Source organism: Lissotriton helveticus, chromosome 11, assembly GCF_964261635.1.
Source record: "Lissotriton helveticus chromosome 11, aLisHel1.1, whole genome shotgun sequence".
NCBI classification, from domain to species: Eukaryota; Metazoa; Chordata; class Amphibia; order Caudata; family Salamandridae; genus Lissotriton; species Lissotriton helveticus.
This window is the reverse complement of record NC_136072.1, coordinates 324,675,912-324,964,269: the sequence shown is the minus strand read 5'-3', so window position 1 is coordinate 324,964,269 and position 288,358 is coordinate 324,675,912. Positions and strand designations below refer to the sequence as shown.

Below are 288,358 nucleotides of genomic sequence, written 5' to 3'. Positions count from 1 at the left end.
GTTTGAACAAATCAAACACTCACCCCCAGTCAACTGATCTGGGTTTAATCCATCACCATTCTTTAGACCACTCAGCCTCCCCATTTCAGACATGGCTATATGCAAATCAGTCTGACCCTGTGCCTCATGGGAACAGTCCAGCCCGAACTGCGAAGCCATGTCTTCCATGGACCGGAAACAAGCATCCTGGGACCGGTTTCGGATTCATAATCCTCATCAGCCAGGCTATCTTGAATCCAGTGGCCAAGTGAGCAAGGGACTCACGTCTGAGCATACCCTGCCCCACTTAGGGCGAACAAAGCGATACAAAAGGGGATGATGGACGGAGCGTTTGAGCAAATCAAACACTCACCCCCAGTCAACTGATCTGGGTTTAATCCATCACCATTCTTTAGCCCACTCAGCCACTCCATTTCAGACATAGCTATATGCAAATCAGTCTGACCCTGTGCCTCATGGGAACAGTCCAGCCCGAACTGCCAAGCCATGTCTTCCATGGACCGTAAACAAGCATCCTGGGACCGGTTTCGGATTCATAATCCTCATCAGCCAGGCTATCTTGAATCCAGTGGCCAAGTGAGCAAGGGACTCACGTCTGAGCATACCCTGCCACACTTAGGGCGAACAAAGCGATACAAAAGGGGATGATGGACGGAGCGTTTGAGCAAATCAAACACTCACCCCCAGTCAACTGATCTGGGTTTAATCCATCACCATTCTTTAGCCCACTCAGCCACCCCATTTCAGACATAGCTATATGCAAATCAGTCTGACCCTGTGCCTCATGGGAACAGTCCAGCCCGAACTGCCAAGCCATGTCTTCCATGGACCGGAAACAAGCATCCTGGGACCGGTTTCGGATTCATAATCCTCATCAGCCAGGCTATCTTGAATCCAGTGGCCAAGTGAGCAAGGGACTCACGTCTGAGCATACCCTGCCACACTTAGGGTGAACAAAGCGATACAAAAGGGGATGATGGACGGAGCGTTTGAGCAAATTAAACACTCACCCCCAGTCAACTGATCTGGGTTTAATCCATCACCATTCTTTAGCCCACTCAGCCACCCCATTTCAGACATGGCTATATGCAAATCAGTCTGACCCTGTGCCTCATGGGAACAGTCTAGCCCGAACTGCCAAGCCATGTCTTCCATGGACCGGAAACAAGCATCCTGGCACCGGTTTTGGATTCATAATCCTCATCAGCCAGGCTATCTTGAATCCAGTGGCCAAGTCAGCAAGGGACTCACGTCTGAGCATACCCTGCCACACTTAGGGCGAACAAAGCGATACAAAAGGGGATGATGGACGGAGCGTTTGAGCAAATCAAACACTCACCCCCAGTCAACTGATCTGGGTTTAATCCATCACCATTCTTTAGCCCACTCAGCTACCCCATTTCAGACATAGCTATATGCAAATCAGTCTGACCCTGTGCCTCATGGGAACAGTCCAGCCCGAACTGCCAAGCCATGTCTTCCATGGACCGGAAACAAGCATCCGGGACCGGTTTCGGATTCATAATCCTTATCAGCCAGGCTATCTTGAATCCAGTGGCCAAGTGAGCAAGGGACTCACGTCTGAGCATACCCTGCCACACTTAGGGCGAACAAAGCGATACAAAAGGGGATGATGGATGGAGCGTTTGAACAAATCAAACACTCACCCCCAGTCAACTGATCTGGGTTTAATCCATCACCATTCTTTAGCCCACTCAGCCACCCCATTTCAAACATGGCTATATGCAAATCAGTCTGACCCTGTGCCTCATGGGAACAGTCCAGCCCGAACTGCCAAGCCATGTCTTCCATGGACCGGAAACAAGCATCCTGGGACCGGTTTCAGATTCATAATCCTCATCAGCCAGGCTATCTTGAATCCAGTGGCCAAGTGAGCAAGGGACTCACGTCTGAGCATACCCTGCCACACTTAGGGCGAACAAAGCGATACAAAAGGGGATGATGGATGGAGCGTTTGAACAAATCAAACACTCACCCCCAGTCAACTGATCTGGGTTTAATCCATCACCATTCTTTAGCCCACTCAGCCACCCCATTTCAGACATGGCTATATGCAAATCAGTCTGACCCTGTGCCTCATGGGAACAGTCCAACCCGAACTGCCAAGCCATGTCTTCCATGGACCGGAAACAAGCATCCTGGGACCGGTTTCGGATTCATAATCCTCATCAGCCAGGCTATCTTGAATCCAGTGGCCAAGTGAGCAAGGGACTCACGTCTGAGCATACCCTGCCACACTTAGGGCGAACAAAGCGATACAAAAGGGGATGATGGATGGAGCGTTTGAACAAATCAAACACTCACCCCCAGTCAACTGATCTGGGTTTAATCCATCACCATTCTTTATCCCACTCAGCCACCCCATTTCAGACATGGCTATATGCAAATCAGTCTGACCCTGTGCCTCATGGGAACAGTCCAGCCCGAACTGCCAAGCCATGTCTTCCATGGACCGGAAACAAGCATCCTGGGACCGGTTTCGGATTCATAATCCTCATCAGCCAGGCTATCTTGAATCCAGTGGCCAAATGAGCAAGGGACTCACGTCTGAGCATACCCTGCCACACTGAGGGCGAACAAAGCGATACAAAAGGGGATGATGGACGGAGCGTTTGAGCAAATTAAACACTCACCCCCAGTCAACTGATCTGGGTTTAATCCATCACCATTCTTTAGCCCACTCAGCCACCCCATTTCAGACATGGCTATATGCAAATCAGTCTGACCCTGTGCCTCATGGGAACAGTCCAGCCCGAACTGCCAAGCCATGTCTTCCATGGACCGGAAACAAGCATCCTGGCACCGGTTTTGGATTCATAATCCTCATCAGCCAGGCTATCTTGAATCCAGTGGCCAAGTCAGCAAGGGACTCACGTCTGAGCATACATTGCCACACTTAGGGCGAACAAAGCGATACAAAAGGGGATGATGGACGGAGCGTTTGAGCAAATCAAACACTCACCCCCAGTCAACTGATCTGGGTTTAATCCATCACCATTCTTTAGCCCACTCAGCTACCCCATTTCAGACATAGCTATATGCAAATCAGTCTGACCCTGTGCCTCATGGGAACAGTCCAGCCCGAACTGCCAAGCCATGTCTTCCATGGACCGGAAACAAGCATCCGGGACCGGTTTCGGATTCATAATCTTCATCAGCCAGGCTATCTTGAATCCAGTGGCCAAGTGAGCAAGGGACTCACGTCTGAGCATACCCTGCCACACTTAGGGCGAACAAAGCGATACAAAAGGGGATGATGGATGGAGCGTTTGAACAAATCAAACACTCACCCCCAGTCAACTGATCTGGGTTTAATCCATCACCATTCTTTAGCCCACTCAGCCACCCCATTTCAGACATGGCTATATGCAAATCAGTCTGACCCTGTGCCTCATGGGAACAGTCCAGCCCGAACTGCCAAGCCATGTCTTCCATGGACCGGAAACAAGCATCCTGGGACCGGTTTCGGATTCATAATCCTCATCAGCCAGGCTATCTTGAATCCAGTGGCCAAGTGAGCAAGGGACTCACGTCTGAGCATACCCTGCCACACTCAGAGCGAACAAAGCGATACAAAAGGGGATGATGGACGGAGCGTTTGAGCAAATCAAACACTCACCCCCAGTCAACTGATCTGGGTTTAATCCATCACCATTCTTTATCCCACTCAGCCACCCCATTTCAGACATGGCTATATGCAAATCAGTCTGACCCTGTGCCTCATGGGAACAGTCCAGCCCGAACTGCCAAGCTATGTCTTCCATGGACCGGAAACAAGCATCCTGGGACCGGTTTCGGATTCATAATCCTCATCAGCCAGGCAATCTTGAATCCAGTGGCCAAGTGAGCAAGGGACTCACGTCTGAGCATACCCTGCCACACTCAGAGCGAACAAAGCGATACAAAAGGGGATGATGGACGGAGCGTTTGAGCAAATCAAACACTCACCCCCAGTCAACTGATCTGGGTTTAATCCATCACCATTCTTTAGCCCACTCAGCCACCCCATTTCAGACATAGCTATATGCAAATCAGTCTGACCCTGTGCCTCATGGGAACAGTCCAGCCCGAACTGCCAAGCCATGTCTTCCATGGACCGGAAACAAGCATCCTGGGACCGGTTTCGGATTCATAATCCTCATCAGCCAGGCTATCTTGAATCCAGTGGCCAAGTGAGCAAGGGACTCACGTCTGAGCATACCCTGCCACACTGAGGGCGAACAAAGCGATACAAAAGGGGATGATGGACGGAGCGTTTGAGCAAATCAAACACTCACCCCCAGTCAACTGATCTGGGTTTAATCCATCACCATTCTTTAGCCCACTCAGCCATCCCATTTCAGACATGGCTATATGCAAATCAGTCTGACCCTGTGCCTCAGGGGAACAGTCCAGCCCGAACTGCCAAGCCATGTCTTCTATGGACCGGAAACAAGCATCCTGGGACCGGTTTCGGATTCATAATCCTCATCAGCCAGGCTATCTTGAATCCAGTGGCCAAGTGAGCAAGGGACTCACGTCTGAGCATACCCTGCCACACTTAGGGCGAACAAAGCGATACAAAAGGGGATGATGGATGGAGCGTTTGAACAAATCAAACACTCACCCCCAGTCAACTGATCTGGGTTTAATCCATCACCATTCTTTAGCCCACTCAGCCACCCCATTTCAGACATGGCTATATGCAAATCAGTCTGACCCTGTGCCTCATGGGAACAGTCCAGCCCGAACTGCCAAGCCATGTCTTCCATGGACCGGAAACAAGCATCCTGGGACCGGTTTCGGATTCATAATCCTCATCAGCCAGGCTATCTTGAATCCAGTGGCCAAGTGAGCAAGGGACTCACGTCTGAGCATACCCTGCCACACTTAGGGTGAACAAAGCGATACAAAAGGGGATGATGGACGGAGCGTTTGAGCAAATTAAACACTCACCCCCAGTCAACTGATCTGGGTTTAATCCATCACCATTCTTTAGCCCATTCAGCCACCCCATTTCAGACATGGCTATATGCAAATCAGTCTGACCCTGTGCCTCATGGGAACAGTCCAGCCCGAACTGCCAAGCCATGTCTTCCATGGACCGGAAACAAGCATCCTGGGACCGGTTTCGGATTCATAATCCTCATCAGCCAGGCTATCTTGAATCCAGTGGCCAAGTGAGCAAGGGACTCACGTCTGAGCATACCCTGCCACACTCAGAGCGAACAAAGCGATACAAAAGGGGATGATGGACGGAGCGTTTGAGCAAATCAAACTCTCACCCCCAGTCAACTGATCTGGGTTTAATCCATCACCATTCTTTATCCCACTCAGCCACCCCATTTCAGACATGGCTATATGCAAATCAGTCTGACCCTGTGCCTCATGGGAACAGTCCAGCCCGAACTGCCAAGCCATGTCTTCCATGGACCGGAAACAAGCATCCTGGGACCGGTTTCGGATTCATAATCCTCATCAGCCAGGCTATCTTGAATCCAGTGGCCAAGTGAGCAAGGGACTCACGTCTGAGCATACCCTGCCACACTCAGAGCGAACAAAGCGATACAAAAGGGGATGATGAACGGAGCGTTTGAGCAAATCAAACACTCACCCCCAGTCAACTGATCTGGGTTTAATCCATCACCATTCTTTAGCCCACTCAGCCACCCCATTTCAGACATAGCTATATGCAAATCAGTCTGACCCTGTGCCTCATGGGAACAGTCCAACCCGAACTGCCAAGCCATGTCTTCCATGGACCGGAAACAAGCATCCTGGGACCGGTTTCGGATTCATAATCCTCATCAGCCAGGCTATCTTGAATCCAGTGGCCAAGTGAGCAAGGGACTCACGTCTGAGCATACCCTGTCACACTTAGGGCGAACAAAGCGATACAAAAGGGGATGATGGATGGAGCGTTTGAACAAATCAAACACTCACCCCCAGTCAACTGATCTGGGTTTAATCCATCACCATTCTTTAGACCACTCAGCCTCCCCATTTCAGACATGGCTATATGCAAATCAGTCTGACCCTGTGCCTCATGGGAACAGTCCAGCCCGAACTGCCAAGCCATGTCTTCCATGGACCGGAAACAAGCATCCTGGGACCGGTTTCGGATTCATAATCCTCATCAGCCAGGCTATCTTGAATCCAGTGGCCAAGTGAGCAAGGGACTCACGTCTGAGCATACCCTGCCCCACTTAGGGCGAACAAAGCGATACATAAGGGGATGATGGACGGAGCGTTTGAGCAAATCAAACACTCACCCCCAGTCAACTGATCTGGGTTTAATCCATCACCATTCTTTAGCCCACTCAGCCACCCCATTTCAGACATGGCTATATGCAAATCAGTCTGACCCTGTGCCTCATGGGAACAGTCCAGCCCGAACTGCCAAGCCATGTCTTCCATGGACCGGAAACAAGCATCCTGGGACCGGTTTCGGATTCATAATCCTCATCAGCCACGATATCTTGAATCCAGTGGCCAAGTGAGCAAGGGACTCACGTCTGAGCATACCCTGCCACACTCAGAGCGAACAAAGCGATACAAAAGGGGATGATGGACGGAGCGTTTGAGCAAATTAAACACTCACCCCCAGTCAACTGATCTGGGTTTAATCCATCACCATTCTTTAGCCCACTCAGCCACCCCATTTCAGACATGGCTATATGCAAATCAGTCTGACCCTGTGCCTCATGGGAACAGTCCAGCCCGAACTGCCAAGCCATGTCTTCCATGGACCGGAAACAAGCATCCTGGGACTGGTTTCGGATTCATAATCCTCATCAGCCAGGCTATCTTGAATCCAGTGGCCAAGTGAGCAAGGGACTCATGTCTGAGCATACCCTGCCCCACTTAGGGCGAACAAAGCGATACAAAAGGGGATGATGGACGGAGCGTTTGAGCAAATCAAACACTCACCCCCAGTCAACTGATCTGGGTTTAATCCATCACCATTCTTTAGCCCACTCAGCCACCCCATTTCAGACATAGCTATATGCAAATCAGTCTGACCCTGTGCCTCATGGGAACAGTCCAACCCAAACTGCCAAGCCATGTCTTCCATGGACCGGAAACAAGCATCCTGGGACCGGTTTCGGATTCATAATCCTCATCAGCCAGGCTATCTTGAATCCAGTGGCCAAGTGAGCAAGGGACTCACGTCTGAGCATACCCTGCCACACTTAGGGCGAACAAAGCGATACAAAAGGGGATGATGGATGGAGCGTTTGAACAAATCAAACACTCACCCCCAGTCAACTGATCTGGGTTTAATCCATCACCATTCTTTATCCCACTCAGCCACCCCATTTCAGACATGGCTATATGCAAATCAGTCTGACCCTGTGCCTCATGGGAACAGTCCAGCCCGAACTGCCAAGCCATGTCTTCCATGGACCGGAAACAAGCATCCTGGGACCGGTTTCGGATTCATAATCCTCATCAGCCAGGCTATCTTGAATCCAGTGGCCAAGTGAGCAAGGGACTCACGTCTGAGCATACCCTGCCACACTGAGGGCGAACAAAGCGATACAAAAGGGGATGATGGACGGAGCGTTTGAGCAAATCAAACACTCACCCCCAGTCAACTGATCTGGGTTTAATCCATGACCATTCTTTAGCCCACTCAGCCATCCCATTTCAGACATGGCTATATGCAAATCAGTCTGACCCTGTGCCTCAGGGGAACAGTCCAGCCCGAACTGCCAAGCCATGTCTTCTATGGACCGGAAACAAGCATCCTGGGACCGGTTTCGGATTCATAATCCTCATCAGCCAGGCTATCTTGAATCCAGTGGCCAAGTGAGCAAGGGACTCACGTCTGAGCATACCCTGCCACACTTAAGGCGAACAAAGCGATACAAAAGGGGATGATGGATGGAGCGTTTGAACAAATCAAACACTCACCCCCAGTCAACTGATCTGGGTTTAATCCATCACCATTCTTTAGCCCACTCAGCCACCCCATTTCAGACATGGCTATATGCAAATCAGTCTGACCCTGTGCCTCATGGGAACAGTCCAGCCCGAACTGCCAAGCCATGTCTTCCATGGACCGGAAACAAGCATCCTGGGACCGGTTTCGGATTCATAATCCTCATCAGCCAGGCTATCTTGAATCCAGTGCCCAAGTGAGCAAGGGACTCACGTCTGAGCATACCCTGCCACACTTAGGGTGAACAAAGCGATACAAAAGGGGATGATGGACGGAGCGTTTGAGCAAAATAAACACTCACCCCCAGTCAACTGATCTGGGTTTAATCCATCACCATTCTTTAGCCCACTCAGCCACCCCATTTCAGATATGGCTATATGCAAATCAGTCTGACCCTGTGCCTCATGGGAACAGTCCAGCCCGAACTGCCAAGCCATGTCTTCCATGGACCGGAAACAAGCATCCTGGGACCGGTTTCGGATTCATAATCCTCATCAGCCAGGCTATCTTGAATCCAGTGGCCAAGTGAGCAAGGGACTCACGTCTGAGCATACCCTGCCACACTCAGAGCGAACAAAGCGATACAAAAGGGGATGATGGACGGAGCGTTTGAGCAAATCAAACTCTCACCCCCAGTCAACTGATCTGGGTTTAATCCATCACCATTCTTTATCCCACTCAGCCACCCCATTTCAGACATGGCTATATGCAAATCAGTCTGACCCTGTGCCTCATGGGAACAGTCCAGCCCGAACTGCCAAGCCATGTCTTCCATGGACCGGAAACAAGCATCCTGGGACCGGTTTCGGATTCATAATTCTCATCAGCCAGGCTATCTTGAATCCAGTGGCCAAGTGAGCAAGGGACTCACGTCTGAGCATACCCTGCCACACTCAGAGCGAACAAAGCGATACAAAAGGGGATGATGGATGGAGCGTTTGAGCAAATCAAACACTCACCCCCAGTCAACTGATCTGGGTTTAATCCATCACCATTCTTTAGCCCACTCAGCCACCCCATTTCAGACATAGCTATATGCAAATCAGTCTGACCCTGTGCCTCATGGGAACAGTCCAACCCGAACTGCCAAGCCATGTCTTCCATGGACCGGAAACAAGCATCCTGGGACCGGTTTCGGATTCATAATCCTCATCAGCCAGGCTATCTTGAATCCAGTGGCCAAGTGAGCAAGGGACTCACGTCTGAGCATACCCTGCCACACTTAGGGCGAATAAAGCGATACAAAAGGGGATGATGGATGGAGCGTTTGAACAAATCAAACACTCACCCCCAGTCAACTGATCTGGGTTTAATCCATCACCATTCTTTAGACCACTCAGCCTCCCCATTTCAGACATGGCTATATGCAAATCAGTCTGACCCTGTGCCTCATGGGAACAGTCCAGCCCGAACTGCCAAGCCATGTCTTCCATGGACCGGAAACAAGCATCCTGGGACCGGTTTCGGATTCATAATCCTCATCAGCCAGGCTATCTTGAATCCAGTGGCCAAGTGAGCAAGGGACTCACGTCTGAGCATACCCTGCCCCACTTAGGGCGAACAAAGCGATACAAAAGGGGATGATGGACGGAGCGTTTGAGCAAATCAAACACTCACCCCCAGTCAACTGATCTGGGTTTAATCCATCACCATTCTTTAGCCCACTCAGCCACTCCATTTCAGACATAGCTATATGCAAATCAGTCTGACCCTGTGCCTCATGGGAACAGTCCAGCCCGAACTGCCAAGCCATGTCTTCCATGGACCGTAAACAAGCATCCTGGGACCGGTTTCGGATTCATAATCCTCATCAGCCAGGCTATCTTGAATCCAGTGGCCAAGTGAGCAAGGGACTCACGTCTGAGCATACCCTGCCACACTTAGGGCGAACAAAGCGATACAAAAGGGGATGATGGACGGAGCGTTTGAGCAAATCAAACACTCACCCCCAGTCAACTGATCTGGGTTTAATCCATCACCATTCTTTAGCCCACTCAGCCACTCCATTTCAGACATAGCTATATGCAAATCAGTCTGACCCTGTGCCTCATGGGAACAGTCCAGCCCGAACTGCCAAGCCATGTCTTCCATGGACCGTAAACAAGCATCCTGGGACCGGTTTCGGATTCATAATCCTCATCAGCCAGGCTATCTTGAATCCAGTGGCCAAGTGAGCAAGGGACTCACGTCTGAGCATACCCTGCCACACTTAGGGCGAACAAAGCGATACAAAAGGGGATGATGGACGGAGCGTTTGAGCAAATCAAACACTCACCCCCAGTCAACTGATCTGGGTTTAATCCATCACCATTCTTTAGCCCACTCAGCCACCCCATTTCAGACATGGCTATATGCAAATCAGTCTGACCCTGTGCCTCATGGGAACAGTCTAGCCCGAACTGCCAAGCCATGTCTTCCATGGACCGGAAACAAGCATCCTGGCACCGGTTTTGGATTCATAATCCTCATCAGCCAGGCTATCTTGAATCCAGTGGCCAAGTCAGCAAGGGACTCACGTCTGAGCATACCCTGCCACACTTAGGGCGAACAAAGCGATACAAAAGGGGATGATGGACGGAGCGTTTGAGCAAATCAAACACTCACCCCCAGTCAACTGATCTGGGTTTAATCCATCACCATTCTTTAGCCCACTCAGCTACCCCATTTCAGACATAGCTATATGCAAATCAGTCTGACCCTGTGCCTCATGGGAACAGTCCAGCCCGAACTGCCAAGCCATGTCTTCCATGGACCGGAAACAAGCATCCGGGACCGGTTTCGGATTCATAATCCTTATCAGCCAGGCTATCTTGAATCCAGTGGCCAAGTGAGCAAGGGACTCACGTCTGAGCATACCCTGCCACACTTAGGGCGAACAAAGCGATACAAAAGGGGATGATGGATGGAGCGTTTGAACAAATCAAACACTCACCCCCAGTCAACTGATCTGGGTTTAATCCATCACCATTCTTTAGCCCACTCAGCCACCCCATTTCAAACATGGCTATATGCAAATCAGTCTGACCCTGTGCCTCATGGGAACAGTCCAGCCCGAACTGCCAAGCCATGTCTTCCATGGACCGGAAACAAGCATCCTGGGACCGGTTTCAGATTCATAATCCTCATCAGCCAGGCTATCTTGAATCCAGTGGCCAAGTGAGCAAGGGACTCACGTCTGAGCATACCCTGCCACACTTAGGGCGAACAAAGCGATACAAAAGGGGATGATGGATGGAGCGTTTGAACAAATCAAACACTCACCCCCAGTCAACTGATCTGGGTTTAATCCATCACCATTCTTTAGCCCACTCAGCCACCCCATTTCAGACATGGCTATATGCAAATCAGTCTGACCCTGTGCCTCATGGGAACAGTCCAACCCGAACTGCCAAGCCATGTCTTCCATGGACCGGAAACAAGCATCCTGGGACCGGTTTCGGATTCATAATCCTCATCAGCCAGGCTATCTTGAATCCAGTGGCCAAGTGAGCAAGGGACTCACGTCTGAGCATACCCTGCCACACTTAGGGCGAACAAAGCGATACAAAAGGGGATGATGGATGGAGCGTTTGAACAAATCAAACACTCACCCCCAGTCAACTGATCTGGGTTTAATCCATCACCATTCTTTATCCCACTCAGCCACCCCATTTCAGACATGGCTATATGCAAATCAGTCTGACCCTGTGCCTCATGGGAACAGTCCAGCCCGAACTGCCAAGCCATGTCTTCCATGGACCGGAAACAAGCATCCTGGGACCGGTTTCGGATTCATAATCCTCATCAGCCAGGCTATCTTGAATCCAGTGGCCAAATGAGCAAGGGACTCACGTCTGAGCATACCCTGCCACACTGAGGGCGAACAAAGCGATACAAAAGGGGATGATGGACGGAGCGTTTGAGCAAATTAAACACTCACCCCCAGTCAACTGATCTGGGTTTAATCCATCACCATTCTTTAGCCCACTCAGCCACCCCATTTCAGACATGGCTATATGCAAATCAGTCTGACCCTGTGCCTCATGGGAACAGTCCAGCCCGAACTGCCAAGCCATGTCTTCCATGGACCGGAAACAAGCATCCTGGCACCGGTTTTGGATTCATAATCCTCATCAGCCAGGCTATCTTGAATCCAGTGGCCAAGTCAGCAAAGGACTCACGTCTGAGCATACATTGCCACACTTAGGGCGAACAAAGCGATACAAAAGGGGATGATGGACGGAGCGTTTGAGCAAATCAAACACTCACCCCCAGTCAACTGATCTGGGTTTAATCCATCACCATTCTTTAGCCCACTCAGCCACTCCATTTCAGACATAGCTATATGCAAATCAGTCTGACCCTGTGCCTCATGGGAACAGTCCAGCCCGAACTGCCAAGCCATGTCTTCCATGGACCGTAAACAAGCATCCTGGGACCGGTTTCGGATTCATAATCCTCATCAGCCAGGCTATCTTGAATCCAGTGGCCAAGTGAGCAAGGGACTCACGTCTGAGCATACCCTGCCCCACTTAGGGCGAACAAAGCGATACAAAAGGGGATGATGGACGGAGCGTTTGAGCAAATCAAACACTCACCCCCAGTCAACTGATCTGGGTTTAATCCATCACCATTCTTTAGCCCACTCAGCCACTCCATTTCAGACATAGCTATATGCAAATCAGTCTGACCCTGTGCCTCATGGGAACAGTCCAGCCCGAACTGCCAAGCCATGTCTTCCATGGACCGTAAACAAGCATCCTGGGACCGGTTTCGGATTCATAATCCTCATCAGCCAGGCTATCTTGAATCCAGTGGCCAAGTGAGCAAGGGACTCACGTCTGAGCATACCCTGCCACACTTAGGGCGAACAAAGCGATACAAAAGGGGATGATGGACGGAGCGTTTGAGCAAATCAAACACTCACCCCCAGTCAACTGATCTGGGTTTAATCCATCACCATTCTTTAGCCCACTCAGCCACTCCATTTCAGACATAGCTATATGCAAATCAGTCTGACCCTGTGCCTCATGGGAACAGTCCAGCCCGAACTGCCAAGCCATGTCTTCCATGGACCGTAAACAAGCATCCTGGGACCGGTTTCGGATTCATAATCCTCATCAGCCAGGCTATCTTGAATCCAGTGGCCAAGTGAGCAAGGGACTCACGTCTGAGCATACCCTGCCACACTTAGGGCGAACAAAGCGATACAAAAGGGGATGATGGACGGAGCGTTTGAGCAAATCAAACACTCACCCCCAGTCAACTGATCTGGGTTTAATCCATCACCATTCTTTAGCCCACTCAGCCACCCCATTTCAGACATGGCTATATGCAAATCAGTCTGACCCTGTGCCTCATGGGAACAGTCTAGCCCGAACTGCCAAGCCATGTCTTCCATGGACCGGAAACAAGCATCCTGGCACCGGTTTTGGATTCATAATCCTCATCAGCCAGGCTATCTTGAATCCAGTGGCCAAGTCAGCAAGGGACTCACGTCTGAGCATACCCTGCCACACTTAGGGCGAACAAAGCGATACAAAAGGGGATGATGGACGGAGCGTTTGAGCAAATCAAACACTCACCCCCAGTCAACTGATCTGGGTTTAATCCATCACCATTCTTTAGCCCACTCAGCTACCCCATTTCAGACATAGCTATATGCAAATCAGTCTGACCCTGTGCCTCATGGGAACAGTCCAGCCCGAACTGCCAAGCCATGTCTTCCATGGACCGGAAACAAGCATCCGGGACCGGTTTCGGATTCATAATCCTTATCAGCCAGGCTATCTTGAATCCAGTGGCCAAGTGAGCAAGGGACTCACGTCTGAGCATACCCTGCCACACTTAGGGCGAACAAAGCGATACAAAAGGGGATGATGGATGGAGCGTTTGAACAAATCAAACACTCACCCCCAGTCAACTGATCTGGGTTTAATCCATCACCATTCTTTAGCCCACTCAGCCACCCCATTTCAAACATGGCTATATGCAAATCAGTCTGACCCTGTGCCTCATGGGAACAGTCCAGCCCGAACTGCCAAGCCATGTCTTCCATGGACCGGAAACAAGCATCCTGGGACCGGTTTCAGATTCATAATCCTCATCAGCCAGGCTATCTTGAATCCAGTGGCCAAGTGAGCAAGGGACTCACGTCTGAGCATACCCTGCCACACTTAGGGCGAACAAAGCGATACAAAAGGGGATGATGGATGGAGCGTTTGAACAAATCAAACACTCACCCCCAGTCAACTGATCTGGGTTTAATCCATCACCATTCTTTAGCCCACTCAGCCACCCCATTTCAGACATGGCTATATGCAAATCAGTCTGACCCTGTGCCTCATGGGAACAGTCCAACCCGAACTGCCAAGCCATGTCTTCCATGGACCGGAAACAAGCATCCTGGGACCGGTTTCGGATTCATAATCCTCATCAGCCAGGCTATCTTGAATCCAGTGGCCAAGTGAGCAAGGGACTCACGTCTGAGCATACCCTGCCACACTTAGGGCGAACAAAGCGATACAAAAGGGGATGATGGATGGAGCGTTTGAACAAATCAAACACTCACCCCCAGTCAACTGATCTGGGTTTAATCCATCACCATTCTTTATCCCACTCAGCCACCCCATTTCAGACATGGCTATATGCAAATCAGTCTGACCCTGTGCCTCATGGGAACAGTCCAGCCCGAACTGCCAAGCCATGTCTTCCATGGACCGGAAACAAGCATCCTGGGACCGGTTTCGGATTCATAATCCTCATCAGCCAGGCTATCTTGAATCCAGTGGCCAAATGAGCAAGGGACTCACGTCTGAGCATACCCTGCCACACTGAGGGCGAACAAAGCGATACAAAAGGGGATGATGGACGGAGCGTTTGAGCAAATTAAACACTCACCCCCAGTCAACTGATCTGGGTTTAATCCATCACCATTCTTTAGCCCACTCAGCCACCCCATTTCAGACATGGCTATATGCAAATCAGTCTGACCCTGTGCCTCATGGGAACAGTCCAGCCCGAACTGCCAAGCCATGTCTTCCATGGACCGGAAACAAGCATCCTGGCACCGGTTTTGGATTCATAATCCTCATCAGCCAGGCTATCTTGAATCCAGTGGCCAAGTCAGCAAAGGACTCACGTCTGAGCATACATTGCCACACTTAGGGCGAACAAAGCGATACAAAAGGGGATGATGGACGGAGCGTTTGAGCAAATCAAACACTCACCCCCAGTCAACTGATCTGGGTTTAATCCATCACCATTCTTTAGCCCACTCAGCTACCCCATTTCAGACATAGCTATATGCAAATCAGTCTGACCCTGTGCCTCATGGGAACAGTCCAGCCCGAACTGCCAAGCCATGTCTTCCATGGACCGGAAACAAGCATCCGGGACCGGTTTCGGATTCATAATCTTCATCAGCCAGGCTATCTTGAATCCAGTGGCCAAGTGAGCAAGGGACTCACGTCTGAGCATACCCTGCCACACTTAGGGCGAACAAAGCGATACAAAAGGGGATGATGGATGGAGCGTTTGAACAAATCAAACACTCACCCCCAGTCAACTGATCTGGGTTTAATCCATCACCATTCTTTAGCCCACTCAGCCACCCCATTTCAGACATGGCTATATGCAAATCAGTCTGACCCTGTGCCTCATGGGAACAGTCCAGCCCGAACTGCCAAGCCATGTCTTCCATGGACCGGAAACAAGCATCCTGGGACCGGTTTCGGATTCATAATCCTCATCAGCCAGGCTATCTTGAATCCAGTGGCCAAGTGAGCAAGGGACTCACGTCTGAGCATACCCTGCCACACTCAGAGCGAACAAAGCGATACAAAAGGGGATGATGGACGGAGCGTTTGAGCAAATCAAACACTCACCCCCAGTCAACTGATCTGGGTTTAATCCATCACCATTCTTTATCCCACTCAGCCACCCCATTTCAGACATGGCTATATGCAAATCAGTCTGACCCTGTGCCTCATGGGAACAGTCCAGCCCGAACTGCCAAGCTATGTCTTCCATGGACCGGAAACAAGCATCCTGGGACCGGTTTCGGATTCATAATCCTCATCAGCCAGGCAATCTTGAATCCAGTGGCCAAGTGAGCAAGGGACTCACGTCTGAGCATACCCTGCCACACTCAGAGCGAACAAAGCGATACAAAAGGGGATGATGGACGGAGCGTTTGAGCAAATCAAACACTCACCCCCAGTCAACTGATCTGGGTTTAATCCATCACCATTCTTTAGCCCACTCAGCCACCCCATTTCAGACATAGCTATATGCAAATCAGTCTGACCCTGTGCCTCATGGGAACAGTCCAACCCGAACTGCCAAGCCATGTCTTCCATGGACCGGAAACAAGCATCCTGGGACTGGTTTCGGATTCATAATCCTCATCAGCCAGGCTATCTTGAATCCAGTGGCCAAGTGAGCAAGGGACTCACGTCTGAGCATACCCTGCCAAACTTAGGGCGAACAAAGCGATACAAAAGGGGATGATGGATGGAGCGTTTGAACAAATCAAACACTCACCCCCAGTCAACTGATCTGGGTTTAATCCATCACCATTCTTTAGCCCACTCAGCCACCCCATTTCAGACATGGCTATATGCAAATCAGTCTGACCCTGTGCCTCATGGGAACAGTCCAGCCCGAACTGCCAAGCCATGTCTTCCATGGACCGGAAACAAGCATCCTGGGACCGGTTTCGGATTCATAATCCTCATCAGCCAGGCTATCTGGAATCCAGTGGCCAAGTGAGCAAGGGACTCACGTCTGAGCATACCCTGCCACACTTAGGGTGAACAAAGCGATACAAAAGGGGATGATGGACGGAGCGTTTGAGCAAATTAAACACTCACCCCCAGTCAACTGATCTGGGTTTAATCCATCACCATTCTTTAGCCCACTCAGCCACCCCATTTCAGACATGGCTATATGCAAATCAGTCTGACCCTGTGCCTCATGGGAACAGTCCAGCCCGAACTGCCAAGCCATGTCTTCCATGGACCGGAAACAAGCATCCTGGGACCGGTTTCGGATTCATAATCCTCATCAGCCAGGCTATCTTGAATCCAGTGGCCAAGTGAGCAAGGGACTCACGTCTGAGCATACCCTGCCCCACTTAGGGCGAACAAAGCGATACAAAAGGGGATGATGGACGGAGCGTTTGAGCAAATCAAACACTCACCCCCAGTCAACTGATCTGGGTTTAATCCATCACCATTCTTTAGCCCACTCAGCCACTCCATTTCAGACATAGCTATATGCAAATCAGTCTGACCCTGTGCCTCATGGGAACAGTCCAGCCCGAACTGCCAAGCCATGTCTTCCATGGACCGGAAACAAGCATCCTGGGACCGGTTTCGGATTCATAATCCTCATCAGCCAGGCTATCTTGAATCCAGTGGCCAAGTGAGCAAGGGACTCACGTCTGAGCATACCCTGCCACACTTAGGGCGAACAAAGCGATACAAATGGGGATGATGGATGGAGCGTTTGAACAAATCAAACACTCACCCCCAGTCAACTGATCTGGGTTTAATCCATCACCATTCTTTATCCCACTCAGCCACCCCATTTCAGACATGGCTATATGCAAATCAGTCTGACCCTGTGCCTCATGGGAACAGTCCAGCCCGAACTGCCAAGCCATGTCTTCCATGGACCGGAAACAAGCATCCTGGGACCGGTTTCGGATTCATAATCCTCATCAGCCAGGCTATCTTGAATCCAGTGGCCAAGTGAGCAAGGGAATCACGTCTGAGCATACCCTGCCACACTCAGAGCGAACAAAGCGATACAAAAGGGGATGATGGACGGAGCGTTTGAGCAAATTAAACACTCACCCCCAGTCAACTGATCTGGGTTTAATCCATCACCATTCTTTAGCCCACTCAGCCACCCCATTTCAGACATGGCTATATGCAAATCAGTCTGACCCTGTGCCTCATGGGAAGAGTCCAGCCCGAACTGCCAAGCCATGTCTTCCATGGACCGGAAACAAGCATCCTGGGACCGGTTTCGGATTCATAATCCTCATCAGCCAGGCTATCTTGAATCCAGTGGCCAAGTGAGCAAGCGACTCACGTCTGAGCATACCCTGCCCCACTTAGGGCGAACAAAGCGATACAAAAGGGGATGATGGACGGAGCGTTTGAGCAAATCAAACACTCACCCCCAGTAAACTGATCTGGGTTTAATCCATCACCATTCTTTAGCCCACTCAGCCACCCCATTTCAGACATAGCTATATGCAAATCAGTCTGACCCTGTGCCTCATGGGAACAGTCCAGCCCGAACTGCCAAGCCATGTCTTCCATGGACCGGAAACAAGCATCCTGGGACCGGTTTCGGATTCATAATCCTCATCAGCCAGGCTATCTTGAATCCAGTGGCCAAGTGAGCAAGGGACTCACGTCTGAGCATACCCTGCCACACTCAGAGCGAACAAAGCGATACAAAAGGGGATTATGGACGGAGCGTTTGAGCAAATCAAACACTCACCCCCAGTCAACTGATCTGGGTTTAATCCATCACCATTCTTTAGCCCACTCAGCCACCCCATTTCAGACATGGCTATATGCAAATCAGTCTGACCCTGTGCCTCATGGGAACAGTCCAGCCCGAACTGCCAAGCCATGTCTTCCATGGACCGGAAACAAGCATCCTGGGACCGGTTTCGGATTCATAATCCTCATCAGCCAGGCTATCTTGAATCCAGTGGCCAAGTGAGCAAGGGACTCACGTCTGAGCATACCCTGCCACACTTAGGGCGAACAAAGCGATACAAAAGGGGATGATGGACGGAGCGTTTGAGCAAATCAAACACTCACCCCCAGTCAACTGATCTGGGTTTAATCCATCACTATTCTTTAGCCCACTCAGCCACCCCATTTCAGACATAGCTATATGCAAATCAGTCTGACCCTGTGCCTCATGGGAACAGTCCAGCCCGAACTGCCAAGCCATGTCTTCCATGGACCGGAAACAAGCATCCTGGGACCGGTTTCGGATTCATAATCCTCATCAGCCAGGCTATCTTGAATCGAGTGGCCAAGTGAGCAAGGGACTCACGTCTGAGCATACCCTGCCACACTTAGGGTGAACAAAGCGATACAAAAGGGGATGATGGACGGAGCGTTTGAGCAAATTAAACACTTACCCCCCAGTCAACTGATCTGGGTTTAATCCATCACCATTCTTTAGCCCACTCAGCCACCCCATTTCAGACATGGCTATATGCAAATCAGTCTGACCCTGTGCCTCATGGGAACAGTCCAGCCCGAACTGCCAAGCCATGTCTTCCATGGACCGGAAACAAGCATCCTGGGACCGGTTTCGGATTCATAATCCTCATCAGCCAGGCTATCTTGAATCCAGTGGCCAAGTGAGCAAGGGACTCACGTCTGAGCATACCCTGCCCCACTTAGGGCGAACAAAGCGATACAAAAGGGGATGATGGACGGAACGTTTGAGCAAATCAAACACTCACCCCCAGTCAACTGATCTGGGTTTAATCCATCACCATTCTTTAGCCCACTCAGCCACCCCATTTCAGACATAGCTATATGCAAATCAGTCTGACCCTGTGCCTCATGGGAACAGTCCAGCCCGAACTGCCAAGCCATGTCTTCCATGGACCGTAAACAAGCATCCTGGGACCGGTTTCGGATTCATAATCCTCATCAGCCAGGCTATCTTGAATCCAGTGGCCAAGTGAGCAAGGGACTCACGTCTGAGCATACCCTGCCACACTTAGGGCGAACAAAGCGATACAAAAGGGGATGATGGACGGAGCGTTTGAGCAAATCAAACACTCACCCCCAGTCAACTGATCTGGGTTTAATCCATCACCATTCTTTAGCCCACTCAGCCACCCCATTTCAGACATAGCTATATGCAAATCAGTCTGACCCTGTGCCTCATGGGAACAGTACAGCCCGAACTGCCAAGCCATGTCTTCCATGGACCGGAAACAAGCATCCTGGGACCGGTTTCGGATTCATAATCCTCATCAGCCAGGCTATCTTGAATCCAGTGGCCAAGTGAGCAAGGGACTCACGTCTGAGCATACCCTGCCACACTTAGGGTGAACAAAGCGATACAAAAGGGGATGATGGACGGAGCGTTTGAGCAAATTAAACACTCACCCCCCAGTCAACTGATCTGGGTTTAATCCATCACCATTCTTTAGCCCACTCAGCCACCCCATTTCAGACATGGCTATATGCAAATCAGTCTGACCCTGTGCCTCATGGGAACAGTCCAGCCCGAACTGCCAAGCCATGTCTTCCATGGACCGGAAACAAGCATCCTGGGACCGGTTTCGGATTCATAATCCTCATCAGCCAGGCTATCTGGAATCCAGTGGCCAAGTGAGCAAGGGACTCACGTCTGAGCATACCCTGCCACACTTAGGGTGAACAAAGCGATACAAAAGGGGATGATGGACGGAGCGTTTGAGCAAATTAAACACTCACCCCCAGTCAACTGATCTGGGTTTAATCCATCACCATTCTTTAGCCCACTCAGCCACCCCATTTCAGACATGGCTATATGCAAATCAGTCTGACCCTGTGCCTCATGGGAACAGTCCAGCCCGAACTGCCAAGCCATGTCTTCCATGGACCGGAAACAAGCATCCTGGGACCGGTTTCGGATTCATAATCCTCATCAGCCAGGCTATCTTGAATCCAGTGGCCAAGTGAGCAAGGGACTCACGTCTGAGCATACCCTGCCCCACTTAGGGCGAACAAAGCGATACAAAAGGGGATGATGGACGGAGCGTTTGAGCAAATCAAACACTCACCCCCAGTCAACTGATCTGGGTTTAATCCATCACCATTCTTTAGCCCACTCAGCCACTCCATTTCAGACATAGCTATATGCAAATCAGTCTGACCCTGTGCCTCATGGGAACAGTCCAGCCCGAACTGCCAAGCCATGTCTTCCATGGACCGGAAACAAGCATCCTGGGACCGGTTTCGGATTCATAATCCTCATCAGCCAGGCTATCTTGAATCCAGTGGCCAAGTGAGCAAGGGACTCACGTCTGAGCATACCCTGCCACACTTAGGGCGAACAAAGCGATACAAATGGGGATGATGGATGGAGCGTTTGAACAAATCAAACACTCACCCCCAGTCAACTGATCTGGGTTTAATCCATCACCATTCTTTATCCCACTCAGCCACCCCATTTCAGACATGGCTATATGCAAATCAGTCTGACCCTGTGCCTCATGGGAACAGTCCAGCCCGAACTGCCAAGCCATGTCTTCCATGGACCGGAAACAAGCATCCTGGGACCGGTTTCGGATTCATAATCCTCATCAGCCAGGCTATCTTGAATCCAGTGGCCAAGTGAGCAAGGGAATCACGTCTGAGCATACCCTGCCACACTCAGAGCGAACAAAGCGATACAAAAGGGGATGATGGGCGGAGCGTTTGAGCAAATTAAACACTCACCCCCAGTCAACTGATCTGGGTTTAATCCATCACCATTCTTTAGCCCACTCAGCCACCCCATTTCAGACATGGCTATATGCAAATCAGTCTGACCCTGTGCCTCATGGGAACAGTCCAGCCCGAACTGCCAAGCCATGTCTTCCATGGACCGGAAACAAGCATCCTGGGACCGGTTTCGGATTCATAATCCTCATCAGCCAGGCTATCTTGAATCCAGTGGCCAAGTGAGCAAGCGACTCACGTCTTAGCATACCCTGCCCCACTTAGGGCGAACAAAGCGATACAAAAGGGGATGATGGACGGAGCGTTTGAGCAAATCAAACACTCACCCCCAGTAAACTGATCTGGGTTTAATCCATCACCATTCTTTAGCCCACTCAGCCACCCCATTTCAGACATAGCTATATGCAAATCAGTCTGACCCTGTGCCTCATGGGAACTGTCCAGCCCGAACTGCCAAGCCATGTCTTCCATGGACCGGAAACAAGCATCCTGGGACCGGTTTCGGATTCATAATCCTCATCAGCCAGGCTATCTTGAATCCAGTGGCCAAGTGAGCAAGGGACTCACGTCTGAGCATACCCTGCCACACTCAGAGCGAACAAAGCGATACAAAAGGGGATTATGGACGGAGCGTTTGAGCAAATCAAACACTCACCCCCAGTCAACTGATCTGGGTTTAATCCATCACCATTCTTTAGCCCACTCAGCCACCCCATTTCAGACATGGCTATATGCAAATCAGTCTGACCCTGTGCCTCATGGGAACAGTCCAGCCCGAACTGCCAAGCCATGTCTTCCATGGACCGGAAACAAGCATCCTGGGACCGGTTTCGGATTCATAATCCTCATCAGCCAGGCTATCTTGAATCCAGTGGCCAAGTGAGCAAGGGACTCACGTCTGAGCATACCCTGCCACACTTAGGGCGAACAAAGCGATACAAAAGGGGATGATGGACGGAGCGTTTGAGCAAATCAAACACTCACCCCCAGTCAACTGATCTGGGTTTAATCCATCACTATTCTTTAGCCCACTCAGCCACCCCATTTCAGACATAGCTATATGCAAATCAGTCTGACCCTGTGCCTCATGGGAACAGTCCAGCCCGAACTGCCAAGCCATGTCTTCCATGGACCGGAAACAAGCATCCTGGGACCGGTTTCGGATTCATAATCCTCATCAGCCAGGCTATCTTGAATCGAGTGGCCAAGTGAGCAAGGGACTCACGTCTGAGCATACCCTGCCACACTTAGGGTGAACAAAGCGATACAAAAGGGGATGATGGACGGAGCGTTTGAGCAAATTAAACACTTACCCCCCAGTCAACTGATCTGGGTTTAATCCATCACCATTCTTTAGCCCACTCAGCCACCCCATTTCAGACATGGCTATATGCAAATCAGTCTGACCCTGTGCCTCATGGGAACAGTCCAGCCCGAACTGCCAAGCCATGTCTTCCATGGACCGGAAACAAGCATCCTGGGACCGGTTTCGGATTCATAATCCTCATCAGCCAGGCTATCTTGAATCCAGTGGCCAAGTGAGCAAGGGACTCACGTCTGAGCATACCCTGCCCCACTTAGGGCGAACAAAGCGATACAAAAGGGGATGATGGACGGAACGTTTGAGCAAATCAAACACTCACCCCCAGTCAACTGATCTGGGTTTAATCCATCACCATTCTTTAGCCCACTCAGCCACCCCATTTCAGACATAGCTATATGCAAATCAGTCTGACCCTGTGCCTCATGGGAACAGTCCAGCCCGAACTGCCAAGCCATGTCTTCCATGGACCGTAAACAAGCATCCTGGGACCGGTTTCGGATTCATAATCCTCATCAGCCAGGCTATCTTGAATCCAGTGGCCAAGTGAGCAAGCGACTCACGTCTTAGCATACCCTGCCCCACTTAGGGCGAACAAAGCGATACAAAAGGGGATGATGGACGGAGCGTTTGAGCAAATCAAACACTCACCCCCAGTAAACTGATCTGGGTTTAATCCATCACCATTCTTTAGCCCACTCAGCCACCCCATTTCAGACATAGCTATATGCAAATCAGTCTGACCCTGTGCCTCATGGGAACAGTCCAGCCCGAACTGCCAAGCCATGTCTTCCATGGACCGGAAACAAGCATCCTGGGACCGGTTTCGGATTCATAATCCTCATCAGCCAGGCTATCTTGAATCCAGTGGCCAAGTGAGCAAGGGACTCACGTCTGAGCATACCCTGCCACACTCAGAGCGAACAAAGCGATACAAAAGGGGATTATGGACGGAGCGTTTGAGCAAATCAAACACTCACCCCCAGTCAACTGATCTGGGTTTAATCCATCACCATTCTTTAGCCCACTCAGCCACCCCATTTCAGACATGGCTATATGCAAATCAGTCTGACCCTGTGCCTCATGGGAACAGTCCAGCCCGAACTGCCAAGCCATGTCTTCCATGGACCGGAAACAAGCATCCTGGGACCGGTTTCGGATTCATAATCCTCATCAGCCAGGCTATCTTGAATCCAGTGGCCAAGTGAGCAAGGGACTCACGTCTGAGCATACCCTGCCACACTTAGGGCGAACAAAGCGATACAAAAGGGGATGATGGACGGAGCGTTTGAGCAAATCAAACACTCACCCCCAGTCAACTGATCTGGGTTTAATCCATCACTATTCTTTAGCCCACTCAGCCACCCCATTTCAGACATAGCTATATGCAAATCAGTCTGACCCTGTGCCTCATGGGAACAGTCCAGCCCGAACTGCCAAGCCATGTCTTCCATGGACCGGAAACAAGCATCCTGGGACCGGTTTCGGATTCATAATCCTCATCAGCCAGGCTATCTTGAATCGAGTGGCCAAGTGAGCAAGGGACTCACGTCTGAGCATACCCTGCCACACTTAGGGTGAACAAAGCGATACAAAAGGGGATGATGGACGGAGCGTTTGAGCAAATTAAACACTTACCCCCCAGTCAACTGATCTGGGTTTAATCCATCACCATTCTTTAGCCCACTCAGCCACCCCATTTCAGACATGGCTATATGCAAATCAGTCTGACCCTGTGCCTCATGGGAACAGTCCAGCCCGAACTGCCAAGCCATGTCTTCCATGGACCGGAAACAAGCATCCTGGGACCGGTTTCGGATTCATAATCCTCATCAGCCAGGCTATCTTGAATCCAGTGGCCAAGTGAGCAAGGGACTCACGTCTGAGCATACCCTGCCCCACTTAGGGCGAACAAAGCGATACAAAAGGGGATGATGGACGGAACGTTTGAGCAAATCAAACACTCACCCCCAGTCAACTGATCTGGGTTTAATCCATCACCATTCTTTAGCCCACTCAGCCACCCCATTTCAGACATAGCTATATGCAAATCAGTCTGACCCTGTGCCTCATGGGAACAGTCCAGCCCGAACTGCCAAGCCATGTCTTCCATGGACCGGAAACAAGCATCCTGGGACCGGTTTCGGATTCATAATCCTCATCAGCCAGGCTATCTTGAATCCAGTGGCCAAGTGAGCAAGGGAATCACGTCTGAGCATACCCTGCCACACTCAGAGCGAACAAAGCGATACAAAAGGGGATGATGGACGGAGCGTTTGAGCAAATTAAACACTCACCCCCAGTCAACTGATCTGGGTTTAATCCATCACCATTCTTTAGCCCACTCAGCCACCCCATTTCAGACATGGCTATATGCAAATCAGTCTGACCCTGTGCCTCATGGGAAGAGTCCAGCCCGAACTGCCAAGCCATGTCTTCCATGGACCGGAAACAAGCATCCTGGGACCGGTTTCGGATTCATAATCCTCATCAGCCAGGCTATCTTGAATCCAGTGGCCAAGTGAGCAAGCGACTCACGTCTGAGCATACCCTGCCCCACTTAGGGCGAACAAAGCGATACAAAAGGGGATGATGGACGGAGCGTTTGAGCAAATCAAACACTCACCCCCAGTAAACTGATCTGGGTTTAATCCATCACCATTCTTTAGCCCACTCAGCCACCCCATTTCAGACATAGCTATATGCAAATCAGTCTGACCCTGTGCCTCATGGGAACAGTCCAGCCCGAACTGCCAAGCCATGTCTTCCATGGACCGGAAACAAGCATCCTGGGACCGGTTTCGGATTCATAATCCTCATCAGCCAGGCTATCTTGAATCCAGTGGCCAAGTGAGCAAGGGACTCACGTCTGAGCATACCCTGCCACACTCAGAGCGAACAAAGCGATACAAAAGGGGATTATGGACGGAGCGTTTGAGCAAATCAAACACTCACCCCCAGTCAACTGATCTGGGTTTAATCCATCACCATTCTTTAGCCCACTCAGCCACCCCATTTCAGACATGGCTATATGCAAATCAGTCTGACCCTGTGCCTCATGGGAACAGTCCAGCCCGAACTGCCAAGCCATGTCTTCCATGGACCGGAAACAAGCATCCTGGGACCGGTTTCGGATTCATAATCCTCATCAGCCAGGCTATCTTGAATCCAGTGGCCAAGTGAGCAAGGGACTCACGTCTGAGCATACCCTGCCACACTTAGGGCGAACAAAGCGATACAAAAGGGGATGATGGACGGAGCGTTTGAGCAAATCAAACACTCACCCCCAGTCAACTGATCTGGGTTTAATCCATCACTATTCTTTAGCCCACTCAGCCACCCCATTTCAGACATAGCTATATGCAAATCAGTCTGACCCTGTGCCTCATGGGAACAGTCCAGCCCGAACTGCCAAGCCATGTCTTCCATGGACCGGAAACAAGCATCCTGGGACCGGTTTCGGATTCATAATCCTCATCAGCCAGGCTATCTTGAATCGAGTGGCCAAGTGAGCAAGGGACTCACGTCTGAGCATACCCTGCCACACTTAGGGTGAACAAAGCGATACAAAAGGGGATGATGGACGGAGCGTTTGAGCAAATTAAACACTTACCCCCCAGTCAACTGATCTGGGTTTAATCCATCACCATTCTTTAGCCCACTCAGCCACCCCATTTCAGACATGGCTATATGCAAATCAGTCTGACCCTGTGCCTCATGGGAACAGTCCAGCCCGAACTGCCAAGCCATGTCTTCCATGGACCGGAAACAAGCATCCTGGGACCGGTTTCGGATTCATAATCCTCATCAGCCAGGCTATCTTGAATCCAGTGGCCAAGTGAGCAAGGGACTCACGTCTGAGCATACCCTGCCCCACTTAGGGCGAACAAAGCGATACAAAAGGGGATGATGGACGGAACGTTTGAGCAAATCAAACACTCACCCCCAGTCAACTGATCTGGGTTTAATCCATCACCATTCTTTAGCCCACTCAGCCACCCCATTTCAGACATAGCTATATGCAAATCAGTCTGACCCTGTGCCTCATGGGAACAGTCCAGCCCGAACTGCCAAGCCATGTCTTCCATGGACCGTAAACAAGCATCCTGGGACCGGTTTCGGATTCATAATCCTCATCAGCCAGGCTATCTTGAATCCAGTGGCCAAGTGAGCAAGGGACTCACGTCTGAGCATACCCTGCCACACTTAGGGCGAACAAAGCGATACAAAAGGGGATGATGGACGGAGCGTTTGAGCAAATCAAACACTCACCCCCAGTCAACTGATCTGGGTTTAATCCATCACCATTCTTTAGCCCACTCAGCCACCCCATTTCAGACATAGCTATATGCAAATCAGTCTGACCCTGTGCCTCATGGGAACAGTACAGCCCGAACTGCCAAGCCATGTCTTCCATGGACCGGAAACAAGCATCCTGGGACCGGTTTCGGATTCATAATCCTCATCAGCCAGGCTATCTTGAATCCAGTGGCCAAGTGAGCAAGGGACTCACGTCTGAGCATACCCTGCCACACTTAGGGTGAACAAAGCGATACAAAAGGGGATGATGGACGGAGCGTTTGAGCAAATTAAACACTCACCCCCCAGTCAACTGATCTGGGTTTAATCCATCACCATTCTTTAGCCCACTCAGCCACCCCATTTCAGACATGGCTATATGCAAATCAGTCTGACCCTGTGCCTCATGGGAACAGTCCAGCCCGAACTGCCAAGCCATGTCTTCCATGGACCGGAAACAAGCATCCTGGGACCGGTTTCGGATTCATAATCCTCATCAGCCAGGCTATCTGGAATCCAGTGGCCAAGTGAGCAAGGGACTCACGTCTGAGCATACCCTGCCACACTTAGGGTGAACAAAGCGATACAAAAGGGGATGATGGACGGAGCGTTTGAGCAAATTAAACACTCACCCCCAGTCAACTGATCTGGGTTTAATCCATCACCATTCTTTAGCCCACTCAGCCACCCCATTTCAGACATGGCTATATGCAAATCAGTCTGACCCTGTGCCTCATGGGAACAGTCCAGCCCGAACTGCCAAGCCATGTCTTCCATGGACCGGAAACAAGCATCCTGGGACCGGTTTCGGATTCATAATCCTCATCAGCCAGGCTATCTTGAATCCAGTGGCCAAGTGAGCAAGGGACTCACGTCTGAGCATACCCTGCCCCACTTAGGGCGAACAAAGCGATACAAAAGGGGATGATGGACGGAGCGTTTGAGCAAATCAAACACTCACCCCCAGTCAACTGATCTGGGTTTAATCCATCACCATTCTTTAGCCCACTCACCCACTCCATTTCAGACATAGCTATATGCAAATCAGTCTGACCCTGTGCCTCATGGGAACAGTCCAGCCCGAACTGCCAAGCCATGTCTTCCATGGACCGGAAACAAGCATCCTGGGACCGGTTTCGGATTCATAATCCTCATCAGCCAGGCTATCTTGAATCCAGTGGCCAAGTGAGCAAGGGGCTCACGTCTGAGCATACCCTGCCACACTTAGGGCGAACAAAGCGATACAAATGGGGATGATGGATGGAGCGTTTGAACAAATCAAACACTCACCCCCAGTCAACTGATCTGGGTTTAATCCATCACCATTCTTTATCCCACTCAGCCACCCCATTTCAGACATGGCTATATGCAAATCAGTCTGACCCTGTGCCTCATGGGAACAGTCCAGCCCGAACTGCCAAGCCATGTCTTCCATGGACCGGAAACAAGCATCCTGGGACCGGTTTCGGATTCATAATCCTCATCAGCCAGGCTATCTTGAATCCAGTGGCCAAGTGAGCAAGGGAATCACGTCTGAGCATACCCTGCCACACTCAGAGCGAACAAAGCGATACAAAAGGGGATGATGGGCGGAGCGTTTGAGCAAATTAAACACTCACCCCCAGTCAACTGATCTGGGTTTAATCCATCACCATTCTTTAGCCCACTCAGCCACCCCATTTCAGACATGGCTATATGCAAATCAGTCTGACCCTGTGCCTCATGGGAACAGTCCAGCCCGAACTGCCAAGCCATGTCTTCCATGGACCGGAAACAAGCATCCTGGGACCGGTTTCGGATTCATAATCCTCATCAGCCAGGCTATCTTGAATCCAGTGGCCAAGTGAGCAAGCGACTCACGTCTTAGCATACCCTGCCCCACTTAGGGCGAACAAAGCGATACAAAAGGGGATGATGGACGGAGCGTTTGAGCAAATCAAACACTCACCCCCAGTAAACTGATCTGGGTTTAATCCATCACCATTCTTTAGCCCACTCAGCCACCCCATTTCAGACATAGCTATATGCAAATCAGTCTGACCCTGTGCCTCATGGGAACAGTCCAGCCCGAACTGCCAAGCCATGTCTTCCATGGACCGGAAACAAGCATCCTGGGACCGGTTTCGGATTCATAATCCTCATCAGCCAGGCTATCTTGAATCCAGTGGCCAAGTGAGCAAGGGACTCACGTCTGAGCATACCCTGCCACACTCAGAGCGAACAAAGCGATACAAAAGGGGATTATGGACGGAGCGTTTGAGCAAATCAAACACTCACCCCCAGTCAACTGATCTGGGTTTAATCCATCACCATTCTTTAGCCCACTCAGCCACCCCATTTCAGACATGGCTATATGCAAATCAGTCTGACCCTGTGCCTCATGGGAACAGTCCAGCCCGAACTGCCAAGCCATGTCTTCCATGGACCGGAAACAAGCATCCTGGGACCGGTTTCGGATTCATAATCCTCATCAGCCAGGCTATCTTGAATCCAGTGGCCAAGTGAGCAAGGGACTCACGTCTGAGCATACCCTGCCACACTTAGGGCGAACAAAGCGATACAAAAGGGGATGATGGACGGAGCGTTTGAGCAAATCAAACACTCACCCCCAGTCAACTGATCTGGGTTTAATCCATCACTATTCTTTAGCCCACTCAGCCACCCCATTTCAGACATAGCTATATGCAAATCAGTCTGACCCTGTGCCTCATGGGAACAGTCCAGCCCGAACTGCCAAGCCATGTCTTCCATGGACCGGAAACAAGCATCCTGGGACCGGTTTCGGATTCATAATCCTCATCAGCCAGGCTATCTTGAATCCAGTGGCCAAGTGAGCAAGCGACTCACGTCTTAGCATACCCTGCCCCACTTAGGGCGAACAAAGCGATACAAAAGGGGATGATGGACGGAGCGTTTGAGCAAATCAAACACTCACCCCCAGTAAACTGATCTGGGTTTAATCCATCACCATTCTTTAGCCCACTCAGCCACCCCATTTCAGACATAGCTATATGCAAATCAGTCTGACCCTGTGCCTCATGGGAACAGTCCAGCCCGAACTGCCAAGCCATGTCTTCCATGGACCGGAAACAAGCATCCTGGGACCGGTTTCGGATTCATAATCCTCATCAGCCAGGCTATCTTGAATCCAGTGGCCAAGTGAGCAAGGGACTCACGTCTGAGCATACCCTGCCACACTCAGAGCGAACAAAGCGATACAAAAGGGGATTATGGACGGAGCGTTTGAGCAAATCAAACACTCACCCCCAGTCAACTGATCTGGGTTTAATCCATCACCATTCTTTAGCCCACTCAGCCACCCCATTTCAGACATGGCTATATGCAAATCAGTCTGACCCTGTGCCTCATGGGAACAGTCCAGCCCGAACTGCCAAGCCATGTCTTCCATGGACCGGAAACAAGCATCCTGGGACCGGTTTCGGATTCATAATCCTCATCAGCCAGGCTATCTTGAATCCAGTGGCCAAGTGAGCAAGGGACTCACGTCTGAGCATACCCTGCCACACTTAGGGCGAACAAAGCGATACAAAAGGGGATGATGGACGGAGCGTTTGAGCAAATCAAACACTCACCCCCAGTCAACTGATCTGGGTTTAATCCATCACTATTCTTTAGCCCACTCAGCCACCCCATTTCAGACATAGCTATATGCAAATCAGTCTGACCCTGTGCCTCATGGGAACAGTCCAGCCCGAACTGCCAAGCCATGTCTTCCATGGACCGGAAACAAGCATCCTGGGACCGGTTTCGGATTCATAATCCTCATCAGCCAGGCTATCTTGAATCGAGTGGCCAAGTGAGCAAGGGACTCACGTCTGAGCATACCCTGCCACACTTAGGGTGAACAAAGCGATACAAAAGGGGATGATGGACGGAGCGTTTGAGCAAATTAAACACTTACCCCCCAGTCAACTGATCTGGGTTTAATCCATCACCATTCTTTAGCCCACTCAGCCACCCCATTTCAGACATGGCTATATGCAAATCAGTCTGACCCTGTGCCTCATGGGAACAGTCCAGCCCGAACTGCCAAGCCATGTCTTCCATGGACCGGAAACAAGCATCCTGGGACCGGTTTCGGATTCATAATCCTCATCAGCCAGGCTATCTTGAATCCAGTGGCCAAGTGAGCAAGGGACTCACGTCTGAGCATACCCTGCCCCACTTAGGGCGAACAAAGCGATACAAAAGGGGATGATGGACGGAACGTTTGAGCAAATCAAACACTCACCCCCAGTCAACTGATCTGGGTTTAATCCATCACCATTCTTTAGCCCACTCAGCCACCCCATTTCAGACATAGCTATATGCAAATCAGTCTGACCCTGTGCCTCATGGGAACAGTCCAGCCCGAACTGCCAAGCCATGTCTTCCATGGACCGTAAACAAGCATCCTGGGACCGGTTTCGGATTCATAATCCTCATCAGCCAGGCTATCTTGAATCCAGTGGCCAAGTGAGCAAGCGACTCACGTCTTAGCATACCCTGCCCCACTTAGGGCGAACAAAGCGATACAAAAGGGGATGATGGACGGAGCGTTTGAGCAAATCAAACACTCACCCCCAGTAAACTGATCTGGGTTTAATCCATCACCATTCTTTAGCCCACTCAGCCACCCCATTTCAGACATAGCTATATGCAAATCAGTCTGACCCTGTGCCTCATGGGAACAGTCCAGCCCGAACTGCCAAGCCATGTCTTCCATGGACCGGAAACAAGCATCCTGGGACCGGTTTCGGATTCATAATCCTCATCAGCCAGGCTATCTTGAATCCAGTGGCCAAGTGAGCAAGGGACTCACGTCTGAGCATACCCTGCCACACTCAGAGCGAACAAAGCGATACAAAAGGGGATTATGGACGGAGCGTTTGAGCAAATCAAACACTCACCCCCAGTCAACTGATCTGGGTTTAATCCATCACCATTCTTTAGCCCACTCAGCCACCCCATTTCAGACATGGCTATATGCAAATCAGTCTGACCCTGTGCCTCATGGGAACAGTCCAGCCCGAACTGCCAAGCCATGTCTTCCATGGACCGGAAACAAGCATCCTGGGACCGGTTTCGGATTCATAATCCTCATCAGCCAGGCTATCTTGAATCCAGTGGCCAAGTGAGCAAGGGACTCACGTCTGAGCATACCCTGCCACACTTAGGGCGAACAAAGCGATACAAAAGGGGATGATGGACGGAGCGTTTGAGCAAATCAAACACTCACCCCCAGTCAACTGATCTGGGTTTAATCCATCACTATTCTTTAGCCCACTCAGCCACCCCATTTCAGACATAGCTATATGCAAATCAGTCTGACCCTGTGCCTCATGGGAACAGTCCAGCCCGAACTGCCAAGCCATGTCTTCCATGGACCGGAAACAAGCATCCTGGGACCGGTTTCGGATTCATAATCCTCATCAGCCAGGCTATCTTGAATCGAGTGGCCAAGTGAGCAAGGGACTCACGTCTGAGCATACCCTGCCACACTTAGGGTGAACAAAGCGATACAAAAGGGGATGATGGACGGAGCGTTTGAGCAAATTAAACACTTACCCCCCAGTCAACTGATCTGGGTTTAATCCATCACCATTCTTTAGCCCACTCAGCCACCCCATTTCAGACATGGCTATATGCAAATCAGTCTGACCCTGTGCCTCATGGGAACAGTCCAGCCCGAACTGCCAAGCCATGTCTTCCATGGACCGGAAACAAGCATCCTGGGACCGGTTTCGGATTCATAATCCTCATCAGCCCGGCTATCTTGAATCCAGTGGCCAAGTGAGCAAGGGACTCACGTCTGAGCATACCCTGCCCCACTTAGGGCGAACAAAGCGATACAAAAGGGGATGATGGACGGAACGTTTGAGCAAATCAAACACTCACCCCCAGTCAACTGATCTGGGTTTAATCCATCACCATTCTTTAGCCCACTCAGCCACCCCATTTCAGACATAGCTATATGCAAATCAGTCTGACCCTGTGCCTCATGGGAACAGTCCAGCCCGAACTGCCAAGCCATGTCTTCCATGGACCGTAAACAAGCATCCTGGGACCGGTTTCGGATTCATAATCCTCATCAGCCAGGCTATCTTGAATCCAGTGGCCAAGTGAGCAAGGGACTCACGTCTGAGCATACCCTGCCACACTTAGGGCGAACAAAGCGATACGAAAGGGGATGATGGACGGAGCGTTTGAGCAAATCAAACACTCACCCCCAGTCAACTGATCTGGGTTTAATCCATCACCATTCTTTAGCCCACTCAGCCACCCCATTTCAGACATAGCTATATGCAAATCAGTCTGACCCTGTGCCTCATGGGAACAGTACAGCCCGAACTGCCAAGCCATGTCTTCCATGGACCGGAAACAAGCATCCTGGGACCGGTTTCGGATTCATAATCCTCATCAGCCAGGCTATCTTGAATCCAGTGGCCAAGTGAGCAAGGGACTCACGTCTGAGCATACCCTGCCACACTTAGGGTGAACAAAGCGATACAAAAGGGGATGATGGACGGAGCGTTTGAGCAAATTAAACACTCACCCCCCAGTCAACTGATCTGGGTTTAATCCATCACCATTCTTTAGCCCACTCAGCCACCCCATTTCAGACATGGCTATATGCAAATCAGTCTGACCCTGTGCCTCATGGGAACAGTCCAGCCCGAACTGCCAAGCCATGTCTTCCATGGACCGGAAACAAGCATCCTGGGACCGGTTTCGGATTCATAATCCTCATCAGCCAGGCTATCTTGAATCCAGTGGCCAAGTGAGCAAGGGACTCACGTCTGAGCATACCCTGCCCCACTTAGGGCGAACAAAGCGATACAAAAGGGGATGATGGACAGAGCGTTTGAGCAAATCAAACACTCACCCCCAGTCAACTGATCTGGGTTTAATCCATCACCATTCTTTAGCCCACTCAGCCACCCCATTTCAGACATAGCTATATGCAAATCAGTCTGACCCTGTGCCTCATGGGAACAGTCCAGCCCAAACTGCCAAGCCATGTCTTCCATGGACCGGAAACAAGCATCCTGGGACCGGTTTCGGATTCATAATCCTCATCAGCCAGGCTATTTTGAATCCAGTGGCCAAGTGAGCAAGGGACTCACGTCTGAGCATACCCTGCCACACTTAGGGCGAACAAAGCGATACAAAAGGGGATGATGGACAGAGCGTTTGAGCAAATCAAACACTCACCCCCAGTCAACTGATCTGGGTTTAATCCATCACCATTCTTTAGCCCACTCAGCCATCCCATTTCAGACATGGCTATATGCAAATCAGTCTGACCCTGTGCCTCAGGGGAACAGTCCAGCCCGAACTGCCAAGCCATGTCTTCTATGGACCGGAAACAAGCATCCTGGGACCGGTTTCGGATTCATAATCCTCATCAGCCAGGCAATCTTGAATCCAGTGGCCAAGTGAGCAAGGGACTCACGTCTGAGCATACCCTGCCACACTTAGGGCGACCAAAGCGATACAAAAGGGGATGATGGACCACTGGAGTCAAGCTATCCAGGCTGATGAGGGCTGATAGCCAGAAACCGGTCCTTGGATGCTTGATTCCGGTCTGGGAAAGACATGGCTTGGTAGTTCGGACTGGACTGTTCCCATGAGGCACAGGGTCAGAGCTGATTTTCATATAGCCAGTGTCTAACCCAGGGTGGTGTGGAGTGCAAATAAACGATGGATTTAGGCCCAGATCCTTGTACTGGGGTGAATGTATGACATTGTTCTACATTCTGTCCATCAACTGTGTTTTTTGCAATCATCATTCCCGGGAACCAGGAAAGATGAGGAGTTAAAGGGACCGCTGCTGTCAAGGTCTATCGGATCCCAAGGCGAATGGAAGAAAAACACAGGAGAGGCATAAAGAGGTAGATGATAATCATTCTCTCCGTTCCATCAGTCGTCAGGGGGTGATCCCTGGCAGTGACCTCATTCACTCTTGGTCGCCAGCTATTGGTTGCCAGACCTCATTAAAGCCTGCTATGAAGTTCGTATGGGATGCTTGTATCTGTTCCATTCCCAGGACATACCACAGTCGATGTAATCACCCTGTGTGTGTCGGCCGCGTCTGTGTCCCCCAGTGCGATAAGATGTTTTGGAGTCCTGCCCCCAGTGCCAGTTCCATCTGTTTCCCCCTCTTCGATCACAAAGGATATGTCAAGGGATTAGGGAGGCCGAACACCACGTTGCTCGGAAATCTGGAGAGTTGCGTATCAAATTGTCTGTCCACATCGTCTAGGACCGCCTCCCAGTAGCCTGACAGGTCCCTACACTCCAAAGTAGATGTATTAGGGTGCCCTCCTCCCAACAACCCGCCAGCAAGTCGGACTGCGGTCTGGATTCCCGTTATTTAAACGGACCGGCGTTAGATACCAGTACGTGGCTATCTTGACCACTGTTTCCCTACTCGCCGTGTTGCGTGCAGTGTGATTAGCCCTATAATATATGTCTTGCCTTTCTTTTGCTGTGAGATCCTCTTCTGGCTCGCCGTAGGGTCCGTGGGAGCCTGCGGACACAGCATACCATATATTTCAGAGATAATTTTCTTGTCCGTAGTCTTTATCATTAGCCACCGCTCATATTTGGTTAGTTTCCTGCTCACTTGTGGTTGCACCTCCGAATGGAGGAGCCAGTGGCGTAGCTGTAAGTAGTGGAACCTCTCCGCTTCGGGAAGGCCATAGTCTAGTCGCAAGTCAGGAAATGGAATAATCTCCTCCCGTTCAAAGAATTGGCACGCCGCCTTGCACTCTTGTCTCTCACCAGCCCCTAAACTCCTTTTCGTCCTACCCCGGTGTAAATTCCTTATTGTCCAGTAGAGGTGTCATTGGGGGAAGAGGAAAGACCTCTTTTCTCCACAACCCCATCCCAAACGTTAAGCAGTGTGTATGTTATGGGGGGTCCCCAAAGACTCTCGGGTCTAACCTTTTTTTCTGGAAGTGGACTTTCCAAAGGGACAGCTTTGCTAGTACTCTGTCTTATAACAGTCACCTCTTTTCCGATTCCGGTCTGCTCCACTCTACGAGATATCAGAGTTGTGCTGCCTTAAAGTATTCCATCATATTCGGGCTCCCAAAGCCCACCTCTTCTGGTTGCAACTAGCCGAGTTTCCTCTGCATTCTGGGACACGCCCCTGCCCAGACAAACTGCTGTATTCCCTGCTGTAATTTATGAAGGGTGCCCTGAGGAGGCCACATTGGAATTGTCTGAAAGAGGTATAGCGCTCTAGGGAGAATGGACATTTTAATGGCTGCTACCCTCGCTAGCAGTGACGAGTGATGGTGTTTCCATTGTTGCAGCTCCTTATGTATCTGCGTGACTAACTTAGAATAATTCAGCTTGACAGTCTGTGAAACGGATGAGGAAAGCTCGATGCTAAGATATGGAATGGAGGCCATGCCCTGTATCCCGCGTAGGAGCCCCCTCCCGATTTAGGCGGTGTTCCGTGTTGATTTAGCCAGAGGATCATTGATTTACCAACATTAACTCGAAACCCGGAAACGCGGCTGAAGGTTTCCAGCTCCTTTAGAAAGGCCGGGATGGACCGTTTGGGTGATTCCAGGGAGGCAATGATATTATCCGCATAGAGGCTGATCGCATGTCTCTCCCCTCCAAAGGGGATGGTGAGGATGTCTGGAATGTCTCTTTTGTTCTGTGCTAATGGTTCTAAGTACAGAGTGAATAAGAGAGGTAAAAGTGGGCACCCCTGCCTAGTCCCCCTTTGGATCTCAAAGGAGTTGGATGACAACCCATTCGATCAGTGTCTTGTTCAGGAAATCCCAGTCCACCCGGTTGAATGCTTTTTCGGCATCCACTGACAGCAGGAGAGCATTCATATTTGTACAGTGGGCCTTGTCAACAAGATGGAAAATGCGTTTAGGGTTGTCGCTGCTCTGTCTACCGTAGATGAAGCCTGACTGGTTTGGTTCAATGATGCCCGGGATAAGTGGACCTAGCCTTGCTGTCAGCACACCGGTGAAGATCTTCAAGTCCACATTGAGGAGCAAAACCGGTCAATCGAACAATCAATCAATCAATTTACTTTATTCGATTTTTTTTAAAATCATAAAAGTACACAGCACTGATACAAAAACACATACATTTAAAAACATATAAGTCATGTCTATAATACCGTAGCTGAATAATAATTTAAAAAGAACAGTACACCTATGTTACAAATTCATAAAAACAGTACCATTATAGTTTATACACTGTATTGAACCGGAACATCTTTTATTCTTAGATCGAACAGCAGCAACCAGAAAGCAGGCAATATTAAAAATATCCCATGGATTACTCAGCATTTGGAGGTAAAGTAGAGCTGGTTTGACTTGTACAAAGCCCTTACCTCTCAATAAAGGAATTATAAACTTCCTCCTAATATCGTTGTAATAATCAAAGAACTTCATGAAATGTAAAGTGTTCTGTACGGAGAAGTTATCACAATGGCAGGGTTCCGCCTCCTCTGGTTTACCCCAGCCATGGAAGTCACCCAACGAAAAGTGAATCAGATTGAAGCGGAACCTAGTCAGGAGCCAATGATGGAAGGGTTTAGTCACCGTTATCAGATAAGGTTCAATTAACAGGGTGGTTTTATTCAAACAATGAGCCCTAGCTGAAGGTTTCGGCAGCTCCTGCTCCAGCGAAACCGGTCTGTAGGAACCGCATTGAGTCTTATCCTTGCCGTGTTTCGGCAGCACCACTATGGAGGCTGCCAGCATGTCCGGAGGTATCGCCCCAGGCCTCATGAAGGAGTTAAAGAGTCGTGTGAGGAGTGGTGCCAAGGTCTGGCAATACGTCTTCAGAACGCAGCCGAGAAGCCGTTGGGTCCCGGGGATTTCAGAAGCTTGAGACGTGAGATCGCCCCTATCATTTCCTCCACCCTTATCGGAGACTCCAGCCACTCTGTACTTCCTGGAACTAATGCCTCTGTGTTTACACTCTCTAGGTAGCTGTCGATTCATGAACTCGGGAGGGGTGTCACGGCAGTAAAGGTCAGCATAAAATGTTTGGAAGGCCTTCACGATCCCCTCATCATTCTCCACCGACTGCCCATCGCTGTTTTAGAGACTGAACCTTTGTGTATTGTGTGCTGGCTCTCAGCATGCTCGCCAACATATGCCCCTTCTTGTCGCCTCGATGTAGTATGAGTGTTTGAGCCCGAGTGCTCCATATTCAGCTCTGTCGAGGTCAAGCCCTGCCAGCTTCGCTCGCGCTGCTTTCAGCTGACGCCAGACTCTGGGCGCCCCCGTTCTACTGTGTACCCTCTCTAATTCAAGAATGTTTGTCATTAGTTGTTCCTGTTTGGCTTTGCGTTCCTAATTTTCGGCCGCTGAAATATCTATCAGTTCCTCTCGTATTACAGCATTCAGGGCCCCCCAGATGGTGGCAAGGGAGGCATCGGGCTGTCGTTTAGTTCTAAGTAATCCGTTATGCGCTTATGTATCTGTTCCCTTACCTTTTCCCTCTAGAGCATATTCTCCCGCAGGCTCCAGCTCCGGGCTCGGCTGCGAGGTTGGGGCACCCCAAAGGTCAGTCACTGTGTCATGGTCGGAAAGGGCCACTGGGGTGATGTTTACATCTTGCACCAGGGCCTTCAGTTCTGTTGTACTCAGCATGTGGTCGAGCCTAGCGTATGTGCTGTGTGCGTGTGAATAGAAAGTGAATTGAGAAGTGTGTGGATGGGCCTCTCACCACTGGTCCACCAACCTGCTAGTTTGTAGCCATTGTTTCACCTCCGCAGACGGTATGTAACGTTTACAACAAAATGTTTACAACGCACTACCATTACAACGCAGGCATTACCACGCATACCATTACAAGCATTGCGCTGGGGGCGCTCTAGGATAGGGAATACGTTTAATTTTCTATCCAACACCTTCCCTAGTGTCCACGGGGACTGGAGTTGGAATAGAAAATTATACTTACCACTATCCAGCACCTCTAAGCGCTATGCGTTGTAATGGTATGCGTGGTAAAAACCGCATTGTAAAGGTATGCGTGGTAAAAGTATGCGTTGTAACGTCATACATCCCCGCAGACATCTCCCCTATTTGGCTGTACCGTTGTCTCTATCTGTCAGATGCTGTGTCCATCACTAAGTGTAGGTCTCCCCCCACAAGCACCCACCTCTCTTGCGCGCTCAAAACCTTGGAGAGGGCTGTCGTCAGGAATTTCTCTTGCCCTGAATTGGGTGCGTCGAGGGAACCCACTACCATTGGCGAGCCCCCTACCCATAACGTGTTTGCCAAGACTCGCCCCCTTAATTTTCACTACCTTTTCACCCACCCGTCCTGTAAAGCGCTTCGCTACTAGAATGGCCACCTCCGCTTTTTTATCTGTTGTGGATGAAAATAATTCCTCCGGTGCCAATCCTTGGGAAGGAAATGGGTCTCCTGTAGGAGAACTGCTGCGAAAAAGAGAGTGGCGCACTCCTTTGGGGTATTTAGGATATTCTCAACGGATGGTAATCCAGTAGGTGGTGCAATAGGGTAAGTCCTCCTGAGTATGAGGCTGATCAAGACGTGGTTGAACTCTCTTGGTGTAAGAGAATGTCCCCCTCTTGCACTCAGTGAGAAAGTTCAATCTTTGACGCCCGGCTTTTGCAAGAATCCACAGATTAATCACTGACACAACTTAACCTCAAGTAAGTATTTACTAACGATGCACTGCTGGTTACGCTCAGCACTGTTTATAACATCTTACGTTTTTGAATTTTCCTTTTTGTTTTCATAGTCCCTACAGACACATACGTTTATCATAGTATCCATCCACTTGCGTCACCACGTTTTCTCTATACGCCTTGTTTTTTCAATTCACCGATCTTTGGATTTAATGCATTAACATTGCAGTACTTCTAATATCGCACAAGCACTCGCCGCTTTTCAAATTTTTCGTTGCGGTCTCTAGTCATAACTTATGTGTACCTTCCATCACGTCCAGCACTATCAGAATTTTAAACGCCAAGAATTCACTGGTTTCCACAGCATGACCTAACAGTTTATACACGCTGACAGGTACCGATCACGCGATCACTTTTTATCATGGATTCTCAAATTCATCAGAGTTTTCCACGCGTTATCACTATGGCAGCTAATCACACGTTTGGTATTTACCATTCGCGACTCAACTTCATTTGTATTATAAATATTCATCGCCAATTTTTGCTGATACCTTGTTTCCTTATTTGCAGTGTATTAGCCCCTGATGAAGGGCTCACTAGCCCGAAATGCACTTTGAATGAATGTTGAATTCCAAGTTGGCTTAAAGATTCTATGGATAATTGTGTCATTGGATAACCTAAGAATTAAGAAAATATACACTACAAACGATGTTGTGAAGCAAATAATTACTCTATTGATCAAAGATTGAACTTTCTCACTGAGTGCAAGAGGGGGACACTCTCTTACACCGAGGGAGTGCAACCACGTCTCCTGTAGGAGACACACATCTGCTCCCAGGTTCTCTAAGTAGGACAGTATGGATTTCCGTTAGTTTGGTCTGTTCAGTCCCTTTACATTAGGGGTGACCAGTTGCAGTGTGGGGTGTGTCATTTGAGGAGAACCCAGGCCAAATGTTGTGTCCGCGGAGGACTCAGCTCCCCGTCTGGTCGTGTCTCGTTCCAGCTCGCTCCTGGCCCTCCCTGTTGCCAGCTCACTCTGCTGCGTCCCTGATTCTAGCACACCAGTTCCCCCCTCCCCAGCCCCAACCCAAATGCCCAGCCTCTCTCCACCCTGTACCCCCGAACCCCTTCTGAAGTACCCTCAACTCCCTCCCTCCTTACCCCCAACTTACAATCCATTAGCCCCCCCCGTATTGTCCAGTGCCCGCATGGCAATATCGCGTGCCCCTGGAAAAGAAAGGTAGTTGGGACATATCGTGGTCAATCAATCCCCATCTCCCTGCTCCCGGCCAGCCCCCCCCCGCACCCTGCACCGCCCTCAGGTTTGCAGCAACTCCCCAGAGATCATGGGCTGTCTTGTGATGCAGTGTCTTTGAGGACTGTCTCTATTGTGGCCTTCCGCTCCGGTGCCCTGCTCATGGAATCTGGCCCTGTGTTTTTCAGTGGCGGGTGCCGACGTCCAATCCTCTGCCAGTGCTCCCTGTCCGGTCGGCGCTCCCGATCGATCCCCCCTCTGGTCTCCGTTGGGTCAGACCTTGGATACTGCAGGCCTCCTGGAGGGATTTCAGCTGGTGGAGCTTTCCTTCCTATTTGAATATCAGGCGAAACGGATGGCCCCAGGAATACGCTATTCCTTTGTCCCTAAGATGCGCGGTCGCTTCCCTAAACTCTTGTCGTTTCTGTAGTGTTATAGCCGCTAAGTCTTGGTAAAGGCTTATGGAGTGACCCAAGTATTTCAGTGGTTGCTTCGACCTAGTCTCCCAGAGAATGCGCTCCTTGAGGGGGAAATCAGGCAGGAAGGCCAGGATGTCTGCCGGGGGCACTGGCGCTTGTCGCCTCACCCCCACCCTGTGTGCCCTGTCAATGCGGATCTCCAAATCCAGAGGGGCTCCCAAAATGTCCCTGAACATCCCCTGCAGGTACAGAACTATGTCCACACCCTCCGCGTCCGATGGGGTCCCCTCACTCCTATGTAGTTCCGCCTGGAGCATTTATCGAGATCTTCCGCATGTGCCTGGAGGTCTATGTGTGGCTCTTTGAGGCGAAGCACCTCTTGTTGGAGTTGCGTTATCTCCTCGTCCCTGGCCTGATCCTGGTCCTCAATGCCACTCACTCCCCCCCCTTGCTCATCCACATCACGCTGAATCTCTCATACTTCTCCTGCCACCTCCTCCTTTAGCGTTTGAAAGTCTTCTCTCAGCGTGTTGAAAAGTGCTTCTAGGAAGGAGCGGGTGATCGGGATCTCTGTGCCCTCCAACCCCGGTTGGGACTGTTTTGGTGAGGAAGACCATACATCTCCCCCCCCCCTCCGGGCGTTGGGGTTTGGAGAGCATGTCTTTCACTGATCTGTCATTCTTCCCCCTCAGTGTGGACATATTGGTGCCGTAGGGTGAAGTCGCAATGTCGGTTGTCCTTCGCCATGCCTCCCTTGTCTCCTATCTATGGCGCCAGTCGCTCTCTCTGGCCGAGTCCCCACGGGATCGAAGCAGCCCACAATGCGGCTCTGCCGACCCCTGCCGGTCCGTTGTGCCAATGACAGCTTCCTGAATGGCCGGTGTCTCCCTGTGCTCCGGATTTAGGATCCCCATGTCCTATGGTTCCGTAGGTTCCCTGCTGGACAGCTTGTGGGGTATGTCCACCCCTGCGGCCCTGCTTATGGCTGCCCCGGAAGAACTGCGCCAGTCGAGGATTGTGGCCGATGTCGCCCCCGAGCTGTCTGTGTCTCTATGGCGTCTCCCTGCTCATGCCCAGTCCTCACGGCCCCTGGGTGCTTGTATCCTTCGCGGCCTCCCACTGGCTTCTGCTTTGCTTCTCTTCACCCTCCCGCTTCACTCCGGCCCTGGACTGCCAGCTGAGCTCCTGCCTGTGAGTCGCCCAGGGCCGCGTATGTCTGTTGTGGTTCCTGCGCTCTTCCTCAGCTCCTGCCGTGGCAGACAGGCCCAGCCACCCTTGCCTCCAAGCCTCTGCGTGGCCAGGCGGGCTGTGTTCTTGTCTCCCTGCAGTCGCTCCGTACCTGCCAGTTGAGGGCACCGCCTGGTCAGAGGTGTGTCTACATCCCCCAGTGAGGGCCCACAGGTCACGCTGGTTCTCCTCCCAGCCCCTCTCACTGTCCAGGGGAGGTGCGAGGCTGTCTCCGCACCACGGCCACCCACCGGTGTTGTCCCGATAGCGGGTTCCACCACTGCCCGCGGCCTCCTCAGTCTACTTCCTCTGCTCTCGAAGGGGCCCCCCGGGGTGGCCCTTGGAGCAGCTCTATTTGCAGTCCCCATTTCGGCGAGCGCCAGTCAAAAGACCTACTCGATGCTCCACTGCACCAGGCCCTGACCCGTCTATCTACACTGCGCTCTCCCTGCCACCGACGCATAGGCCCCCACTCAGTCACGGGGCCTCGGGCTGGCCATGGCCAGATGCGCGTGTTTGCCTTGCCTGGCTGTATGCCCTCTCTGGGCCGTGCATGGCCTTGCGCGCGGCTCGGGCCTGCCCCGTCTCGGCTCCACTTGAGTCTGGTCACTGCGCCCCGCAGTAGGGCCCTCGTCGCTCTGCCAGGCCTCTCCTCTGCTCACCTGCCTGGTGCCGCCGCTCCGTACTTTCTGCCTCTTTACTTGGCATGGAGCTCTCTGTGGGGGCCTCCCCTCTTCAGTGCTGCTCTCGTGTCTCCTGTGTGCACCCCTCCGGTGCCGTCAGCACTCCCCTAGCCCCGCTATTTGGTATTGTTATTGGCTTCCTCTCCGACTTCGGGCTCCGGTCTCAATTTTCTCTCTTCTACGCCTCGGCCTCTCAGGCTGTGTTGTGGCGACAGTCCGCCCTCCAGCCCTATTTCTGCTGCATTAGGTAGCGCTGTCGGTTCGATCTTGCTAATCTAGATTTCTACAAATTTCTTCAGCTTAAAGAAGGGCTTGCCAAAAAGAGTCAATCAGGTACTAATCCTTCTATCACAACCCTCCTGAACCATCAATTAAAGGTAGGGCACCTGGTCTCGTGCATATACAAAATTATCTTGCCGAACCAAAACGAAACTCTATCTCGTAATCAACGGAAATGGGAAGCTGATTCTATCAAGTTAAACATTGCCTTTAATTGGGCCGCCATTAACAAATCCCCTTTTCACCTAAAATGTTGCCTATCCTTTCACAAACTAAATATATGTTAATAAATATCACTTACTGGACTCCCGCAAGACTCTTCAAGGTAGGCCTTACAAAAGACCCCGTCTGCTGGTGCTGCGGCAAGCATGATGGCTCCCTTGCGCACATGCTATTCGAGTGCCCCCTCCTCCAAGACTTTTGGGTTAAAGTGTTTGACTACATTACACATACTCTAAAGATTCTCCCCACTAGAGATTTCTCATACATTATACTGTGCCCTTTGGGTCCCCAACTCAAGGAAGATAATGATCTGTTCCTTCTGGACTTAATGCTTACTCTAGCCTGCAAACTAATCCTAAACAACTGGAAAAACTTCAAGGCGGTCTCTTTTTCTAAATAGCAAGAGTGACTAACTTTTCTTAGAGGAGCTGATAACATTGCTCTCTAAATTTCACCTTGGAGATCTTAAGGTTGCTCAATTTGGAATGTGCTAGACACAAGTGCCTTTATTTATAAACTGCCATGACTTCTCCCACAGGCAAATCCACCTCCCCCCAAATCTCTCCTTACATGCTGTATTTGACTCGCCCATGCAACTTCAACTTCATATACACCAGGCCCTACAGCCATCCACACCACCGTCTTCCCACAATCATGTGAGACAAAATCATTTTATTCACTCCTGTGCATTCAGATATGTCATAGGTGTCAAGGTAAATAACTGCCTGTTTTTAACCTGCCTGTTTCTAACCCTCATGTTCATATACATAGTGTTAACATGTATGTACTGTATTGTAGCAAACACCATACGAAATGTAATGACATGCTAAGCAACCTTGATGGTATTCATTACTACATGCCTATGTATTATCCCTTGTGCAATGTACCGATCAACTCCTATTGTAGACTGTTTACTATATCATTTTATGCACCACCTCCACACCATCCCCTTGGTGTTTCCTAACCTTCCTACTGTATATTTATTTTGTATACCACTGTCTAGCTCTGGTTGCAAAATGTAATAAAATACTTTGAACTCAAAAAGAAATGCTCTGCATGCATGCTAATAGGGCATTAACAGAAGGTATGTAAGAAAAAAGTGGGGCATATGCATCAGTAAATGTTTTTGAGGAGAAAACACATTCTATTGACTCTGAAAATGATGGATTAAATATGTGTGTTTTAAGTATTGATAATTCCCCAGAGGTTTCAGAAATTCTGGGAGGAAATCGTAAGAAACTAAAATATGATATAAGTATAGGAGTTATAATCACCATTACTGCAGGCCACTCTATACTCTAGTAAATGAAAGGACACGGAAGGATCAATTTGTACCTGTTGTGGGGGGTGATCTTGAATCACCTGATATTTCTCCTACAAGCTTCACTGGGGAACCTATTGAACTTCTTGGTTATAGAGTATTATTTTTTGCATTTAAATACAGAAAGGCAGATTGAAAAATATACATAGCTAAAATTGGACCTTTGGTTTTAGGATGGTGGGAACGGGGGGAACTAGGACTCATTCTGAACCCCAACAATCCTGAACCTGTTTTGTTATTAAGGAATAGTTGAGAGAGACAAGGAAATTTTAAAAGATTTTCCTAGTGGGTTTTTTAGGAGACATTGGGCAACTCAAAGGGTTCCAACACAAGATAATTTTGAAAGGCAATGCTGTACCATGTATACATAAAGCCTGTAACATTCCAATGGCCATAAGGGATAAAGTATCCAAAGAGTTAGACAAGTTGCAGGTATAACAGAGGCAACTGAGTCTTCTGATTGGGTTTCTCCGTTGGTGGTCGTTAGACAAGCCAATGGGAAACTTTGGTTAGGTGTAGACTTACGAGAGCTTAACAAAAATATTTTAGTAGACCAGTTTCCTTAACTAAAGATTGCTTAGCTTTTGTCAGTTACCAAGGACTTGAAATTGTTTACTACATTAGATTTGACAGCGGCATATGACCAGGTACCCTTGCACCCTGACTGTTGCAGATCAACAGCTTTTATCACGTTTGGATGTTTTCAGTTTGTAGGGGTCACTTTTGGTCTGGCATCTGCTGCTGCGATGTTCCAGAGATTGATGTTTCAACTTTTTAAGGGAGTCAAACATGTTATATTTTTTTAAGGACGATATTCTGGTGATGGGATAAACAGAGAGGGAACATGATTCCAAACTCAGAAAAGTGATGGGGCTTTTACAAGATCACTATTTGACTGCAGTGTATGCCAAGTGTAAATAAAAAAAATATTGTTACATATCTGGGACAAGAGATTAGTTGGAAGGGAGTAGAACCAAAGGCTATTTTGGTTGATGCAATAATGAATGTCTTGACACTGGTGGGGGCGTGGCTAGCCCACCAACATGGCAGACGTGAGCTTGTAGTGCTCCGGCCGATAGCCCCAGTAATTAGCCCAAATTATCCTCAGATTGTGCCATCCATCACTGCAACTGACGTGAATCGCCAGCCGAAGCAAGCCGGAGCCTGGGGAATCCCTTCTGGGGTGGCCCCTGTGGCTGAGGAAGGAGCGATTTGCGGAAACCTAGCTGTGGCCTGCGGGGGGTGAGTCCATGAGGCGGGAACCCCTGCTAAACGGAGGACGCCCGCGCTGCCGTGCTACCCGCGGAAGATGAGGGGATGCCCGTGAATCGGAATTCACAGCGGGGCCTCTGAGGTGTCCGGCCCTGCTCCCTGGAGCTGATCCGCCAAGAATATGAGCGCGGGGAGCGAGGAACTGCAGGAGGGTTACCCGTCCGACGGAGGCGCGCAGAGACACGTTGAGTGAGCCGCTACCCCTGACAGATGAGAGGCCCGGAGCATTGGCCTGCAGCGAGGTGCGAGGGGCCCCGGAAAGCATGCGGACCCGTCCCGGGCGGATGTGAGGAGCCTAACCTGTGCGAGACAGCGAGAACCGATTGATTGCTTGATTGGGGACACACTGGCTGAGTCCCACATGGTCGGATCAATCCAGAAGGCCGCGTTTCCAGGGCCAAGGGCCACATCAGAGACCCGGAACGTAACATCTGGACAGTGGAGGTGACCAGAGACTTACCTACTGAGGAGTTTGGGCCCTAATAGGCAGTGAAGAGGATCTGGCGATCCCCCACAAGCAGCAACAGGGGGAAGGTGCTTCTCTTCAGGCAAGTGACCCAGACTAACTGTAATCGGCGCCTGGGACCCACAGCCATGTACCACGGCGCTGAGTGTGGCCGGGGACTACTGGGAGACTGAGAGACAGGCCCGCGGGTGCGAATGTGCGCAATACTGGTGAAGACGGGAACTACGGAACACACACGTAGTCCTCGGTATTACGACCGCAGGGGTCTATCGCGACCTAGTACCGCCTGAACGCTTGCCATTCGAACACCACACAGACTCCGCCGGCACTAGAATCGGATCTGCCTAGCCATTCCAGGAGTGAGCTGGGACAGTCTGGCTGAAGGACATTGTTGTCGCCGACGCTCACTGGTCCCCCCTGGCGCAATCAACCAAATTCTGGGTGCATGCTTGCCTTGCCCACCACTGCAACAGAGAGAGTCGAGTGGGAACCTTGCCCTGGGAAGGGCTGGACTGCAGAAGGCTTTGGTGCGAAGAGGAGATCTGGGCTGCTGCTGCCTGGACGTGCAGTTTACATGGCAGCTGGGAAGTGGATGCGGAAGAGACCCTGCCAGCTGTAATTGCGACAAGAGAGCTCTTCAGAACAGACAATCCAAGCATCTGTAACAACTGGTTCCCCACCAAACCCCCAACGCAGGCGTTCTGTTTTATGTGAGTCGCCCCAGGTGTCAACCGTGAATGCCCACAACGCAACAACTCGTGATGGGCCGCATGAGGGCCAAAACACAACAGGAGCCATCGCGTGCCGACGTCCCGGATCCCACACACACGAGGGAGAGGAGCGAAATGGAGACGGTATCTGCAACACTAGCGGCCAAGATGGATTCCATCCTAGCAGCAGTGGAGAAAATAGGGGCCGCACTAGAGCATACTAGGACGTCTCTGGAATCAAGGATAGACAAGGTAACGTCAGACTTCACGCTCCTACACACGGACCACCGTAAGCTGACTGACAAAGTCGCTGCACAGGGTCAGATGCTCCAAGACCTCCAACTGATTACTAACAGTCATGCTGCAGCATTGCAAGACATGATGGAGCAGATTCAAGCCCTGGAGGACAGGGCGGAAGACGCGGAAGGACGCTTGTGCCACAACAATATACGAGTGGTAGGACTGCCACAATACATAGAGAACTGGCTACGAGACATACTCCCAAAGGGAGCGCTGCCGAAGCAATTTGCGGTTGAAAAAGTGCATTGAGTGCCAACCCAGAGGCCCCAACCAGGAGCCAGACCACGGCCATTCCTGTTTAAATTACACAACTACAGGGACAGGGACGCTGTGCTGCGAAAGACCCGGAAACTGGAAGACCTCGAAGTAAGCGGCAGCCGCGTCATGCTTTTCCCCGACTACACGGCACTGGTACTGCACCGCAGAAACCACTATGCATCGGTGAAGCGCCAACTCAGGGAGCTGGAGCTCCCGTACTCCTTGCTGTTCCCTGCTAGACTGAGGGTGGTGGCGTAGGGTAAGACTCACTTCTTTGACACACCTGCGGACACATGGGATTGGGTAGAGAGATCAGGTCTCTGGACAGGTGAGAGACAGCCAGAGCCAGATGACAGCAAAGCCATGGGAAGAAAAACCAGACGTCGACCCCGCCGTAGGGCTACCCGACACGTAACGGCCAGAGCGGTGCCCCCGAGCCCAGAGAAGAAGAGAACGGAACGGTGCAACATCCTAGAAGCGGTCACGACTCTTGGCACACCGAACACTCAAACTTACCCGGAGCCCTCCATGCAGCATACAGTGGTGTCGAGAGGCTCGTCGGCGCCAACGACCAAACTTTCCGAGGACCTATGTATGCCGGTGGTCAGTCAGCAGACTGCAGACGGTATCCTGGAATGAGTGGACTGATAACATGAACATTGAAAAGGACTATGCACGCAAGTACCATACTGTGGGACATGCTGGTTTGTGCATGATGTGGAAGGGAGGGAGGAAGGGCTGATGGGACAGTTTGTGGCACTTACGTACTGTAGCTGGTAACCTTGCTAGCTGACACGTTGGGTGGTAGAGGTCCCTTGGGGCAACGCTTTATGCGGCCCTGAACTTGAGTTGACGACCTTATAATCTGTCAGTCACTAGGCCAGTTGGGGACACATGCAGATATATTCAAGATGTTAGCTTGCATACTGTTAACCGCCACAAGATGCATTCAGTGTTTGAGCAGGTGACACATTTAATTGCCGATGTTTCTCCAACAACCTGCTGTTGGGGGGTGTGTAGGGTGGGCTGGTGTGGTACCTGACGCCGTATACAACCCATGTAAGCACAACTGGGCTTGTGGTCACTTTGCTGCCACTCACCCAAGAGGGCGGATTTGGGCCTATTGGATTAACCAAGGCATACACACCACATTGATGCAATATGAACACCGCTGCCTTTAATGTAGCACACGGGATCTGGGTAGACGCGCTCACGCCCGTCCCATATCAATGAGCCAGCAGCATAATGGTCCTGTGAGATGGCTTCCAGATTCATATAGATGGCACATCGCGCACACTCGAATTGGGGGGCGTCCATAATATAACACCACTAGTACTCGCACCCCAATAGACGACACGTTGGCCTAGTTTACATCACTCATTTGTTATAGGAGGTTTGGACAGACATTGCGCAATGCATGCACCCAGATACTATGTAATAGTTTCTAGCATTCATTGTTGTTGATTTTTATCGCAGCTCGCCGGCACACTCATGCGCGCCCCTGCCTCCCGCGCCCTGTGACGCCCCCGACCCCTGATGTCCCGTCACCTAGTCTCCGCCAGCTATGACGCGAGCTGACATAGTCACATGGAATATAGGTGACATGTACACGCCTGCGCGTCGCTATTCCATTTTTGCATACCTACAGAGGCATTCTGCTGCAATTGCCCTGCTGCAGGAAACACACATGACCCAGAGGGAGTTAGACAGGTTGCGCACGCGCTGGAGGCGGCAAGTATATGGTACGACATATTCAGCACACGGAAGGGGCATATTAATCTGGGTGAGGGAGGGTACCCCTTTCATATGCACGTACACTGTGGTAGACCCCGCAGGCAGATACAACCTAGCAAAAGGAATGCTCAATGGCCAACAGATACATCTAGGGTCCATATATGCCCCAAATATAGACCAGCCCTCGTTTCTGACACAGCTGTCTGCTGCACTGACCCCTTATGTTTGCCTTCCATGGCTGCTGGGAGGTGATTTTAATGCGGTACTAGATATACACAAAGATAGGTCCTTCCCACCCCTCCGGACGACGACAGCTAGATCGAACGTGCGGGCGCTATCGGACTGGTTGACGCAATAGACGTTGCTAGACCTGTGGCGTGCCCTCCATCCCACGGACCGCATCTACTCACATTACTCGGCCGTACATGACCTGCATGTGCGGCTAGACAGAGTGGTGGGTTCCCAATCGCTGATTCTCCTGGTGGAGGCAGCGGAATACTTGGGGCAGACGCATTCCGACCATACCCCTCTGTCGCTCCGATTAATGTGGGAGCCAGGCCGCCCCCCAGTGCCCACCTGGCGTCTCCAGCTAGCCGCGCTGGAAGACCCGGTGTTCCGTTCATCTTTAGAGACAGCGGTTCTGGAGTACTTCGAACTTAACGAGGAGTCGGCAACCTCCAGAATGGTGGAATGGGATGCACACAAAGTCATCGTTAGGGGCCACTGTCTTGGTGCCACATGGAATGTGCGCAAACAGCTATCTTCATCGCTTACCCGCATCGAATCACAGCTCCTACAATATGAGCGGGAGGGGGTGGGCAATTCAGCCGACTGGAGGATCTTAGGACACAGCATGCGGAGCTCATTGAAAAATTGCGGTGTCATAACTACTTCGCTCACACAGCCCGCACCCATGCCAAAGCAGACAGAGCGGGACGCCTGCCGGCCTGGCTCCTGAAGCAAGAAGGCAGACATGCACCAATAGGAGCCATACGCGCCCCAGAGGGACATTTAGTGTACACACAGAAGGAAATACACAAAGTACTGTCAGATCACTACTCTACATTATATCAGTCCATTATACGCTGCTCCAGCCCAGACCTAGAGGGGTTCCTAAAATCTGTTCAACTGCCCATGGCCACAGGAGAGCATCAAGAGGCACTCAATGGCCCCCTCACACTAGAGGAAATAAGCGAAGCAATAGGGTCGTTGGCTTCCGGGAAAATGGCAGGTCCAGATGGCCTGCCTGCTGAATACTACAAGGCCTACCGAGATCCCCTGGCATGCCATTTGCATGCCCTCTACTCCACGGCCGTAGAGGAACATACACTACCCCCGTCAATGCAGGAGGCCTTCCTAGTATGCCTGTTGAAGCCGGGCAGAGACCCTGAAAGCCTGGGATCATATAGACCATCGCACTCCTAAATGTGGATTACAAAATCCTTGCCAAAGTACTGGCAGAGCGATTGGCGCCGGTGGTTCCTGAGCTGGTCCACACCGACCAGAACAGGTTTGTGCCTACGTGAAGCACGTCATTGAATTTACGTAGATTCTTTTGAGTGGCTGCGGACGGGGTGAAGGATTGGCCTAGGGCGGGGTGCCTGGTGCTTGACCTTGAGAAGGTCTTTGATTATCTAGCGGCGGTGCTTCTACGGTATGACTTGGGTTGGGAGTTCCTGGAGATGGTCGACCTACTTTACAAAAACCCTGCAGTTAGAGTGCCGTTGGGCCCATAAATCTCAGACGCCATCCCAGTACGCAGGGGCACGAGACAGGGGTGTCCATTGGCGCCTCTCCTGTTCGAACTGGCGATTGAGCCCTTAGCTGCGGCCATGCGCGCGACATTAGGAGATGGCATACCTCTCGGAGACACAACCCACCTCGTGTCGCTGTATGCGGACGACCTCCTCGTATTTGTGAGAGACATGGGAAATATACTGGCCCAACTGGAGCACACGTTGCGAGACTTCGCTGCTCTTTCGGGCCTCCATGTGAATGCCAACAAGTCCTGTCTCTACCCATTCGGAGGAGACACCCAGGATCCGGGCTACATTTTGGAGGGTTCGAGGGTGCAGTGGAATGCGGACACTTTCCCCTATCTCGGTATACAGATATACCGTCAGCTAGCAGACCTGAGTGACGGTAATCTGGGGAGAACAGTGACTGCCATCAAATCACAAGTGAAATTTTGGAGTACGTTACCACTGACAGTCACAGGCAGGGTGGCATTATCTAAGATGGTGATCCTTCCTGGACTCCTGTACTACTTTGCCAATCTGCTCCTCTACGTCCCAGCGGCCTTCTTTGCCACGCTCACTAAGATGCTCCGAGACTTCATATGGGGCAATGCGCGTCATAGACTAGCGCTAGCAAAGTTATACCTGCCCACTGATCAAGGGGGACTGGCTGCGCCCTGTTTCAACCACTACTACTTAGCTGCACAACTGCAGTGGGTAGCTCGCTGATAAAGGACGTGAAGACACCGCTACCTTGGCCCCCGACTCTCTTGAATATCTCACGAAGCTCTTAAGGCCCCGATGCCTGCACCTCTACTGCTGGCGGTGGCTTATAGGTGCTACCGTCGCTGCCTGTATCTCACCAGGACACTGATCCCGTACGCACCGGCCATACCACTGGTGGGCTCCCCCAATGGGCCTGGGGTACTCACAACCCTAGAGCTGGCGGTTTGGCATGAAGCTGACTTAGTGCCATTGGGGGACCTATATCAGGATGGCAAGCTCATACCATACGAATCCCTGGTTGATGAGATGGAGTTGCCACCAGGGCAATTACTTAAACACTGTTCAATTATTGCAACACTGTCCTCTAAATGGGGTGAACTACAAGAGGAACCCAGCCAGCACCTTACCATCCAGTACTTGCACGTCATGGGACGCGGTAGACACTTGATCCAATGGTTTGCTGCATCCCTTCGTACACACGCAGCGATTACCTTGGACCCACTGCGCTGTAAGTGGGAGGCAGACCTGGATCGGCCGTTGGAGGACAGGGAATGGGAAAGGGTGTTAAAAAGTCCGACGCGAATCCCAAGGAACATGAGATTCCGGCAAATATAGTTATTCATTATCCATAGGGGATACCTCACACCCGAAAAGATCAACAGGTACTTTCACCGCACGGACGTGAGTTGCCCCCGGTGCATGGAGGTAGGGGTTCGAATAATTCACATGCTATGGGTTTGCCACATACTACAAGCCTACTGGCAAGCCGTAGGCGCAGAACTGCACACCTGCACAGGCCGAGACATACTGTAGGAGAGTAGGGTCTGCAATCCTATGATCACCCAGATTTTTGCTTTTTGCTGCACTGGTTTACGACTTTCCCTGGCTGTGGGCCTGCTAATCAGACCCACAGCCTAGCTGTTCTCTCTATCCAAATTGTACCCAGGTACTGAATTGGCACTGGGCCCTCTCCAAGTCCCTGTACCCAGGGCTGAGGTGCACCCAGAAGTCTCCCAGGGGCTGAAGCATGTATTATGCCACCCCTGGATTGACTAACTAAAACTGACACAACTGGCTGCACGACAGCTGGGGCAAGGTGGTGTACTCACCCTTTGCTTTAGATATAGTATACCTATATCTAACCCTAAAAATGGACACACAGATCTCCTATCAGTCACTCCTATAGCAGGCCTTAACCATCCTGAAGGCAGAGTGCTTGGAATCGTGTGAGATGGTGCTCTAGCATGAGCTGAGCCTGTCTGCGGCTTTCGGGATCCATCCCTTAGCCGTTTCCATGATATCGCATACCATATACTCTTAAGTGCATTATAATCCTCGCGGTTATGTGCCAACTCTGGTATCGCTTTATCAAAACATGTCGAGTAAGGTGTCATACGAATTGGAATACTAACCCCTCGCCAATTCTGGCGACGGGGTTAGCATTCCACCCTTCTAGAGGGACACGACATGCCTGTAACCTATAACCCGGTTAAAAGTCAGACAGAGCCTTAGCATCCACAAAATGGATGCTGCCACCGAGACACAAGTCTGCCCTCCTGCTGCTGGGAGTCCTCCCAGAGCAGGAGATAAGGACAAAGGGTTTCCTGCCAGGGGCGGTGCCAGCACCGTCCCAGACAGGGTTTTGTGTATTGTAAGTAGGCAGGGCTTTAGAGGAAGGTGACTGCACGTGGCACCCCGGTGCTCACTGTGCATAGGCTGGCTGGAACCAGTTCCAGGGTCACTCCAGACCCTGTGCTGGGGAAAAGCCCGCCAAGGAAGTGGGTGTAACCACCCCCCTCCTAGTCCCACCCATAGGGCAGGACTTAGTCGCGTGCCAGCCCCTTTTTACAGGATAAAGGTAGGAACTGGCCCCCTTCCAAATCAGATCATCTTTGAATCCTGAAACTACTTTCCACGAAAGGAACTCAAGACTTCTTCCTAAGATTTCTCCCTTGTGACTAAGGAGTAGTCACCCTGCATCCGCAGGCACCATCTAAGGACACTGCGGTCTGCTGCAAGTCTCTCCTCCGGATCAAGACTGCCCAGCTCGACGAGAACCGGCTTCCCTGGCACCTCTGACCTCTACCTGCATCATCAGTCACGCTGAGATTCGTGGGTGTGACGAGACCTCGAGGGACCGGCCATCTTCAAGACTGCACGACTTCTTTTCAGCAAGCCCGCCGAGTAATCTACTGGTGAGTGCTTTGGGGTCCGAGAAGCCCCGACTCTGAGCAGCTCCAGCTCCGAAGTGCAGCCCCCCAGCATCTCCACGATCTGCGTGGGGCCCTTCTGCTTTCCGCTGCTCACCGCGTTGTTTGGCTACTAGCCCGTTGGCTTGTGGCCTTCCTGACGACGCCCGACGACATTTCTGCTGCTGGTCTGGTTGCTCCAGACTGGCCCTTGCTCCCTTCCAGAAGAGGAGCACCCTGGACCCTCCTGGTCCACTCAAGACGCCATTTTGAGTCCACCGCGTGGGCTTGAATTAGCCAAGGCTTGTTGCCCAATCCTGGGTAACTTCGACGCCAACGACTTCATCCTTCGTGGGACAGCTCGCACCTCCATCCTGGTCGCCGACAACGCCTCCTGGTCCGAGAGACTGCAGAGCCCAGCAGTGCCCACTCACCTGACTGCGGTGACTTCGCCCGGTGCCATCCTGGTGCCCACTTAATCACTGGCTAGTGATTCAAGAACTTGGTCCCCTCTGCTTTCAGGTTTTCTTCTTCCTTGATCCAGGCTTGGATCCATCGAACTTTTCTTCACTGGTCGCCTGCCAGCAACTTCTTCCTTCCAGGCTCCTGGTCCGGCAACGAGATTCCCGACGTCTTTTCAGACCTATGCAGCTGCAGCCCCTGGGCTAGGTAACTTCGGCACTTCGGTGTCCCAGCATAGCCTCACTATCCTAGGGTCAGGATCCACTGTTGTTTTCTTCCCACCAGGTCGGGTTCGCCCGTGAACACTAACTTTGCCTTTACTAGCCTCCATAGACTTTGTCCCGCATCCCGCGTGAGAGTGCACACTCTGCACCCGAGTCCCCTAGGTCTCCTAGAAGTAATCTAACGATTCCCTAGTCCAGTCCTAGCGATTCCAAAGCCTATTAGAACTGTTACTTACCTGCTAGTAATTCGCATTCCACTTTTAGTGTATATGGTTTTTCGTGCCCCTCGGGCATTTGTGTAACGTGCTAACTTAAAAGTATTTTCGTAAGAGTTTTGTTGTGTGCCTAGCACCCTGTCCTCATAAAGAGTACAGGGTTGTTGTGATTCTAATAAATACACTGTTTATTTTCATAACACTTGTGTGGTGTCCTTTCACTGGGTGTTCAAGGGGTAATGTGATGGTAAAACAGCTGGCTTAACACGCCCTCTAGAGTCTTAGCCTTAGACTGCTCGTATCCATGCTACTAGGATAGCTGGTCTATAAGGTTGACTTACAACCAATCATCAATAAGGGTTGTTTGGACTGATATATAGTGATCACTAGAATAGTGAACACTGCACATCAGGCCAACTTCTCACACATACCCTTTGAATGATCTGTTTATTTACTGCATCATTTCCACAGGTCTCCCACCATGAAGGTGTCCTCTCTCTTCCTAGACCTAGGTTTGGTGGTGGCCAAGCGACTCAGAAATGGAAGGCGAGGGACCCACCGCATATACGGGCTTGGAGGTACTCACTTTTAGCGTGGGCTAAAGCAGAAGGGATTGCAATTTTGCGCGAGGAAACGTTGGGGCTCCAGAAGACGTCCATACCAGCCAAATGGGAAGAAATACTTCAAGCCCTGATACACGCTGGGAGGGAGGACTCAGAAGGGCAGCAGTGAGGGGAAAGGGACGTGGGGCGGGGGGGGAGGTACAGGGTGCGACACACGCGCCTGAACAATGATGTATGCTGCGGCTGCCAGTTCTGATCTTTTGTTGGTTGTTTTCTTCTGTTTATAACATCTGTTCACTTGCCAACAATTATATGATATGTAAAGACGCTGCACAAGGTGAAACAGGAACCACATCTCCGCATGACGGTTGTTATCCGAGCGAACTATGTATAATCTGCCGAGACTTAATCCACAAACACATTTATGACATCATCATGTGTATTTTTGACGCACGCTGATTAGCAACTGTAAGGTTTACATCATGCAGACGAATGGTTCACTGTATGGTCAACCCGATGTGATACAGATTATCTCTCATATTGCTGTAATCTTAAAAATTAACACCTTGGCTGCTAAGGGGTTTTCCTGCTGTGTGCTACAATCTCAGATTCTCCATTGTTCATGACAAGGTCAACTCGTCATAAGCACAGGGCAGGTAAAACCCATGACGAGTTGACCTTGTCATTAGCATGGAAGTGGTTAAATAAAAACTGATTTTTGTAAAAAAATGAATGTCCTGGCACTGGTTAACAAAGACTAAATAAGAGCTTTTTTGGACATTGGGAATAATATTCCAGGTATGGTATGAATTTTTCAAGTAAGACTTTTCCCATTAGGAATTTGCTTAAAAACGATTTGCGAGTTTAATTGATAAGGTGAATGCCAGAATGGTTTCCAGTTAATCAAAAACAGTTGCAATGCACCCGCATTGCAAGGGTTTGACCCAGAGGTAAACAGTGGGATAACCACTGATGCTAGTTCTAAGGGATTAGGAGCAGTTCTGACGCAACTGGGCGGAACTGGTAAAGAATGTGCCATTACATTTGCTTCACGCTCTAACCCCCACGGAGGAAAAATACTCTGTAATCGAGAAGGAAGCACTAGCGTGTGTGTGTGTGGGGAAAGGATTTTAAGGCATATGTATGGGTCAAAAATAACTCTTCACAGTGATCATAAACCTTTAACCATAGCTTTAACCACTAAAGGTTAAAGCTTTTTCCAGATTGGCTTGCATGTCCATCAAGTTATTGGATTTCAATTACCAGGCAATTTTTTTATCTTATCCTAGAACACAAAACCACTTCCATATATCTGCCCTCTGAAAATGGTGCTGTTGAGCGTTTTAAAAGGGTGTTAAAGAACACCATTAAACTTGCTAAAGGGGTGAATTTGTCACGAATAAAGGAAGTTTGGAGCACGGTTTTAACTTATCGCATTACACCATGTCAATCAACAGGGTTCAGTCCTTTTGAGATAGTGAGGGGACACACACCTATCCTGAAGGCAAATGCAGGTATGATTTCAATGTCAATGATGAGTGAATGGGCACCTTTGGAAGTAAGGAAACATTTGTCAGTTACTCAGAAGAAGAGCAAGAAGTATTATGACAGGAAACACAATTGTAAACAAGCATTTACAATGCAATGGTTTCGCCTTTGGAAAAGTTAGAGCTATTGGCATTTTAAATGACAAAATTTTTATTTATGTGTTGGTTTTGAAAACAGATAAATAAATGGCATTGTCATTTACATTGCCATTTGCTTAATCTCACGCAAATGTGAGACCTATTGTACCCTATGGACGAGCTCAGCAGACAACAATTACTCACGAACAAAAATCATGCAATGAAGACGAGGGAAACTTCAAAATATCAGAAATTACAGCCATTTGAGCAACAAGAAACTCCAAGAAGCTAGTGCTCCCTCCTGTAACCTCATATTAAATGGCAAAATTACAGGAAGCTAAAAATAATGCCACGGACAGCGGGAGGAGGCACGCATAGCTGCCAAGGTTTCAGATTGCCATGTGTGACATTTTCATAATTTCAGCGAATTTATGAGTGACATTTCAGCGACTATGAGTGACACTTTCTCACGAACAAAAATCATGCAATGAAGACGAGGGAAACTTCAAAATATCAGAAATTACAGCCAGCCATTTGAGCAACAAGAAACTCCAAGAAGCTAGTGCTCCCTCCTGTAACCTCATATTAAATGGCAAAATTACAGGAAGCTAAAAATAATGCGCAGCGGATCGCGAGGCGAAACCTAAAAAGCGGAAAGACAGGCAGACACGAATAGAGCCAGAGTGTGACAGGCACACAGGTATATAGCTCGAGATAAGGCAGGAATATAGACAGACATGCAAAGTTAGAAAGATAAGATACGGCTCGAGAGAAGGCAGGAATATAGACAGACACGCAAAGTTGGAAAGATAAGATATGGCTCGAGAGAAGGCAGGAATATAGACAGACATGCAAAGTTAGAAAGATAAGCAAAGAGTTGGAGGGAGGGAAAGGCGGGCAGAGACGGAGCTGGAAAGAGAGACCGATCGGTACAGGAATAGAGGGATTGATGGGCAGAAGGATACACATATCACGTATGTCACGACAGAGAGAGAGAGATTGACTAAGCGAAAAATAGAAAGACATACGGTGAGACACCCATATACAGACCGACACGAGAAAGGCAGATATAAGGAAGGATAGAGAATAGACACGAAGAGAGCTAAGCAGAGGAGAGGTGGAGTATTGGAAGGCTAAAACCCAAGAGATCGTGGTGTGAATCCCAGCTGTCCTACAATGTGTGACCCTAGGCAAATCAAGTTCTCGTCCTGCGCCTCGTTCCTCTTTCTTGTCATCCAATGGGTGTTTTGGAGTGTACGGAGGAAGTCACCTATAGATAGACATACAGCAGAATAGACAGCACAGATAGAGGGAAGTAAAAGTAATTATTTATATTTGTTTGTAAGGCGCTGCGTGACGCGTAAATATTGCTTCATGGTGCCATCCGACAGGATAAAAGTCAAATAAAGAAAGGTGTTCAGGAAGTGGGTGTGACGGGGTAAAGAGAGGGGAGTGGAAAAGACAGACGAAAGATATACAAAAACATGCGTTGGTCTCAGGCAAGGAGGTTTAAGTGGCACGTGGTAGCAGCATGGGGAAGATATAGTATAAAACAAAATAGGAGAGAAAATGGTGGGAAGCAAGTGCTTGTGAAAGGAAGAGAGAAGCAAAAGAGAGGGAGGACTACGGCTGATAGAGATGGAAAGATGGAGAAACAAGAGGGAGTAACAAAGGAGAGAGCATAAAAAAGAGTGAATAAACCACGAAAGAAAAAGTGTAACAACTGAGTATGCAGGATAAGACGTGGGGGCTGAGGGTGGAGGGAATTACAAAAGAGAAACGAACAAAAGAGAAATAATAGGTGAGAAGAGGAGGACGAGAGCTCCAGTGTCGAGGTGTCGAAGGGTGCTGGGTTTCTGCCGAGGATCACACAGGTCGCTTTCTTGTCCTACTAGCTCTATGTCCCACTGCCCTCAGGTGGCAGAGACCACGTGCCTGCTCCCTCTGCTGGCACACTGGGGGGTGGGGGCAGCGTTGGGGGCGCCTGGGCGTCGTCCTCTTCTATGGGCTATGGGTGAGATAATCATGCTTGGTCCTGTTGTAGAGCGTGTTGCTGTGTACACTGTACGAACGTGGATGAGGAAAGGCAGCTGGGCCTAGTGCAGTGGACGGGGCTCTGTGGAGCAGATTGCTTCATGTATCGTGAATGTAGGAGGCTGGGCAGCAGTAGAAGTGCCTGTAAGCAGAGGCACTGCAGCAGTGAAAAGACCTGATGCTCGCAGTGGCAGTAGGGCGGAGCTAGGGCCCAAGCGCTGTGCTCAGACTTGGTGGGCCTTCCTGTAGCTCCACACGGTATTCTTGGGGCAGGTCACGTGGATGGCAGCAGGCACTTGAAAGAGCGCGGGGCCTCTTTATGCCCAACTCCTGAGAGTGGAGCAGGTGGTGCGTGCCCCTCCCCGGGGACACAACAGAAGGCGGCAGCAGGGTGCTTGTCTAGCCCTATACAGCAGTCCCAGGTGCGCTGGCAGCGTTGGGGGCACCTGGGCGTCGTCCTCTTCTATGGGCTATGGGTGAGATAATCATGCTTGGCCCTGTTGTAGAGCGTGTTGCTGTGTACACTGTATGAACGTGGATGAGGAAAGGCAGCTGGGCCTAGTGCAGTGGACGGGGCTCTGTGGAGCAGATTGCTTCATGTATCGTGAATGTAGGAGGCTGGGCAGCAGTAGAAGTGCCTGTAAGCAGAGGCACTGCAGCTGTGAAAATACCTGATGCTCGCAGTGGCAGTAGGGCGGAGCTTGGGCGCAAGCGCTGTGCTCAGACTTGGTGGGCCTTCCTGTAGCTCCACGCGGTATTCTTGGGGCAGGTCACGTGGATGGCAGCAGGCACTTGAAAGAGCGCGGGGCCTCTTTATCGCGCAGCGCGCATACCTTGTATTTGCAGGAGCCTGCCTCAGGACGTATTACGGTGATCGCCGCCCTCGCTCTCGCTGGATGCCGCGCTGCCTGCAGTGAAGTGTGCACGGTGCCTGCGGGGGGCCGTCGTGCGGGACAGCGGGACGGACAGCGGGATACACAAAGACACGGACAGCGGGAGGGGGGACGGACAGCGGGATACAACCATGCGGGACCAGGACGATTTTAGCAATGAGTAAAAACATCCACGTAAAAAATAAAAAAAAAGTACACGTCCACAGCCGCATGACGTAGCGAAAAGCCTAAAAATGGCCGGAACGCCCACGAATCTGCTCGCAGAATGACGAGCAGATCTCTCTTCCAATGGCTAGCCTCCACTTATGGAGCTAGCCAATGGAAAGAGAGGGCGGAACAACAAACACATACTGTACACATAAGATTTCGCCTGCGCAACTTTCGACAGGCGAAACCTAAAAAGTTGTGTTACAGGTAGGAGACTGGGAAAGGGTAAGAAACCGGGTGTGTACAAGAAAGTGGAAGGAAGGTTTTTACAGCCTTTAAAAGTAGAAAAAATATATATTTTGCAATTCTGTTTTGTTGAGTGATGGTAAAGTGTGGAACGTCAGTCACATATCCAAATGTAAAGCAATGAATAGCATGGAAACAGAAGTGCTGGGAGGCACGAGTCCGGAAACTGATATGGACAGTGGATAAAAAACGAAACAATAGGTTGTGGAAACGGATCCTTTCGTTGTCGGAGGGGCGTGTGAATAAATGAAGAGAATGAGATGCAGAGACTTCAAGAAATGGAATCTGGGGAAGAAAATCTACAGAATAACCAATGCCTAAATCAGGTTGTAAAAATGAGACTGAGAAGCAGAATAACAGAACCTAAATAAAATTCTAAGATTATGTTAGTATCATATGATATCTTGTATAACATCGTCTCACCTTATTAATTGCTATAGTATTTAAGAGGTTTTGCTTATACTATAAGACTTGTGATAATAAATTGCACACTTGTTAGGAGGGTAAAGTGTTGTGGTGTAAATTGTCAGCGTGCATTTTTGATCCTATGGTTCTTTGTGGCTTATAGTTTGCTAGGGCATTATGATGTCATATCGAATACTTGCATTAAGGCTGTGAGGAGCTGGAGGTAGGAGCCTGCCATTTTATCTGATTACATCTGGAGTCTCTTTATTTAATAAAGAACGTGTTAATAATTCTTCTACTTGTGAGCAGCATTACTACATGGGGACAGTGGAAACCAAACGAAAGGCTCGTTATGGACTCAAGGTGCTAACCGGCCCTGGCGCTGAGCCAGCCTTCAGGCTCGAGCTGTCAGTGGTTCGCCAACCTCTACTATCTGATCATCCAGCCGCTTGCTTCCTTCTGTTTCCTTTCCCTCGTCTGCCTTTTTTGCGCTCCACGGTACACGCCACAGCCCAAATCTCCAGAACCTTTAATTTTTTTTCGATATTCCTCCTTGGAGAAGCTCCCGTCTACCCCGCTCAGGTGGGCACTGTTTCTCATTTCAGAGGACGCACTATCTTGCAACGCTGATGCTGACTCTGCAAAACAGACGTACAACTAACGATTCCTGTTCAGACCGGAAGTTTGAATATCTGCCCGGGCTTGTTGTGGAATTCGTGGGCGGAAGAGGAGAAAGGGGGCGCGGAGCTAAGCGCGAGGCGGTCTTCTGGGAAAGGAAGAGGCGGGGATTGGAGAGCGCGAGGAGAGGATCCAGCAGGAAGCTGCTGCACAGCTGTCGTTAACCCCGCCTGTAAACCGGACAGCCTCTTGTTGGTATTTGGTCTCATGAGGTTCCCGCCTTTTCGCTGGCACGTAACGCTCCAGTGCTGCATACTCTGGCGGTTTGGGTGGCTTCTGTCCTCTATCGCGGGACAGGGTTGTGTGTTCGTGACCAACGCTGTTACCGCAATTTTGGTGAGTAGGGGGCGGGTCCGTATTGTCTTGACTCAAACTGTGAATTGAGCAGCCAGCCCACTGCAACTGCAGCTTAGGTGCCCCCCAAGAGACTATTCCGCTTCTTTTTACAGGTGGAATAAAGATTTCTCACCTCACCTGCAGTGTGTTGATATCCCCATATCTGGAGGATCTTACAGGTTCATGTGGGAAGCAGGCAAACATCACAAAGACGTTTAGAAGGCTTATTTAGATAAGGAGTTCTGTTCGGTATGGGTGGACATGTCTAAGAAGCGAAAGTTGCATATCTTGGATCTAATGGAAATTCTCATTTTATTCTATTGGGCTCTTAACTACCTTCTGACAGAAGCTTTCTGTGTGCTGTCTATTTCTACAGTGGGAGCGTCGTAGGGTGCCCTGCTGCGGAGTTGTTGGTGAATGATCGTTGTGCCAACATGAGTAGTGGCGAGAATCAAAATTACGACTTCCACGGCAGATGTGATGCCGACCCACTGGGTATCCCATATGTCAGATATTCGTTGCCATTTGGCTTAATGAAAACCCATAATGGGTTGCCCCCCCCCCCCTTTCCCATGCTTCGATGTCAGCTTCTATCAAGTTTTATAGGGCCCTGGTGAAAAACTGCTTGAGGGCGTTATCCTTTATCTCGTCACAAAATGTTTCGAGCATCAATACACTGTTTTGTTGTAAAGCTAATTGATACGGTGTCACTGGTACACTGTTGAGAATACTTACACCTTTACACAGGACTGGCAGTTATTACGGGATTTAGGGGCATACATGTGAAATTAGCTTTATTCTTTCAAAAATTGTTTACGTAAGCCTTAGCCACAATAAAGCTCCAGACCGAGGATCAAGCTGTAGGGGAGGAGAAGATAGAAAATCAGATGTAATTGAACATTCCCCACAGAGAAGTTAACTGCCCACTCAACGTTCCTACGGTCCTACCCATACATCACCCTGCCAAAAAATTACTGTAATGAAGCTATTTAATCCCCAAAGAGTAACCTTTTCAGAGTTTATTTAAGTGCCACTGTCAAGGCCCACAGGTTAGGAGAACACGTCCAGCCATCACCAGATCCAATCGCTTCTCACTGCACATTTCAAATGACAGCAAACACGACATAGCCTCCATTCTAAAAGTGACGTCTAACATGACATAGCCCCCATTCCATTATAACACCCACTATTTTATAATCCATACTACATGCCCCCTTTTTAAAAAATATATCACAAGAAATAACTAAATATTGTTAAGCATAATAAAATCACTGTAAAAAAATGGATGTAATACCATTACAAAATACGAAATAGAAAAAAATAACACAATATTACATACCTTACACAGGCCTCTAAAAAATTCAAAAAAGTTACTAGACCTGCAGGTCTAGTGACTTAAATAAATATATAAAACAAGATATATATATATATACACACGAAGCTAGTAGAGCGAAACGCGTCTGTCTGGGTGAGGGGGGGTTTGCAATAAAGAAATTTTGGAAATCGGAAATCAGCGTGCTGACCATTTTTGCAACTTGATGAAGTTGTTCCGTGCTGATATATATATATACACACAACCTAATTGTAATTCTCTTGACCCCAAAACTGGTTTCAAATGATGTGATTGTGGGAAAATATTTTAATTAATTGAGCTGCCATTGTCATTATCACATATGGGAGCACCTTCAAATGGGAGAGTTCAACATGTCTGCTGTACAAAAACCTCTTTTGTTTGATTTAATAGACTAAACTTTTGCTCCATATATAATGCAAATCTAGCCACATATAGGATACATATGAGTCCTTGACTTGCTTCTTATTTAATTAACAGCATTGTCATCAGGGTGGGGGCAGAAATGTTTCTCAAATCATGTTTAAACCTATCACTTTTAATAAATACATAACTAAAGCTTGAAGTGGTAGCACACTAATTTGCAGGCAGCAGATTTTACATTGAAAAGGCCTCAATTTCCCACTGACGTGGTTTTACTAATAAAACTATAAAGTGTACAATATTTAGAAATGGTTACTTCAAATGTGTGTGATTTGCATATCTCCAAGTAAAGTGTCCCGATTTTCTTTTGCTCCCATTTTTGAAAAAATAAAACATCGATTTGCTCATTACCAAGATACCTTTGGGATAGTTGTTGTTTGACAGATAATGAATTGGTATTTCGTGTGGGTGCCTTTCTGTCAACTGCTGTCCGCGCACACAGTGATGCTCACTGTATAACTGACATTTCTATCTGCGTAGGTTTTATAATATTTTTATGATCATTATGAACTTGTGTGTTTTATGTATTATTGTGTGACTTGATCTTTTATGGATATGTTTTATCCGAATAAAGTAATTGAATTGAAACTTTGTTTGCATCACACTTCTTAATTTTGTAATTCCGGATATATTATGAAATATTTGTAATCTTCAGTGTAATGCTATTTATTTAAATGTTATGTGGTTGGAGAGGAACAGATGACATCTTCAGACAACCCACTTGACAAAAACATCTAATTGTAGTAAGAGAAAGAAAACTACACTCCATTTTCCAAGCAGCAATTAGTAAAAAGACAAACATTTGTCCTCTTTCCTTGAACAAACAGCAAATGTGTCAAGATGAACAAGATTCAATGGCATCTTTATTGCTAATTCACTTTCTGAATGAATAGAACACCTGTTCCTTTCCAGCATAAGTTCATTTGCTGGTGATAAAAATTTGACTCGCAATTGCGAGTGAGCAAGGCCTTCTTACAGGAAAGTGACAAGAAAGATGCTAAAATAATACACCTACGCAAATACAAAGGTAGACAAATATGAACATTCACAATGCCATTCGTAAGGAAAAGAGAATGAAGCAGTACTGTAGTAACAGATGAAAGAAACAAACACTTGAAATAACATCATTCCAAAATAAAATCCTCCAGTTTCTTTGGTAGTCTTACAACCCTTTTATGTGAGGAAGTATTCACAACATCTGAATTAGTTTCATTTCTTGTTTCATCATGTTGTTCTAACACCTCGTCAATTCTCTCATCACTGAACAAGTTGTCACCATCATCCTTCGCTTACTCAAACATTTTTCCTGCTCTTGATAAAGTACCACAACTGACCTCTTGTTCCACCAACCTTTGCAATAAAACAGCAGAACCAGTTACTCTGTCCACCTGAACCAGAAAAGAGAATTTGGATGCTCCTTTACCATGTGAAGGGGGTTTGACAAGTTAGAGGGAAGTTGTATCATGATGCGTACCATAGAGCCAATCCCAAGTTTATTGGAGTTGGTGATTGGGTACAATGCGTACCCAATCACCAGCTCCAATAAACTTGGGACATTTGAACCAGGCAGACTCCGCCAGCAGCATGCCTCTCACTGCTTCTGTGGTGGGACTCAGTCCCATAGCAGCCCTCAGCTTCAGGAGGCGGAGCCAGCCCCCCTCCCCCAACGCTCCACGGCGCTAGGGAGACTCCGGCACCGTAGGACATTGGTGTGTGCGGTCCTGTCTTTGCCCATCCGCGGCTGGCCAAGGCTAGGCTACGTCGCTTTCATTGGCAAAAAAACTCAGGCCACCTAAGATCCAGCTCGGCTGCCCCTGCAGTGGCGGTTGAAGTCTACGGTCAGTGAAGCATTTTTTACGGCTTTTGGTTTTAGTGCTACACATTGCATTTCCCTACATCTTTCCTCCTTACTCCGGTTGTGCTCCTGTTGCACAGTGTAGAGGGGATCCCTTTGGCTGTTTGGTAAAATCAAGCAATCATGGGGAAGCGGGCATGCCACGATCAGGCGTAGGCCCAGCCACTTACCTCGTTTCTGCCTCCTACATCGATTGACAGAATGTTACAGAGGGCAATAGTAGTAGTGGCAACTGAAATTGGACTCACTGAAAGACGGCTAACCTTAACCCCAGATCCCTGTTGCACACCGACCGGTTCAGTTCCCCATCCAGCGGGTGCTGTCTTAGAGCCTAATTAATTTTCGATTCAACAGGAAATATATATCGAGGCTTGAGACACACCTAAAGAGCATCTGCAGAAAGGGGGCGAGTTCACAGGCCCCCTCAAGAGCGACGAATCCAAAAAACGACTCCCCCCCCCCCCCACCCCCACCCCCTGGTAGCACGCCTAGACAAGCCGGTTGAACTTTGTGAATAACGGACTGTAGAGGGGGACTGAGGCTAGTTCTCAAAATGATACCCTAGCTACTAACACTCTTAGTGGTAATTGTGTGAAAATGACAGGCGACTTGCACATTCCAACTTGGCTCAAATGAGCAATAACATTCAAAAGCGTCACCCTATGATCCGTAGGGAATGAGAGTGAACAGCTCTGATAGAGTTTTTTTTCCCATCTAAACCTATCCCCTGCCTCGTCTCCATATGTGTTCGTATTAGCAGGTGTACCCCAGATTAAAATGAGCCAGAGGGAAACCCAGCATGAACTAATGAATAAATGTTTGTTTTGGATGGTCAGACACAGGCAGTTTGCTTACGATAAAGCAGCGGAGATTCTCATGACCTGCAGGTTTAGCTGTGAATTAAATGGATCTAAAGACATGCATTGGGACTGCCTTGTGATCAACTTTAGAAATCCAATGATTGTCCACAGACTCTTGCATACAAACTATTGCAACCAGGACTTGGGCTCAGGGATAAGGCCCCCTCTTGGTTACTTCTATAAATACCCTCAAACAACATCAATTAAGGCATACAATAGCCCAGTGCAGGGCATTCGGAACCAAAACCATCAGCACATTGGAACACACGTACCAGTTACCCAGACCCCTGCTTTTCAATCTACCTCTATCCAACATGTTTGGGGTCCTGGTGGAGGTAGACTGACTAATAGAGCAACATGAGTCTGATAAGGAAAAAAACCTTGAAGGGAGCCCCATGGAGAGGGTAAACCCTTAAACTGAGCTGTGTAACCTAAAGAGTATCCATGGGACGGGGGATGAAAGTACAAAGATGCAACCCGAATCAAACATCAGAGTAAGGGACAAGGGGGGATACAGGGATATATATTGTCGAAAAATCAAATTTTTTATTCCTTTTAACTTCTGGTTTTACTGATCTTAAATCTTGTTTTTCTTATTGGGTTTTATATGAATTTATGCCAGACATCTGTTTTATAGTGTAATTCTGATGTACTGCTGTTTGTATATGCTTTTATGATTGTAAAAAATCGAATAAAGCTTTTTGATGATAATACAGGGATGGGCTAACCGTATCAGTTATGTAACGTTCGCCAACCTGTCTCACCCATCAAAACCCCTAAGAATTTAGCCCTGGGTAACAGCATAGGAATGCATGAAGGCCTAAGTCCTCTAGGTAACCGTTTTCAATCTAGTAGTGAGCAATCGTGGCCAAGGGGGAGAAGCCCAAGTGACCCTCAGAGAGTAACATATTCCCCCAATATCGATATCCTTCCTGTAAATCAAGATAAACATGGAGCACCCACCACGCTGAGGGTACTATACTCCGAAATCCAACAGAAATCACTGCAGGCTTCGTCAGGGCTGTATATCTAAAACAAAGGCATATTCTGTTCAGGAGTATCTCTATAGTTTCTTCTATCCGTCACCTGGGTCAGATAACCCTAGAATGTCACCAAGAGTGTGGTTTGAAACTCCTGAGATCGTGTGTAAGTGCTGATTTTTGTGCTTGGGACCTAATTCAACGGTGATATTATTTGTCCAAATGTGAGTTGGGGACTGTGGGGGGCGGGGGTAGTTTTAGCTATAAAACCCTGACGAAGTCTGCTGTGATTGGAACAGCAATAGAAGAAACATGTGTTGGCAAAGGGGCGTGTCTAATATGATTGGAATGAAAGACCATTGAAACCACGATCTTGCCTTTGGATTTCTCTGTGCTTGGAGACATCGTTACTTGTACATTTTGAGCAGCAGCTTAGATTAGCAAAATAGAGGCTGAATAAACAGTCTCAATTGCACATCCAGGGCGAGCACATAATGTAGTGGACAGAGCCTGCTTTGAATTACTGTCAATCTGTCTGAAGCTCTTCTTACATCACAGGCAACTGCTGCATTCAGGAATTGGTACAAACACTTCACTAAGTGGGTATGCCTGAAAGTTTGGTGCTCCTTGGCAATTTAAATGTTGAAATACTCTCTAGTTGGCAATGTTTCAATTATTTCAATAAGTCATTCAAACACATTGTGAACTTAGTCTGAGCTCACCTGGTCACCCACAGTACCACACACTTCCTGTTTAGGCCAAGGCCATTATGTATTCACATCTGAATTTCTGCTGAACTGTAATAAGGAGGGAAACGGGTTAAGGTCTTTATGCCACATCATAGACTTGACGTAGAAAAAAATTATAGATGGGGTGTTGAATGTTGTTAAATTCTTTCAGCATCTCTTAATACCATAATGTCATGCCGTTTTGTATTTACCCACATTAGCTGGATCCTTGAGATTAATAAAGTGAATGTTGCGCACTTCTTTGTAACAGAAAGTTCCAATAAAGGCTAGAAGGAACCACTAACTGGAAGATTTCAGACTCAACCTAGACCTACAGGTCTTCCGAAAATACTTCAAACAGATTATACTTAGCGGCTGGTATGCCCAAATCCATTCTTTCATCATAGTCCTCATTCTTTCAATCTTCATTTTACTATGTTGCATGTTTTTATCATGGAGCGGGCAGTGGGGCACTTCAAATTTCTTTAACGTAATGATTAAAATAGTACTCCTAGACTGGACTGATTGGCTTACACCACAAACATTTCTTCATAATTGTAGCTGTTGGTAGTTTTGAGGTAAATTCATAACCGACTGGTGCCGTCCTGCACTATGGGGACATATTTAAGATAGGTTTGATGTTGTTTGACTTCATTGGATCAGAAACACTATTACTTGGAAGGTACAAGCAGATGTCACTCTAGCTGGATCATCTTGATATATATTCATCACCATACCAATTTCTGAAAGCAGGATATGCGTTTGTGCAATATAATTCGAACAGTTTGTACTGCATGTTGGGGAATCTCACTCATTAAAGTTTTTTTGTTGTTGCCCCCGCCTTTTTTCCCTCTTGTTTCATTTTGCAGTTGCTGCTACTGTGTCCTGCTTTGAGGCAGGATGCCAAAGCCCAGCCAGCTTCCACTCTCCCTATCGGATTGCCTCTGCCCTATTTGCAGGGAAATCTTGCTTGAGCCCGTCACCTTACCCTGTAGCCACACTCTCTGCACTCCATGCTTTCAGATGACAGTGGAGAAAGCTAGCCTCTCTTGCCCAATGTGCCGTCGCCGGGTCGCCACCTGGGCCCGGCTTCATGCCCGTTCCAAGACTCTAGTGGATCTCGAGCTTTGGGAGAGGATACAGAGAGAGTTCCCAGTTGAATGTCAGCGGCGAGCCAATGGCCAAGACTCCGACCTAGAGGAAAGTGAGTACTAATATTAATAGCATTGGATTAGAAGAAAATCTGCCTTCATTGTTTTGCCTCTAAGTAGGAGTATTTACAGATGTCTGCCTTAAAGCATTCACAATATCTAATGTTATTGCATGCTTGTTTGACTGTGACCGTGTTCTCCTGTCATAAACAACGTCACTTAGACTGACCCAGAGCAAGCCTGATTGCAAACATTGTGACTAACATAGAGCAAGGACACCGAGCCTTTCAGCTGTATGGCTATATGATTATGAGGATTAGTGCCAGGAATCGGTTATCTGTGTGCAGGGCTCTGTATCTTCGGAGTTCAGTGCAGGGGTGGATGGATGGCTTTCTGCTTCAAGGGCTCGTTTGTACTAGAGTTGGCACCTAGTATACAAATGTTGTCATCTTTGATAGTGACTTCATTGATGTTAGTACAGAAACACATACTTCCAAAATCTAGAGCTGGTCTATTTGGAGACTGGCACAGAGAAATAGGGTATTGTCCGTATGGGACTGCCTTATGTGGTGATTGGCGCAGCGACTGAGCCTTCTGGTGGTAGGCCTGGCTTTTATGCAGGGTTGGCACATGGATACACTGCTTTCTGCATCTGAGTGGCTAACTTGTAGAGTTGCTACCGGAATATTGAACCTTCAGTTAAAAAGATTGGCTATCTTAGAGCTTATTGGGGCAGGAATAGATATTGTAGTACCCGTGGTTCTATGGGTAAAAGATTAGTTGCAGATGGATTGGCACAGAATACAGTTGTTTTGCATTTAGTCTTCAATATTTAGGAAACCATTGCCAGCTGCATTAACACTTGATTATTATACCTTACACTGTTGTGAGGAGCACAAAGAGTGCACTGGAGAAGTGAAACACATTTTCCTGTCTTGCTGGAGATGGGCAGGGAATGATGCATGGCAATTTGTAGGGACACAGGACAAGCCTACCAGTTTAAGATTAAGAATGTGACCTTGTATTGATTTACGGCTTGTGTAAAGGGAGTTGGTGGTTTAGGTACAATCCTGCCCCTGGGATCAGTTGGTGCTTGAAGCTTAATTTTTGTTAAAGCCCCAGCAGAAATGGGAAGTATGGAATCCGTATTTTTTGGTATTGCCTGAAATCCGCGCTATTTCATACCTTGTGAATGTTAATATATTCATGAGACTAAAAGCAATAGTGTTTTACAATGTGTTTAATTTTTTTTTTTTTTTCTGCAAGTGAGCAGCGACCCATTCTTATTCCTAGAGGAGGTTTCTCCAGGGTTGGCATAGACATTTTATTTGTGTGTGTGTGAAATCAGCTTCTTTTGACTGTAGACAATCCACTGAATTTTAATGGACATAAACTACTGAACTGTTTCTTCGCCTTTGCAGACGTTTGTCGCAGAGATGGCGGCCCTAGAACTGTTTTGTCTGCTCTCTCCTCTTGTAATTAATATTCTTAAAAGCAGCAAAAACCTGAGTAGACTGTATCAGTTCCTCCACCATATAAACACATGCTTCTTAAAAACTGAGTTTGTAGAGCTCACAGTACATCACTTTTGTTTTAAAGAGAATTGTCTTTTCCCCTACACATAGTGTGCATGTCTTATCCAGCCCCTCTTGTGAGCAAACCTGGGGAGTTGAGGCAAGAGTACGAACAAGAAGTGAGCAAGGTGAGTGTCTGTATTATGTTTTCCATTAGCTTTTAAAAAAGTTTTTTTCACAATCCTGTTAATTTGGCAGTCACTTGCATACTCGCATTGGGCTCCCCAGTATTATGTTTTGTTTGTACACTGTAAAAAGGCTTGGACTACCTTTTGATCCTCCAGTTATTGGAGTCAACTTTCAATTTTGTTTTGCTATTTTTTTAAAAAAAAGTTTGCTTTCTCTGTACACTAATAGAATGCAATAATTACAGAGGCAAAACCTTACAACTATGAGCAATCATAATCTTATAATTAAAATAAAGAGTTGAAATGTACTTAAGTGAAAGTAATTCAGTAATCTATTTCAAAGTAGGGTAATTACAGACCGAAGGAACTAATAACCATTAAGACCGTTTGAAACAAAGTCCAGACTGAAGAGATGCAGCTGTATTAACTTGCATACAGAGAGTGAGTCTCAAAGGCATTTCACATAGAAAAAGCGAATTTCACAGTCAAGGAATGTTAGCGTTAAGTCTGAACAGAATAATATCCATATTCGAACCTGCCCACTATTTTATTACAGAAGGCTGGGTTCTAAAACTGATGGGGGTGCTTTTGGGTTGTAAGAAATGCTTTACTGCCGCTATCATTGCTACTTTGAACTAAACAATCCAGTTTTTATTTGCCATATTAGACATTTTGAATTGTTTTAATACAGCTCTTCTTGAGCATTTAAACACTTTTTTTACCTTTGATTTCCAGTGTTCGAATATTTCGTGAGTCTCTTATCTCCCATTCTGTTTTTGGCTTCTGTCGAAGTCCCATTGGTGTATTTCTTTCCTGAGCCTTTAATAGGGAGAGTCTCTACTTACTAGGTACCATCTAAGGGATTACTAGTGTACTTGTATTCTGTTGCGGTCTAATTTACAACCGTCAACTTGGATAGAAGCATGGGCCTGGCTTGACTGCACGCAGCGGGCCCACTGACGCGGTGATACAGACAAACCTATCTGCGCCGTTTACTTCTGGACTGGGCCAGGAACCCTGCCAGGGTTGTCAGAGAATAATGTTGAACTTCTTGTGATATGCCATCATGTTGCACGCCTCATCTTGACCTAAAAAAGTTCTTCGGTAAGTACTGTTTTCCGAAAACGAATCAAGCCTGTACCACCAACAGGCTAAAAACAAATCTGATAACCACCGCCAGTAAAGCCAATGGTTGCTGCTCCACACAGATTCCAACACTACAATGTGCACTGATAAATGCGCACTCCCAAGTTATGCATTACGATAAAATACATGATTTAGTTGTGAAGCATGGTTTAGACTGCCTATTTATTACTGAAACCAGGCTAAACACTGCCTTAGCTCCTGAGACCTCTTCGGAGTTTCTATTGAGATACTACATAAAGCACATGGACAAAGATCAGAACTGAATATTGTGTGTATCTTTTTTGGGCTGCCTGGAGGTCTTCTCATTCAATATTGCTCCGATTTATAGAGGCTGAATACCTAGCTCTTCATTAAAATATCCCCTGTGCTGCATCCTAATTTTCAGACCCCACAACCCTGTGGTCTCTAGTATTCCCTATTTCTTCGAATCTATGGCCTCCTTCCTTCTAAACATTAACAATCCTGGTGGTGGTTTCAATATTCATATTGATAAATCCTGATCTAGAAGCTCAAGCTTTTAGTAATATCCGGGATGAAATTAAGCTAGACAGCCCCCCTATAGGCCCTACTTGTGTAGCTGGCCACTCGCTCGACTTAATTCTAAATTCAGCCCTTTTTATTTTGTTCACTGACTCCTTTCAGCTACTCTCCACTGACCCATTTCTTTTCACTTTTAATACTCTATTTTTAGACCAAGTTGAGCACGATGTCACTAACGTAAACTATCTGCTAGGCCTTGTCTCCTGAACCCTGAATTGTGGGCGACAACGCTGAATGTCACATGCCTAACTTTTCAGATAAAGACCCCACACTTCAGGTCTAGCAACTTCTGGATATCATTCTTTTTGGATAAGATCAACCCTGATAGACAAACGTAAAAGAAGATCCCTTCCGGCTCCATGTCTTTACAAGGATCTAAAAATGCTGATAAACAAGTGTAGGACACTCAAAGGGAAGTGAAGGAGAAACTATAACTCAGCAGATAAACTTACATATAAAATTGAATTTACCCTTTATTGCAAGCAAGTTAAAAACATTTTTAAAAACAAACTATGCTCAAAATTGTATTCTTGGGTTAAACACACCCTTCCAAGGAGGTACTTCTTCTGTATTAAAAAATATGGCCTATCCCCAGGTTGAGGGCATTACTGTTATGCCTTCTTAAGAACTATGCCTTAAGCTATGTGAAATTTTTTACACAACAATTGCTTACTTGAAAATTATTCATTGGTAACTAGCAGTAATGCTCGATCTCTGTGAAACTCGACCACTGAAGCTATATTATCCACTTTTGTACCAGTCTCCGTACAGCAGGTCTTGGATAATAGGAGTACTATAACCTCTTACTCTTCTCTGTATGTGTGATCTATAAAACAGCTGAAAACAGTTGCAACGTTCCTCTCTCCCTGACTGACCGTTCTTTGCAATTCCTTGTTAACATCTGAAATGTTGCAGAAGACTTGGAACTCTGCCATAATTTCTCCACATGTGAAGTAATCCTCATTTAGACCCTAATGAGTTGTCCAACTATGGACCAATATCGTTATTGTCTTTATCTGCAAATTGCACCTGCAACCCATACAGCTGACCAAGTTCCTGGAAGCACATTACCTTTATCAAACGGCCCAATCTGGCTTCTGTAAAGCCCTCTATCAAGTCAAGAGATACTTTATTTTGGCCGTATAAGGCCATAAAAGCACAGGTAAAACATATAAAAATACAGTACAATCGATACAGCAATTTCAATATAAAAATTGTGTACACGTTAAAAGGTTTGATCGTTAAAAAGATTTAAAAAAGTGTAGTAAATATCCTAAGAAGGCTCAGAGTATCTCAGATATGTAATGCAAGTTGATAAGTTAAAGGGTGGAGTTGAGAAGCAGAGTCCCAGGTCATGATTGTGACATATGGTGGGTAGTTTGGGCTTGCTCTTTCATTAAAACTGCTCGGCGTACATCCCACATTGAAAACCGATAACGGGACACTGCGAAAACAATTGGCATGCTGCTATCATATTTTAGGATCGTATTGGCCTGCGAGCAATGGGAAGTTCCAGGGTTCCTACTTAACTGTCGTAGCCAGCAATGTCTTATTACCTTATATGCTGGGCAAAAAAACAGTACATGTAGGTCTGTCTCCGTACAATTTTTGCAAGTTAGACAATCTTTAGTGGAACTGCCCCCCTCCCCCCAACTTGTGAGTAGGAGCACATAAGGGAAGTGTACCGTGCCTAAACAGCAAATAAAGTTTTTTGGCAAAGGGAAGGTTTTATATCACCTATGCTAGATTCTAAACTATATTACTGTTTGTCTTCAAGTAAGGCTATTGTGAGTGTGCCTGTCCTGGGCCCATCAATAGTAATTAAGATTGTAGTCATTAAAATTCTTAATCAAAGCCTTCCTAGGTGTTAACGGGCATCTATCTTCAGCACTGTCCCACAAATCTCCCATTCCAATGGATGACAAGAAGTTCTTGATGTAAGTGAGCCAAGAAAATTTACTTGCATCATTGAGGTTTGCCACTTCCCACAGTTCCTCTCTATACATAGATAATTCTGGGGTGCTCCATAAACGGCGCCAGTATACCAGAGGTCTGAGGGAAACCTCCAGTGCCATTGGGCTAACTCCAAAATCCATTTGGAGCGGGGTTAGTGGTGTACTTTTTGGAAGTCCCAAAAGTTGTCTGAGAAATTAATTTTCACTCTTAACAAGTTGTTCATGTGACAGATTCCCCCATAGTTCTGCCCCATATAGGGCAGCTCCTCTGGCTTGCGCCTTATATATTTCCAGCACAGTCCCCAGGAACTTATGTACACACTGCCTCTGTTGTTGCTCTAGCCCCCCTGTTGTTTGAGCCAGTTTAAGACCAGCCTTCTTGATTTGAACGCCCCACTCCATTTTCTCATTAAGGGACACTCCCAGATACTCGCATACAGGGACTTTCTTTAGATATTCCCCAGCTAATTGTGGATTGGGTTGTGTTGAACGCCCTGCGTTGAAAACCATGTATCTTGTTTTCTGGGTATTAATTTCCAGACCCTATTCTTGCAAAATAAGTAAAAGATGTCTAAAACCCTTTGGATGCCCATCGGTGACCTCGACAGCAGGAGGGTATCATCTGTGAACATCGGGAGGGGGGAGGAGGGTTGATTGCCCGGTCTATGTCAAAGGCTTAGTTGCACCTCGTTGATTGGCCATGGGGTCAGACTCAGTAAAATTCACAGGGGACACCCTCGGATCAGGCAAAAGCAGGGACTTTGGAACTCCAGACCCTGGAACTCTAGACTCTTGTTCAGCCATACGAGGACTAGTTAATTTGAGTTGTCGCAAGCCTCTTGTAGCGAACTTTCTATCAATTAACTCAACAGTCGGTGTCTTTAGTCAGTCCTTGTCCTCCAAGGAACCTAGGACTGCATAGTAATTATTCACTGGTATATTATATCTGGGTTGATTCCACCCCCCACCTCCGTCCAACCCTTGTAAAGGCTGCATATAGCCAGATGGCTTATAAAAGTACCCCAATGGCAATATATGTATCCCTGTTTGCTCTACAGTCCAGTTTCCCTGCCCTGTCCAATAATGTTTGGACAAGATTAGTTGACCCAAAAGATAGCACCACGCAATCACCCCCTAGGAACTTTTTGGATCTACCTATCCAACCAACCCGTCTAACCATTTTGAATTCTGTAAAAAGTGGGGTGGATAATCCAGACCTCGAACTTAGCAAGGAAAGTGCTTTATTTTTAAGGGATGTCAAATGTTCCCTGGTTCCGTCGGGCAGTATAGGGACATTGGCCAACACAATTGTGTAGGGGGTTGCTTCCGGTGGAAGGTGCTGGATGTTTATATCCGATGGGCCTCTTGCTGACTGTGGTACTTTTGTTGGGCAGTTTTTAATGGGGCTTCCCTTCTACTTTCATGTCCTAGGTCTGCTAGGTGAGGGATCGTTTTGGATATTTATAAAAAATTTTTGAATGGTACTTGGGACCTGTGACTTGTGGTGAATATTGGACATACCTGCCGTGTTCTGGCACATAGACGGCAGATCAAATTGTGCTATTTGAGGAGCTATCGCTAGACCAAGGCCAGAGGTTCCTGATTGTGCAGGCAAAAGCCTGTCGCCCCTATTGATTTGGGTGTTCTTTTTGTTACAATGGCAAGGATTGATCGATTGGGACTGGCTAATCTGAGTAGCTGACTGGCTCGATAGGGGCCGCTGCATCATATGTGCATTACTTGTTATTGATTCAAGTTTATCAATACTAGTTTCTATTCGAACTAATTTTTAGGTCTCGCCTGTCGATGCGCATGCGCATCGAGCAAGCGAGACTATAGGGGCTCATCCACTCTTTATCCAACTTGCAAGGAATCGTGGCGATTCCTTGCAGTGCCCGTGACTTTTAAGCTCAATGCGCATGCGCATTGAGCTTAAAAGCGCGTGCACATGCCCCCAGCCGCCTGCCTTGCCTACTCTCCCGCCCCCTCACTTCTTGATTGCACGGCCGCTAGGCCGTGCCTCCCCTACTCTCCTCCTCCTACTCTGTCTGTTCCCGCACTCCTCCCACACCCCCGCTCCGCCCCCTCCCCTGCCTGCCATGTCGCGTCGCATTTCTCCTCCCCCCTCCCCCCAGCCGCCTGCCTTGCCTACTCTCCCGCTCGCCGTCTGTTCGATAGCCATTGTTTTGTATTTCCTATTTGACATTTTTTTTTCAGCCATGCAAATCGTTAGCATTCCCTTATCTGTTACAAATATAAGTGTTACTGTAATTGAATTTGCTTATGTCACGTCTTATTTCCGTCACGTCCTCGGAAGGCTGAAGATGGGAGGGAGCCAACGTTTTTGGTGTGATTTCTGGTCTCTTCATTTGCAAGGCAGCTCGGCTGGTTTAAGGCCGCCTGCAGAGATCTGTGTGAGGCTTATGGGTCACAGCTTGCATTATTATCAGGGAGACTTTCACCACCATAAGGCTCAAGCTGATGTTGTGAATGCTGTGGGTGAGGCAGCCTGTTAGTAATACGTGCGCACAAGAAGTTTTCAGTGGGCATTTATCAGAAGTTGAAGTGAGCAGGGATTAACAGGATCTGTGTTCCACTGCTTTTGATTTTACTGTCAAATTTTCAGAGTTCTGGTTCTCTCAGTTTTCGAGTTAAAAGCATAAATCTTTTTAACTTACAAAACAGTTCACGTGAACACTAGCACTCGCTTGCCATTTGCTCCCGCCCGCCTCCGAGAGCTTCACTTGAAAGGCATCCAGTCCCCCGCCCCCTGCTTCACACTTTTCACGGCCGCCAGGCCCTGTCTCGCATTTCTCATCCCCGCCCTAATTATCTACCCCTGCTGTTGCTGCCCACGGCCTCCCCACAGCAATGCCAAGAGCTTGTTTTTGCCAGCCGCTTTCCTTTCGGACGATGCTTTTTAGGTCGTCGTTGTCGTCGTTGTTGATTTTTTTTTTACTTGTTGAAAGCGACCCGTTATTCTTTTGGGCAGGTGATTGTTTGCGGGCCACTGGTTGATGTTTCACACTAAGCCGCCTTTGAATGTCACATTATAAATTTCCCATTGCACCTGGAGTGTGCATAGTTCATTCAGTGGGGACCTTTAGTGCAGAGTGCAAGTCGGTAGCATTGGCTACAAAAAATAAAAATGCAAAAGATTTACAACAAAAAACCCATAAACAATTCTAAATGCACTAACTCTAATGCTGCGAGACCTATTGCATTTCCAATGCTTGTTGCAATAGGGGTTCTAATAGAGTTGTGACCAACCCACCAATTTTTGCCCAGCACTGCATGCTTTCAATGCCCTTTATGGAAGTTGGGGAACTTGTAGGGGGCACTTTATTAACAGGACTAGTTGCGGGCGAATGTCCTTCAACCTCCTCTACCATATTTTTACTTTTGCGTCCTCTTTGATGCAGGTTGTGCTGACTTTTTGGGGCCCTGGCCCTTTCTTTTTCTGGATAGGGTTGAGAACTACTCCCCAGATTGGTTTTTCTTTTCTGACCCCTAGTGATTACTTTAGGTTTTACAATTGCGGCCCTTGACTTAGTACTGTTATTTAATTCAGCGGTATAACTAATCGGTGTCCTGGAGAAATACTCTGTTGACAATCTGTGTTATTTGGGGGCTCTAGCAAGTCCAGCTGACCTTGTGGGAGTTTTGGTTCTAAGGACAGTCTTCGCTCTGTTAAAGCAACTTTCATGGCTGAGAGCTGACTCAGTGCGTAACAAAGAAGCATCCTAGGTCCCCACCGCTCCCTGTCCTGTAACTGATATTCTTTTGTTCATTTTGTCGATACACCTGGGGGCAGCAATCTATAGCAGATGCTAAACACCAATTATCAACTGATATTGATAAAACCCCCTAAGTCTGCATACAATGACCCCCCCCCCTTGCAAAGTCAAAAGTCCATATAAATGTAAGGCACAGAATATTAATAAGATGGCCCTGCCCGGCCTCTTGCAGTCTCTGACTGGCACAGACGAGCCTGCCCTTTGCCCGGGCGCGGCCCTTGTGCGTCCTGCTCTGCTGGAGGACTGGCATGGTTTTATGTGCCTCATGGCGCTTGCGGCATCTCTGTCCGGTGCGCATGCCCCAGTGAGTGCCAGGAAGTGTAGACGTGCTACACGCGGCCCCCTCCAAGCAGGAGCCAAATCCTAGTGGCGGTGGCAGGTCAGGCAGCCCAACAACAGTGAGATCCCTCCCTTCAAAGGCACTTCAATTGTTCCCTCCAAAGCCCTCTATCCTAAAACAATACTTGCCAAAGCAACTGATGACATCATGTTCATACTGGATGTTGGCTTAGTGGCAGCCCTTATTTTAGTAGTTCAGCAGTCATCAATACAATCTCCAACTGCGGCTATCCCTAGTTGGCATATCAGGCACAGTCTTTGAATAGTTCGTTTCTTTTCTCAAGATCAGGCTGAGACGGTTGTTATGCCTTAACCCTCTTTAATCTTTACCTGGCCCTCCTGGTCAACCTCATGGACTCCTCTGGTATCACTTTCCAGGAGTATGGTGACGACACACAATAGTTCATCTAGATAGTAACATGGAGGAGACAGTGCTGAGACTCGGACAGTGCCTTAACTGCATGCGCGCTAGCGGGTTTTCCCACTGCGCGCTGCATTTTAAAAAAACCCGCGTTATGTGACAAAGCCAGCTCGTCATGCGCGTAGCGCAGGTAACTCCCATGACGAGCTGGCTTTGTCATGCGCGCTGAAGGGGTTAATGATGTATCCAACTGGATGAGTGTGAACTCCTTGTTTCTCAACAGCAGCAAAACAGAAACCATTGTGTTCGGACTATCAAACAAACAACTGGCGGCTGGACACTCTGGGTACTCTTCCCCAAACACCTCCTCCTCCAAGCCCCCCCCCCCCCCCCCCCCCCCCCTTAGACTAGAAATGTTGTAGTTCTCAATAGGCTTTCCGCATTGGAATAATATATCCTGCAGCTTAGACGTAGGACTTATGTCAACTAGGTCTCTGCCGAATATATTAGACTTAATTGTGAGTGCCAGCTAGCTGAGGTCACTAGAAACTTTCTTGAAAGTACAAGAAGGGATTAGTCTCTGACAACCATATAACATGACAACTTTGTTTCCCTAGAACGAAACGTATCTCTAGAGTCGCGGAAACAATAGACGACTATTTCACTCAGTCAGATGTGCATGCTTCATTTCACCAGAGTTGCTTAGAAATAGAGAGACTGGCGTTTTCAATAAAAGTATTTATTGAACAGTCTTATTTCTTAAGCATAAGAAATGCACAGCTACAATTGAAATGCTGGTTAAGAAGTACAATGCATATAATACGAATAGTATTATAAAATAGTACTGTAAAAGCATGATATGGTTCTAAGCCATAAACAAAAAATGCATAAAATACATACAGTGATTAAATAGTGGCTAAAAGTACTCAACTGGTGCTTCTAAAATACGCCTACCCCGGTGTACCTAGCCTAAGTCTAGTACGAGGGAGGAGTAAGTGTGGTGCAGCTTAAGTCTGCCAAGAATCTGTTACAAGAATTCTCTTGTGGTCTAATCAGCTCTGTACCTTGGTTTCAGAATGATAGAGGTCTTGTATCTCTCTCTCAGGACTCGATCTCCCAGCAACCCGCAAGGGTAGCCTGGAAACACCGGAGCTGGATTTCTCGGCAAGAGAAAAGACAGCGTCTTCTCGGTGCGTCAGTTGGAGGGTCGGCTTCCTTCGGCACTTGCAGCAGCAGGGCGTCGGGCAAGTAGTTAGTCGATCTGCTCCTAAACCACCGTGTGTTTGACTGGGCAAATGTAGGCATATTTATACTTTGAAGGTGCCGAGTTTGAGGTAAGATTGGACATAATATCGTCACTAGTGCCTCAATTCCTTGAAAACTCCAGGAGTTCTTGGATAAATTAGTATTCAAGCAGGTGGAAGTCCCTGACTGCTGAAGGCTGGTTTTTCCAAGAAATCATTGTGGATTCTCTGAGTTTAGTGGAAGTAGCCATGCCGTATTTGGGCTGCGCAGGTTAAGGCTAAATAAGGCAATGATTCCTATGCCTATATAAGGATTGTGAATTATACCTATATATGGGCATGAATCGGGACAATTACATTAGGGTCCTAGATTCCCACATAACAGTAGTCCTCTTTGCTGCTGACCTATCACTATCAATTGCCAAATGTATTTGTTCTGCTTATTTCTGCCTTGTTGAGGACTATCAGAAAAAATTCTCCTTTTTGCCAAGTCTTTCTTGAGGTAAGACTTGATGCAATCGCCCATCCTGGCTAGAATTGATTATTTTAGCTCTTTGCTGGTAGGCTCGCCAAACACCTCAGCCAGAAATGGAAAATACTCCAGAACACAGCAACACACATACTTTTAGGACTGTAGAGATGTTCTGCTACCTCTAATCAGCTCCACAAACATCACTGGTTCTGTGACATACGGTCGTATGAAACCATGGTCATGCCCCTTAAATTTCATCTCTGTATTCGTGGTATCAACCATCTCAGGCCCTAAGGTCGAAACTTTCTTTCCTAATAAAAATGCCAAAGTTCAAAAAGGTTTCAATGGGAGGCCGCTCAACATCTGTGGTAATCACGAAAGCATGGCACTTCTTGCCTCTTGCCTTTCGTGGTTAATCGAGTTTAAAAATATTCAGGAAAATTCTAAAAATCTCCCTATGTACTAACCTTATATGAATACTTCTGTGTTAGCTGTTCTTCTTCTTTTTTTTTCTTTTTTTTTTTTCACCTCATGTTTCTCTCACCCGCTTCCCTCCCCTCCAGGGTATCAAAACCTTCACCTCCCTTTTAGTGGGTGGACACTTCTTTCCAAAGTAGTTGCTGAGCTCTACAAATAGTTTAATCCATTTTATATAATCACATTGTCGTCCTGTCAGAGCACTTAGGTTAACCTAGTCCATTTGACAACATACCATGCCCTAAACCCAACATAAAAATGTGCAACTAAAGTTCATCACATAATATATTAATTGGAGAATAAGGAACAAAAATGGACAAAGTTAATTTCTCATCTGAAGTATAAAATGTCTAGTCTACATATCAAATGGGTCAAAATATTGAAGTATTCCATCAGCAATCAATTTAAGAAGAGCAATACTAAATGAATTCTTAATTTTACAGATTCCTTTAGAAACTTCCTCACCATAAGCCAAACCAAAGGAGTCCAGTATGAGGGATAAAATAAGGCGGACTGGGAGGTTCTAAACTTAGTTTACCTTAAGAATGGGACAAGATACTGTTTAAATTCGTTACCTTAAAACACAATGAGGTTTACAAAGACACATTATCACAATAGAAAGGATTCAACACCGAAGGGCAACTATGCCCATCAGTAACGGATCGAAGAGGAATGTGCTTAAATATAAATTTAGTTAGTAAGGTTCTTTCATAATCGTGTTCAACTGATGATAGATAGGGATCCATATACATTGTGATTTTCAAAAGAAAGTGACACTTCCCTCTCTTTTTAGTCAGTTGGAATTGATCCCTTTTCATGTGTTTCTCCTCATAAGTATAATAGTGAAGGTATTCTGGCTCAATTGTCTAAATCCCAACAGTCTGACAACATTTACCTATTAAAATATAGCGCTGGGTTTCCCTCAAACTGAAAACCACAGTAACAAGCATTTTTCAGTGCAATCTATCTTGCATTTGCTAGAGTTTGAGCTATTGGCATTATAAATGAGACTGCTTTTTTTTATTTATGTGTTTTGAAAATCTGCAAGCAGTGCACAAACACTCACTTTGTACTTATAGTTGTTGCTTACGAGAAGGAAGGCTGACAGTAACTGCGCATCTTTTTCTGCCGGCCTTGCTTCTAGTAAGCAAGGACTGCAAGTACAAAGTTCTTGTTCACGCACCGCTTGCAGGTTTTCAAAATGCATAAATAAAAAGCATTGTCATTTACAATGCCAATAGCTCAAACTCTTGCAAATGCGAGACATATTGCATTGCAAATACTTGTTACTATATTGTCTTTTACAACTAGAACAAATCTTTTGGTATGAAATACTCTGTCTATTGGGTCTTGTCTATGTTATATAAGCCTATTAAAGCCATAAATAATATACACCCACTTTTCACTACATTAAGGCCTCTGCAGTAGCTGCCTCGTGGCTTTCTTACAAGAGGGTGCCAGATCGCATCAATGGCCACAGACACGGCATTGTCCGTAGGTGAAAGGGCGCTCCAAAAATAAAAATCAATTATAAGAATATCAGTAAATATTATTCATGAATATCATTCATTTGTGACTTCGAAAACCCTTGCACTGGCCCTGCGGATATCTATTGCTGAAATCTGACAGAGCATCTAAATGTTATTTAACTGGAAAAAGAAGACGGGTGGTCACACGGCTTGACATGACGTAGATGAACACAAGTCACATTCTAGGAAGCCGTTGACACACTTCATCCCAGACGCGACCTCCTACTATGCAATTACTGACAAGGCAGACAACAGAACTCTTGACTATGAACACCAAACAAACTCAGCAGTCTTAACTTATTCTGTTATTTCGAGCCAGCCTTGTCTCCACCAAGCGCTCCCTCCCCCTACTGGTTATGCAGCAGCCATGTGAAAATAGGCCCAGATGCTGGAACATGATTCTTATTTAAACATGAGCTTAAATTAACACATAAAGGAGGAGGTATTTTCAGACAACATTTTTTTTCTGTAATTATGATAATTACAACGGCCATAATAACTACCTGATTTGCTCCACTGTTTACTCACATGGAAGGTTGAGGGTTTGTGTGGCGATATATTTGAAAGCTGGTCTACTAAGCGATTCCACCTTTGACGTGCTTGTAATGCTCTTCGCTTTTACCAACGCCTAATTAAGTAATCCCTTGTGAGTTTTCAAAATTTCTCAACAGAACACCGACTACCAAAATAAACATGGGAATGAATTCCAAGACAAGGCAGGAATTGTACCATAAGTGTCGACCCTTTGTCACCACTCACACAGAACCACGATCCTTAATGTTTGGGAAGTATTGCATCAGAGTGAAAAGTTCAAAGAAAACAAGCCCCGTGAATGATTTGCAAGGAAGGGGAGAGAGAGCAGGAAAAAGACAATGAAAGCAAAACCAGGTCAGCGCTCGTAAAACTGGAGCTGCTCTGATAAAGTATGTTCAGTTATTAACCCCATCGCCGCTGGCGGGATTCCGCCGCTGTGCTGGGGGGCGCGTACAGTACCCCCATGCTCATGACGAGGTCAGCTCGTCATGAGCCACGGCACTCCGGTGCTCATGACGAGCTGAGCTCGTCATGACCGCGCCTGTTCCAATGGAACGTTCAGCACAGCAAGGGAATCAGCCCAGCGTGCGAGCGTTCCAAGTAACGGGCGCGGTCATGACGAGCTGACCTCGTCATGAGCGCTGAAGAGGTTAAACAAGCGGGGTGAGGGCGCGAGGAAAGTGCATGGAATAAACCAGGCGCACAGCAGATAGGAGAAAATCCTTTCAGAAAATAATGCAACATGCTGTTCATAAAACCTGCAGAGTAACAACACCAGTAAATGGGCGAGTAACTAATGTAGACAAGGCGATACTAAAGAGGGACTACTCAGCCTATTATTGAAGCAAAGCAACTATTTAGAAAGGACACTAACTGGATCCAATTGAAAAGATGGGCGGCGCTTCAAGTCCCTACTTGTATACAGCATGCCTCGCAGAGCAGCGCATGCGCTGCCCAGGCTTGACCTAAAAAGGGCGTTGTTTTTCGTTATAGAAAACACAGAAAGGTCTGCACACTATTAATTTAACTAACCAAACAAGCAGAATAGATTATATTTTGTTAGATGTACAGCTGTGGAAAAATATGATAGATATGGCAATTGTTCAACGAAAGAACAGTGACCTCAATGCCACCGAACTATGGCATTTTATCATCTGAATATGGCCCAATTAGCCCTCTTGTAAGTAGGCATTTAGTTGTATCTAACAATAAACAAGCCATCAAAAGGCCCTCTGTACAAAAATCGAAGCAGATGGAACATCTCTACAGACAAGTGGCAATTGGGATTGCATGCCTAGTGCAAACAATAATCAATCCAGCTTCTGATAAATGTCCTATTTGTAAACCCGAAAAGGGAACCGTGACACATGTACAGGTTGTTTGGAACGCCAATATACTAGCCCCACAGCAAAAGGATTATTGTCATCTGCTGTTGGATTGGAGCATTCCAATGTGAAAAATGCAAACAGCTCTTAGAAAGCTAAGATCGGAATACGAGAAAACAATAGCTTACCCTGGTATTCTGACCAAGCCAACCATCCTAGACATCAATAACATAATAGATTCCCCCCTCACTTTGACCTTCAAGGATGATGGTTATCTGACTGTGTCAACCCCGTTCGTCTCTCTCCCCTCACTGAGTACATAAATATTATGTATTTGTTTACATCTTTATATCTTTATGCATCCTCATGTCCTGCGATGTTATGCAATTTTTCTTTTCCTTTGTGTATGTAAAGCACTCTGATACCTGCGGGCCTAGCTAGCTCTATATAAAACTTTATAAATAAAAATAAATAAAATAAAACAGAGGCTGGCAGAGGAAGCCCTCCGACATTAAAAAAATATATTTTTGGCGTCATGTTGGCTGTTATCCCTTGCATATCCTCAGATACCATACTCAATAAGTGAATAAAGTGGCAGTGCATAAAAGGTGAATGAATAAAGGTGCAAAAGATTTATGACCAAATGTAAAAAACTTGCTATACACACAACAGTTTTTAGTTAATTATTGTATCATATAGTTACTGAATTCCAACCACAACATACATTTTAAAACCTGTTAGTCCATATAGTAAAACATTAGAAGTTGATGTTTCAACCCTAACGGTTAAAATTGACCAGGGTCATCATCCGGATAATTGTCCAGAGATACTTGAAGTGAAAAACAATCCAAAAGAATGCCACCGGGATCCAATATGAACAATTATGGGGGTACAACCTCCAGCACCCAAGGAGAAACAAAACTGGAACAAGGCAAAAAAAAATCCCACTGAAAGGGACGTCCATCTTGTAAGAAACAGAATACCTCACAGGATGTAAATCAACCCCCCCAAAGGGTACCGGGACCTACTATTAATTGTGTAATGCCCAACGGCCATCACATAGGATTTCAGTTATCTGCGGACCAAACATGTCCTCAGCAATTGCGGACCATCTACAGTTCTTGATATTAGGGGTGCATTATAAGCACATAGCGGCAACAGAATTTGTTTTTACTCCTGCGAGAGTTGTGTACACAGCCCTCAAAGCATCAGCTACATGGTAACGATACAAAATAAACTGAAAAGAGGAAGGCACCCAAGACGGGATCTAAAATAACTCTAACACAAGGTTTTCACACACCTGTTTCAATTAGATTATAATAGCTTGATCTATACCCATATCCGCAATAATGGATCTTGTTGCCCTTGACTGACAGTTGAAGGCGAGAGCGTAGGTACATAAATGCAGAGTGAATCAATCCTTCTTAACATTAACATACATAGATACTATTAATACAGATTTAGGTATTGTTCAGCTTTCCCCAAGACTTATCAAAATCCTGTTTGCAAATCTGTAATAATTCTTGTAACCTCTGCCCAGTCTCTGAGTTGATTAAGAATAACCCTACTGAAGATTTTAGTTGCTGACTCAATTATAGAGATTAGCCAAAGATTCTTTGGATCATTTTTGCCATCCTGTTTAAGTATTGGAATCATTATTGGTACATGATGTTTATTGTAATTATTACTATATGGCCTGGTATATGGAAACACAACATAGGGGTGAGTAGGATGCACACCTGTTCTCCAATTTCACAAGTTCTCCAAACTTCTCAATTGCGTGCCGAATGGTGTAGCGGCCAGCCCAATAGCCACTCGAATGTAAATACTCCATATTTTGAGGGCATCATTTTGCCCCCATCCAAACGCACTGCTGAGTGCCATCTTTAGGCAATCATATGTACTTCCAATTTTATCCACGTATTCACTGTTAAACTCCATGTTTTATTCATAACTTAGTTTCTCTCCTTTTTAAACGAATCCACAATCTGAATGTTTTGCTTTTTTTCCAAGTTTCTCATATTAACAATGTGCCCATCCGGACCTCTTCGTGCAAATATGACAGATGCAAAGTTCATCTCAAGCAGTGTTTATTTGATAAAATCCCTATGCATTTCGGGCTTTAGAAGCGCCCTTCGTCAGGGGTCACTACAAACCACAATAAAAACAATTACCCATTAATCATTCGAAAGTCAGCACTTGTAATTTCTGTAATATCGCAACATACTCAATTTAAATTAAACACAGTATCAAATACTTCTTTATATAGAGAAATACATTGTAAACTAGCAGTCATGGTTTGTTCATTATGAACTCTTCTTCTAATGCGCCAACTAACCTACTACCAAATATCCCACCTCACTGCTTAACAACCTCCCTTCTTCTATAACCAACACATAATCCCCAACATAACTGTATACGCGTTCAACATCCTCCCTCCCCCCCTCTCACCGCTCTTTCTGTACTTTGAGTCACTTTCCTGTTTATACAAACTTTTACCGAAAAAATTCACATTACAATGTTTTCAACCTTATTTCCTTATCCTTCGATATAATCAATCCACTGGGACTCTGCTACATTTTAGGCTTTTACTCGTACCTGCCATGAGACTTTCCATCCTCCTCAGCGTTCCAAACACGTGGTATATGGAAAGACATTTTCTGTACTGTTACTTAATACCACAGATGACAAAGGCCCCTAAAACGCCACATTATGCTTAAAAAGGCCCGTCGTGATGCAATCTGAGCCAGTAACCTTATTATTTGGAATTGAAACAATTGCCTTACCTACTACTTCAATGATAAAAACAGTACATTAGATTGAGGGGGATATATCTGATGCTTGACCTGCATAGATGATGATGTAGGCAACTCCAAAAAAATGGCCACTCAAGTGACTGCCTGTATATTTGTATATACACCCTAATGTGTTGGAGACCTTAGGGCAAGTTATTAACATTTTTCGAAAGAGTCGGAGTATCTGTCCAACTAGAACCTTCTAATAATTTGTCCCTCATTTCAGTTTGTTATTCCCTTTTCGTGTTAATAAGGCACCATTTATAACATTTCCTCATACTGCATATTACTGCTGGTAGTCCTTAGGAGCATTTCCAGTCGCCTTTTTAAAAAAACATTATTATCAATCTAAAGGTTTTACAAATTAAGATTTTGCTTATCTGTTGTTGTAATACTTTATTCGATACATTTTTTTAACATAAAAGTAGATACAATTTCATCATAAAAGAATAAAATTCATATTAATCATATCATAATACAGAGACAAAAAAAACTTATTACAATGCAAAGTTAATATATAGTTAAAAGGCTGGAGGGCATAAAGTGCAGTGGCATTCATTTCTTGATCAGCCAAATTAATTAGTCTTAGTTTCCTACCCCATTCTCAATTGCATAAGCTTTGAGCGTATCTGTCAGGCTTTTCCCAGATACTTTGCAACTCCGCAAACGACTATCATGGATGTTGTGTCCGTTGTCAGAATGCGAAGGGCCATTGTGTAGTGCCTCACTCCCATTTCCCTACATACTGGTTTTAACCATCTTTTCCTACCCCCCTATAGGCACTACAGGCAAACAGGAAGTGTGCTAAGGATTCGGTGGGGTTTGCACATCCCGGGCAGGTAGCATGGTGGGACAAGGAGGGTTTCCAGCGCTTGGTAAATTCATGCAAAGGAAGTGTCCCATACCTCCATTTTAAGAAGAGTTCTATCTCTGGGTATTTTAATAAAATCTAAGAAGGGTTCCAGCTTCCTCACCGGTTTGTGCTCTAAAAACTGATCAGTTAAAACACCGCACCTAGTATCTTTTAGTTCCTTAGCCTGCACCCATTCCCAGTAAATTTTCTTAACCGTTTCTTTTGGTGGGGGGGGGGGGGGGAGGGAGAGACTGGGGAGACTGGGATAGCCACGCTTCACTCAACCCCAGATTATTGACCAACTGTCTCAATTTGTTCAGCCATACGATCTTCTTTGAGCTGTTCAGAGTGATAAGTTCGTCAAAAACTGCTGTGTAGTTTGCCAACTCCGGTGTCCTTCGCAGGCGCACCCAATATAATAACGGACGAAGGCAAACTATGTCTTTGATTGATCGTCATCCCATGTCATGAAGAAGTGGTTTTAAAGGGGTAGAGAGCGGGAGACCAACTAGATCTCTAAGAAACTTATTCTCAGCGTTGACTAGCTCTGCAGTATGGTCAAAACCCCATAATTCTGATCCATAAACTGCAGCGGCTAATGCCTTCCCATCATAAACGGCTAGAGCAGGGGCGATGGGTCTACTAAAAGAGGCTCGATGGTCTCTTGAGATGGCTCCCGACACTCTTTTAAGATGTAAAAGCATTTTGGCCACAGGGTGTCCCATTTCATTCTATTATTGACCCTTATTCCCAGGTAGTCAAAGGCATCTACCATCTCTAGCATTGAACCATTGAGGGCAACATTGATCTTCCTAGATTTTTTGATCTGGGACAATACCATCCGCTTTGTTTTAGTGGTATTGATGATTGTTAGACCTGTTGGCCATGGGGATAGGTGTTCTTTTTCCCCTCATGGTTTTTCCCCTCAGGTCCAGAGGCCTGTTCTGTCAGGAAACTGCAGTAATTCACAAAATGGTGGGCCTTAACTGTTTTCAACTGCCACATCCTAGACTGCCCCATAGGATAACCTTAGGCCTTCCAGAATGTTCTGGACCCTACTAGACCCTGGGTGGATTGCCTATAAAAGGACAGGGGTCAGGAAGCCATTTTGTGTTGACCAGAGAGTGGAGGAGTGAGGCAGTGGTGAGAGGAGGAGGACGCACTGGGAGCAGTTAGTTTGTCCTTGTGACAGACAGCCCCTACAGGGAGACGTTCCCCCTTCAACCCCTGACCAATCCCTCCCAACCGCCTTCTTCTACTGCCAAGATCGATCTATCTGCGGTGGAAGCCCCCCCCCCCCTTCTAATCCCTGGCCTTATTGATCCCTGTCGGGACGCTCCTGCTGTGAGACTTCACCCTATTCCCCCATTGGCGGAGCTTTGCCTACCAGCGTTGTAGAGGAAGTGAATCCAGGCCGGGTGCGGTATTTCCCTGCAGCTGTGAGGGGGAGGAGAGTGTCTGCCAAGCCTTCGGGGCCTGGGGAAGTGAGCGTTCCGCACTATCAGCGCCTTCTGTGGAGCCAGGTGAGAGGAGAGACTGTGGGCAAAGGAGCGGTGACAGGCGGCGCCAGGCGGGAACACTAGTCCCTCGCGCCCGCGCTGCCCCGCTCCGTGGCTGAGAAGGCAGAGCCGGTGACGCGAGGCCTGCGGGAGGCGGGGCCGTGAGAGGAGGTGTCTCAGAGGCGAGTCGCCTCAGTGTACAAGCGGCCTGAAACGTGTGTTAGAAGCGTCAGGGAGACGGGCAAGCCCCTGTATAGCGTCTCAACAGGAAGCGGAGCGTCTGGGAAACGCGCAGGCTCCTGTGTAGCGTCTCAGCAGGAAACGGAGCGCTGCTCTTCTGCCCTCGTTCTTTGACGCTAAGGGAGCCCTCGCCTAGCGCTGTGACGAGGTAGCGTGGCTGCACTGAGGGGACCGGGAGGGAAAGCAAGCCGCCCTCCAGGAGCTCCTCATTCGAACCTTTGTTCCTCTCCTCCCCCCAGCAGTACTGTTCAGTGAGGAAAGGAGATTACCAACGAAGTAAGGAGAGCGGGGGTGTGGGAAAACAAAGAGCAGGGAGCCTCTTTTGCCAACAGAGAGTGCTGGAGACAGTAGGGGATTTCCCAAACCTTCGCAATTGTCATTAGGGATTACAGGCAGACCGGAATCTAAAGAGCCTGATAAAGAGGTATCAGAGGAGTGATTCTAGCCATCCTACTGGGTGTCATCTGGGGTTGATTGCCTGGAAGAAACCTATCTGACCTCGCCAGACTGTCCCTAGAATAACTGTGATTATTGATCTTCCCCACTTAAGCCAATGGATTTATGACTGTAACCTCTTTTACCATAAAGTGTGTGAGACAGGGGGTTATATGTGGAGGAAGTTATAGGGGATTTCTTCAGTGATCAATTGACCTGCTTCTCCCCTTTATTTGAATTGTAATGTTATGAAATTGTAGCACATAGAAGGTCTATTGTGACTCCTCCTGAAATTGAAAATGTACTGAAGTGAACTGTGATGCTAGTAATGTATTAAATTGGTAATCTGGAAAGTAATAACATTTATTCTCAAAATAGGCTGTAAAATACTAAACTGCATTTTTGAACCAGAGAACAGAATATATATTATTTTTATAAAGCAGTACTTATTTTCCTATACTTTGGTGTAGTGTTGTTTTTGAGTGCTATTGCGTGGATTTACTATTGGGTAGTTTGCAACCTTTGCACTGTGCCTCTAGAATTGCATGCCTTACCCCTAGGCCAGGCTACCCTAGGTGACCTGACATCCCAGTTTCCAACATTTGGTGCCTAGCGGTGGGATTCTGACTTGGTTGCAGCTACTCATTAGTAATTCAACGCAATACACTGACCTACACCAGGAGTTTTCTCCTTGCGGCCCTCCTAATTTGACTTTTGTTTTTTCTAAATTTATTTCTGGTGGTGGGTGGAGGTTAACCTCAGGTCACTTCTTGGTTTTCTCCTGTGTGTGGATTTTATTCCATAGTGAAAGATGGAATTGAATTTTAAAGAGCTAGAAGCCAATACTGTGGCCCAACTCAGAGAATGGTGTCAGCAACAAGGGGTATTCTTTAACAAAGGTGCCAAGAAAGGCGAGTTGCTGACAAGCATAAGGGCATGGGTGGAAGCTCATTTAAGGGAGGAACCAGAAACTGAAGAGAGTGACGGGGACACTGTCCTTGAGACTGCAATGTTGAACCAACCTGGGAGGGGGAATCTGCTGACAGGTCCCAGGACACCTTCGAGGGCGAGCAGCAGCGTCTCAGACCGGGGTTTAACTGACGCCGCGCTAGAAGATAGGAGGGAGGAGAGGAGAATGAAGTTGGAATTAGCTAGGATGGAGATGGAAAGGGAGGAAAGGAGGTTAGCCCATGAGCGAACCATCAAAGAGATGGACCTACAAGCCTTAATACAAAGGCCTCCCAATCCAGATAATGGTGGCAGCGAAAATAAAGTGAACACCAGGGAACCCAGACCCTATTTACCCAAAGATATCATCGCTAGTTACACCCCAGGCGATGACATTGCCAAATGGCTGGCCGCCTACGAAGTTTCTTTAAGGGCTCACGGGATCTTAGAAATTCTCTGGGGAGGTGGGCTGTATAAATACATGCCACCTGCTGGCAGAGACACCTTGTTGGCTCTGGAGCAGGATGAGCAAACCCACTACCCTACAATGAAGGTGGCACTGGTGAAGAAGTTTGGACTTACCCCAGAGAGATACAGACAGAAATTCAGGGGAAGTCACAAACTGAGTACCCAGAATTGGGTAGACTTTTTAGACTACGCCAAGAAAGCTTTGGAGGGTTGGGTCAAGGGCAGCGAGGTGAAAGATTATGAGGGGCTGTACAATCTATTTTTGAAAGAACACCTCCTCGAGAAATGTTTTCCCGAGTTGCGCCAACACCTGGTGGACAGCAAGCTGACCGATCCCCGGAAGCTTGCAGAGGAGGCGGACACTTGGGCAAGTACCCGGGTGTCCTCAAAGGGGACTGGAGGGGATTCTCAAAAAGCCGGACAGGGCGCCCCCCAGAAGAAGGAGGGCGGAGATAAAAAGGAGTTCTCCAAAGGTCCCCAAAATAATTTCCACGGTAAGGGAGCAGGTTTCACCCCTAGGGCAAACCCGCCCAGAAACCCTAATCCTGGCCAAAGCCAGCAGCCAAGGGTTCTCCACTGTTTTGAATGTGGTGGTGTTGGACATTATAAGGGAGATGTCAGATGCCCAAAGAGACCACCCCCTCCCACCGGAGGAAAGTCACCGGGAGTAGCTAGTGTAGCGCTCGGGGAGGAGTTGCCCTTAGATAAGGGGGGTGAGTGGGCGGGTGTCACCTTAGTGTCCCTGGGAGAGCGGGAGATGGTTCCAAAGATCCAGGTCCCCCCAAATACTACAAAGTATGGGCAATGGGTTACCATCAATGGCCAAAGAGGGGAGGCTCTGAGAGATACAGGAGCCAGTATGACTATGGTGAGAAGTCAACTGGTGTCTCCAGAGCAGGTTGTTCCTAATGTACTCCACCCCGCCGCGATGGCTGACAGCAGAATGGGCCACTATCCAGTGGCTGAGGTTCCCTTTGAGTGGGAGGGGGTTGCAGGTTCACTTCGAGTTGCCGTAAGCCCTGCCGTGCCAGTTGATTGTCTGTTGGGGAATGACATGGAGCACAACACTTGGAGAGAGGTGGAATACCGGACGCATTCTGCGATGCTGGGTACACCTGACTGGGCCTGTGTAAGCACACGGTCTGCGACTGCCCGGAGAGGGAGTTCGCCTGGGTTGGAGCCTGGAACAATGGCCCAACCCGCTGCTAAAAAGGGACAGACCCGGAGACAGGGAGAGCCTGCTCCGGCTTCCACATCCCCTGAGACAGATCGGCCACCTGCGGTGGTGGACCAGGAGTCCGTGGGGGGGGGGGGGAAGTAGACTCTCTGGAGGATTTACCCATCCCTGCCGAGTGGCATGTGGAGGGAGGTCCTACCAGAGAGGAATCTGTAAGGGGCAGAGGGAGTGCCCCACCCTTGAGGGACTGAGGCAACAGGCTGAAGCCCAAGCAGCAGGTGATGTTACGGGACACTACCATCTTTACTGGGAGGATGGACTCCTCTACAGTGAACCCAAGGTACCCTTACCTGGCTCATCAAGGGCCTTGGTGGTCCCGCAGCAATACCGAGCCTTTCTGCTGGAATTGGCTCATGCAATACCACTGGCAGGACACTTAGGCCAGGACAAGACCTTTGCACGGCTTGTCCTCCACTTTTACTGGCCTCAGATGAAAGTGGCGTCCAACACATACTGTCGGACATGTGTATCCTGCCAGGCCAGTGGGAAAACAGGGGTGAAGCTAAAGGCTCCCCTGGAACCACTTCCAGTCGTTAGCACCCCCTTTGAAAGGGTGGGCATCGACATTGTAGGGCCATTGGATCCACCAACAACAGCTGGTCACAGGTTTATCCTGGTTCTGGTGGATCATGCCACACGGTACCCAGAGGCCAGCCCTCTGAGGACTGTTACTGCACCTGTGGTGGCTAGGGCCCTGATGGGAATCTTTACCCGTGTAGGATTCCCCAAGGAGGTTGTGTCCGACAGGGGGACCAACTTCCTGTCAGCCTACATGCGGACAATGTGGAAGGAGTGTGGAGTGACCTACCGGTTCACCACTCCTTATCACCCCCAGTCAAATGGACTGGTTGAGAGGTTTAATAAGACCCTGAAGGGCATGATAAGAAGTCTGCCGGAGAGCTTACGGAGGAAGTGGGACGTCCTCCTGCCTTGCTTGCTGTTCTCTTACAGAGAGGTGCCGCAGAAGGGAGTGGGCTTCAGCCCTTTTGAATTGTTGTATGGGCACCCTGTGCGTGGGCCTCTCAGCCTGGTGAAGGATGGATGGGAGAAGTCTCCCAGAAAACCTCCCCAGGATGTGGTGAGCTACATGCTAGCCTTCAGAAGCCAGATGGCCAAGTTGTGGAAGCAGGCTTCTGACAACTTGGAGGCCAGTCAGGCAGTAATGAAGGAATGGTACGACCAAAATGCTCACCCGGTGGAGTTGGAGCCTGGCCAGAAAGTATGGGTGATGGAACCTGGAGAGCTAAGTGCCCTTCAAGATCGTTGGACAGGCCCATTTGAGGTGTTGGAGAAGAAGGGTAAGGCCACTTACTTGGTGGATCTTAAGACCCCGCGACAGCCCCTACGGGTGCTGCATGCCAATCGCCTCAAACCCCACCATGAGAGGCCAGAGGTCATCCTGATGTTGGTGACTGATGGTGCTGAGGAAGCAGAAAGCGAGCCTCTCCCAGATCTCTTTTCATGCCAAGAGAAGGATGGGTCGGTGGAGGGAGTGATTCTCTCCCCATCCCTAACTCCCTGAGCAACGAGAGGATTGCCGCCAGGTATTGGAGCAGTACTCTTCGCTGTTCTGTAGTAGGGGATCTCTGTGTATAGTCATAATCTAGTGAATAGTCCCGCCCATGTGCGTGGACCCCGGCAATCAAAAATAATCTCTTAAGTTGTCAAAAAATTGCAGAACTGCAAAGACACTTAAGAGAAAATTTTAAGACAAATAATGCAGCCTATATCCACAGGCTACACTGTCCAGTACTTCAACTAGAAATTCCACCAAAAATCCACAAACAGCAAAGCCTGTCCAGATTTCCCTTGCTTTTACTGCAAAAACCCCTCAGAAATGATAGAGAGGAAGGCCTGGACAGACAAGCCCCATAGGCTGCCATTATGTGGCTTAAACAGGATACTGTGCCTTTAAGGAAACCTTCTAGAACCTTCTCCCAGTATCCCAGAATGCATAGCAGGTCCCACTGACTTCAGTTCTTTTTTCCGGCTCCTGCTTACAGGACCCTGGCATTGAGCTCTCCCTTGTTTCAAGGGTTTATTGCATGTTTTGGCACTTTTTGTATTCTAAAAGTGTTGCAGTTTACTCTCTTGGTTTTCTCTTCTCTTCTGTGTGCTGCTTCAGGTGTTTTAGGGCTCTAAAATGCCTGGACTCTTTGTGAAGTGTCCAGCATGTGAGAGGAAGAAGGCCAGAGGTGATCCACATGATGTCTGCATCGTCTGCCTCCCTGAAGATCATGTCCCTGAGGAGTGTGTCATCTGCCAGCAGTTTACAACTCGCACTCTGAAGGAAAGGGCGAAGATCAGGCTGTCTGGCCTTGAGGAGAGGCGCCTGCAGGCTGCAGGTGGGTCTGGGCAGTCAGGGAAGGTTCCCTCTGCCTCTGCTGAGGCCTCTGGGGGGCTCCCCAGAGGCAGGAAGCCCAGCAAGCGATCCCGGTCTCCGTCGACGTCGATAGCGTCGACAACGTCGAGAGGGATGACGGCGGTGTGCTCCCCTTCTCCCCGGGGCTCCGGGTCGAGACATCGGGACGACTCGACGTCGAAGCCACCGCGGACGAAGCCGCCGTCGACGTAGTCTTCGTCGTCGACGTCGAGGGCTTCGCGCCGACGTCATGGACGGAGCAGGCATCGGCGCTCGCTGTCGAGGCGACACTGCCGGTCGACGTCGAGGGGATCCTCGACGTCGAGAGCATCCAGACGACGGCGGCGACACTCATCGTCGAGGAAGGGCCGTTCGACGTCGCGGAGGCGTGCGACGTCGCGGAGGAAGAGGTCGACGTCGAGGGGTCGGCGTTCGACGTCGAGGGATCGGCGTTCGACGCCGAGGAAGAAGAGGTCGACGTCGCGGAGGCGGCGTTCGACGCCGGAGTCAAGGAAACGTCATTCGACGCCGGAAAAGCGACGCTCGACGTCGAGCAGGCGGAGGTCGACGTCTGGGAGTCGGTCAGGATCTCCGAAGCGTCGCAAGAGGGATTCTAGTCCCAGGAGTCACACGGCTTCCAGTGGGGGACGCAAGAGGAAGCGGTCTCCGGCTGAAGGGGCGGGCTCTCAGCCCTCTTCGCCTAAGGGATCACAGGGCACGGTGTACTCTGCGGTGTACACTCCTTCTCGGCCTCGGTCGACGCATACACCTGTTCCTAAGGCGGTCACTCCTCCTCCTCTGCCTCAAGAGGATCCTCCGACACTGCCTCCACTTCCAGCGGACGACCCGCCGCCACCGGTCCCTCCGCGTGGGCCGACACCGCAGCCGGAAGTTCCTCCGCCGAGGTCCACTTCGCTGCTGTTTTTGCCTGTGCCTCCTAAGGGGACCCCTAAACCTGCACCCAAGGAGGCTCCGAGGAAGACTCCACCACGGAAACCGGTGGGGAGGCCAAGGACTGGCAGGTCTCGCTCTCGCTCTCGCTCTGGGAGGCGGGACAGGTCGCGACACAGATCGTCCACGCGGTCGAGACGCCGCCATAGGAGGCCCGAGTCTCGCTCCCGCACGGGATCCTCTGGCTCCAGGGAGCGTTCTCCTACCCTGTCGGGATCACCGGATACGAGGGTGTCCCCAATTGATGACCTGGTGGCGTTCCAGGATGTCCTCTTGAGGGGCGCTGCGAAGCTGGGCATACCCCTGACAGTGCCCACGCCGAAGACGTCCGTGATCTTTGAGACGTTGCACCAAAAACACTCGTCTCGCCCTCTCCTTCCTCTGGTACCGGGCCTGGAGGAACCAGCTATGGACCTTTTCCTCACCCCAGCGGTGACAAAGGCGGCGCCATCTAGGTTGCTGAGGAAGTACCGGGCCCCGGATTCGGATCCGGCTTTTCTGAGAGCGGAACCCCCTCCGGACTCCGTCATTGTGACGGCGGCACGCAAACATGCCTCCGCTCCGTCATCCACGGTCCCCCCGGATAAGGACTCCAGGTGGATGGATTCGGCAGGGAGAAAGGTCTGTGGAACAGCCGCCACCTCCATGAAGGCTGCGAGTGCCACGGCGCTGTTGGGTCGGTACGCCCGCGCCCTCTGGGACTCCCTTGAGCGTTTTGCGGAGCACTTGCCTCGTGAACAGCGTGAGGATTTTCAGGAAGTGCTGAGTGAAGGGATGCTGGTGGCCAACCAGATCATCAGTGCGGCAGCGGACTCTTCCCTGTTGGCTGCTCATGGGTTTTGCCATGGGGTCAACCAGAGGCGTCACGCCTGGCTCCGTCTTACGTCCCTGAAACCGGACGCGCAGCAGAGGGTGGCCAACCTGCCGTTCTCCGGCAAGTCTCTTTTTGGGCAGCATGCGGACGACGGGATGGCCCGCATGAAAGCGGAGGCCGAGACGCTCACGGCGGTGGGCCTCGAGAAGCCTAAGGAGACGAAGAAGCCGTACCGCCCTTTCCAACGGCGGTCCGGTGGACAGGGCAGTGGACGTGGCCAGGCTTCGGGACATTCGCAACAGCAGTTCCGTAAGCCGTTCCAGAAGCGCCAGAGAGCAGGGGAGGCCAGCAGTCGGCTCCGGCGCCCAAGGGCCAGGCTGGGTCTAGGCCCTAGGAACTTACTTCCCCCGGATCCGTTACCCACTCCGGTAGGGGGAAGCATCCAATTTTTTCCGGCAGAGTGGAGAAAAATTACTCAGGACAAGTGGGTGCTGAATATTGTTTGCAATGGATACAGTCTTCGGTTCACCAGCCCGCCTCCATCGATTCCTCCGGTCAGCTCGCGGTTTCAGCTGCTAGAGCTCCAGGTGGAGGCCGATACCCTGTTAAGGAAAAGGGCGATAGAAGACGTGCCTCTGTCCCAGAGAGGAAGAGGCCTGTACTCCCGGTTCTTCCTGGTTCGCAAGAAGGACAAGAACGAGTTCAGGCCCATTCTGGACTTGCGACAGGCAAACAAGTGGATTCGCAGGGAAAAGTTTCGCATGCTGTCGTTGCATCAGATTTATCCTCAGTTGCAACAGGGGGACTGGCTCTGTGCCATAGACCTACAGGATGCATACTTCCATGTGCCCATTGCACGCAAACACAGGAAGTTCCTGCGGTTCCAAGTCGGCACCAATCACTATCAATACACAGTACTCCCATTCGGACTGAAGTCTGCGCCGAGAACGTTCTCGAAGTGCATGGCGGTGGTGGCAGCGCACCTGCGGAAGAACAAGGTGTTTGTCTACCCGTACCTGGACGATTGGTTGATCAAGGCATCCTCCTTCTCGGAAGCGCGAGCACACTTCCAGAAGACGTGCGTTCTTTTGGACAAGCTGGGGTTGCACATCAACATGGCCAAGTCGGTCCCGACTCCGGTCCAATGCATACAGTACTTGGGAGCCTCCATCGATACGCTGTCAGCAAGCGTGTCTCCTTCGGAAGAGCGACGGTTATCTCTCCTTCGGAAGGCTCAGGCTCTTATGTCGACTCCATCTACAACAGTGAGGACGGTGTCTTCTCTACTGGGTTCGATGGCCTCTTGTATCTTCCTGACGCCGCACGCACGACTGCACATGAGACCGCTGCAGGAGTGCTTGGAGGACCAGTGGGATCAGAGGAAAGGATCCTGGGACGACAGGATACGACTGTCTCTGCATGCTCTTCAGTCTCTGAAGTGGTGGTGTTCGGCGGAGAATCTCCTCAGAGGGGTTCCTTTTCACAAGGACATTCCCACGCAGACTGTCGTGACGGATGCTTCTCTCCTGGGATGGGGAGCGCACTCCGGGACTCTGCAGATTCAGGGAACGTGGTCTCCGGTGGAGGCCACTTATCACATCAACTTCCTGGAACTCAGAGCTGTTCACTTGGCACTGAAGGCCTTTCTTCCGTCCTTCCAGACCAGCTCCCTGCTTGTGCAAACGGACAACACTACCACGATGTACTACCTCAACAAGCAGGGGGGCTCGAGATCTCGCACTCTGTCACAGGAGGCGCAGGCGATCTGGCACTGGCTCCTGGCCAGAGGACTGACGATAACGGCTACCCATCTGCCAGGTGTGCAGAATGTTCAGGCGGACGAACTCAGCAGACTCATTCAGGAAAACCACGAATGGGTCATAAACGACAAAGTACTGGGAGAAGTCTTCGCAAGGTGGGGAACTCCAGACGTAGATCTGTTCGCCACCGCCGAAAACAGCAAATGCCGAGACTTCGCCTCCAGGTACTACCAGCCGGGGTCGCTGGGGAATGCGCTATGGATCAGCTGGTCGAACAGCTTTCTGTACGCTTTTCCACCCATTCCCCTGATTCCGGCGGTACTCATCAAGCTGGCCCGGTCCAGGGCTCGGATGATTCTCATTGCCCCGGAGTGGCCCAGGCAGTGGTGGTTCACGGACCTGCTTCACCGTTCTCTCCTTCCTCACATTCGGTTGCCGTGCAGGCCGGACCTTCTCACGAAGTTCGGGGGGCGGATGTTACACCCAAGCCTCTCGTCTTTGAGTTTGGCGGCATGGCTCCTGAGATAGTGCAGTATGGACATCTGAATCTGCCCGAAGATTGCATGGACATACTGAAGGAGTCTAAGAGACCTTCCACTAGGACTTCATATGCTTACAAGTGGAAGAGGTTTTGTATCTGGTGTCAGTCTAGGAACCATGACCCTACAACCTGCAAGGAAGATGTCATCCTTCCTTACCTTTTACATTTGGCGCAGTCTGGCCTTAATGTTCGTTCCATTAGGGTTCATCTTGCTGCATTGACTGCCTACAGGAAATGCCCTTCACAGACTTCTTTTTTCCAGATCCCTGTGATCAAAGACTTTCTGGAAGGATTGAAGAAGGTGTTCCCTCCTGTCAGGCTTCCCTCGCCTTCATGGGAATTGAATGTGGTGCTGTCCAGATTGATGAAGGAGCCTTTTGAACCCATTCACAAGGCTTCGTTGCAGCACCTGTCCTGGAAGGCGGCGTTCCTCATGGCCATTACATCGGCCCGCAGGGTGAGTGAAATTCAGGCGTTGTGTTGTACTGAACCTTATACTGTGTTTCATGCTGCTAAGGTTGTGATGCGTACTCACCCTAAATTTCTTCCCAAGGTTATTTCTGATTTTCATGTCAACCAGACCATAACTTTACCTACGTTTTTTCAGAATCCTTCCTCTCCGGCGGAACGATCTTTGCATTCCCTGGATGTTAGGAGGGTGTTGAAATTTTATCTGGATAAGACCAAAGATATTCGTAGGTCAGACCAATTGTTTGTCAATTATGGATCAGTCAGGACGGGTCTTGCTACCTCTAAGCAGTCCATTTCTAGGTGGATTGTGTCCTGCATTCAATTGTGTTACCAAAAAGCTAATAAGACCTTAGGAGGTAAGCCTAAGGCTCATTCCACCAGGGGCAAAGCTGCCACGACAGCCTTGCTCCGTAATGTGCCGATTGCAGAAATCTGCAAGGCCGCCACTTGGAAGTCGGTTCATACCTTTGCTAAGCATTACTGCCTGGACTCTGATGCCAGGGCAGACGCTCAGGTTGGGCAGGCTTCGCTGCGGAATTTGTTCGCACAGTAGTGGCGTTATGTTCTTTCTCCACCGCCGCTTTGGTGTGGGGATGGGCTTGCCATTCTATTCACTAGATTATGACTATACACAGAGATCCCCTACTACAGAAGGAGTAGTTTCTGTTCTGTAACTCCAGTTCTGTAGTAGGGGTATCTCTGTTATAGTCATAAGCGCCCGCCCTCCTCCCCGGTGGAGAATTGTTCATGTAAGTAATGCTACAGGTCTGGCGTTTTTTACGCCTTCAAAAAGAACTGAAGTCAGTGGGACCTGCTATGCATTCTGGGATACTGGGAGAAGGTTCTAGAAGGTTTCCTTAAAGGCACAGTATCCTGTTTAAGCCACATAATGGCAGCCTATGGGGCTTGTCTGTCCAGGCCTTCCTCTCTATCATTTCTGAGGGGTTTTTGCAGTAAAAGCAAGGGAAATCTGGACAGGCTTTGCTGTTTGTGGATTTTTGGTGGAATTTCTAGTTGAAGTACTGGACAGTGTAGCCTGTGGATATAGGCTGCATTATTTGTCTTTAAATTTTCTCTTAAGTGTCTTTGCAGTTCTGCAATTTTTTGACAACTTAAGAGATTATTTTTGATTGCCGGGGTCCACGCACATGGGCGGGACTATTCACTAGATTATGACTATAACAGAGATACCCCTACTACAGAACTGGAGTTACAGAACAGAAACTACTCCTTCTCCCTTGTCCCGGGAAGAACCCACCTGTGTACCCATGATGTGGACACAGGAGACAGCCCCCCAGTGAAGTCCAAGACCTACAGGCTGTCGGACAAGGTGAAGGCTAGCATCCATGGCGAGGTTGCCAAGATGCTGGAGCTAGGAGTGATAGAACCTTCCAACAGCCCTTGGTCCAGTCCGGTGGTGCTAGTGCCAAAAGCCGCCCCACCGGGCACCACACCAGAACTGAGGTTCTGTGTGGATTACCGAGGACTGAACTCAGTTACAAAGACTGATGCTCATCCAATCCCTAGGGCGGATGAGTTAATTGACCGGCTAGGAGCTGCCCAATACCGAAGTACCTTTGACCTCACTTCAGGGTACTGGCAGATCTCTTTGACAGATGGAGCAAAGGAAAGGTCAGCCTTCTCCACGCCTGAGGGACACTTCCAGTTCTGTGTAATGCCCTTTGGGCTCAAGAACGCCCCTGCCACATTTCAGCGGCTGGTGAACCAGGTCCTCTCTGGAATGGAGAGTTTCTCTGCTGCCTACCTGGATGACATTGCTGTCTTCAGTAGCAGTTGGGAGGACCATTTGCACCATTTGCAAGCAGTTCTCCAGGCCCTCAAAAAGGCTGGATTGACAATCAAGGCCAGCAAATGCCAGATTGGGCAGGGGTCGGTTGTGTACCTTGGACACTTGGTGGGTAGGGGGTCAGTGCAGCCCCTGCAGGCAAAGATTGAGGCAATCCTGGCCTGGGAACCCCCCAAGACACAGACTGAGGTCCGAGCTTTCCTGGGCCTCACAGGTTACTACCGTCGCTTTGTGAAGGGGTATGGCACTATTGTAGCGCCCCTCACAGAGCTCACCTCAAAGAAACAACCTCGACGGGTAGTTTGGACGAGGGCTTGTCAGCAAGCCTTCGAAAAGTTGAAGCAGGCCATGTGTGTAGCACCGGTCCTGAAGGCTCCCGATTTCTCCAAGGAGTTCATTGTCCAAACAGATGCATCCGAACATGGCATTGGGGCAGTGTTATCGCAACTAAATGAAGAGGGCCTGGATCAGCCTGTAGTCTTCTTATCCAGGAGACTGCTTCCCCGGGAACAGAAGTGGAGTGCAATTGAGAGGGAAGCTTTTGCGGTGGTGTGGGCTCTGAAGAAGCTGCGGCCATACCTCTTTGGCTCGCACTTCCTAGTTCAGACTGACCACCGACCCCTTCGTTGGCTGATGCAAATGAAGGGGGAAAATCCCAAGCTGTTGAGGTGGTCCATCTCCCTACAGGGAATGGACTTCCGGGTGGAACATCGGCCTGGAGTGGACCACGCCAATGCAGACGGTCTCTCCAGGTATTTCCGCCTTAGTGATGAGGACTCCCAAGGGGTTGGGTAGTTCTCCCCACTTTCAGCTGGGGGGACGCGTGTTAGACCTGTCTGGATTTTTTGCGTAGTCCCTCCCAATTATTATTTATTTTGTCCCCTTTTTGCCCCTCATACCCTTAATAATTTTTGTGTCTACTACTTTTTATAGGTGTTGGCCATGGGGATAGGTGTTCTTTTTCCCCTCATGGTTTTTCCCCTCAGGTCCAGAGGCCTGTTCTGTCAGGAAACTGCAGTAATTCACAAAATGGTGGGCCTTAACTGTTTTCAACTGCCACATCCTAGACTGCCCCATAGGATAACCTTAGGCCTTCCAGAACGTTCTGGACCCTACTAGACCCTGGGTGGATTGCCTATAAAAGGACAGGGGTCAGGAAGCCATTTTGTGTTGACCAGAGAGTGGAGGAGTGAGGCAGTGGTGAGAGGAGGAGGACGCACTGGGAGCAGTTAGTTTGTCCTTGTGACAGACAGCCACTACAGGGAGACGTTCCCCCTTCAACCCCTGACCAATCCCTCCCAACCGCCTTCTTCTACTGCCAAGATCGATCTATCTGCGGTGGAAGCCCCCCCCCCCCCCCCCCCCCCCCCTTCTAATCCCTGGCCTTATTGATCCCTGGCCTTATTGATCCCTGTCGGGACGCTCCTGCTGTGAGACTTCACCCTATTCCCCCATTGGCGGAGCTTTGCCTACCAGCGTTGTAGAGGAAGTGAATCCAGGCCGGGTGCGGTATTTCCCTGCAGCTGTGAGGGGGAGGCGAGTGTCTGCCAAGCCTTCGGGGCCTGGGGAAGTGAGCGTTCCGCACTATCAGCGCCTTCTGTGGAGCCAGGTGAGAGGAGAGACTGTGGGCAAAGGAGCGGTGACAGGCGGCGCCAGGCGGGAACACTAGTCCCTCGCGCCCGCGCTGCCCCGCTCCGTGGCTGAGAAGGCAGAGCCGGTGACGCGAGGCCTGCGGGAGGCGGGGCCGTGAGAAGAGGTGTCTCAGAGGTGAGTCGCCTCAGTATACAAGCGGCCTGAAACGTGTGTTAGAAGCGTCAGGGAGACGCGCAAGCCCCTGTATAGCGTCTCAACAGGAAGTGGAGCGTCAGGGAAACGCGCAGGCTCCTGTGTAGCGTCTCGGCAGGAAACGGAGCGCTGCTCTTCTGCCCTCGTTCTTTGACGCTAAGGGAGCCCTCGCCTAGCGCTGTGACGAGGTAGCGTGGCTGCACTGAGGGGACCGGCAGGGAAAGCAAGCCGCCCTCCAGGAGCTCCTCATTCGAACCTTTTGTTCCTCTCCTCCCCCCAGCAGTACTGTTCAGTGAGGAAAGGAGATTACCAACGAAGTAAGGAGAGCGGGGGTGTGGGAAAACAAAGAGCAGGGAGCCTCTTTTGCCAACAGAGAGTCCTGGAGACAGTAGGGGATTTCCCAAACCTTCGCAATTGTCATTAGGGATTACAGGCAGACAGGAATCTAAAGAGCCTGATAAAGAGGTATCAGAGGAGTGATTCTAGCCATCCTACTGGGTGTCATCTGGGGTTGATTGCCTGGAAGAAACCTATCTGACCTCGCCAGACTGTCCCTAGAATAACTGTGATTATTGATCTTCCCCACTTAAGCCAATGGATTTATGACTGTAACCTCTTTTACCATAAAGTGTGTGAGACAGGGGGTTATATGTGGAGGAAGTTATAGGGGATTTCTTCAGTGATCAATTGACCTGCTTCTCCCCTTTATTTGAATTGTAATGTTATGAAATTGTAGCACATAAAAGGTCTATTGTGACTCCTCCTGAAATTGAAAATGTACTGAAGTGAACTGTGATGCTAGTAATGTATTAATTTGGTAATCTGGAAAGTAATAACATTTATTCTCAAAATAAGCTGTAAAATACTAAACTGCATTTTTGAACCAGAGAACAGAATATATATTATTTTTATAAAGCAGTACTTATTTTCCTATACTTTGGTGTAGTGTTGTTTTTGAGTGCTATTGCGTGGATTTACTATTGGGTAGTTTGCAACCTTTGCACTGTGCCTCTAGAATTGCATGCCTTACCCCTAGGCCAGGCTACCCTAGGTGACCTGACATCCCAGGTTCCAACAATGATTAAGCCAATTTCTTCACAAAACAGGCTAAACCGGTCTAGGAGTTTCTGGAGACCAGAGGGAGTTTTAGACAACAGGAGGGTATCGTCCGCGAAGAGGAGGGTCGGTATCTTTTCGCCCGCCAGGGCAGGGGCATCGGCTGGGTCCTCTCTCAAATGGTCTGCCACCCCATTTACAAAGACAGAGAACAAAGTCGGGCCATCACACAGCCCTGATGGACCCCCTATTCACTGGTATCCTCTTAGTCAGTTGGCCCTCACTCCCCCATCTAATTCTTGCATAGGTGCCTTCATGTAATCTTTTTATCAGCTCGAGGAGGTATCATGGGAAACCCATGTCCTGTAGCACCTGCCAAAGTTTGGCTCGGGGCACAAGGTTGAAGGCGGTTTTCAAATCTATGAAGGCTAGATATAAGGAGCCTTTCCCGATGGACTCAGTTTTCCAGTATGTTGCTTATTATTACAAAGAGCAGCGAGTGCAATCGGTCATCTGGTCACTAGTTTTTAAAAACAGACTTCCCCTTATTTCTAATGGTGTCCTGGAGAGATTAATGTTTATTTCCAAATGGCAAAATACTCAAACATGTAGTCCAAAACATCTGCTTGCTCATTTGTAAGCATCGACTAACAATCTGTTATATATGGTTGTTCTGTATATTATTTGTTAGTTCTGAGAGGTTACACATGCAACAGGAAAGTTAAGCTAAATTTGATGTGCAGCCCTACTCTCTTCAGCCTCCTGCTGTACTTTCAGTGGTGCAATGCACTGACCCGTGAACTACAGTGCCTCCCGAGTTAGGCTTTCCCTGTCTGCTTCTTGCTTTGTTTCAGAATCGGAAAGACGACAAACGAGCTGTTTTCTGCTGTCTTTCCAATTGTGCATGCCAGTGGCAAACATTATTCGTGAAGGACCATATTGCATGATGTATTTGGCGTATTTCTTACTTTTAAAATATTCGGAGCAAAAGGACTTGGAATATTTATTTTGAGGTGTTGAATGCTTTTAGACATGAACATAATCTAACTTTTATTTTCATTTTGGAAGATGTTTTAAGTTGATGTAGGTGGTCCTGTCGTGTGCTGCTTCGTGGAAGGGGAATGTGTCAAAAGATTAAATTGTTTGCTTTTATAAGGTTTTTCTCATCTCTTCTATCGAGACCTTGAGGGTTCCTTTTTTTTGGTCTTTTAGGTTGAAGCAGAACGGCGAGCCCGTGAAGAAGAGGAAATCAAGGCAAGTGAGGCACTGATTCAGAGGCTTTTAGCAGAGGAAGAGGCAGAAACAGTCCTGATGGAATTAAGGAGACGAGAGCAAGAGGAGCAGTTGAGGCGTGATGAACAGTTAGCTCAAATGCTCAGTGGTGATCTGGTGAGTCTGGGACTGATCTCTGTGTACATACAGAAAAAGAATTGTGAGAGCCTGGCCTGCCAGTCATTACATCCTCTAAGCTTATGAAAATATGCTAGCCAAACTCAGACTTGGTGATCAGGAAAGTGATCCAAAGAAAGAGACCACCTGCTTTTGTTATGCTGAAGGGATTCTGAAGACTTCCCCTCCTATTTTTTTAAAACTATGTTGATGAAGGTTACTGCCTTTGAAACTGCCTTGGAAAAGACTTCTAATTATGCTGTTTGTACATGAACACACACTCTCCACCCACTCCCTCCTCAAGTTTTCAGCATGCAATGTATATTGGGCGCAAAATGAGATACAGAAACATGACTTTTTTTACCATGGTTTACTGCATCTTCGTAGGAACCCGACTTCCCTTTGTTATAGTTATGCCTGCCTCTTTCTAAACTACATTGAACTGTATGTGTTGAAAAAAAAATTGGAACATTCTTAAAAACAAAACGTCCCTATCAGAATGGTCATCTTGTATTAATTTCCTGCATCTATTGACCGCTATAAAATACCCTCTGCTCTTAGCGCAGGGACTTTGGAGCACTTTAATATCTTAGAGACTTCTTCCTACTGATGATTCCCCTGCCAGTGTATTTGAAGTTAATAAAAAATGATTGTAGTTGTGCCATTTTCATTTTTTTTGTATCGTAAATCAGTTTTGCACTTTCTTTTCAAAGCATTTGAATGTATCACTGAGTCTAGGTGTCTTAGTGCAGTTTCAAGAGCATGTTTAAAAGTTGAATGGAAAATATTTTCCAAACCTTCCTGCCCAACTACCCTCCTGCTACTTCAGTGTTGTAGATGGACAGTTGTCTATCTGATGGCTTTGTATGCAGAAGTAGCTGCCTACTTCTAACTGTTTTTTTTCCTTTCTTTTTTAATTTTAAAATGATCTTTTATTAACTTGACTACAAAGGTTTTTACAAGATTCAGTTGAATACCTATACCAGTGACAACCAACAATAAGCATGTGTTTCAACTCGGAAATCAAGAAACGATTACTTAATTAAATTGAATTTAAATTTAATTAAAAACTCAGTGCCTTGAGACCCTAACAAGTGAGTAGTCACACTTTACAAGAACCCTGATTGATTGAATTTATCCTATGAACTTGTGGGGTATACAAAGTGTGTCCTCATTGTGAACATTGAACTGCTCTCCATTCTCAAGGTATCATGTAAAGCAGTGGCAGAGTACTGTGTTTTGTGAGTCAGTAGTGTGACTAAACCTTCTTTATTTCTGGTAGAGGCAACCCTACTATCTCTTCTCATGAAAAAATCTGCTGTTATGGGGAGTCCAGAACCTTGTGCTAACATCTTGTGTGCTTGTATGTGCAGTGAGTATGTCCCATATATGTGTTAGTAGTACGTTATATTATGCAAGTCTGAGTACGGGGACCAATGAGATCCATTTTAGATGCCCCTAGTTTACCCATTGCACAAGATGGAGGATGGGGACTGCTTCACCAGACAGTTGAAGTATATTGTTTGTATTCATGTGGCTGGAGGGTAGAGACCCAGAACCTTAAGTGATGGAGGATGGAGACCCGGGTATATTGAGAGAGTTAATGGGGGCTTAATTAGCAAGGGGCTGCTCATTATTTCCTCACGTGCACTGCCATTTGGTAAATGGTATGGTTGATGGGAGGATTTGCAGATTCTGATGGTCAAGTTAAGAAATTTTTTTAGGCACGGTCTGCCCTTTTGTTTGTCGCGGATTGTTGCTTCAGGAAGGCTGGTGGCACCCAGGTACCAAGACCTCACTCTTCGTTGTGCACCTGATTTGGATACTTCTGTAGGATTGGAGCTAGCCCCATGGCTACCTCCTGTTAGTCATCGCTTTTCACAAAAACTGTCTGGGGATCACTGAAAAATTCATGTGAAAGAGACCAGCCAAGCCGGTTCTGAAGCTTTAGACAGTGGAACCGCATGCACTGTCTAGAAAATATGTATAGAAGTAGGAAGAAACTACCGGTCTTGGTTCAAGTGCAAAGTTCTTCTTGAGCAAGAAAGTGGGTACTTCACAGAGTACTTGAGCTGCTGTGCAACCAGGGCTGATGTCTGTCTTCCATCCAGTCTCCAAGAGGTGAGGACATTATACCTAGTTGGTACTCTGCTTGAGGAGCTGACGTTCTGCCTGAGGTGCTTAGCCACTTGTCTGCATGCTGAGCAAGGGAAGAAGTGTGCCTGGCCCAGCAAGAAGAGAGACCCTCCAGGAAGAGAAGACCAGCATGTCCTGGCAAGAGCACCCACAGAAAGCAGTCTGTTATAAAGAGTGAATCCAGGAGCGAACAGCCCTGTGAAGGGGTTTCTTTGAGTTGCTCTGTGTGGTTTTTCTGTGAGACACACTAACTTTACTACATAGCAAGTACCACTGTAATGTTGGTAGTGTACTGAGAGCTCGAAAGACTGGTGCTACAGCTTCTGACATGGCAGAGAACCAGGTCTGACAAAGCAGGAAGCCCTAATTGGACCAGAGGCTGCAACTACAGAAAGTTCTCCACCACAAATGGTTATGCCAGGATCTAAAACCCTACCTTTACCCAGTAGAAAAATCTGCTGCTGATGTTGCAGCTTTATGCACAGAAATACATCACTGATGTCATCCCATGAACACTGTCCTAAGGTGAAGTTGCCTTCGCTGCAGACCCCCACCCTCTGTCGCCACCACCCCATCCCCCATTGATGGAGTATAGCACATCACAATGCGATGCATTACATCGCATGCTTTTGCAACGCAGTTGTTACAACGACCGCGTTGTTAGTACGTGATGCATTTACATTGCAAGTCATTACGACTTGCATTAAGGGGTGGGCTGGATTTAGGATTAGTATAATTTACTATTCCTACTCCAGTTTGCGTAACAGTAGGAAAGGTGTTGGAATTATTTCCAATACCTCAGCGCCCCTACAGCAAGTCGTTGTAATGACTTGCAATGTAAATGCATTGTGTACTAACAACGTGGTCGTTGAAACAACCGTGTTGTAATAGTACTGCGATGTAATAACAGCGTTGTAAATGCTTGTTTCCCCGAATGATCAGGTAAATGGGAACTTAGCTTCCACCTGGGACAGGAGATCAATGCACGCAAATACGTCTGCTGCACACACTTAAGACGTTTGCCAAAGGATAAAAGACATTGAACTTAGTTACATTTGACTTTTGAGAGAATTTGAGTCTTACGTTATAGAATATTTACTAAGCTCATGTACATGCTGAGGGCACTAGTGAGAGAAAAACAACAAAAACGAGGAATCGAGATTTAAAAAACTACATTTTTATTTTCATTCTGAAACCGGAAAGGTGAGTGATAGAATGCAGTTCAAGAGGCAATAAATTCCATTGATGGGCTTCTGAGATAGCTCCGCCACCAGTCCACACCTTCCTAATATGAGGCACCCTTAATAGATTAGTATTCTCTGAGCAGAGAGTCTGCGGGGATGGTACCAATGAAAACACACACTTGGGGAAATGAAGGGTGAATCAAAACTGACATTTTCATATAATACACATTAATGTAAACTAGATCAGTTGATGAATAAAAAGCCAGGGAACCTTGGCCAGAATTAAACTAGCTGATGCAAACTGAGGGCTTCCACCACCACCCCAGCTGCCTCATTTGTGGACAGGCTGTATTCTGCTGAGTTGTTGTTTGGTTACCTAACCATATAACTAGTTCTAGTAATCTGGTCAAGACCCAATAAGAGCGAAAATCTCACTTCGAGTGTCTAGTGAGAATAGAGGCAGAACAGGCTTATGTCTCCTTAAGGTCATGAGGCAGGCTGAAACAGCAGAGATTTTAGGATTTAACTTAAGTTCATCAAAGTTCACCTCCAGATTTTTTACACTTGACCTAGGGTAGGACATTCACTAAGATTTTCAGGCAATGAGACCGCCTGCCAAGAAGAGATTGTTTGCTACTATGAGAACTTCAGTCTTGTCCAAGTTAATCTTAAGCCTATTGCTGATCATCAATCTTCTGATGTTGTTTATACACTCTGGTGAAGCGGAAAGGGAATGATCTACCTTAAACCGGAAAGATCAACTGGTTATCGGTTTAGAAATCTAACAAGCATCCTAATCTTCTAGCAATAGGTTTCAAATGACTACTTTAAATGTTTAAAACAAACTGAGATAATATTGAGTTTTCAGGTACTCCAGTGTGTTCGGCAGGCGGCCTGGTAATCAAATCCCAAGTGAGACTATCTGGGTTCTTTCGATGAGTAAAAATTCTAGCCACTCAATCACCACTGTCTCAGTAACGCACTCAGCCAGGCGGATAATGAGAAGTTTGTGGTCAACTGTTTCTAAGGCTTCTGACACACTGAGCATAATTAACTCCCTTGTGATATTCCCTGCAGCATCTCTTCGGAGGTCGTTCTGTACTCCAAGCAGGGCCGATGATTCTGTGCTACGGGACGATCTAAAACCAATCTGAGTAGATAGAACTCCATATGTCACCTTTTCTATGATCTTAGCTATTTCTGGCAACAGAAAAAGACTGTAACTGAAAGGGTCTTCGTAGTTTAACCCCAGCTTTTTTTTCAAGAGGCTTTACCATCCTGATTTTAAGTGCCTCAAGAGCAATTCCAGTGTTCCAAGTGGATTGAATTATCTGAGAAATAGAAAGGGTTAAGGTGGATAAATTAAGATGAATCATTTTATGGGGGGGAAGGGGGTATCCAGACAGGTGAGCCAGATTTGCACGATTTAATCACAGAAACTAGCTCGGCCAAGGTGGACTTTCAAACTCATTTGGCCAACATTGAGCCCTTGTATTGCTTAATTCATTAACCTAATAGGTGCTGAGGAAGCTTCTGCCTTGATCCTGCGACACACATATAATCTTTTGGCTCTGCAAAATTAATTCCAGCTTGGAACTTCAGAAGCTTCTGTTAAAAATAAATACATAACAGCAGAATTCCTGTAATAAAACCGTTTCACCACCAGGAGCAAATTACCTGCAGTTCCAGAGGACCTTCTCTAGATGTATGGTCATGGTAATATATTGAACTCCCTTTCTTTATGGCTGCTTTCTATACGTGCAGCATTTGCATGTGAACAGCCTAAGTGGTGGATCAAGTTAGACGTTTGGTGGTATGTGGGTCTTTGGGTGTGTCTAAGTGTGTATTAAAATTTCCCAAAATAATGACCATCGACTGAGCCAAGGAGAATTCATTACAAATATCCACAAATTCCTAGAAGAAATCTTTGGGAGGGGAAGTAGGTTGGCCAACCAACATTATGTGAATCGGGGATGAGGGGGGGTGCATAATGCTAGAAGCAAGGTGTTATATAGTGCCTTTGAGGAGAACATTTTACCATTGGACTTTAGCAGAAAGTGCATAATATGACATTCAAAGGAACATTTCAGAGAAGGCAAGGATGTCTAAATTAAAACTATGCATGTTTGACCCAGGAAGGGTGATTATGTAGCCCGCCTTCAGGTGCCTTACTGCCACAGAACTAACAGAAAATTTGGTTCATGGCTTGGAGATCTGATCACAAGCAATATCACACTGCCTAGGAAGTGATAAAAGATAATCCTCAGTAGATTTATTTAGCTTTTGCCTTCTAATTGCTGATGCCTACTGCTGCTTGTCGTCACCGGCATATTGGCCTGTCCCTGGCCCTTGCTGGACACAGACCTACCCGCCTTTGGCATGACCACTTCATGGACATGCTAATGCCCTGCTATTATTGGAAACTATACACATGGGACTAGCCAACTAGAGCGCTACCCGCTACTGAAGATGGTTGCCTAAACTAGCCAACCAGGAACTGGGACCAATCTGGTGGGATGTGCGCAGGGTGCACCAGTGAGCGAAGCCTCTTAAGACTCAGTTCCCAGTATAGCTAGTGAGGCAATAGCTGTTGAGGCAATGGTCGCAAACTCCGCAAGAAAAGGGCAAGCTAGATTAAAAAAAAAAGTCTTCTGTAAAATTAGTCTCTTAATACAATTCTTTAAAGTACAGCCATACAGAGTAAAATGGTATCAGTCAAACAGTGCCAAATCACTAAAAGATACATATCAGTTTTCTTAGACTTCTTAGACTTCCTGGATGCACTAATGTTCTTCTCTTATAGGAAACTATCGCAGTCTGCACCTGAATGATTCCTAAACCCTAGTGTATTGGATACTGTAGGCGTAGAATCCGGACCCTAGCACGGAGAGAGAGAGAGGACATGGCATGTAGGGTGTTGTAGCATCTTACTATTAAACACAACTTGGATTACCACCCTGTATTATATTCCGAGTGAATTGTGTAGTATTGAGTTCTGCTGTGAGATTAAAAGTACTGTCTGTTTATATAAACGGTAAGTACTGGGCTGCATATTGATAGTTTGATTGGCTGTTGTTGTCTGAACTTTTGTCACCCACTCTGAATCCCTGGAAAGTCTTTGCTTGCCCTCGCTACAGTTCAGTGCAAAAAAGTTGTAGTTGGACCAGTTTACAGAGCTGTATGAAGATAGGTTGCCAGGACATAAGTTGCAAAGGACCTCAACAATCACGGTTGGACCCATTAGCCCTTGTCTAACCTGTGGGCATTCCCCTATCTCCTGTTGTGGCGCTACTTGGCAAACTCTTATGAAGGACTTGCATGCTCACCTGAGGAGCGGAGATATTTGGGTGATGATTTTGATGTGTCTGACTCAATCTCGATCCTAGTCTAACACTTATTAGACCTCTTGACCACACACACATCCTGTGGGTGCCTCACACTTGATGGCAGATGAGCTATCCATTGTTGCCTGAGGAGGCAGTGACTGCAACACCAAGTAAGACTCTTTACTCAAGTGCAAATATCCCAGTCTATGCATCAAGATCTGCACTGCTGGATAGATTTCTATAGCCATTTGAGGGGTTGCATATTCGGCATGCCGCATGTTCTCTAAACACACCGCCAGTATACAGCTAACAGGGACACTAATGCCTCCTTGTTGGGTTTGGGAGCTTATCTGGGTGACATGATGGCACGTGGCCTTTGGTCTAGGACGGAGCAGCATCAGCACATAAATGTTCTTAAACTGCAGGTATCTGTCTTCAGCCCCTTCTGTCTCAGGTAACCACTTGCAATTTCTGACAAAGAACATCGCTATTGTACAATATATCAACACAATGGACGGTGTAGTGTCATAGACCCTTTGTTGGGAAGTGAAGTATTTCACCCGTGGAAGTTATCACAGCAACTCAAATCTTCCCTCTAGGGGCTCGCCTAGCATGCTCATTCAACATAATGGTGAACATTCTCAGTCTGATATCTGAAGAACCTTGATCAGAAGCTACCTCGAGTGACCACACACCAGATAAGGAAATGTCGTTGGGATTGTCATTCACTTCCCACTTAATGTTTCCCTGGAAAATACCTTAAGGTTCAGTTGATCGTGGAGCCCACTGCAAGCTTTTCTGCCAATCTCATGTCTACGAAAAGTCCTGCGGAAGGTGGGAGGGAAAAGCACAGCTGGTTCTGATGGCCCCAGCCCGGGCAAGGAAGATTGGTATGGCACTCTGAATTTGTCTGCTTCTCGACAGGGCGGACCTGCCCTTGAAGCAGGATGGTTGGATCATCCTCGCCTATTAGCAAATGATGCTGCTGCACATATGGAGATTAAGCTGTGCTTTTGATTTCTTGATGCGGTCCCAGACATAATCTTGGATGCTAATAAATTTATGTAAACAGCCGCTGAACTGAGTTTGTTCAGTGGTGCGAGTTAGAAGGAATCAACCAGTTGAATCTCGCCTTACAAGCATATTGCAAATTTTGTTGTCCTTCACTCAGTAGAGCCTAGTGGTGGCTACACTATAGGCTTTCAGGTGGCCATGTCTGCTTTCGTTGTCAGCCTGATCATCCTTCCATTGTTAGATTGCTAATAGGGGTGCATTTTCTGAAAGGTATGCTTTTAGCATATGATCGTTTTACTTGTTCCTTGTCACTCGGTGGGATTTAAAGTTTGTTTTGGCTTTCTTGAGTGCATGGAATACACACAAGGAGGGCTAGGAGGAGATTTAAGGACCTGTATGGGCAACCTCCCCACTCGTAATAACCATCACAAAAGATTCCACGGGCCCAGGGTAAAGGTCTGAGGCGCAAGTGGGTTTTGTCAACTATGTGGTGGAGGGGAATCCCTTCTTTAGGACAGTTTCCCTCACACACCATGCTTCATCATAGGGGTGCCTCCTCGCATAAAGAACATAGTCTAGACGCGGTCTACAACCCCCTCGCTGTGTGGGAGGAGCACAGGGATGTTTTATGTTGGAAAGGAGGGTTCATCTAAAACCCTATGTGAAGTGCAGTGCTAAAGTGAAAGTGGTTAAAAGCGGCTACAAGGTTAGCAATATGTCAAGCTTTATTCAGCTACCTTGTGACTGGATTAAAAAACGACCGTTAATAAGGCAGCCACCGTCATTGGAGACAACCGCATTAGTGTATGATCAACATGTTTCGGCCTTTGGACCGGTCAAAGTATTGTGGCCTTCATCAGGATCGACATAAAGCTACTGCAACAAGTGAAATACATGCACCTATATAAAGGTGTGTGAAATAACAACGGTGTATTATCCTGTACCAGTGATCCTGTAGTCAAGTAGGTTCACTGATGACACCTACAAAGGATAAAAAGTTTGCCGCATCTGTCCTGGCCTATTAGCCAAAGGTACATACGCCGATCCAACTGATTAACTTGAGTCTGGAGTCCAAGGTCATATGTCCTTGCGACAAGGCAAACACCTTGGACTCCAGGCTCACGTTGAGCGGTCGATCCTGATGAAGGCCACAATACTTATAGTCCAAGTCAAAATAACCTTTATTCGGATATTACATTATCCATAAAGTGTGCACGTAATTACATACATGGTCAAATGCAAGGATCGCCATTAAAACGGCAACAATATATACATAGGGCATATATTTAACAACATATGTTAAACACGTATTTTCAAATGAACATAAAACGTACATCCTAATTATTAAACAATCTAAGTAAAAGGCGCAATGTGATAGTACCCAGGGATCAGAAGGTTAATTATTAACTATATCTCCATATTTACTACAGTACTGACATATAAAGGATAATTCACATATTTACAAATAGCAGCATACATTTTAAAGTGCCGATGTGCAAAAGTGCAGAATTCCACAATACTTAGACCGTTCCAAAGGCCGAAACATGTTGGTCATACACTAATGCAGTTGTCTCCAATGACGGCGGCTGCCCTATTAGCTATCTGTTTTTAAGCCTGTCACAAGGTAGCTGAATAAAGCTTGCCATATAGCTAACCTTGTAGCCAGTTTTAACCACTTTCACTTTAGCACTGCACTTCACTCTGATCACACCACGTTCTCAAAGGGTTTTAGATTAACCCTCCTTTCCAACATAAAACATCCCTGTTCTCCTCCCTTGCAGCGAGGGTGTTGTATCCTGTGCCTAGACGAGGTTCTTTATGCGAGGAGGCACCCCTATGATGAAGCATGACCCCTCTAGTGTGTGAGGGGAACCGTCCTTTAAAAGGGTTACCCCTCTAGCACATGGTTGACCAAACCCACTTGCGCCTCAGACCTTTACCCTGGACCCGTAGGTTCTTTTGTGAAGCGTTCTTGATTGCATCTCTGGTCCATCTGATACATGGTTGCCTGCTTCGACTGTCTACACAGAACTTAAAGCCCTTTTTGTTCATCGACTCTTGATTTTTCTGCCCAGGTAAGTTAGTCCTTCACATCTGCATCCTTCTTACCAAAAGTCGTGCCTGCATTTCATTTGGGCCAACCTATTACCCTGCCATCTTTTATCCCTCCACCATAGTAACCTTTGTATTGACTTGACTGCAGTCAGGCGGTGCCGAGCTATTTGGGCCACACGCAACAGCTCTTTGTGGGCTTCATTGCAGATAAAAAGAGCAGGGTTGTGAATAAATGTATCATTCCACGTAAGGTCACCCTTTGTATTGGGATTTGCTGTGCCATGGTAAAAAAATCCTCCATAGGGCATTCATGGTCACTTCATCAGGGACGTGTCTTCTTCCACACCTCTTTCTAGATTTGTCTTGTTTGCTGACAACTGACCGATAGCTATGTGGTTGTCATTGTAAACGCTTTCAAAACACTATTGGCATATGTCACATGCATGGATCCTGTGACTGGTACTGCGCCAGAGGTATGTTGCATGTTTCACTTCGTTAGCTGGCAAGTCCCAATCCTGTCTTCAAGGGAAGTTCTGCTTAGAGACTCGTTATTAAAGTGAGCAATCTACAGGAAGATTTATCCGTCTGAAGAAAATTTACCTTCCATACCAATATGTTCGTAGAATGTCTTGTAAGTACACATGCTCTGTATACTCCTGCCATCCACTGTAGGCCTCTGATGTTAGCAAATGTTTTTTTTTTCTTTTTTCTTTTATCATAAAAGTCTTGAGTCACAAGATGCACTATGACTCCTCCGTTAGTGGGCAATGCGCATTGGCACCGACTCCATGTTAGATTATTTTTTCCCTCCATCGGTTTTTGACTTATACTGCTGGAGTTCTGAATTTTGACATGGTCTCCATGCTTCCTCTCGGCCCAGAAAGTGTAATCCAATTCCGATCCTCAGGAAAAGCATTTGTTGACATTCCGGTCTGCGACAATCTCCGGAGACTGACTTAATATCGACTCTTCAGGCTGCTCATTCCTTGTTTTCTGGTGATTTTCTCTGCAAGAATGTAGCCATGAAACGAATGCCACACCCATGCTTTCCCCAGGAACAGAGCAAATATCTGTGGTCCGATCACCCCAAAATGTGTAACCTCTCTCCTGACCACGACAGAGGTCAGGCCTGTCTACTCTTCAGTTTGAAGAAGACCCTTTGGTATCGACGAGAGAGAAGATTGGTCCATTGAAGATGCAGCTGCAGGTCTCCAACCTCACCCGCCGACTTCTTCGGAGAAGAACACCTTCTGAAGAAATATAGAGTGTATTATTCCCAAGAACTTATTTTTATGAAAAAATAAAATTTTAAATCAATGCCATTATCTTTGTAATTGAAAACGCAATATGGATTTTCATCAGAAGTTTTTTTTATTGATCATTCATTATTTAACTCTGTTGACATCCCTAATAGGCTCTGGTATGCCTATCAGTGTCTTTTAAACAATATGAGGTATGTTTATTTATTACAGTTTTTCTAGTAATTAATTAAAGAAAAAGGAGCTACTTTTTTCTGCAGTGAATGATCCCAAGGAAAGTTGAGCAGTTGATTTATGGGCCTATCTCCCAAGAATAGTAGAAACATTGTTGTGAACAGATAAAGCAGGTCTCCGTTATTGTGTACTACATTGACAGTACCAAGCACTTTAGCAAAACTGACTGGTTGTTCTTAGCCTTTGCTAAACCCACACAAGGGCCAGCCCATCTCTAAAACAGGCATTGCCAGGTGAAAAGTCAGGTGTATCTAAACTTGTCATTTGAAAGCTAAAATGTACCCTGTTACCCGGTGGGTGCAATCTACACAATAAAAGGCAGCAACCATGGCTTTTCTGGGCAATATTTCATTAGCTGACATATGCAAAGCAGCTACTTGATCCATCCCATATACCTTCACTAAACATTGTTTGGATATCTTAGTTGCACAACGGGCACTGGTTTGCCAACTGGTCCTCAGGACACTATTTCAGACATCTGCATTGTCTACGCTCTAGCCACCGTTTGTAGAGTGCTACTACATTACATTTCATGCAGAACATGTGTATGTACATCCAGACATGCAAAAAATGGAAAATATTACACTGTAAGCTTCTGTTCATAGCATGGATTGTATATTCACATGCGCCCACCCTCCACCCCAGAGTCATGTGGCTGTGATCACAGATGTTTCTCTTTACTAAATAACTTCCTTTACACGTGCACATGTCCACTATACTTTCTTAACTCACCAATCCATCCTACGCTTAACCACTGTATGAAAAACAATCTAACATGGCGTTGGTGCCCTTGCACATTTCCTACTAAGGGTGGAGTTAGGTCGCCTTGTGACATGAAAGACTCTTTGGAGACAAACTTGCAATTATCCGGGCCCAACACTAGATGGCAGCAGTATGCAAAGCATGTGAATCGACAGCACTACACGCTACGAATAGATGCTTACAGGTTATATAACTATTTTCTTCTGGTAGATACTTAATCTTCCCTTATATTCCCCAACACTCTACCTCCTTACCAATGAGCTAGTGGCATGGATATTAAGATCCCAAGATTGTAGACATGCCTTATGGTGTATTTGTTGCTGTCAGTTCTCCTCTGCGTGCTACTATTTGGCAAGAGATCAATATCAACTGACACTAATCTGCCTGTTGGTGCTTAAAATCCCCGGTCATGTCACGTCTGGAAACAGTTGCAGCTGGAGCAGTATTGGGCCTCTTGGCTTTGCTTGAGAATCATTGCTGAGGAAAGGTTTTCTGGATGAGTGTGAAGCATGGAAGGAGTATTCATAAGATGGGAAATCTGCGAGAATATTATGCTTAAGTCCGAAACCTAGTTACCGAAGGCAAAGTCACGTTCTTTTGTTAATTGCATTTGGTGCCCTTAGGCTGAGAAGAGTTAACCCTAAATGGACCCATAACAGCTTCCCCTGAGAAAATCTGAGACGGTGGCACCAGATATATCTTGAACCTCCTTTCCGACCATTGGCAGTTTCCTTTTTCTCGAAGTACTAAGTGCTTGAATACTTGTGTGGTGAATCCTTTATTTATTAAACTGAGTTGAGGCCATGGCCCTTTATAGCCATAATTTGAATTGAAAAATTGAAAATATTAAAAATGGATTGAGTCCATAACTGGTTTTACAATACAGCCGTAGCAGAACAATGTTACAAGATCTAACTTGGCACTTCTGAAAATAAGACCACTGTGTACTGAATGTAATTTTGGTTGAGAGTGTTAATCCCTCTACTTATTGTTTTCCTTCTTTGTAGGCTTCCAGTGGAGAGTCCAGCTGCAGGTCTCCTGAAAGGGGCACACCTGTCCCCAGTCCTGCCAGAGTTGCATCATCCAAGTCCTGCAGGGAAACAAAAAAACAAAGCAAGCATACTGGAGATATACAAAGGTGAGGAGTTTACCAAGTCCTATAATGAGAAATTCATCTGCCTCTGAGGAAACTGCTGTTCACCGATGTGCTCCTTGTGATCTTTCTCTCTTTAGGAAACCTTTAAACGAATAAAAAAGAAAGATAAGCCTCTGGTTCCAAAATGTACATGTGAATTGTCTGTTACTTTTGCACCACATCTGAGGAAAGTGTGTGCTTATTTCTTGTTAATAACTTTTTAGCTTTAATTGAAAAATGCTTTTGAAATTGTAGATCAGGCTTGTTTGGGGGGATAAGAGAGCATATTTGCTTACCATTCGGTTGGTTACAATTGGAGGCTGAGCGGCTGTACGAAGCCATCCTGAAACCATCCAATCACCTCACGGACCCCCTTCCTGCTGCAGCAGTAAAAGACTTTACCCCCTTTCTTATCCCTCTCTGGACTAAAATTATCAACAGCTCTCTCCAACAAGGAAGCATACCTGACTCCCTAAAAGTTGGTCAGGTCACACCCCTCCTAAAGAAACCTACAGCCGACCCCTCTGATCTCAACAATTACCGTCCCATTACCAATATTCCCACTCTCGCCAAACTGCTGGAAAAATGCGCACAACTACAGTTGTCTAAACACATTGAACAATTTGATCTCCTCAACCCGCACCAGTCAGGCTTCCGAGCAGGGCACAGTACAGAAACGGCTATGACTCACATAATTGACGACGCACTTCAAATGCTAGACCAAAACGACACCTGCCTCCTCATCCTTCTTGATCTCTCCTCAGCATTTGATACCGTTAAACATGAGAATCTACTTGAGCTCCTAAACACAAGAATGGGCTTATCTGGAACTGTTCTCAAGTGGTTTACCTCCTTTCTTCACAACAGGTCGCAGAAATTCAAGAGCAACAACCTGATGTCTTCGCCAATACCCGTAACGCTAGGTGTCCCCCAAGGATCCTCCCTATCCCCAACTCTGTTCAACCTAGTCATGGAACCGCTCACCACCTTGCTACAAGCATCCAATGTACACTTTCACATGTACGCAGATGATACCCAACTTTATCTCAAATTACAGTCCCCCAAGGACATCTTGCTCCTGAACTCAACGATCAGATGCACCCAATCCTGGCTGGCAGATAATCATCTCAAACTCAATGCCCTGAAAACAGAGTTCCTTCTGATCTCACCTCCAGCGAAGGTCTCCACCACTCAAATTTGGCTTAAAGACCTAACCGCACTCAATGTCCAACCCACCATCGTGGACTCAGCAAAATCCCTAGGCATAACACTCGACACCAATTTGAACATGCAGCAACATATCAGCAAGGCAACAAAGGGAGCAAACTTCCAGATCAGCACTCTGAGGAAACTTAAACCCTACCTCCCAGCCAAAGACTTCCAAACGGCAGTACAAGCACTAGTCCTCCCTCGAATTGAATACGGCAGCATCGCCCTCTGTGGACTCCCCCTAACTACAACCGCACCCCTAAGAGCTTCTCTAAATGCTGCAGCGAGACTCATCACTGGGTCAAAAAAACACTCCCATATTACCCCTGACTTGAAATCCCTGAACTGGCTGCCATTTGAAGCCAGAATACATCTGAAAATCGCCTGCATGACACACAAGGCGGTACATCTAAACTCACCCGGATACCTCGCTCAGAAACTGACTATCTCTGGAGGAGCTAGAAACACCAGAGGCACAAACAATCTTCTGTTGAAACCTCGAAGATTCCGGAAGGAAAAAACATATAAGCGCTCCTTCTCGGGAATGGCGCCTAGGATCTGGAACTCTCTCCCGCCCGAAACCAGGCTTATCTCCTCCACCACACTCTTTAAAAATGAAGTAAAAGCTATCCTCATGGCTAAATACACCTGAACTATTATCCTGACCACGGTTAGGACTCTGCACCGATCTATACTACATGTTTGACCCTTTTGATTATTTGTATGAACTGTCTTATTACTCACATGTTTGGCTTTGTAGCCACCTATTTGTACCATTTTGTACTCATGTCATGTTGGGCTTAGTTGCCACCTATTTGTATTAATTGACCTATTGATTTATCTGTTAACCATGCTCCCCCATGTACTCCTCTTTGTAAAGCGCTCTGATATCTGCAAGGATCTTGTCCGCGCTATATAAAACTTTCAAAATAAAAATAAATAAATAAATACGACACGGCCCACCTAACCGTCTCATGTGCTCAGTCTATTCCTCCTTCCTTACATTCTGTCTGATTATAGAGCAAGGAGTTATTATTGTCTAAATGCCTGGCCTCTTCCACCTAGTTTTTAGGTCTCGTGACCTACAATGCGCTTAAGCGCATTGAGGGATCGAGAATTCAAGTGCTCGAAATCCTCGTCAAACCAAGGGCTTCTTGCACTGCGGTTTTCTTAGAGTTCACGTGAATCACGTGAGCAAACAAGCATACACATTCACGGCCAGCCCAGCACATCAAAGGGCTTACCTGGCGTGCGCAGTGTGCTGGCCTCCCTTCTCCTCCCCCCTAATTGCTTTTTTTTTCGCGGGCGCCAGGCCGTGAACTACTTCAAAGGGTTCGGCTTCTCCGCCCCCCTGGTGCTTCTGGCTTTTCTTCTCGCTCGCTAATCACCACCCCCTCACTTTCCATATGGTCGCTCGATGCCTCTGCTCCTTTCATGCCTCAGACTTGTCTTTTTAAACTGCGCAACCGGTTTGTTGAAACTTTAGTGAGACCTTTCATTACCCGAACTAACCTGGATTTTCACAAACAGAATTAAAAGCATCCGGAAGGCATACACATTACCAGGTGAGTCCACATCATTAGAGACACCATGTTCTGATAAAAAGTTTGTTTTTATTAACAGTGCATACTGGTAGTGGAGGTTACGTGCACCTCAACTGGACTAATTTGATTGACGTTTCAGATCACAACTGTGTTGTAAAAGGAAAAGTGGGTTGCAGGGAGTGCTCTGGTAATCCCACATAATTCATGCTTACAGAACTTGGCACTCGTGAGATTTTCAGGCCATATTACTCAAAACTCCTTATTTGAACCCTTTACGAATAATGAAAATTATAGTTCTTTTGTACCTGGTGACTTTCACTTTTGCAACCAAACCGAACGGCAGAATTCATATTGATTGGCAGCCGTGAACCTGCACAACTCACAGCATGCACGATTAATGTGGTAAAGTAATAATTGTGAAAAACAAAGCACACGGGATTCTGGACACAGCTCGTGTGACAAGGCTCCGACCTCGAGCACCAGCAGAGTTAGGAATATTAAATGATCACCCGCCAGCGGCCTCACTGCTCACCTCTCACTGCTCACCTCTCACTGCTCACCTCTCACTGCTCACCTCTCACTGCTCACTTCACTGCTCACGTGCAACACTGCTCACCTCACTGCTCACGTGCAACACCTCTCACTGCTCCCCTCACTGCTCACCTCTCACTGCTCACCTCTCACTGCTCACTGCTCACCTCACTGCTCACGTGCAACACCTCACTGCTCACGTGCAACACCTCTCACTGCTCACCTCACTGCTCTCGTGCAACACCTCTCACTGCTCACCTCACTGCTCACGTGCAACACCTCTCACTGCTCACGTGTGACACCTCACGTAACACCGCTCACATGTAACACCGCTCACATGTAACACCGCTCACATGTAACACCGCTCACGTGTAACACCGCTCACGTGTAACACTGCTCTCGTGCAACACTTCACACTGCTCTCGTGCAACACCTCACACTGCTCTCGTGCAACACCTCACACTGCTCTCGTGCAACACCTCACACTGCTCTCGTGCAACACCTCACACTGCTCTCGTGCAACACCTCACACTGCTCTCGTGCAACACCTCACACTGCTCACGTACAACACCTCACACTGCTCACGTGCAACACCTCACACTGCTCACGTGCAACACCTCACACTGCTCACGTGCAACACCTCCCACTGCTCACGTGCAACACCTCCCACTGCTCACGTGCAACACCTCCCACTGCTCACGTGCAACACCTCCCACTGCTCTCGTGCAACACCTCCCACTGCTCTCGTGCAACACCTCACACTGCTCACGTGCAACACCTCACACTGCTCACGTGCAACACCCATAATCACCCTTTTCAAACTCACTCACACTCTCTCTCGTTACACAAATGTCACAAAAGACGTTAATATTTCACTTCTGTTCTTTTATTTTCCTCACAATAAAATACACTGAACATAATCTTCACAAAAGGTATTTACAACAGTTTAAGCTATTGCCATTATAAATTACAATAGGTATTTACAACCGTTTAAGCTATTGCCATTATAAATTACAATAACTTTTATTTAAGTATTAATTATTTAAAAACCATTGTTATTTGTAATATCAATACTTATAAGTCACGTAAATACAAAACATTTGCATTAGAAATACTATGAGTCACGTTTGCAAAAGTTAAAAGTATTGGCATTGTAAATAACAAAACAATTAATTTCGCGATTTTCAAAACCAACACATAAATATAAAATGTGTCATTTACAAAACAAATAGCTCCAACTTTCCTACTGCAAGACCTATTGGCAACGCCAGTGCTTGTTTAATCTTGTGTTCAGTTACTAGTGTTCAGTATTTTCAGTCCCTGTTGTGTGCGGGGTTGCTGGCATGTCAGTGAACTCCTGAAGATCGTTAACCTCTTGCAGACTTTGGAAACATTGTTTTAAGATTTGGTTCCTTTGTTCTAGCAATTCCACCGAAAGAATGACTTGAGATGGAAGACTTTTACGAGGCACTTTCATCCCCTCGCATAGTCTGAGTGGCCTTGTATTGGGGATCTGACCGAGACAAACATGTGACTGAGTGCCTGCCAGGGAAATCTTGGGGTATCAAACTGGGCTGTGCTTCAGGTTCACATGTGGCCTTACACTGTGGCCCTATTCAAGATGCCTTCATGCCGTACACCAGGTTTATGCTTGGAGAGGCCTAGCAGCCTTTCCATGGTTTTGTACCGATATGTTTAGCCCTTGCACCATTTGTTTTCTTCCTATCTTTACCAGCCTTTGTCTCTTGAACCCAAGTGCCAGGGCCCAAAGGTTTTCCCAGAAGCCCAAGGACTGTTATTTGTCAGCCTGCCAAAAAAGTAGGCTGCATAGTCTAAGCTCTACCTCGTGACTCTTTGATCTACCAGCAGACGCTCCCTTATCCATTATCTCACTCTTGCAGGTTCCTGCTTTTTCTGTCACCCTTTTTCTGTCTTTCTTTTCCTTCTTCCTCCCTTGTGTGTGTTTCATTCTCTTGCTCTGTCAGTCTTACTAGGAGAAATAAGTACCAGTCCCCACAAATGAGCCCCTCTGGGCCCCACCTGCAACTACTGGCTCAATTTAAGCACTAGTTCCAAGCTGATCCTTGGTATTTGCATTGAGGTACCACCTGAGTTGTTCTTGCATCCTACAGTAGACCCACTCCTTAATAGCGAGAACTATCAATTTAGTGTCTACAGGACTTACCACTCGATCTCTGTGCCCTGGTTTGTTGTCTCCGAAATTGCATTCACGATTGAACTGGTGCAGAAAGAATGAGAAAATTGCGAGGAATTGTTTAAGCAAGGAGGTAAAGAGATTCTGAAAACCTTTTGGCTTTTAACGGTGCATACTAGAAAAGTTATGTTGCTTTATTACTTATCAAATGAGCAGTAGAAATGAGGGACAGGGAAATGGGTTAGATCTTCCATTGATCAAGATCTCTGAGCGGAGAGGTATAGAAGAGGCTATGGGGTGCACAGATGTGTAGCTGGACATTACTGGGATTGATGGAAGACTGATACTTTAGAAATGCATTGAGAACAATATTATAATGAGCAATAAGAATACTGTTCAGGTTTGTGAAAAAATAGACATGGGGCACCAGAGCAAAGCATGGGTTCTGACTGGTAAATTGCTGTGGTCCAGACCTCAGCATATTGTCGAAGCTCAGGCCTTCAGGTGTATGCACATGCGGTTGACTATCAGGAAACTTGAATAGTCCCTGGCAAATAGTCCTGAAACTTGGAAATCTGCCGACAGGGGCAGTGGAAAAAAATGGAGCAGTATGAAGAGTGCAAAAACAACAATTGATGGACGGAATGTTGCACAATGGCAAAACATTCACCCCCAGTCACATATCTGGGTTTAATCCATCGTTATTTTGCTCACCACACCACCCCAGTTCAGACATGACCATATGCAAATCAGTCTTGACCGTGTGCCTCATGGGAACAGTCCAGCCCGAACTGCCAAGCCATGTCTTCCCTGGATGCTCTCCACACCACTGGAGTCAAGCTATCCTGGCTGATGACGGCTGATAGCCAGAAACCGGTCCCAGGATGCTTGATTCCGATCCAGGGAAGACATGGCTTGGCAGTTCGGGCTGGACTGTTCCCATGAGGCACACGGTCAAGACTGATTTGCATATGGCCATGTCTGAACTGGGGTGGTGTGGAGTGCAAAAAAACGATGGATTTAGGCCCAGATCTCTGTACTGGGGTGAATGTATGACATTGTTCTGCATTCTGTCCATCAACTGTTGTTTTTGCAGTATGAAGAGTAGCAGATATATGATGCAACCGGAGTATCTTTCCACCCTTCCTAATTTTGTATTCCCTATGACCTGCTTCCCATACCTTAAAATTATAGAAAGCCGCCTTACTGACTAATATCTTTGTGCCTTATCTTTTTATTTCGCTTAAATTCATCTTGTTTTTTTTGCTTTTCTCTGCTTTTCATAGCCCACATTTTACCAATACAGCTACTGCGTTATACCCCACTTTCAGTTTTAAACTGAATCTGGTGACTGCCAAGAATACAGGAAGGCTATATGCAGTTCCGGGGTAAAAGGTGCTGTATTTTTCTGGAGGCAACATATCTCCCTACTCTAGGTTTTCTTCCGCTTGTTTTAGCTGCTCACCTGCCTACTTTCCCAACACCAGGATCTACATTACTTGCCTAAATGCAATACTCCCAAGACCTCTTGTATTGGTTAGCATCCACTGTCACTGACCTAGGTGTGGCTCCCTACCTATCCGATCTCTTCGGAAGGAGAAGAGTTGTTCAATCCCAATACCCAAAAGTAGAATGGAACATTGTTGCCACCCATTAAGTTTCTCAGAGGAGGGCATGGACAAATGTAGCACAGGTAGCTATTAGCTGGACCAGACACCCCTAATAGATGAAATTAGATATCAGTTTGACACACTGGGCAGGCAGTGGGCCCCTGCAAGTTGCTGGTAGTAATGATAGGCCAATAATTATTAGTGTCTGCTGAACATCCTTTACCCTTGGGGATACTTCTGAGTGGCGAATAGGAATATGATTGGCTGTTAACTGTTTCATTTTGACATCTATCCCAGAAGCCTTTCTGCTTTCCTAAACCCTACAGACATTGTGGAGTCATTTTGCGTCCTTCAGTATGCCAGTCTTGTTCCTCCTCTGTCTCCTACCCAACTTCCTTATAAGACAAAATGTTAAATGCTCTTGATGCTGCAACTCGTCAGAGTAATCCTAAAGTGGTGTTGACTTCTAGGCAATTCTAGTTTCTGCCTACGCCATCCGTTACCAATACCCCCGCTTGATAGCACAGGTTAGTCTTTAAATCCCAATAAAACTATTTAAGATTCACACTAGATGATAGAAGATCTGTGAATGTTTAACAGTTGACAAGCAAAAAACATTGTTACAGGTAAGTAACCTTTTAGCAGAGTAGGTCTCTTCTAGGTTGTAGTGTTAATTAGCTGGGCTGTCTGTAGTTGGGATGGAAATAGGAAACATGTGACAGATGTATTCGAAGTATTAGTTTGAGCATGACATTATCATTGACTTTCAGAAAACGACTTATTTTTAGGTGGTTTCCATGCTGTGTTAAAGATCAACTGCTGTTACTTAATTAACATGTTTCCCTAATTGTGAAGCCTTAATTTCTGCAGATTCCTGTCACCGGTTCATAATGGCAGCTCTTCATCATTTCTTTCATCTGAGGTTCAAAATGAAAGCACAAAGCAAGAATCTGTGGTAATGTATAGATCTTTAAATTCTATGACGTTTCAAATGAGCCAGTTTAAATGGCAGTCCACATCGATGCCAATAAATAGTCTTCTGATCACTTTTACCAAAACATAAAAGTAATTTCTGTAGCATCTTGTCTAGGTAAACATCTAACCAATTTTTGAATGGGCCATAGGTAGTGCTAGACTGCTTGGAAAGGCTTTGCCTCAAAAGAAAGACTGTGGTTAACAATCTTTTTGATAATTTAATAAATTAGTATGATTTTCCTACCTTGCATGTCTATTAAAATAAATACAAATTAAATAGGTTTCTATAAGTGGGCACACGCCATGTAATAAGTCAAATGAGACATAGCCAGCAAAACACAAAAGTCAGGAAAAGCCCTTTGAGGCGTGGGGAAAGCACAACTTTGCGCACTAATGTGGTTCAAAGTGTGGGTGCTTCGCTTCAAAGCGCTTCTTACCAACTTTCACTAAAATATTCATGTTAGAGCAAGGAATTCTCTGTGTATGTTGCCCCCATCCTCTTCTGGTTCTTACCGTTTGTGGGACAGCCAAACACTTTCAAATATGAGGTGGCTGGTGTGTCCCACTAGCTAAGACATTAAGTAGTTCATCCAGGATGGATAATTGGCCACCATGATTCAGGTTGACATGGTGATCAATACATACAATAAAATGTAACGTAATGTTTACAACCTGAGGCAACAATTTTGGTCATTTCTCCAGCACTGGATCTTTCATAGACATGGAAGTTCTGATCTCTCTAGTCTGAGTACACATTAGCCCATATTTCTACTGTGTCAGGTGTGAGGCAGTTTGAGAAGAGCTGTGCTTTAACCTCTGTCTAACCTTATATTGGATTGGCCATGACCTCTACTTCATTTTCCTTAGACCGCCTTCCCTTCAGCGTTTAAAAAAATTGTTTTTAATGAATTGATGATGTTTTATCCACATTACTGGCCCACAGGGACTTCTACCTGCGACCAACTTACACTATGGTTGATAGTGAGAAAAGCTGTCTCTTCAAACCCTATTCAAAGTGTGGGCAAGAGAAGATCTACACTGGTTGTGTGCATGATCACTGTATTTAATATCTTTATGCTAATTATGTTCTAATCCTACGGCTGGCGAAGGTGGGATTGGTTTAAATCCTTCTCCAGTAGGAAATCTGGACAGCACACACTGTGTCAGTGCTAAGATAGGGCAAACATTATCTATTGATTAGCCATTGAAGTTCTATTCCTCCATTTATGCTGAAGTCATAGACGCGGACCCTTTTCAAGTCTATTGAGCTTTATTACAGAGAGTAGTCCATATATGATGGACTACAAATGTATTACAAGATTTTACTTCATGAGGGCAGATTGACCCTGACCCTGGCTCAACTAAACAGTTTTTAGTCCTTCACATCTTGGAACAACATTTGCCCATTTCTTAGTCTGATGCCAAAGTAATACTCTGCTCCATGAGAATGGAAGACTAAAGTCTCTGGTTTGCTCTGCGGCCCAGCCTGTAACTTTCACTTTACCCTGCTTAATCCATACATTCTGCACAGGTAGGGTAAACAAAGACTGAACATTGACACTCGACATGTAGAGCGCAGGTGCTCTGTATCAACTTACTAGTCTAATGTACATAATAATTTATTAGTGTGTTCTCAGAAAATGCATTTACACTGTATTCTGCTTTTATTTATACATGTGCGTATGTGTATATATATATATATATATATATATGTGTGCGTGTGTGTGTGTGTGTGTGTGTGTATGTATATATATATATATATATATATATATATATATATATATATATATACACACACCACACCTCCTCCCTCCCACCCTCAAGACCTTACACGTCAGCCAAGTGAAGAGACCGCACAGTATTTTATTTAATGAGTAAAATAAACTGGACTCGTTTCGGCTTCGCGCCTTTTTCCAACTGATAACAGAGACGGAGGCACCGCCATACTTTTACGTAATAGTAGGGAGTACTTCTGGGGTAAAATTCACAATCAACATAGAAGATGGACTAGCAATACAATCTATGGTGGCCATCTTTGAATGGTGTGATATCAACAGTATCTCGCCCTAGATGGGCATTTAAAATATAGTTAAATTGCATTTATAAACCAAATGAATCATTCAATGGTTCATGCCAAAACTCATCCATCATTGAGAAAATAAGTGACCACCTCACTCGATCATTAACAAGAGATAAATCTGTCTCTTCACAACTTGATTAAATTATTGACCACCCATTCATAAATCAAAACCAAAATGGACAAATTCATTTTATCAATCAAGGTGTGTGTGTGTGTGTGTGTGTATATGTATATATATATATATATATGTGTGTGTGTGTGTGTGTGTGTGTGTGTGTGTAATGTTCTCTTCTCTTTCTCCTGGAAACCCGAGGGAGGTGGCGCGCGAGCCGGCGGAGTTAGCAGCACATGTAAAGCGTTAAAGTTAAAAATGCTGTACGCTCTGTGACACCAATGTTCAAAGGAAAAAAGGGTAATTTATTTCCTCATAAATCATGAGGAAATAATTCATCCTTTTTTCCTTTGAACATTGGTGTCCGTGAGAGCGCGCTGCATTTTGAACTTTCATAACATATATATATATATATATATATATATATATATATATATATATATATATATATATATTAAAGTCCACAAAGCACCCACGTGCAGCACGCACTCCAGCCAGCTCTTTCCAGGTAAGGGAGGGAAGCGGGTACAACCAGCGTCAGCAGAGCCTGACGCGTTTCGGGCATCCGCCCTTCATCTGAGGCTTCTCTGCTCTGAACAAACTGCCAACACCAGGATTGCAGAAAGTAGTCCCTTTATTTATTGCAACATCCATCGCAAGGTATTCTGGGATCTGCAGTCCTGCCAAATAACACCCAAGTGGGCTGCAGGCAGTTATTATCAGAAAATGTCACAATTCACGGGTGTCCCGTAAATATCCTTCCCCGTTCAAATCTTGAGCCTAGCTGCTCTACTCCGCCGATAAAAGTACCAGCAGAAGAGACGCTTCATATGCGGTGGTGCGAGCCCCGGCCGGGTCGGCCGTCCAATATTAAAGTCCACAAAGCACCCACGTGCAGCACGCACTCCAGCCAGCTCTTTCCAGGTAAGGGAGGGAAGCGGGTACAACCAGCGTCAGCAGAGCCTGACGCGTTTCGGGCATCCGCCCTTCATCTGAGGCTTCTCTGCTCTGAACAAACTGCCAACACCAGGATTGCAGAAAGTAGTCCCTTTATTTATTGCAACATCCATCGCAAGGTATTCTGGGATCTGCAGTCCTGCCAAATAACACCCAAGTGGGCTGCAGCCAGTTATTATCAGAAAATGTCACAATTCACGGGTGTCCCGTAAATATCCTTCCCCGTTCAAATCTTGAGCCTAGCTGCTCTACTCCGCCGATAAAAGTACCAGCAGAAGAGACGCTTCATATGCGGTGGTGCGAGCCCCGGCCGGGTCGGCCGTCCAATATTAAAGTCCACAAAGCACCCACGTGCAGCACGCACTCCAGCCAGCTCTTTCCAGGTAAGGGAGGGAAGCGGGTACAACCAGCGTCAGCAGAGCCTGACGCGTTTCGGGCATCCGCCCTTCATCTGAGGCTTCTCTGCTCTGAACAAACTGCCAACACCAGGATTGCAGAAAGTAGTCCCTTTATTTATTGCAACATCCATCGCAAGGTATTCTGGGATCTGCAGTCCTGCCAAATAACACCCAAGTGGGCTGCAGGCAGTTATTATCAGAAAATGTCACAATTCACGGGTGTCCCGTAAATATCCTTCCCCGTTCAAATCTTGAGCCTAGCTGCTCTACTCCGCCGATAAAAGTACCAGCAGAAGAGACGCTTCATATGCGGTGGTGCGAGCCCCGGCCGGGTCGGCCGTCCAATATTAAAGTCCACAAAGCACCCACGTGCAGCACGCACTCCAGCCAGCTCTTTCCAGGTAAGGGAGGGAAGCGGGTACAACCAGCGTCAGCAGAGCCTGACGCGTTTCGGGCATCCGCCCTTCATCTGAGGCTTCTCTGCTCTGAACAAACTGCCAACACCAGGATTGCAGAAAGTAGTCCCTTTATTTATTGCAACATCCATCGCAAGGTATTCTGGGATCTGCAGTCCTGCCAAATAACACCCAAGTGGGCTGCAGGCAGTTATTATCAGAAAATGTCACAATTCATGGGTGTCCCGTAAATATCCTTCCCCGTTCAAATCTTGAGCCTAGCTGCTCTACTCCGCCGATAAAAGTACCAGCAGAAGAGACGCTTCATATGCGGTGGTGCGAGCCCCGGCCGGGTCGGCCGTCCAATATTAAAGTCCACAAAGCACCCACGTGCAGCACGCACTCCAGCCAGCTCTTTCCAGGTAAGGGAGGGAAGCGGGTACAACCAGCGTCAGCAGAGCCTGACGCGTTTCGGGCATCCGCCCTTCATCTGAGGCTTCTCTGCTCTGAACAAACTGCCAACACCAGGATTGCAGAAAGTAGTCCCTTTATTTATTGCAACATCCATCGCAAGGTATTCTGGGATCTGCAGTCCTGCCAAATAACACCCAAGTGGGCTGCAGGCAGTTATTATCAGAAAATGTCACAATTCACGGGTGTCCCGTAAATATCCTTCCCCGTTCAAATCTTGAGCCTAGCTGCTCTACTCTGCAGATCCCAGAATACCTTGCGATGGATGTTGCAATAAATAAAGGGACTACTTTCTGCAATCCTGGTGTTGGCAGTTTGTTCAGAGCAGAGAAGCCTCAGATGAAGGGCGGATGCCCGAAACGCGTCAGGCTCTGCTGACGCTGGTTGTACCCGCTTCCCTCCCTTACCTGGAAAGAGCTGGCTGGAGTGCGTGCTGCACGTGGGTGCTTTGTGGACTTTAATATTGGACGGCCGACCCGGCCGGGGCTCGCACCACCGCATATGAAGCGTCTCTTCTGCTGGTACTTTTATCGGCGGAGTAGAGCAGCTAGGCTCAAGATTTGAACGGGGAAGGATATTTACGGGACACCCGTGAATTGTGACATTTTCTGATAATAACTGCCTGCAGCCCACTTGGGTGTTATTTGGCAGGACTGCAGATCCCAGAATACCTTGCGATGGATGTTGCAATAAATAAAGGGACTACTTTCTGCAATCCTGGTGTTGGCAGTTTGTTCAGAGCAGAGAAGCCTCAGATGAAGGGCGGATGCCCGAAACGCGTCAGGCTCTGCTGACGCTGGTTGTACCCGCTTCCCTCCCTTACCTGGAAAGAGCTGGCTGGAGTGCGTGCTGCACGTGGGTGCTTTGTGGACTTTAATATATATATATATATATAACACCTACTGGCGGTAGCCAGTAGGTATATATAGTTAGGATTTTTTCTCTATGGGATTTCTGAAAATTCTATGTCTAATAACTTTGGCGTTTGTGGACGGAATTGGCTGAAATTTTCAGGAAAATGGCACATTTTGTTTCTGAGCAGCCCCTGAAAATTTGGGGGGGTTTCGTTAAGGGGGGGCCGAGAAAAAAGGGGGGTCCCAAAAAGTGTTTTTAACATTGAGTTTTCCATAGGGCGGTTGGCCTCACTTTTAGCTCGAACGGCTGAATGGATTTCCACAAAACTTGGCAAAATTGTAGGGACTGGTAGCCCGATGTGCCTTTGCTATGTCTCAAGATATATGCTCCAGTGGTTTTTACGAAAATTAACTTTGAAAAATATATATTGGGCTACATTGGGCTATATATATGTTGGAGCCCAATGTAGCCCAATGTAGCCCAAAGATGGCCACCAGAGACAAAAGAGCCCAAATGTAGCCCAAATATCAGCCAGATGTAGCCCAACTATAGCCCAGTGACAGAATGTCCCAGAGTGTTCTAAAGAACAACTAGAGCGCTAACAGTCTTACTTATGACAAAAGTATGGCACACCTGAAGTCATCTTGATTGGAATAAAGTGTTAACACTTAAAACATTTAATTTGCAAAGGAACAAAATGAGGGGGTTCATTTTGCCATAGAAATGTTATATATATATATATATATATATATATATATATATATTACCTACTGGCGGTCGCCAGTAGGTATATATAGTTAGGATTTTTTTGAATAGGGATTTCTGAAAATTCTATGTTGAATAACTTTGGCGTTGATGGATGGAATTGGCTGAAATTTTCAGGAAAATGGCACATTTTGTTTCTGAGCGTCCCCTGAAAGTTTGGGGGGGTTTCGTCAAGCGGGGGCCGAGAAAAAAGGGGGGTCCCTAAACGTGTTTTTAACATTGAGTTTTCCATAGGGCAGTTGGACTCACTTTTAGCTCGAACGGCTGAATGGATTTCTATGAAACTTGGCAAAATTGTAGAGACTGTTTGCCCGATGTGCCTTTGCTAGGTCTCAAGATATGTGCTCCAGTGGATTTTGAGAAATTAACGTTCAAAAAAATATATATATCTGTGACAGCGTCCCGGTTAGCGCCCCGGTTCGCGTACAAGACGCGTAACGGAACTTCGCGAGGAGAAGCGGATTGGCTCTCCGGTGACTCTCAACATTCTAAACAGTCCGTAGCGGCCACCATCTTGTCTCTCGGTAGGATCGAGAGACAATAGGTGGAAATAAACGAAGGGGGAAATGAATGAAAGGGGCAAGGTAGACCCCTCCTGACCCCCTAGGATTGATGTGGGGGCTATTAAAGGGCCCCGCGGGGCAAAAGAATAAAATACATTTTTTTTCCATTTTTCGCGGTGGAAGCGCTACCCGGTACGCGAACAGGTTAGCTCACCGGTAGCGTAACGGGAGTCCGCCATCTTGTGTTTCGGACGAATTTAGTCACAAGATGGAGGATAAACAATGTTGGGAATGAGTATAAGGGGGCACGGGAGACATATCCTGACCCCCTAGGTTTTCTGAGGGTGGCTGAGGAGGCCCATATATGTAAAAAAAAAAACCACCTTTTTTTTTCAAATTTTCGCACGGTTAGCGCCCGGACCGCGCACCGGGTAGGGTTCCGGAAAGCGTAACAAGGGGAAAACCAAGGGAAATAGTAAAATAATATTTTAGAGTGCTTTGAGGTAGGGTAGCTCTGAATAGAGCTGTTGTGTTGTGTGGGTGATGTAAGTACTAACATGTAGGTACCAATGAAGAGTCTAAAATTCAATGTACACCGTCTCCTCTGTAGATATTTTGTATGTTCTAATATGGGTTATTTAAATGTAAATGTGTGGAAAAGCACTTCATGCTTTAAAGCAATTGTATTTTTGAACTGATTGTTCTTTCCTCTTAGTCCTCCTCTTGGTTTTTTTTCCCCACACTCTTCTTCAGCATGATAGTTGATAAATTTGTTCCCTCAAAAAATTTATATACATAAAAAAATTAAATTAAATAGATATAAAATATATTTTTCCTTTAAAAGAAGAATACATTTTACAGCTTTTGATATTTGCTATTAAAAAACCATTGAAATTCACGGAAAAAAACATAGGTTATAGACCATATATAGTTAGGAATTAGCATTTACAAAACCTTGAAAATTCACTGAAAAAACCATAGGTTATAGACCATATATAGTTAGGAATTAGCATTTACAAAACCTTATTTTACTCGCACAAAACCATTGAAATTCGCATATATAGTTAGTTGCACTAACTTTATATCGCGCACCCGCAATCCACTGCTGATCATGTCACATATTACATCATTCATGACATGGTCAGTGACATCACTGATGACATCACTGATGACATCTCAAATGACATCACTGATGACATCACTGATGACAACATCCAGTGACTGTATGTTTCTGTAAAGTTAAAATATGTCTTACATATTGAAGAATGAGTGGATGTATAAGTGTCTGGATGAAGGATTTAGTAGGTGCATGACTGACTGTATGAGTGAGTGATTAAATGTGTCTCACTGAGTGCATGGGTTAGTGACTAAACTGTTTTAATTTGTGCATCATTATGTCTGTTGTTCTGTAAACTGCTGCATGTGTTGATCAGTAGCTATATGAGTAACTATATGGGTTATTGATTGGTTGCCCAAGTATTTGTATGGGAGACTGAGTGTGTGTGTGGGTGGCTGGGAGGTGTATGACTCTGTGCATAGATGTGTGAGCAGTTGATTCACTAGATGTATGGGTTCAAAAGTGCATGTGGAAACATCTGTATGGGCGGTTGACTGTGTGCATGAGTGTATTGGTGAGTGAATGGATATCTCAGTGCTACATGTCAAAGTAAGTACATATGTAAAACACAGTACATGTGAGAGTTGACATATATAAATAACTGTGCATAAGAGCCAGTGAATGTGTGAGTGGCTGTATGGATCATTGTGAACTTGTATCAGGGATTGTATAAGAGAGTAAATATGTGTTAGTATATGTTTGAATAAGTAAGGTGTGTATAACTGTATAGTTGAGGAAATGGAGGTGTGATTGATTCTTTGCATGACTGACTAGGTGTGTGAGTAACTCCATGGATGAGTGACAGTCTGTGAGTGTCTGTTTACACTGAGTGTATCTAAGGTTATATTAGAGTCTGAAGAGGTTCATCGTATTATCACATGAATGATGTCATCAGTGATGTGATCAGTAATGTCAAATGAGATGTCATCAGTGATGTCACCAGTGATGTCATTTGCGATGTCATCAGTGATGTCATTTGAGATGTCATCAGTGATGTCATCAGTGATGTCATTTGAGATGTCATCAGTGATGTCATCAGTGATGTCACTGACCATGTCATGAATGATGTAATATGTGACATGATCAGCAGTGGATTGCGGGTGCGCGATATATAGTTAGTGCAACTAACTATATATGCGAATTTCAATGGTTTTGTGTGAGTAAAATAAGGTTTTGTAAATGCTAATTCCTAACTATATATGGTCTATAACCTATGGTTTTTTCAGTGAATATATATATACTAAAGTTACAGGGAGGTTCTAGTTAGGTTCAGATTCTGCACACACAACCATAGAAGTCGAGCATTTATAGTTATACTTATCTCAAGAAGCTTTATCTCATGCCCTAAGGTTGCACCCGCCATGCAGTTTTCTCATCAATAATTTTATTGCAAGTGTTGCTGTGATCTTATCAATGCTGTCATAGGAGATGTCATGACTGATGTAATATGCATTTCAACCCCAGTAAACTCCATCCCCTGCGGCCTGGCCAATTGGTAAAGGAGGGGAGGGGCCCCCGCTGCCCCCCTCCGCCGGCTGATTTCGGCACTGGGGCCCAGCCAATGAAGGGTGGATGCCATGGTGCCCACCCAGGGCACCCACCATGTGCTCGTTGAGTCCGCAGGGAAGCCGGCATTGCTCCAACCTGTATGAAGCAGCCAAAAATGCTGCTGCCTGTGGACAGGGGCTACATTCAGATCCATTTCATTGCCCGCATCACTGTGGGCAGAAAAACGTATCTGAAATCCGCTCCCAGCAGGCAGGAGAATTTTTCATACTCCCACCTACTGGGCGAGTGTGAGAAAGTGCCATCTTTCTTGCATTGGTATGCCCCTACTATTTTCTGACTGCTGATGTGCTTGACTGAGTGTGCCCTGGGCTCCTGCCAACCAGGTACCCAGGGCCTGTGTTCCTTCCCTAAAACTGTGTTGAAACTGAAACTGAAACCCAATTGGCATCTCTGACCATCTGTCAACCCCTAGTAAATTGTACCCAGGGCTTGGTGACCAGAGGAGACCCCTAAGGGCTGCAGCACTTATTGTGCCACCCTTAGGGGCCCTGTACCCAGGCACCGCCTTGGCACGCTGAGTGCCATATACAGAACTAAACAAAGTCGACCTGGCACACATCCCTGTGTGCCATGCCCACAAACTCACTGCCCCGGCATACATCAGTCTCCCCTCTAGCTGGGTGCCCTATGCCAGTGGTGAGGGCACAGGTGCATGAGCCCTGTGCCCCTACAGTACCCAGGGCCAATCCTGGGCACTGTAAGTGCAGTGATGCCATTAAGAGTATATGGTGCTGGGAGGTCGACATTACGAACTCCACAGCACCATAATGGCTACACTGAAGACTGACCAGTTTGGTAACTTCTCAGCACATTAAATCCACACTGATGCCAGTGTGGGGTCTAATGAGAAATGCACCACATAGGGCATCTTTAGAGATGCCCCCTGAACCCTAACCACAATCCACGTCTGGGCTGAGTGGCTGCAGAGGCTGCCACACAGCAGACATGTTGCTGGACTCCTGGGCCTGCAACAATGCACATCATGGGCGAGGTGCTAGGTCTCCTCCCCCAGGATGGGCAGGGGGAAGCTTCAAAGGCATGCCGCCTCTGTGAGCTTCGCCAGACCATTTGCTGTACCCAGCAACTGGCCCCCACCGGTCCTGACCCCACTCTGGCGGGAAGACTGGCGGGAAAAACTACATCAGGAAAGGGGTGTGCCAGCCTGTGCCAACCCCACCCCTCAGGTGGGGAAGACTAGGTGAAGCATGACCCTGGGCTCCGGCCATCTTGAAGATGGGGAGCCCTGCCCAATCACAGCTAGGCTCCTGCCCCCCTCCCAAGGAGAGGAGCAGGCTAGGGGGTGTACCCACCCCAGGACAGGGACCTATTGGTCTCTGCCCTTGCCCTACCTGTAACGCCCCTAAATTCAGTATTTAGGGGCTCCCTGAACCTTCCTTCCTTAGATCCTGATAAGAAAAGAAGAAAGTTCAAGAAGAAGACCCGCCGTGCAGCTGCTAACAGGACGACAACAACTGACTTGGCCCCAGCCCTACCGGCCTGTAGATCCTGGAACCTGCTCCTGCCTAATCCCGGCGACTTCCGCGGACAGCAACCTTGGGACACCCAGAGGACCTGCCTTGACCCTTTTAAAGACTGGGACACCCATCAGCAGAGGCTCTGCTGCAACAACACCCCTGGTGCCAGCCCGGAAGCTCCGGACCAGCCCACTCTGCACCCGCCGAGCCCGGCCGGTACGCGAGTGATCCAAGACCACGAGGACGTCCCCCGGTGACTGGGACCCGAAGTCCAGTGCCCAAAGACCCTCCTCGACGACGTCTGCAGCCTCAGGACAAAGGACCCCTCCGACTACGACCAGCAGGGGGTAAGATTTCCCGACCTCAAAAGACACCCCTGCAACTGGCGCCCCCTGTGCCCAACTCCTCGGTTCCTACCTAAACTCAAAGATCCCAACTTACTCCTCGAAGTGTTGGTCGCTCCAGAAGATCCTCCGTCCCCGAGCCTGCAGCCTTTGTTCCCTTTTCAAGTTCCTCATTGAATAACATTGAGCACCCGTCGGCTCAAAAGCACCCTACACCCAGCCATCCGAGTGTCCCTGGCAGTGTATCCTGTACCCCAACCTACTTCCCCCTTTGCCCTGAGCAAGTGACCAGGAGCCCAGCTCACACAGCCACGTGGCCTGCTAGCCAGCCGCCACCAACCGGAGGCCCCCTGCCCCCCATTGGATAACATTGGGCCTAGCTACCTCTGCACCCGGCCGCCCCTGCGCCGCTGAGGGTGAACCTACTGTACCTACCTGACCCTGGGGGACCCCTGAGTCTATGCCCAGAACCCTAACTTCACCAGTTGAGTACTCCCCTGGAAACCGGTAACTCACTTACCTGCCATTGGATAACATTGACTGGCTTGACTCGAAAAATCTTTTAAGTGTGGAGTTTTGGAAACTATTCATATAAAATCAACCGAATTCCGAAGCACTCACCTATGATCAGGAGAGAAGCCAGTACTGTACCTTCTAGCCCAGTACTGAACCGTAAAAGTAATCCTTACCGGGTTTACTAGTAACCTGTATTTTCTCCATAGCAATCTATTGTCTGCTTTTCTATGAAATTTCTTGTGTCTACTTTTGAGAACTCAAAATATTCTTTAAAAATCATACGAAATACTGAAACGTAATTACTTACCTGTTTTAGGTTGAGGCCCCAGTGCTGGACCTAGGAGCCCAGTACTGGATTACAAAAGTAACGAGATCGTACTTTACCTGCAACCTGAATTTCCTCCCATAGGATAACATTGCCAGATTTCTGTTGAAAAGTTTCAAAGTGTGAACTTTTAAAATAGCTTTATATTCCTGAAAAATCACTGCAATAACTAAAACGTTTTTACTAAACTGTTTTCAGCTTAGACCCCAGGACTGAATCTAGGATTCTGTCCTGGAACTACTAAAGTAATCTACAAAGTAATCTGCTGTGTTTTTATATGGGAAAACCCATTGAGCTCAATGCTAAATTGTGTTTAGAATTGTATTGCCTACTGCAACCCCTATACCTATTGTGTTTACAAAGTTTAATGCCTTTCTGCAAAGTATTCATCTGAGATAACTCATATTGAGAAAAGTATATTTTGATACCTGTTGGTTCTAAAAATAAAACAACTATATCTTTTGATATAAAAACAATTGGCCTGGAGTTCAGTTCTTGAGTGTGTGAAACCTTTTTGCTGACTGTGTACAACAAATGCTTTACACTGTCCTCTGGTACTGCCTTACTGGTCGACCAAGCTACCACTTTAGAAAGTAAGGTCACACCTGGCTTTAACCTCTGTTATACCTCTGGGGATGGTGGACTATATACACACTGTACCTTACCTTGGTCCTGTATATATAGAGTCACTTTCTCACAGCAAGGACTTTGTATTTGCTCTTGCTTGGCGGCAGCTTTGAAATTGCTCTCCAAGCAAGAGAATACACAGGTTTCCCCGCCCTTGGCAGTGCGGGCAGGGGAACCACTATATCTGGGTGTGGGCACCTTTGGACATAGGAGCCGGCACTGGGAGATGGGGGTACCCAGGATCATTAATGGTTTCAGGAAGAGGCTGCGCACACCCACCCCTTTCAAATGTTGTCTGTGCCCTGGGGGATGTGGCCGAAATCGTCCCTGGGAGCATAGCTGTGCAACCTCCCTCCCTCTCCTCCCCATTAGAAACACAGCCAGGCCCCAGGGGATGGGGTCCCAGGGGCCAAAATTGGCCCAGGAGGGGTCCGCATGCCCGCTCACATTTACCCTTAAGGCCGGGGTCGAAAGCAACTAGAGGATGGGTGTCTGGCATCCTCCCTTTCTCCAAATCAATGTATTCCCCACACTCCAGGGGGGCAGAAAAGAGTGTTATTTTTATTATTAATTTTGCTGAGAACTTTGTGAGTTCATAAGACGTGCATTGTGGGGGGTGTAAGTTATAGTTAGCTCAGGTAACTATTACTACCGAATTTCACTGGTTTTGTGCAGGTGAAATCTGAGCCTAACTATAACGTCCCTGTAACCTTTGGGTTTTATAAGTGATTTGCTATGTTTCTTTTTACTAGTAGTCCCTTTTGCAGAGTGATGGAGAAATGGGGCGGGCCTCCGACCAGCTCTCAGGAATTCTGCTGTGTGTGACTTACTGGAGGTAACATGAGGGCTTCTTTGCCCCCACAAACTCTCAGCATCAAAGAGGACTTCATCCCCCAACCAGTAGTACACCAAGAAGTACATATGTGGAGTGGTGGAGAAAGGGAGCAGGGCCTCCAACCAGCTCTCAGCAATTGCTCTGTGTGACTTACTGGAGGTAACAGGAGGGCTTGTTGGCCCCCAAGAACACTGCGCATCCAAGGGGAGTTCATCATCCAACCAGTAGTTCCCAGAAGGCCTTGTAAAGGGTGGTTTTAGAAAGGGTTTAAGGCCTCCGACGTATCCGCAGTCCCGCTGTGGGGGCCTTAGTTATCACAATAGTAGTGGTTCTTGCCCCAAACGACCATCCGCAGCCTAAGGGAGTTCATCCCCCAACTGGTAGTACCTCAGGAGGCCCCTGTGCAGAGTGGTTTAGAAAGGGGGTGGGCCTCCGAGGTCTCACCAATTCTCAGCAAGATAATTTCTGGCCTTTATTCTGCTTCTTTCTACTAGGTTCTGACCTTTTTCTTTTGCTGCTCGTTTCTGTCCTTCATTTTCCTTCTTTCTGCTTGTTTTTGAGCTTTATTTTTCCTCTTCCTGCTCGTTGCTGGCTTCTATTCTGCCTTTCTGCTAGAATAGTACAGATCAGTTACTGGACATCACAGCCAGTCACTCCTAATTGTACTTAAGTACACCCATCACAAAAGTAATCTATGATGTCCTGCGCGCTCATAACTATTAGTTATTCTGTGGAAACTTCTTTTCGTTTTCCTAAAAAAGTTATTCTTTAAATGCACAATTGATGGACGGAAAGACACAATTGATGGACGAAATGCAGAACAAATAAAAACTTTCCCCCCCAGTCAATAGATCTGGGATAAATCCATCATTCTTTTGCTCACCATGCTTCCCCAGTTTAGACCTGGCCATATGCAAATCAGTCTTGACCCTATTCCCCCTTACAGCCCAGCCCTACCTGCCTCAGCCAGGTCCTCCCTGGACCGTAAACAAGAATCCTAGGACCGATGTTGGGGTTCCACCCCTCATCAGCCAGGATAGCTTGAATCCAGTGGCACAGTGAGCTCGTGACCCACGTCTGGGCATACCCTGCTCCCTTGGGGCGAGGAAGCAAAAGACACAATTGTGTGTCTTTTGTTATCCTTGCTAGGCCGCAAAATAATGAACATGGATACTTTTCGCCTGTTTAAATGTACATGAAGTACTCTAAACCTCATCCTTACTAGAACTTTGGTTCCAAAAATATGGGGTAAGAATTTGGGAATCCGGGGGGGCGTGGCTAGCCAGGCAGCGAGATGGCCGCTCTGTGAGCGAGCTCCGCCGGCTGAGACATTAATCCTGAATTAATACTGCCGACGGACTGACTTTGGACCTTAAAAAACGCGACGTTGTGGTGCACTGACACTGCAAAGCCTGGTGTGTGCTTTTATACGGCTGAACTCGCCGCTGTGGAGCCTCGCCGCGAGATAAGAGACCAGCCGAGGCTGATCGGGACGTGTGGCCGGGAGCGGAGCTGCATGACTTGGCGTCCTGTCCTAAGCCGCGGGGGGGGGGGGGATTGCAGGCCGCCCGTGACTGAGACACGGGCGAACGGCGCCAACCACGGGATCTGGGAGTGCCGTGGTTGAGGGTCTGAGCGGATCGCTGCGACGTGCAACTATTCTGACACGGAGAATTCTTCTGGCGCCGCGGCGGTCCCAAGGTGAGGGGCTGCGCCGAGAATGCCATCACCGGCCGCCGGAGTATGAATGCGGCGGGGCCGCTGAGCTCAGATGGACTTAGCGTTGGTGAGCACGATGTGGTTACTTTTGTGGCCCTAGCCCCCACCGCTTTCTGGCAAAACTGAGCACACTACGTACTCTGATAAATTAAATTAAACGTCGACTTGGGGCCATTTTGCTTGCTGACAGACAGACGGGATGTTGCCTGATGAAAGGAGAGCTGTTTGATGTGGATAAGCAGGTCAAAAGCAGTGTTATTGCGACGTAGAGATCGGCCTGAGGTCTTGGCGCGAATTCAGTCTATGCTGCAGAGAGGCGCCATTTTGTGCAGCAAGACGCGTGAGAGGCCAGCTACACTGTACGAGGCGGATCCATTGGGTGGGAATCTGCCTTAGAGTTAACTGAGCAGCTACTGGGGCTGACGCTGCTCCGAGCCCAACCTATCCGTAACGGGCTACACAATACGGATCTTCATCTCGTCTCAGTTTGGTTTTCATGTGTGCAGTGCGACTGGCTGAAGGTGGAGGCCTGGCAATACACTTGCTTGGTGTCTGAGTGGATGTTCTAGGTCATACTGGAAGAGCTTGGTGGCGGACCTCGCGCTGTGCCAGTCTGGGTGCCCATTGCCCTTGGTGCCTCCCTACCTCCTACGTGAACTGCGGCTGTTGCGCTGTGTGGAGCCTGCCTGCTATATCCTTGCCTAACCGAGCCAACACATCTGTGCGGTCATGGGTAAGGTGGAGGCTCGCCAGCCCAAAATAACCTTTGACAACAGACGTGGGGCGAAGCAGCCTAGTACTGAGCGCGAAAGTCTGGGTGCGGCGGGGGCATGCCAGCGGATGAAAGTACAAGCGGAGACCTCCGATCACTGATGCTGGAAATGAGATCTAGCCTGCAAAGCATAGACGCTAAACTAGACACCCTTACGACGCAGCTGGATCAGGTAAAATCTCATGTTTCCACTCATGAAACTCGGCTGGACTGCCTAGAAAACTGGCATACGGAACAAAATGAATTCCAACAGGAAACCAAAGCCCAAACCTCGAACATGGGTAAGCTGTTAGCTGTAATACAAGCAAAGAGTGATAAACTGGAGGCGAGGTCTCGGAGGAGCAACGTCCGTATCACGGGCATTCTGGAGACGACGGCCATTTCCAAGATGGAGGTATATGTAGCTGATCTCATGCACGAGCTGTTTGACCCTCACCTCTCCCCTGTATTTGTGGTGGAAAGAGCTCACAGGGCGCTGGGCCAGAAGCCGCCGGTGGATGGTACACCTAGGCCAATACTGACCAAACTGGTGAACTATCAAGACAGAGATGTGATACTAAGGTTGGCACGTGAACGAGGGAAAATAACACATAAAGGTAACCACATTTCATTTTATCCTGACTTTACACCTACAGTGCAGGCCGCAAGGCGCGAATTCTTACCAGCAAAGCAACTATTAATGGATGCAGAAGTTCCCTATTCGCTGCTCTACCCAGCTAAACTTAAAGTATCACAGGATGGCACGTCGCACTTCTTTACCGATGCTAAATCGGCACTTAAATTTGCCAAACATATTTGTGGATCAAAGTCCAGGAAATCTAATGCAGAGCGGAACGGTGCAGTAGACTGTCTTAGTGATAATGATTGATACGCCTCCCGTGTCCCCGGCGGACGCCTACGTCCTTTATCTCTCATACTTTGGGAGGTCACGAGCTGTTCTTCATGCTTTGAGGTTCCTGAGCATTCAACTGTATTGACTGGCTTAGCTAGCACCTGAACTTTTTCCTTTGCCATGTGTGCTACACGTTTGTATTCATAATACCTCGCCATACTATGTTACTCACAGGTTGAATTGTAGACTGTTCCATTATAATTTCTCCTGACTCGCTAGCAATGTGTTTGGTGTGTGACCCATTATGTTATCGCAAAATAGTACAGTGTACGACCGTAGGATAAGTTTTGAAACTAGACATGCACTGTTCGGGATGCTATTGAATTGACTGTTATAGGTACATGTCGCTGCCATGAAATCTAATGTAGAACGGCACAGAACTGCAGAATGTCTTAGTGATAGGGATGGATATGCTTTATCGGTTCCTTACAGAAGCCCATGTCCTTATTCCTTCATACTTTAGGAGGTCGCGAACCGCTCCTCCTGAGATGAGGTTCCTAAACACTACACTGTATTGACTTGCTTAGCTAGCACCGAAAACTCCATCCTTAGCCCTGTATGCTACACACGACGCCGTCTCCGAGGCTTAAACACAGTAGATGGGCACATGTTCATGCTTAGATATACTCGAACTCAGCCCGCGGGGTAACAATTCTCTTACGTAAAGGGCTGGACTGGAGGGAACACGGGATGACCTTAGATCCTGAGGGACGTTATGTTATATTGCATGGTGCACTGGGAGGTAACCAAGTGGTTCTAGCAGCAATATATGGTCCAAACGTAGACTCCCCACTATTCTTTCAAGAGGTGTGGGCGCAGATTGCATCTACTAACTGTGACACAATCATCTGGGGCGGGGATTTCAATGCTGTTTTGAATGAAAATCTAGACAGAAGGGGTACAGCTAAGACACTGCAGCCGCATACTCGTGAGACCCTACATGATTTAATGAGGGAGAGCGCCCTGATCGATATTTGGCGTGTCCGACACCCTGACCTACTGGAGGGAACGTGCATATCAAGTACTCATGCTACCTGGTCCAGATTGGACTTCTGGCTTGTCTCCTCCAACATTGCTACATGGACGTCGGAGGTAAGACACTTGGCCCGCTCCTTGTCTGACCATGCTCCGAATCTACTCGTCTCTATCTCCGACTCGCCCGCCCGGGCATTCAGTTGGAGACTTCCGACACATGCTCTACTCAATGAAGTTTTTAAGGAGGAGATTCGCACTGATATCACTGAGTACTTTGAAACAAATGCTGGGTCGTTGTCTACTGAGGCAACCCTGTGGGACGCCTTCAAGGTGGTTATCCGGGGCAAGTGCATAGCGAGACAGGCTGGAGTCTTGAAGGCGATTAGAGACACCTTGACACGCGTTGAAAGTCAGATTAAGGAACTGGAAGGTCCGTTTTGTGCTGACCGCAGCCCCCAACTTGCAGCACAATTAAAAGACATGGAATATTCAGAGGATGCTCAGCGTGAGGTAAAATTCTTGAGGAAATATGCTGAAGCTAGGTCTACGGAGAAGGGGATAGGCCGGGGAAGAATCTAGCGAATATGATTAGAAGGGCTACATCGACACCTTTTATACACATGATCAAAAAACCAAATGGGAACGTAGTGATAGGCCAGACTGAGGTCCTCAATGAATTTAAAGAGTTCTATGCTAAGCTATACACAACCAAACAGGTAGGCAGCCCTGAAGGTCTGCAGGCCTTCCTGGATTCACTCGCTTTGGTATAGTTCAATGATGCACACCGTAAATATATGGCTCTCTCGGTCTCAGTGAATGACATCAAACAGGTCATTAAGAGCCTCCCGCTGAATAAGGTGCCGGGCCCTGACGGCCTTACCACTGCCTTTTACAAGGCCTAAGCCGAAGAACTTGCACCGAGACTATACGAAGTATATGGTGAGGCACTAGAAGCTGGGGTGCTCCCAGACTCAATGAGAGAAGCCCTAGTGATAACTTTATTGAAACCTGACAAGGATGAGACAGAAATAGACTCATACCGTCCCTTGTCTCTTATTAATGTGGAAGTGAAAATCTATGCGAAACTAGTGGCAAATAGATTGCAGCCCTTGCTTCCCATGCTGGCCTTACCAGACCAGTCGGGATTTATACCTGGTCGAAGTACATCCCATAATCTTAGAACAATATTTGCAGTCCTACACTATCTTCACCCTAGTGTGAAAGCCGCCGCCATTTTTCTGGATGCTACTAAAGCCTTCGATACCCTTGAATGGCCGTATCTATTCCAAGTCCTTACAAGAATGGGCTTCAGTCACATGTTTATTAACCAGATAAAACTTCTCTATACTGCCCCAAAAGCCAGAGTACGGATAAATGGCATGATATCAGAATCCTTCTCCATCACCCGTGGCACTAGACAGGGGTGCCCGCTCTCGCCTCTGCTATTTGCCATTGCCATGGAACCGCTGGCTGCCAGGATCCGCCAACATCACAACGCCAGGGGTATTGGGTTCAGCACTCGTAGCTTGCTAATCTCATTATATGCTGATGACTTCACCTTATATATCTCAAACCCATCTGAAAACTTGGATCCACTACTCCGGGAATTTATTAAATTTAAAGGACTCTCGGGTGTGTCCATTAACTGGGCAAAATCTGTCATTTTCCCATTGACTGACAACACCCCAAAAGTGATGTCGGAATTTCCACTGCGCTGGGCACCTGAGGAGGTGAAATACTTGGGCGTATGGATATGCAGAAACTTGCAGGATATCTGGAGCATGAATTTTGGGAGGGCTGTGAACTGGCTTGAAGGTAAAGTGGAGATATGGTCTAGATTGCCCCGATCTGTGGCAGGGCGGGTGGTGCTGTCCAAAATGGTGGTGCTTCCAAAGTTTCTATATCTTTTTGTAAACATACCAATCCCCTTGACGCAGCTATTTTTTAAGGCTCTTCGAACCCAATTGCTGACTTTGGTTTGGGCGGGAGGTCAAGCCAGGGTGTCATGGGCGCTTTTGACATTACCACTGAGACAGGGTGGTTTGGGCGCCCCGGATATGCAGCTGTATGCGCTCTGTGCCCAGGCCCAGTTTTTGCATTTTTGGGTGCACTGTACGCCATATCAACCGGATGTGGCCGTGGAAATAGATTCTGTAGCTCCTACTGCACTAGATGTAGCCCTTTATAAGAAAGCAGCACGCCCCAGATCGGATGTAGACCCTGCGGATATGCTAAGGTGGACTTGGAGGGCGCTACAACAGAGAGCCCAACTCCCACTGTTATATGCCCCTGCAGTTCCCTTGAGAGGTAACCCGATGCTGGCTTGTTTGGAGGAAGGTGGGGGTTTGTTGGAACTGGATGAAGTTCAATTACGAACGTTTGCAGATTTGTACCCGGATGGGAGGTTTCGCCCCCCCCACCGGTGGAGACTACAGACAGAGTGTTATCCTTTAGAGAGAAGTTTGAATACCACAAACTGAAGCAGACCTGCACTACACTGTCCACCAACTTCCCCGAAGCTCCCCCGACATTCCATGCATTGCAGGACATATTGGCTAGGGCCTCGCCACGTAAACTAATTACAAGATTATACACAACCATGCAGGATCAGGCCCCTATTGTAAAACCTAAATCACTCCAGTTGTGGAATGAAGATTTATACCCTCAGCTGTCAGAAAAACACTGGGAATTCTGTTGTAGACAATTACTCGAGCTCTCACCTAATTACAAGTTAAGACTAGTACATTTAAAATTTTTGCATAGATACTATAGAACACCAACTAATCTTCATCGCATGAACCTTCGAGATGACGCTACATGCTGAAGGTGCGGGTATGAACCTGCTAGTTTTATACACATGGCGTGGAACTGCCCCCAGTTGCAGAGTTTCTGGCGCGTGATTTTTTTGAAGCCATAAATCAGATGCTGGACAGAATCGATGACCCCACCCCACACAGAGGTCTGTTAGGCCTTGTATGTGATACTGTACTCTCTCTGAGGAAGCTACATGTGCTCCTGCTGCTGTATGCTAAACAACAGATTGCTTTATGCTGGGGGCGGAAAGCGGCTCCGAGATTCCAGCCGTGGCTAAAGGACGGGGCTTATGGTCAAACACAGCTGGCCACGTTCTGGGAACTGATGCCAGCTGCCTCAAGACCCAGAGACATTTGGGAGCCGTTTCTATCTTGGGCACGAATGAGGGTGGACCCCCTCGACACAGGTGACTCTTCGGTGATATGTGAATGATGCCTGTATGGTTTTCTTCCTACTGTAAAATCAGTGTGCTAACAATCCTCCAAGACACATCACAATGGTTGTAATATGCTGCTTCAAATATTTTTAGCATCTGCCCGGTTTATTGTGATGTGTATCATACCATGCCCAACTGTGAATGACCTGAACTGCAGTTGCACTTCTTTTTCCTCTTCTTTTTCATTGTATTATATTAACATGTCGGATATGCATGTGGTATTGACCGGTCCTTGTTCTTTGTTTGTACGGATGTTTTGTTCCGCTATTGACTTGTACAACGTGAGAATATATATAGCTGATATATGTTTGTATTGACTGAAAATCTCAATAAAGACAATTTAGTGTAGTAACACGAGTTAACCAACTCTCCTAGATGGAAAATGATGGTGTTAGTAGTTTATGTTTTCATATAAATTGATAGTTGACCCAGCTTTAAAGTTGGTGATACAGTTTTCAGGTCTCGGCCTGCGTAGGCTGCGCTTGCGCAGTTTCATTGGCGAGATTTTATGTTTTCCAGAGTGGGGCATAAACCCTCCCCTCTTCTCCATTGGCTGACTTCCTAAACGGATGCCAGCCATTGGAGAAGAGGGGCGTCTTTCCACTTAAGCCCTGTCTTTTTCAGATTGAGAGGTGTGTTTTTTAGGTTCTTTCTCTCCTCTTCCCATTGGCTGGAATTTTACATTCCAGCCAATGGGAAGAGGAGAGAAAGAAAAACACGCACCCCAGTCGGAAAATAACGGTGCTGTTCTCCGAGGCATTTCTGCTTGACCTCGGAGAAACATGATGGTGGGAGACGACAGCAGCGTAACATGTACGGCCCAAGAGAGGCTGTCATTGCCCGATACGTGGCTAACTAACCGCAGTACCAATAACCGAACCAGACTCGCTCAAAACTGAACCGTACCCGCTAATTAAAGGAGGACGGCTCGGACTAAACCACTGTAGGACTCCACAGTCCACAAGCACGTCGGAATGGTCTGTGGCGTGCTCTGAATGGTTAAGCATTGGGGAGAATGCACGGGCGGTCCGTATAAGTGGCGGACAAGTGGTTTCCCTAGTATCTGCTTTCATGCTTCATCCGGAGATTGAATGCGATAGTTTTTGCCTCAGCAGGTAAGAGTGGGTGTAATACAGCTGGGGAGAGTTTTCAGTTGATAAATCCGACCGTGGTTCAGAGCTTGTCCGAGCTCAACTTTAGTGTGCAAAATGTATTTAGTTTGTCACTGCAGTGGGCCTGTTTCCTTTTTATTTTTTGGTTATTTTTAAAAAATTGAGGCAAGAAAAAAAAACGAGCCCAAGCCGGCACCCGCGCCTGATGGTGGGCGGGGCCGGCCGAGACTAAAGAGGAGCCTCGCGGGCTCCATTTTCGCTTCCCCTGGGCGGGAGGAAGCAGTGCAGTTTGGCCAATGTACCCTCGTCCTACACCTTATTGGCTAATAACACTGGCCGGAGGAGAGCTGCTTCAATTTAAACACGGGGCTCCCATGGTGAAGGGAGAGCCCCGCATTTGTCCTGCTGCCTCTTGAGTCTGCCAGAGTAACCGGCAGCCCACCAGAGAAGACAGGAAGGCGGGGCTGACAAAGGCACACTGCTGGTGCCCTCCCCCTGCCACAATGCCGTGACCCCGAGGAGCCCTGGTGAAGGGGAGCTTCCCTCAGCATTACGGGGGCCAGGAGCGCCCCCAAAGCAGAGCGGAGGAGAGGGAGTTGGTGCGTCGAAGGCCCGGGTGAGTGGGGTTAAGAGGGAGCCTGCATTTAGTGTGCGAGCCTGTGGGGCCTGCCCGCACATGTTTGGTGCCCGCTTCGGGGCACATCGTCGGTGCTCGCAGCTGCCCCGCTTGTCATAGGGCAGCTTCTCTATGGCATCTGTCTTCCGGCAGCCCCCCTCCGCCTGTCTCTTCCATCTCCGGAACGCCTCTCCCCCCCCCCTCCAATGAACCCCAGCCTAGGGGGATTCATTGCTCTTCACTCACCCCCTCCCTCCCAAATCACCCTCCTCGTTAGAGTAGGACTATAGGTCAGCTCACTGTTACACTGCAAGTAATAACGCATCACTTCCTTGTGAGTGTTTTGAGTTGAGGAGGGGCGTGGTAGTTCAAGGCATAGTTGGTGTAGTTAGTTTTAAATCTCACCAGTCAATTGTTTTACTGATGTGCAGATTACTTCTGTTACTACATTTTCAGGGTCCAAACTCTGGGGCATTTATTGCTTTCTTCCGCATGTGGGTTTAGAGTGGCTGCCTCTCTGCCCTTGTGTGCCTCTCAACTTGCCCGCCCTTTCCTTCCTTGTTATTTTTCTGTCATCTGCCCTACGCCTCAGTATTGATATGTTTAGTAAAGCATGCTAACGCCAATGGCATCTTAGCGCTGATGTGACAAGCAGACTAAATGATCTTTGCTGACGAGCATTAGATCGCGATATTAAGGATCAGAAAACAGCCAGGTTTTAAGACCTTTTTTGAAGGTCAAAAACTTAAATTGGCTTTTCAGATGTTCTGGTAGGTTATTCCAGAGATAGGCTGTGGTGTGAATGAAGCTTCTACCCTCCCAGTTGGATCTCCTGATTCTCTGGGGACTGATTGTTCTAGAAGTGTCCGATCTTAATGATCTACTGGGTTTATACCATGTAAGATTCTTGCTTCGATAATCAGGGGCATCTCCATAGAGGGCCGTATGGGTGAGACAGAGGGACTTAAATCTAATTATCTTCTTTACCGGAATCCAGTCAAGTTCTCATAGCGTTCCAGACACTGACTGGAACTTAGTAATTTTCTTCAGCAGTCGTGCTTGAGCGTTCTAGAGACATTGCAGTTTTTGCAAGGACCGCTGATGGATAGCAACATATAGTGTGTTGCAATAGTCCAGTCTAGATAACACAAGTGCCGTTACAACTTAATTTTTTAGTTTAAAAGGTATATATCGAAAGATCTTCCTAATCTTTCGCTACCGGATGAAACATGAAGAGGTAAGTTTATGTTCGAGGCATATGAGTTGCAGATTCTACACTTTGCATTAGATCGCCACCTGGTGTTGGACTCGGATGATTGCATGTTGTTGTCGTCTTGGAAGAAGTCTTTGTAGTCACGAGATAGGTGACCCTCCCTTGGACGATAGTGCGCATGGGCATCGGCTCCATCCTTACATCGGTTTTTTTCCGCCACTGGGTTCGGATGCAACTTTTCCGCTCCGGTTCGAAAATCTACTTTTCAAAGACTTCGAAGCGCAAAATGTTCTAAAACAAACTTTAACATCAAAATACATAGACTCGACCTCATCAGTTCGATTCCGGTCGTCGACGTGGGCCGTTGGGCCTACCCACATGGTGAGGCCTACCTACAACTCCTAGAAAGGACACCATTCAAAAAATGCCCCGTGTGTGGAGCAAAATTTCCACACAGCGACCATCACGAGGTGCGTAACTTGTGTATCACCTGAACACGAGTCGAGCTGCACAGCTTGTGCGTCCTTTCGATTCGAGATCGGAGGGCCTGTCGACGCGACATGCAGAGATCAGCTCCGGAACTGGTGGATATCTTCAAAGAAGGTCCATGGGTCCCCGAGGAAGATTCCGATGATCTCCAAATCGTATCTGGGGCAGACGACTTGATGACTCCATACCATCACGCGTGAGTACGGCTGCCCGTACCACAGCCCCAACCCCTAAACCAAAGGCTAAGGTCAAAACTCCGCCTTCGGGGCCCAGTCAAGACCGAAACATTGCTTCGAAAGCCCAGCGAGCCCGGCTCCGAAGAAACTATATATTTTTTTTAAATCTTTTTATTGAAGGAAACAGCTCCTTAACATTGCACATCAGTCAGCAGCAGAAATTAATTGGCCAGCATTGACACAATCAACCACGGTCATATTAAGAAAATCAATCCTACCCGCCACAGCCATCCCTCCCACCCAGCATCGTCCCAACCCCAGAACAGTCCAAATCCGATCCCCCAATACATACATGTAAGGATAGAACACCCCGAGGCCAATCCCCCCACTCCCTATTCAGAACGGAAGCTCTCTTTTGAAATGCAATTACGACCCAGGGGAGCTAGCCCAGGAGGGGCACCCCAGCCCCCATTGTTGTTGGTACATGCCTAACGGTAAGAGGCTACACCCTGTGCCCTTCTCATATTGGTTCCGCATTCGACTGCGAATCCAGCCACTCCCCTCTATAACTCCTCCAGGCCTCCCATATCTTCTCCCATTTCTTAGGACAACCTCTACTTTTGTAAATCACCTTCTCTGCTCGCTGCCACCAATCCAGGTCTCGCTCCCACTCCTCCACCGTTGGCAACAGATCACTGCCCCACAACCTTGCAATGTTCCTTTTAGCTATCATACTCGCCAGGGCCAGCCAGATCTTGTCCCCCTTCGGCCAGGTGATGTCACTAGTAACTCCCAACACATGCCATCTGGCCTCCAGCGGGACGTCTGCTCCCACCACCTCCGACATGATGCCTGTCAAACTGGACCAATAAGCCCTGATCTTCGGACTGTCCCACAAAATATGGAAAAAGGTCCCTTCCTCCCCGCACCCCCGTATGCAGAAGCGGGAGTCTACATAACCCATTCGGTACTGTGTTGTTCGTGGGGTGTATGATCTGTGCAGGATGCGAAGCTGGACCAGCCGGAACCTAGCGCGTATCACCACCTCCGGGGGCACTACAGGGCCTCCCCCCAGTCATCATCCTCCAACAACCCTATATCTGTGTCCCACTTTTCCCATAGGGGCCCCAGCATGTCCGGGATGTTATTAATGAGTTTTTTTTATATGTCCGCGAGATCGCTTTGTCATGGGGTCCAATAGTAATCTATCCTCAAGCGGCGTGTATTCAGGTAGCTTCTCCCCCGCCAGGTGTCTATGCAGAGCAAACTTAAGCTGGTGGTAGTGGAGGAATTCTCCGCTATCTATCTGATATTCTGCCTGCAAATCTGTAAATTTCACCATCTCTCCCCGTTTCCAAATGTCCCCCAGCACCTCGATACCTATTAGGCTCCATCTGCGCAGATCCTGCAATTTCGCCACTGCTGGCAGACCGAAGAAAATATTAAAGCCTTCCGGTAGCTCCATACCGAGCAAACCGCAGGTGCCGATACTACCAGCTCCCTCAGCACCTACACCAAAAAGTCCCGGTTCCGAAAAACACTCAGAAACCGTCAACTCCTAAAGACAAGGCCGCACTGAAACCAATGAAGTCTGCTTCCACCCCAAAATCTTCGGTGCCTAAACCTACAAAGCCTGTTTCCGGGGGCGTGGCCAAGATTGCGACCTAGACGGCAGCAGAATCCACAGGCTCCCTGTGCCAAATCCCCCCGAGGCCTAACAATAGCTTCATTCCCCCTCCTGGTTATCTATACGGGCAACGGGAGTGCTGGTGACTCACTGACGTCTGCTGAGAGATTGCTGCGCTCGGGGCACTCGCGGATCAAGGCTGCCTCATGGGGGGTGACTAGGGCAGCGGCCAGGGGCTGTTGAGCCCCGGACTCACGGACGCGCCGGCGGCTATGTTAGGGGACAGTGGACCCTTCAGCTTCCAGTGCCTCGTCCCTCCCGGGGCCTACCTACGGCTTCGTGCCCCTCCCGGGAGACGGTAAGGTAAGTGGGAGTGCCTGTGCCTCACCGAGACCACGGTGAGGGAAGCTCCGGGAGCAAATGCGCGAGCCCCCTGCAGTTCGCCCTGTTATGGCGCCCTATTGACGCGACCCACGTCGGAGGCTGGCCGCTTGAGCTTGGACGTCTGCCGGGGATCGGGGGCCTGCGGACACACCGGAGACGCTGCTGGCCTTGCTGGCCGAATTGGTGGGGAAGACTTTGCCTGGAATGCGGCGGTGTGGTTGCTGAGGATTGCGTGCGGCGACCCAGGGCTGCTGCGTGTGGAGTCGGTCCAGAGGCGTGTAATTCGAGCCCGGGGATGCGGGCCTAGCGGCAACAGGTACAGCAAGTGGCCGGGTGGCTGGTCCGGCGCCCCCCCTGCCCGGGTCCACTACTACTGCTGACGGATTGCAACGCTTGGCCTCAAGAGGTGAGATCGGGGCGGTGACTGAGAGCGATTGAGCCCCACCCGCACAGTAGCGCCTGTGGTGCCATTTGGGGTGAGCTGGTGGTTTGTGGGGGAGTGGCAGCGTCCTCCCACACGAGCACGGCTAGCGGGGGCCCCGAACACCTGTGGGGGTGAGCGGCAGGAGGCGCACCAGGCCCCCCCAGGGAGATGTGGGGGAGACGAGGGAGAGCAGAGACAGCACCGGGCTTTGAAGCTGGGAGCAATCCGCGTTGTGGCCTGTGCATTCAGAGGAGCGGCAGGTGATTTATTGGGCTCTGGGCCTGGGGGGTTTGTTGGACTGTGGAGTGCGAGCCTGAGCACCCGTGGCTGTTCCAGTGCAGGGTCAGCGGTGGTGTTGCGTAAAACACTTCCAGAGGGCTGGGACATTATTTCGGGATAGCCTGGGGGACCCCAGAGAGTTAGCGGGCAGGGGTCCAGACAGTGACTTCATCCGCAGAGGAGGCCTACTCGCCTTAACAAGGGAATTGGAACGGACCGCCCGCAGAGGAGGCGGCAGAGCAGAGTGCCGCGTGTGGCCCCCACGGGACAGCACAGGGGCAAGGCCCGCCCCGAGGTTCGACGGAGCAAAGTCAGACGGTGAAGCCTGGCTGGAGCGAGAAAGAAGGGGGGAGCGCACACTCACCGAAATGCTGGGAAAAGGTCAGCCCAAGGGGACCTCTTCCCCGACGGTGACACAGCCGCATGATGTATCCGGGGACGGCGTGGTGCCGATCACAAAATCTTTTCTGGAGACTTTGTTCAACTCCCTGCGGGAAGATTTTCTGACACTAAAACAAGAGCTAGCCGGGGATGTGCGGGAGCTGTGTCGCGATGTCGACGGCCTGGGGGAGAGAGGGGGAGGCGGACCAAACGAGGTCTGAAAAAGTGGAACAGCTTCAACAAGAGATCATCAAACTGAGGGATCAGCAAGTCGACTTACAAGCCCATGCAGAGGATCTAGAAAACAGATCCCGACTAAATAACATTCGGGTCCGCAACTTACCACTCCAGGAACAAGGGACGGACATAACCGGCTACTTACAGGGCTTATTCCGGGACATTATTGGAGAAAAGGCTGACTTCGACATCAGGATCGACGGAGCACACAGGGTGGGCCTGGCACGTAGGGAGCCGGCGCCTCCCCCAGATATCCTAGCCTTTCCCCCAGATTTCCCATTAAAAGAGCGGATCCTGTGGGAGGTGCGGCAGAAACAGCCCATCCAATACCTGGGAAAGCCAGTGGCTTTATTTCAGGACTTATCAGCTATCACCCGTCAGAAACGAAAGGCATTTAAAGTGGCTACGGACTTCCTGCACGGCAAAGGGGGTCCCCTATTCCTGGGGGCACCCCTTTCGACTCCTCTTCAAATGGAACGGCACCCATCAGCAGCTGCGTTCACTCCAGGACACCTGCGCCCTGCTGGGAATTGCACAGACGGAGGGGCCCCCCTCACCGGAGCCGTCCCAACACCTCGCCCGAGGGGGCTGGCAGCAGATTCGACGCAGGCGTTCTCCAAACAAAGGCTTGAAGCTCATCTCACACACTATTGCTCAGTAGAGGGCCCTTGCTATCCAAGAAGTTGCCAAAGACACATCTCTGCCGGAGAAAGAAGATTGAGAACGGGAGGGTTCTTTCAAATTAATGCGTAGCTGGTTCCGGGGCAGGCGGGCGGGGGACCGTAGAGGTCGCCAGAATTTCCCGTTCCACTAATAAACTTCACCGTGGGCCTGTGGCACGGACAACCAGGCCTGGGACGATGATCAACGGTTTGTGTGTTGGGGGTTTTCAGTTGGGGTTAGGGAGGGGGGGCGATCGGGATTGGGGTGGGGGGGGAGATTGGGTTACGGATGGGTGGAACCGGTGTGCCAATTTTGGGTTAGATGTGTATTAGGACTTGTATGCGCCAAGGAGCTTACATACCACAGATCTGAACCCGCGCCACTTATATTTTTCCCTTGACACTGAGACTCTGCAAGACCGCATCATTTCCAAGTCCTTTCCTATGATCCAAGTCTTAACTCTTAATGTGAAGGGGTTAAACAACCCCTTCAAGAGACATGCGATTCTGAGCTACCTAGAGAATTCAGGGGCCTTTATCTGTTTATTGCGGGAGACACATTTATCACCTAAGGACCGGCATAGAATGTGGTCCAGAGCCTTTCCTCACCAATTCTATTCCTCTACTTCGGATAAAAAGGGGGTTGGGGGGGGGGGGGGGGTGGCCATACTTCTTGCAAGACACTTTCGAGGCAGGGTTGGGGATAAGGTAGCGGAGACGAAAGGAAGATTTCTGGCGCACAGGTTTTGGGTTGGTGACACCTCCTTAGTCATAGGTTCTATATATGCCCCTAATTCTGGCCAAGAGCCATTTCTTACCGATTCACTCTCAGATGTCCTCCGTCACCAGGACAGATGGATCTTAATGTGGGGGGAGGGGGGAGATCTTAACATAGTTATGGATCCGGAGAAGGACAGGTCAGGTCATAGGCACAGAGCCACAGGGTCGATTTCTAAGGTAGGGGCAGCATGGCTCCGAGAAAGAGGACTGGTAGATATCTGAAGGGAAGCGCACCCCCATAGCATGCAATACTCCTTTTTTTTTCCCCATGTCCACCACACCTATGCTCGCCTTGATCACTTTATAGGGTCTTCCGAACTTAAAGCCCTGGTCCATTCGGTTGAAATTACCCCGGCGGCATTGTCCGATCATGAAGCAGTACAGCTGATTCTCTTCCAGGGGATCCTCATCAATAGTCATAAGCATTAGAATATTCCCGCCCATGCGCGGGACCCCGGAAACAATATATTATATGTGCCCCACATATATATATATATATATATATATATATATATATATATATATATATATATATATATATATATATAAGCAATTGCAGCCAAATAAAACAACAGCTGTAATATGCTGTGAAGAATTTCCACCATACAGTGTATTTTGCATTAGAAACATGAGAAACAACACCAATGCTTGTTTAGAAACTGTTTTAATGCTTAAAAAACAGTAGAAATTCTCATAACACACTGTAAACATATACAGCTCCCAGGCTGCATTGCAAATCCCCAGTCTAAAAAGACTGAAAAGCTAACCTGTAGCTGAATGCACTAAAACTGACGCTGTGCCTTTAAGGCACCTCTGCCCCTAGCTTCCCATCATGCCTCAGGGGTTACAGTTAGGTCAGTTGTTCTTTCCGGCTCCTTCAGGAAGGACCCTGGATACTCAGCTCCACATTTTTCTGCCTTTTTCAGTCAGAAAATCTTCAAAAGAACAATTTTTTGATTTACTTTGACTTTTCACATCAGAGTCAAGTAAATAACTGCTTAGCAGTCAATTTTTTGTGAGGTTTTCCTGTCAGGATGCCCTCATTATTTGATGATTGCCCTTCTTGTGGCCACAAGAAGGCAAAAACGGACTCTCATGAGGTCTGTATTTTATGCTTGCCAGAGGATCATGATCCTAAAGACTGTTCCCATTGTAAAAATCTGTCTGACAGAACTCTTAAAGACAGAGAGAGGAACAGGCTCTATGGTCTGGCCCAGAGATCCATGAGAGGAAGATCTACAGAGAGGAAGAGTTCAAAGAGACCCAGAACTCCCTCCAAAGGCAAGTCAGAGCGTCCATCAACCTCAGCACCGGGCTCGGCGCTGAAAAAACGACATCTGATGGACAGTTCGAGAGAAAAAGCTCCGTCGAGATCGGCGTCGATGAGGAAATCGGCGTCGAAAAGAAGTTTGCCGACGTCGAAGAAAGCTCCGCCGTCGTCAACTAGGCGACGATCGGCGTCGAGAGAAGCCACGAGATCGCCGTCGACGAGAAGATCGACGTCAAGACATAAGTCAACTCCGCCGCCGTCAACCAGGCGACGGTCGGCGTCGAGAGACAGATCACACTCGCCGTCGTCTCGACGTCGACAGGCTTCGAAGAGTGCGACACCTCCGCCGACGTCTCCACGGAGGCGCTCGGCGTCGAGGAGCAAGAGCCCCCTCGGATGAGCGTCGTCGAGGAAGGGATCATCGAAGGCACGTCGGCGCTCGACGACGAGGATGTCCGATCCTCCGCCGTCGCCACATGCCAGGTCGACATCAAGGGCATCGTCGACGACAGGACATTGTCGATTGCCATCTCCGTCGCCGACAGACCAACGTCGGTCGACGTCGAGAGCTCCGTCGACGGCAGGGCAACGCCGTTCGACGTCGAGACCTTCGTCGACGGCAGGGCAACGCCGTTCGACGTCGAGACCTTCGTCGGCGGCAGGGTAACGCCGTTCGACGTCGAGGGAGAAGACTCCGCCGTCGGCTCATCATCGCCGATCGACGTCGAGGGACCACAGGTCAACGTCGAAGCATTCAACGCCGAAGGTTATCACTCCGTCGACGCCGCAGAGGCGTTCGACGTCGAGGGAAAGGCTTTTGAGACGTCCTCCAACACCGGTGAGACGGAGATCTCCTTCGGTGCCTTCGACAGTCCTAGTGACACAATCTGCTTCGCTCCATTCCTCCTCAAGTGCCTCGGGTTCAACGGGGTCATCTTCTAGGAGTAGGAGTCCGGTACAAAAGAGTCCCCAGCGGGGGTACACTTCACATATAAGACTCTCGCCAAGATGGTATGCTCCTTTGAGTAATTGGAAGGATTCTAAGGCACCAGAGAGACTTCAAAGGTACTTGAGTCCAGTCCACAGGTCCCCTCTTCAGCAAGCAGAAGAGGCAGATGGACAGAGTCCTGCCATTCACCGATCACGCTCACGAGAGAGAGGAGCGGACAGGTCGCATGACCCTAGGGTCTCCCGATCGCCAAGGAGGGAGCAACCCAAATCTCGAACACCGAGAAAGGAGGTACGGACTGAGAGATCGAGATCTCCAGTACATCAGAGGGTATCACGTTCTCCTCGAAGGGAGGAACGACCTAGGAGATCACCGGTGAGGAAGGAGCATTTTCACCACAGGAGAAGAACTCCATCATCCTCCTCTCCATCTTCACCTAGATCTTCTAAAGGGGATTACTCTCCAACGCTGGCAGACAGCCCTCGCTCAAGAGCTTCCCCTCTTGACGACGTCAACACGTATCTGGACGTCTTACAAAGGGGTGCTCACAAGCTGAATATAGAGATGACCACTCCAGAGGTGTCCACTACTGTGATTTTTGAGACCCTTCATCACAAATCATATACACGGCCGTTGCTCCCATTAGTTCCAGGAATAATGGACCCAATCAAAGAGGTTTTCCTCACGCCAGCAACGATCAGGGCAGTACCGGCACGTATCCAGAAAAAATATAGGCCGGCCGACTCAGATCCTATCTTTGTTAAAGGTGAGCCTGCGGCGGACTCAGTTATTGTAGCCTCAGCTAAGAAGAATCACACAGTCGCTCCTTCTTCGTCAGTTCCTCCTGACAAAGACAGCAAGACGCAAGATTCTTGGGGACGCAAGGTATGCAGCACAGCAGCTTCATCCCTGAAAGTCTCTAGTGCATCAGCCCTTCTGGGAAGGTACGATAGAGCCCTATGGGACTCCATGGAGCGATTCAAAGGGAAATTGCCCAAGGAGGACCAGAAGGACTTTGAGGAGACAGTGACGGAGGGCTGTTTGGTGGCAAACCAAATGATTAGTTCATCGGCAGATAACGCCCTTCTAGCTGGACATAACTACTCACATGGGATATGTGCGAGGAGATCCTCTTGGCTGCGTTTAACTGGGCTCAAACCAGATGCCCAGCAGCGCATCCTCAATCTACCTTTTTCCGGATCTTCACTCTTCGGGGAGCATGCCGATCAGGAAATGGCCCGTATGAAGACTGAGTTAGACACAGTAAAGGCAGTAGGTCTGGAAAAACAGAAAGCTCCGTTCAAACGACGCTTCAAGACCAACAAGAACCGGGGAGGCCAACAGAGGGTTCAAACCCCTCAATGGTCTCAAAACAAGCCACAAGGAAAGCCACAATACAGAGGAGGAAGGTCGAGCAGAGGCAGAGGCGGACATCATCAGTCCTCTACCACACCTAGAGGAGGCAAGGCCTGAGCAGTGGCTTCCTCTGACACCGTTACTCACTCTAGTGGGAGGAAGTGCTGCACAACATCTGGCAGAGTGGGTCAGCATCACGAAAGATCAGTGGGTGCTGAATATACTGCGCAATGGATATGCGCTACGTTTCAGGAAGAAACCACAACCGGCTCCTCCAAAAAAGTCTCGCTCGTACCAACTAGAGCTCCTCAAAAGGGAAGTGAGCGTCCTCTTAAAGAAAAACGCAATCGAAGAGGTACCCCTATCCCAAAGGGGGAAAGGAGTGTACTCAAGATATTTCCTTGTCCCCAAAAAAGACCAAGAAGGCAAATTCAGACCGATTTTGGATCTTCGACTCCTCAACAAAGTGGTGGTCAAAGAGAAGTTTCGCATGTTGGCACTCCACCAAATATGTCCTCATCTACAAATCGGAGATTGGATGTGTTCGGTGGATTTACAAGACGCGTACTTCCACATTCCTATTACACCAGGTCATCGAAAGTACTTGAGGTTCCTGGTAGGGTCCAAGCATTACCAGTTCAAAGTGCTTCCTTTCGGACTCAAATCCGCACCAAGGGTCTTCACCAAGTGCATGGCAGTGGTAGCGGCGTGTCTACACAAAAAAGGTCTCTTTGTGTACCCATATCTAGACGACTGGCTCCTGAAGAGTCCGTCGCCTCGTCAAGCCACCAAAGACTGTCACCTGTGTCTCCAACAGCTACACAGGCTCGGCCTCCATGTGAACTCAGAAAAATCGATCCTGCAGCCCGCGCAAACTATCCACTATCTGGGAGCAGTTCTAGACACAAAGTTAGGAAGAGCGTTTCCTTCGCAAGAGAGACTATCTTCCATGGGACAAAAATGCAAAAAGTTACTTCAGGTTCCTCGTCCAAAGGTGCGAGACGTAGCGTCTCTATTGGGCTCCATGGCGTCCTGCATCTTCCTAATACCGAACGCCAGGTTGAGGATGCGGCCTCTACAAGAGTCTGTGGAGGATCAGTGGGACCAAGCGACTGGAGATTGGGAGGATCGAATCATCCTGTCTCAAGCAGCACTGACCTCAATACAGTGGTGGACTCGCCCTCGGAATGTCCTGCAGGGAGTCCCTTTTCAGCAACCTCTTCCATCGCTGTCTGTGGTAACGGACGCATCTCTAGAAGGCTGGGGTGCTCACATGGGTCATCTTCAGATTCAGGGTCGCTGGTCGACCAACCTTCAGACATACCACATCAACATGCTGGAGCTTCGAGCAGTTCATCTGGCGCTCAAAGCGTTCTTTCCAGCAATAACAACGGACAAAGTCCTGGTTCAGACGGACAACACTACAACTATGTTCTATCTGAACAAGCAGGGAGGAACTCGATCTCGCCCTCTGTCTCTGGAGGCCCAGACAATCTGGCACTGGCTTCTGCCTCGGGGACTGTCTGTGGTGGCAGTGCACCTTCCAGGCGAGCTAAACACAAAAGCAGACGCTCTCAGCAGGCACTTCGAAGATCAGCCAGACTGGGTGCTAAACGACGAAGTGGTCGAAGAACTCTTCCGTTGCTGGGGTCGTCCAGACATAGACTTATTTGCGGACGACGAAAACGCCAAATGCCACGCCTTCGCGTCCAGGTTCCACCGGCCAGGGACGCAAGGGAACGCTCTCCTGCTGGAGTGGACAGGAATGTTCGCTTATGCTTTTCCCCCTCTGGCACTGATTCCGAAGGTGGTGGCCAAGCTCATCAGATCGAGCATGGACATGATCCTAATTGCTCCGGATTGGCCGCGACAATGGTGGTATCCAGATCTGTTACATCTGTCGCTGTGTCCACACAGACGTCTGCCGTGCAGGCCAGACCTGCTGAGCAAGATGGACGGGAGGATCCTGCATCCCAACCTCCCGTCGCTGAACCGGACTGCATGGCTCCTGAGGTCTTGCAATATGGACACTTAAATCTGCCTCCGGAATGTATGAATATTTTAAGAGAGGCAAAGAGACCATCCACAAGGACGTCTTATGCGTTCAAGTGGAAAAGATTTTTCATTTGGTGTAAGGACCATGGCTTTGATCCCACCAAAGGGCAAGAAGAGGTAGTCCTGCCATACCTCCTATACTTAGCGACATCAGGGTTGAAATACGCTTCTATTAGGGTTCATTTATCCGCCATAGTAGCGTACAGAAAATCACCTACACAAACGTCGTTTTTTCAGGTCCCGGTGGTGAAGGATTTCCTTCAGGGATTAAAGAAGGTCTATCCCCCTGTGAGAAATCCTTCTCCTCCCTGGGAGTTGAACCTGGTTCTCTCCAGACTGATGTCTACACCGTTTGAGCCTATACACAAGGCCTCCTTGCAGCATCTCACTTGGAAGGCGGCCTTCTTGGTGGCAATAACCTCTGCGCGCAGGGTTAGCGAGATACAAGCACTCTGCACCAAGGAACCTTACACTGTGTTTCACCACAACAGAGTGGTAATGAGGGCTCACCCATCTTTCCTTCCAAAGGTGGTATCGGATTTTCATATAAATCAAACGATTACCCTTCCTTCGTTCTTTCCTAACCCATCGACCCCAGCTGAGAGGTCGTTGCACTCGTTAGATCTTAAACGGGTGCTAAAGTTTTACCTAGAAAGAACAAAGGACACCAGAAAGACAGACCAACTCTTTGTCAATTATGGTGCAATGAGGACCGGGTTTGCAGCAGCCAAAAGATCCATCTCCAGATGGATTGTCTCTTGTATCAAACTAGCATACCAGCTGGCTGGCAAACCTTTGTTGCAATCACCCAAAGCTCATTCCACTAGAGGGAAAGCAGCCACAATAGCTTTTTTGCATGACATTCCTATGTCAGAAATATGCAAGGCTGCGACATGGAAATCAGTCCATACCTTTACAAGGCATTATTGCCTAGAGTCTGATTCCAGAGCGGATTCTCAAGTAGGGCAAGCCTCCTTGAGAAACCTTTTTGGGTAGAATAAGGCCTATTCTTGGGCCTACGGATATGAACGTTATCTGTTGATTCCTTTGCCCGCAGGGATGAGGTGAGGCTCGCTACTCTATTCTAATGCTTATGACTATTGATGAGGATCCCCTGGAAGAGAAGGATTAGTTACTTACCTGTAATCCTAGTTCTCTTCCAGGGGTATCCTCATCAAAGTCATAAGCAACCCTCCCGCCTCCCCGGGCAAAGGACTTTGTTTATTACATAGGAGATGTTTTTTAACCTGTTATTACCATGGTTTGGTTTTCAGTCTCCGAAAAGAACAACTGACCTAACTGTAACCCCTGAGGCATGATGGGAAGCTAGGGGCAGAGGTGCCTTAAAGGCACAGCGTCAGTTTTAGTGCATTCAGCTACAGGTTAGCTTTTCAGTCTTTTTAGACTGGGGATTTGCAATGCAGCCTGGGAGCTGTATATGTTTACAGTGTGTTATGAGAATTTCTACTGTTTTTTAAGCATTAAAACAGTTTCTAAACAAGCATTGGTGTTGTTTCTCATGTTTCTAATGCAAAATACACTGTATGGTGGAAATTCTTCACAGCATATTACAGCTCTGTTGTTTTATTTGGCTGCAATTGCTTATTTTTATATATATATATATATATATATATATATATATATATATATATATATATATATGTGGGGCACATATAATATATTGTTTCCGGGGTCCCGCGCATGGGCGGGAATATTCTAATGCTTATGACTTTGATGAGGATACCCCTGGAAGAGAACTAGGATTACAGGTAAGTAACTAATCCTTCTCGACCTGCGCCCATAGGCAAGCAGAGAGGGAAATGGCGCCTGCGGGAATCTGTTGCAGCGACCGGACACCTGCCGGCAAGTGCAAAAGTGCCTGACGAACTACTTGGCATACAATGACACCGCTGAAACTCCACTGACCGCCCTCTGGGGCGCTCTCAAAGCCGTAGTGAGGGGGGGAGCTTATCGCGATCTCCGCAGCTGACAACCGCGCACGTAGGGAGAAGAGAGAGGAGTTGGCAGCCAAGGTGCTGGAACTCGAGCGGGTGCACAGCCGGAACGGGGCCCCACGCATGTGGCGGCAACTCAAAGCAGCCAGAGTACAATTGGCCAGTTTGCACCTTGATAGAGCTGAATATGCCGCTCTTCGGCTCAAGCACTCCTATTATGTAGGGGGCGACAGGACAGAGAAGCTTCTTGCGAGCAAACTCCGGGCGCGCACTGAACGCTCCAGAACTGCGGCTGTCCATACCTCAAACTGGGACCGAGTCGAAAGTGACGAGCAGATTGCTGAGGCCTTCCGTACGTTCTATGCCTCCTTATATAGCAGTTACCCCACTATTGATGGCGCGTGTGAGGAATACCTTAGTCTTGCTGCGACTACAGCTCTTAAAGTTTCTGGGGCGGCAGTTCTCGACGCTCCCATTAGAGTGGAGGCGGTGATTGGCGCGATATCTCCCCTTAAACCGTTGAAATAATCAGGCCCAGACGGTTTGTCCACTGGCTTCCATAAAACCTTCTGCCAATCCTTAGCGCCTGTCTTGACGTGCTTGTTCAACTCCGTTAAGAGCTCAGGAATGATCGCGGCAGAGATGCTGGAGGCAGATGTCGTTCTTCCCAAACCGGGGAAGGATCCCACCCAATGTGCGGCATATCGGCCGATCTCCCTCCTTAATCTCGATTTGAAGTTATTCACAAGTGTCCTAGCAGCCCGGTTGGGCCCGCGCCTCCCCGGCATAATTGAACCGGACCAATCGGGCTTCATCCCCAATAGACAAAGCAGTGATGATACCAAGAGGATCATGCATTTAATAGACAAAGCCCATTACATGGATCTTGATGCCCTGTTGCTCTCGGTAGATGCTGAGAAAGCATTTGACCGGGTGGACTGGGGTTTCTTAGATAGGACACTAGCACATTTCGGGATAGGAAGTCGCTTCCGGGCCTGGGTGGCGAGTTGTTATGACAAACCTAAGGCAACGATACGGGTCAACGGGATCTGCTCAAAACCCTTTGACATTCGGAGGGGCACAAGGCAGGTGTCCTCTATCCCCCCTGCTCTTTGCGTTATACTTCGAGCCCCTAGCACAGCGGATCTGGGACAACCCCCAAATATCCGGTATCCCCTTCGGGGGGAACAGCACACAGTCAGTCTATACCCGGATGACATTTTGGCGACTCTTGCCGCACCCCGATGCTCCGTTCCAGCTTTTCTGGGGGAGCTTGAGGAGTTTGGTATGGCATCAGGCTTTAAGGTCAATGTGGGGAAATCTATGCTCTTGCCCCTGGGCCTTCATGTGGATGCCCCGGTAGATGCTTTCAAGGAGCTAGGGGGATTGGGAACCCATAGTGAAATCCCATACCTGGGGATCATGCTAACACCGTCTACCGGCGCAACCCTCACCCGCAACTATACCACTCTTACCTCACAAGTGACTAACGCCCTACGCCGCTGGAAGACCCATTCCCGGTCGCTGCTGGGTTGGGTAGCGGCGGTAAAAATGTCTATCCTCCCTAAAATATTATGTTTTCCAGACAATACCGGTTACACCCCCCCTGCACTACATCCGCACGTTACAGTCCAAGATACAGCACTTCATCTGGGCCGGGAAGCGGCCGCGGCTTCGTCGCGATTTGGCCTCTCGTCCTCCTGCTGAGGGCGGCTTATGAATTCCTAATCTTATAAACTACTACAAGGCGGCCCAACTTCGCTACTTCGTGGAATGGAGCAGACCAGAATCCAAAAAGAGGTGGCTCTTTCAGGATAGGGCCATGGACCGCCTTTCCTTGTGGAAGGTACCTTTCCTGAAACTGGCCGATCGCCCCTCGTATTTGCGTAGTTCTCCCATTAATCGTTCAGTTATGAGGGTATGGGATTCGGTTGCTGTGCAAAGGAACCTTACCTCCTTCCCCTCTCCTCTTACTCCCCTTTTTGATAACCCTGAATTATCCTCAGGCAGGCATGCGCGGTCATTCCCTCAGTGGCACATATCGGCTTTCCGCTCCGCGGGCCACCTGTTTGATCTCCAGGGCTTCATCCCTTACGCTGAGCTGTCTGACTGGTATGATATCTAAGACCCCAAACGGTTTCAATACTTTCAGCTCCATCACTGGTTGCTCCAATCAGACGTGCGCCCATTGGTTAGCCGTAAGCTTACGGCCTACGAGAAATGGCTCCTCTCCAAACACTCAGATCGTAAAATGATCTCTAAATTGTACCCCATGCTACACTCTCCCGCATCACAAGATAGGTCAGCGCAGATGGGAAGCAGAGCTAGGTCGGAGCCTTTCGTTGAAGGAATGGCAGCAGATCTACTATAGGTCTCACCACAAAGCTCGGAATGTAGGGAGCAAGGAAGTGACGGTCAAAGTCGTCATGTGGCATCTAACACCGGCTTGTCTGCATAAAATTAACCCTGACCGTAGCTCTGAATGTTGGAGAGGCTGTGGGGAAACGGGCACCCTGACACACATAATTTGGGAGTGTAGGGAGGTGCACGGTTTTTGGGAGGGAGTTCTGAAGGATGTGGACACTTACTTCAAAACGGAGGTCCCCCGCTTTCCCGCCTATACCCTCTTGGGTCTGCCCAACGCACTCACCTTTCCGCTCAAGTCAACACGTGGGAAGCAGATGGGGATAGCCCTGGGCGCAGCTGTACACCATATCTTATCCCTCTGGGGCACTAGAACCCGGCACTCACACACTGGGTGGCTGCACAAGTTGTGGTACATCATTGGCATGGAGCGTATGCAAGCTAATCTCACGAACTTGACAGCATCCTGCCACACGATATGGCAACCGAACCTTTCAGTGCTAGCGCAAGAATTCAATGAAGTGGCCTGCCCCAAATACCTGCGGTTGCTCAGGCTCACAGATGTTCCGACTCCTGCTATAGGTCCCAAAAGGCGTAATCCATGGTTCCAACATGGCGCACGGCACACTGGTTCCGGGGTGGAAGGGGGGGGAAGTTGGGCTAGGGGGGGGTTGTGGACAGGTGCGCTTCACGGAGAGTGACGCATATTGATGTCTATCGCATCATCGATACTCCAGGCCCTCGGGCAGACATTACACCCCTATCCTGGGGTTTGCTAGCTGGGACGCCAGATGAGCATGCCGAGTTTAGAAGCTTCTGTTCATGATTGCACAGGCTGTGTTCTATTTGGGTCATTGGGTATCTTTCCTTGATGCAATGTACGTCTGCTCAAAATCAATAAAATAAAGTTATTTTTAAAAAAAAGCCTGTTACCGAGGCGTACAGGCCCTCAAACCAGGCCTCTACTCCGAAAACAATACCTTCTGTGCCGAAAACTACGCCAAAGGACTATACAACATCTCCTAAGGCTAAGGACAAGCAAAAACCAGGCCCAGAGCCGAAACAATTGGCGCCAAAAGCAATTTCTCAAGAAGAGCTTTTTACACCTGATCCTTTGCAAAGAAGAATCTACATAGATCCAGAAACACATAGAAAGAGGAAGATACATACAGCACCTTCAACTTCAGTGCCTGTCAAGAAGAAGGATTCTGTCACATCACCTATGGGCCCCTTTTTCTCCTGTACTTCCTCTTTCACCTGCTATTCCTTTTAACATCTCACCTCAAATTTCACCTGCTCATTCACCTCAAAATTCTCAATCTTCACCTCCACAAACACCTCCTCAGAATGAAGATGAGTATAACATAGGGGATGGAGACCCAGATGAGCCCTTTCCATACTCTACTGATATACCAGACTGGGAATATCCAAACCCACAAGATGTACCAGATATTACTGACCCACATACTTATCCATCCAAACTATCTCCTCCTGAAGATAATATTGGGTTTGGATCTCTTCTTAATAGGGCTGCCATCTATCATAATGTAACAATGCACTCCGGTGAGGCAGAAGAAGATTTTTTGTTAGACACTTTTGAGCACTCACAAAAATCTGTTCAAATATTACCCATGATTAAAGGGGTCATTAAGCATGCCCCAGAAGTGTTTAAAGATCCTGTAGGAGCTAGGATCATAAACCCAAGAATAGAAAAAAAAAGTACAGGTCTGCTCCTGGGGATCCTGCTTACACTAAAGGTCAGCTACCCTTAGATTCCCTGGTCATGTCAAACGCTAGAAAAAGAGAAAATTCACAGACATCAGGCGAGGCACCACCTCCTGATAAGGAATCAAAAATAATAGATGCTTCAGGCAAAAGGATAGCTGCACAAGCTAGCAATACATGGCGTATAGCTAACACACAAGCCCTGCCCGCAAGATACGACAAGGCTCATTATGACCAGTTAGAAACCCTTTTACAACATCTACCTGACCAATATAAGACCCAGGCAAATGACCTTATACAAGAGGGTAAGTGTAGTAAGGTGAATGTTCCTCTCCTTCTCAGTTCTCTTTCTTCCCCTTGCTGTTCAGCCTGAGTATGTGTGGAATGTTGTATATGTCATGGAATGTTGAATGGGTGAAGTGAATCCGTTGGTTTCTGCAGCCTGAGCAGTTAGGAGGCTGCTCCTGGTGGGGCGTACTTAGATACTTACAGGCCTACTCACCATCCTGGCTACATCATCATACTTCTGTAACTTGTACTTCAATAAAACTTCTTGGAACTACAATTTGGCTTCCTGTGAACTTCTACATTACAACAGTAAGCTTATTTCAAATGCCTCGATCTAGTGCGCTCTTGATGTAGCATACACTGCATCTAGAGCAATAAACACTAGCGTCCTCCTTAGAAGACATGCGTGGCCACGCATTTCAGGGTTTAAGCAAGAGGTGCAAAAAAAACATTTTAAATCAACCAACAATTGTTTGGTCCAGAGGTAGACGTAGCACTTGAAAAAATGAAAAAAGGCACTGATACTACAAAATCTATGAGAGCTTTGCAGTCCACTCTACCAAGAGGCTCCTTTCGTCGCTCCTTTTATAGAGGAGGCTCCAAACAAACTGGAGCAGAGAATTCAACTTCCTTTAAAAAGAATACGCAAACATCCTCCAATAGAGGATATTTTAGAGGAGGTTACAGAGGGAATAACAGTAAAGGAAGAGGTCGAGGTAATAACAATCGATCCTCTTCCACCACTAAGCAGTGACTTCCTTCAGCCCCCCCAACAGCATGCCACTCCTGTAAGGGGGAGAGATTAACACAGTTCCTACCTGTCTGGAATTCCATCACAACAGACAAGTGGGTAAGACAAATTATCCAGTATGGTTACTGCCTAGAGCTAACAGCTACCCCTCCACATATAGCACCCAGACAGCGTCCAATGTCCACAGAACATCTAACGCTGCTCCAACAAGAAGTTCTCTCATTGCTGCTAAAAGAAGCAATAGAGCTAGTTTCGTTAAAACATCAAGGAACAGGGGTTTACTCACTCTATTTCCTAATACCCAAAAAGGATGGAACAGTAAGAATAATTCTAGACCTAAGGCCTCTCAATCTGTATATACAATCAGATCATTTTCACATGATCACTTTACAACAAGTGCTCCCATTGTTGCAACAAGGCGATTTCCTAACCACACTAGACCTCAAGGACACCTACTTCCACATTCCCATACATCCTTCTTCCAGGAAGTATCTCAGATTTGTACTACAAGGACAACACTCTCAGTTCAAAGTCCTTCCATTCGGGGTCACAACTGCACCACAAGTGTTTACAAAGTGCCTCGCCGTAGTAGCAGCACATCTCAGAAGACAACATATCCACGTCTTCCCTTAGTTAGACAATTGGCTCATAAAAGCCGTCATTCAATCATGTGTCCAACACACATTTCAAACCATACAAACACTGCACAACTTAGGGTTTACAATCAATTACGCCAAGTCACATTTCTAGCCCTCTCATGTACACCACAATCTAGGAGCTACCATAAACACCAATACAGCTCTAGCTTATCCCCAGTCCAGCCAGGATACAGAGCATTCAAGCCTTAGTTACAAGGTTTCAAAACCAACACTCTCTTCCAGCCAGAGTGTTCATGCAACTAATAGGCATTTATATTGTACAATTTGCAAGACTGCAAATGTGCCCATTGCCGGAATGTCTAGCACATCAGTGGAATCAGGCACAGGGACAACTAACAGACCTGGTGTTGGTGGACAGCCGCACACATCGCTCTCTGCAGTGGTGGAACACCAAAAACTTGTCCTAAGGGTGGCCGTTCCTAGAGCCAGTTCCACAGATAGTACTGACAACAGACGCATCCCTGATAGGATGGGGAGCACATCTGCTCCACCACACAACTCGGGGAAGATGGGCCTCTCAACAAAAGGTGCTTCACATCAATCGCTTAGAGTTGCTAGCAATTTTCCTAGCACTGAAGTCCTTCCAAATACACATACAGAACAAAGCGGTCTTAATCCGGACGGACAACATGACAGCCAGGTACTACATACAAAAACAAGGAGGCACACATTCCCTGCAGCTGTCCCACCTCGCAAAAAAATTTGGGAGATGGGCCATTCCACAAAAGATATATCTGCTTGCAGAACACCTTCCAGGAGTTCACAATCAGATAGCCGATCTGTTAAGTCGACAGACACAACAGATTCACAAATGGGAACTACATCTGCAAGTTCTTCAACCATTCTTTCACAAGTTTGGTCATCCAGACATAGACCTGTTTGCCACACATGAAAATGCAAAATGCCCAACCTTCGCTGCCAGGTTTCCACACCCGTTTTCCAAAGTCAATGCGATATGGATGAACTGGTCAGGCAGATTTGCGTACGCTTTTCCGCCAATCCCACTAATACCATTAGTGGTATGCAAGCTTAGACAACAGTCTCTCAAACTGATCCTGGTAACTCCCACATGGGCACGCCAAACGTGGTTCACCACACTGCTAGAACTTTCTAGTTCCGCACCAAAAATTGTCTCTGACACATCCATGCTAACGCAGAACCATGGAGACATCAGGCATCCAGATCCAAGTCAACTGAATCTAGCGATCTGGCTCCTGAAGTCTTAGAGTTTGGTTACCTTAACCTGCCACCAGACTGTGTGAATATCATTAAAGAAGCCAGAAGACCTTCTACTAGGGCTTGCTATGCTGCGAAATGGAAAAGATTTGCCATTTACTGCACTAATAATCAAATTGATCCTTTGGATGCTTCCATCCAAAATATTATGTTACCTTCTCCATTTACAGAGATGTAATCTAGCATACTCTTCTATACGCTTACATCTTGCAGCCATTGCGGCATTTCTACAAAACGGACATGTGTCGTTTAGAGTACCAGCAATAAAAGCTTTTACGGAAGGACTAAAAAGAATTATTCCTCCTAGGTTACCACCCTCTCCAGTATGGAACCTAAACATTGTTCTTACTAGGCTCATGGGACCACCTTTTGAACCTTTAAACAAATGTGAACTGCAATTTCTCACATGGAAAACAGCTTTCCGCATTGCTATTACCTCTCTTAGAAGAGTTAGTGAGATTCAAGCTTTCACTATACAAGAACCATTCGTACAATTACACTGTAACAAAGTGGTTCTAAGGACTAATCCTAAATTCCTTCCTAAAGTAATTACTCCTTTTCATCTAAACCAATCTGGAGAGTTACCAGTGTTTTTTCAAAACCCAGACTCTGTATTCGAGAGAGCTCTACACACACTAGATGTTAAAAGAGCTCTTCTCTATTACATTGATAGAACAAAATCCTTTCGCAAAACAAAGCAACTATTTGTAGCTTTGTCTCCACCACATAAAGGCAACCCCATTTCTAAATCAGGCATTGCAAGGTGGATTGTTAAATGTATACAAATATTCTATCACAACGCAAAACGCACATTAACAGTTCCTCTTAGAGCGCACTCCACACGCAAACTAGAAGCCTCCATGGCTTTCTTAGGGAACATTCCCCTAGAAGACATCTGCAAGGCAGCAACATCGTCTACAACACTCACCTTCACTAAACACTATTTTGTTGATGTGCAAGCCAAGCAACATGCTGCAGTAGGCCAAGCTGCCCTCAAAACTCTCTTTAAAACTACTGCAACAGATGCAGGTGACCACCGCTAGGGGAGATACTCCTGCACAATCAATGCAAAGTGTAGAATCTGCAGCTCATATTGCCTCGAACGGAAAATGCTACTTACAAGTATGCATCTATTTTTGGCATGTAGAGCTGCAGATTTCTACATGCCCTCCCGCCTCCCCGGGACCTGTATCTGTTCCAGTTTATCTTAATTAGATATACATGCATGGACATCCTTTCTTTCTACTAACGCCATCATTTCCCATCATGGCGAAAAACAATTAAGGATGGAGTCCATGCGCCCTATTGTCCAAGGGAGGAATCCCCTATCTCGTGACTACAAAGACTTCTTCCATGACGTCAACAACATGCAATCATCCGATCCCAACACCAGGTGGCGATCTAAGGCAAAGTGTAGAAATCTGTAGCTCTACATGCCAAGAACAGATGCATACTGGTAAGTAGCATTTTCCTTGTGCTTTAAGACCGGTTGAAATGAGAAATTATTCCCAAATTGTGTACTGTTGGCACTGGTGTGGGGGGAGGGCCTAAGGTTTGAGGCCACCAAAAATAGTCCCATGATGGCACATTCTTCCCAATGAGTAGAACGTTAGTTTTTGCTCAATTCAGCATGAGACTTACTCGTCCATTGGACTATATTGCTCATGCAGTTGTTAATGTGAAGTGCAGTCTCTTCAGCATTGTTCGAAATTGATACAGTCAGATGTGTATCAACTGCATATGCTACAGGAGTGAAGCCAAAACATTGAATCTGCTTCGTCAAGGGGGCCACATGGATATTAGACTACGTAGGGCTCAATGACGAGCGCCCTGCGGAACCCTGCAAGGTAAAGTGAAATGCTTGGAGACAAAGTAGTCCAGTGTCACCGAGTGTTCTCTCTGGGAGAGGAAGGAGCAGAGCTGTTTCAAAGCTAAACCTCCAATACTAATCTCCACAGTTGTGCAATCAAAATCTTGTGATTCACTGTGTCGAAAGCTGCCGACCAGGCCAACCAAATCATGGCAGCCTTTCCCCCACTATCCAAAATGTTTTTCACTTGATCTGCCGCCAACATCAAGGCGGACTCTGTGCAGTTCAAAGCTTCATTCTCCTCCACAAATTTGAACAGTGACGATCATGTGTTTTTCTAGAACCTTAGCTGATCAAGGCAGTCGGGGGATGGGACGGAAATTCTTTACCTCTATAGGATCAAGTGTTGTTTTTTAGCAACTAAAGTATGGACGCTTTTTTGCATTCTAGCCAAAAGTCTCTAGATTCCAAAATGGAAATTTAATAACTGAGTGAGATGTCAGATTGTACCAACAATCTCGTGTGTTATTTTAGGGGGGGTGGGGGCATGGGTATAACCTATTTTGAACTATGTCTTACACCTAATGTAGACCGCACATCTGCAGTCTGGACAGAAGTTATTTATTTATTTATTTATTTTTTTCGATTTCCCCCCCCCCCCCCCCCCCCCACATTTTTCTGTTACAACCATAGCATTTTTGAAAGTTACAAAGAGTTTTCACCCATGTGCAGATTTGCTTTTTAGAAGGTTATACATATACAGAAAATAAAAGAACAATAAATAAACTGCATCATGTATTACATGCTTGTCGCCTGTGCAAATTTCACAAATAACACAAGATGATCAAGGAAACATATTTTTTAACTCTTTCCACTCTTCCATTGATCAATGGGAAACCATATCCTACCCCCCAAGGCTCTTGCCTTTTTGCCTTTCCTATCGTATATAGCCCTCTCTAAATTATAAGTAGAGAGTAACCTTGCCATCCAGATCTGAAACGACGGAGCTGACTTCTCTTTCCAAGCTTTAGCAACAATTATCCTAAATACTGCTGTCACGATAAATAGGAATTCTGGATATATGATATTTTCTCCGATACTTATACCCAACATTATCAGTTCATCAGTAAGTTTGGATTTAATTCCCAATGACTTTTCCAAAAACTCCTCTATTGCCAGTTTTAAGGTGTATAATTGCGGGCATTGTGCAAACGTGTGTGATGTTGGCACCTGTTGCATTGCAACGCGGACATGTTATTCCAGTGGTTCCCCCCCATTGGGCAATTCTAGCAGGTGTGTGATATAGTGAATAAATTGTTTTATAATGTTGAGTTTGTAATGTAGCTGAGCATAAAATGGAGCGGCCAAGGTCTAATGAGGTTTGCAGATCTTCCGGGCGGGCTCTCACTTGTTCGCCCCATTTGTTATTATATCTCTCTCTGTCGTCTGTTTTAAGGACCTGCAATTCAGCGTACAGCTGCCTAATTGAACACATTAAGCTGCTTCCCAAAAAGTCCATTATCCTACAACTTGTCATCCCTCTTGTACCCCCTAGTTTTTTGTGAAAGAAGCTCCGCACTTGTAAATATTTAAAAAAGCTGTTCCCTGCTATTTTATATTTATACTGTATATCTTGGAACATTAGAAACCCTCCTCCTATGTCCATTAAGTCTCCCAGTTTCTTAATCCCTTTTTCATTCCACTCTTTCATGACTGTATCCCTGAAGATTTCTAATGGGAGATCCTTATTCAAGTATAGCCTCAGATATCTGTTATATCTCCCAAGCCCCAATTTTTTCTTTACTGCTCTCCAAACTTTGTAGATTGCGCTCAGGGTCTTGAATCTTGTGTGTTTGAAGTAGGCATAGTCTATAGTTGTTACTAAGGCATTCTCTGCCGCCTTTCCCAAGAGTGCTTCATAAACATTACCTGAATATGCTCTCTCATCCTGTTGTACACTTCCACCTAGTAAACCTTTGGAATATTGGAGTGCTGACGCCCAGTAGTAAAATTTAAAATCGGGTGCACCCCAGCCTCCCCTCTGTCGTGGTAGTGTCAAAAAGCGGTATGCCCTACGTGTCTTTCCCTGTGCCCAAATTAATTTATTTATTGTTGATTCTATTCTGTTGAACCAAATCGCTTCAAAATATAGTGGAATTGCTCTAAACAAATATAAAAATTTAGGAAAGGTAACCATTTTGATATAATTAATTCGGCCCATGAGAGTCAAGTGTAGGTTATTAACCCTCTCCATGTTACTTTTAACCTTTCCAAGCAGGGGTTCCATATTTATCTCCACTAATTTCTCTAACTCTGCAGTCACCCTAACCCCCAAATACCTTGCCTCCGGAGTTACTCTTGTGTCTGTAAATGCAGTGTATCTGTTCTGCACCACTTGTGTCTTTCCCCTATTTATTAGGTACCCGGATACCTTGCCAAACTTCTTCGCCTCCTGTTCTATTTCTTCCAATGATTCCTCTGGTGTTGGTGTTATGACAGCCACGTCATCTGCATATGCGAATAATTTGTATTCTTTCTCATGCAGTGTAACTGGAGTGATCCCCATATTTTGCGTAAGTCTTCTTAAAAAGGGGTCCAAGTATATCGCAAACAGTAGGGGTGAGGCTGGGCATCCCTGCCTAGTCCCCCGTCTAATCTGTACCGTATTGGAATAGGATCTATTAATACGTATCCGAGCACTAGGATGTTTGTAAAGTGCCTGGATTGCTGTTATGTATCCTCTGCCTATACCAGCCCACTCCAAAGCCTTCCATAGGTATGCCCAGGAGACCCTGTCAAAAGCTTTCTCGGCATCCAGAAATATAGCCGCAACAGGGTCTCCTGAGGCCTCTGCAGCGTCTAAGATAGTGATTAGCTGCCTAGTGTGTTGGGTAGTTCCTTTCCCAGGTATGAAGCCATGTTGTGTAGGAGAAACCACTCTTTCTATTACCTTGCTCAACCTATTAGCCAGAGCTTTGGAAAATATTTTTGCGTCAGCGTTCAGCAGTGTTATCGGCCTATAGGAGCCTGGTTCGGTAGGGGGCTTGTCTTTCTTCAGGATCACTATTATGTCCGCGCCCGCCCATGACTGAGGGACTATTCTGCCCCCCTGTGCCAAGCAACAGATTGCCCAAATATCCTTAGCTACCACATCCCAGAATGTTTTATAGAATTCTACAGGAATTTGATCTTGAACGGTTGCTTTCCCGGATGGTAAACTGAATATCGCCTCTTTTATCTCCTGGACTGTTAATTGTGCATCTAGCTTGTCCCTTTCTTCAATACTCAACCCCTCCTGTGGACCTTGCCTAAGATATTCCCAGCTTTCTGCCTCTATGTTGTCATTAGTAGTGTCTTGCTCATATAACACCTCATAAAACCTTCTGAATACCTCCTGAATCTCCCCCCCTTTATTGACAATTGCCCCTGTAGAATCCTTAATTTCTTTTATCTCCCCTGCTGCTAACGTTTGCCTAGTTCTGACTGCGAGCAAGTGGCCGACCCTCTCATTGAATTCGTAACATTTCTCTTTTTTTGCTAAGTAGTTCCTTGCTGTTTTCTGTGCCAGGGAAGCCCCCGTTTCTGCCCTCTGCACTTCCATGGCCACCAAGATATGATCAATGGGATCTTTCCTGCCTATTGCTTCCACTAACGTTCTTTCCAAACCCATCAGAGTTCTGATCTCCTCTTCCACCTTATCTTTTTCCTGCTTGCGTCTTAGCAGAGTATAGCTTAGTGTCTCTCCCCTCACCCCTGCTTTAAAGCTGTCCCACACCATGTCTGCTGAAGCTGAGTATCTATTCATGTCCCAAAATTGCGTTATCCATTCTTGCATTCTAATAATATATTCCTCCTCCTTCAACAACCCTCTCTCAAACGTCCATGTTGAATTTATCCTTTCTGTTTTTTGGAGCACTGCTAAGCTTAGGACCAGCGGATTGTGGTCTGACATTATTCTGGGGAGACGTTCTATCTTAGCTCTGTCAACAAGTGAACTAGAAATAAAAAAATAATCCAGCCTGGCTATTGTTTGATGAGGAGCTGAATAAAAAGTACTACCTGTACCTAAAGGATTGAGTTCCGCCCAAGCGTCCACCAATGCGTTATGGTAAGCCAGATTTTGTACAGCTTTGAGCACCTTCTTTTTCCTCCCTTGATATCTGCCCCCCTTCGCGTTTATTAGGCCGTTCAAGCCATTAATGTTAAAATCCCCGCAGCAGATCACAGGCTCTGGCCACACTGCTAATTCGTTGTCAATAAATTCGAATAGTTCAGGCTCGTCCTCATTTGACCCATACAGAGAGGCCAGTGTACATCTTCCTGCGGCGGTCTCTATATCTAACAATAACCATCTCCCATCATGATCTCCCTTTTCCTTTATGATTTTTGCGATGCCTTTTCTAGCCAAAACTGCCACTCCCTTGTTTCTCCCATCTTGTCCCGTATAAGCCAGAACCTCAAATCCCATTTGATCCAAAATAAATTTGTCCTTAACTGCCACATGTGTTTCCTGTAAACATATTATATCAATTCTCCAATATCGCAGCAATGCAGAAAGTTTCTGTCTTTTCTCCTTATTATTTAGACCACAGACATTGATCGTCATTATCCTAAATGCCATATGTTAAATTTTGCTTTTACCAACACCTCTACAGCTAGCTTAATTTTAACACAACAATTTCTTTCTATTTCCTTATAGACTTTACAAATCTGCACCGTGTTATACCACCAACCTTCACCAGTGTCTTCCTCCCTACCCCTACCCCCCCCCCTTAACCCCCCTCCACCCCGACTGCTGCCCCACCCCCCTTGTGACAGACAAATAGGTCACTCCTGACCTATGCGTGTCCACTGAGCGATGTAGCGTCGCGCCCCCTCTCCTCCCCTCTTACCTAATGCTGTTCTTAGCTGTCAGGCTTATAGATTTACCCAGCACTTATACATCCATTATATGTGTTTTATGTGCCTATTACCCCCCTTTTTTTCCTGTCTATTTCCTTCTGGCTCCCCCTTGCTCTTTTAGCTCTGCCAAGAATTCCCCTGCTTTTATCTCCGAAAAAAACATTCTTGTGCGGCCTCCAGAGATAACCTTTAACTTTGCTGGGAACATTAGATAGGCCTCCGCCCCTTGCGTCTGAAATGCGGTAATCAATTGCCTGAGCCGCCAACGCCTCTCCACTGTTATATGGCAGAAGTCAGGTCTAGCAAAAAATGTTATTCCTTCGACCGTTTTTTTGGAGTCAGGCCTGGCTTTTTCCATTAGTTCTTGCCTTGCCAGGAAGTTACCAAAAAATACTAGCATGGCCCTTGGGAGAGCCCCTGAGCCCTCTTTATGATTTTTTCTTGCAAAAATCGGGAATCTATGGGCTCTCTGCACTTCTTGTTCCCAATTCCATGGCACCTCCGGAAAGGCCCCCTTTAGTAACTTAATGACAAAGCCTCTAGGGTCTTGCCCCTCCATCCCTTCCTCTATTCCAAGGAGTCTGGCATTGTTGCGCCCCTGGCGGTTCTCCAAATCCTCCACCTTCCACTGTAAGTCCTCCACCATTTTAGTCTGTTCCTCTCTGGATGACTGCCAGTCAGTTACCTCATCCTCCAATCTTCCAGTCCTTTCTTCGACTCCTATAACCCTCTCCTCCACTTCCTCAAATTTTTTATTTATTTTCCTGATTGACGCTTGAATTTTTTTAGTATCATGCCTGGCCCTCCGACTTTCCGCCCTAGCCTCCATTTGCATCTGCTTTAATATGGTGAACATTATGTCCAATTTCCCGCCATCATTTTGAATTTCATGTTCATCCTCCTTATAGGTATTGGAGGTAGCGGAATAATCCCATACAAGCTTCCTATGAGTGCCTTTATGTGAGCTCAGGGGGGAGCCTATCCTTCTGGATGCCATTTTGCGCCTTTTTTGCGTGTCTCTCCCCCTGGAGCTATCACTTTCCCCAGAGCTCGAGCATGAACCTGCAGAGTCCCTCTCTTCTTCACTGCTTGCCAGCGTTGATTCAGATTCCTCAGGGACTGAGAAGAACGCTGTGTCCTCTCCCAGCACAGCCTTATCTTTCTTTTGGGCTTGAGCCTGCTCCTCTCGTATTTCTGCCTCCACTTCTATGAGGGCCTCAAGCATTTGCCCTGTGTTCGTCATCCCTGCCCCTCCATCAGCCTCTCTCACCTCCTTTAGCGCGTCCCGGTCATCCTGCTTCTCCTGCGCCGGGTTGTGCACAACGCTGTCTGCCTGAGCCGCTGCAGGACATTCCGCGTGAAGCTTGAGCTCTGTAATTGCTGGTTGCCTGGCAACGCCACCGCTTGCGTCCTCGAGGACGCTTAGACCAACTCCGGCAGGCGGCGTGAATGCTGTGCTTAGCGAGGTTGCCATAGCAGCTCCTGACACCTCTGTGATAGCCTTGGCGCTGAAGACCTCTGACACTGACGGCTGCCGATACACGGTATCGTTTTTCTTCTTTTCCACTGTATCCCGCGTCGCCGGACAGAAGTTATTTTGTATAGTTTCAACAAACAGTTTTTCAAAAGGGACAGACTTGCAATCTGGTACAGTAAGGTGCACACATCGATCTGCTTTTAATATATGTTCTGCTTGAATGGGAACAATTAAAACATTTATGATTTCTTGTATAGTTTATTCTAAAGAATTCATCATTTGGAGCTACCTCACTTTCTAGCATGTTAGAGATTCCTGAGCATCCTGTCGCAAATTGAAAGATCGGTATGAAAAACCAGTATAGTGATCAACAGTGTCGTGTTCATCAGTAGTTGAACAACATGCAAAGCTCGGCACAAATCTTTGTTCTTGTTTTGTTTAATGTTTTCTACTATTGGAGGTAAGTGGAATACAACATTAACCACTACATTACAGAAACCGGAAATACCTAAATCGTTTAAAAGTGTAGACCCGGACCACATCCTAAATTTGATCACTTAATCTTTTTGAAAACTGGTTGGGTGCTTTACTTATTTTTTGAACTTTTCCATGATCTAAAACGTAAGCAGTTTTACGCTTCTAATAACTTGCATGTTTTTCAACAATGGGATATAGACCCAATGAGAAGCATACAGCTCTCTCAAACGATTGCATTCTTTTATGCATGATGTGCCAGCATTCAGTTTGCTGTCATCAAACATAAGAAGATACAGTGCTGATAATGACCCAACCAGTGATAAATCAACACAAGATATTCCGTCTTTAAAAACTCTTTGACTTCTGTTTATTATAGCTGTATCCAAACTTAATCCTTGTGAATGGTGACAGCAAACGCCAAACTCAGAGGGAACTGTTGTTTTAGCACATATAGGTCTTTTACCAACAGAACCAATTTGTTTGCCCTCTTCAGTTTGGTCACATTTTATCAAAATCTTCTTGTACTCTGCTCTTTTTGGATATGTGATGAAATCTATCACACTTCCCTTTGCTCCATTGACTAAACTCTCTTCAACATATAGATTTAATCTCAAAATAATTATACAGTTTTTACAGAGCTTTCAAGTCTTTTCTAAATTAGCAGTATATAAACTGGTTTCTCCAGGGATTCCAGTTTCTTTTCCACTGTTTTACATAGCGGCTAGTTTATGTCATTATTTACTAAGATCTCTTGTTTTTCCAAATGAAGCATTTCTGAGACACGCAGCCTGCAAAGGCAGTGTGTGGGTGTCCGGGTACAGGACCTCTAAGGGTGGCACAATAAATGCTGCAGCTCTTAGAGGCCTTCTCTGGTCACAGTGCCCTGGGTACCTGTAGTACCATTTACCAGGGGCTGACCTGTGGCCGGAGATGCCAATTGGATTTACGCTTCGATGCAGTTTTAGGGACAGAACATAGGCCCTGGGTACCTGTTTAGCAGGAGCCCAGGGCACACTCAGTCAAAGCACATCAGCAATTTAGCAAAACGTGTGGCCAACCATGCAGGAAAAACTGCACTTTCTCAGTGTTTCAAAGCATAACAAGGTTTGATACACTGAGCATAGTCTGGAATGCAAGTCCTGATGAAATTTCAGAAACCCAGCAGAGACTGCAAGGGGTAGATGGAGGTGGCAACTAAGCACACTTTTGCCAAACATTGGGTGCTAAATCTCTGCCTTCATTTGTCAATTCATAACCAAGAAAATGAACATCCAGAAACGCAATATGCGACTTCGCAAAATTGAATTTGTAGCCCAGAGCAGTGAAACTCATGATTTTACGGTCCACTCACGTGAGATGGGGATTTAATTCATCATCTGTTGTGTGTATATGTCATTGACCTAGGAGAAAGCATCAGTATCCATTTCATTCAATAGGGTAACAATACGTGCTGCAAAAACCCCATTGCTGGTATTATATCCCATGGGAGTCTTGCGTATCTCCTCTGGGACCCGAGGGTGCTGGATCGGGACAAGGACCGGCTCTCAGGAGCCAAGTTATGACTAAAAAAGCCAGTTAAAATATCCAATGTAGTTTTTAAACTTCTTATGCACAATATTATTGATCAATGCTGTACTATGCACTCTCGTAGGTCAAAAGTACGGGAATGACTATTCAAATGTCTAATCAAAACTATGCAATCCGAACCATCCGGTTTCAAAATCTGAAAGAGAGGATAATTCATCGCAGAGACACGGGTTTCAATTACACCCTGATATTCTAATTGTTAGAATCTCTTTAACTGACGCCTTAACGTCCTGTTTAATTGGATATTGAGGCTGTGGTTGAGGAGTGGATATTGAGGCTGTGGTTGAGGAGTGGAACATATCGGAACAACATGTAAAGGAGGATCCTTATCTATCCCAACCAGACTGGTTGCGGTATAAGACGGGGGCAATGGCAAGAGCCCACTCAGAAGCATAAGCCTGCTTAGTCTCATCGGGTACGTATTGTGAAAAGGAAGAGAAGATCACATCCTCTCCTTGAGGATAAGCAAGAACAAATGGGGGAGGCCAATTGACCTCCGCCAGAAAAATTGTCATAAGACGACGTCAAGTTGTCCTAAACAAAATAGCATTTATGAGATGCTTAATGTCCCCTTCAATCTGAATGTCTATATGATAAAGTCTATCAGTGGGAGCTACGCGGGTGTAAGCGGGTTCTACAGTTACAAAGGTGTCCATTGCTTTCGCCTCCAGAAACTGGTGGAGTGTCTGGCACACTATAGTAACTTCTGCCGCGCTGTGGAGGAGAGTCACCGCCTTACTCCTGTCCAGAAGGAAGGTTATCACCGTTTAGGGCATATTTTACTGTTAAAGCAGCCACTTTCTTCTTCTGGAAGAGGCTCTGTATGGAGGTGGTTCCTCTCTTGACCTTCACATCAAAAGAGCGACGCGGTTCCCTCTTGGGTTGCATGGACTTGCCTTGTCTGCGATCTTGCTGTCTCCTCGGTCGTACTGTTGCTCAGATTATTCCTGAAAGGAACGAGGATCAGGAACCTGAAACCTCTCAGGAGTTTTAATTTTAGAGCGATCACTTAAATCATATCCATGTTCAGAAGCGTCCAATGGTGGTGTCCCACCATGAGACCTAGGCTTCTCTTGCTGCTTATTTTTGTCCCATGTCTTTAGAAAAGACAGGATGACCCTCTTTTTCAGGAGGGGGTTTACCTTGAGAACTGAGTAGAGGGTCAAACCCTCAAGTTATTGCGAACTAAAATGTATAAAAAAATAGGCATTCCCGGTCTGTCAGCCACCGCTGAAAGGCGTTACGGAACCATCAAGGACGCTGTTTCACCTTTTATATTAGAAAGAATCATTTCAGAGACCACGGTAAAAATACCGATCAACTTCATCCCCTAATCCAGGGCAGGACCTGCCCCATGTTCATTCAGTACTTGTGTGAGATAGCTCGGAAGAACGCTCATCGAGGGGGTGCCATAACAGAGTGTATACCCTTAGGCAAACACCATCCCCCAGGTGTTGCAGTTGGCAAAAGTAGGTATTAGATCACAAGGCAAGCAGATAGTACGGATCACGTATTTTTCCACACAAAGCGCAAGAGGGAAAATTGCACCAGGTAGATCTATTTTCGGAGCAATCCAATATGGAAAATCCTCCCGATTTTGAGGACGCTTGCCCATCATTGAATTAATAATAGTGGGGCTAACAACAAGACCCACACCGTGCACAGCCTACACAGGAGGCACAGCCGCCAGAAAAGTACAGGCAACAAAGGGATCAGGCGTCTATAAAGGAGAACAACCTGAGCATACAACAAACATCCGCCAATTACTTGTTGAGATAATTAGGATACAGAGTAAACTCGGCCAGAACAGGCCATGTGACCCTATTAATACTTAAGGAGCCCATACAAACAGTTGTAATAGGATGGGGTAAAGCACCATTAAAGCAAATCTGGTGCTCCCTGACCATAAGAGGAACTTCAACAACCGCATAATGGCGATAAGGCGCCAGCACTGCAGCAGCAGTATAGGCATGAAAAGAATTATCATTCACATCCACCGCGGGAAACGTGACTCAGAAGTAAAAACTTTGAAATGGTACGCAGGATCCGTTTCGCCAAAAAAACAACCGGAGACCCCGCATTGGGGACTCCATGCTGCAACAAATGTTGAATAACCACTGTGCGGCAATGAGCTGGAATCTCAAATGGTTGAGCCATGAAGCTGAGGAAAGGGATTCAGGCAGTAGCCCAGAAATGGGTCAAAAACCTTTCAAAATTCACGCTTGAAAAACCTACAGCGATAGGTGATCCCTACCAACTGAGGAGGCAAAGCCCTTCCACCATGAACATCTCCTGGAAAACAGTGCGAGGGTATTGTGGACCAGCACAAGCATTACTCAGGGGTCCCGTGAATAAGTACCAGACCAAACGTTGGTGGCGCCGTGTTAAAGGGATTCTGCGGAGTCCCAGAACTATGCTTGGGATCATGGAACCTTAGTAGGCAGGGACCGAGTCATCCTACCACCGGAGTACCCATGAGCCTGGGACTGACTAACTATAGTGTCTCACTTGCCCTCCTACTCGTTCACAGAAGAACAAGACACCCCAAAACATAACACGAGGAAAGTTATTATTATTTTTTTTTTTTTTACAGTTTTATATAGCGCGAACTTGACCCGAATCGGGTATTGGAGAGCTTTAAATAGCACCAGTTGCATTAAAGGAGGACACATTCCTTTTTTTCTTTTTTTTAGACACAGGGAGGTTAAGTGAATTGTCCAGGATCACAGGATGTTCAGAGTCATTGCCGAGACTCGAACCCAGTTCCCCAGATTCAAGGTCGACCCCCCTAGCCGTTAGGCCAACTCCTCTCACCACTTTAACTATTGTGCTCTAGTATGCAGTATACGTGCCACAATGAGTAAGAAAATGCCTAACGCAAATGCAGTCAGCATAGTAAGTAGTCCATGAATCATGCAAAGGTGCTGTCATTATATAGGACAGGGTAGCCTACCTCCCTCCCCTCCTTCAGAAGCAAAATGATTATCAGAAGATCTCTGGGTGATAGCAGCAGACCCCAACCTTAGCATACACAGATTAAGTCTACATCTCAGGTGCTGTCACGGCCTCTTCCCTGGAAAGATTCCTCTCCAAGTGTGCGTGCCTGTTTACCTATCTTTGCGTACCTATATGACAAAAATACATGTTCCCAAACAATAGCTGCATCTGCCTGTTTTGTCTATGTGCTAGGGCGTGACCTAAATATAATAACAAGGGGCATTGTTTGACCATGTCTGTGGTGTCTAGACTAAATCCTAGGGAAGAACAGAACGCAAGAAACAGCAGGTTCTGTATGAAAGTACAGTGTGACACAAAGCAAAATGTTTGTATAGAAACATGCGCAAAGCAGAGAACAGTCTGCAACGTGCTCCTACAAACATAGGGAAAACGACAATGGGCCTGCACAGGACATACGACAGGATGTGTGAAGGGCAAATGCGGTGTTGCATCTGGTTCTCCCATCGATCGTCAACCTTTGGGCGGTCTGGGTTAGTGTGAGAGTCTATTTGGAAGTCCTGTAATATAGTGTCCCAGTTTGCTGCAATAGGGAGCTTGCGGGAGTCCCATGGTCTCCTTCCTGTGCAATGTGCTGCTCTCTGCCTGGGCGCAAACCAAGAGCGACCCCCCCCCCCCCCCCCCCCCCCCCGGATATCAAAGGAGGCTGCTTTGGAGACCTCCAATGCCTGCTAGTAAGCTTTTGGCTGCCAGTACCCTGAAATCTAGAAAGTGAGATGTGACTGACCTTTACTTATGCAGAGTAGGCCCAGGATACCTACCTCCTACGTGTATAAGATCATGCGTCCCGTACATGTGGATAGTTTTGTTGTGACATACTGCCAACATGGTGTGAGATTTGGGCAATCCCATAGCATGTGAAGGTCAGCATCCAGAAGGTGACATCTGGAGCAGCAGGCGTCTGCACGATTAACGTATTTATTTATCTCGGCTGATGATAGGTAGGCCCCCTGAGTTGTATAGTATGGGCTAAGGCAGAAACTGGCGTTCCTAGGGATATGAACTGGGCCTTCCAATATGGCGGCCCATTCTCTGTCCATGCATGGGCGATTTTAGTCTGTGTCCCAGTGCTGTCTCAGGGAAGTGAGGGGGGGGTGCTGTGTGGTGGTGCAGCAAGTCTACAAACTATTTTGTGAGATGCCTCCCCATCCCCAGTGCCTGCCGGTATTGTATAGTTAAATGTGTCTAATGTTCTCGCAACATATCCGCCCCATTTAGCCCCCATCGCTATGATCAACGAGATGTGGAGAAGATGCAGCTATCAATCATCCTAGCGATCCCCACCTCGGCCAGGCAAATCGATTGTCTGGCCCTGCTAGAGAGGTCGATCAGCCCACAAGAGAAGCTGCCCAACAGGCTTGACCTTCTGACCTGGAATGAATCGCAGATCAGTCACCCAGATCCCAAGCAACTCAATCTGGTACCTGAGGTCTTCAAATTTGAACACCTCGGTCACCCCCAAGAATGGATGGACATTCCGTGGGAGCCCTGTAGACCTACACACAGGCATGCTACTCAGCCAAGTGTAAAGGATGTGTCCGCTACTGCTTGCTAAGGAACTAGATCCTCTAAAGCCTGCAGTCCAGGATATTGTTGTCTAACTGATCCACCTCAAGTCAGTCCTGACCTACACTTCAATACAGAGTTAATTAGCATCTATTGCTGCATGCTTGCAAAACCAGGAACATTCCTCTCTCTTCCACATACCTGTAATCAAGGCAGTTATGGAAGGCCTCGAGTGTTTCCTCCCAGGATTCCACCAGCATCAGTGTGGTCTGTAATATCGTAGTTGCTAAACTAATGGGCCCTCGTTTGAGGCCTTCTATACTTGCCGGCCTCAGTACCTCTCCTGGAAGGTAGCCTTCCTTGTTGTGATCACTTCTTTATGCCGCATTAGTGAGCTGCAAGCCCTTGCACTGCAAGAAGCCTTCATACAAGTTCTTAAATGCAGCATAGTGCTTAGGACAAACCCAAAGTTCCGTTCTTATATGCTTTCCCCTTTGCATCGCAACCAGACAATACAGCTTCCAGCCTTCTTTCTCCAACCAGACTCAGTAGTAGTGCTTCATACCTTCGATGTAATGTACGCTCTCATTTCCTACGTATACAGAACCAAACCCTTTAGCAAGGCTGTTTCGTCCTGAAAATTTCCCTGGAGAAATCACTCCACAGAGTAATAAACAATTCATTTATTTTCTGGCGTGGCCACATTACGCGTTTCGCCAGGCTCCCTAGCCTTTTTCAAACTGGCTCAAACAACTTTACGGCTAAACATTGTGAGAAGTTGGCCTGGTATATGATGTCCACTATTCTAGTGGGCACCTTGCACTAGTCCAAACGACCCTTATTGATGGTAGGTTGTAAAGTCAACCTTATAGAAAGCTGTTCTCGTGGTAGTTGTGGAGAGCAGCCTTCATAGAGGTGAGTTAAGCAAGTTGTTTTACCAGTTGTAATCTCTTGAATGATCAAATGAAAGCACATCACACTAGGTATACATCAAATATATATGTATTTATTCTAAACACAACCCCTCTGGACTCTTTATGAGGTCCGAGGTAAAAGTACAATACAAGGAACTTAATTAGCATGCTATAAGTTGCACAGTATACGTTATACCCTAGGGGCCTCACAAACCATGTACTAAAATAGTGGTATACGAACCACGTGAGGTTTAAAAAGCAGGCCTACGGCCTGTAGAACCGCTGGGGCAACCAGTGCCCACCCAAGGTAGGGACGCAGGATACACACGGGGGACGCGTGCAGTGTCAAAGTCAAAGGTAGCTTTATTCGATTTTACAGTAAAATCATAAAAGCACATAAAAATGAATACATCCAATAAAAGACTTGCATTAAACGTTTAAAAGAGTATATACAGATAAACATAATTCATACTGGGATTCCTCTTAGAAGCAAATTTTAAGAAAACATGATTTCAACACACCATGTTCCCAAAGGACACTGCAGTGAAGTAAAACACAGGGTCATTAACTTTCATGTAGGGTTGCAATTAAACCATGGTGGATCTACATCTAATCGCAAATTTCAGATACCTAGATACAGCAATAATAGTCATTTCATCAGGCAAAGTGAGTAATTTAAAAAGTGCTGGTCTACATTGTCTCAAGTTCCAGAGCTTAAGAAGAGGTAATAAATATCTCTTCCGCCCCCACTCATAGAATCTACAGAACAAAACACAATGTATGGTAGATTGGGTGGAGGAATCATCACACGGACAGTTGGTTAATTGTGACGACCAATCGTTTGGTTTAGGAAAAGTTAACAGCCTGAAAAAGCTTCCAGTTCTCAGGCGAGCTAAAAGCATTCTGCTATAGCTTGTCTGGTCAGGTGATCGATAAAGCTGCAGGCCGGAGCTCTGCAGCAAAGATTGGTGATAAATAACAGAAGCCTTTTTCCCCTCTAAACACCAGCGTCGATCTTCCAGAAAGGCAAGGCAAGGCAAGATTCCTTTAATGCTTTTCTGGAAATTAGAGACAATGATGAGGGTGAGTTATAAAATTCAGGGCGCCCTATATTTTTGAAAAATTCCTGAACATAGGAGAGCCACTGAATCTGTTTAGACCCCTCAAGTTTAATACAGTCCGAAATAATCGCCATGTTAAAAGCAGTTTCTGTAGAGTTCCAAATCTTGTCCCAAAGCAACACAGGGCTAATTTTAATTAGATCTGAGATATAGGGCAAAGCAAGTTCTTTATGACAGCCATAAGTGGAGGTGGACCGGGGAACAGCAAGCAGATAACACAGGAAACCATTTTCCTTTGTTTGGATTTCATGGCAATCTGCGACCCCCCCATATCCCAGCTCCATACACAGCCGTAGATACACATTTAGCCCTGTATATATCAAGCAGAATGCGTACTGGCGAACTGTTTCAAAACACCAATTGCCCGTGAAAAAGCTAAATTCCTGGTCATAATAGCTGATTTCCAGGTACCCCTTTTGTTAAAAACAATCCCTAAATATGAAAAGGTGTTAGTTAAGCCTATCTTTGACTTTTCTAAGTGCGTGTTACAAGAAATGTTTACTTTAGTCGAGGAGCACATGGTAAAGGTCTTCCCTATGTTAATCTTAAGGCCCCTATCTCCCATGTATGCCGAGAAGCGAGTTAAAGCCTTCTGAGGACCTATTTGGGTTCTAACCATAATGACCGCATCATCGGCATACAGTAAAATAGGCACACGTTCTCTATCAATTTGGGGGTAATCCACCTCCAATTTTAATAAATGGTCTGCCACCCCATTGATGTACAAGTTGAAGAGAAATGGAGCCAGGATGCATCCCTGGCGAACGCCTTTCCCGATTGGGAATTTGGACGTGCATTCACCTGGGAATTTGGACGTGCATTCACCTGTTTTCCCATAGCGGACTTTGGCCCCTGCTCCTCTATATAACTCTTTAAGAAAGTTAAGAATGTTAAAATCGATGCCAAGATCTGCTAAGGTAACCCACATAACATCATGGTTCAGGCAGTCAAAGGCCGAGCTAAGATCTACAAAAGTCGTGAATAGGTTTCCCTTCTTTGCTGTCGTATATTTACCTATTAACAATGCCAAATTTAGGCCTTGTTCGACAGTACCAAGACCTGGCCTAAAACCATACTGGAATTTGGAAAAGACTGCTTCCTCCTCAGCCCATGTCTGCAAACGATTTAGGAGGATTCTACCTGCCACCTTCATCAACAAGTCGAGGAGGGAGATCGGCCTATAGCATTTAGGGTCATTTTGATCCCCCTTTTTAAATATTGGCACTACAATAGCTTCCTGCCATGTATTTTTGTAAAAACCTTGATGTTACAGCTATTTAGCACGTTGGTCAGCAGCGGTGCCCACAGGGTGACGTTATCCTTGTAGATATCAATTGGAATACCGTCTGGTCCCGGGGCTTTGCTATTGGTGCTATCTGCTAATGCTGATTCCACCTCTGCTAGAGAGAAGACTACGTTGAGGGGAAATAGGTCTAATACATCAGGTTCTATGGTTCTCGTCTGTCCCAAGCCTGAGCTCATTAATCCGGGGCGAGTATCTTGATTATGTAACTCGGTAAAATGTTTAACCCAGACATTCTCCTCTATAGCGATCTCTACCTGGTCAGAATTCCGTTCCACAAAAAATGGGGCGTTGACTGCATTCCAAAATGCAGTATTATCTTTTAGAGCACTCGCCTTAATTAAGGCTTCCCATGCTGCCTGCTTCAAGTCCTTCCTCCGTTTTTGTAAGGCAACCTTATAGGATGCCCTGGCTGCTCTAATATCAAGCTCATTTCTAGGTACCTTTTTTATTTAAGGTTTGGATCAGATAGGAATGTGCTTTTGTTTACTCATGGTTAAACCAGCTTCAGCTCTACTCTGCCCCCCTTTTCGTGATGAACCAGTCAATTTACTACTAATGTGAGCAGAGATCTTTTGAAAAGCTGCAATGACCTTAGTGGGGTTGGGATTGTCCTCTAGGCCAGTCATAAAATCTTCTATCTGGTCCTCTACTAAATTCTTTAAAAAATTGATCGGATTTACCTTGTTCCATTTGATTACATAACCGTTGGTTCTAGCCAAGGAAATCCCATGTGAATATATATTTTCAGCAACATTAGGAGCTTTCCTGCCACACCGCCCTATTTCAAAGATAGAGCTAATTGGGTAGTAGTCACTGAGCGCAATGTGCTCTGTATTAAATGAGGACACTACGATGGTAACTTGTAGAGACCAGTGTGTAATCAATAATAGACCGGGACCCCCGCCCGACAAAGGTGGGTTGGAAATCAATCTGTGGATTGCATAATTTGTTTGCAAAACCTAAGTCCCACTCGTATAATAAATGGGATCACTGACATTATATCGACCACAAAAATATCGAGATACATTAATATCGAGGATAAAACATTGAGGGACAAATTATCGACTGCCTATCTTCAAACAGGTAAGTACTAAAATATCGACTCTAAAATATCGAGTTACAAAAATATAGACTGTCAAAATATCGGTTTTTTTAAATGTCTTTAAATTAACTTAAAACTAATATAATAAATATATTTAATATAAACTTAGTTAAAATTATTAAATAAATGTAATAATAATAAATAAATATTGTAAATAAAAAAATATATAACATAAATAATACATATACATATATATATATATATACATATATATATATATATATATATATATATATATATATATATATATATATATATATATAAACATATTATTAAATAAACATCTATAATATTTTTACCGTAGCATAGCAAAATGGTTAAAATTTATTGTAACAACTCTAGTGAGTTCAACAGTAGCAAAAGCGTTGGATAGCGTAGGGGTTAAAATTACTATTCCCACTCCAGTGGGTGCAACAGTAGGGAAAAGCGCTGGATAGCGTAGGGGTTAAAATTACTATTCCCACTCCAGTGGGTGCAACAGTAGGGAAAGCGCTGGATAGCGTAGGGGTTAAAATTACTATTCCCACTCCAGTGGGTGCAACAGTAGGGAAAGTGTTGGATAGCGTAGGGGTTAAAATTACTATTTCCACTCCAGTGGGTGCAACAGTAGGGAAAGCGCTGGATAGCGTAGGGGTTAAAATTACTATTCCCACTCCAGTGGGTTCAACAGTAGGGAAAGCGCTGGATAGCGTAGGGGTAAAGATTACTATTCCCACTCCAGTGGGTGCAACAGTAGGGAAAGCGCTGGATAGCGTAGGGGTTAAAATTACTATCCCCACTCCAGTGAGTGCAACAGTAGGGAAAGCGCTGGATAGCGTAGGGGTTAAATTTACTATTCCCACTCCAGTGGGTGCAACAGTAGGGAAAGCGCTGGATAGCGTAGGGATTAAATTTACTATTCCCACTCCAGTGGGTGCAACAGTAGGGAAAGCGCTGGATAGCGTAGGGGTAAAGATTACTATTCCCACTCCAGTGGGTGCAACAGTAGGGAAAACGATGGATAGCATAGGGGTAAAAATTACTATTCCCACTCCAGTGAGTGCAACAGTAGCAAAAGTAAAAAATTCATAAATAAATATAATTAATAGAAATATTATTACCAATTAAATTTAATTTCCAATACCTATTACTTTTATTTACCAATTAAATTGTATTTAATGGACAATTATTAATTAATTAACAATTGTAATTAACATAATTAATTATTATTAAATTACTTCCCACCCTATCCCCCTATAAACTCACAACCCACTACAGAAAATAATTTACTAAATAGTAATTATTTATCAATTAAATATTTATAATTAAAATTACCAATTATATTTTATTTAATTACCAATTAATAATTAATTAGCAATTTTAATTAATTAACATAATTAATTATATTTAAATTACTTCCCACCCTATTCCCCTATAAACCCACAACCCGCTACAAAAATAATTTAGTAGAAAATGATTTATCAATTCAATTATAATTAATTACCAATTAAATTTTTATTATTTACCAATTAATAATTGATTACCAATTATAATTATTTTACTTAATTATATTTAAATGACTTCCCACCCTATTCCCCTATAAACCCACAACCCGCTACAGAAAATATTTTACAAAAATGTAATTATTGATCAATTAATCAATTATTATTAATTACCAATTATATTTTAATTAACAATTAATAATTAATTAACAATTATATTACAGATTTAATAATTATAATTAAATTACTTCCCACCCTATTCCCCTATAAACCCACAACCCGCTACAGATTTATATTACACAATTATTACAAATTATTAAAAACTTACATTATTTTCGATATTTTTGTTGTCTATATTCTATCTAGTCGATATTATGTCTAGTCTATATTTTTGATTCGATATTTTGGCTATTAATATCTATAGTACTCGATATTTTTGTAGTCTATATTTTGTCTGGTCGATATTTTGTCTAGTCTATATTTTTACCTCGATATTATGTCCAGTCGATATTTTTGCATCGATATTATGTCTGTTTACTAATAAATGATTGAATAAGTTCCCAAGCACAGAGTGCTCGAAGTGTGTACAGGGATCACCCTTAAGATTCACCATACCACATGTCTCCGTATCACTATGTGAGCATAAGTGGCAATTGAAATCCCCCGTCACTATGATGTAACGTTCATTCTGTTCAGATCCCAGTCCCCTACGTATGGCATCATTTAATTCATCTAAGGCCCTATGTTGGTCGGCCTTTGGGATGTTGTTGTACAAATTAATCAAGATAATAGGGTGGTTTTCACCCGGCCTTAGGGAGAGGACCTGATAATAATGAGACCCCCACCGTAATTAAACAATTGGGAGTTAGATTCATTTTGTTAGATATAAAGGTACATAACCCCCCAGAACATCTCCCTCTATTATTGGGTTGTGCTGCTAAAAAGTGTGTGCGGTAGCCCACTAGATGTATCTCAACCTTCTCCCAGCATTCCTGGAGGCAGATTACGTCAAACTTGTCTACAAGTTCCAGGAATGTTGGGTCCTTTATTTTATTTGAAAGACCTGCTACATTCCATGATAGTAGGTCCATCCTAACCCTTTGGGGATGTCGTGGTGTCCCTGCGTCTTGTGTGATAGGGATTGGGATTCGGCCTGGGCTGGATGTGTGGACCACTCTAATAATCATCATCCCCCACATTCTTAACAGGTAACTTACTTCGAGTTGGGCTACTTATTTTAGCCGTCTCGGTAAAGATGTTCACTAGAGTGCCTGACCTAAACTTCTCATTTACTGTGGGGCATGAAAAGGTGGAGGTTACTGCTAAATCCGTATCCTTACCCTCAGGGACCGGGGCCAGTCAGTCTACCATCTCAGGACAGCCAAATCTATTGGCAGTCTGAATACCTCTCCAAGTGTCTCTAAAGGGTGAACCTCTATTAAAATTAAAATTGCCGCCCCAATCCCCCCAATCACCCCCCCCCCCCCCGTCTCGTCTACCTACTCTTCGCCAGTTTCCCTCATAAGCATCATGATCAAAGCCAGGACGCCAACTAGGGGGGTAGAAGAAAGAGAGGCATTTGGTGTCAATACCTTCAGTTCCGCCTTGTAGGTTCCATGAGCAAATATGATCAACCGTATATGGGTCCTCAAAATTTACCACAATGCATTCACCCAGGGTTGTTTTCCTTTCCTTCCCTATCCAATGTACCCTGCGCACCATTAAGATCTTGCTTGAGTGATTTGGCAGGAGTGGTCTATTACTGTTTAACCAATGTTGGACCTTGTTTTTCAACGACCAGTTCGCTTCCTCCTGTGGTCAACCAACTCTGGGACCCCTGTCATAACCACCACATAGGGGGCTGACTCGGGCGGTAAATTCACAATGGGTTTGCCGTCATCTCCTCCCCTGTTCTGTTCTCTAGTAGGAGGTGCAGACAGGGCCCCGTTTGGTCTTCCTTCCTGACTGGGATGTATACTAGGATTTTTGGTATTAACTCCCTTGTTACTCTCTGTAACTACAGGGGTCTTCGGTTTTGCAGGCACCGCTGGGGTAGGTATAATTTTTAAAGGGGGCCCCACAGGTTTATTATTTTGTGGTTTAGTTGATTGGTTAAGTTTTTTGGCCCCTCTTTTAGATGCCACTTTAGTTGGTGCGTTTTTCGTGAGAGCACAAAAGTCGGCTAACTGTTTCTCTATGTAGGACAATCTAACCTCTAGAGGGGAAAGATGAAGTTTAAATAGCTCACCCATTTTAGTTAGAAGTAACCCCTCGACTTCGTCGGTGTCAGAATCGCCAACAAGGATGGCAGAAGCCTCAACGCTTATTGAACTGACATCCCCGTTTGTCGAATCTAGTTCTAGTTGGCCATGGCCCAGTAATGCTGGTTGGTCAGATTCCTCTCTATAATTGTCGGATACTTCATGTGTTACCCAGGCTTTTTTTGTGTTCTTCTTTTTGTCCTTTTTTTTTTCTTTGGTATGGCACCCTCCCTCCTTCCCCTGGACTGCCCAGTGACGTTGTCACCTATCGATAAATTCAAAGTTAGTTCCGGGGTTTTTTCCAAAGCAAGGCTTAGCTGAGAATCCGTTAGAAGCTGGGATACTGATAAATCTACCTCTTTTGGGACACTATGAACTTCAGCATGGGCGTGTACAAGGCCTCTGTCCCTAGCCTTATCAGGGGTTCTAGCAGCTGAGATGAGACCCAGGGACTATCTTTTTGCCAAGGCAAGATCTTGGGAAACTCTGCGTTCAATCAGAGTAATCCCTTGATCAATGAACGAATTTGCCCTAATAATGAAGCTATGTATTGGGCCTGTTAGCTTGTCCCCCCGCCCCCCTCCGCTGCCGTTATGCTCCGCGAGCCTCGAATAGTCATGATATAAGCTGGGCCCGGGGCGTAAGCACAGAGACACGTCTAGTATACAAGTAAATAGATGAAATAAACAATTTCTATAAAATAACAAAATAAACTTACAAATCAGACAAGCTCAGGGTTTAGAGGGAGGGCCCAGTCCGGTCTCGCTCAGTCAGGAACGGGCACAAATGGGCCCGCCCTTGGCCCGGGCTTCGCCCGGGCGCGTCCCGCGGGCCGGAACTGGGGGTTGGCCTATATAGTAAGAGTGAGCACACCCCTTCCGCAAACAACACAGGTAATCAATGTCCAACCCAGATTTTAAAGTGCAGGGTGGAGGCGGGAAGAGGACCAGCTGTGGCAGATCAAGCCGCACTGCACGTTGGGCCTCACAGTCCCGCTGTGAGCCTCTGTGTAGGTATTCCACTGCAAAGTTAATTCCTGGTCCGGTGAACAGATGGGGGCAGTGCTCCCTCGGTAAAACACAGCACGAGCGGCTCTCGCGAAGCGGGGGCCGCGAGGAGTAAAGTCACAGGTTCAGAGAAGATGCCCAGGAAAGACAAAGTCCACGGGTCTTCAGCAACACGCCCCTTCCGCAAACAACACGCGTGCAGTGTCTAAACACAGCCGCGAATCACCATTGACTTTATATGGAGAACGAACAAGTTGCAATTTTAAAGACTTAGGGCGCCTACAGGTGAACTGCGATGGAACCCTTTTAGACTAGGACACTTCGAGAGTCCAGACCCATGGGAGCGCCGGAGTACTCGTGTTACCTCAACCAGGGAAGCAGGGTGCATAGGTGTCTTTTGGTGTCGGGTTTGTCGTCTATTCCAGTGGAGAGCTGCGAAGAAATGCTGCAGGGGACCAGAGGAAAAGTGTCCGGGTGGATCGGAGATGTGAAGAATCCGAAAGCAGAGAGGACCGAGTCTGGGTCTCTAGCCAGTGACCAGGATGGTGGTAAGAAGATGCCAGCCGATAGTGGGTGCTTTAAGGTGAAATAGGTGAAGCTTGACCCTTCAGCCACGAAGACCAGGAGGCGTCGAGGACGACCAGGAGCTGGATTCGAGTTGTCCCACGAAGGATGTTGAGTGCTGCAGCGTCGGAATCTGGATTGGACCCAATAAGCTTTGGCAACAGCAACCCACGCAAGATGACAAGATTGGCTTTGGTTCAGACCAGCAATGTCTGAGGGACTCCTCCTTTGGAGGGGAGTCAGAGCACGTCTGGAGCAACCAGAAAAGCTCAAAGAACAAAGGATTGGCCTTCGTGGGGGCTCACAAGCCAACAGACTAGGAACCGCGAAGGAGCCTCGAGTGGAAATGCACAAAGCGGGCCCAGGGAACACTCGTGGAGTGTAGGCCTCTAAGCTTCGGTGCAAAAGGTGCTCGGGGCAGGGGCTTCAAATACCCCAATGCACAACTTCGGGATACCTTGGGAAGCAGTTGCAGTTGCAAAATGCAGGATGTCCGGGAGTTCCGGTCCCGCATCTCTCGTGTCCGCTACAGGTCTCAGCTTGGCTGGGAGCCCGGCTCAGCGTCAGATGTCTGGAAGTCCGTGTCCTGTGTCGCAGAGTCTACGGGATCCTGCGGGAGCCTCGACAATGCAGACCAGCAAAGATGCATTTGTTGCCTGTTTGAACAGGGTGGTCACTCCTTGACCACAAGGGAGATTTCCTCCGTCTTCCAGTCGATATGGAATGTCGAAGGTCCAAGATATATGTTGCAGAGTTTTGTCCAGGGTAATCTGGGGCAGAGTGCCCCAGTAACCGGTTTGAACTGGGAAATGCATGTAGCACCTTGTGTGCCCCAGGCAGTGTCTGAAAAGCATTCACTGAATGCAACCCACCCTGCCCCAATACACTAAAGCCTGTTTGGGGAGGTGCTAGCACCTCCCTAGACAGGAAACCTATTGTCCAGGCCTCCCCTGCTGGAGTTTCGTCCAGCAGCAGGAGGGCAGACTTGTGTCTGTGGCAGCAGCATCCATTTTGTGATGCTGGGGCTCTTGTTTAACTTTATCCGGGTATACCAGTGTGTACATTTCTCTACCCTCTAGAAGAATGGAATGCTACCCCCGCCGCCAGAACTGGGGGGGGGGGGTAGTATTCCTAAGTGTTTGAAACCAAACACGACATGTTTTGATAAAGCCAAACCAAAGTTAGCATTAACTGCGAGGATTATAATGCACTTAAGACTATATGGTATGGCTATATCATAGCAACAATCGCATATCATTTAATTCTGGTCTGTCTCCCTGAGCACAGATAATACTGTAGCTCCAGCTCTTAGTTCATACACATGACAATGGAGTTCCGTTCATGGTTTATAACGATTCCATTTATTATTCCAATTATCTGTTGTTTAAAATGTTATATTCACATTTTTTAGTCACATCAATAATGCTTTTCCTTATTAATGTTGTAACAACGATACACATCTCTTCTTCCCTTTATCCCGATGCATTTCGTCGCTCTGCGCCTTTATCAAGGGAATGATCTGTGAAAAAAGTAATCCCACATTATATTCATTGCATTATACGGCGTACTAATGCCACCAAACAGAATAAACTATATTCCTGGTTCAATAATCTTAATTCAATATCATTTCCAGCTCATTTACATGCTACACCTATAACCGTCTTTTTAAACCTGAATATATAAAACCTTACATGCGTGGGTGCTGTCTTTATACGTAGTTGTAATTACGGGCTCTCGCGCTGGTTATGGATCTATTACACTCTTAACATGCTACGTTCATCTTTTTAAAGCGCTCACGACCAACTCGTTAACGACTAGTGTGCTTGCCCATTCTACCTTGGTTTCGCTTTCCCTCTAGTGAGATTACTCACTAAAACTGGGTTTTGGCCACTGACTGTTTGATATAACGTGATCGGCTTACCGTGTCGGCGTTCAGAGACCGTTACGCTGTCGCATCGCTGTGGTGCATGCTGGGAACTTGAATGGTGCGTCGCGTTACGTGCCTTAAAGCGTGTGTTTAAATGTTAAGCAAGCGTGCAAAGTTTAAAGGGACAGTGCCTGATCTCTTGGGGATGGCTATAGGCTGTAGGTTCTCTAATCCAATCTACGCCTCGTCGCTAAATACATATACAGATAGTTTAAGTGTTATTAACAACTAGATTGTCACAGTTCAATAAATGATTCATAAATAACAACCAAATTCGATTTTTTCATTGAAACCCTTCGGTTTCATCGTTTGCAGGAAAAATATCCAGTGATTTTCTCGTTTGAGTAAAGTTTTTCTGTTGTCTCTTCCTGGTTGTTTTTCAACTTGTTCTAAGATACACGCTTTTAATTCGTCCACTTGGTGATGCGCTTCAATAAAGTGTGTAGCTATAGTTGACTTCATCATTTTAGTGCGTATATTACTCTTATGTTCGTTAAGCCTGACTTTGAATTTCCTCTCAGTTTGCCCCACATAGTGTTTACCACATGGGCAGCTCAAAAGGTACACGATATTGGTTGAATCACAGGTTCCATTGACTCTTAATTTGATTGTTTTTCCGCTCTCTGGATGTTGGATATTGTCTCCTCTCAAAATGTTCGTGCAGTTATGGCAGTTCAAGCACGGCATCACTTTCTTGTCGTTGGGTTTTAATAATTGCCCAATGTTCTGAGACCTCATATAAGCGAATAATGGTTCTTTTGAAAATATCCCTTTGAAGTCCGGTTCTGTGGTCAATAGAGGCCAATGCTTCTTTATGATCCTTTTGAAGTGGTAGCTCATGGTTGAAAACTTACTCACACAGGTGATTCTCTGCTCATCGAGTTTGTGTCGCGGTGCAAACAATTCTTCTCTGGATTTTTGTGAAATTCTCTGTTGGGCTTGCTGCAATACGCTATCCGGGTATCCCCTGTGCTTAAACCTCTCTATCATAGTGTTGAATTGAATCTCCATTTGTTTTGGTTCCGAGACGACTCTCTTAACCCTCATCAGTTGCGAATACGTCAGATGTTTATAAGGGATGGAGGATGGAAGCTGTCATATTTAAGAGTGTTATTTCTGTCTGTGTCTTTTCTGTATAGGTTGGTTTGAAAGCCCTTGTTCGTTATCCTCACTTCCACGTCCAAGAAATGTATTACATCTTTACTCGTTTCCCACGTGAATTGGATCCTTTCGTCTATTGTGTTTAACTCTTCAATCTGGGTAATCAATATATCATGTGGACCTTCCCATGCTATGAAGATGTCATCAATGAACCGTGCAAATAGACGCGTATGGCTATATCATAGAACAGCTATAATGAGATGGTTCCGAAAGCTGCAGAGGGCTCAGCTCATGCTAGGGCACCCTCACACAAAACCAAGCCCTCTGCCTTCAGGATTGTCAAGGCCTGCCATAGGAGTGACTTGTAGGTTAATATGTGTCTATGTAAAGGTAGATATAGGTATACTATATCTAAGTAAGGGGGGCTTACACCACCTTACCCAGGCTGTATGTGCAGACCTGTGGTGCCATCTTGGAAGGCTGTCCAGGGGTGGCATAATACATGCTTCAGCCCCTGGTAGGCCTCTGGGGTACCTATACCCTGGATACCTAAGGTACCAAATACAGGGACTCACAAGGGTGACTCAGTAACCAATCTGGTATGTGCCTAAAGTACATGGAATCAATCTGATAGAGAAAGCAGATAGTCTGGGGCCCTGAATAGCAGGATCCCAGGCCTAATAAGTGGAAAACCAGCAAAACACCAGGCAAAACGTGGGGGTAACCATATAGTCAGATTTCACCTTCCTACAAACATTAGTACAGGCAACTTGCTGATGTCACTACATAGAAAAGCTACTACCATGAGGACGCTGTATACTTATCATTTTTGAGTCAAGGAAAATGTGCAAAAAGGCTGGGAAAATGTGCAAAGAGGCAATGTAAGATAGATACATTGGATACATTAATAAAGAGACTATTATAGATATACAAAAATATATAAATATAGAGGTAAAATAGAATTTACTGCAGAAGTCTATAATAGCAAAGGTAATCAATATTTACCCTGAATTGTTAATTTATCTCCGCAATCTATTGTAAGCAAGTATTTGTTAATGCATAAATTACCTAGTTTCTACAAATTCTATTCACATAGCAATGTCTCTTTCTCTCCTTGCTCTGCCCAATGCCTAAAATTAATTCCTTCGCTATTAGGGGGTATTTAAAAAAAAAAAATGTTTCTTATAAATAAAAAAATACAGTACAAAAAGACTTTTGGAATTATGTACAAGTGGGCTAATTCATCAAATAATTTGTACATGCCATGATCCTCCTCCCCAGTTCTAAAACCGCTTCTAACACCTCTCAGGACAAATATAGTTATAAAGTCAACCGCTATACCATTCTACCTTCTAGTTTCTAAAAACACTGTTGCCTCTTAGTGAATAGTAAATAATATATGGATTTTTCTTGACCACGAGAACAGAGGGAGGAGTGAACTTACACAATGTACATAAAGTTCTTCTTCAGTGTTTAAACCTACCGGCATTTTACTGTCTAGGTTCAAGATACATCTAGATTCTAGTCTTATCAATTCTTACTTTCTGTTCCCACCTTTAGGTTTATGGGGCACTGAATCAATGACAGAATGTTAGTTTAGACACATCTCCCTCATGAAACTCCTTGAAGTGGTGGGCCACTTTGTAGCTTTGGTCATTCATTTTGATGACCCTGATGTGTTGTAGAATTCTCAAATGCACTTTCAAAATAGTACTTCCCATACACATTTTTGGTTAAGTGCACTGAAGAACATAAACTACAATTACTCTTGCAATGCAGGGCTGTTCTAATCTGATAACTCTTGTTAGACAATGGGGATGTTACTTCTTTTGTATTGACAACAAATGTGCAAGCCTTACACCTGAGACAGTGCTTACACTCTGAACTACCTCTTAACCAAGAATCTGTGGTCTGTATTTCAGGACTTTTTGCACACCAATTATGGTCTCCTAGACTTGGCTCATCTGAAGGTCAATAGTGGTCTGCCAGATATTAAATTGCCTATTAAGGGATCACTTCTAACGAGGTGCCAGTGAGCAGAAAGTATTTTTCGTATACTAAGATGTTCCTTACAATAACCTTTGATCATTCTCAACTCATTTAGCTCTTTCTTCAAATTTTCTGTTTTCTTTGACATGGTACCTCTCTGAAGGAGGATTTCTTTACGATCTTTGCGATGAACTTTGCTAATGGCACCATCCGAAGTCTTCCTGTTGTACCCACAAGTTAAACCTTTTGCCCTCAGATCTGTTATTTATCTAGTACCCCCTTATCACTACAATTCCGCACCATTCTAAGATTCTTCATCTGTTATAATAAATGTAAGACACATTCGGGTGGAAACTGGGCATGCAGCAAAGAATTACCCGCTGTGGGTTTCCTATAGGTTTGTGTTTGGACCTTGCCATCACCAACGTAAACTGTCAAATCTAAAAAGTGTAACTCACTTTTGCTCATGGTGGTAGTAAAGAATAAATTACGGTAAGATCATTGTCATTGCGGCTCTCTGTGAACTTTCTTGCTGAATCCTCAGTCCCTTTCCATATAACAAAGATCATTAATGAAAAGGCTCCAAAGGACCATGTTTTCTGACCATTCTACTGCATACTTGTTTCTGAGCACCTACTCCTCCCACCAGCCCATAAGCAAATTCGCATAACTGGATGCAAAGCAGGTGCCCATCGCAGTGCCTCTCATCTGCCTGTAAATCAACCTGTCAACAAGAAAAGTTGTTATACAGACACTACCAAGTCGTTGACAAGATCAGTTTTGTGTGTTGTAAAAGTATTTCATTGCCCTCAACCAATCACTATGAGCATGCTCGTGTGGAGCGATATTACATCTATTGTGATAAGGGTTTATGAGTCCTCCCAATTGATGTCATAAATCCTTTTCAGGAAGTCCCCAGTATCCCGAATATATGATGACTAATTTTGGGAATATTCTTGAAGAAAGAAATAGATAAACTTGGATGTGTTCTCAAACAAACTTCCAGTGGCCGATACTATTGGCCTTCCTGGTGGATTAACAATGTCCTTGTGGATTTTTGGTATGAGGCAAGGACCGGTGTTATTGCATGTTCCTCCTTGAGGAATGAATATTCTTCTTTGGAGATCAAACTAAATCTCTTCATTTGGCCAAATCCAAACTATATTTGTTTTGACTTCTTCCATCTCAAGTTTGGAGGACAAACAATAGCAATCACTATCATTTAGTTGTCTCAGAGCCTCAGTTTTATACATGTGTAATGGCCATATATATAACATTCTGCATGCACACGTTTACTTTAACTTGCTAAGCAAAATGTACTAAGAAGGTGGGGTCACCTTTGAGAGGAAAAAAAGTGTTGACGCTAAAGGGAAAAAAAGTGGGTTTACTGTGTATATTAAATTTCATTTACCAAATTATGCATATACATGTTTACTTAAAAGCAGATTAAATTATAACTAGATTTGTATACATATAAAATACACAAAACATTATAAATTTGCCTCCAAAGTTGTTGTAAAGGTACTCTCCTGCTGCAATGTACTAACCTACAGTTGTTGGAAATGAAGTTGCTTTTTTCCTTGTCGCCTGCTCTGTATAGAGTCTCAATTATATTTGTTTTGCCAGATTTCTCAACCATTTTGCTGTACACAATATCAAGGAGGACTTCTCTAAATCTGCTGCTGGATATCCATATGTCCTTTTCACATAGATATTTTAAAATTAGCCTAAGTTAGTTGAGATGTGCTAACTTAAGCATCCTTTGAAATCATGGTGTGGTGAACTCGGAGATGGCACTTGTATGATGAGGTAAGAATAAATAGAACAGACGCCAAATTCAATGTACATCTTCTGATGTGCAAACAGTGGTGACTGTATACCTCCCTGAGAGCAGTCGAACATCCAGGCATTTTTCGTATACTTTGGGTAATTCTGCTGAAGTGTGACTTAAATGGTTGGCTTCAGTGAAGAGACTACTTGGATGCAAATCTCAGATTTCAGCACAGATGTTCAGAATTTTTTCTATGCTGTCTATGGTTTTGCTCTTAAGCATCTGGGTAAATCCATTAGAAAGCTATGCCCATTTGCTTCGGACTAAAGGCACTTATGGAAACTCAATTAAGGGATTGAAGTCTCACCCGATCAGTTAATAAATGACTTCTTGTTTCTCTCTTCTGGTAGAATGATTTAAGCAGTGACAGGGTACCTCCTTGAGTTTATTTTAATGCTGAATAAAGGCACAATTCATACAGTCATCCAACAATTACTGATGTTCAGGGACCTCATTAACTCTACTAGTTCTTCCATGCACGAGGGTACAATTATTTTCTAGCCATGGGGGTGGATTAGGTTGATGTGTTGATGAAAGAGGGACTGCAACTGTACAGGTTTAGCTGGTCCGACTGATTATTTTAATTCTGTCTATTTCAATTTCAAAAAAAGCTTTATTCGAATTGTTTATACAAATTCATAAAAGCGTACAGGTTCCATCACATTTAAGAAACAGTAAAAATCAGTATAAATTCAGATCATTTTACATACACAGTTAAAAGAGGGTAAGATAAAACTGTTATAAAAATTCTTTAAAAGGAAAATTTGGAACTATTAAACATTTAGTGTTTGCAAATAATTCATCAAGGTTCAATTTGGATTGATTTCCTGTAACTCACAATTGCTCTCAAGAAAGAGGAAACAGTAAAAATGGTGCAATCATCATCTAGCATTCTTAATTTGTCATATGCCCCTCTACATGACCTTAGACCCCAGGCAACAAGGAGAGGTTTCAGCAGTTTCCTCCTTGGAAGGGTATAAAAAGAGCAAAAAAGAATGCAATGTATATTTGATTGTATGGACACATTGTCGCAGGGGCAAGTTATTTTTTCCCCTTGACCAGTCATTGCACTGTGGTATAGTTACAATTCTAAAAAACTTTTCCAGACGAAAATAGGTCAAAAGCATGCGGTGATATAACGGCTGCTCAATCACAAGGTAGAACTGGATACCCACGTGTGTTGTTATTGAATCGTGATCCGCAACAGTTTTCTTGTGCCTTTCTTCCTGCCATCTTTTAATTTCAAAATATTCTCGGAGGGACTTTTTTAGGGCAGACCTTGAGATGGAGTCCATGCTATCTGGCTTAGAGAAAAATTCTGGGTATCCAATTTCATGCAACAGGTTTTTAACATAAGAAAACCATTTAATATTGGGGCCTCCGTCACATGCCAAACAGTCTTCTATTATCTCTCTGTTGAGGGACGTGCAAGGGTTAGTCCAAACATTATGCCACAGTAGAACCGGGGCAGATTTAATAATGTTCGATACATACTGGAGGGCCACTTCAGAGTGCATCAAATATGTTGAAGTGGACTTTGGAACGGCCAATAAAAACCGTAAAAACCGATTCTCAATATGTTGTAGCTTTTCAACTGTTTCCGTCCCTCCAGATACCCGCACCATAGGTACCGGTCGAGACATATTTGGCCTTAAAGATCTGCGTCGGCTCCCTTATTGGTCTACCCCCCAGTTTTTTGGCAAAGTTTGTCAGGGCGCCTGTGGCTCTGGTAGATGCCGAAGCCCTGGCGTTTACCGCTGGTTTCCATGAGCCTGTTCTCTCATAATGGACCCCAGATAGCGAAAGGTGTCTGCAAGCTCCAACCGCCTGTTGTCCAGCGTAATTAAACAGGGTGTTCTACGTTTCTTTGGGCCGCAGGACATAGTGAAAGTCTTTGAGACATTTACCTGGAGACCCCTTGTTTGCATGAAATCCGAAAATTGTTGAACCGCTTTTTGTAAGCCCACTTTTGTCTGTGAAAGAATTGCCGCATCGTCGGCATAAAGAAGTATGGGGATAGGGTTCCCTTTTATTGTGGGGTTATCAAAATAATGTTCAGAGAGCGTGAGTCCAACCATGTTTATATATAGAGTAAAGAGCAGGGGTGCAAGTATGCACCCCTGCCTTACTCCTCTATGGATAGGGAACAGTTCTGAGCATTCCCCCATCCTCCCGTATCTCACACGCGCACCCGCCCCATTGTACAGTTCCTTGGTAAAAACAAGGATCTGGTTGTCAAGGCCTATGTCCTTTAGAGTTTGCCATAGTACATTATGGTCGACACAGTCAAATGTCGAGCTGAGATCAATGAATGTTATATACAAATTTCTTTGTTTGGCATGTATGTATTTCGAAGTTATCACGGCTAGGTTAAGGCCCTGCTCGACTGTGCCCCTACCCGTCCTGAACCCATATTGGAGGTTGGAGAGTATCTCCCGTTCATCCAACCAATCCTGCATTCGGGCAAGAATGATCCTGCCTGCCATCTTCATAAGGCACCCAAGCAAAGAGATTAGCCGATAGCAGACAGGATCATTCCTGTCCCCTTTTTTATAGATCGGGACAACCACTGCCTCGGACCAGGTGGCAATAAAACAGATTTTATTTGAAGAGTTCAAAACTTCAGTAAGTAGGGGTGCCCAGAGGTCAGGTAAGCTTTTAAAGATATCGATAGGGACACAGTCCGGCCCTGGGGCTTTGCCCGCAGGGCTTTCTGCTAGAGCCTTAAGAACTTCTTCTAGTTTAAACTGGATGCGCAGTGGAAAAGAAGTACGTGGTTCCTCTGTGGTCATTATTTCATTGCTAGTTAGGGATGTTCCTGAGGAAGCTATTTACCTATAGAGACCCTGAAAGTGGTTCACCCAGTCCTGTGCTGTGATGGCATTGTCTATCCGAGGGCCCTGGGTTGCTTGGAGAAATGGGGCATTGACGGCCTTCCAAAAGGACGTGCTGTCCTTAAACTCGGAGGCTCCATGCAAAGCTGACCACGCCTGTAGTGTTAGCTCTTTCTTCCTATTTGAGAGAGCTTTACGGTATTTGCGCCTCGCTAGCTGAATATTAGATCTAGATTGGGGGGAGGCATGCAAGGATTTCTTAAGGGCAGCAAGTGCCTTAGTGCATGGGCCGTCGAACCATCCCTGAGACCCCTTAGAAGTATTACGGATGGTTCTAGTCAAAAGTTGTTTTATTGACGCACAGATTTTACTAAATGAGCCAAGAATAACATGGGGGTCCTCATCAAGGGACAGACAGCTATTAATTTCAGCAAGTACATTGGTAACCAGTTTTTGTAGGAATTTTTCAGGTGTCGCCTTTTCCCATTTAATGCAAAAACCATTTTTTGCAGAAAGAATGGGATTTGGGTCATATTTGACTATATTTTTACGGCATGTGTGACCATTTTTAAGGTTGAGTGTTACAGAGATAGGAAAGTGATCACTCAAGCCAGTAACGATGGTTTCCCATTTTGTCACCATATTTGCATAACGTGTCGGGAATAGAATAAAATCAATGACTGTGTTTGCCCCCCTCCCATTATAATTTCATAAACTCAATTAATCAGCACAAAATCAGTTAAACATTTTAAAGCATCTACCTTAGTCTGCTCAATACATTTGTTTAAACATTCAGTATGAACATAAGGGCATAAAATAAGCGACATTATTCTCTAGATAATGCTTTTAATCAATTATCTTCTGGTCAAACTTCATCACAATATTTACACTTACAACACATTATAGATACCAATGGTTGCCCCAAATGGAGCGTGCAACATAACAGAAGGGTGCAAGAGAGTAGTAAGTGCTTAGAGGGACAGAAAAATGGTAGAAGTGATAGCAAAAAATATATTTGCAGATACTTTTTAAACACAAAGGCGAATCTTCAAATCATCCAGCCTATGTAAACCTGACCACTGAAAAATGAAAAACTCCTTATTGTCACTATTTTTTACAATGAATAAATCATAGATTGTGCACATCTATACAGTGAGTACAAGGGTCCAGGTATTTACAAAACAGCGTCGACGTTTCGACAACCAGGGGTATACCCACAGGGTAAGCAACTATTGACCAAACAGGGCATAACAATTTATAAATATTAAAACCCGACGACATTCTAAAGATGTACCTACTCCTCTTTCATAGGGTCTCCTGATATACCCCTGGTTGTCCCATCCATTGTCCTGATGAAGACTCGCATGGCCCAGGCATAATTAACAGTGAGGCCGTAAGACGAGTCGAAACGTCGACGCTGTTTTGTAAATACCTGGACCCTTGTACTCACTGTATAGATGTGCACAATCTATGATTTATTCATTGTAAAAAATAGTGACAATAAGGAGTTTTTCTTTTTTCAGTGGTCAGGTTTACATAGGCTGGATGATTTGAAGATTCGCCTTTGTGTTTAAAAAGTATCTGTAAATATATTTTTTGCTATCACTTCTACCATTTTTCTGTCCCTCTAAGCACTTACTACTCTCTTGCACCCTTCTGTTATGTTGCACGCTCCATTTGGGGCAACCATTGGTATCTATAATGTGTTATAAGTGTAAATATTGTGATGAAGTTTGACCAGAAGCTAATTGATTAAAAGCATTATCTAGAGAATACTGTCGCTTATTTTATGCCCTTATGTTCATACTGAATGTTTAAACGAATGTATTGAGCAGACTAAGGTAGATTCTCTAAAATGTTTAACTGATTATTTTGTGCTGATTAATTGAGTTTATGAAATTACAGAGGTCTTGGACCATTGTTTTCTTATAACGTATGAAGCCCGGGTCCAGAACCTTTTGGGTTACCCCATTTCCTTAATGGTCCCCTCCCATTATAAGTAGGACTAAATAGTTTGGGGGGGGTTACACAGTTCATTTGTAAAGGAAAGGGAGAACTCGGCCGGTATATTGTTTAACAAATCCCCTAATTTAGTGTGGGAGAAATGAGTCGTAGGCCCATGATTATGTTCCTCCATACCACACACTCTCTGTGCACTCCGCAAGCAGAGAGAACAATTGAAGTCCCCTACCCACATCAGGGCCATATCCCCTGGTAGGGTTTCTTCGATCTTAGACAAGGTTTTTAGGAGGGTATTAAAAAATTTCTCTCTTTGCAACACGGGAATGTTGTTGTAAAAGTTTAGTAGGACAAAAAATGTTAGGTCGCCCCACGTTAAAATAAGAATTTGATAGTAATTATTATCAATGAGGCCTTTGACGATGGAGAGACCAGTGGAATTTGACAGGTACGTACAAAGGCCGCCCTTGGGTCTGCCTCTTATACCGGGTAATGCTGGAGTGAAAAAAGTTTTGTAACCCAGGATGTGGAGTTCTTCAGTGGCCCATGTTTCCTGTAAACATATAATAGCATGGGTCTGAGTCCATGATAGCCAAGATGCATTATTAATTTTTGAAGAGAGACCCGCCATATTCCAGGTTATGACACTTCCGGGAATTACAGTTTGGAGCGAATTGTTTGATTTGTTTGTTTCGATTGATACCAAGGAGAGTTCAACACATTCTGTTTGTAGAACAGATGGGGTGGCCACCATAGTCGATTGCAGTTGGACAATTAAACTGCAATTTAACAGGAGACCCATCCCTGCGGTCTTGTAAGGGTAACTCCCAGCAAATGTCCTTGGGAAGTCAGTCCACTGAATCTAGATCTGTAAAGGCATGGAATCGGTTTACCAGCGGGATTTGGAAGTTAATGGGCTCTTGGATTCTCTGAAAGGGATGATTCGCTACACATTGAGGAAGGAGTAGGGACCTGGGGTAAAAATAGCTTAAATTACGAATCTGTATCCCGAGAGTTCCACTCTCCTGGTACCAATCATTTAAAAAGTTAATGACTCTAGGGCCTTTTAAAGTTGATTATTACAACATCACCATTAGTATCCTTAGGCCTTCGACCCACCCATTTCACTCTTCTCACGAAAAGTAGATCTCCATTTATGTTTGGGGGGAGCGGTCTATTTTTTATAAGCCAGTGAATGACCTTGTTTTTAAGTTCCTATACCCTTCGGACTGACCTAATGTTAATTCAGGGACCCCAGTCAAGATGGCAACATAAGGGGCTGAATCTGGGGGGAGGTCAATCTGAATATTTGGGCGGGTGCTTTTATCATTGACAGGGTGAGGTCTTTGTTTATTGTTATGTGTTGTGAGTGTGCCATTTTTTTGCTCCCGCTCCTCTCTCTGTACTTAAAAGGTTCGTTGTGTTAGTATCTAAGTTTGATACCACGGTCCTGGTTTCCTTTCTCTCTGAACCCTCTGTTCTTGTTGCTGTTGTGGTAGGGGTTAGAGGCTGAGTAATGTCCACTACTAGTTGTGTATGGTCTGCATTGGTTTTTCCCTTAGTTATGCTCTTTAATATACTCCCTGGGTCAGTGTTGCTAGCTTTAGAGGCGGCATTTTTAGAGGCGTCCCTTAATAGGCCTGAGTTTAAGTTAACAGCTGCCTCAATGGAGTCTAGTTTCACAGGCAGCCTTCTCATTCAACAATTGGTAGAATTAGGGATTTTACCAGGACTTCTATACTTCCCGTGATCTGTTGTAATGAGGGAGGAGGTGTCAACGGCTGGCTTGAGGTTAAGTCTGTTATTGAATGCTCCGGTACAGAGGTATGGTGTTTGGGGGGATATGTATATGTTTTAGCTACTTTTACCTGTCTACCCCTTGTCCTTTGGCACCCCTTTTCCTTTTTAATGTGTTACCTTTAGTTGGACTCTTGTGATGTTTTTTTTGGGTAACTATTGGACTTAAGGGTTCTTGAATTGGAGGTTCATCAGATAATGGTACTGGGGGATGCACTATACTAGAATCTTTGCTACTATTTAGACTGTATAAATCAGTTTGCTGTGTAAGATCTTTTAACTGCGGGGGAGTAGAAATATTACTGGGCAGAGAGCTCTTTGTGTCTGAGAGCCGTACGGGAGTGGTGACTAACTGTAGGGGGCCTAAAGAAGAGCGTTTGTTTTGCAACTCGGTAGAGATACGGCGCTCAGTGATAATTATCTCACGTTCGAGTCTGGCCGCCGCATTCTTGATGAAATGATCGAGTGTACCCCTCCGGGGGCCCCCCACTAGTGGTTTATCTCCCCTTGTGGACATAGTCAGCTGTGTGATGGAATGATACGCGCACTATTAATAGTTGGATAAGTAAAGGTACAAGCTAGCAATATTACGGTGCAAGGTAATATGTCCACGGTACCTAATTTCTTGGCAGTCAGGCTTAAGATGGAATAGGTGTAAGTAGTATGGCCCAGCCCGGCCTCCGAGGGCCACAGAGGGCCCGCCCTTTGCCCGGGCTTAGCCCGGCTGGTCCCGCGACGCGGGAGATGTTGCCGTTATTTATGCGCCGCTTGGCGCGCTGCTCCCAGGTGCGGCGCTAAGGATGCTGGGATTAGTAGTTTATGTAGCCCGCTGGGCCCCCCCTCCACTCGGCGGCCACACGGCAAGCTGGTAATGTGCGGCGGCGGCAGCAGGAGAGTTGCAAGCATATGAATATACCAGATATTTGACAGTTATAATTCAAGTTCACCATAAAAGGGTTACTGACCAAGTCTTTGAGGGCCGCCCGCAATTTGAGGCGCCTCCTGGTGCTAATAGATGACGTAGGGCGTCGCCTCCAAGACTTCTGGGTGATGTAGTCCCGCTAGATCGTTGGGAGTAGGACCGGGTCCGTGACAGGCACAGCAACAACTGCGGGAAGGCAGGCAGTCGTCCTGGTTCTCAGCGCCTCCTCACAGTGACACAAAGGGCAGTGCTCCCGGTAAGAAAAAGCATCACACCTCTGCGACCCTGTAAACTCCCCGCGCTCCACCCTCGCCGTGCTGAAATCGGCAAGGGATAAGAGCGGGAACGGAAAACAACGTGGAGCAGAAAATCGCCTACACCCTTAACAGCCTCAATAACTGGCTGCAGGCTGGCGGCCAGGCGAATGGTGCTTTGGAGAATCCGGACCTATTCCACAGATGGAGCCCTCCTTTGCTGCAGCACGAGTAAGGAGTAAAGGAAGGAGCAAGGGGGGAAGCCGCTCCCCTCACCTCTCTCAATCGGCCCAGCTCCTGTCCACAGATGGAACCCTCCTTGGCTGCAGCGCGGGGAAGGAGGAAAGGAGGGAGCAAGGAAGTGCGCCACTCCGCTCACCTCTCTCAAACGGCCCGGTTCGGCCCATCTCTGATCGCGGCTCCGGTAGCGGCTCCTGTGGGGCACAAAAACCCATACACAAGTTCTAAATACGGCCGCACTAAATTTCATCAAAAAATAATCTTCTAGTTTTCTATCAATGCTCATACTACTCCTCAGCTAAGGTCATGCTTAGCTTCTATGCAAGCACAGTTTCAATATTACAAAAGAATAAGTTGGTTATGTTCGAGTGATCACCTCTTTACCAGTGGTGGTACAAACGCATCCACGCTTACATCCATGAGCACTGTTGCCAGATGGTTCACCACTTGTATTCTAATAACTTCTGTTTAAAAATGTTCTTCCGTCACATATCCAAGCACATGCCAAGAGGTGGAGGGCAGCATTTGAGGCTATCTTCAGACACATTCCAGTCAAAGATATTTGCAGGACTTCTACATGAACCACTCCACCCCACTCTACAAGCAACATGTGTAACAGGTGCAGTGCACAATTTGCCAAGAGATATTAAGGATTTATTTCACTTAATTGTATGACTTCTGGTTCTACATTTCCTCCTTTTTCTTTTGCTGTGGAATGTGCACACAGATAACAATAGGAAAGAGAAAGGAGGATAACCTTAACTTTATGGTGACTGGTACTGTCGGTTCACAGGATCTCTTATTTACAACATCCGGTCAGCTAAGCCCCTCTCCGACATCAATCTAAGCATCTCGACACCTCCAGATTTCATTTAAAAAAATTAACTTGCAACAGTGTGCACCTTCAAAGGAAGATGGGTTGCGCAAGAAGTGGGGCAATGACCTCTTAGTGGGGCGTTGAGAGGCAATTTTTGGTCATGGTGCTAGGTGGCTACTTACTCAAGCTTTGAGAATAAGTGAGACTATGTGAGCAAGTAGTAAGTTGCAATGAATGTTTGTGATTTGATCCAGCATTGCATAGAGGTCGATTTTTCAAGTCTTGCCCATACAAGTTTTTTTTAATTCAAAAGGTTGTACAAAAGAAATTGTGAAAGCTTTCAGAAAGTGGCCTAAAATAAGTTTGCATAGGAAGATGTTTTGAGAATGTTCACTTGTGTACTTTGACAACTAGACCTGCAAATATTTTATTGCAGTTTCTTTTTGAATAGAATAGGGCCAGTCCCCTGACAGATGTTCATGTACCAAGCAAGCAAATCAGTCTAATGATCAGGGCTCGAAAAATAAAAAAAATCTTACTAGACCTGCAGGTCTAGTAACTTAAAAAATCTACTTGATCCAACTGTAATGCACTTGACCTCTGTGAACAAATGTGACAAGTTAACAAGATTTAAAGGCATTTTTATTGCCCATTTACTTTGTGAGCAGTAAAGCTGCCTTTAAATCTTGCTATCTTGTCACATTTGCTCTGCTTTCAGAGACAGAAGTCAAGTTTGTCTTCCTACTCACCAGAAAGGGCGAGTAGGACCCAAAAATAGCTCGCCCTAATCAAATGCGAGCTGGAGAGTGGATTTTTTTAGCCCTGGTGATTCTTAATTGTGTTTTGCAAGCCTTTTTTAGCGTTACTAAAATTAATTTTTATTTTTCTCTCCCAAAGAACAGAGACGTCACGATTAATGGCAGTGTGGAAGAGGCGAAAGATGATGTTGATGAGATGCCTGTACTTTCTCAAGAGGCAACGTACAGCTTGGCTGGAGTCACTTCTCTAGACAGTGACTTGCACAGAAATATGCCCGAACTTAGTCCTAAGATTGGTGTTTCTGTTCCCATTGAGCTTTCTCCCCTGCAAAGGCTAGCTGGAGACTCAATAAGGAAACCTGGCAAGAATGACCCCTATCTGGCCAGATTGTCAATTGACAGATGTACAGCCACGGAACAGAGCACTCAAAGCTCCTTGGATATCAAAGAGGCCTCAAAAAGGAAAGACTGTGAGTCTTCCCACAAACGTCACGGGGGTCTGTGTCTTGGCCGAAAGAGGCAGCGGATACTCTCAGAATCTGATATCAGCGAGAGTGAAGACATCACAGTGAATTTAGCTGGCAGCTTTCTATCTCAGCGTTTGGTTGACGTTGAGAACAACATGTATGAGAGGTGGCATCAGGAGGAACAAGATCGGTTGTTCGCCTTGCAGATACAGAGGGAGCTGGACAAAGAGCTGAGCCAGGTCAACAGGCAGAAAGGCTCCCCAGATGGGTATTTGTTACGGCGTCGGGAGTCCTCTAGTGCAGCTGAATGCAAGGCTGATGTTTCCCAGGGAGAGAGTATTCACAGTGTCAAACAACCAAAAAAGAAGCCAACCCCGACTCAGGATGGACAATCAAAACCAAGGTGTGGCTCTCCCGATGAGAACAAGAAGCCATGCTCTGAGAGCCGCCCTGCATCACCAGCTAATGTCATCGTGCGCAGAAAGTGTAGAATTCCCAGCAAGTCTCCCTTGTTGGATGAAGGCAAAATCCTACAGTCTAGTAACAAACAGCCAACAATCCTAGAGATGTTTCATAGATCTGCTGCCAAGTAATGAAACCTGGAATTAAACTATCACATGTTTGGTTTCTTGAGTTTTTTTTTAATTACTTCAAGAGTCGAATAAAAGAATTCTGAAAAGAGATTGAAATATATTGTGAATTGCACATCAGTGTCGATAGTTTATCTATAGAGATGAAGTGGGTAATTCTCTGTAAATAAAGTGAGTAATTATTCTTTTATTCATTCTGCTTAACTAAGGAGGGGGCTGGGGGCTAAAACCCTTATGGCCAAAGAAAGAGTATTTACAAGACTAAGTTTCTACAGCTTGTTTAAAAATACATCTCTGTAATAACCTCAAGCCCTCCTGTATTGCAGCTGTTGAATAAATCAAAAATTGATTTGACCCATGCTTTTCTGCCACTGTTTGTGTACTTGTGATGTATTTTGAATCTCTTATAAATGCTAAATTTCATGTAACCACTCTCCATACCCTATACATTTGTCTATTTACCTCTCTACTGATAAACATTTGACTATTAATTGCTTAACTACAGGCTTTTACTACATGTATTCTTGAATAGGGCTGTTCTTTTTACAACTCATATGCTGCATGTTGTCTCTGTTTTGAGGAGACTGACTTATTTACGCCCAAATGTATTTAGTAGCCTTTTCACTTTTTTCATTCAACTCCTGTTGTCACATTTAGAGTCTAATCTTGACTTGTCATCAATCATACTCCCTGCATTAGTATGTTCAGTGTTTGAATTAAACAGGCCTTTAATTACAATGACTGATGCAGGATACAAAATTCTTGCAGATCTTCTCACATAAATGTATCCTGAACAAAAAGACTATTTAAAGCACGGAAGTTACACTTTTTGCCAATTTTGATTACAGGTAGTAAATAATGATAGCCTAAACTGGTTAAGGCTCTGCTTTGTGCACAGTAACAATAATACCTCACAAGGGTTTTGAGAGTTAGTTTGGAATGGCTAGGACACCATTACTCCTCCAATTGTTTGGTAAACCCCTTTAGTCATATGAGGAGAACTGGCATACATTATTGCCCTTCACTCTAGCTTGTCTTCCTAGGGCCACCGTATCAATTAAGTCACTAACACGTAGGTGATATATAACATAAAATCTATGTTTTTGTAACATTAACCAAGCCATATAGTAATGCTTGCTGGAATCCACTTTATCCTTATAAGATCTTATAGGAGTAGGAACACTTTTTGTTGCAGATCTCTCTGCTATACTGACTTTATATATTTTATACATTTTTAAAGTGTCTTTGAGGACGAACTAGAGCGATTTGCAGCAGTGTACCACTGTCCGTCTCATGTAACTTCGGTTTCACAAAACACTGGTGTAATTTTAGTGCTGATCTATCAAACACTGAATTTCTCTCAAAATATTGATGTATACTAGAACCTTCACTAGGTTGGGCACTGCTATTTAACACCAAAATTTGAAAATGATAGGAGCTAACATTTAATTTGGATTGATATTTTGTTCAGTGTCCTAAATTACCTTAAATTGAAGTACAAGTCTCTTAATAAAGCACATTTTTTATCAAACGTAGGTTTTTTGGCATTTTTAGAACCCAGACATCGTTAGCTTTACAACAACAGGAGTATGGGAGTCCCTGAATACAATACACATTGTCACGAGAGAAAATAAGGTGGAGGCCCCAGGCTCGGACATCGCTATGCCATTCCATGGAGAAAAATCTATAGGGACTCGTACATTTTCATAAAGTTCCTAGGCATCGTATGTCCTGATTTCCAGACTAAGTTCTCACAGTCCATCGTATTGTGACAGGCCTACACATCATCCTTCTAACCGGGAAGGTACTCCCAAGAAAAAATATTATGTTTGAGTCATATGAGCTGCAGATCTTACACAGTGCATTAGATCGCCACCTGGTGTTGGGCTCGGATGATTGCATGTTGGCGTCTTGGAGGAAGTCTTTGTAGTCACGAGATAGGTGACCCCTCCCTTGGACGACAGTGTGCATGGGCATCGGCTCCATCCTTAGATTGTTTTTTTCCACCACTGGGTTCGGATGAACTTTTTCCGCTCCGATTTGATATCTACTTTCGACGCATAAAAACTTATTTAAACTTCACCAAACAACTTTCGATATCGACAAACATAGTCTCGACTCAATCAGCTCGATTCCGGTCATTGACGCGGGCCGTTGTCCGGCCTATCCACACTGTGAGGTCTACACCTCATTGAAAGGACGCCATTCAAAAAATGCCCCAACTGTGGAGCAAAGTTCCCACACAGTGACCATCACGTGGTGTGTAACATGTGCTTATCGCCAGAACACGACGAATCCAATTGTACAGCCTGTGCGTCCTTTTGATCCAAGAAGACCATTCGTGATCCATGGGACCGTCGAAGCGACATGCAGAGATCGGCCCCGGAACCGGGGGATATCTTCGAAGTTCCACTCGTTCCCGAAGAAGATTCAGACGATCTCCAAATCGTATCAGAGGCAGATGACTCCATACTATTGGGTCAGCGCGTGAGTACTACTGCCCCGGCCCCATACCCAAAGGTCAACACTCCGCCTCTGGGGCCCAGTCGAGACCGAAAACACAGTTCGAAAGCCCCGCCATAGAGCCCGGCTCCGAAGAAAATACTAAAACCTTCTGCTAGCTCCTTACCGAGCAAGCCGAACGTGCCGATCCCACCAGCTCCCTCGGCACCGAAACCGAAAGAAGTCTCGGCTCCAAAACCGGTGACTTCTAAAGACAAAACTATGAAGCCAGTGTCTGACGCCTCGAAGCCGACGAGACCAGCTTCCACTCCGAAGCCAATATTTTCGGTACCGAAACATACAAGTCCTGATTCCGATGCGTTCGAGCCCCCGAAACAGCCTTCGACTCCGAAAACAACACCTTCGGTGCCAAAATCTAGGCCAAAGGACACCGTTACAACTCCTAAGGCTAAAGACAAGCAGCAACCGCGCCTGGAACCGAAAAAATAGGCACCGGCAAAGGTTCCGCAAGGAGAAGAACTTTTCCAGCCTGATCCTCTACAAAAGATCTACAGTGACCCAAACACAGGTCATGTATCCACCACACCACACAGGAAGAGGAAATCAGACACAGCACCTAGACCTGCAGTGCCTGTCAAGAAGTACTCTGCCACATCTCCTATGCACCCTTCTTCTCCTATACTTCCTTCTCCTTCATCTCCTGTTCCTCCTAACAATTCATCTCAGAATTCTCCTGAACACTCTCCTCCTCATTCTTCACCACATATACCTCAAAATGATGACGAGTATAGTATAGGGGGAGGGGTAGACCCAGATGAGCCTTTTCCCTACCCTGTTGATGATCCAGATTGGGAGTACCCAAACCCACAAGATGTGCCAGATATTCCTGACTCACAGTCAAATCCATCAAAACCTTCTCCCCAGAGGACAATATTGGTTTTGGGCACTTACTGAATAGGGCTGCCATTTATCATGGGGTCATCATGCATTCAGATGAGGCAGAGGAAGATTTTTTTATTAGATACAATCACAAAGGTCTATTCAAATTCCTCCTATGATCAAGGGGGTCATCAGACATGCTCCAGAGGAATTTAAAGATCCTGTACGTGCTAGGATCCTAAACCCTAGAATTGAGAAAGTACAGGCCTCTCCTGGTGATCCAGCCTACATTAAAGGACAGCTACCCTTAGATTCACTAGTTGTCTCAAATTCTAGAAAAAGAGCAAACTCACAAACGTCAGGTGAAGCACCACCCCCTGATAAAGAATCTAAGGTGATAAATGCTTCAGGCCAAAGAATAGCTGCACAAGCTACTAATACATGGCGTATAGCTAACACGCAAGCCCTCCTTGCAAGATATGACAGGGCTCATTATGATCAGTTAGAAAACTTAATGCAACATCTACCTGACCAATATAAGGCAAAGGCAAACAACCTTATACAAGAAGGCAAGTTAATTTAAAATGCCTCAATCAAGTGTGCACTTGATGTAGCAGACACTGCATCTAGTGCTGTAAACACTAGTGTCCTACTTAGACGTCGTGTGTAACTATGTATTTCAGGATTTAAGCAGGAAGTGCAAACTACCATCTTAAATCAGCCATTCAACCAACATCAGTTGTTTGGACCAGAGGTAGACACAGCACTTGAGAAAATGAAAAAGATCCAGATACAGCCACATCTATGGGAGCTTTGCAATCCACACAAGCTAGAGGCTCCTTTCATCGCTCCTTCTATAGAGGAGGCTCCAAACAAACTGGAGCAGACAATACAGCTTCATTCAAATCCAATACACATGCATCCTCCAGTAAAGGATATTTTAGAGGAGGCTATAGAGGCAACAACAATAAAGGAAGAGGTCGAGATAACAACAATAATCAAACCTCTTCCACCACAAAACAGTGACTTCCCTCTGCTCCCCCAACACACTCCACTCCTGTGTGGGGCAGACTAACACAGTTCTTACCTGTCTGGAATTCCATCACAACAGACAGGTGGGTAAGACAAATTATCCAGTATGGCTACTACCTCGAACTTACAGCTACCCCTCCGCACATACCACCCTTGCAGCGTCCAATGTCTGCCTAACATCTTGCGCTGCTCAAACAAGAAGTCCTATAACTTCTTCAAAAGAACGCAACACAAATAGTTCCTTTACAACATCAAGGAACAGGGGTTTACTCGCTGTATTTTCTAATACCCAAAAAGGACAAGACACTAAGACCAATTCTCGACCTCAGGCCCCTCAATCACTATATACACTCAGATCATTTTCATATGATCACTTTACAAGCGCTCCCATTGCTGCAACAAGGCGACTTCCTTACAACACTGGATCTAAAAGACGCCTACTTCCACATTCCTATTCATCCTTCTCACAGGAAGTATCTAAGGTTTGTACTGGAAGGACAGCACTATCAGTTCAAAGACCTTCCATTCGGGGTAACAGCTGCACCAAGAGTGTTCACAAAGTGCCTAGCAGTAGTAGCAGCACATCTCAGAAGACAACAAATACATGTCTTCCCTTATCTAGACGATTGGCTCATAAAAGCCAAGTCATTCAATCAGTGTGTTCAACACACACATCAGACAGTTCAAACATTGCACAACTACATCAAGTCACACCTACAGCCCTCTCATGTACATCAATATTTAAGGGCTACAATAGACAAGTCTACAGCTCTAGTGTATCCCAGTCCAGCAAGGATACAGAGCATTCAAGCCTTAGTCACAAAGTTCCAACATCAACACTCTCTCTCTCTGCCAGAGTGTTCATGAGACTAATAGGCATGATGGCGTCTTGCATCTTCATTGTACCATATGCAAGACTGCAAATGTGTCCGTTACAGGAATGTCTAGCATAACAGTGGAATCAGGCTCAAGGACCACTAACAGACCTGGTGTTGATAGACAGCCGCACACATCACTCTCTGCAGTGGTGGAACACCAAAAACTTGACAAAAGGGCGGCCGTTCCTCGAACCTGTTCCACAATTAGTACTTACAGCAGACTCCTCTCTCACAGGACGGGGAGCCCATCTCCTACATCATACAACTCAAGGACAATGGATCAATCAACAAAAATCGTTCCATATCAATCACCTAGACATGCTAGCAATATTCTTAGCACTCAAAACATTTTAAGTACAAAACAAAGCTGTCTTGATCCGATCGGACAATATGACAGCTATGTAGTATATACAAAACAGGGCAGTGGCATCACTAGATGGGTGACAGGGTTGCTTCTCACGGCGATCCTTGCTATTTTTCCAGTGCTGATAAACTCGGTCTTTCCCATTCAGTAGGTAGGCCTTTGTCCTCATCAGCATATCCAAATGCTTCTGCTCTAGTCTATTCCTCAATTTACTCTTGAAAGTATTTGAGGCTGAATCCTCGTTCACAATCTGCACTAGATGCTTGAAAAGTTGCGCAGACATCAACAAGCTGATACACCACACTATACTGAGCAGCATTGCGTACAATGAAATTCACCATGTCTTGAAAGGTGGTAAATATCCCACCTTTTACATGTTCTGCAACCACATTTATAGCCTCTGTATTGTTGAACAACATCTTCTGGTGTTTCACAATCACCCAGGGCCAAGACATTTTTATACTTTTATACAAGTCTTTGAATATTCTTAGTCCCAAAATCAAAATGTGATGATGTTGCTATTGCCTGGATTTCAAAACTTGCCCATTCTTTCAGCTCCTCCTCAGGGAACCTTTTTTGCATGTGGTCACAAAGATGGGAAACAAAAGACAAAATAGGCACACTGTCAAGCTCTTGCCTTTCCTTGTACAACACTATCAGATATCTTGCATTGCTGCTCCAAAAGACATTGTCCCCCAAATACTGTTGCTTAATTTGGCCAATCTTTGCTCTTGCATACTGTACAGCTTCAACAGTAGTCAAATAACTTTTTGGGAATAGTTTGCACAAAGATGCAAATTCACCCAGAATGTCATTAAGTACTGCAAGGGAAATATGGTAGTTGGGAGTCCAATAGCTTTTTATAACAACATTTAGCAATTGGATCATTCTCCTCAACTTTCTCATGCTCAAAGTACTTAAGAACAGTCTCGTAATTATGAATTAGTGCACCAACAGCAAAATGCCTTGAAAGCCACCGGACTTCATTCAGTGGTCTAAAAGAGACAACTTCACATTTAGTGACCGATGCAATTTCATCCAGCTTGGACTTCCTTTCTGGAGACCGGGAGAAGACAGTGTAGACAGTCCTCAATGATGTCTCCATCTCTAATCATTGGAACCTTCTTCCAAACATCATCAACTCTCAAATCTTTTCGATGGGCGAAACAATGCTGCTCAACTAGATGAGGAATGGATTGTTTGACGAGTAGCAACACCATTATACTTACCCAGCATCACAGACGCACCATCGGATGTGAACATGACCATTTTCATGAGGTCCAGTTCATTGGCAGTGTAGAACTCTTTCACGGCAGTAGTGATAGCCTCAGCATTACAACTAATCAGCTTCACTATGCCCCCAAACTGCGTTTTGTGCTCTGTTGATGTTACAGGTCGGAACTTGAAGTACAGGATGGGCATTTTTGTAACCGAAATATCTGTGCTCTCATCAATTATCAAAGTGTGATACAAAGCTTGCTGAAGTTCTGCCATAGCTTCACAGTGTATCACGCTATTGATGGCCTCAAGGAACTCAAAGGCATAGTTCTTGCTCCTCCAGCTGTCTGGTACCTTCACATACAAAGCTAGGTGGTCATGGATATCTTGTACAGATAACATTGAAGTATTCATCTTGACTGCCAGCAACACGTCGATGAGAATCTTTATCTCCTCAGGCATAGATCTTTGGCGTTCAACTACTTCCATTTCTTTTGCTTTGTCAGTGGCAGTTTCTGTCAGCATTGCCCGCACTCTAAAACCAAACCTGGCAGCAGCACTTCTGTTCCTCAATATCACCATGGCAGACTCTGGTACTTTGCTAAGTAGATGGCGTTTCATGTAGTCCAGTTTCCAGCCATCACTCCATTTCTTCCCTGTGGAAAAGTCCCCAACAATCTTGGCTTCGGCACATGCTTTGCAAATCAAGCAAACGTCTGGACTATATTGAAATAGTTCCCCGCGTTGCATGCGAACCTTGCTTTGTGACTTCTGTGTCTCAGCCTCCACAATTTCCTTCATCCACTCTTCCTTGAATACAAGGCAACATTTCTTCCTTTGTGGTGAAGCACTGCACTCTCCCAAAGTTACAGCTTTGCGCTTGAACATTTCCGTGCCTGCCGGTTTGAACCTGCTGTTCCAAAAAGCCTTCAAAATAAGGGACTATGGCTTACGTTGACGCCTAGCTCATGAATGCAATCTGTTATACTACAATGTACAAGATGCACCACAGTTTAACTCAAACAATTACCTCTTCTGCTTGTACTCGCGTACGCCTGCTTAAATGTGTGGGGTACTGTCTGCGAAACCTGCAACAGAAGATGCACTAGTTTAACTCTACCAAACAATTGTACTCGCGTCTGCCTGTGCAATTATATCCGTAGTACGGTCTCATGAACCTGCAAAAGAAAAAGGGGTGCAGATTGTGAATCTATTTACCCAGCAACCCCCAACCCAACTAGGAACGTAAACAGAATTACCTTGTCTTTGTGGGTACTCGCACCTGACCACTCAAATCCAAATATCTTACAGACTGGAAACCTACGATTGAAGACAAGTAAGTCAGCAAACGCTCAAAGAATTACAAACTATGCATAGGACCGGTCTAGAGGCCCCAATAGGAAAAATGACCAAATAATTACCTGGGATTCCAGCTTAGGATAAACAGGGGTATGCCCATGTGTTCCATCATTAGCATCCATTATCTTAAACTGGTCTATAAATCTGAATCCCAAGGAAAGGCTGCATCACAGAAGGTGTAACACAAAATACAAACTGTGCAAATGGTTGAGGTGGGTGAACAAGGTAATCCACAGGAAGACTGAGAAGCACACAATCCATCTAAAGATCCCACATGAAGATGATGCAGTGGGGGCAAAAATTATGATAACTACGTTCATACAATTTTCAGGCAACCATAAATATCTCAAGATAACTGAAGAATGATGGACCTGCTGCAGAGCGATCTAAGTTTTGTCTACTGGAAGTTGACTCATTAAGTAGCCGAGGAGGTTAAAATGCCTGATGAAAAGCTGGTGAACCATGCAGATCGCAAATTATATGCAATGTAAATAGGTCAGTGCAGTATTGCTTATGTCAGAAATCTCATTTTGTTACTTGCACTTTATAAGTTTAAATCCTAATATAGAACAGTGAGCTATTAACTACCAAACCGCTGCATTTCCATTCATTGCAATGGCAGAAAATCTGCGACAGACCACCCAAGCGGAAGAGTAACAGCTTTTGATTGTAATAACTTAAGGGTGTTTTCGAACAGTAAATCATTTTTTTTATTTAAACGCAGCCTTAAATTTAAAAATCTGCATCAAGAGGAATAACCTTCAATCTTGTTTTACTTGCGGAGATTTTTACATATTTCCCACATCTTCATTGCTATGATTTTGTTCACAAGAAAATTTCACCCTTAGCCATCGAATGCTAGTCATCACAAGTACATTGAAATTATGAAAATGTCACATAAGCAATCTGAAACCTTGGCCCAGCCTGAGGCGCATGCTTGTGCAATTAGAAGTTCTGTGACATTTGTGTTGACAACCAATGATAGATAGTCTGGGGTGTCAGGAGAATAATGAGTCAGCTGGAGTCTGGATGCTACATCATGTGCCAATGTTTCCGAAACTTTGCTATGTGCACTCCCTCCATAAAAGTTAGTGTTCCTGAAGGGGACCCAGTCAGGAGCTCTCTGGCCAGGGTCAAGTCTGATTTGCATGTGGATGGGTCCGAACAGAGGTTGCATTGCATGGTGTGAAAAACAGCAATGGATTGGGATGCGGCCTGGGTACCGAGCCCTGGGCAACCCCACATTTATTTCTATATTTCTGGATCAGGGGAGTCCAGTCCCTCTGGGACTCCGCCACATGGCTAGTATGTTAGGGTGTCCCTACCCTGCCCCCTTATGTCCTTTGATACATACCAATGTACTACCTAGGGTGCCATCAAAGATTATGCAATATCAAAATTACATCATAACAACAAGTAATGATATTTGCCCTTCCCTTGTACCTAACTTCAATAAAGCGACAAAAAAAACGAGAAAGAGAAAAGAAGAACATTAAGAAATACAAGCATGATTGGGTACTGGTATCCCATCAGGGAGCTCACAACCAATGTAAATGAATGGCAGGGATGGGATGCTATAGCAAGCTCTTTGATTGACCTTGTGCTACATTTGCCCACTAATGAGACAAACACTGCTGGGAGGGAACTGTGCACTTTTTTGGATACAGTAATGGCTCAATTGTTTCGTGGAATAAGTTCAGAGCACTTAGTTGGGCTGGACATGCAGCCATAGCTAATCTCTGTAACAAATATTAATAAAGGGGACCCCAGATGGAATCACAATCTTTATATATTGGTGAACACATTTGAAATGTGCTCTATCGCCACAGTACCCCACAGTCTCAAAAATAAATGTGCCATTAGAGCAGGCTCTTTCTTCTTCCAACTTGCAGCTAGTGTAGTCTTAGGTGCTCCCAAACAATTCCACATCAATATTTTATCTGACTTGGTTTGATAATACTGTTTGGGGTCACGTGGCTCTAGTAATATGAAATCAAATGTGCATCGAGAGCAGGTTACACTGCCAGAGCCTGTTTGCCCACCCTACCTGCTTGCAATGCCCCCGGGCCTGCAACCACAATTGCCCAATTATGGCCCAGGGCCGCATACAGGCCTGTAGGGCTGGGGAGGAATCGTGACAAGCTGCTTGAAAATACACCAAAAAATAGGCATAACCTTTGGATGAGCATGCTGGAGCTACGTGGGGCTGGGAGCACTTAATCTGATGCAGCAACTCACTGACTGAGGCCCACAGCACTGATAACCATTAGAGGAGTGGGTGGGAGCAGATCGGCGCGCAGGTTCTGTATCATCACAGTTTCATGCAGAGCCAGCTGCTACACAATGAATTTCCCAGCAGCACTGGTGCTTTGCACTGCAGCAGTTGAAGATCTTAGAATTACTGGCTGCTCAAATAGGTGTAATTTCTGATATATATATATGTATTCCTCATCTTCATTTGACTTTTTGCTCACGAGAAGGTGTCACTCATACTTGGTGATTGTCACTCATAAACTCACTGTATTTATGAAAATGTAACACATAGCAATCTGAAACCTTGGCAGCTATGTAAGTATTGATTTTAATGACTGCAGAGTGCATCATGCAGTGTGCTGCAGCCGTGGAACCCTCGGGTCATTGTGCGACTCATGCTGCGGTCACCGGACGGACAGGGACGACGCAGACAGCAGTCTAAACTCTACTAGTTAATTAAGTAAGTGTGTTACTTTCAAAGCTCTGCACGCCAGGCAGAGCCCTGATTGACTTTGGTACTGTACACAGTTTACTGTAACTTGTGTTGGCGCCGCTGCGGAGCGGAACGCACAGTCTGATCCAATACATTAATTTCACACACAATAGTTAACATCTGCAGGCAGGGCTGTTCTTTCTCCTCATCCTTCCTGAGTGAGCCTGGTTTATCTGCAGATCTGATTTAATTAAAAATAATTCACAGTAAATGAAAATATGCACAGGCCGGAGGGCTGCTCTGTCTCATCATTGGGCACCACAGTACTAATTGGGTTTATCTTCACAGACTACTGGTCAGTGCGTGACAGTTTTACCAGGGCTCTCTCTGCACTGGGGCCGGGGAGGGGCCAGTATGCTTATCATTTAACTAGGATAGCCAGACGTGCACACTGCAACCATCACTTTACTATTCGTGCCCTGTGCTGAGAGCAGACACACACGGCCTCATACACAGCACACTTTGTAGCATTGCTGAGTGCAGGCATGAGGCACAGACAAACTCTAAACGAAAGGCTAATTTCATGTTGTACACAATACAAGATGGCATGCAAGAAGAGATTACTATGTGGAAATGCCCTCCACACGGGATTATATACAGTTAACAATTGTTAATTTGTAGCATTTGTTCAGTCTACGTAAACTGCTCTTCATTGCTTAATTTTGCTCGCCAGTGTCACTCGTAGTTGTTGAAACGGCAGTCATAATTATACTGAATTTATAAAAATGTCACACATAGCAAGCTGAAACCTTGGCAGCTATGCAATCGTCCCCGTGCTTTACTAACAAGCGTAGAGTCAGTTTCAAAACACAGCGTGTGCTTACACGATGTGTTTTGAAACTGTCTCTACACTTGTTAGTAAAGTGCGGGGCAGATTGTGGCCTTTTGTCGTATTGTGACAGGCCTACACATCATCCTTCTAACCGGGAAGGTACTCCCAAGAAAAAATATTATGTATGAGTCATATGAGCTGCAGATCTTACACAGTGCATTAGATCGCCACCTGGTGTTGGGCTCGGATGATTGCATGTTGGCGTCTTGGAGGAAGTCTTTGTAGTCACGAGATAGGTGACCCCTCCCTTGGACGATAGTGTGCATGGGCATCGGCTCCATCCTTAGATTGGTTTTTTTCCGCCACTGGGTTCGGATGAACTTTTTCCGCTCCGATTTGATATCTACTTTCGACGCATAAAAACTTATTTAAACTACACCAAACAACTTTCGATATCGACAAACATAGTCTCGACTCAATCAGCTCGATTCCGGTCATTGACGCGGGCCGTCGTCCGGCCTATCCACACTGTGAGGCCTACACCTCATGGAAAGGACGCCATTCAAAAAATGCCCCAACTGTGGAGCAAAGTTCCCACACAGTGTAATGGTCGGTAATGTCACAGGCTGTATTGATGCATATATGGTAAGCATACATAGAGATGACCACTTCGCTATTGTTTGGACCCGTATTGGGTTATATGCAGTACGTGACAGTTGGGAGGCGGGAAGTTCATCTATACCTTCCACTAGGCAACCAATTCTCCGGAATGTGGGCCTGGTCTGCGAGGCACTGTCCGGAACCGATGATTGTCTGATGCTGCTATTCTTTCATAACACAAGGGGTTTGAGATCTCAATTGTGGGGTGAGGGTGGGGGGGAGTTCGGGACTGTTTTGGTTAAATTGAACGTAACAAATGTCGCAGATTTATTGAACCTGTATCCTTCAGGATCACTTACTGAACAAGTTAACAGAACGTACATTGAGGTGCGGATGGTGTACATTCACAGTCGTAGCAAAGACGCATTGGCATGTACGACTCAGGGAGGAGTGAATTGGTGGGTCGGCGCAGCAACATTGTTCACTGCTCTAGGCTTTCCAATTGCTCACGGGGGCTGGCTGCTTACGTGGTTTCTGACACACGCAACAACCCATACACGCGAACACACCTATGGCAGGTACTGACTTGAATGTTATCTCGTGGAATGTGAGGGGTCTGGGAGACCCACGTAAAAGGAGGCAAATCTTAGCCTACTTGGATCGCCACTCAGTACACAAAGCCCTCCTCCAGGATACACACTTCGCCCATCGGCCAACTCCCATCTTTGCTGGTAGGTGGGCGATGCATACTACATTTTCCTCTTACTCGACATATGCGAGAGGCACGGCGATTTTGATAAAAAGAGGCACACCCTTTGTCCTAATGGGCACCAAGGTGGATGGTCACGGGAGATTTTGTATAATGTGGGGCAGACTGGGACATTTAGCTATCACGCTGGTATGTTGTTATGGCCCTAACATTGATGACCCCCATTTCTTTGAAGACTTATGGGCAGCCATTGTGGGAACGGGTCCACAGCACCTTATATGGGGGGGAGATTTTAATACGTCACTTCACCCAGCTGCAGATAGATCGCACCCTGCCCCACATCACTACACTAAGGCTAGAATGACACTACTTGACTCCATAAACGATCATAATCTCATAGACGCCTGGAGGCACATGCACATGGATGTCAGGGAAGGTACACACTTCACTGCATACGCGCGTTCCTGGGCGAGGCTTGATTATATATTCATCTCACCGCAGCTGTGTGCTGCGCTTACTAGAGCACAGCACCTCCCCAGAACATATTCGGATCACTCGCCTGTCCTACTCACGTTACGATCCACAGACCTTGGTCCCCCTCTGACTGCTTGGCGACTACAACCCACGATGTTGTTAGATACTGCGTTTCAGGAAGAGTTGAGGGACGAGTGCTTGGACTTCTTCCGACGCAATAAAGATTCTGTTAAAGATGTGGAGACCATATGGGATGCCTTTAAGGTTACTCTGAGAGGCATCTGTATTGCAAAAGGATCGGGAATTTTGAAGAGCATAAAAAACCGGTTGACACTATTGGAGGGTAAGCTTAAGGCTCTCGAGACTGTCCTAATAGAAAGCCCTGATAAACCCACTCTCTCCAGCATACGAGACACGCTGACTGAATACACAGATGAGGCCTTTAGAGAAAGCAAGTTCAGGGGCAAATATTGGACGGCACGGCGATTTGGTGAGGGTGAAAGGCCGGGAAAGGCGCTGGCTGCGACTATAAAGCTGATGAGGCCCTCCAATGTAATATTGGAATTAGAAATATCTGACGGGTTGGTATACAGGGATACTACACAGATACTTAATGCATTTGTGAGCCATTACAGTGCTTTATATACATCCACTAGAACAAACGGGCTGACTTTGCAGGATTACCTTGCTGATGTGTCCCTTGGGTGGCTAAGCGACGCGCAAAGAGCCTTCCTGAACGCCCCGTTCGAGATTGATGAGGTGAGGGATGCTATCATGCATATGCAATCAGGGAAAGCCGCGGGACTTGATGGAATCCCCATGGAATTCTATAAAACATACATTGATTTTATGGCCCCTGTCTTGAAGGAGGTGTATGAAGATGCCCTGGAGGTAGGCCACTTACCCCCCTCAATGAGATTTGCCCTAATCACTTCTTTGTTGAAACCTGGTAAAATGGCGAATAAATGTGATTCTTATAGGCCTCTCTCACTGCTTAACTGCGATGTGAAAATTCTTGCTAAATTGATTGCCACACGTATCAGTCTTCTGCTGCCTAACCTGATCTTACCCGACCAATCGGGTTTCGTGCCTGGCAGAGCAAAGTCCCATAATTTGCGGACCCTTTTCTCAATCCTGAACAATGTTTCCGAGGATTTGCCGATGGCGGCCGTATTCCTTGATGCCACCAAGGCGTTTGATACCCTGGAGTGGGACTATGTGTTTCAAGTGATGGAACGCATGGGGTTTCCGGCCCTATTCCTCTCCTGGATCAAACTACTATATGAAGCCCCAGAGGCTAAAGTACTTATCAATGGTAGACTCTCGGAGGCATTCCCAATCACCAGGGGTACCAGGCAGGGCTGCCCCCTATCGCCGCTGTTATTTGCGATAGCAACGGAGCCACTTGCGGCACGGCTGCGGCAGCACCACAACGACAAGGCTTTACGATGTTTTCAACGACAAATACTTATATCGTTGTACGCAGACGATATTACGTTATACATACGAGACCCCAGTGATAATCTACACCCGATTCTTCGTGAATTAGTACGCTTCGGTAGACTCTCCGGCGTCCAGATCAACTGGAGCAAGTCTTGTATCTTTCCCCTTACTGCCTCCACGACACAGTTCCCGCTAGACTATCCTCTTGTTTGGTGTGAGGGGGATTTCAAATATTTAGGTGTCCACATAGAAAAAAACCGGGACGAACTGATGAGGGCCAACTATGGCACGACGATGACCCGCATCGTGGATAATGTATCTCGGTGGATCACCCTGCCCTTATCCATGGCGGGCAGGACTTCATTGGTAAAAATGGTGATCTTACCCCAATTGCTATATTTATTTTTAAATATTCCTTATTATCCAGGTAGATATTTCTTTTCCCAACTTCAAACGGAACTTATCAGGTTAGTGTGGGGCGGGAAGTCGCCTCGGCTCCAATGGGATATTCTCATCAAACCATATAGTCAAGGGGGATTTGGTGTTCCTAATTTTGAGCTCTATTATCAAGCAGCGCAGGCCCATTATGCCTTTTATTGGGTGAAACAACCTCGGTATATGCCACAATTGGCGGCGGAACATTGGCTGGCTCATCCAATACCTATCGAAGGTGCGCTGTATGCTAAGGTCGAAGGCAGGGACAGAACAGCAACACCGGTGCTGAGCACAACGACGGCGTGGACCCAATTGACTCAAAAACTGGGCATGGACTTGGTGTACGCACCGCTCATGCCCCTTGCCTACCACCCTGATATGCCCCTGCTACAAGAGACAGGTTTTCGCAAGCTGCTGCATAAACTTAATATCACAACATGGGGGGACCTGTATCACAACGGAACGTTCCGTCCCATAGCAAGTTTCGGTGAAGAATTACGGCTGACCCCACTCGAGACTTTTCTTTACATTAGACTCAGGCAAGGACTGAAGGCCCTTACGCCCGACTTTCCCAAAGAACCCCTTGCTGTTGCCCCTCTGCAGCGTATGCTTCAGGATGACACCCCTAGCAAACTGGTCTCAGCTATCTATAGATCTGTACAATCCTTGATGGAGACTCCGCAACTACGGGCTAGGGCTAAATGGGATCATGACCTAGAGGCCCCACTGTCGGACAGGCAATGGGAATTCTGCCTTCAACAGACAGAACGTATATCCTCAAGCAGCAGATTCAGAATTATTCATTACAAATTTCTACATAGACTTTATTACACCCCGGCCCGAATGTATCGCTTCAAGCTGCGCACTACAGATAATTGTGATAGGTGCGGAGCCCCGGGTGCAGATTTTCTTCACCTAGCTTGGGCGTGCGGTGTTGTTCAACAGTATTGGCGTCAGGTGTTTGCCGCCCTGTCTACGATGTTGGCCTTGAACATTGACCCGACGCCCATTGTGGCACTCCTGGGATATGTGGAATCGATACCAGCGACACACCGCAAATTTACTACACTTGCATTCTTAATGGCCAAGAGGCGGGTGGCATGCCGATGGGGCAGGGGGAGGGCCCCAAAATTCAAAGACTGGCTCCGCGACCTCACATATTGTCAGGAACAGGTTGCCACATACTCGGAGCTGTTGCCAGTCACCTCACGACCTGCTGATATCTGGGGCCCGCTCACGGTTATCTAAGTGGGAGGGTTAATGACGAGGGAAGTGAGACACATACATAACTTACACGCACTTATTTGCTGTAGCACTCCTGAGCGCACATCACTATCATCTAGGTTATATTGGTCCACTAGAAGCGTCAGAGACACGATAACATACTGCGTGTGGTCTCGAGGGTAAGGTGTTGGACTAGGCCGCTCCTACACAATACAAGCTGACTATGTGGGGTTGAGTACCGAAATGTAATATGCAGGCATGGATATAACTGGTGCTTTACTCCCCTGAGCTATGCTCTTACATGTGATCTGATAAGATGAAGAACTTTACCTGTGTTGTGCTGAGACCGGGATGTTTGGACTGGCCTGAATGCTACTTCTCCGAGCGGTGAAATATGTCTGACCCATGGACCATTGCCTCTGTACATGCCCTTTACCATTGTCATCTGCGAAATGTACTGACTGTGATTAACTGCACCTCTTGATTAATGTACTGTCATTGAAAATATCAAAATAAAGTTTAAAAAAAAAAAAAAAAGTTCCCACACAGTGACCATCACGTGGTGTGTAACATGTGCTTATCGCCAGAACACGACGAATCCAATTGTACAGCCTGTGCGTCCTTTTGATCCAAGAAGACCATTCGTGATCCATGGGACCGTCGAAGCGACATGCAGAGATCGGCCCCGGAACCGGGGGATATCTTCGAAGTTCCACTCGTTCCCGAAGAAGATTCAGACGATCTCCAAATCGTATCAGAGGCAGATGACTCCATACTATTGGGTCAGCGTGTGAGTACTACTGCCCCGGCCCCATACCCAAAGGTCAACACTCCGCCTCTGGGGCCCAGTCGAGACCGAAAACACAGTTCGAAAGCCCCGCCATAGAGCCCGGCTCCGAAGAAAATACTAAAACCTTCTGGTAGCTCCTTACCGAGCAAGCCGCACGTGCCGATCCCACCAGCTCCCTCGGCACCGAAACCGAAAGAAGTCTCGGCTCCAAAACCGGTGACTTCTAAAGACAAAACTATGAAGCCAGTGTCTGACGCCTCGAAGCCGACGAGACCAGCTTCCACTCCGAAGCCAATATTTTCGGTACCGAAACATACAAGTCCTGATTCCGATGCGTTCGAGCCCCCGAAACAGCCTTCGACTCCGAAAACAACACCTTCGGTGCCAAAATCTAGGCCAAAGGACACCGTTACAACTCCTAAGGCTAAAGACAAGCAGCAACCGCGCCTGGAACCGAAAAAATAGGCACCGGCAAAGGTTCCGCAAGGAGAAGAACTTTTCCAGCCTGATCCTCTACAAAAGATCTACAGTGACCCAAACACAGGTCATGTATCCACCACACCACACAGGAAGAGGAAATCAGACACAGCACCTAGACCTGCAGTGCCTGTCAAGAAGTACTCTGCCACATCTCCTATGCACCCTTCTTCTCCTATACTTCCTTCTCCTTCATCTCCTGTTCCTCCTAACAATTCATCTCAGAATTCTCCTGAACACTCTCCTCCTCATTCTTCACCACATATACCTCAAAATGATGACGAGTATAGTATAGGGGGAGGGGTAGACCCAGATGAGCCTTTTCCCTACCCTGTTGATGATCCAGATTGGGAGTACCCAAACCCACAAGATGTGCCAGATATTCCTGACTCACAGTCAAATCCATCAAAACCTTCTCCCCAGAGGACAATATTGGTTTTGGGCACTTACTGAATAGGGCTGCCATTTATCATGGGGTCATCATGCATTCAGATGAGGCAGAGGAAGATTTTTTTATTAGATACAATCACAAAGGTCTATTAAATTTCTTCCTATGATCAAGGGGGTCATCAGACATGCTCCAGAGGAATTTAAAGATCCTGTACGTGCTAGGATCCTAAACCCTAGAATTGAGAAAGTACAGGCCTCTCCTGGTGATCCAGCCTACATTAAAGGACAGCTACCCTTAGATTCACTAGTTGTCTCAAATGCTAGAAAAAGAGCAGACTCACAAACGTCAGGTGAAGCACCACCCCTGATAAAGAATCTAAGGTGATAAATGCTTCAGGCCAAAGAATAGCTGCACAAGCTACTAATACATGGCGTATAGCTAACACGCAAGCCCTCCTTGGAAGATATGACAGGGCTCATTATGATCAGTTAGAAAACTTAATGCAACATCTACCTGACCAATATAAGGCACAGGCAAACAACCTTATACAAGAAGGCAAGTTAATTTAAAATGCCTCAATCAAGTGTGCACTTGATGTAGCAGACACTGCATCTAGTGCTGTAAACACTAGTGTCCTACTTAGACGTCGTGTGTAACTATGTATTTCAGGATTTAAGCAGGAAGTGCAAACTACCATCTTAAATCAGCCATTCAACCAACATCAGTTGTTTGGACCAGAGGTAGACACAGCACTTGAGAAAATGAAAAAGATCCAGACACAGCCACATCTATGGGAGCTTTGCAATCCACACAAGCTAGAGGCTCCTTTCATCGCTCCTTCTATAGAGGAGGCTCCAAACAAACTGGAGCAGACAATACAGCTTCATTCAAATCCAATACACATGCATCCTCCAGTAAAGGATATTTTAGAGGAGGCTATAGAGGCAACAACAATAAAGGAAGAGGTCGAGATAACAACAATAATCAAACCTCTTCCACCACAAAACAGTGACTTCCCTCTGCTCCCCCAACACACTCCACTCCTGTGTGGGGCAGACTAACACAGTTCTTACCTGTCTGGAATTCCATCACAACAGACAGGTGGGTAAGACAAATTATCCAGTATGGCTACTACCTCGAACTTACAGCTACCCCTCCGCACATACCACCCTTGCAGCGTCCAATGTCTGCCTAACATCTTGCGCTGCTCAAACAAGAAGTCCTATAACTTCTTCAAAAGAACGCAACACAAATAGTTCCTTTACAACATCAAGGAACAGGGGTTTACTCGCTGTATTTTCTAATACCCAAAAAGGACAAGACACCAAGACCAATTCTCGACCTCAGGCCCCTCAATCACTATATACACTCAGATCATTTTCATATGATCACTTTACAAGCGCTCCCATTGCTGCAACAAGGCGACTTCCTTACAACACTGGATCTAAAAGACGCCTACTTCCACATTCCTATTCATCCTTCTCACAGGAAGTATCTAAGGTTTGTACTGGAAGGACAGCACTATCAGTTCAAAGACCTTCCATTCGGGGTAACAGCTGCACCAAGAGTGTTCACAAAGTGCCTAGCAGTAGTAGCAGCACATCTCAGAAGACAACAAATACATGTCTTCCCTTATCTAGACGATTGGCTCATAAAAGCCAAGTCATTCAATCAGTGTGTTCAACACACACATCAGACAGTTCAAACATTGCACAACTACATCAAGTCACACCTACAGCCCTCTCATGTACATCAATATTTAGGGGCTACAATAGACAAGTCTACAGCTCTAGTGTATCCCAGTCCAGCAAGGATACAGGGCATTCAAGCCTTAGTCACAAAGTTCCAACATCAACACTCTCTCTCTCTGCCAGAGTGTTCATGAGACTAATAGGCATGATGGCGTCTTGCATCTTCATTGTACCATATGCAAGACTGCAAATGTGTCCGTTACAGGAATGTCTAGCATAACAGTGGAATCAGGCTCAAGGACCACTAACAGACCTGGTGTTGATAGACAGCCGCACACATCACTCTCTGCAGTGGTGGAACACCAAAAACTTGACAAAAGGGCGGCCGTTCCTCGAACCTGTTCCACAATTAGTACTTACAGCAGACTCCTCTCTCACAGGACGGGGAGCCCATCTCCTACATCATACAACTCAAGGACAATGGATCAATCAACAAAAATCGTTCCATATCAATCACCTAGACATGCTAGCAATATTCTTAGCACTCAAAACATTTCAAGTACAAAACAAAGCTGTCTTGATCCGATCGGACAATATGACAGCTATGTAGTATATACAAAACAGGGCAGTGGCATCACTAGATGGGTGACAGGGTTGCTTCTCACGGCGATCCTTGCTATTTTTCCAGTGCTGATAAACTCGGTCTTTCCCATTCAGTAGGTAGGCCTTTGTCCTCATCAGCATATCCAAATGCTTCTGCTCTAGTCTATTCCTCAATTTACTCTTGAAAGTATTTATGAGGCTGAATCCTCGTTCACAATCTGCACTAGATGCTTGAAACGTTGCGCAGACATCAACAAGCTGATACACCACACTATACTGAGCAGCATTGCGTACAATGAAATTCACCATGTCTTGAAAGGTGGTAAATATCCCACCTTTTACATGTTCTGCAACCACATTTATAGCCTCTGTATTGTTGAACAACATCTTCTGGTGTTTCACAATCACCCAGGGCCAAGACATTTTTATACTTTTCTACAAGTCTTTGAATATTCTTAGTCCCAAAATCAAAATGTGATGTTGTTGCTATTGCCTGGATTTCAAAACTTGCCCATTCTTTCAGCTCCTCCTCAGGGAACCTTTTTTGCATGTGATCACAAAGATGGGAAACAAAAGACAAAATAGGCCCACTGTCAAGCTCTTGCCTTTCCTTGTACAACACCATCAGATCTCTTGCATTGCTGCTCCAAAAGACATTGTCCCCCAAATACTGTTGCTTAATTTGGCCAATCTTTGCTCTTGCATACTGTACAGCTTCAACAGTAGTCAAATAACTTTTTTGGAATAGTTTGCACAAAGATGCAAATTCACCCAGAATGTCATTAAGTACTGCAAGGGAAATATGGTAGTTGGAGTCCAATAGCTTTTTATAACAACATTTAGCAATTGGATCATTCTCCTCAACTTTCTCATGCTCAAAGTACTTAAGAACAGTCTCGTAATTATGAATTAGTGCACCAACAGCAAAATGCCTTGAAAGCCACCGGACTTCATTCAGTGGTCTAAAAGAGACAACTTCACATTTAGTGACCGATGCAATTTCATCCAGCTTGGACTTCCTTTCTGGAGATCGGGAGAACACAGTGTAGACAGTCCTCAATGATGTCTCCATCTCTAATCATTGGAACCTTCTTCCAAGCATCATCAACTCTCAAATCTTTTCGATGGGCGAAACAATGCTGCTCAACTAGATGAGGAATGGATTGTTTAAGACGAGTAGCAACACCATTATACTTACCCAGCATCACAGACGCACCATCGGATGTGAACATGACCATTTTCATGAGGTCCAGTTCATTGGCAGTGTAGAACTCTTTCACGGCAGTAGTGATAGCCTCAGCATTACAACTAATCAGCTTCACTATGCCCCCAAACTGCGTTTTGTGCTCTGTTGATGTTACAGGTCGGAACTTGAAGTACAGGATGGGCATTTTTGTAACCGAAATATCTGTGCTCTCATCAATTATCAAAGTGTGATACAAAGCTTGCTGAAGTTCTGCCATAGCTTCACAGTGTATCACGCTATTGATGGCCTCAAGGAACTCAAAGGCATAGTTCTTGCTCCTCCAGCTGTCTGGTACCTTCACATACAAAGCTAGGTGGTCATGGATATCTTGTACAGATAACATTGAAGTATTCATCTTGACTGCCAGCAACACGTCGATGAGAATCTTTATCTCCTCAGGCATAGATCTTTGGCGTTCAACTACTTCCATTTCTTTTGCTTTGTCAGTGGCAGTTTCTGTCAGCATTGCCCGCACTCTAAAACCAAACCTGGCAGCAGCACTTCTGTTTCTCAATATCATCATGGCAGACTCTGGTACTTTGCTAAGTAGATGGCGTTTCATGTAGTCCAGTTTCCAGCCATCACTCCATTTCTTCCCTGTGGAAAAGTCCCCAACAATCTTGGCTTCGGCACATGCTTTGCAAATCAAGCAAACGTCTGGACTATATTGAAATAGTTCCCCGCGTTGCATGCGAACCTTGCTTTGTGACTTCTGTGTCTCAGCCTCCACAATTTCCTTCATCCACTCTTCCTTGAATACAAGGCAACATTTCTTCCTTTGTGGTGAAGCACTGCACTCTCCCAAAGTTACAGCTTTGCGCTTGAACATTTCCGTGCCTGCCGGTTTGAACCTGCTGTTCCACAAAGCCTTCAAAATAAGGGGCCATGGCTTACGTTGACGCCTAGCTCATGAATGCAATCTGTTATACTACAATGTACAAGATGCACCACAGTTTAACTCTACCAAACAATTACCTCTTCTGCTTGAACTCGCGTACGACTGTTTAAATGTATAGGGGTCTGGGTGCGAAACCTGCGACAGAAGAAAACATGGGTAAGTATATTATACTACAATGTTCAAGATGCACCACAGTTTAACTCAAACAAACAATTACCTCTTCTGCTTGTACTCGCGTACGCCTGCTTAAATGTGTGGGGTACTGTCTGCGAAACCTGCAACAGAAGATGCACTAGTTTAACTCTACCAAACAATTGTACTCGCGTCTGCCTGTGCAATTATATCCGTAGTACGGTCTCATGAACCTGCAAAAGAAAAAGGGGTGCAGATTGTGAATCTATTTACCCAGCAACCCCCAACCCAACTAGGAACGTAAACAGAATTACCTTGTCTTTGTGGGTACTCGCACCTGACCACTCAAATCCAAATATCTTACAGACTGGAAACCTACGATTGAAGACAAGTAAGTCAGCAAACGCTCAAAGAATTACAAACTATGCATAGGACCGGTCTAGAGGCCCCAATAGGAAAAATTACCAAATAATTACCTGGGATTCCAGCTTAGGATAAACAGGGGTATGCCCATGTGTTCCATCATTAGCATCCATTATCTTAAACTGGTCTATAAATCTGAATCCCAAGGAAAGTCTGCATCACAGAAGGTGTAACACAAAATACAAACTGTGCAAATGGTTGAGGTGGGTGAACAAGGTAATCTACAGGAAGACTGAGAAGCACACAATCCATCTAAAGATCCCACATGAAGATGATGCAGTGGGGGCAAAAATTATGATAACTACGTTCATACAATTTTCAGGCAACCATAACTATCTCAAGATAACTGAAGAATGATGTACCTGCTGCAGAGCGATCTAAGTTTTGTCTACTGGAAGTTGACTCATTAAGTAGCCGAGGAGGTTAAAATGCCTGATGAAAAGCTGGTGAACCATGCAGATCGCAAATTACATGCAATGTAAATAGGTCAGTGCAGTATTGCTTATGTCAGAAAGCTCATTTTGTTACTTGCACTTTATAAGTTTAAATCCTGATATAGAACAGTGAGCTATTAACTACCAAACCGCTGCATTTCCATTCATTGCAATGGCAGAAAATCTGCGACAGACCACCCAAGCGGAAGAGTAACAGCTTTTGATTGTAATAACTTAAGGGTGTTTTCGAACAGTAAATCATTTTTTTTATTTAAACGCAGCCTTAAATTTAAAAATCTGCATCAAGAGGAATAACCTTCAATCTTGTTTTACTTGCGGAGATTTTTACATATTTCCCACATCTTCATTGCAATGATTTTGTTCACAAGAAAATGTCACCCTTAGCCATCGAATGCTAGTCATCACAAGTACATTGAAATTATGAAAATGTCACATAAGCAATCTGAAACCTTGGCCCAGCCTGAGGCGCATGCTTGTGCAATTAGAAGTTCTGTGACATTTGTGTTGACAACCAATGATAGATAGTCTGGGGTGTCAGGAGAATAATGAGTCAGCTGGAGTCTGGATGCTACATCATGTGCCAATGTTTCCGAAACTTTGCTATGTGCACTCCCTCCATAAAAGTTAGTGTTCCCGAAGGGGACCCAGTCAGGAGCTCTCTGGCCAGGGTCAAGTCTGATTTGCATGTGGATGGGTCCGAACAGAGGTTGCATTGCATGGTGTGAAAAACAGCAATGGATTGGGATGCGGCCTGGGTACCGAGCCCTGGGCAACCCCACATTTATTTCTATATTTCTGGATCAGGGGAGTCCAGTCCCTCTGGGACTCCGCCACATGGCTAGTATGTTAGGGTGTCCCTACCCTGCCCCCTTATGTCCTTTGATACATACCAATGTACTACTTAGGGTGCCATCAAAGATTATGCAATATCAATATTACATCATAACAACAAGTAATGATATTTGCCCTTCCCTTGTACCTAACTTCAATAAAGCGACAAAAAAAACGAGAAAGAGAAAAGAAGAACATTAAGAAATACAAGCATGATTGGGTACTGGTATCCCATCAGGGAGCTCACAACCAATGTAAATGAATGGCAGGGATGGGATGCTATAGCAAGCTCTTTGAGTGACCTTGTGCTACATTTGCCCACTAAGGAGACAAACACTGCTGGGAGGGAACTGTGCACTTTTTTGGATACAGTAATGGCTCAATTGTTTCGTGGAATAAGTTCAGAGCACTTAGTTGGGCTGGACATGCAGCCATAGCTAATCTCTGTAACAAATATTAATAAAGGGGACCCCAGATGGAATCACAATCTATATATATTGGTGAACACATTTGAAATGTGCTCTATCGCCACAGTACCCCACAGTCTCAAAAATAAATGTGCCATTAGAGCAGGCTCTTTCTTCTTCCAACTTGCAGCTAGTGTAGTCTTAGGTGCTCCCAAACAATTCCATATCAATATTTTATCTGACTTGGTTTGATAATACTGTTTGGGGTCACGTGGCTCTAGTAATATGAAATCAAATGTGCATCGAGAGCAGGTTACACTGCCAGAGCCTGTTTGCCCACCCTACCTGCTTGCAATGCCCCCGGGCCTGCAACCACAAACGCACAGTTATGGCCCAGGGCAGCATACAGGCCTGTAGGGCTGGGGAGGAATCATGACAAGCTGCTTGAAAATACACCAAAAAATAGGCATAACCTTTGGATGAGCATGCTGGAGCTACGTGGGGCTGGGAGCACATAATCTGATGCAGCAACTCACTGACTGAGGCCCACAGCACTGATAACCATTAGAGGAGTGGGTGGGAGCAGATCGGCGCGCAGGTTCTGTATCATCACAGTTTCATGCAGAGCCAGCTGCTACACAATGAATTTCCCAGCAGCACTGGTGCTTTGCACTGCAGCAGTTGAAGATCTTAGAATTACTGGCTGCTCAAATAGGTGTAATTTCTGATATATATATATGTATTCCTCATCTTCATTTGACTTTTTGCTCACGAGAAGGTGTCACTCATACTTGGTGATTGTCACTCATAAACTCACTGTATTTATGAAAATGTAACACATAGCAATCTGAAACCTTGGCAGCTATGTAAGTATTGATGTTAATGACTGCAGAGTGCATCATGCAGTGTGCTGCAGCCGTGGAACCCTCGGGTCATTGTGCGACTCATGCTGCGGTCACCGGACGGACAGGGACGACGCAGACAGCAGTCTAAACTCTACTAGTTAATTAAGTAAGTGTGTTACTTTCAAAGCGCTGCACGCCAGGCAGAGCCCTGACTGACTTTGGTACTGTACACAGTTTACTGTAACTTGTGTTGGCGCCGCTGCGGAGCGGAACGCACAGTCTGATCAAATAAATTAATTTCACACACAATAGTTAACATCTGCAGGCAGGGCTGTTCTTTCTCCTCATCCTTCCTGAGTGAGCCTGGTTTATCTGCAGATCTGATTTAATTAAAAATAATTCACAGTAAATGAAAATCTGCACAGGCCGGAGGGCTGCTCTGTCTCATCAATGGGCACCACAGTACTAATTGGGTTTATCTTCACAGACTACTGGTCAGTGCGTGACAGTTTTACCAGGGCTCTCTCTGCACTGGGGCCGGGCGGGGGAGGGGCCAGTATGCTTATCATTTAACTAGGATAGCCAGACGTGCACACTGCAACCTTCACTTTACTATTCGTGCCCTGTGCTGAGAGCAGACACACACACGGCCTCATACACAGCACACTTTGTAGCATTGCTGAGTGCAGGCATGAGGCACAGACAAACTCTAAACGAAAGGCTAATTTCATGTTGTACACAATACAAGATGGCATGCAAGAAGAGATTACTATGTGGAAATGCCCTCCACACGGGATTATATACAGTTAACACTTGTTAATTTGTAGCATTTGTTCAGTCTACGTAAACTGCTCTTCATTGCTTAATTTTGCTCGCCAGTGTCACTCGTAGTTGTTGAAACGGCACTCATAATTATACTGAATTTATAAAAATGTCACACATAGCAAGCTGAAACCTTGGCAGCTATGCAATTGTCCCCGTGCTTTACTAACAAGCGTAGAGTCAGTTTCAAAACACAGCGTGTGCTTACACGATGTGTTTTGAAACTGTCTCTACACTTGTTAGTAAAGTGCGGGGCAGATTGTGGCCTTTTGTTTAAGTATTGCTGTTAATCAGATCCCTTGAAGGGGCTCTGATTAACAGCAATAGTTAAACAAAAGGCCACAATCTGCCCGCGCTCCCACATAGCCACATCACCACAAGCCGACCCGGCCACCTTACCTGCACTCGTCACGACTCCTCAGGCACCACCACATTCAAAAGTGCCTGATTTTGGCACCACTCGCTACTTTAAAGCGGCCGGCGGAGCGACTCTCGCGTGATGGCCTGGCTGTGTTCGCGCTCCACACCCGGTGGTGCGTGCTGACGTCAGGAGAGGTGTTCGCGTGCGCCCTAAAGGGAACGGTGACCCAACCCCCCTTTTGCCCTAGGACGCCGCAGTATGGAGAAGGATAAGCGGGCTCACCCCTGCCAAATAAACTGTGAGTAACAATTTGATTTTAGGTAGGAAAGGTGGCATCTAAATCGATGGGTAGGGCCTAAAAAAGGTATAATAATTTGGGTAACAGTGTTATCTTGATAGCGTGGATGCGGCCAAGCCAAGAAATGAATAGGGGCTTCCACCGCTTAAGATCGTTTTCAAGTTGGCGGAGGCAGGATGGAAAATTGGCTTTATACAGCCTCTCCACTTGTGGGGTCAGCTGAATCCCCAAGTAGTGGAGTGAGCGGCCTGCCTACTGCAAGGGGGATTGAGATTGGAGGGTACGTGCCTCAGTGCCCGGCAAGGTAAGATTGAGAACATAGGATTTGTCAAGATTAGCTTTAAATCCGGCTACCACTTCAAATCTGTCTAATTCTAATTGCAAAGCCGGAAGTGACCGAGACGGGTCCGCGAGTGCCAGGAGCACATCATCCGCTAAGAGCGATATTTTGTGGTCATCTCCTCCGAAGGGAATCCCCTGTATCGCCAGATTGTTTTGAATGGACATTGCGAATGGTTCAATGCTGAGCGCAAAAAGCAGGGGTCATAGAGGACACCCCTGTCGAGTGCCTCTCGTGAGGGAGAAAGGGGCAGACAACATTCCAATTGACTTGTACCCGAGAGTGTAGATGTGAGTAGAAATGCCCAATCCATCCGATAAAAGGCCTTTTCGGCATCAAGCCCCACCAGGACCGCTGGTTTTCCCCGTTTGGTAGCTTTCTCAACTAGATGAATCGTGCGTCGAATATTGTCGTGCGTCTGCCTCCCCTGGATAAAGCCAGATTGATCGGGATAAATTAAGTACAGCATTAAATACTGTATTCTATTCACAAATAGTGGAGTAAAGCGTCGCGTCCAGATTTAGGAGCGCTATGGGGCGATAAGAGGTACAGATCTGTACATTTTTCCCAGGCTTAGGGATAACCGTAACCACTGCTTCAGCCATCGAGGGGGTCACCTCTACAGTTTCTGCCACCTGGTTGAAGAGCCGCGTGAGGTGAGGAACAAGGTCAGGGGCAAAGATTTTATAGAAGTGGGCTATGAGATCATCCGGCCCTGGAGCCTTGTGCAGTTTAAGAGCTACAATAGTTGCACCCCCCTCTTCCGTGGTTATGGGGGCTGTAAGTTTATCATTTGTGGCCTGCGAGAGCCGCTTCTTTTTGTTCCACGGTGTAAAGTGCCTTGTAGGAGGATCCAAAAAGGTCAGTTTTTTTCTGTCTGTGTGGACTAAACCGTTGCAGGCCTCTAATGTATTCCCTCGTGTTTCTCCCGTAATTGCCTCTCTATATTGTTCCTCAGTGTGAAAGAAATATGGCGGTTTCAAAAGGGTGTATTCCGCCCTAATAAAGCACATTTTAACTAGCGTGTACACAAGTTTCAAGATTCAACATGAATTTCTACAATATGGTGAATCTCATTAAGTTCTGATTTACAATTACTATTTGTCGTAGGTTGAGTTGTGAAGTTATCCAGGACATCACAGTGGCCTACTTTGGAATTTCCCATCATTCCTGTAAGAAGTGTCCACATCAGAAAACAAATCTTCAACAGAATTTGGAGTTTTATTCTCCAATGTCTCAAGTATCTGATCTATTGACTTCTTAAAATGTCCCCTATTTTCTTGCTGGTTTTCCATTTCCCAAAGATTGTTCTGCAGGATTCGTGGTGCTTGAACTCTGTCAACAGCTGATATATCAGAAATGATTTCTTGTGTTTGAATTTCCTCATATTCACTATAACCAGAAGTCTGTTTTCCTTCATGTTCCTTTGAAGAACAGAGGATATCTGTTGAAACCAATCTGTCCAAAGGTCGCTGCCCTGTACTTTGAGCACTGATCATTTGCCAAGTGCCATCTTGCGTCATTTTCTCTTGAATTTGCCGTACAGTATTGACTATGATCGCAGAGCGACAAAGGTTTGGATCTACAAGCATGTGGCACAGTTGAAGTTTAACCAAGGACAAGTCTAACAAAACTGCCTTTGGAGATTGTATGAAGGTATGGTTCTAAAGCCAGCTACTGTTCCTTTGATATTCTCTTCGCCTTCAAAACATTTCCTCTTCATGCCTCTTGCAAACATAATGTATTGTGGCAGTTATCAGTCGGGCCCTAAAGAGAGAGTCATGCAAGAGGCCTGTGTATGGTTCGGCACTGTTCGTCGGACCTATTCACGCTCGCCGCTTCAGCCTTCAACCGTCAAACCCACTGCTGCAGATCGATTAGTCGGGCTGCCTCCTCCACCTCCTTCTCTTCTAAAGAGCTAGAAGGCATTGAGTTTGGGCCCTGAAATTAATTTTCTAAAGAATACATCTGATAGAGACTACTAGCCGCAGATTCCTGAATGTAGAATTATCCCCAGGCGTGAGACTGAACCCGGATTTTTTTTTGCCACAGCATCCCTGCGTGCCGGGGGAGACGGCATCATGCGACTCCGCCCAGGCGTCGTCTGTGTACATGACGTCAGCGAGGTCACATAAGTCCCACCCCGGTGCTCCTACATCAGTTTTTTCTTTTTCCGTGAATCCGGTTCGTGCTCCGGGCCTGTTTAGGCCTTTCCCATCGCTCTTGCGTGTGTTTGTGGGAACAGTGTGCGGATGCCTTCAGGCTTTAAGGCATGCTAGTCTTGTGGATGCCTGATGTCTGCGACGAACCCTCACCTCATTTGCATGTGATGCTTGGGGGAAGATCACGGCTCCTCTGATTGCGAGGCGTGCCAACGGTTGAAGCCTAAGTCGCGGTGGGAGCGCCGGATGAAACTTCTCTCAGCTCGCATGTCCAGATCGGCTTCGTCACCTCGATCAGCTTCTGCGGAAGGTTTTCGAAGCAGCCGTCATAGTCGTCGTCCTCATCCCTCTCCTGTGCCGCAAGAGGGTCGCTCCCCTGTTGGTAAGTGATGCAGTTTGTCTCTGAGGGTTGGTTTTCATCCTGTTGGGGGCGTGGGCTCTCCGTGGGTGATGCGGCCCCGCGTATTGTCCCCCTATCCACCGTTCCTCGGTGAGGGGGCACCGAGAGCCCAGATGGAGACATATGCGGTAACTTTTCAGGCCTCGCTGGCTTCTCCTCCTCCTTCCCCTCCTGAGACGTCGGCGAATCCCTTGTGTTGTGCAGGGCCCTCCGTGGCGTCGCCAGCGGCTCCGGCCCGACTGGTTCGGATCCAGGCTTGGAGGATGTGGTGCCGTTGGGTTGCGCCCTTCGGGGGTCCCTCCTTCGGACGACGGCGCCACTCCTTCGCTGCAAACTCCTGCGGGCGTCCCTGTGGTGATGCGGGCGGTTGCCGGGGTTCGGGTCGCATCCCCAAGCCTCTCTCGGCCCTTTGAACAGGTGGCGATTCTGTCTGAGGCCGAGCTGATGCCGCTATGGTGCCAGCAGCTGCTGGCCCCGGCGGTGCCACAGGGGTCGGCGGACCGCCCTTGTCCCATCATGGGTCGAGGCTGGCGGGGGCCCCCCGCCCTCCCCAAGCCCCCGTCATCCCTCCTCGCAGGCGGCTGCCTTGCTGGAGGTCGAGTCGGCCTTGGGGGTCGGCGGGCCCCTCTCGTCCCCTCATGGATCGCGGCTGGCGGGGGGCTCCTTGTCACTCCCTGGGTGCCTCTCGTCTCTCCACGCAGGCGGCTGCCTCGTTGGAGGTCGAGTCGGCGCCGTTCCTTAGCGGCCTTGACTCCGGCCTCATTCCGGTCTCCTGCGCCGTGTGATGTGGTGGAGGCCTGTCCGACGTCTCCTTTGGCGCTGAACTATGCCCTGCTCCAGGTTGCGGACTCTACGGCAATGGACAGACGTTAGGTTGTGGACTCGTCTTCGGACGCCCCCTCTTCCCCGGAGGTTGGGCACCTGCTGGTGTCGAGTCGGCGCCGTTCCTTAGCGGCCTTGGCTCCGGCCTCACTCCGGTCTCCTGCGCCGTGTGATGTGGTGGAGGCCTGTCCGACGTCCCCTTTGGCGCTGAACTACGCCCTGCTCCAGGTTGCGGACTCTACGGAAATGGACAGGCGTTAGGTTGTGGACTCGTCTTCGGACGCCCCCTCTTCCCCGGAGGTTGGGCACCTGCTGGTGACAGGCTGCAGCGTCGTGGCTTTTTCCCTCGAGGTCCTCAACGGACGTCTCCTCGCCGCGGCCGTGGTTTTCACAGGAGGAACCGCAGGTCCCCCACTCCTCGGCGCCTCTTTCTCCTTTCCGGACCTGGCCCGCTTCGGTTGGCTTAGGGGATGGCCGCCTTAGCTTGCAGCCGTCGCCCACAGAGGGGCTGCTTGCCCTACGGAGGAGGGTGCGGCCTTCGCACGCGCGGTTTTCACAGCTGTGGGAATTTTGCACATGGGTGATCCAGCTGCCCATTTCCCCGTGGATCATCTTCTGAAGGTTCTCCATCAGGGCTCTGGTGGTAGGGAGCTGCTGCTTCCCTTTGAAGGTTCACTCCGTTCTTCTCTTTTGGGGACTTGGGGCCTTCCCGTCACGGGGGACCTGTTGCCCCAACACCGTCTGCACCGGCACCTTCCAGCACCGCGTGACCCGGTGTGTCTTTCCCTCCACCCCACTGCCAGTGGCATCCATTTGTAGACTGATTTTCCCTCTCCGCCGTCGCCTTTGTCTTCACCATCGCGGGAGGCCCGCTGGCTGGACTCGTGGGGGCGCAATATGTTCGCTTCGACCAGTGTGGCTCTGCGGGCCCCTAACACTTTATGAGGGTTGGCTAGGGCACCTCTTGGGACTCGGTGGAGTCCCTTGGATCTGCAGCTCCTCAGGAGGGTGCTGGTGTTGATTTGCAGCACCATGCGTTAGATGGCCAGGAGCTGGCGCCGTTTATTCTTCACTCCGCTCTGGGCATCTCTGAGGTGCTTGGTCGTGCTATGGCTTCTTCGGTTGCCCTTCGCCGCCATGCTTGGCTTCGGGACAGTGTGTTCCCGGAAAATGTTCGGGAACGGCTGGTGGATCTTCCCTTCGATGGCACTCTTTTGTTCCACGCCCCGGCAGACTCGGCCATCCCGAGGTTCTTGGCGGGGCTTCAGCCTCCTCCTCCTCCTCCTCCTTCTCCTCCCCCTCAGTGACCTGTGAGTTGATCTGGTTTTTGGGAGCTGTTTGTTCGTTGGGGCGGGTCGCCCCAGTTGTGTGATCTGTGTGCTTTCGGTGCATTCGAGTCCTCTTTGTTAGGACTGTGGTTCTGTTGGCTGCTGGCCGGCCCTTCTTGACTGTATGTTTTGTTGTGGGTTATCCACACCAGGTTGGCCCTGAGATTAGGCCTTCTGTTCTTTCTCTTTGGCTGCTTGACAAGCTTTCTGCCGGGGTTTATCCCCTCAGCTCTTTCTGTTGTCCTCTGCTGCAGAAGTTTCTTCCTAAGAGGGTTCCCATGTTTTGGGACTAACATACCCTATGTGGGGTAGTGGTAGCTGTTATATAGCTTGTTCTGTGCTGGGGAATTGTGGTCGCCTTCGGACCTCTGCTCTCCATGGCGTGTATGTACATTGCAGGTGCAATTCCCTTGTTGATGGATGGGAATGCCTTGGTGGGGCCCCGGGGTGTCCTCTGGGGTTGCTGCGCTGTTCGCCAGGTCTGACCTGCTGTCTGCGGCCTGGCATCGTGGCTCTGGTTCTGCTTATTTTTGGGTCCTGTGTGAGGACCCCTCTCTGAGGTGTGTCAGAGCCCTTCTTCGCCCTCATGTTCTCTGTCCTGGGGGCTGGGATGGTTTTTGTGTTCCGCCCTCTTTCAGGCGCAGTCTGCCCGGTCTTCCTGGGTGCCCCGGGCTACTCTTCCTGCTTCCGACTGCTTATTGCTGTTCTGTCTGGTCTATTGACTTCCGGCTGTGGTGGGCTTCCTACTTTTTCCCTTGTCTCCTTGGAGCCTCTGGGTTGATCATCTTCTTCCTTGCCTTGGCCTTGGATGGAGGTTGTGTTGCCCTGTAGGGGTGTGGGGTGCTTCGGCCTCCCTTCCCCTTGCCCTTGTTTCCTCTTTCTCTTCTTTTCTTCTTCCCACGGTCCCCGTGGGATTGGTGGTGTTCTGTTTGTGGGGGTTCCCCTTGCCTGGGGGCACGGGGCTCCTCGCCTTGTCCGTTGGACTGGTCCCCTGTGGGACCCTCTGGTATGTCCAGGCTGGTGGGGTCCTTTCGCAGACCCTCTTTCCCCGTGGGTATGGCTAGAGTATCCATTCTTTGTTCAGGAATCGGCGGCTAGTAGTATCTGTCAGATGTGCGAGTTACTTACCTTCGGGAAAGATGTATCAGGTAGAGACGATTCTAGCCGCAGATTCCTTCACGGCCCGCCCTTCCGCCCCGTTCTGCGAGGACCTTTGGCTTGGTCTTCTACACTCGCCTCCCGGTGGGTGGCTATTTCTTCTGTGAGTGCATTATTTCGCTCTTTTGACTGGATGATTTGTCTTGTTTCTTGTTCCTTTCCTCCTCTTTGGCACATTGGAGGATGGGTTTTTAGGTATTCCTGTGCCCCTCTGCTCTGGTCCAGGATCGGGGCTTACCTTCACTCTCTTCCCTCCTCTCCCCTTTGGTTACTAAGCGTTCTGGCCCCTCTGCTATCCTCTGGGTTGGGGTCATCCGACCGTGCCTTTGCCCTTGTTCCTTTTGGGGGGGTTGTCGTACTCTGTGCTGGGGTTACATTGGAGGGTTGTCTTTCTTGTTTGTCTTGACACCGGTGCCCCTTTGTTGTTCCTGGTTGGGGTTGTAGTCCTGCTACATGTTGTCATGACATTTTGCATGTGTTCCTTGTCTCCAGGGGGGCTGTCTACATACTGGCAGGGTGGCTGCTCAGGGCTGTGCTCTGTTCATTCTTCTTTTCCCAGCCTTTGGGTGCTGCAGTGTTGACACTGCTACTTATGGTGTTGTTCGTCACCATTCCTTTTTCCAATTTTTCTGCTCTTTCGCACACTAATCCCATACTCTCACAGTTTTGTCTGATGGCTGCGCGTTGTGGCGCGGAAAAAGTTTCTGAAGAAAACTGACGTAGGCGCGCTGGGGTGGGACTTGTGTGACCTCGCTGACGTTACGTACGCGGACGACGTCGCGTGATGTAGTCCTACTGGCACGCAGGGATGCCATGGCCAAATAACTTCCGGATCCGGTCTCACGCCTGGGGATAATTCTACGTTAAGGAATCTTCGGCTAGAATTGTCTCTACCAGATACATTGTTACCGAAGGTAAGTAACTCGTACTTCACTTTTTTTTATGGATGTGCCAGTCACCCTTTTCACTTCTTCCTTTTGTCTTTTTTGCTACTCATTTTTCAATATACTGTGGCTTTAGCCAATTTGTAAGGTTAAAGCAGGTCAGACCTAACCTTGCGCCGCATTTATAAATACATTGTGTCGGTTTTTGTATTCTCTAAGCATGAGTACTTGTTCCATGCAATTTTTCTCCATCAGCCTTGAGTATGCCTAGTGAGATCCTCTTATAACACTTGTCACAGATTTCATTAATGCAGGTTTACATTTTTATGAACCTGAAACGCCCACAAAATCTGCTAGTAAGGTCAAGTCAAACAGTGCACTTACGCTTCATGAAAACAAATTTCAGCCAGAAGTGTAAACAATCTCATTCTTTGTTGGGGGTATACATGTCATGGTTTTTCAGAATCAGGTATTTAGGCATGATCGCTATCCCATACAGTTACTAAGAAGCACAAGGGAACCCTACTCACAAGGAACCGGGATAATAACTGTAAGTCAAGAAACAGTGGTTCATGTGGCAAGCAATTATGTAAAATAAATGATATATATACTGCACAATGGCATTCAGAAGTGGATCGTGTAGATGTCAGACAGAGAGGAGACCGAATACAGTTTGGTTGAGTATTTTCAATTTATAACAGTTGTTCAAATAGTTTTCACATATATACAAAGAAAAAGTGCTTTGTATCCCCAGTGTGTATTGGAACCAAAAACAAACAAGCATTTGCAATGCAATAGGTCTCGCATTAGGAAAGTTTGAGCTATTGGTATTGTAAATGACAATTTTTTTATTTATGTGTTAGGTTTGAAAATAGTGAAATTAATAGCTTTTTCATTTACAGTGTCAATAGTTACACCTTTCGCAAATGTGACACCTATAGCATTTGTAATGCAATATGTGTTGTATTTACGTGACTTAGATGTATTGATATTACAAAAAACAATGGCTTTTATTTTTTGTAATAATTAATACTTAAATGAAAGTTATTGTAATTTATAATGGCAATAGCATAAACTTTTATAAATAACTTTTGTGAAGATTATGTTCAGTGTATTTCATTGTGACGTAAATCCAAGAACAGAAGTGAAATATTAACATCTTTTTGTCACATTTGAAATAAAGCTTGAAACATTGAGAGAACATATTTGAACCAGTTGTTGTTGAACTGTTGCACAGAATGGAGAATATCAAAACATATGTGCGTGCAGTGCGTATGAGATGTGCACTCTTACAGAAGGGTTCTTCCCGTTCTGTCTGCAGGACGGTCTTAGCCCGTGGGTCGGAGTCTGGTTGCACCTGTTCGGTGCTAGTTTAAATTGCACTGCTGCTGTTTGTGCATTGGCTGTTCTGTGCTCTTAATATACGTGCTATGCCTCACAGCGAAGCTTGGAGTGTGTGGTTGGGGAATGAATGACTATTTTCAAAACAACATTTACCCTGAGGGGCAGGACAAATGACTGCATTTACCAGCATGCACGGGTGAGATACAGTTTAGGCAGCTACTGTGCAACTGCACCTATTTTGAGGTGGGCAGTGTCTTTAGTTCTGCACATCTTTCCAAGGCTTTATGTCGGCGAACACTTACTTATACTGGGCTGCAACGTTTGGGGCAGCGCTGTGTACTTCGAGGCACTTGCGCCTAGTTGGCAGTGTCTGGGGTGGTACGGTGCAGGCGGCAGTGTCAGTGGCGCTGGTGCATCACAGACTAACCACAAGGACAAAGGAAGGGCAGACATGGTCCATCAGCTCAGCAACCAGCGTTGTAATCCGTCTAATTCCACTTCTACAAACTGTGTGATCGTGGACACCTCCGTTCAACTTTGTGCTTCTCTTCGAACATCTTCCTATCGCGGGAGCGCTTACAAACAGGCCTCATCCAGCATTAACAGTTGCCTAAAGCTTAGATGAGCACAGAAACATAAACGGAAGTCCTGCAAACACTGGAGATGGCCTTTAGTGCGCTGTGAAGTATGTCCTCACACCTGCTGAGTGTGAGCCGGAGTCTCTCGAGTGAAGCCACGTGCATGAGTCGCCAGCCTCCAGGACATAAATCCTCGCACACAGACCGCGCATAGGTGCCACCAGTTTATTGCGGCGAGAAGTGAGTGCGAACAGGGCCAGTTCCAGCATCACTTCACCCCTGGGCCTGCGCCGGGACTCGTGAACGCGCACACCCGGTGCCTGGAGTGCGCCTCAGTGCAGCGCCGGCCCTGCTGGTAATACAGAGCTCCGAGCGGGGTCTCCAGCTTCTCTGCAAAAACAGTCAATTACTGAGGGTCCCAGACTGGGGTAGCGCCTAGAATCAGCCTGAGCGTGCTGGGCGCTAGGCTGCGATGCGAGCACCGGTGCCACAATAACACCCCGAGCTTCGCTTTAAAAGGCTGTCAGTCATCGTGAGGAGTGCTAAGCCGGCTTTACTCCACAGCTGCCGAGGCGCAGCTGGACGATGGGGGGATGGGGAGCGGGTTGGGAGCTGGGAGGGGGGGCAGACATCCCCTATGAGGCAGGTAAAGTGACTTTAGATTCTGTCAACATACGTGCCTGCACCTACAACTCTGAAGCCACGCCCCCCTGCTGGCTGGTCACGAATACGAAATGTTTTATCTCTTTACTGCGTTCTGTCAGTCTTTTAAAATTGAGGTGAATGGGGTGCAGCAGCCCCAGCCCCGGCCGACACCCCCATTACTGAGACTTAGCGCGTTTTCTGCATTCTCCTATAGGTTTGGGATCCTGTTTACAGCGCCTCGAGGGCTCCGAAGCACAGCTAGACAAACACAGGATCTAACCAAAACAAGCCAACTTTAGGTCAACAGTAAATACCAAAATACAAATCAAGCATCAATGAGTGTAGACTTCGCATTCGCCAGCAGGGGGCAGTGTATACTATAAACCGTGCACAAACACGTACATATATACAGCGCACACCGTCCTCTCTCAAAGCACATTACCACTCCAACAACGATTACATCACAAGGGTAAACAAATCAATATATTTATTAACATCAACACAATACCCGAACTCTGACATGTTTTGGGGACTGAAGAGGAGGTAAGCAGTAGCTATCGGACACAAGAGGGTCAGGGCACCCCTGACTCCTCCCCCCCCACACACCCCCAAGAGGTTAGCAAGGTGCGTCTTCGGAGAAGTGACCACCGACTTCCTACAGGGTGCGCCGGGCCCCCAGGGGACTCTGTCAGCCACAGTTGACTCCCTCCACAATCCTAGCTTCTTCCTCGGAGTAAAATTGATTGGGGCAAAATATGTCCAAATGTGGAACAAGTGGGCTGCAGTGTTGCAACACATGTTGAACAATGGCCATCAGTAATATATTCAAATTATGAACCACACAGCTCAACATTTCCATCTGATATTTCAAAAGTAGACCCGTAGTTTATCAAAATAAAACTATGCCTTTAAATGTCTGCAGTCTGCAAGCCTCCGCGCCACTCCCTGTGATCCTGCCTGGAGACTGGCTGCTGTCCAGCGCCACGAGGTGGCCATGGAATCTTTTTGGGCTCGTCATGAATCCCCGAGGGTAAAGCTCCCTCCAATTACTGTATCTCTGTCGTCAAATGTGAAAACATTTCTACAGCTCGCGCCTTCCTCCTTTTCCATTTGCAAAGGGTTTTGAGATTCTTATAACATTTATTGCCACTTTTACGGCGCTGTGCTGCCTGTAAGGCATCAGGGCGCTTAATAAAGCACAAGAGTTTGGTTATTATTATTGCAGTGATTCCACTCGGGAATCCGGTTCTTGAGTGATTTCATATAATGTATATTTTGAATCGGACGGCCCGCCACCAGAGAGAGTCACTCACCTGACCGGCTCAAAAATGCTTTGTCACGCAGCGCCTCGTCCTAAATTATTTGTGTCCCCAAATAAATTATCACCGCCGACGGGCCCGGGATTCCCGAGGAAACGCTGTGCCCGCCTCCCTGCTCGGGGCCGCGCTGCCATTGGCGGACCCCTGAGGCAGGAAGCCAGGCAACGGGAGAGAAGACGTGGGCCGGGCCAGAAGAAAGAAGGAAGTCCCGCCTGCTGCTGGCCTATGATTGGCTGCCCGCCGGGATGGAGCAAAGAAGCTGAGTCCTCCCGCGGCCCGGGGCTCCCGTGAGCTAGGGAGAGCCCCGGGGCAGCCCCAGAGAAGAGAAATCCTGCGTAGCCGGTGAGTGGGGTCCGGTGCTGGTGTGTGTGTGTCTATGTGTGCGATGGCGGCGGGGGGAGGGGGGTCTTTGTATGTGTGCTGCGTGTGTGTAGGTGCGCTGGTGTGTGTGGGGGGGGTCTCTGTGTGTGCGTGTAGGTGCGCTAGTGTGTGTATGTGCGGCGGCGACGAGGGGGGGGTGTGTGTGTGCCTGTGTATGCGTGTGGCTGTGATGTGCGCATGCGTGCGTGTGGGTGCGCCGTGCACGCACTGTAATCCAGCCGAAGAGAAGCGCGTGGCAGTTTCTTGTCCTTCATTCCCCCGAGTCAGCTAGCTATAAGTCACCACCTGGACGCATCCTTTGGATGCGAATTCCAGACTCGACCTAAAAAGGAGCGAACTTGTGACAACAGTGATATATACAATTTGGTTTCCTTCATCCGAGAAATGACCAATGAAAAATAATGGTTATTTATCCAAACACTGTATTAAATAAAACAATGTTGGTGTGGTGCTGCATTTCTCTTTTTAGTCAACGGCGTTTTGACCCCTCTGTGGGTGTGGAGTCTCTTCAGGACCTAATAATGTAGGGACATCTGAAAATTAAAAGTAGTAGAGTGGCATAAGCTTCCAATCAAGGAGAGGGTGCGTATTTTATATATCAGGGAATGAAGGGCCAAGACGTTACCTGAGCGAAAAGGAACAATATGCGCAGTCACGTGTAATTCGTCAAGAACACCGGTGTATGAATAAAGTAAGAAGAATACTCATTGGACCCAGCCGGGTGCTACACGTGTGAGAAAGAATGAGAAAGTAAAGAATTCGTGAGAGGGGTTGAAACAATGATAGTGGCACTGAAAAGGGGAGATATGTCTGATGTAGCTTACCTCGGTGTAAGGCAGGAGGGGAAGGGAAGGGCTGGCAACTGGGTGTGAGGCACGGTGAATGCCGCTGCCTATTAACAGTGCTTCTCCTGGAATATAGATGACGCTTGTAGTTTCATTAGATATAGAAGGGGTGTAAGCTTGTTACTTACAGTGGTGAATCTGCAAAGGGTACAACAAAAACGATGTGAGCCACTAATAATTAGTCAGTGAAATGCACAGGGTGTGAGCTGATACATTAATATCCAGTCCTTTAAGCAATGCGAAGGAATCCCACTGTATGCCGTCATATGTGTTTAGTCTAAGGATTGAAAGTTGGACGGCCATTAATAACGTGCAGGGAAAAGCAGTCCGCCGAAAAATGGGCCTGGACATGTGGTGAATTCATCCACTTCCTGCAAACAGGTGAGATCGTCTTAACTAAATGTGCGCTGGCATCAGGAGAGTATTGCCGCCAAAGGCGATCGTATATAAAACGGACATCAGGCCCGGTTCTAGAGGGTGGGCCAGGTGGGCCAGGCCCACCCAAACATGAACCTTGGCCCTCACAGTGAATCTGCCACCGATGTACAACAGTAAAAAAAAATCAGATAACTGGTGATTTATGATCCTGCCGGAAAGCAGGCATTTGTCTATTGGTAGTTTTTAACTGCAGATACAATGTATTTTATGTGGATAGCTCAGTGGGTTACTGCCTTTGTCACAGTGATCCTTGTGTTACTTACAGTTCAGAAGTTGCAATCCTAAAATCGGACAGTGACCTCTGAACTGTCATCAAAGAGCTGCATACAAACTTCGCTTTTTTGTGTTGTGATATACTTGGAACTTCCCCAGTCTTTCATTAATATAATTTGCTAAAAGAAGTTTGTTCGGGCAGATATACATTTTTATCAGTAAAGCCAACCCGCACCACTGGAGTACTCTTTAAATCCTGTGTTTGTGCTTCTCCAGACCAAACACTATTAAAATATATTGCCCACTAGTACAGATGACGTGATTCCTACACATTGTAATCCTCATTAATTTATGTGACATTCCTTGTTATCTTATTTAATGTCTCTGTATAATGTGTGCTTGATGTAAAGTACTGTGACACCCTACACTAATATGAGTAGCGCTATACAACAAATGAAATGCATATGAGAGAGGGACTACAGAGCGAAGAGGAGCACTGGTGGAGGGTGTCAATGAGGGAATCCGAGGACGAGCTCATTTGGGGAGGTGCAATGGAGAGATGAGGGGCACTGTTGGAGGGTGGCAGTGAGGGAATCCGAGGAGTTCATGAGGGGGAGCTATGGAGGGATGAGGGTGGTAATGAGGGAATCTGAGGAGAAGGTCATTGGGGAGGGGCTACTGAGTGGTGAGGGGCACTGGTGGAGGGTGGCAGTGACGGTCTGAGGAGGGGGAGCCACAGAGAGGTGAGGGGCACTGGTGGAGGGTAGTATTGAGGGAATCTGAGAAGGAGGACAATAGGGGGAGGGGCTATGGAGGGATAAGGGGCATTACTGGAGGGTTGCAAAGAGGGAATCCGAGGAGGAGGTCATGTGGTGGAGGGGAGGAGCTACAGAGAGATGAGGGGCAACGGTGGAGGGTAGTATAGAGGGAATCCGAGGAGGAGGACAATAGGTGGAGGGGTTATGGAGCGATAAGGGGCATTGTTGGAGGGTGGCAAAGGGGGTCAGAGGGAGAGGTCAATAGGGGGAGGGGCTACGGAGAAATGAGGGGAACTGGTGGAGGGTGGCAGTGGGGGAATCCGAAGAGGAGGTCAATAGGAGGAGGGGCTACGTAGCGATGATGGCATTGTTGGAGGGTGGCAAAGAGGGGATCCGGGGAGGAGGTCATGGGGTGGGGGGAGTTACGGAGAGATGAGGGGCACTAGTGGAGGGTGGCAGTGAGGTAATACGAGGAGGAGGTCATGGGGTGGGGGGCTATGAAGAGATGAGAGACACTGGTGGAGGGTGGTAGTGAGGGAGTCTGAGGAGGAGGTCATGAAGGGGTGAGGCTACGGAGAGATGAAGGGCACTGTTGGAGGGTGGTAGTAAAGGTATCTACGGAGAAAGAGGTCATTGGTGGGGTGCCAAAAAAGACTTTTGCACCAGCACTAAAGCGGCCCTGTCATGGCCTTTCAGTTTTTGGTTATTTATTCAACAGTCGGGTCATTAGGGCAACGGTGGAACATACTTTAAAGTACATGCTAATTACATTTACAGCTATATTCAATGTTTCAAGTTTGAAGGTCATTTTACGAATGTTTTTTTTCCGGAAACAATGAGAGTGGAACTGGATGGTGCCTGGTATGGGCCTGGGGCCCAAGGTCAGCTATGAGATGAGGTGCACTGGAGAGGGGTGGTAGAAAAGTGGATAATCAAGCCTGTAATGATGTGCGCTGCAGAGTCAAGTGGAGGTAGTAATGAAGAGGGATTCTCCCTGAAGGGTCGCACAGACGGAGCCCCAGTAGTGTCACTTGCCTGATATTCCCACCTCAGAAACCTCCTCTTCCCATCAAAGGGATATTACATGGAAAAAAAAAACTTTTTGAGAGTGATAATATTTAGAAAGAGATTTGGAAAAGAGTGCATTTTACTGGGCCTTGTAAGACTAAGAAGAGATAAAGGAGGGCCCGGAAGCAGGTCTGGCTAGACATATAAGAGACAAATCGGGCCCGCAGTGGCCCACCCAAATGCACCTTTGGCCCACCCAAATAAAAATTTCTGGAGCCGGGCCTGACGGACATCCTTACAATAGTTAGGGTGTTGCTCCTTATCTGCTTCAGTGAGCAGTTTTACACGCTTGCAGCCGCTACGAATTCTATACTTCAGGCGCCTGCAGGTTCAATGACAGAGAGTCAGACATCCGGGCATTGTTAAATAGTAACTCAGCTCACTTGAACCGGTTCCTACGAACTCCTGTTTGCCGGAAAAGAGAAAAAAAGGGAGAAAAGACCGGTGTTTTCATTGCGCTCGATATGCATAATGTTCAGAACGCAGGCCAATGTTGATGTGCCCACAGATTATTAAAAACGTGTGCATTTGTTAAAACAATTATGTATTCTGTATGTTATTTATGAACATTAGCAAGGCTGTGTGTTAGTTATTTACAGTTGTGGGGGAATGCTTAATCAAGTTTCTTGTGTCATGTTTCAAGGGTAGAGACACAGGGACATGGCGTGGATAGGCATGATGGCAGAATATGCTGACACAGTATCGGGATGCCTTAAGCCTGCCTCTGGAATGCAAACAATAAAATACAAGCATATTACAGGATGTACCAGGTGACACACGTACGGTCATAGATTGACCCTGTATGAAGAGTGAAGGTCAATGAGAAGGGGTACAAACAGTGAAGAACAGTTAAAAACAATAACGAACAGTATGATTCGACCACAATAGTTAAGAATAGACAAAGGCTCATTGAATAAACATAATTTCTTATTCAAGCACACAAGCTATAGACCCAGATTTTTCGATGACCCTCAAATAATTAAAAATAAAAATAAAGGTTTGTCAATTGAAATACACTTGATGTAGAGTTTCTGCCAATTGCCAATACGACAGCTGATCTCTGTACTTAAGTCATGAATTTAGTCCGCTCTATCCTGGATCACTATTCCCCCGCCCTTATCCGCAAGTTTGAGGATGATAGAGTTGTCATTTTTAAGTTTTTCAGAGCCTCTCTCTCTAGTCTGGTGTCCTCAAACCTGCGGATAAGGGCGGGGGAATAGTGATCCAGAATAGAGCGGACTATGACAATGAGATTGGCAAACAAGTGAGTGAGGTTAGACGCTATAAGAAATTGAACAGCAACCCCCTGAATATAACCACCTTAGGCAAATAAGAAGGCTACATTAGCCAAAAAGAATATGATTTCCTCAATGGCAAAAATCCAAGAACTCCCATCCTATACACCCTGCCCAAAATCCACAAGAGTACCTCAAACCCACCGGGACGACCCATCTTATCTGGCTGTGGGTCTATACTAGAACCAATTGGGAAATACATAGATCACTTCATCAAGGGATTTGTGCCCACACAGGAATCATACATTAGGGACTCAATATAAATGATAAACCTGGTAGAAGGCATGCCCTACAATATAGATACTGATTGGTTGGCAACATTAGATATCACCTCACTCTATACCAATATACCCCAGGAGGACAGTATCAGAGTCAATTCAATTCAATTCAATAATAACTTTATTCGGTAGTTTTAAGAAAAACACCATAAAAGTTCACAATAATCAAGTTACAAGAATTATAAAATTATAAAAAGAGTTAAAAATACGTTTGTTAAAAAAAAACGATTAAGAAGAGCAGGAGCATCTCAATTTATATAAGTTTTTCGATCTTATAATAACGTACAGTTTTCCTGTTTTCTAAGATTTTTTCATTTGTGCAAGTCCGCAGTGTAGTTCATACTCAAAGATTTGTACGATGACGTATACAGAATTTGAGAAAAAGTACGATCGCTTTGGCATAATTTTCGTTTTCAAGATACTGGAGTGCCAGATATGAAGGGCGGCACTGTCGAAGGCCCCAGAATTTCAAAATGGGCAGTATCCAGCGTTTGCGGGGTTCAATAAAAAACTTACAGAATAGCATTGTATGTATCGTTGTTTGAGGGGACAGTAGATCACAAGGGCACATAGAAAATGTAGATGTCCAGACATTTTGCTTTGGAAATGCAACCAGTAAATGAAACAGATCAAGTCTGAAGCGAGTGAGCAGCATATTTTCATACTGTGTTAGTTTGAAGTTCAAATAAGGTTCAGCAATGAACACAGTCTGCACTAATAAGGAGTGCTGGACAGATGGTTTTTGGATCTCGGATAGTAATCGTAATTGACGCAGGTGTGCAAGGCACTCTCTTTTTAAGTTCTTTTTTGGAATTTCTTTTATCAGTAGCGGATGGTCAAAATACTTCCTGTAGCCTAGGTCTGTTAATAGCGCTTTAACATAGGACACCCATTTGATTTTCTTGCAGTGATCCAGCGTTAGAATATCTTGGATAATCGCCCTAGTCAGTTTGCACTGCTCAGTGACCCATATTCTGCGCCATAACATTATTGGTTGCAATTTTATAATATCTGTTATATAGTCAATACCCAGCTCTGTGTGGCAGACATAAGTGGAGCAGCTTTTTGGTACCGCCAACAGGTATCTCAGAAAGGAGTTCTCAATTTTTTGTATTGAGTCCACATTTGCGAAGCCCCATATCCCCGCCCCATATGTTGCCGTACTTATGCATTTTGAGTTATATATTTGCAGCAGTTCTTTGACCGGTCGCTGCCCCAGTCTTTGTGAGAAAGTTTTTAACGAGGATGTCTCTCGAAGAAATGAAAGTTTCCTAGCGTTGATAGCTGGGTTCCATTTGAATTTTTCATCATTGATGATCCCTAAATAGGGATAGGTTATAGTCCTATCCAGTTGTTCGCCCTGTACAAGCAGTTTCCTGTTTTTTGCGTTTCTTTTCTCCCCCACGTGCATTGTATAAGTTTTTTTTACGTTTAGTTTCAAATTCAGGCTTGCCATGAAGGTACAGTATCTATTCAGGGCCAGCTGTAATTCATTTGGTGTTCTTGCTAGAATGACAGCATCGTCGGCATATAGGAGAGCTGGTATCTGCCGACGAGCTATCAGAGGAAGGTCTTTACTGCCTTGAAGCATAGCAGCCTCCAAGCCATTAGTGTAAAGGGTGAATAAGAAGGGGGCCAGTACACACCCCTGCCTGACCCCCTTTTCCACCCTGAAAGTGTCCGTGAGCTCTCCTCTCACCCCGAATCTTACCCTTCCTGTAGTGCCTGTATACAGTTCTCGAAGTATCAGAGTCATAGAAAACCTACTAGAGACCAGAGAAAGACCATTACAGGTACCCACTTCATTCATCATCAATCTCTTACGCATAGCACTGGAACGCAACTACTTCATCTCCAATGGGGCATATTATCAACAATGCTCAGGGACCAGCATTGGAGTAATTTTTGCCCCACATCTGGCTAATATTTACATGGACAACATAGAACACACATATGTCCTAAATGAGACCAACATGTACCACTCCAACATTAAATGTTGGAAAAGGTATATTGATTATATTTTTCTGATATGGTCAGGTACCAGAAATGATTTCGAATCCTTGTCACATATCTTAATAACACACAGAGGCATTTAACGATCACCTCCACCATTCACAAATCATCTATTCCGTCCCTAGATCTCAACATAAAACATGAAGAGGGCTCACTCTATATGTCACTACACCGGAAACCCACTGAGAGGAATACTCTTCTTGCCTACCAGAGTCAGCATCCTAGAGCCTTCAGAGATGGATTACCATTCAGCCAGTTTCTGCGTCTCTGCAGAAACTGCACACACAAACAAGATTACATGACAGAGGCAGAAGTCCTTTAAGAAAAATTACTGGCCAGATGATATCCGAATAAGATAGTAAGAAGATCCTTAAAAAGAGACTGGTTTTGCCCTAGAGAGCAGCTACTTAGGCCAAAAGAGAAAAAAAAATGGACATATTGATCTGTGTGACCACATTTGGGGTTCACTCCAATAAATTGAGAAACATGATTCAAAAATATTGGCATCTCATAAGGAGCATAGACACCAGCCTGGAGATGCCTCTTTTTGCATTTAAAAGGGGTAAAAACATAAAAGACCACCTAATATGCTCCGCCTCAGAAACTACCCAGCAAAAGGAGGGCACCATGTTATCCACCTGGAACTTGCCAGAAGTTAAAGGACACTACAAATGTGGGAACTGTGTGGTCTGCCCTATGACCAACAATATCAAAGTGTTTGAACATGCAGGAACACGACATTCCCTCCAGTTCTTCTCCAATTGTAACACACGCAATGTGCTATACTGCATCTGGTGCCCATTTGGCCTGCCTTACATTGTCCAGACTCAACAGCCTATCAAGACCAGTGTGGGTCAACACAGAAGTCGTATTTGACGATCAGTACCCAATGAACCCTTGGTAACACACTACGCAGAACATAACCACAAACCAGATGACATTAAATGGCAAGTCATTGACAAGGCCACAGTGCCGGCCAGAGGTGGAGACATGACCCAAATTCTACAGCGACTAGAGTGTCGTTGGATTGAAAAAAATCAATTCAATATCACAAGGCCTGAACACTACTGAAGTGTGGAGGGGCTTTGTCACCACACTGTTGTCTTAAAATATCACCCATGCCATATACATCAGATACCAAACAGATTAACAGCACAGTAGAACGACCAAGGTTTTGAGAATTTATTTGACTACAACAGCCCTTAAACAAACATGCTCCGTTAACATCCAGAACCCTGTCTTCATGGTGCCCGCCCACACCAGCTAGTACTCAATTAGTATGCCCATGCATCTAGATATTAATTGATGACACTTGTCCTTATACGCTTGTAACTGGTTCGATTCATGACGTAAGTACAGAGATCAGCTGTCGTATTGGAAAATTGGCAGAAATTGCCAATCAAGTGTATTTCAATTAACAAACCTTTATTTGTATTTGTACTTGTGTGAGGGTTACTGAAAAATCTGGGTCTATAGCTTGTGTGCTTGAATAAGAAATTATGTTTATTCAATGAGCCGTTGTCTATCCTTAACTATTGTGGTCGAATCATACTGTTCATTATTGTTTTTAACTGTTCTTCACTGTTCGTACCCCTTCTCATTGACCTTCACTCCTCATACAAGGTCAACGTATGACCGTACGTGTGTCACCTGGTACATCCTGTAATATGCTTGTATTTTATTGTTTGCATTCCAGAGGCAGGCTTAAGGCATCCCGATACTGTGTCAGCATATTCTGCCATCATGCCTATCCACGCCATGTCCCTGTGTCTCTACCCTTGATACATGACACAAGACACTTGATTAAGCATTCACCCACGACTGTAAATAACTAACACACAGCCTTCCTCATGTTCATAAATAACGTAGAGAATACATAATTGTTTTAACAAATACACACGCTTTAATAATCTGTGGGCACATTAACATTGGCCTGCGTTCTGAACATTATGCATATCGAGCGCTTTACGTGGTAATGAAAACACCGGTCTTTTCTTCTCTTTTCCGGCTCACGGGAATTCGTAGAAACCGGTTCAAACGAGCCGCGTTACTATTTAACAATGCCCAGTTCTCTGACTCGCTGTCATTGAACCTGCAGGCGCCTGAAGTATAGAACGCGTAGCGGCTGCACGCATGTAAAACTGCTCACTGAAGCAGATAAGGAGCAACGCCCTAACTATTGTAAGGATGTCCGTTTTATATACGATCATCGCCTTCGGCGGCAATACTCTCCTGATGCCAGCGCACATTTAGTTATGACGATCTCACCTGTTTGCAGGAAGTGGATGAATTCACCACAAGTCCAGGCCCATTTTTCGGCGGACTGCTTTTCCCTGCACGTTATTAATGGCCGTCCAACTTTCAATCCTTAGACTAAACACATATGACGGCATACAGTGGGATTCCTTCGCATTGCTTAAAGGACTGGATATTAATGTATCAGCTCACACCCTGTGCATTTCACTGACTAATTATTAGTGGCTCACAGCGTTTTTTGTACCCTTTGCAGATTCACCACTGTAAGTAACAAGCTTACACCCCTTCTATATCTAATGAAACTACAAGCGTCATCTATATTCCAGGAGAAGCACTGTTAATAGGCAGCGGCATTCACCGTGCCTCACAGCCAGTTCCCAGCCCTTCCCCTCCTGCCTCACACTGAGGTAAGCAGCTACATCAGACATATCCCCCCTTTTCAGTGCTGCTATCATTGTTACAACCCCTCTCACTAATTCTTTACTTTCTCATTCTTTCTCACACGTGTAGCACCCGGCTGGGTCCAGTGTGAGTATTCTTCTTACTTTATTCATACACCGGTGTTCTTCACGAATTACACATTGCTGCGCATATTGTTCCTTTTCACTCAGGTAACGTCTTGGCCCTTCATTCCCTGATATATAAAATACGCACACTCTCATTGATTGGACGCTTATGCCACTCTCCTACTTTTAATTTTCAGATGTCCCTATATTATTAGGTCCTGAAGAGACCCCACACCTGCAGAGGGGTCGAAACGCCGTCGACTAAAAAGAGAAATGCATCACCACACCAACATTGTTTTATTTAATACAGTGTTTGGATAAATAACCATTATTTTTCATTGGTCATTTCTCGTATGAAGGAAACCAAATTGTATATATCACTGTTGTCACAAGTTTGCTCCTTTTTTGTTTTTGTTTCCAATACACACTGGGGACACAAAGCACTTTTTCTTTGTATATATGTGAAAACTATTTGAACAACTGTTATAAATTGCAAATACTCAACCAAACTGTATTCGGTCTCCTCTCTGTCTGACCCACACGATCCACTTCTGAATGCCATTGTGCAGTATATATATAATTTATTTTACATAATTGCTTGCCACATGAACCACTGTTTCTTGACATACCAAGACTAATTTGGAAACGAGCATGACTAATTTGTATCCAAGGGTTATGTAACAGATGCCCAGTGTCCAAGGTCTCGTAGGTGGGTCCAACTATATTGGTAGATGTGTCTTGGACCTCCCCATGGGCTAATCTAAATAATCATCTGTGGTAAGATCCCCCTTTAAGTAGAAATAATAGTTCAATAACGATGCCATTTTCCATTAGTGGCCAATACGCCTATAATATCAAATCCATAATAACAGGAAAAAAGTAGACTGGATCTACACTTAGACTTATCAATTGAAGTAGTGAGTTCACCCCACCAGAGAAATAATGCAAAATACAGAACTTAAGACTCCATGTTTACAGGAGAAGCGTATTAAAGGAGTACAATTGTGAATACAATAAATCGAAAGCCCAGTACCAAAAAATTGAGCTGCTCCTAAAAGCATCTACGAGGGAGATTGTATAGATCTATTGCTTAGGATCCAAGAAGAGAACAGGTGCTTGCTCAAAACAAACAAAACTCGTGGATAATTTCTTAAACCAAGATTCAAACACACACAGGCCGGATCCATTTACGTCTGGTTTGGTGTAACGTGCATAAAAATAAAGTGTTCTGTGTTCCTCAATTTTAATGCCGCTTTTGCCGAATGGAGTACCTCGTTTTGTTATGCACCATTTAGAAGTGAGGACATTTAGAGGTAAAATAGCAAAGACTCAATCTTGCAGAGTGTAGGAAGCTGGCTCTGTATGTACTATACCAAAGTAAGGTGTAGTGTGCATAGAGTCCAGTGAATCCCCACATGCGTACAGAGATAAATGTAGATAATACCTTACTCTATTTGTGGTAGTGTGGGTGAGCAGTAAGGCTTTATCAGAGGGTAGTGTTAAGCATTTATTGTACACACTCAGGCAAGAAATGATGTCACACACTCAGACTGAACTCCGACCAATTGTTTGTGTAAAAATTCTTCTTTTGTTGTATTGCGTTTTTTAGAATCAAGCAGGATTTGGTGCAGGTAAGTAAAGTGGTACTTTTCAAGGCAGTTTGAACAATACAAGCACGCTGAATGACAATGACTTTATTACAATCTATATTTAAAGATTGTAGAATCTTTAAATATAGTTGAATTTACTTTTGGATTACTTTTGTATTATTTTTTCTACTCCGTGTGATATGCCTAGATATCACACTAGGACATTTCCTAGATAAAAGGAAAGTAAAACAGTGTTGCAATAAAACACAGTTACTTATGTTTGCATACAAACACCGTCAACACTTAAAAGTTTTTCAGAGGAAAATAGTCAATGCAATCCTATGGAGGAAAATAAGGTTATAGGTTTGGAGGTTAAGTAAACCTTCTTTGGGGTTGAGTTCCTGGGTTAGAACATGGGTTCCCCCAGGGTCAAGGATGCTCTCAAAGAGCACCCTCAGTGGCACTGGCGTGGCTGGTTGCAGAGCGTGGAGGCCCAATGTTAGCGTAGGGGGCTGTCGGTTGGTGTCTGCTCTCGGGCAAGACACAAGGTTGAGGGAGCAAAGCTCCCAGGGTTAAGCTCAGGGCAAAGGGGGATCCAAGTTAACTCACTAGGTGAACCCACAGCGGTACAGGGGCATCAAGGTGCTGGATCTGTGCCGGGTTCCCTGTTCGTTTCAATGGGGAATCTCCGGGAAGAACATACACTGCAGGCTTGGCATAAAGACTTTCTGGAGGCAACCACTGGTTGGAGAGGTAAGTTGGGATGCAGGGGGATGCCTGGACATGGTCGGTTGGGCCACCCAAGGCAGTGGGACGTCTGGTGCAGGGGTGTCTTCAGATGTCGGATTTCCTTACCCACTCCGTTCGTGGTCAGTGGACCCTCCAGATAGAGGCTGTGAGAAGTAGGCCTGGTATATGCTGTCCACTAGTTATAGTGGGCACCTTGCACCAGTCCAAACAACCCTTATTGATGAATAGGTCTAGGACAACCTTTATTGAAAGCTATGCTAGTGGTAGCTATGGAGAGTAGCCTTCAGGCTAAGTCTTGAAGGAGTGTAAAGCAGCTTGGTTTACCAGATTATAACCTCTTGAATGACCAAATGAAAGGAGAACCACACAAGGTATATATAAACTATATGTATGTATTACTAAACACTCTCTACTAACCTCTTAATGAGATTAGAGCTCAAGATACACAATATCAACCCACTAGAATGTAAGTAAATAGCATAATATACAATGGGCCATAGGGGCAGACCAAACCATGTATTAAGAAAGTGGTATGAGAACCACGACTTGACTAGACATAGTGCCTGCCTAGAGCACGTAGAATCTGAAGGAATATAAAATCGATATTATATAATGTTGGCTTAATGTATCCAATATATCAATGCTATCCACAGGAAAACCCCCTTGTAAATACACTCGAACCATGCCCACATGAAGAAGAGGGTCTAAACTGAACGAACGCCATTTTGGTTTCATTTACCCGTGTCTCTTTCGGTAGTTAGGAAAAAACATGACCTGCTACTGTGTAGCGAGCCTGTGAGGCCGGCCTGGGCTATGAGAGGACCATTGATTCTAACTTAGGAAACTCAAGGTCGCATCTGTCTTTCTTGTAGGATGAGCACATTCTTGTAGACGCCATGCCTGTACTCCCGTGCCCTAGAACGAACGGGAGGCTGATCCAGCGGGCTATAGAAAATATATCATAAACAACGCTACCCAACTTCATAAACTATAAACAAATTTCTAAACTAAATATGGACCCATTTATAAACCTGATATATTTTGGGCCTACTGAATCAGGTGGTCAGAATAAATCTATATACACATTATCTACAAACTATATACATATTTATACATTTGCAGAAAGAATATTGTCATTAGAATAAAACCCAACCATTTAAACGACCACCATAGGCGACGTGATCTAGCTAATAGTAACCTACACTTCTGAATAACCAAGACCAGCTTGTTTGTCAAAAGTAAGATTTTATTTACTAAATTATGGTATATAAGTTGATAGTTCTATAAATGAATTTTATTAGCCATAAAGCAAGCATGATTGTAAAGAAATATGAGAAAATACAATTTAAGCAAATAAATCAAATTTAGAGTGAATATATAAAGTTTAGCATTTCTAAAACCTAATTCCCTAACTGAGCTAAATAGATAGAAATTAAAGTAAAGTTCTTTGAGGATTCTTACGTGCTCCACGCAAAGTCCAGCAGCACTTCACCCTCATCGGAAAGTCAGAAAGCAGCAGCCTGCCCATCCCTAAGGGCATGACTTTTTATACCTTTCTACGCTAACTGAACTAGCAAAGGAAAGTTTTCAGAAATCTTCGACGTCCCATTGGCTGAGAGTGACAAGTGACATGTCACCCAGTTATCAAAAAGTTCCACTAAATCATATTTCATAGAGACCATTGTTCCTTCCACGTGAAGCCAGAAGCTTCCTCATGTTGCAACAAATGTATTAAGTCATTCTCGCAGCGTCCATTGACTTTCATTATACTTCCGCGGATGCCAAGTTAAGGATTGACAAAATGTTCACTTTCGACCTTGGCCATGTCCGACAGAATGATGTCAGCTCATCAGTTTTTGCTTTGTGAATGCAGCTTCAATAAACGCTTTAATTCAGAATGGGCGTCTCGTGACTTTCTGCAGAATTATATGTCAGCTCTTTTTCTGCGGTTCAAATGACTAGGCCCAAAAGCAGGCAACTTATGTTTTCTAGTATAAAACAAACACAAGAAAAGTATTAATGTAAGAAATAAAGTAGATTCTGTATCCACCCCATGGTTTACTAATTAATTAACCCACCCGATTAATCAAAATGTTACCTAGCCATTGCAAACAAATAAAGCAGCGTTTATATCTACCAGTCTCCGTTTTTCCAAGAGACCCATATGCACCTAGAATAGTAGAAATGACATCACACAGACAAGGAAAAGCAAAACAAGCACATGCTTCTTTTAAGTTTGCAGCAATTAGTAATGACAAAAACGAAAACAATAAATTATTTTATTATTTTGCACGAACAAAAAGATGCAACATTTATGCACGTTTATGAGCACACATGTTAGTCCCCCCACGTGTAAAGTTTAATCTAAGTTGTATTAGCATAACATATCACAAATCATTAATATTATTATTCATGTTATGGAAATGTGACTTTGCGAGTTTAAACAAAATTTTGTTTTCTATCTCGCTCCATCAACTCCCTCATCTGGTGATTAACAAATCACCACACCAGCCCTCAAAATTTTGGTAAATTAAATTTATAAGAAATCGATTCAAATTCATTTGTATCAGTAAACCTAAAAGTCTGTTTCTGCATAATCTTTGCAATTAACATGACGCTCTCTATGTAACTCCTGTAATTCGATCTCCCTTTCTTCTTCTTTTCTGAGTTTATAGATTCTTTTCTTTTCTTTCAACTGTTTCTTTCTTTTATGTAACAAACAACCTAATTTGGTCAAAATAAAAATGAATACTATTATAATCAAAGGTGCCAGAATCTTGCCAAGAATTGAACTTCCGATATTATGAAACCAGTTTTTAATTGCTTGAAACCTTTTTGAAAGTTTCCCTGTAAAATCTTCTTCTTCTAAAGGAATTATCTCTGAATGCATTTGTGTAATATTCTTAATATACATTTCAATATTTTTACTCTCGTCAGGTATATATGTACAGCAATGTTGAACATGTAAAATGCCACAGACTCCTCCCTCTTTTGCTAGGAGTATGTCTAAAGCAAGTCGGTCCTGAATTACCATAGATCTAATTGCAATAACTTCAACATTCACTAATTGAAATCCATCAGCAGTGTCAGTTGATAATCTATCAACTATAGTGGACAATTTTCTAATTCTCCCAGCATTTAGAGTTATACCAACAAAAGGTATTACAGCTTGAAAAATATCTCCCAGAACTTCGGTAAAAGTTTCTCTTTTAGCTCTATTTACATAATTATGAATTTTAAACAATCCTTCTGAATCTCTGTCAACATGAAACACTTTAGGAAAAACAATTCCCACATAACAAGTTCCATACCAATGGTCTGGAAGGTTGTAGTAGGCTTTGTCACCACAAACAAAATAAATCCCAGGAAAGATAGGATCTTTTCCACCTTTAAATCCCCAACCTCCCATAATCTGATAAGTATCTTCACAGTTACTTGCACCTACAAAATAATTATCAAAAAGTGTATTATCTCTTCTAATGCAAAGCTTTCCACTAACTGGTTTGTCTATGTGAATTGCAATATTTTCAAGCATTTTGCCATTTAATTTCTCATCCTCTTTTTGCCAGAAAGCAGTTTTAGTCTGCTTGACTAATTCATTCCTTTTATAAATTGCTCTTCTCTCTTCAACCATATTCAAAAATTTCTTTCCTTCAGCACTTAATTTACATGTTAGATTATTCTTGTAAGCATACTCATATGTGAGTTCGTTAGTAACAAGGAAATATTCTCTCATTTGTTTTGCTTTCTTATGCTTATTTAAAGCATTATCAATCTTAACATTAGCAAAAATTTCATCATAATTTGAATAGTAATATTCTAAACGACCAGTTTGATAAAATAAACTAGTTAATACACTACATGTTACAGCATAAGTGAGAGGAAGCATATTATATGTTACTCCCTCAGAAACAGAAGCAGGTAACTTAACGCAGACATAACAGTCTTTTGCATCTATTACCTTAACATATTCACTCAAAAGCTTTGTGAATGTATTACTTGAAAAATCACCTATTGATTTATCTTGATGAATGTTAGGCTGATGATCAATAACTTTTGCAGATGCACTATGTTTAGTTTGGCTAACCAGAGCTTTGCTTGTTATATTAACTTTGTGTAATTCTCTATTCATTTCTAAAGGGATAATCACAGCTAGTACCAACCAGAGCAGAACTAAAATGAGCAGACATACCAGAGTCATCTTACAGCATCTTTTAAAAACAGAACACTTTGAAGTGCTCTCCTTAACATAAGGCATTTTTAGGTTAGTTTTAGCCTCAAAAATAAAAATAAATTTTAAAATTTATATACACCCCCCTTTTAAAATATATTTTTCTTTTATAACCCTAAACAAGATTTCTTCGACCTTATGTCATACATAAGTTTTCTTCAACTAAACAGTTTTTCTTCGACCTTGTGTCATCTAACAAATTTTCTTCAGCCTTTTGCCAATTTAATAATTCTGTACTTCAATCATTGTCACTAATTTCTTGGATTTCGTTTTCTTCTTCACTACTATCATATATGTCAATAACAGGTGGAATTACTAAGTAAGTCCACTCAGGAGACTTGTATTTCTGGTTTGGTCTTATTATTCTCTTCCCTTTTCTTGATATCACTTCAATTTTTCTTCCAACTCCAACTTCTTTTCCTGGACTCTTTTGACTACTTATTTCCTCTACTTGTTCTATTGGCTTTTTGATCAATCTGACTCTCAATCTTCCACCTGGCCAGTAGTCTGCTTTTCTCACGTACTTCTTCTTTGGTTCAGAATTATTTGATTCTGACTTCCAAGTCCTTTTCTTTCCGTTTTCACTTCCACCTTCCACGTCACTTTCTTCAGTTTCGTAGTCTGAAATTTCAATTGACTCAGGAACTTCTCTATTCGGCAATTTCACTCCTTCAGGAACTTCACTTTGTCTTCCATCACTGGTACTCGGTAATTCCTTCTCCTCCTCTTCCTCAATTACCTCTAACTTCCCAGATTTCGGATTTTTGTTCCTTACTTCAGAGTTTGTTCTCTGCCTTTCGATACTCTCCTGGTCTGAAACTTCTTTTGGTTCAGCTTCTTTGTCTTCAAAAGAGACAACCGAATCCTCAGTTATCTTTCCTTTTAACAGATTCTCTTCACCTTCAGAATCTATTTCAATTATTTCTAAGTCTTTTCTTGTCAGATTTCCATTCACTGGTACAGTTTCCGGATGTCGACTTTCTTGTCGATCTTCAGAATCTGGAATTACTTCACCTTCTGTTCTGTCTTCTGCTTCAGAATCAGAATCATCTGTGGTATCACTTTCAATATCAGAACTCTCAGGAGTTGGTACTGGAATAGTATGACTAGGATGTATCCAACGTTTCAATCCTCTGCACTTTACAGCATTAGTAGTGATCAAAATTATCTGCCTAGGTTTCTGCCATCTAGGAGCTAGACAATTCCTTCTCCGATGTACTTTCGTTCTGACCCAATCGCCAGGTCTCAGATCATGAGTCAAAACCTTTTCATTTGATTGAGCTTCAGTTCCCACCTGATTAGACACAGAAGTTACCATATCAGATAACCTTTTACAGTAATCCAAAATTGCACTGTCATTTATGCTCAACAGTTTACCTACAGGTACAAATGCTTGTCTCATAACTCTTCCCATTAAAATTTCATGAGGACTCAAACCTGTCTTTTTATCTGGTGTACTTCTTAATGACATCAAAACAAGTGGAAGAGCATCTGTCCACTTAATACCTGTCTCAAGACACATTTTTCCAATTCTGTTTTTGATTGTTCCATTTATTTGTTCAACTACACCTGATGCCTCTGGTCTGTATGCACAGTGTATTTTCTGCTCAATGCTCAAAGCTTCACAAATTAACTTCATCAGTTTGTTATCAAAATGGCTTCCTCCATCACTCTCAATAGTGACTGGAAAACCGTACCTTGGGATGATTTCTCTGAGCAATAGTTTTGCTACTGTAATTGAATCACAATGTCGTGTAGGGAAAGCCTCTACCCATCTTGAGAATAAGCATACAATTACAAGCACATATTTCAAACAGTTGTGTAAAGGCATTTCAATGAAATCCATTTGTAACCTGGTAAAGGGACCACCCTCTCGACCAATTATTCCTGTCCCCACCACTGATTTTCTGTTTGGATTCATTTGTTGGCATGACAAACACCTTTGACAAAAAGATTCAGCAATGGTTCTAAATTTGGTATTGAACCATGTTTCTCTAAAAAGTCTGACCATAGAATCTCTTCCTAGATGTGCTGGATCATGATATAATCTGGCCATATCAGCAATCAAACAATTTGGTAAAACTACTCTGCCATCTTTGTAAACCCACACTCCATCTTCTTCACGTGGTCTACAATCTGATCTTAACCACAAGTCTTTTTCATCATCTTCTGCTTCGTTTTGTAAATCTCTAATCTCATGCCATGTTTCTACAACAGTTGTTAGCATTAATGAATTTGAATCAGTTTCTTTACTCCTCTCCCGATTGTATGAATAATTTTTCCTTGCGCAGTACTTTGCTGTTTCGTCTGCGAAGGCATTTCCCTTGGAAATATAATCAGTTCCTCTAGTGTGCGCTGCACATTTGACGATGGCGATTTCTTTTGGCAATTGTATTGCTTCAATTAATCTCCTAATGAAAACTGCATTTTTAATTGGTGATCCTGTTGATGTCATGTATCCTCTCTGTGACCAGAGTTGTCCATAATCATGTACAACTCCGTACCCATACTGACTATCAGTAATGATGGTAACTCTTATATCCTTTGATATTTCACATGCACGAATTAAAGCAATCAATTCAGCCACTTGTGCTGAACGAACTCCTTCAAGACATGATGCTTCTTCAACATCTACAACTGTACAAACTGAGTATGAAGCTTTCAAGACACCTCCTTCGGATCTTAAGCATGAGCCATCTACAAAGTAGACAAAATCCGATTCAGACAAAGGTCTGTCTTTGATGTCTTTTCTTGGTTTAGTGCAGAATTCCAACACATCTAAACATTCATGTTCTGTCTCAATGTCATCAACAATTTCAGAATCAGGCAGTAATGTAGAAGGATTCAGATTCAAACATCTTGAAATCGAAACATTATCTGCTCCCAGTATGATTTTCTCATACTTTGTCAATCTGCTACTTGTTAAATGTTGAGTCTTACCTCTTGTCAGTAATATTTCAACTGAATGAGGCACAAAAACTTTTACAGGAAATCCCATAATGATTCCTTCACTTTGTTCGAGGCTGATACTTGTAGCTGCAACTGCTTTCAAACAACCTGGTAATGCTTTTGCAATTGGATCAAGAACTGCAGAGAAGTATGCAATAGGTTTCTTTAAATTTCCATGTCTCTGTATTAACACAGATAATGCACATCCTTCTCTCTCACTGCAATACAGTTCAAAATCTTTCTCATAATTTGGCATACCTAAAGCAGGAGCTTGACATAAGCTCTTTTTCAGGTTCTCAAAAGATTCCATCTCAGCATCATTGAGAATAATTGGATCTTTTACATCTGATTTGGTCAGTCTTTGTAGTGGTTTTGCAATTACTGAAAATCCACTTATCCATTGTCGACAGTAACCTACCATTCCCAAGAACATTCTGACCTGTCTTTGTGTTCTTGGTGGTAACATTGCCTGAATCATTTTTATTCTCTCTATTGTTACTTGTCTTTTTCCTTTTGCAATTCTGTGACCAAGATATTTTACTTCTTGTTTGCAAAACTGTAGTTTTGCTGGGGACACTTTATGTCCTTCTTCTGCAAGGCGATTTAACAGAATTATTGTGTCTGTTACACAATTTTCTCTTGTCTTTGCAGCTATTAACAAATCATCAATATACTGCACCAACGTAGACCTACCTGGTAAGTCTAAATCTTCTAATGATCTTTTTAACAATTCATTAAAGATTGAAGGACTTTCTGTATAGCCCTGAGGGATTCTTGTCCATCCAAGGGTCTTACCTTGGAATCTGAAAGCGAAGATTTCATAACTGTCTGGATGTAAGGGAATAGTAAAGAATGCATTGCAAAGGTCAATGACTGTATACCATTCAGCATCATGTGGAATCTGAAATAGAATTACTGCTGGATTTGGAACCACAGGACAACATGGAATGACAATTTGATTAACCTTTCTCAAATCTTGTACGATCCTAAATGTTCCGTTAGACTTTTTAACTCCCATAATTGGTGAATTACAAGAGCTACTCTTCATTTCCTTTAATACACCTTGCTTGATTAATTTTTCAATTATAGGTGTAATACCTTCAATTGTTTCTGTTTTCATTTTATATTGTGGAGTGTTTGGAAATTCTATTCCCTGTTTCAATGCAATTTTTACAGGATCTACGTTTTTCATTAGACCCATCTCATTCCCAGTAAAATCCCATATTTCAGATTTCACTGCTTCTTTTAGCTCTTCAGGTAAATCCTTTTCTTCAAATGCAGGAAACAATTTTGTTTCTTCTGCTTCCATCATCATCATTGTCATTCTGTATAAACCATCTTCCTCCATTGTTTGTAACTCAACTCCATCAGGAGAACAATATATTCTGCAATTCATTTTACATAGGATGTCTCTGCCTAATAGATTTACTGGACTACTATTACAAACCACAAATCTGTGTTTGTCTCTGTAGTTTCCAATTTCAACTGGTACTGGATCAGTTAAGTCTGTTTTAATTTGCTGATTACTTACTCCGACAACTTGGATGGTATCCCCAGAGAGAGGTAGGTTTTCAATTTCCACTGATCTAACAGTAGAACGGGTAGCACCAGTGTCCACTAGAAAAGTGATGTCTACATCATTAACTTTCCCGTTTACATAAGGACCAGACTGGTCAACCTCAAGAGTGGCTCCAACAACACACTCTTCCTCCTCTCTCGGGCACCGTCAGCAATAATCATCAGAATCGCTGTCTTGACTTTCTGCTAATAAAAATTGTTGTGAAGCATTTTGCATTTGAACCCTTTGCTGCTTTTGCTGTTTTTGTGGTTTTATTACCTGTTCACTTCCCTGAAATCCCACGTTTGGATTATATTTTTGAACTCCCCCACAATTCGGAAAAGGTGGTTGTGGCAATTGGTCTTGACGATTATTCACCTGTTGTTGTTGCTGTTGCTGTAACTGTCGCTGAATATTAAATTCGTTTAACCCCTGTTGCATCTGTAGCTGTTGCTGCAGGTTAACACCATTCTGCATCTGTGGATTCAATAAGGGATTCTTTAAGTTTTTAGGAGGATGAGGACACTCGTCCCTCCAATGTCCAATTTCGCCACAATTAAAACAAGGTAATCTTTGTTTCAGCTCTTCTATCTTTGGGCTAAATTTCTTTGGGAAATTATTACCTTTAAACTTTCCTTGTATCTGGTTTGTATTTCCAGTTTGAACAAAATTAGTGTTCTTATTTCCCATGCTGGCAATCTGTTGCTCAGCCACCTTTACCTGAGCCCACATGGCTTTCTCCTTCAGCTTCTTCTGTTTTACTTCTATTTCATCGCTACAATATTTTGCTTTTCTTAGAATATCATCTACAGATAGTGATTGCCATCCGACAATACTAGTTCTGATCATTTCTCCAATTTCAGGTTTTAGTCCATAAACAAATCTATAGACAAAATGACTCATGTCTTTTTCATCTAATTTTTCATAACCACTGTATTGTTTAAAGATTAACAATAGTCTTTCATAAAAAGAATGAACTGATTCTTTTGTTTCCTGCTCTGTTCTTTCTATTTTAACCCAATCGACTTCTTTGGGTGGAATTTTGTTTTTCATCCAAACAATTACTTTCTCATAAAAATCCATTACAATTGGATTTGGGGCACCTGTTTCTTTAATTCGCTCAGGTTCTGCTTTTGGCCAACTAATCGATATTTTGCATTCTGTCCAAAGATCAGATGGAACAACAATGTCAAAAAATCCATCTAAATCAATCCACAGAACTTTTGACACTTTGATAAATCTATCAACTTGCCTGTACCACTCAACTGGTTTTTCCCTCAATTTTGGAAAGTCATTTGTAAATAACAGAATGTCCTGTCTCGACCACGGGATATGAACATATCCTCCACCTGCAACTTCTCTCATTGGAAATTGTTTTGACAATTTATCCAATCTTTCATCTTCCTTCTTTTTCGTCCATTTTACTCTCCATTTATTCAGTTCTCCTAGCTTTTTGATATAGACAATCAAATCTTTAATGTGAACTATTCTTCCCATTGAGTTCAAACTCTCAATGTCACTCTCTGAAAAATCTAATCTGTAATGCTTTGCAAAATTCTTTTGTTTACTCACATCGATTTCAAGTTCTGCTGCTAGATCCTCTAATTGATCATATTTATTTTTCGTTTTCCACTGAATGCTTTTGCAAATGAATAGTAGTTCATCATCCCGATAGTAATTTAAACTATCTGGGCCAATTGTTCCAATTATTAATTCTTCGATATTCGCTTTTAATTTGGCCACATCAAGTTTTGGTGTGGTTACCCTGATTTCAGGACTCCCTATATCTGACATAGCACCCATTGGTGTTTTTGGAGATAAATCCTCATTAAAGGTTAAATCAGGCATTCTTGATTTAGAAGTGTTTAATTCCGTTAAACCTGAATAAAATTTTTCAGCAGCCTTTTGAATTTCTGTATTTAAAGGAATAGTTAATCCATTTTTGTTTGTATCCTTTTGATCAAATACAGGCTGAACAGGACCAATTGTTACTGGAACTGTGACAGCTTCCATGCCTTTTGTCATTCTTTTAATTAATTCTTCTTTAGATCTTAAATATTCATTATAATCAACATCCTCAACATTTCTTGTCTCTCTTGCATAATCTTTTGGAGGTTCCCTTGCTCTTGGAGTCATCGTAAAATGTCTACCTTCATTTCGAGCATTCTCGAATTCTGATCTTCTAGGAGTTTCAGTGATTTCACAATTATTTGGATAAAGTTTAGGAGCTTCACTAATTGGAGGTGCACTCGGTGAAGTTTCAGTAGAAACCACCGGAGTAGACCATGATCTAGGAGGTCTCAAAGGCTGATTAGGCTGATTCTTTCTAGTAGTTGTATATATTTCTTCCATAACTGCATCCTCAGATTCACTTTCCATAGATTTCCCTGTAGGAGAACCCATTACCATTTCATGAATTAAATACAATCCTTCACTCATGTTTCCCTGTCTCCACATTCGCAATCTATCTTCATGAGTTTCTCTTTTCCAAGATGGATTTTTAGAAGGTCTTTTAATTCCACTAGCTTCTCTTTGTAACTGATACATCTCGTCTTCCCACTCAACTAAAGCTTCAAATTGAGTTGGTCTCGGTTTTGGAACAAGAGCATTCATTTTCTCTCGTAAGTTTCTTAAAACTCTTACATTAAATGAACCATCATCAGGCCAAGCTAAAACACCGTCGTTTTTAGTATAGCGTTTCCAACTGTCGAACCATAAGACAGTATGATATCCGTATTCACCTTCCATATACGCTGCAGGTGTTTTATACTTATGAAGTAGTTTACCACCTCGCGTTTCGATTTTCTTGTCAGGTGAAAATAAATTTTTGAATTTCTGAAATAATGTTGTCTTTTTCTCAACATGTTTAAAATGATAACTCATTTTTAAAAGTTAAATTTAATTCACAAAATCGTTCGTAAAATATTTCCGGGATGTTCCGCAAAACAACCAATCCGTGCGCGAAACACACCAACAAGCCAATAACAGTTGAGCTACGTCACTTTACTGCTCAACCAATAAATTTGGAGATTTTCTGAAGGACCAATCAGCTCACTGGCCGTCAGAGACTCAAGAGCCAATCAGAATACAGCTTGTGACGTAGGTCACCCAATCCCAGCGCGGCTCTGTGACGTACACAGCAGCTGCGGTTTCTCGCTTCTCACTCCTGGCGCTTACCCCTCCTTCACAAAATCTTTTCACAGCGCCATTTTAAGGACACTTTTCAGTGTAAATTAATTCTTAACAATGACTATAAAGACAACATCTGTTCGTTTCACTATTTAGGATAGTTTACATACATTCAAGTATCCACACTTCGGAATAGACGGCGCTATTCACACTAAGGATAATATTCAATTGTCAGTAGAGTAACCTTACCCCACCCTTCTAACACGTATAATTATGAACTCGCTTTGCTCTGAACCCACCGCGAAGTGAAAGTTCTAAGAGTTCCACTTGAACATAAAATACAATTCAAACTCGCACTTTTACACGGAAAATTCCCTAATTTCAAACACACATGAAATCCGTACAGGACTCTCACCTGTTTATAGAAATCATGCACCGTTAGCAAAATAACGACGTTATCCGTACAGGGCTCTCACCTGTTTATAGATATGAAACATGTACCCGTACAGGACTCTAACCTGTTTATAGATAATCATGCACCGACGTTAATTTTACCCTTCACTCAAGCTCGGATATAACTAATACTCTCATCACAGTGAGTTTTATGGAAGGCGCTTTGTCCCTATTCTCATGCTGCTTTAATTTCTTAGAAAACCCTCACTATACAAGATTCAGACCTAGCCCTAAAACTGTGCTGCTCGGCGACAACACTATGGTACACGGCGATACCTCTTGTGATACTCGGCGATATCACTACAAACAGAACAGATGGCTTGTGTTACTAATTTCTCGCCACACAATCTATACCGGTATAGCTTACAGATAGCACGAAAAACGAACTTAACATGTGTTAAAACATCAATCCTATTTTTATACCATAACGCAACCCTTAGCAACCAACATATTACCTTGGTTACCCCTTAGCAACCATCAATTTCTGCTACCAGAGAATTGATCCAGCGGGCTATAGAAAATATATCATAAACAACGCTACCCAACTTCATAAACTATAAACAAATTTCTAAACTAAATATGGACCCATTTATAAACCTGATATATTTTGGGCCTACTGAATCAGGTGGTCAGAATAAATCTATATACACATTATCTACAAACTATATACATATTTATACATTTGCAGAAAGAATATTGTCATTAGAATAAAACCCAACCATTTAAACGACCACCATAGGCGACGTGATCTAGCTAATAGTAACCTACACTTCTGAATAACCAAGACCAGCTTGTTTGTCAAAAGTAAGATTTTATTTACTAAATTATGGTATATAAGTTGATAGTTCTATAAATGAATTTTATTAGCCATAAAGCAAGCATGATTGTAAAGAAATATGAGAAAATACAATTTAAGCAAATAAATCAAATTTAGAGTGAATATATAAAGTTTAGCATTTCTAAAACCTAATTCCCTAACTGAGCTAAATAGATAGAAATTAAAGTAAAGTTCTTTGAGGATTCTTACGTGCTCCACGCAAAGTCCAGCAGCACTTCACCCTCATCGGAAAGTCAGAAAGCAGCAGCCTGCCCATCCCTAAGGGCATGACTTTTTATACCTTTCTACGCTAACTGAACTAGCAAAGGAAAGTTTTCAGAAATCTTCGACGTCCCATTGGCTGAGAGTGACAAGTGACATGTCACCCAGTTATCAAAAAGTTCCACTAAATCATATTTCATAGAGACCATTGTTCCTTCCACGTGAAGCCAGAAGCTTCCTCATGTTGCAACAAATGTATTAAGTCATTCTCGCAGCGTCCATTGACTTTCATTATACTTCCGCGGATGCCAAGTTAAGGATTGACAAAATGTTCACTTTCGACCTTGGCCATGTCCGACAGAATGATGTCAGCTCATCAGTTTTTGCTTTGTGAATGCAGCTTCAATAAACGCTTTAATTCAGAATGGGCGTCTCGTGACTTTCTGCAGAATTATATGTCAGCTCTTTTTCTGCGGTTCAAATGACTAGGCCCAAAAGCAGGCAACTTATGTTTTCTAGTATAAAACAAACACAAGAAAAGTATTAATGTAAGAAATAAAGTAGATTCTGTATCCACCCCATGGTTTACTAATTAATTAACCCACCCGATTAATCAAAATGTTACCTAGCCATTGCAAACAAATAAAGCAGCGTTTATATCTACCAGTCTCCGTTTTTCCAAGAGACCCATATGCACCTAGAATAGTAGAAATGACATCACACAGACAAGGAAAAGCAAAACAAGCACATGCTTCTTTTAAGTTTGCAGCAATTAGTAATGACAAAAACGAAAACAATAAATTATTTTATTATTTTGCACGAACAAAAAGATGCAACATTTATGCACGTTTATGAGCACACATGTTAGTCCCCCCACGTGTAAAGTTTAATCTAAGTTGTATTAGCATAACATATCACAAATCATTAATATTATTATTCATGTTATGGAAATGTGACTTTGCGAGTTTAAACAAAATTTTGTTTTCTATCTCGCTCCATCAAGGCACCTTTACTGACCTACCCCCGGAATAACTTGAGCTTAGTTTCGAATCAATCAATTGTGCCTTATATGGGTTTTCCTGTTGGCTTCACGAGAAGCGGTACTTTTCCATGTACGGGGTTTTCATGAGATATGCTGAAAGTATATATGCACTGTTTTGAATGTAATCCAGCAGTCTCCTCTGCGCACCTTTGAGGGTTGTGACGAGAGTGAGGCTCCCCTATATAGGGCGCTTTGCAAAATAAATGATTGAACCTTCTCCATTGCCGACTGACTTATTCTTGATATATAAGGTATATGGGCTATTGGTAAGTATAGCTCTATGGTATATAATTTTTGGTACTTCAAATCTCTGGGACCACAAGGAACCACCCAAGCTAGTGACACAGGGAACCCACGGGGGACGCGTGCAGAGTGAGAACACAACCGCGAGCTCCATCCAATCCTATGGAAAAGTCGCGGTTAGAATTTTAAAGATTAGGGACACTTCGGAGTGGACTTGGAGCAAACCCTTTTAGACTTAGAAGGGTCTGAGGCCAGTACCCATGTGAGCACCGTAGTACTCATGTTACCTCACCCAGGGAAGCCAGGTGCATAGGTGTCAAATGGTGTCGGGAATCGTCGCTACCTTTAATGGCGAGTTGCTACAAAGTGCCGCAGCCGTGGATAGGAAAAGTGTCCGGTGTGATCCAAGCCTGGATTGGAGCTGTGAAGAACCTGAAAGCAGAGGGGAAAAAGTCTGGGTCACTTCAGGGTGACGAGGGGCATGGTAGACCAATGCCCACCAATGCTGGGTGTTTCAGGTGCGATGAGGTGAGGTTGACTCTGCTGCCACGGGGACCAGGAGACGTCGATGATGACTAGAGTCCACAGGCAAGCAGTTCCACGAAGGATGTCGAGTGCCGAGGGGGTCGGTGTCCGGATCCGAGACCAACAAGCCTTGGCAACAGCAACCCACGCAGTGAGAGTAAAAAGGCTTCGGTGTGGACCAGCAAGGTCCAGGTGACTCCCCAAGTGATGGAGAGTCAAGGCACATCTGGAGCAACCAGGTAAGCCAGTTGAAAGTAAAGTACCCTTCACAGGCACCCACAAGTGAACGTACAAGGGATCAGGAAAGGACCTCAAGAGGAATCACTAAATACCAGCCCATGGGACACTCATGGAGTGCAGGCCAGTAATCTTCGCTGGAATCACTGCTTGGGGTCAGGACTACAAGTAGCCCAAAGCACAGCCTTAGGGATTGACAAAAATCATATGCTGCTGCAAATGGTCACGGTATCCAGGGGTTCGGGTTGCACGGTCCGCACAAGGGCTTTGGATCGCAGGTTTGCTGAGAGCACGGATCGGCCTCTGGGAAGCTTGGAAACCCACCTCCTGTTTTGCAAAGTCTTCAGAGTCCTTCAGGAGCTGCGTAGTTGCAAACCGGTCAGATGCAGCTTTGGTGCCTGCCTTGTTGGGGAGTAACTCCTTTACTCCAAGGGAGATTCTTCGGTCATCCAACGAAGTGTAGATAGTTGAAGTTCTGGAATTCTGTAGCAGAGTTTTGTCCAGGTAAATCTAAAGTCCTGTAGTCAGGGGTTCCTTCTTTATACCCAAGGAAGGGGTGGGACAAACTCTGGGTACCCACCTATGGGAGGGTCAGGACAGAGGGGTGTCTAGTCCCATGTCCTTTGTCCAGTTTCGCACCAGAGCTGGGGCTGAGTGCCCCTGCAACTGGTTTGAGCTGGACTATGCACAGGGACACCAAATGTGCCCCCAGTGCAGACATCAAAGCACTCTTGGAGTGCACCCCCCCAGCCCCAATACACTAAAGCCTGTTTGGGAGGTGGTCACACCTCCCTGTGACAGGAAACCTATTGTCCAGCCTCCCCTGCCGGAGTTTCGGGCAGCAGCAAGAGGGCAGACATGTGTCTGTGGCTGGCAGCATCCGTTTTGTGATGCCAGGGTTCTGTGAAGCTGGTACCGGGTATACCGGTGAAGTCATATTTCTCCCTCTAGTAGGGTGGAATCATACCTCCCCTGCCAGTTACTTTTAACAAGGGACTTAGATGTGGTCAGGGTGGGTCCAATTGGGAATGCAAAGGTATAGGTAGGGAGGACGGTGGCAGAGTCTCCCCGACCCGCTGATCGTATGTAAGCTGTGTTTTAAAATACTTGACTATCAGGCATTGATGCGTGGGGACATTAGGAGCCAGGAAACGCGCTTTTTAGAATTTCGCCACCGCACTTGCTGACAGTGCGGACAATTTTAAATAGAACCACAGTCTGCCTAATTTGCTACTCGCATAGCCAGTATTATCCCTGCATTGCCTCGCTATTGTAGCCTGCCCGCCCCGGTCCGACTCGGCAATTAGAGCCGTAGAGCGGAGGGCGGACAGGTAAGAGCCAGGCACTTCCGCTAGAGCAGAGAGGTTAGCGCTCTAGTGGTGAATCTCATAGGGCTATTTAGACCGGAAGAAGCAGCCGGCTGATCGCGGTAGGGAGGATGGTGGCAGAGTCTCCCCGACCCGCTGATCGTATGTAAGCTGTGTTTTAAAATACTTGACTATCAGGCATTGATGCGTGGGGCCATTAGGAGCCAGGAAACGTGCTTTTTAGAATTTCGCCGCCGCACTTGCTGACAGTTGCGGACAATTTTAAATAGAACCACAGTCTGCCTAATTTGCTACCCGCATAGCCAGTATTATCCCTGCATTGCCTGGGCTCGATATTGTAGCCTGCCCGCCCTGGTCCGACTCGGCAATTAGAGCGGTAGAGCGGAGAGCGGACAGGTAAGAGCCAGGCACTTCCGCTAGAGCAGAGAGGTTAGCGCTCTAGTGGTGAATCTCATAGGGCTATTTAGCCACGCCATTGCTCTAAGCGCGCAGTGGTTGCGCGCAGGGGTGCGCCTCAGAAAGCGCCTGAGACAAGCCGAAGAGAAGCACGTCTGCGCCCGTCCGCGACCGGACGGGACCTGGTGCCATGGGCTCTACATCTATGACCCCAGGATTTGCAGGTAATAATATTATTTCATATTCAGCACAGGCATTGCGAAGATTAAAACCAGCTTCTTTAGTAGCCTGTAATGACGACAATTGGCCATGTGTTGAATGCCCTTTTTCTTGTAATGTTTGTCGCTTTCAGGCATCCTTAACTCACCCTGTCATCGCCAACTATACTACAGCCACTACCTTGGTCTCTGCAGATTCACATTGTCCAAGATCTCCCACAAACTGTTTCAATCACAGAAATATTGAAGCAATTTCCACTCAAATGGGTTTAACTGGGCTAAGATGTTTTTTGTTAAATATTCGCTCCTTGCCCAAACATTCCCAAGAATTATGGGATCTTATTAATACAGTTATGCCAGACATATGTTTCCTTACAGAGACCTGGTTAAAACCTCACACAGTGCCTGCCATTAAGTTGGGGATTCCGGCTGGATATAAGATCCTCAACTTAGATCGTCCTACCAAAACTGGTGGGGGAATTGCTGTAGTATACAAAGAGGGTCTGAAAGTCTCTATGCTCGATCAAAGATGTTGTGCTCAAATGGAGGTCATGATTTTTAGGATCTGTTCCTCCTCGAAGACATATTGGAAAGGAGCATTGGTCTATCGACCCCCTGGACCATGTACAGGTTTTTCGCTCACTCTTATGGAGCTTTTAGCCCCTTATTTTAAAGCCAAGGAATACTTTATTCTCCTTGGAGATTTTAATATTCATACTGACCTACCCAGTCACCCAGACACAATTTCTTTGCTTTCTGATCTTTTGATACTAGGATTGAAAATCCAGAATAGTGGCTCAACGCATCTGGGTGGACATACGCTAGATCTTATTTTAACCAATTGCCCTAAAATAAAATGCTGTTTGCCAATTCCTGTTAGTTGGTCTGACCATTATATGGTAGGATTTACCCTACTAGGTCTTCATTTACCACATCAAAAGTCACTCCCTGCAATATGGCGTAGACAATGGCATAAAATAGCCTCTGAAGGTTTTCAGAAGGTTTGGATAGAACCCTCCATTTCCGAAAATGATACTGTTGAAACAAGCCTTTCTAAGTTTGATAAAGCCCTCTTAGAAGCAGTGGATTTGCTTGCACCTCTGAAACTGTATAAGCAGTATCACAAAGGTAAGCAGGAAGTATGGTACTCAGAAGAATTGAGGGTAGAGAAACAGAGATGTAGAAAGTTGGAGAAAAGTTGGAGAAAGACGCATACACCCAGTAGTAGAAAGTCCTACCTGGAGGCCCTAGCCACCTATCATAAACATATAAAATTGGCTATGAAAAACAGTCTTGCTTCTCAAATAGCGGATGCAGGGAACTCCTCCAGAGAACTCTATAAAATTCTCCAATCATTCGTTAAACCTGTGGCCTGTGAAAGCCCTGATGATTTCACGCAAACTTTATGCGATGACATCTCTGCTTTTTTTCATAACAAAATAGAATCTATATATGAGAAAATAACACAACCCTCAAACTTTAAAAATAAAGATGACCCTCCTTCCTCCCGGAAATTGATGAACGAAAGCAGACGATTCACTACAATCCCGGAGGTTAGCCTCTCTGAGGTCACGGCTTTGTATAGTCAAATTAAATCTGGATCTCCAACCGATCTCCGGCCCGCTAAAATGATAACTCCTTTGGGAAGCCTGCTCTCCTCTGGGTTTCAAACAGTAATCAACCTCTCACTTAAGGAAGGGCAAGTGCCCAGTGTCTGGAAAAAGGCGATTGTGAACCCTATTCGTAAAAACACGGCGTTGCCATGGTCAGACTTGAACAACCTTCGCCCGATCTCCCTCTTACCCCATCTGAGTAAGATGACTGAGAAACATGTCAATACACATGTGTTCAAATACATCGAGGCAGCGGATGGTCTGGACCACTCTCAATCTGGGTTCAGACCTAATCACAGCACCGAATCAGCTCTCCTCTCTGTCACCGATACCATCCGGATGGCACAGGATAGAGGAGGCTCTATGATTCTGGTGCTGTTAGATTTGTCCGCAGCCTTCGACACGGTGTCTCATGACATTCTTGTCAGTCGTCTCAAGAGGGTAGGGATAGGCGGAACCGCTCTGGCATGGCTAAAAAGTTTTATTACTGGCCGCTCACAAAGTGTTCTATTGGGCTCCCACTTTTCCACCTCTAGAGAGCTCACGAAGGGGGTCCCACAGGGCTCATGCTTAAGCCCCACATTGTTTAATGTGTATGTGGCCCCCTTGGCTGAAATTGTGAGGGAATATGGGTTCACACCAATATCTTACGCTGATGATACCCAGCTTTTGTTCCCTTTCCAGACACTGACGCCAGCAGTTAAAAACTCCTTTGCTGCAGGAATGAGAGCTGTATCCAACTGAATGACCTCCAACTGCCTGCAATGTAATGTAGGCAAGACGGAGGTCATGCTCTTCGGAGAGGCCCCGCTTTTATGGTCACCTGAATGGTGGCCTCCCGAATTAGGCTCTGCCCGTGTCCTAAAGAGACAGTAAAAAACCTGGGGGTCCGACTTGATCAATCTCTGATACTTAAGGATCATGTTAATCAAGTTACGGGATCCTGTTTTTAGTGTCATTGGACTTTTAAGAAGGGTGTTTCCCTATCTAGCGGACAATTATAGGAAGACCTTAGTTCAGGCTCTGGTTATCAGTAGATTAGACTACTGCAATGGGCTGCTCATCTCTGCCAATGAGGAACAACTGGGTAGGCTACAGATAGCCCAGAATACAGCTGCCAGACTGATCCTGAATGTTCCATCTAGATCTCCTTCTCGTCCTCTGTTGAACAGATTACATTGGTTACCGATTCGCCAGTGGGTGAAATTTAAGATATGCTGTATAATTCAAAAATGCCTGTTTGGCTCTGGCCCAAACTATCTAATAGAAAAATGTAGACCTTACGAGCCAGCACGCACTTTGCGCTCCCAGAATCAATCTCTGCTGCAGGTGCCACGTATTAAAAAGGAAAGACAGGGAGGCCGAGCTCTATCTTACAAAGGTCCCATTCTCTGGAACTCCCTGCCTCTTGCCCTTAGGCAAAATTCTAATTTAGCCATTTTTAGGAAATGTTTAAAGACACATCTGTTCCTGACCATCTAAATACTTTTCCCGGCCTTGACTGTCTTTTATTATGAACATAGCTTTGTTTACGAACACAAGAGTGGAGATATCCCTTCTGGGGTCGAATTCCTTGCGCTATATAAGTGATTAAATAAATAAATAAATAAATAGTTTTAGGGAAAGAACATAGGCCCTTGGTACCTGGATAGCAGGATTCCAGGGCACACTTAGTCAAAGAGCATCAACATCAGGCAAAAGGGGGGGGGCAACCATGCAAACAATGGGCGCTTTCCTACACAGAGGCATAAATGCAGATGTGCCTCTGGAACACTATTGAGCTCCCAGATTTTGCTGCAACAAGTTTGCCCCATGCATCTGGTACCATCTGCTGTGGAGGGGTAAAATCTTGGGTTGGACTGGCTCCTATCAAGTACCCTTCCATATAAAATTAGGTGGGTCATGGATTCTTTGTTCCTGCAGTTTTTTTTAATTGGGATTTGGGGATCATGGATTACAGTCTTGTAGAGGATGGATGGCAGACCTGTTTGGGTTATTAATGGTACAAAGCCAGCTTGAAGTATAGCTGTTCGATCACTGTCAGCTGCTAAAGTCCTATTGATGGCTTACCCACACTGGAAACGCCTAATCTTTTGTAACAATAGATTGTGGGCAGCCATGTTAGGACATAGATATTCAGATTTATTGATGACCCTCTGATGGGGTAGCTGGTTCCTGACCTCTGAGACCGCTGTGGAACATGGAAAATATTTTATCGTATTTACCTAAAAAGAGGAAAAAAATTATGTTTTGCAGCAATTAGAGAATATGATTCGATAATGTAGATGTTCCTACTACGATCGGCGAAGAGGTGCCACCTTAGGACACACCAGCTCATTATATGGTGACGAAAGTTGGCTTCACACTATCCTTTGGCTTACAAATTGGCACAAGGCCACTGAGAAAGAAGGTGCATTGACATTTACATGCTATGTCACATTTAATTTGAGAGTCCTAGATCATTTGAGGGGAATTTTGTTTGCGATAAAACCATTGCCTAGATTGACACCGTTTGAAGCGCTTAGGGCCAGATGCATCAACCAAAATAGCGATCGCAACTTGTGCGAATTACCAATTGCGATCGCAAAAGAAAGAAAAGCCATTCATGAAGTGAAAACCTAGCAAAATGCGAAATCGCAAATTCAAAATTGCGAAATCGCTAAAGAAATCGCAGAATCAAGGTAGAACCCCCTTTGCGAATCGCAATTAGCAAAGAACCCAAGGATATTGCGAAATAGATAGCGAAATCGCAATATCAAAATTGCGATTTCGCTAGAAAATCGCTAAACCGTTGCATGAAAACTCGCTAATTGCGATTAAATCAAAAATCGCTATTTAGCAATAGCAGTTTAAAGGGAATCACAATCCGGTGGTAAAAAAAAAAAATGATTCCCACTCACCTGCTGTACATCAGAGGTGTATTTAAACAGACCCATGAGGCCATAGTGGCCTCCCAAAATGGCAGGACTCTACATTTTTGCGAGGAGGAGGAGGATACTTGCAGCAGGCCAGGCCAGAAGGAGAATCCAGGAGAGAATCTTCCGGCTGCGCATCACATTGTTGGGACAGACTTGTGAGCAAATTTATGACAAGTACAGGATGAATGCAGAAATGATACTGGACTTAATAGATGAATTGGACCCACTATTGCAGCGCCAAACACGTAGGACCCAGGCAATCCCAACTCATGTCCAGGTGCTATGTAGCCTGCACATGCTTGCGTCAGGTAGCTTCCAGGATATAGTGGCAGAAGCTGGAGGGGTATCACAGAGCTCCCTCTCGCGGTTCTTCAAATCCTTCCTGGCCGCCATGATGACTGTGATCAACAACCACATCACCTTCCCCACAACCCGACAGGAATTGAGCCAAACAAAACAGGACTTCTACCAGGTAGCACAGTTCCCACACGTGATCGGATGCATAGATTACACCCACGTAGCCATATGTCCCCCTGCCGTAAATGAGTATATATTACGCAACCGGAAAGCATATCACTCAATCAATGTCCAAGCAGTGTGCAATGCTGAGAACATCATCACCGACCTCGTTGCACAATACCCTGGAAGCACTCACGATTCCTACATCTTCCGCCATAGTGGCTTGCACACACGTCTGCTCAGGGGTGATTTTGGCAATGGACACCTGCTAGGTAAGTTGAATACAATACTCATCACTGACTTAGGTAATGGCAATGCATACCTGACACTAACATATTGTTCATAACTCTGTAGGTGACAGTGCATACGCGGTGAGGCATTACATCTTGACTTCATACCTGAACCCAGCCAGCCCACAACAACAGAGGTACAATGCAGCCCACATCAAGACACGTAATCTAATAGAACGGACATTTGGATTGCTCAAGAGTCGCTTTCGCATCCTGCATAAAACTGGAGGAGCAATGCTGTACCAACCGGAAACATGCTGCAGGATTATTGCGGCATGTGCAATGTTGCACAACATAGCAACAAGGAGAGGTATCCCTACTGAGGAATCCGACACAGAGGGCAACCAGCCCCCAGCACAACCACGCCGGGCACATCTTGGGAGTTCTACGGAGGGACAAAGAAAACGTACAGACATCACCCTGCATTATTTCTAAGGTATGTAATAATGACACACAACACTCATTTGCATTTGAAGGTGAACTATTTATTACCACGTCAGGCTGTAGGGGTGTGACATTGAACAGAGCTTGGTGTCCATTGGCACATTAACTGCATGCACTGAAGGACACAAGAGACACACAAAGGACTTGTGATGCAGTCACAAAGATAGTCTTGTACATGGTTACGTCACCATGATGTATTACACCCCTCTGAATAGGTTTAGCGTCTCCTCTCTCTCACACCCAAATGTCTTTCTCCTGCATCTGCATCAGCATCCCGGATGCAGCGGGAGGTGCTTGTCTACGGCTACTGCTCCTCCTGACAGTGGTGGGTGGCGCAGTGATACTGCTGAGGCTGGATGCCTCACTACCCTCTTCCCCTGTAACATCGCCCTGACCACCAGTGCTAGACTGCATCAGTTCAATGGCAGTTGTAATTTGGCCGAGTGCCTTGGACACATCCCCACAACAATGGCCCATATCTATTTGCATTTCTACAGACCGACGTGACAGCTGTGCCACACTTGCGCAGATCTTGTTGCTGGACCTGGTATAGCCACCCATGCAGGTGAGAAACTGGTGATGCCTCCTCCTCTGTGAGGTGTGTCCCTCCTGCATCACACGCGCCACCTCCAGCAGGGTGTTGTTGGATTCTCTGTGTGCTTCCACTAGTGCAGTATTGAACTCCCTCACACTCTCAGCCATTACAGATATGTTTGTGTTCATTTTCGTCATCTGCAGGTTGATGGCTCCCATGTGCCTCGCTTGCACGCGCTGCACCCGCACCATCTGTGACTCCACGCCACCCCACTCATTGGGAGTTCCTGCATCCTGTGCCCAAGTATGGGTCCTTGGCCTGCGCCTTGTTCCTGGACGGACATGTGCCTGCGGTGTTGTTGTGTGGCTTGCACTTGGACGGCTTGTACTAGGAGTGGTAACTGATTCCTGTTCTGACTCCATTGGCTGCAGTGGTGTAACTGTGGCCCTGCGTTTTGCTGGTGCCTTGGATTTGGGTGGTGGTGTCACAGG

At 46.3% G+C, this 288,358-nt stretch overlaps 1 protein-coding gene and 1 pseudogene across 1 annotated transcript; one reads left to right on the top strand and one right to left on the bottom strand.

Moving 5' to 3' along the window:
- The first annotated feature begins 62,098 nt into the window (after positions 1-62,098).
- Positions 62,099-213,978, top strand: RNF168 (ring finger protein 168). Its single transcript, XM_078665653.1, has 7 exons — positions 62,099-62,359; positions 69,426-69,760; positions 71,333-71,409; positions 106,363-106,539; positions 119,517-119,647; positions 127,564-127,648; positions 212,707-213,978. The coding sequence occupies exons 2-7, from the start codon at positions 69,457-69,459 to the stop codon at positions 213,625-213,627; spliced, it is 1,695 nt and encodes a 564-aa protein (XP_078521779.1). The 5' UTR covers positions 62,099-62,359; positions 69,426-69,456; the 3' UTR covers positions 213,628-213,978.
- Positions 213,979-242,266: 28,288 nt separating this feature from the next.
- LOC144792201 (cell division cycle-associated protein 4-like) lies at positions 242,267-242,968 on the bottom strand (annotated as a pseudogene).
- Between the last annotated feature and the right edge of the window lie 45,390 nt (positions 242,969-288,358).

Coding starts and splice junctions, on each gene's coding strand:
- RNF168 (XM_078665653.1), top strand. CDS start 69,457: ATGCCAAAGCCCAGCCAGCTTCCACTCTCCCTATCGGATTGCCTCTGC. Junction 69,761..71,332: donor AGACTCCGACCTAGAGGAAA/GTGAGTACTAAT, acceptor CCCTACACATAG/TGTGCATGTCTTATCCAGCC. Junction 106,540..119,516: donor AAATGCTCAGTGGTGATCTG/GTGAGTCTGGGA, acceptor CCTTCTTTGTAG/GCTTCCAGTGGAGAGTCCAG.